The sequence below is a fragment of the Clinocottus analis genome, unplaced genomic scaffold (genome assembly GCF_023055335.1).
Source record: "Clinocottus analis isolate CAN_PGR_092001 unplaced genomic scaffold, fCliAna1.0.p SCAF_21, whole genome shotgun sequence".
Lineage (NCBI taxonomy): Eukaryota > Metazoa > Chordata > Actinopteri > Perciformes > Cottidae > Clinocottus > Clinocottus analis.
In genome coordinates this window covers 8,563,456-8,846,143 of record NW_027175943.1, presented here as the reverse complement: position 1 = coordinate 8,846,143, position 282,688 = coordinate 8,563,456, and the positions used below count along the sequence as shown (strand labels likewise).

The 282,688-nt window shown below is 42.5% G+C and overlaps 8 protein-coding genes and 1 non-coding gene across 12 annotated transcripts; 5 read left to right on the top strand and 4 right to left on the bottom strand.

The window, feature by feature from the left end:
- The first annotated feature begins 9,556 nt into the window (after positions 1-9,556).
- Positions 9,557-93,826, top strand: adamtsl3 (ADAMTS-like 3). 2 transcript variants are annotated; one of them, XM_068588237.1, is made up of 27 exons: positions 9,557-9,667; positions 9,904-10,158; positions 40,328-40,444; positions 65,926-66,053; positions 71,451-71,496; positions 71,864-72,100; positions 73,244-73,370; positions 73,866-73,940; positions 74,970-75,127; positions 76,728-76,839; positions 76,991-77,129; positions 77,246-77,296; positions 77,403-77,607; positions 78,574-78,721; positions 78,818-78,902; positions 82,155-82,483; positions 83,882-84,011; positions 86,245-86,455; positions 86,548-86,727; positions 86,840-86,993; positions 87,098-88,097; positions 88,211-88,335; positions 89,990-90,110; positions 90,322-90,526; positions 90,950-91,059; positions 91,151-91,371; positions 91,993-93,826. In XM_068588237.1, exons 2-27 carry the CDS (start codon positions 10,102-10,104, stop codon positions 92,097-92,099), a joined length of 4,578 nt encoding a protein of 1,525 aa, XP_068444338.1. In that variant the 5' UTR covers positions 9,557-9,667; positions 9,904-10,101; the 3' UTR covers positions 92,100-93,826. The 2 variants fall into 2 exon arrangements, with proteins under 2 accessions (XP_068444338.1, XP_068444339.1); XM_068588238.1 differs by lacking the exons at positions 82,155-82,483; positions 83,882-84,011; positions 86,245-86,455; ... (7 more) ...; positions 91,151-91,371; positions 91,993-93,826 and having other exon boundaries at positions 78,818-78,906.
- Positions 93,827-97,752: 3,926 nt separating this feature from the next.
- On the bottom strand, positions 97,753-97,826 carry trnai-aau (transfer RNA isoleucine (anticodon AAU)). The gene has a single exon. It is a non-coding gene; the product is annotated as a tRNA-Ile (tRNA).
- Positions 97,827-98,318: 492 nt separating this feature from the next.
- larp7 (La ribonucleoprotein 7, transcriptional regulator) lies at positions 98,319-104,124 on the top strand. The gene is made up of 13 exons (XM_068588277.1): positions 98,319-98,450; positions 98,974-99,167; positions 99,289-99,389; positions 99,502-99,585; positions 99,961-100,125; positions 100,250-100,349; positions 100,501-100,809; positions 100,954-101,107; positions 101,243-101,367; positions 101,818-101,930; positions 102,091-102,250; positions 103,255-103,346; positions 103,680-104,124. Exons 2-13 carry the CDS (start codon positions 98,981-98,983, stop codon positions 103,755-103,757), a joined length of 1,668 nt encoding a protein of 555 aa, XP_068444378.1. The 5' UTR covers positions 98,319-98,450; positions 98,974-98,980; the 3' UTR covers positions 103,758-104,124.
- Positions 104,125-106,042: 1,918 nt separating this feature from the next.
- LOC137792655 (uncharacterized) lies at positions 106,043-113,253 on the bottom strand. Of its 2 annotated transcripts, XM_068588402.1 has the most exons (6): positions 113,042-113,253; positions 108,728-108,886; positions 107,964-108,122; positions 107,117-107,275; positions 106,695-106,858; positions 106,043-106,594 (listed from the first exon to the last, which is right to left on the bottom strand). In XM_068588402.1, the coding sequence occupies exons 1-6, from the start codon at positions 113,104-113,106 to the stop codon at positions 106,068-106,070; spliced, it is 1,233 nt and encodes a 410-aa protein (XP_068444503.1). In that variant the 5' UTR covers positions 113,107-113,253; the 3' UTR covers positions 106,043-106,067. The 2 variants fall into 2 exon arrangements, with proteins under 2 accessions (XP_068444503.1, XP_068444504.1); XM_068588403.1 differs by lacking the exon at positions 108,728-108,886 and having other exon boundaries at positions 113,042-113,250.
- Positions 113,254-116,326: 3,073 nt separating this feature from the next.
- LOC137792143 (collagen alpha-1(XXV) chain) lies at positions 116,327-258,781 on the top strand. 2 transcript variants are annotated; one of them, XM_068587643.1, is made up of 38 exons: positions 116,327-116,902; positions 117,043-117,112; positions 197,540-197,584; positions 201,260-201,267; positions 211,818-211,844; positions 214,248-214,274; positions 219,930-220,001; positions 220,601-220,717; positions 221,869-221,904; positions 226,700-226,726; positions 228,194-228,238; positions 230,239-230,283; positions 230,876-230,902; positions 233,039-233,083; positions 238,329-238,361; positions 238,724-238,759; positions 240,512-240,556; positions 242,024-242,086; positions 243,282-243,350; positions 244,431-244,475; positions 244,923-244,967; positions 245,230-245,307; positions 246,532-246,555; positions 247,839-247,883; positions 248,070-248,114; positions 248,247-248,327; positions 248,451-248,513; positions 248,595-248,645; positions 249,070-249,096; positions 249,593-249,673; positions 250,008-250,043; positions 250,587-250,640; positions 250,762-250,815; positions 251,250-251,276; positions 252,316-252,369; positions 254,194-254,271; positions 255,492-255,530; positions 256,604-258,781. In XM_068587643.1, exons 1-38 carry the CDS (start codon positions 116,606-116,608, stop codon positions 256,628-256,630), a joined length of 2,088 nt encoding a protein of 695 aa, XP_068443744.1. In that variant the 5' UTR covers positions 116,327-116,605; the 3' UTR covers positions 256,631-258,781. The 2 variants fall into 2 exon arrangements, with proteins under 2 accessions (XP_068443744.1, XP_068443743.1); XM_068587642.1 differs by lacking the exons at positions 116,327-116,902; positions 117,043-117,112; positions 197,540-197,584; positions 201,260-201,267 and having other exon boundaries at positions 211,824-211,844; positions 255,906-258,781.
- On the top strand, positions 183,213-185,849 carry LOC137791972 (trichohyalin-like). Its single transcript, XM_068587203.1, has one exon. It carries the CDS (start codon positions 183,276-183,278, stop codon positions 185,529-185,531), a length of 2,256 nt encoding a protein of 751 aa, XP_068443304.1. The 5' UTR covers positions 183,213-183,275; the 3' UTR covers positions 185,532-185,849.
- A 1,764-nt stretch (positions 258,782-260,545) lies between the features above and the next one.
- On the top strand, positions 260,546-268,273 carry etnppl (ethanolamine-phosphate phospho-lyase). Its single transcript, XM_068587961.1, has 13 exons — positions 260,546-260,604; positions 260,931-261,049; positions 261,455-261,614; positions 262,888-262,962; positions 263,370-263,463; positions 264,390-264,506; positions 265,302-265,384; positions 265,596-265,821; positions 266,044-266,198; positions 266,529-266,618; positions 267,017-267,147; positions 267,477-267,547; positions 267,762-268,273. The coding sequence occupies exons 1-13, from the start codon at positions 260,546-260,548 to the stop codon at positions 267,861-267,863; spliced, it is 1,482 nt and encodes a 493-aa protein (XP_068444062.1). The 3' UTR covers positions 267,864-268,273.
- A 2,898-nt stretch (positions 268,274-271,171) lies between these two features.
- Positions 271,172-272,928, bottom strand: ostc (oligosaccharyltransferase complex subunit). The gene is made up of 4 exons (XM_068587785.1): positions 272,699-272,928; positions 272,033-272,126; positions 271,749-271,946; positions 271,172-271,611 (listed from the first exon to the last, which is right to left on the bottom strand). Exons 1-4 carry the CDS (start codon positions 272,835-272,837, stop codon positions 271,593-271,595), a joined length of 450 nt encoding a protein of 149 aa, XP_068443886.1. The 5' UTR covers positions 272,838-272,928; the 3' UTR covers positions 271,172-271,592.
- A 779-nt stretch (positions 272,929-273,707) lies between these two features.
- Positions 273,708-276,107, bottom strand: rpl34 (ribosomal protein L34). The gene is made up of 5 exons (XM_068587782.1): positions 276,059-276,107; positions 275,620-275,691; positions 275,397-275,496; positions 273,962-274,065; positions 273,708-273,833 (listed from the first exon to the last, which is right to left on the bottom strand). The coding sequence occupies exons 2-5, from the start codon at positions 275,682-275,684 to the stop codon at positions 273,749-273,751; spliced, it is 354 nt and encodes a 117-aa protein (XP_068443883.1). The 5' UTR covers positions 275,685-275,691; positions 276,059-276,107; the 3' UTR covers positions 273,708-273,748.
- Between the last annotated feature and the right edge of the window lie 6,581 nt (positions 276,108-282,688).

Genomic DNA, 282,688 nt, shown 5'->3' with positions numbered 1-282,688 from the left:
CATATTCTTTGAGTCACTTTGATCAGGCTTTATGTGATGTGTTGGCAAAGCAAAGTGCACCCAGTTGATCAAGAGCAATGACTCATTAGCATTGCATGATGCACTCTGCAATACTATAATTATATTTTAAATAGTGGAAAGGATTGCCTTTTAATGTCCAGTTTTAAGGGTTAGAAATCAACAGTTTTGATGCCGACATGGTAAATCAAAGAATAGCTATTTGTAATGGTTTTGAACAATACAGTTTCGTTGAGCAGCACGTCCATACACATGGCTGAGCTCTATTCACCACATTGCATGAATACATTTCAAAGTGACAAAGTCAGGGTTATTTTAGTTCACTGTCCTAACTTGACCTGTTGTAAATCAGTTCAAGTGAAAAAATAAAACCAATGCATTTTGAGTCTATCTGCTCCCAGGAAAGATAATTTCATAATGAAAAGATTTAATATTGGTATTAATTCTGTATTAGTTTTTTTTAAGACAGTTACGACTAATTTTGTGTGAGCAGAGTGGAAAAAGAACGCTGATACAGGCACTGAAATGCATTTAACTGTAGTTCCTTGATCTGCGTGGATAAGAAGATATCAACCATAAGCATAAGTCATTTTATTTCATTTGAAGAACCTTGATAAGTTGCGTAGTTAATAATCAAAAGTATAGTATCTTAAATAACAATGTATTATGTTATGACAGTAGCACTGCTGACCAAACCAATCATCTGTTCTTCGCCTATTCCTGTTTTATGAGCATGCTTTCTAGTATTTGCAGATTCAGGCCACTGGATGGCAGCAAAGTAAACAAAGTTCACAGCCTGTCTTCTGCATATTTTCCTTCCCATGTTCCATGTTTCACCCATTGTTCTAGTTCATTTATTTGCCTGCTGTTTCATATTGACGAGCATGAAAATATAAAGGAATTAAATAAATATTAGATACAACCATCCATTTTTTTTTGTATTTGGTAAAATGGGCACAATTCGGAATTCAGGAGTTTAATTGCTTTAATAAGGAGACCAAAAATTATGTGAGAGAGCAAATCCATTCTTTACAGACAAATTCAACAGACGTGCAAAGCCCCAAACAAAACACAGGCGGTCCTGATGTGAGCCAAGTCAGGACTGTTTCTCTCATTCCACTATAGAGTCAAGATAAAAAAAAAAGAGAGATCAGTCATGGAGGCGCTCTCCTCCCCAGGGGTCAGCTGGTGTGCAGGTGGCAGCAGGGGTTACCAGGACTTGGCAGGACTGGAGAGGAGATCCTCACACGGCATCCCTCTATTGTGCCCTCCGAGACAGGTAGGCCCGTGGGCAGCATGCCAAGGCCCCCTGGCTGGGTAACGGATACCTGTGGGCTACTGGGAAAGTGTCACACCTCCGGATCAAACGCGGTCAGAGGCGCTGCGGAAAGAAAAGAGCACAGACGAAGAGAGAAAGGCGGCGGGAGAGATGTGGCGTCAGAGCAGAGGAGAAAGAAAGTGACATGTCTTTGGTTCAGCGGTATGCTTTGGTTAACTCTACCCTCAAACGCTGCTGCTGCCTTAAATACATCTGCTGTCGGACAGTGTAGCCTGAGCGACGACTACCGCTGGACTCTCCATCAAACCTGTAACAAGTGAGGATTCATGCGATGAGATCATGAGCATGACTACAGATTATACGCTCGCTAAATTACCTCCTTATGCTTCTGAAGATGTCATATGCAGATTCGAGATTCGGGAGTCTGGCAAAAAATGACGCGTGTCAGAACAAACCTTCTTAAACTTCACAAATAAACACACAAAAATGACTTTTATATAGTCCGACTGAAAGTAAACACAGGAACTAGCAACCTGGATGAGTTACTGTAGCTAACTGCTCACCACGTAGCTTCTCTCCTGCTCATCAAGCTAGCTCCTTGAGTTGCTATGTTCACCAGCTATCCGCTAGCTTTACAACGCTGTCATTTGGAGCTTGGCAACAATTGTTTAGATGTTGTTTTTTTTTGCTGTGGCTAAAAATTCCACTATGAGAAGGAACCAAAAAGAGCGGAAATTAAAATAACAAAAATAGCCGTGAAGTTGCTCTAAAGGTCTCAGGTACCAGTGACCCCTCTCTTTAAAATATTGACTATAGCAGCTTTAAGCAAAGCCAGAAGGTCAAAGTGGTTGGTGTCTTTGGTTGTATAATGTTATGCTTAAATATAGTTAATTAGTTGGACTAGTCGAAGATTATACAATTATTCTTGTGTTTCTCAAAATAGCAAATCTCAAACAATAGTCAATGATGTTTTTGTAGACACAGTCATTAGTCCAGCTGTTTGCTGAAAGGCACCCATTATCTTTTACCTCCGCATGTGTTGAGTGAGATAAGTTTTTGGGTCTGCAAAAATAACATGGATGATGAGGTTTTTTATAACTTGCAGTCTTCACACTGACACTGTGAGAGATTCCTTCATTGTTGTTAATTTTATAAAACAGGAAATAATGTCAAGACTGAATAACTTCTAATCATTTCTAGTAAAATGATGAGTAGGTTGCATCCTTTGGGAAAAGAGATTGAGATTTGTGAACAAAAGGGACCTCAAAGCACACACACACACACACACACACACACACACACACACACACACACACACACACACGCACACAAATACACACACACTTCAGTCTTCCATACTAACCACTTCTATTATTTCCCTTAAAAGGACAAGGGATTGACTTTCAAAATCTCTCCGATTCAGAGGGCGAGTCTCTGCCCGGCCTGGACACAGACCCAGTTTATGCTGCAATTAACCTCAACGACCTCGTTTCCAGCACCCTCACCTGTCCAGCTATGGACTTTGGTGGCTTCACCCCATAGACGCCCGACCGAAATGCCAAAATCGAGCGATTCACTGCAGCACCGCCTAGTGTTTAAATATTCTGAAAAAATGCGGGTACGTTAAGGGACACAATGTTGACATATACTACAAAGTTGACATATACTACATATTGACATATACTACAAAGTTTGTGAGGATAGTGAGCTAAGTCCTACGATTGACTTTTTTGTAGAGAAGTCCCACCTGCACATGTGTGCCAAATTTTAAGTCAATCGGTATCAATAGGTGGCAAAAGTCTCCGGAACTGACAACTAAAGGGGGCGCTATAGAGACATTTTTGTGACTTTTATCTGATACCCAAATCAGATTGGTATTTTCGCCAAGTCGGATTGGTGTGGAAACTTTGAAGCACCTCTTTTCTCCATGCAATGAGGAACAATAACAAGAAAAAAAATAAACATTTGCATTTCAATAGGTCCTCTGCCCTGACTACGTCAGTGCTCGGGCCCTTATTATTGTAGATATCACCAGATTAACATGGAAAAAACAACAACATTAAATTAATATCTAATATGTCTGGAGTCATTTTGATCAAGTGGACTAAATATTGGCTGTATTCTTATTGTCGGAGTGACTTTACACTATGCTAAATTTGGCGCTATTATTCTTCCCGGCTTCAACCCGACCCCGGAACTGGAGAGGTCGTGCATGCAGAAATTAATTACATCTTAACAAGATGATGCTCGCGCTCTTGAAATAACCGTTACTTCAGCCTTCCATAAACAACGGATCCACACGCACACAATGTGTTCTTCAGCAGGGCAGTAACTGCAGACTTATGGCTACAATATAGACAAATACACAAGACCAGTTCCTTGTTAAGCAGGGCTTTGTGCACCTGTCGGATGTAATCCTCAGATAATGACTGCGGCTCATTAGCTAAAACATCCGAGTTAACCGTCTACATTTCCCACTGTGAGGATCAAGACAAGAAAAAGAAATAGGGTCAACGACTATACAAGGTAAGAAGTGTGAGAAAGAGATCAGTATGTGCTTGAGAATGAGATTCTCTGTGGGGCTGCACCCTGACCCACTTGTACCTTGAGGGCTTCCGGTAATGATTTTCTTGGTTCTCGCGGGTCAATGAGCGCATGCTTTGAATGGGTCGGATGGGAGGTGAGGCGGCGACCGCAGAGGGCCGTGCGTCGTGTGGGTCGTACGCCGTCCCACATGACCCCGTCGTGTTTCTACAACATCCCGCCACAGGCAATTTTTTTTCACAGAGCCGTGTTGGGATTAGCGCGCCGGCTGTTTGTGCTGGCAAAGCGGCAGCCATTCACAGCTATATTTTCTGGGTGCTGTTGCTGACAACTAGACCGAGTCCTGGTAATTATGATATAATTGAGCGTAATCCAAAAGCAAATGTCCGAGCTCTGCTGTCCGAGCCAGTGTTTACAGAAAACAGCTGCTTAAATAGGCACTTAGAAGGATTTAGAATAACATTTTTTATGTCCCAGCGTGAGTACGTCTCTGTCTGTGTGCAAGTGTGCATATATGCGTGGGTTGGCTATTTGGGCACCTACACAGACAATCTCTTTGTTTTGGAAGTGTTCGCTTCAGTCTTCGGGGGCAGACAGGAGCCAAGAACAACGTGGGAAATGGGCCCTTACTTCATTTCTGCTTTCTCTCCGGCCTTCTCCTTTGCGATCTCTCTGTCAGACGGACATTCAGCTCGCCTCCAAAACAGTACCTGAGGCGTGCAGAAGTGTGGAGAAACCAAGGGAGCTCGGACATGAGAGAAGTCGTAATGGGAACCGAGTAGCAGCTGACAGCCGGGCCGAGCTGTCTGTCATTTCCCTCTCTCTTTTTTTTTCTTTCACACACATGCGTTGTCAACAGAAGACATGCACCCAACCAGGCCTGTGCCCAGGTGGTCTGTATGGGAAGCCAATGGTCTGCAGCCCCAGTACAAGATGCTGGAATTTGAGGCAACCACACTGGCAGGAGCAGAATTCCCTGTGAGGTCCGGGCCTGCGGCGCTTAAGTGTTGCGTGACCCCCTGATGCTTGTTATCTCCACTCAGCAATTCATTTTTCTTCTTCTTTCATATTCCAGGAACTAAAGGAGATGAGTCATGAATTGTGATGTACTTACTCAATTTCAACTCCACATGGTTTTTGATTTTACGAAACACCTGTTGAATCGCAACGCGAACTCAAAAGCAGTTGACGTGCACACAACAAAGGGAAAGGGTTAGAGATTGTCTGATGAGGGGACAACGCTGCCCTGATAAAACAAAATGTTATTAAAACTTATTGTTTTAACATCGCTGTTTTTGTAGAACAGCTCTGCCTTTATAGGGTAAGCTGTAAAAAAGCCAAAGAAGGAAAAAGTGAAAAACATGCTTGGGGATTTATTTGCCCGATCCTTGTAGATTAAACTGATCCCAGGGGATGTTTAGTCCTCTTCACCCTAAATGACGCCGCTCAACTCTTCTGCCAGCTATCAGCCTGCAGCAGATTTACTGAAACAATAGCCGTCTCTGCTGCCCCGTCTCTATTTGAACAGCCGCTTGATTATTTTATTCGGATTTTTGCTGAGCTGTAATATCCATGGAAAATCTAATGAGGATACATCAGACCTCAGGTGGACTTTGTTACTAGATGACAGGAAATCCTGGATTTGTGTGGTGCGAGGTCTTAATCGTCTTATGGGGAACTCATTGCCAGTGATTCATCGCTAAATAGCGTAGTCAGATTCATGAATATTCATCCCGCAGCATTTTTGGTTTTAGCTGTAAGCTAGGATTTGTACGTAATTAGATACTTCCCTGAAGAGAGAACGAAAGAAAAGATTATACCCTTGGGTTCTCAGACAAGCTGACTGATTGTTGGCAACAACGTGAAGAGTGTTGTGCCCACTGTCTACATTTCTGACTGGTGGTTTGTGGCATGATGCCCTCAGACAGCACGCAGTGGATATGACATGCCTGATGGAACGCGATGCCTGTAGCTGAAACCGATCTGCGCTGACAGACACGCAGGTTACCGTACCCTTAGCAAGCCTGGCATGCCCGGGACACTGTGGCCCAGCAATGGCAAAGGGCTTTCGTTTCCTCCGGGTTCTCAAGCATGAGCAGACACACGTACAAACACACAGACACACACTCACACTCACACACGCACACATACAGATAGAGTGCCAAATTCCACAGAGCTGTAAAGGCAATCAGGGGCAAATGAGGAAGGTAACCAAGTGGTGGTAAACTGCTGGAAGCCACAACAAGCTGCCTCAACCATCTGAGGGGGTTTGTGTGCTCTGCTAAAAGAACCAGTTTGACGTTTTAGGAATGCCTCGTAGATTTTCTTGCTGAAAGTAGACGAGAAGATCGATAATACTCTCAAATCTGTGCCTTCAGAATGAAGCTGCAGCCGGCAGCCAGTTAGCTTAGCTTAGCATAAAGACTTGAAGCAGGGGGGAAAAGAGCTTGCCAGGCTCTGTCAAAGGCAACACTCACTCATTAGTGCCTCTGATGCTCACAAGTAAGCGTGATATATCCTGTTTGCGTGTAAAAGTGTAAAAACGACAAGTTATCTTTTTTACTTGGGGGTTATATTGCAGACAAGTTCTTCTTCAAGTGCGGTGACTTCCTAAAATCGTGTCGACAGGTAGCTATGCAGAGGTGTTGGCGTCGGTGGCCTGGTAGAAGTGTTGCTTGGTGAACTTTGGAGATGCTGACAGAACAAGGCCTTCCGTTTCCTCCTGTTTCCAGTCTTTATTTCACCTGGCTGTAGCTTCATATTTTACCAAAACATATGATCGGTATCGATATTCTCATCTAAATATTGGCCAGGGAGTAAAGAATTGTACCTCCAAAAAATGATTAAGTACCTGTTGCGTGTAGACGAGAAAAATAAACAACTATCTGCCTCTTTAATGCAAAAACAAGCTAGCTGGTGTCCTGTGAAGGGCATTTTCTCTCGCTGGTATCCGGCAAATTCCTGGCCTCTCTTTGAACACTTGTGACAAGCAGCGCTTTGACTCTCAGGCCAAATATCGCTGATCAAACAGCTATGTTTGGTGTCAGCCGAAAGGGGGACAACTAGGTTACTCATATGGGGGGCACTGACCTGCTGCAAGTATGTTTAGCCAAGAAACCGACACATGTACTGTACATACTGTGGCCCTACTGTGGCCATATGTTGCACTTGTAAACATGCGCGTGTGTTCATGCATATGATGTGCAGGGTAAAAAAAAAGATGGTAGCTGTCTCCAATAAGGCCGAGAATCATAAAACGGTGTCATTGAGCATCTCGTATCTCGCATCGTTGCATCCAAACAACCGACGTCAACTCAAAGACCGTCATTAGCGGCTGCGTCAAACCCCTTATTTGTCTCCCCACACAGAAAAGTCCCTGAAAGATCTGCTGAGCAAACAACCGACAGATGCTCTTTAAGCTCGTAGAGTCCCTAAAAATACATTTGTGCTCGGGGCAATGATTTTGCAACTCGCCGCTGACGGTAGCTTTGAGCGCGCTGAACATGTCCATCAATGAGAGCGTAACAGCATTTGAAACATGAGGACGTGGCTTAGCTGTGCACCGCCAGTCGCGGTGAATGTGAACTATTCATGTCTCGAAGCATTATCTGCCGCCCGCTCTGGCTTTGTGGGGTGTCTGTTGTGCTCTTAGGGTGCCGGGGGTGGTCAAGGTTCAACCAGGGGCCTCTCCCCCACCCTGCTCTCTGCTCTTTCAAAGACAGTGGACTTTTCACTGTGAGTGGCATGAGCAGATTGGCTTTGAATTTCAAGGAGCTATTAAAGACAATAATTTAACCCCAAGGTGGAAAGGAAATTATTTAAGCCCCCGCCTCCCCCTCTCTCTTCAGGCTTTAGGTAAAGATTTATTTTCCTTCCCCGGGGAAAATAAACATTTACATTCCTGTGCTCGGCGTGTTAATAGAGATTAAGCGGAATTCAAGCCTGCGTGTCAGACAGCAATTCAGGTAGCTCATACCATACATACCTATACTATTTGTGTGGCTCTCAAAGGGCATCTCCCTCAGCCCTTTGAGCTTGGCTGAGGGCAGACGACATTCTCGAGGAACATTGTTATTACGGTGGCCCTGGACAGCTTCAAAAGCGACAAGCAAGTCCTAATGCACAGCCACTTTGGGCTGAGCTTCAAAGAACTTAATGTCTCTTACTTTAATGAAGGTATGGGATCAAAAGGAAGAGGAGTTGCCGACCCCAGCCATCAATTATACTAGAATACAAAATTCCTTTCTCACTGAAGGGGAAAATGTTGTACTCCTCATTGAATCACAGACAAATATAGTTTGTCTTAAATGTGATCGAATCACCACAAAGTGGGGTTTCTGTCACAGAGTGTTCGTACAAGTCATTTACTGTGCTCAGAAAAGTGCAACACATCAGGTCAGGCCTGCATTCAAAACGCAGCTCCATGGTGTGGGAGGCATTCATGTCCAAAGCTACAATGCAGACCTTCATTAAGCTGCACAGAAAATTCTGATCCTTACAGAAACAGAAGGGAGGTGCTCTTTTCACTGGAGCCGGAACGGAATGACAGGGGTCTCATCAAGGTAAATCAGAAACAACAGCCGATTTCAATCACACGCCAGCGAAGGCCAAGAGAATGAACATTTCATTCCATCCAGTTGATCTCAGTTCATAAGCAGGCAGAGCTTGATTCAGATAAAACTCCTCTTGACCTTAAATGGCACATGGTTGGCAGCGCTGGGGCACCGAACTTGAAAGACTAATGCAGTTCATACTTGTGACTAAATCTAAAGCTGTGAAAAGTAGGTGAAATCCTCAACTAGTACGCAGGCCGACAACACATGGTCCACGTTCCAACTGAAAGCTTGTGTACCTGGAGGCCTCGTGACGTGGGGAGCACGGCCTGAATTAGGCCCTTTTTCATGTTGATTTACCCACAGGATAATTCAGGCCTGGGAGTAATTAACAAAATCAACGTTTGAATCCAATGCTGAGCTCAATCTTTTTGATTGATCGAAATTGTGAGATAAGAGAGAAACCACAGACGGCAATAAACGAAAGAATGAAATCTACATTGACACATTATTGGACTATAAGAGGGGTCATTAAAGGGAAAAATATTTATTGGCAGCTGCTTATAACAGGCAGCTGAAATGAAAGGAACAGTTTGACTTATTTGCTTTGAGCTGTGTTAGAGGTCTGTATGGCACATATGCAGGTGGATGCTAAGCTTAGCATGATGACTGGAAGCGAGTGAGAACAGCCAGCCTGGCCTAAAGGTTACATTTGACATAGTTAGCGTTAGATGACCTGGTAAGCCGTTCCACCCTGTTTTCAGTCTTTTTTGCTAAGCTAAGTCAGTCCGAGCTAACCAGCTGCATCCTGTACAGATATGAAAGTACCAGCATCCTTTTTCTCATCTGACGCTCGCCAAGAAAACAAAGAAGTGCATTCCCTGAAATCTAAAACTATTCTAAAGTTTAAAAGCTCGGTTCAATTCTGCTACAAATTCTGCTTTCTTTCGACAGCTCAAGGCCAAACTTCCTGGCGCTGTGGCTTCATGGGAAAGTCTCTCGGCAAAGCGCGTGAGAAGTCCCAACTGTCATGAAGCCCTCACGGAGTCTTGGTGTACAATAAAAACGGTTGTACCCGTACCTGAAAAAAACAAACAAGAGTGCACATGTACACACCTGAACTCACACTAGACTTAAAAATAGGACCCAAAAACGTTTCAGCGTGTGTAATACTTGTTGAATAACCACCACTTGCGTCACTCGCGCGACCGGCGCACCGAGCAGCCTGCCGTCGTGTAACGGGACCGCGAGTGTGTTTCTTTAAGAATGTAAGGTGGGTGAGCCCCTTTTTTTTTTCCTCCTGACGCGCGCGCCTGGTATGCAAACATAAATTTAGCAGCAACGTGTTTGCCGGGGGAACAAAATATCTGGAAGCGACCGTGAAGTAGCATGTCGTCTCCGGCGGTTCTTGGCTGACTCTCTCTCTGTCTCTATCTCTATCTCTCTCTCTCTCTCTCTCTCTCTCTCTCTCTCTCTGTATGTGTGTGTGAACTGGAGCCGGAGGCGCAGCGCGGAGAGGAGAGCGGACCTCTCACCCCCAACACTCCCCACCCCGCTCCCCCTCCCTGAGTGACTGGGCAGACTGGGACAGTCGGACGGGGAGAGAAAGAGAGAGAGGGAGAGAGAGAGAGAGAGAGAGAGAGAGAGCGGGCTAACGCAACTGCGTGTCTCCAGTTAGAAATACGCTTTCGGCTGACGGCGTCAGAGATGACGGACGGCTGCTGGTGGACGGCCGGACTGCTGGTTCTCGCTGCCTGTGCGAAGGTAAGCTCCCAATGAGGGCGACGTTTAATTCAGTCACTGAGCACGTGAAGGGAAGGCGACTCACTTCACGTTGAGATGCGTTTGTAAAGCTGCTGCGCTCCGAAACCGCGGTTATTTAGACTTTTTTTTTAAAAATTATCTTTAACTTTTTTATTTTATTTTTTAAAATGTTTTACAGTTTGACCAGTGCTCTGTCTCCCAGGTGCTTTGAGTTTGTGCTTTAAAAAAAAAAAAACATGTTTCATTATATCTAAACTGCAAAGGCCTGTACACTTGTACATGCTCGATTTAATATTAAAGTGTACCCATTCTGATTTTCTTTTTTTTTTTTTTTTTTGGAGGGGGGATGAATCGAAGTGTTCTGTGGTGATCCTCTTCCTCCAGTGATGCTGAAGCAGGTCCAATGCTACCGCACAGTGGATGAGATGATGTCTGTGAATTATGAAAAGGAGAGCGAGCGTGAATAGGCTCAAATACTTTACTTTGGAAAGTCTCTGCGTATTTAAAGTCTTGCATAATTAATATGCTAATAATCATTTTACCTTCGCAATGTCAGCCCTGAAACTTTAACGAACACGGGCATGGGGGTCATCTCTGAAAAGTCAACCGCTTATCAGTCTCCACGTTGAACAAACTTCTAAAATCAGCACACTCAGTTAATCACCACGGACACAGGTCATCTCCTCAAGGCAGACAACACACAAAGTTGTGTTAAAAAGTGACACATGCTGCTCGACGACAAGCGTTTTTTTAAGTGGAACACAAAGCAGTTGTTTGGCATGGCAGACAGACTTTGGGTCTCCGGACAGAGGGGTGGGATGCCGCTGTCAGGCGTGTGTAAATGACCACGACAGGTGGTCCCGGCACTTCAAGGTGATTTTGGGCTTCGGACACCCTGGCTGCCATGTGGCCCCGTGGAGCACGTCGGTTCGCGCTGCAATCAGCCAACATCAGTGACAGAGGAGCGCTTGAGGCTTTGCAACTCTTTCCAGGCCACTGTCCAGGGCTGGCTTGACTATGGTGCACTTTAATTAGGCCTGTTGGGACGAAAATCACGAATTGGCACATTGATGCGCTGACGAGACGTATGAGCATCATTGTGAAGCTGCTTGACGTGACACCTTTTGATTATTATCTAAAGAGCATAAATGGCCGAGTCTTAAATCCTCCCACCTCTTCTTCACCTGAACTACATTATATATCATTTCACTCATCGTCTCTGAGAGCTGTTCACTGACTCGGTCCGATCGCTTTCGTGTCTCCGTCACATATCGAGACTGAATAAATGACGCAGTTGTTGTTTTTCTTTGCTCAAGCGGGTCATGACGAGCTTTCCCATGCAAGGATTGACACCAATTGGCACCGGCCGCATGTCTGCTCACAAACACACCCGAGTGACCCGTGGGCTTTGCTTTACGGGAGGCCGGGCCCTCAGCAGTTGCTGCCTACACCGCGGCCCCTGCTGTGCGGTGGCCATTTATTTTTCGTCCTCACTCTTAGGTCAGGGTCTATGCGTCGCAATTTAACGAAAGAATGGGACTCTATATTTGTGTCGGTGGCTGCTTGGAAGCTGTGTGACTTGTGTGTGTGTGGGCCAAATGGCCTGTGGCTCCAACCCTAAATGGAATAGACCTTCCTTTGTGGGTGACATAATGACATACCTCGAGTGATTCTTGGAGGGTCTTGTTGCTCTCACTTTATTCCCTTGATTTGTGCAGCAAAGTGGAACCTTCCAGTCAGAGTTTTTTTTTCTTCTAACTATATTCTGGATGAGGATTTGAAGGTGCTTGTGTGCGCAGCAGGAGGCTGTGCCCTTAAAAGACACTCATGCATCTCTCTGAGCACCAGTGCTGGTGCCCGTAAATCATGATTCTGGCACCTGCCCGGGCGACAGAGCAAAGCAAATCCTTTTTGTATGCTTTCGTTTTGTTTGATTTGGCACTTGGTCTCTCTGTGCCTCTCGTTGCTTTTGCCTGTTGTGAAAGTTGTCTAAAGTGTTAAAACGTAATTTCTTTTTCTTGACATTTTGTCAAATTTGTTCTTACAGAATGCGTCGATCTTGCTCTTTTCTTTTTCCCTGTTGCTACCGTTTTGAATTCCCACTTTTCCGAAAATGTTAAATCTCTCACTACGATGTGTGCAACTTGATTTAAATTTTGTTATTTTCCTGTTGTTAAAAAGGAGCTGGTAAATAAGATAATATTTAGTAAACCTCTAATAAAATGTATTCTGTCCAAAACATTCGGACCAAACGTTTTTGGAAAACGCTCACAAGCTTATATGTAAGCTAGTAAACGTAAACAAGGCTCACAGTAAAGGCCGATCGCGGCGTCACAACAGGAAGTAATCACAGGAGGGATGCAGGGAAATGTCAGCGGTAGCTGTGTGCTTACCAGAGGAACTAGAAACTGTATTTCGTGTAGTGACCTCTGGCCAATCAGCGTAGTAAGGTCAGAGTGACTTTGAAGCACATAGATAACACTTAACTAAAAACCAACTGTGTGTGTGTGCCGTTTCATGTTTTTCCCCCAACACAAATTCAGTTGAATATATTGGTTTAAGCCTTCAAACTCTGCTGCAAATACAACACGGCAAACAATATCGGCTGTGGCAATGATACCTCTGTTGAACTGGATGAAATTGCTCTCCATTGTTTTTAGGTCTTATTGCAAAATGAAATGGTTTTATTGCTTTCGACACATGATGGCTTTAAGTCAGCTGCCAGACTTCATCAGACCGTATGGCTGCCACACTCAGCTGGAATTCAAAAGGAAACCAGCCACAAAAGCAACAGATTTTGATGTTTATTCAAGGAAATGGCTCCTCTCAGAGTCTTAATGCAGCGAGCGCAGCGTTTTGAAGTCTTCCGGATGGGGAAGCTTCGAGGTCTAATGGCAGGATTAAGTGGGGTCACGGCGTGCAAATGTGTCCCAAGTGATCGTCCGTCAACAACAACATCGCTTGTTCTCCGAAACGCGCTCCTTGGCCTGATTGCTTGATCGTAAAGACCACAAGCCAGCCAATTAGATTTCACGACGGCCTTTGTTGTGGACGCAAGTGGAATGGGAAGTGAATTATTTTTGAGGGGGATTGGTCCCACTTGAGGAGAAAAAGGAAAGCGCTTCAGAGAACATCTGGCCAGTGATGGATGGAGCAAGTTTTTTGGAGCGCGTGAACAAAAGCGAGTGTTTTCAGTTATGCTGCAAAAGCCTTCATACTCATCGCATCGGTCCCATCTGGGCTTAATCTGCAGAGTGAGACTGAGGGCTGCTTAGCGAGGAAGTTAACGTGTGCAATATTACTCTCAATCCAAAATGAAAATTCATTGGTACTCATGTTTGCATAAATCGCCGTGGTGCCTGCTGTGAAAATGTTTCACTTTTCACGCAGTGCTCTCATGGCTCCTGGCACTGTGGCAACGTTCTTCCCGTGTGTCCGACTCAGGTGATGCTGCTCTTCCAACACTGGAAAATCCAGAGAGCGGGCGTTCATCGCCATCGAGCCGGGCCAAAAGGAAGTAGCTTCGCTTCGTTCTCGACGGGCCAGTGAGGAAAAAGTACTGCAGAACAGAACAAGACGTGGCAGCTTCTATTGGCTGTTCAGTCCCGAAGAAAGAAACAAAACTAATTACTTTGCTTAGGGTAGCACTCAACAATTTGTCTTCATTGAAAATCCTAAAGATCCTTCAGTTCAAGGAATCCATTGTCAACATAGAAAATCCCCAATCCCCAATTCCACAAATGGGGCATGACCTGACAAGAACGACTAAAACTAGGATTGTCTCGTGTATTTTATTTTCAGAAAAGACTGTAATCCCCTCTTTTGACAATCCAAAGTGCTTTTGTCCTTGACTCCAACACCTGAGTTTTTGTAAAATGAATAGTTTGACATCCTGGAAAACATGTTTATTCCCTTTCTGCCGACAAGTTAGATGCGATGATTGATCTTCATACTTAGCGTGCAGACGCGGGAGTGGTATCAATCTTCTCATCTAATCGTCAGTTATATAGCAAAATGAAGCATTTCCCAAAAATGTCAAAGCGTTTTATTAACATCAGGAGTTTATTAACAAACCGGGCCTGAAAAATAAAAAGATGTGGAACGAAGAATATGGCTTTTACCGTTTCAACTCTGCAATCTTGTGGAACTTGAGTGTTGCTTGCCTTTTCAATCGCTGGGTGCCAAGTTCTAATAACACGCTGTGACTGACTGCCCAGAGCGGCCGGTGCCAGCGAATGGCATAACTGGCTGGAGTCGCGTTGAAGCGTTATTCCAGAGTGAATGCAAGAGGGCACGTTGTTCAGACTGCAGCATCAAAACGCAGAGCGAGTTTTTGTGGGTTTTTTTGTGTGGCTCTCAGGAAAAAGAATGTGCCTGATTGTTCCACACACACACACACACACACACACACACACACACACACACACACACACACACACAATGTAAAATTCTTTGACTTGATGTCAGGCTGCTGTCACGCATTGATAAAGAGCTGCCAGCAGATGGCAACATTACAGCAGGGGGACTTTTTGTGTCCAGTTCATCAGCGATGGCCTCTGCAGCTCCCACACGGCCATCGCAGATAGTCGGCTCTATTGTGATTCTGCAGGTGGCTGCCCTCCGTCCCCTCTCCGTTTCCTCTGGAGCCCCTCGTGAATGCGTTTGTTCCTCCTTCATTTCTTTGTCATTGAGAGCAGGGCCTCCGGCATCCTGTTCCTCTGATGAAACATCTTGGGCGAGCCCACGTCCCCTCCGTCAGCATGATTGAGCGCCGCCGTTTCATCTTATTGTGTGTTCCTGGACACCGGCGGGGACGCTCAACCGCAGCAGCCTGCGCTCATCATCTGGCCGGCACATTTCTCTCACGTCGGTCGATCTCCAAAAAGAAGCGGCGACCTGGCAGTCGGGCTGCTCTGCCTTGGCACCGGCACGCGCGTCGAGTTCTGTCTCCTCTGTCCTGCCCCAGCCTTGACCTCGGATCCGTCCGAGGGTGGGACTGCAGGCGGGAATGGCGCTAACAAGAGAGGGAGACGGAGCACTCGGGTGTAGGGGGGAGGCCGGCTTGTGACGCCTAATTAGAAGGTTAGGGCAGGTAGGAGATGTGTGTGTGTGTGTGTGTGTGTGTGTGTGTGTGTGTTGAAACATTACTGGGAAGATCAGATAAGAGGACGAGGGCAGATCAGAAAATGCAGGGGTGAGGGTAGAGGGAAAAGGATATTGGAGGTGAAAAGGTCAAGAATGGTATATATGGACAGGAACAAGACAGTGGTCATGCTTTGTACTTCAGTAAGAAAGCCAAGTTAGAGGACTGAAGGAAAAAAGTGTTGTGTGTTTGGGCAAATGAGGTCAAAAGCAAAGATGGGTGAAAAAGAATCAAATTGGTTGACATCTTTGTCACAGACCAGGGTTAAATAAAACACAGTCAGTGATGTTGATGTGGATTAAGGTGCGAGCTAGAGGAGACACCCGCATGTCTGTAGGAACGGGAGGAGATGAAAAAGAGCAATATTGTTGGAGTGAGAGTGGAGGAGTTGCATGAAGCGTGCACGGAGAGCAAAAGGCCAAAACATGCCTCACGTAGAACAAAGCCCCCAGCGCAAAGTTGCAAAGTAAAACATAAATATTGAGCTTCTTGGAGAAAGTGGAGCTGCAGTTATTACGGAGACACTGGACTGCTTGACAGGCATGGAAAACAAATGCAAGACCTCACTCCTTTTGGAAAAAGAGGATACGTAGGTTGCGTGTGAGTGTGAGGAAGGTAATGTGTAAGGACGGACGGCGGGCTGAGGATCGACTGTGCCGCTGTCTGACGGGGTCTCCGCGGCCAGCTGCAGTGACCGCCCTCACCGCGGTCACATGTGCTTTGAGTCAACGCAGAGCCGCCACGACTAAACACTGGAGACCCCGTTACAAATGATGTGCCATTAGGATTACTATACATACGCCCACAGAGGCAGATTGATGAGCATGTAATCACCCAAACTAGGTGTGGACTGTCTGTGTGAAAGTGCGTGCGTCAGTTTCCATGTTCTCCTTCGAAATGAATGGCCGACATGTGTCGAGCAAAATGCATTTGAGCCCATGTGTGTGTGTTTGCCTCTCGGCGGCGGCGTTTTCATTGCATTAAGCAGCCCGTGTGGAGTTCAAATAGTGTAAATAGCGTAAGCTCAAGGGATTCTCAGAAGCAGCGCATGCACAAAAGTGACAAAAGCCGAGTGTATTCGTGTTATTTTAAAGTCAGCGTTTGATTATTGCTGCGTCGGAGGACATTGCTGGTGACAGGTATCGCCAAGCTCAGCCAGCAAGGAAAGCTTGAAGCAATAGTCCAACAAATTTAGGAAATAAGAGCTAGATTAGATTAGTTCACTGTTGGGTAAACAAAATGCAGCTACAGCCTGCCGCCGATTAGCTTAGCATAAAACTGGAAACTGTATGAATACAGATAGCCTGGTTAAAGTGGACAAGTACCTGAAAATTGCACTTGAGTAAACGTACTTAGATCCTAAGCACTAAATGTCTCTGTGTGTATACAGTCTTGTGACTGCTCTGTGTGCGTGTGTGTCTGTGATGTGACCATCGGACCATTCCCAGGCTGTTCACAGGCATTACCGAGGCCGTGGTGCCCTCCATAAAAAGCACCAGCACACACGCTGTGTGGCGAGCAGTGACACTGCACAGATGCACAGTGGCGGCCGCGGCACAGACTTTCTGGCCCCTGCGAAGAGGCCGGGGTCTCCCCCTTTTTTTCAGGAAGCCCGCTGCCCGACAGATCTGTGTGGTCCCGGAGCATGTTTGTGTAAAGTATAAAGTGTATCGTAAGTGTGTTTATGTGCCATGCGTAAGAGTGCGAGGTGGAAAGTGGGAGGTCATGGGAAATAAAGGCGGCTTTACGTGGTGTGAAAATATACAGTGATCTCAGGAGATCCGTTACAGTGCAGGCAGACTTACAGAAACGTGTGTGACTGAGATGGAGCCATAAACGCCTGTTGTTGGGTTTCAGTTCGTATTTCTGAGCGATTTTGATTCAAGCTTTTTCAGTCTGGTGGAAGAGGCTCAAGAGGCAGGTCTGAACGAGGAAGGAACTTGACTGTGAACTTGAAGTGACCTTTTTATTAAAATTCATGTGCCCTCAGAAAGCCTGTCCAGTCCTGTTATTTGTACGCCGTGAAATGATGATTGTATGTTTGACCTCTGAGAATAATCACCCCCGCGAGAAAAATGCACCCTGCGGGTCTCTCGGCTCGCCGGCGGCCAAAAGTCTCACCGTGGCGATGCATTTGAAGTGCCACGGTGGAATTCCGTCCCGGCATACCAACTGGGACCACCACCCGGTGACATCATCGACACCGGTGTCTCGCTCTGCATGCACCGCGTGCCGAAATGCAGTTACAAATGCTCCCAGCTTGTTTGAATATATGAATTCCGAATCCTCTCAGCACCCCCCCTGCCCTCCCCTCTTCCTCCTCCTCCTCCTCCTCCTCCTCCTCCTCCTGTCTCCCTGATGACAGGTCTGCAGCTTGAAAAGTATTTGGCAACCGTGACCTGGAGAAGTGCACATTTGACGTTGAGCATGTCAGTCACCCTTCACCCCCCCGCCCTCCCGCCCCCGGCTCCTCCTTCACATCAGCGGGACGTAGAGTAATGCCCCTTTTGTGTTATCAGTGCGGTTTCTTCTCTCATCTCGGCGTGATTTGCCCCATAGCTGGAATAGTTGGGATTGTGGTGACCAGGTGGCCTGTGAAGCCACCTCGATGATATGACAGATACGGCATACTCCGCTCCGTACGAAAGATAAACTTTGTGTTCGGATCATTTAAGCTCAACGTTGAGAGACGGATGGACTGACAGACGCTGCAGGAGCTGCGAGTAAGGTGCAGGGCAGGTGAAACCCTACGTATGTCTCACTCGCCGACTGCTCTTATTGCGCTAAAGGGCTTGTTGAAAGGTGTATCTATGTGTGTGTCTGTATATATGTATATATATGTATATAAAGCTGTGATCCCTTGTCACAGGACAGAATCGTGTTTTTCACCTTCTAAACCTCTTAGGTTGTTCTATCTAAATAATTGTTAGAGGCCTAAAGAGGTAAAACCATCAGTATTTCACAAGAAACATCTCAAAATATAAGTAGCATAACACAATTTGTCTCGCTTTCTGCATCGTTAATCATGTCGTGACCCCTGCGATTTATCTTGTGAAAACTTGCATGGGTTCCAATCCCCGGGTTGGGGAAACTGCCAATGATTACTTTCATTCTCGATTCATGAAAAGTTAAAGTGATTCTTCAGTAAAAGATAAAACAATAAAAAGGGTTTTTCAAAATTGCTGTTTAATTAGCACTAATTAGGTTTTTGTTTCAGCGGTAATTCATTTTCTAATAAATGTACCCTTCGCTGTCAAATGGTTATTAAAAAGCTTTGTTTAATATGTTTGGCTGGGCAGACCTGTTCAGTATTTAGCCCTCAGGAAATCCTGAGTCATGCCTCAGCAAAGTAATTATCCCTTTTATGTGTTTGTTATTTTCCCTCAAACCATCATTTTTCACTTCTGTTTTCCCTCAGAGTTTTTTCTCCCCTCGATTTTGATTGTCCATTGTTTGAAATAATCCTAAAATTACAGTATTTTGGTTGAAATAAAAAAAGGCTCTGCTTCTGAAAATCAAAGCCAATGTGCCTGAAACCTTTACTAAATCTCTGCTTGCCATCAAGGGGCAAAAAAAAGTCCAATTGTATAAAAGTCAATGAGAAAATGACCCTGATTCTCTCTGGATTTCTCCGTAAACATTGTAAACTTGAGCCCCCAGTTTGAAGTCGTTTTCAACACAATATGATGTTGAGGGTAAAATAGAAAGTAAAGCAGGGTATTCTACCTTGTACAGGTCGCAGGTCAGAGTTTAAGCCTTTCACAATGGTGAGTTTCTGTTCATGGAGTTAATAGTAACAGTTTTGATTTGCCTAAAAATGTCTTATTCCGTGTTCAGTTGTTCATCCTCTCCTGTCACTTCTGATTGCCAAAAACTAAGAAGACAACCGCCAAAATGCCGTCCTCGAGACTTACAAACGGCAGTCCGCTAACCACCGGGTGACGTCACGGTGACTACGTCCACTTCCTGCACGCCGTCTACGTGGAGGACCAGAGAACCAGAGAACCCTTTCTCCTAAGAGACATTACACCTCATTTGAAAAACACCTGATGACATTTGAAGTCCCTGCAGGGAAACCGTCTGTTCATCTGTCACACTCCATATTTCATCCATTTCCTCCGGGTGCACGCTACAAACTGAACATCACTCCACCAAATGGATTTTGATCAAACTTCAAAAGACAGAATGTCAATAAAATGCAAAACAAAGCGACGTGACGCCCGAACCGCTGGCCTCGACCATTTGATGCCGACTTGTTTTGTGAATGCGGGACGAGGATGGAATGAGGGAGAGGCTGACAAACAATGGCGGGCTGTGTGTGCGTTAGCACAAGGAGGGAGCGAGAGCCATTTGTGTGTTTTTTAAGTTGGTGAAAGACGCGTGTGTCAGTGCGTAAGTGCGTGAGCTGATGTTGATTGGCAGGAGGGCGCAGCAGGAATGTGCCTGGCTGCAGCTCTCCGCGGGACAGGTACACACTTTCTATCATCGCATGAGAGAGTAATCGTTACGGGCAAATCATTACATGATCAGAGGGAACCAAGTCCGTGCCAAATATGCTCAAGAATCTCTTTTCTTTGTGGTGGTGGTGGTGGTGGTAGTGGTGGTAGAGGGAATGATCAGAGAGAAAGAATGTATGATACCAACAGGATGAAGATTTGAGGACAGGATTAGTTTGGCCGCAGGGTGGGTAGCGACTGGAATCAGTTTGTTCTCTGCCATCAGTGCTGGTCCATGGCAGCTTGGCACAGGAGCCGGAGCTGTGGGAAAGTGGTTAACCTCGCCCTAAAGAGCAGAAAACGGTAACGGTTTGTTTGAAATTAGTGATTTGTACGGTTGTGGTAAATCATTATGGATGATGTATAGAAATGTCTTAACCCTTAGCAGTAGTTAAAGGCCGATAAGTAACACGAGTCCATCATCACCGTTCCAGTGCCAAACATTGTCTTGAAGACCAAATCTGTCAATTGGAGAGAAAAATGTAATATTAGTTTGCAATCTCTGTAAAAATGAATTGCAGCAAAATTGCGCAACAAATGCAACATAAGAGACGGACAAATGTTTAGTACAGATCTCAGTGATTAAACATTTACCCACAGAATGTGATGAGTAATGGATAGATAATTACTTTATTGATCCCCAAAGAGAAATTCAGGGAAATTAATGTCCTCATCTTATCTGATCTGCAGTCTCAACACACACACACACACACGCACACGCACACGCACACACACACACACACACTCTGCAGAGAGAAGACAAATGGGCCCATGTGTCGGGAAGAGGTGACATAAAACCTTCATAGCACGGACTGGATAATGGAAATGGAATAAATTTGCTAAATATTGGCCAGTGAGTTTTCCCACAGCACACAACATGTTAATTAGAAGCCAAAGCCCCAACAGTTGCTCGATCAATCACTTCAACTTTTTGTCCCAGCACATTACAGTTCCACCTAAATGTAGCTGGCAACGGGCCTTTTCGCATAACAGGTTTGGAATTTATTGCACTTGCCCAAAGCTTACAAAATGCCAGTCTCTCACCTCGTATTGAATGATGCTCACTCACCCAGTGTTAATATTACAACGTGTGGTTGTAATAGCCGTGGCTTAATCTATGCTGACAACAAATACTTTTGCAAGGGGAATATTTTCCTGAAAACCAGACTGAGCTTGCGGACCTCTAATTTATATAACAGATGTGGAATTGGGCAATGCTAACAAAACATTTAGGTTTAGAGAGCACTGTGACACTGAAAGACAGCTACCCGATGCAATAAAGTAGGGTGGGGCTGTTCTTTATAGGATTCGAGCGCCTCAAATAAACTAATGTGCCATTAATCAAATCATGTGCGGCAGAGGTATCGGGTTTTTATTTGCATGTGGCTCCAGCTGTTACGTAACTGGATCGGCTGCCGTGTGCAGGTGTGTCAGGTTGACACCGCCTCGGGGTGCAGCGGAGGATGTAGGTTCATGTTTAACAATGTGTGCCAAAACTGTCTTGCATTTTTTTTTTAAAATACTTTTATCCGTGCATCCATGTGTGTCTGTAATGCAACCTGAGGTGATTCCTGCTCCAACATGCACACCATCTTATACGCAGGTGTGAGCTTACACGTCTGTCTTTTCATTTCATTGCCGATGTTTTTATCTGTACTTGATTTACGTCCCCCGTTTTGTTTGTGCTTATTAAGAAAGCGAGCAGAGTCAAGGTATTGTTCATGAATCCCCGTTTCATTTCCTCCTGCTCGTCTTTGCACACTCACGGTTTAGGCTCTTTCATCCCTGCCGGCCAGCCCTGCTCCTGGGTCTGGGGGTTCATGCACAGCCTCTTCCTTTTCCTGGCTCCAGCCTACTTCAGCTCCCAGGCTTCCTGCTCATCGCAGGTCAAACGCGGTGTGTAGGCGGGACAAGAGGGAGGCCGCTGCGCAGCCATAGGTGTGCGTGCGTCGAGCTTGCCTCTTCCTCTGCGGTGCGGCGGCAGGGTGAAGGTGCGCATCAGGGCCACTGAGGGCGGGATGATTTCCTCGACCGCAGTGTTAGAGAGAGAGAAAGAAGACACATGGTCGTAGCCTTTATATGGCCTTTAATCTATTGAATGTGTGTTTGTGCAACTCAAACGTCACGAGCTGATTTAATAATGGTATCTGATTGGAGCCGACGTGCATCAGGCTAGTTGCTGACAAAGTTTCCGACTGTTGAGATGCATTTGGATTATTCCATGCGATGATCCATGGCAGATGAAGGATTGCGCCTCTTTTCCGCTGCACGACTGTTTTTTCTGGAGGCTCGGCCAGTTAGTTCCCGGACTTAAGAGTGATGAACCCACTAATCATATATTCACATGCACAGACCAGCAGAACTCCCACGTAAGACGGACTTTATCACTGTCAATCACTGTCTGGCAGGTCAAAGGTCATATCCGCCGGACTGCCGTGTCAAGCTGTGCAAGTCGAGGGTATTTACTGTACGCGAGGGGCCAGCTTTGATCTGGACGCTCACCTCACTTGCATGCCCCAGTTATCTGGATGACGCAAGTGAGTCAGGGCAGATCCACCACTTGTGTCTCGTTAAAATCAGGCGCACCCAGCTGCTGTCATAATCCGGCTGCATGCACGGCCCTTTGTGTTTCCATCCTCTCCTACTCCTGCAGAAACATTTGGTCGACTGCTCAGTGGCAGCAGTCATCTTTCTGTAATATTAGCGATTAGATCAGATTTAATATTGTTTACTTTTGTTCTCCTATGCTCTTTTAAAGAAGAACTAGGTAATGTTAACCCTGGTGCAAAGGTTCAGGGAACAAAAAATGCATTAAAAATAATTGAAACATTTATTAAAAAAACAACACAGTGTTTAAATTTGCAAATCCTTAACGTGGCTTTGTATAAAGCGTAGCAGCACACATAGGGCAGTTCTGAAATAATAACACGTTTCCAAGAGTAATAATAGTTAAGAAATTCAGAAACCAGAACTAGAAAATATCACAGCTTGTGGTGCCAAACTCACTCCACAGTTTATTAAAGTCATTTTTTTTATTTCATCAGATGGAACACATTTTATTACTCTTACATTTATTGAGCTCTTGATCCAAGAGAATGTGACCACTGAAAATGAGTTTTAAATGAGTTTTCACGCCGTAAAGTGTCTATTAACCTTTCAGTTGTTGATAGAAATGGACAAAGGAAGAAAGATTGAAATCAAAACACCCTGCGAAAATACATTTTTGAAAGGACAAAAATCTCACGTTATACTTTGATGATATACTGTGAATGATTTAACATCAAGAAAAACTAATATTAGCATCAGAAAATATTTGTGAGGTAGCGTGTAGACGTTGACCACTGAGCTTTTCGTGCCCTTAACATGTCATTCATTTACATGTGTTAATTTGCAGTTTTGAAAAATGTATCTAAATGAATGAGTTAAATTTGACACAGTTTGAATAAACTGTTCATGCATATTAATCATGCTCTTTGCTTGGGAATTGATGTGAGTGAATTTAGTGTCTTTTTTTTTTAAGGTGGGTGCTTTTGTATGTTGGGCAGGGCTGTTTCAGGAGACTATCATAAGCACTGGTCAACTTCACAAAACATGCTTCAACAAAACAACCTGTCTTTGCAATGCACTGCACACACATTCACCAGGTAAAAAAAAGCATTAGCAGTTATTGCGTGTGACCGGGAGAGGCTGCCAAGAAAGATGTTTTAGTATTTATTGAAGAATAGATAAAATCCTCTCATTGGGTTGCTAAAAAAAATCTTTCCATTGTGACAAAACGGTTGTCATCAAATGTAACGGTCATAGTTTTCATTGATGAAATTCATACAGATAACAGATCAGTTTTACGGTTTGATCGTAGGCAGTTGTGATAAAAAAATAGTCTAAGAAATTAGAGGAACATAAAAGTCAAAATAGGACAGGCAATGAAACACATTTCCCCTCCGTCATCACGATCCTGGAGCTTGTAACGCTGCCACACATGTCTTTACTTCTCTGTCCTTTCCGTGACCCATAATTCCCTTCTTCCTGCCCACCTCACTCTTAAAGATTAACAGAGTGCTCAGTACCTGTACACCTGCTAGAGGCATCACATTTACGGGCACCAGGGTAATCTCAGGGGCCCAGTTGGTTTTCTAATCCTTGGAAACAGAAATGGAGAGCTCGTCCAAGGGCAGGCTGTTCAGTTTCCAAGGGGGATCCGTTATTGGAACAGCCATTGTTCATCTTGGGAGGCCATCTGTATCAATATCAGAATCTACTGTGCCAAATGCAACTTATTGGATATTGTGTTTTCTTGGCATTGCTGAGATGTTGCATTGTCTGGATTTTACCTTGATTATGCCTTGGGCTTTTGTCTCAGTGTAAAGACAAAGAAACAAACTGAAGGTTTTTGTAGAGGTCATGCCCTCGTTCCAAAGCACAGAAGGGTGTTTGGTAGCGGCACCAGATAGCTATTAAAGCCGCACTTGAAGCTTTCATTGGTTCCATCCCCCCTTCTCTGACTTGAGATACACCCTCAGGATCTCACAGTGTCACCTGGATATCTGTAGCCAATGTGAAACCCGCAGAATGCGAAGCCATCTCTGTTACACACGCCAACAACAATGGAAGGGCTGCTTGGAGCACATTTTGAAGGTTTTGGTTGCAGGGGCAATTTTGGAGCTATCAGATTGAAACTCAAGATGCCAGAGCAAGTCAATTCTGTCAGGAATTTCTAAGAGGGGTGTGCACTCTTTTTTTTGAAAGCCACTTTCTTAATGTAAGAAGAAAAAAAGCTTTCATGGCCAGAGAATCTCTATCACAATGGAGTTGAGGATGTCGTGATTGGGTTTTAGCGTCTCAAATGTCTCCAGTGTTTAAAGTACTTTGTGTCTAAATCTGAGGTTGTCTGTAACAAAGCTACTCAGGTACATAGGTGGCCTGAATGTCTTTTGATAACAAGCATGGTATTATATTTCCAGAAGTATATGAGTTACTATGTTGGTGTAATACTATTCCATTCATTTTAGAGGTACTGTTATCTGTTGAGTACGATCCAAAACTCAATGGACCCTCTGATTTTCAGTTTTTAGGGTCGGGTAGCTACGTCTCCCTCGTACATTCATACTGTACTGCAGAACATTAACTTGAGATTTTCCACTTCTAACACAGGCTCAACTAAATGATTTATGTAATACCCTCCTGTCTCTGTGTGTGTTAGCACTGTAAATCAAGAATGATCCATCTCCTAAAACTGCATAATCCTACAGGCTGGAGAGAGAGAGCGCGGAGTTTGCAGACGCGCCACGCACTCATGTCGTACCTATTCCTCCTGACAATGAACCTTGATTCAGTGCCTCAGCTTGTGTCGATCCTTGCGCTCCTGAGAGACGTCTTTCAACCACTTGGATGCTCTTAGGTTTCACGCCACCAGGGGTTTGCTCTTCACTCTGCAAGGATAGCTTTTCTTGCACAAACTGAAGCCACAGCCAGCAGGTTTTAAGAGACAGATCCCTCAAATCACAGGGGGAGAAGCTGCCTTCGCCAGCTCGCCTGTCAAGTTTGTCCTATTGAGAGTAGAACTGTAGCCGCTCTTTAGGGAAGGCATCAATATTGTAATACCATCAAGGCACTTTCTGTCTGCGCTTACAGTTCCAAAGAAAGCCATTGATAATGTTTTTTTATCCAGTATTCATTTCAGAATACATCACGCTGTCTCCCATCAAACAAAGTTAATTGGTGCCCAATGGAGGAGTCTAACAGAGTTCAGTAAAAAGGAATGATATGATAGAAAACCTTTTTTTTTTTTTTATAGATATCACTTGGCCTATAATGTCAGGTCAGCGTGCCCCAGAGATATGATGAGGGTAAATTATAAATGTCTTCCCATAGTTGAATTGGTGTCTTGTCAGTAATCTGTGAGCCTTGTGCATTTTTGACTCTCTTGTTTCCCGAAAAAGGGAAGGGCAGGGAGCGGGAGGCGCCCGGTGATTCTTCAGCAGGCGTGTACTGTAGCTGTGCCCGGCAGTGCCAAACCCCGCTCCCTGCTGAGATGACCCTGGGCACACGCTCCAGCTGTGCAAACACAGCCGCATTGCTGAGCACACACTCACGTTCAGGCTGAGCCAAATCCAATTATTTGTCTTGCCTTGAGTTTTTTTCTTCTTCTTTTCGTTTCATTTCAGTAGCGCATATTCAGCGAACTTTTCCTCAGTGCATGTGAGCAGCGCTGCCAGGCTGAACAAGGCTGACAAACGCACCTCTGTGGCTTTCCTCTCCCCAATATTTCTCTCGTGTGAACGTTCCCATGCTTGTCAGCTTAATTTCTGTGCCTTTTGCTCATTTTTTTTCTTCCCAAAACGCTGCCGTGACAGCGGGTATCCATTTTGTTTGACGGAGAACCACCAAAGTCAACACGGAGGGGATGCGAGCCACTCCATCGTCAGCCAGTAGACAATGACTGCAGCGCACAACCCATCTGAAACACGGTGACCCAGCCTGTTATGTTACCTCCAATGACCTGTTATACGTCAGGTCATCCTATAATCCAAGAAATACGAGAACTCAGACGATCATACACATTTTAAAGAGACATTGAGGCATTTAACAACATCAGCATTCATTCAGAGTCCCTCACCTGGCCAATAAAGTACAATACTCACTCTTCTTCTGTTACTTCTCTCCACCAAGTTCTAAGAGAAATATTGGACTCTTTAACTCCCAATCTGTCAGCCGTTTGGTGCTGGGCAGGTAGCACACTGCTGCTGCAGCCTTAAATTACTGTCATGAGAGCTGTGCGAGTGTATCAGAAGAGTAAAGTTGTGAGGGACAAAGCCAGAACACATTGTGTAACAATGGCCAAAACTTTGAAAGTTAGAAGTGGTACTATAAACATAATTTCCCAGTCAGTTCCCAACATTGTGTAACTTCCCCTTCATCTGGAGCATGTTTCCAGGTAATACAACCGTCTGACACTGCACAGATTTCCACTCTAAATGATCCACAAGAGCTTACAAGCTGGGAAGCTGCAGCCGCACTCAACTGATAAAGCCATTAAATTGAATCTCACTTGTGTCCAGCTTGGTGTCACTATAAGCAGCTCATTTGATCTGTTTACCATGTCTCTGCAGACAAAAGGCTGCTCGCTGCCTGATTCTCGGAGAACAAAAGCAGTAGACAAAGAAAAGTACGGACTATCACGTTGCCGTCGGCTTGACGAGCAGAGAGCACACAAGCTGACATTTTAATGGCTGCAACCTTGATTCTCAGTCTGAAATGTTGAGGAGAGAATATTACCACAAGTATCCGATTCCAGTTACTAAGACACACACTAGAAGGCAACGCATTCAACATGCCGTACTTCTCCTCTCATGTAAAGATTACAATTCAAATAAATAACAAAAAAAGTTAATTTCCCCCACAATATTTGGAAACTGTCAGTGTTAACTTAACTGTCAATAGCTTGTTTAGGGAAGAATGTATTCCATAGTTTTAGGTGAGATCAGTACAGTAAACACCTCCAACTCAATCTTTCCATTCCAGATGAGCTGGCGTGGCCCTCACAGTGTATATAAACTGTAGAAGCTACTTTTGGCTCTGCTGTTGCTTTGCAGCAAAATGATTTTCCTGAGATAACAGAGGCCTTGTCGGCTGGGCCCGCGGGGAACCCTAATGCAAAAACAAACACATGATATGCCGCCTCTCGCCGTCGCTGGGCCCATATGGGAAAGACCCGCCATGCATCGAATACAAACAACTTCCTGGAATTTGCAGGTGTGTACATGTGGACAGAAAATCAGAAAAAACACACAAAAAAACAAGAATGCAACACAAACCTCACCGCAAACCCCAGGAATCTCTATCAGGATGTTACAATGGACACAGTGAGTAAACACTACGTCATTTCCATGACACATGCTGGACACAAAATTAGACAAACAGTAGTGGAGTCGCACGTGGTGTCAGATAAACCTCCGCGGCGTGTTCAAGGATTCAAACGGCGCCTCCAATCTGTCTCTTTAATACAGGGGGAATGTGGAGGACGTAATCTGCCAACTCACCCCCTCACCCACTCAGCAACCCCTCCCTTCAAACGCCACTTTGGCTGCGTCCCAGACGTCAAGGACATCATTCGTCAAACCGCTCCCTCTCGCCGGCAATTACACAAATATGACAGGGATGTTTGAGGAACGTTTCTTGACGTGCTGTCGTTGTCGTAAGTCTTAGCAATCATCCTCCATTATTGCCGTCAACTACCACGGCTTAAGACACTCGTTTTCTGCGTGTCTATCAGGCTGAGATTTTTTTAGGGTTATGTAATTAAGGTATTCTTGATAACAGATCTGCTGAAAGATTTGTTTCCCTGTTCCTTCGGTTAGCAGAGCATCTTTCAGTGTTGTTGTCCGTCAATCTTCTGGGATAATTGCACCCGCTGGAATCTCTGCTTATTGACAAGACAACGGACGGCCTTAAGCTGTCACGCTATGTTGACTGTGTCATCGTAGACCGGTGGGGAAATACGCCGTTGTCTCTGATCTGTTCCGTGTCTCAGATATAGTTCCTTTGTGTGATTGTCATATTTAGAGGACCCGAGACAAATCGCTGGGTTTCCCCAGCTCGTCTGTCAGAACGATGATGGTGTTGTGGTTTGTTTGGCTGCGGGAGAATGTCGAGTCAAGTGGGGATGTCTCGGAGCGTCTGCCAGACGGAGACATGGGCTACAAGTGAATCATGTTATTGTCAGTATCGTTTTAGTAGTAGGGCAATCTGAAATGGACTTAGCCCTTTTCTGGACAAAGTTGCCGGTTTATTTATATGAATCTAAGAATTTATTCAACTCCTACTGAGTAGGAATTACCTTAGTTGTGTTCTCTTTGCTTACATTCAAGAGACTTGTAACTGCAGAGGCTCCTATCTTGTGAGTTGTTCTGTAAGTTTACATGTATCATTCTGAGTACATTGGCTTTAAAAAATGGAATCACCAAACAAATTCTCAAAGAATTTACATTTTTTTCAAATGATGGCTGCAGCTCCTGGGTGTTGAAGAGTACGTTCACTATCAAGCACACACCAAAAAGAAAGCCATTGACAGAAAGTTTAGTTGTAACTAACAGGCAGACAGCTTACTGGTCAACATTCAAAATTCTTTACACTTTGTGCCGAGTGTACAGCTGGCTGTTAGTAATGCAAAACACAATTGAAGAATGGAGGGTGGATTATGAAGCTGGATAGCTAAAGATGCCACGCTACAAGCAGGGCAGAATTTCATTATTTGCCTCGCTGCCAGCCAGATGAGATCAGGGCTTGAGAATGCCACAGAATATGGAAATTAAGATTGTTCGATGGTCAGGCTACCCTGCAAATGAGGGGCTTAATTTGGGAGCAGGAATGCAGCAGCAATTCGGCGGTAACCGCAGACAGCGCTCTGTAGAGGACCGAGGCTTTCATGGCGCATGTTGATGTCGGCAAAAACAGTTTAAAGAACACTGCAGAACAAATTTGTTGGCCCCTCGCTGTGGGATGACAATCGGTTCTTCACAGATTTCACTTTTTCTCTCACGTACTAGAAAGGAGTCCTTTGCAGTACCTTGTCGAACACCAACAGGTTTAATCTTTTTGGCCCCTCGGTGATGTGTGGTCGTGATTTAGGCCGACCGCTTGCCAGGTTTGTTCTGTGTCTAGTACAAAGAAAACAAAACAGCGATTACTGGATTGGTCTTCTGGGAGGTCCGGCGTGAACGGCTTTGCATGAATTTCATGGTGGGATCCACGTTTGGCACATTGCCACTGTCAATTCCACAGAGGCCTCCATTGGGATGAATACTTTCGTCAATTTGGAGAAATTACCAGATCTTAGGGTGCTACTCGATTTTTTTTGGCCCCAAAAAACATGGCCCAAGAGTTACCAAAATCCTGAATGTGCTGCACCACAGGTCATATTACTTCAGTAGACATATTATTGAACAACACATTTTTCCTAGACATATTTGCAATGTTGCCCACATTTTTTGTTGTTGGATTTCTGAAATGTGTTTCAACAGAGTCCTAAATAAGATACAAAAAAGTGAACAGTGCACTTTTCATTAGAGATACAATTTCTGTTTATTTTTTTTGAAAATTTCAGCTCCCAGGTCAGTTTGAACTTCCAATGAGCTGGTTGAATGTTGTAGGACTCATACTTCCACTCAATTATGATGGACTGTTTGTTCTTACAGTAAAAGTGCAGTTTGGTTCACAAAAGATACACTGATGTGCATCAAATAGTTGTATTATTAATGTCTGATTAAAGTATAACGTGATGGCAGTAAAGGTATATTCATTGTGACAGATCTTTTCATGGGATTTTTTTTTAAAATTTTGCCTCTTTGATGAGGGAAATGACTAAAACCTAAATGGAACGGTGGGGAGAATTCCTGTGGCGCCTCCACAAAAAAACAACATAAAACCGTTATCATCAATCATCCAGTGACAGTCACCTTTATGTGTGAAAAATTACCCTGGTGTTTTGAATCAGTCGTGCGGCAGCACACATGCACTGAACAGTGAACTCGTTGGCCTGCTGCATGTGGAGCACTGTTGTAATTGTGCCACCCAGCTGTCAATTATAAACCCTTCTACGAATCGATTTGATGAAGGAGGACAGATGTTTGTATTTTTGTGTGTGCAGTATGCGTTTATGAACAAAACCTCAACGCTAAGATATGTCTCCATCCGTTTTTGTTGCCACTTTCGTCCGGGCGGGGCGGCCTTTGTGTGTCCGCCCTAGCCATCACACACAGCTTCATTGCTAATGGAAGTTAGCGGTCAAGGTTACCGGGAGACCCGCAGATTGGCCAATGAATCAATCAGACTAATGAAATGCTGGGATTGAGAGCTGTAACACAGCTGCTGCAGACTCCAGTCCGTCCATGCCTGACGGTTGGACTGTTGCCATCAATGCCTTAATGTGTGAGTATGCAGCGTTCACGCTCTCACTATGCAGCAGATATGGTTCTCAGTGATGCTTTCGGTTAGTTACACCAGTGGAGATGTACCCACTGTGGACATTTACTTTCAGCCAAGTACCCCATCACCAGCGCACCAGCATTATAGATTGAGAAAAAGATGTAATACACAGCGCTGTCCAATCAGTGTCTGATTTAATTTACAATATACAGTTTTTTGAATCGATGCTAATTTTAAATGTGTATATATATATATATATATATATATATATATATATATATATATATATATATATATATATATATACCCTCTGGAGTGCCTTTAAGTACGCTCAGGGGTCACACATACCCCTATTTGAGAACCACTGAGTTACACTTTGGGTATGTGAGGGATATTGGACTGAATTCAGGTGTCGGTTATACACTTATTTACGCCAAACATACAGTATGCTTTCTGATATCTACAATGAATGTTTGTTGAGTTCGCCATCTAAGTTTTGTGTGTTAGCGTCCTAGCATTTACCAGTTAGCATTAAACACAAGCTCATGGAAAAGTAAAACCAAAGTATTGTACTAATGATCGCCACGACGCGAGTGTGTGGACCAAATTTAAGGGCAATCCCTCTGGTAGTTGTTGAGACATTTCACTCAGAACTCAAAATGTCAGTACGATTCATCCCCTGGGAACGATGCATGTCTGATTGTCCAAATCCATCTCTGACATGTTGAGAGATTTCACTGGATGAGTAGAGCTGGTGGCTCTAGCTGAAAAGTCACGGTATTAATAAATTCATTGGGATTCTTACTTTGGGGATCATGCATATGTTTCCCGAACTTTATGGCAATCCATCTTGTTGTCGCTGATGTACTTCACTCTTCACCCTGAAGCCATACCCTGAGCATTGCTGAAATGTTGCTCAATGTTACTTTCTTCAGTTAAACTTTCCCTAAATAAACAGATAAGCCAAAACCACTTCATATCATTTGAAGTGAACTAGTTGCACCAGTTCAAGGAATTAGCCACAGACAGAAAAGCTTTATTTAATATTATTCTGAATTTAATGAGCTCAAACTTCCTCAGACAAGGTTGTTGTTTTACTCTTCATCTCTAAAAGTTGTGTACCTGCCCAGATGGTTTCTTGAGACCACTTTTCCCTGCCCCCACTCTCCTCCATTGTAACTGATAACATTTGGAAGCTCCTCTTTGTGGGAAACTAAATGATGGATTTGGCCAATTTGTTTTTGAGCCTAAGGTCAGTAAAGAAAGAGTGGGTGGGAATGAATGGTCTCGGGAAACTGACTCTGTCTCACCCTTTTTTAAAAACCTGATTGGGTCAGGATGGTCCACCCTCGCTTGCTTGAGTTTAACACTCTTACATAACCTTCCCGCTCACATTACAAGCCGTAATCGGCTATAACACAGGGCCAAAGCCATCCATCATCAGCAGAGGCAGTAGTCAGAGAAATAAGTGTTTAAGTGGGTTTGATGGAAGATGCAAACTGGGTGGAAGTCATAAAGCAGATATATTATGTCAATGCGGAGTCCAGCTGAGGCCTCTCAGCTGCTTCTAATTCTTTCACTCATTGGATTGTTAGCTTGGGCCCGAATGATGCTGAGCCACAGGGAATTAACCCATTTAATGATTCAGAACCCAAAGTCATGTCATCTTGACTTGACAGCTTACTTTTACAGTTAGTTCTGCTTCTACATCAATGTGCTGACTTAGAAAATGAACATTATGCTTCTTCTCAGCCTCAGAACTTCACTAAACAGGTTTTAGTCCAACAATGACTTACCTCCGGGGATGGGACATAAACTTGCTGCAGGAAGAACTGGCATGTTTCAAGAAACGACACGTGATGTTGAGCTGATCTGGCCTTTCCTTCTCATTTCCATCACTCTGCCCTCAATAGCACAACTATGGGAACCTATGTGGGCTTGACTGCTGTTACTGATGTACTGTATAACCCAGCGGTCAAGGGTCATTCCCATCATCAGGCTCCTCTTTTTGAACTTTGCTGTATCTTTCAAAGGGCCTGCTTTAATCTTGTTTGGACACAAGTAACACATCTAGTAGTTATTTTTCTTTTCAACAGCTGCAAGTTATCCAAGTCGTATTGTAAAGCTGCATGAATGAGTTTTTTGGCTACAAACTGTAGGGGCATAAGTCCCACAAAAAGCGGATCGTCACACACACACACATATTATTGACTTATGAGGTTGATATTGCTGCCGAGAGAGAACAGTTGCGTATTCACGCAGCAGCATAAGTATTCATTTGGGGTGTCGCTTTCATCAGAAGAGAAATAACTCGTCATTTCATACATAGTTGGAAAAATAGAAACTGTAGCTGTTTAAATTGGTGATTCACCACTAGTGGTGATCGTTGGCAAACACGAGCTTTGTTCTGCAAGACTACAATATGTCATCACACCAACTAGTCCGCCTGTACGGTCTTGTTGCGTGCACACACTGATGTGACCGCTGTGTAGTTCATTTCCAGTCTAACTTTAGCTTTTCACTAAAGAACCAATGGGACTTCCGTGTTGAGCTACGTGACCTCCGTAAGCTCCGTCATCCCTGCACCACTTCATATTGTGTATACCTTCAGGTTGCTTGATTATTTTCCACATGGAGATAAATGCTTCTCTCCACATTTGTAATGAGGCCTCCTGTAACCGCTCCATCAGAAAGACATTTTCGGCACAGCTGCTTAACTTGTGTGTTTTTCTCTCACTAGCTCAAACAGGATCTTTCGTCTTTTTTTTTATAAACACTTTCCATGTGATGCTTCTACTGTACATAATGATCCCGTTCACTTTCCAATCAAAGATTTCAGTGATTTAACTGCCACTGAGGTTGAATTGTCATCACAGTGTCTGTGCTATACAGTATGTACTGTATGAAGAAAAACACTTGGTTTTGTGGCTTTACAGTATTTTTCTGTACTGGCGTTCTAACTGCTCTCTGTGCTGTTCTTTAGGCTGTCAAAACTCTTTTGATGGCCTCATTAAAAACCTCCATATTAAATGTAATAGCAGTCGTTACCTGACTGAGAAACCGCACTGTGTCTGGTGCAAAGATTAATGTTAGCGGTGGAGCTTTTTTTTTTGCATTGAGATGTCTCCCTGCTGGTTCATGTGTTACAAAAGGCTTCAGCACGGGATTTCGTGCCTCCATCTGTTTGTATTGTAAGCCAGGAGAAGTCAGCACGGGGTGTCTCACTCCCACTACATAATTAGCCCACGACTTAAGTAGAAACTCCATGATGAGCCCTTGCGGCCCCGCAAATGGTCGGCAGGTGGACTAACCTGTCTACTTAGCAGGAAATATGCTACCTGCTAATGTGGCACTTTTGGACCGGTCAAGCACTCGAGTTGCAGTCAGCCTGTGGCCAGCTCGCGAGTGAGGAATTGTGATTTATGGTACGAGCACAGCCGGGGGGAGCATTACAGTATCTGGTCTCTGTTTGTATTGCAGGCTGATATTTTGCGGTCAGAAAGGGATTCTCTCAAAAGCCAGCGGATGGTTGAGGAAAAAAACGTCTGGTGACAACTGTGGTATTAAATGATCGATGATGACCTCTTCAGATGACTTCTCCTGTTGCCGTATACAGAACAGCCCCGGGACACAGTCAGCGGACTCAGACCTTAAAAATCCCTCACACCTTTTTGACTGAAGGGGCTGTTTCTGGAGCCATGGATTTTGAAGAGATTACCTTCACATCACAGATATAAGATGATATCTTCCCACCAAACTCTTTGCGAGAAAGTGATCGACTAATAAATACAAATTATTCCTTTCAATGTTTAAGGATTTGTTCCGTGTGCTTTTCACGCACATCAATTAAAAGGTTTACATAAATAATCACACCATTCATGAATACTTTAAGCATATTTAATAAATATATAGTAACAACAACTATTATCCATATTGACAAAGCCTTAAATAGTGCACTTCTGGCTTTTAACTATTGTCGTGTGACAACATTCACATTGGCAGCGTTCAATGGCGGCAGGCGTCGATTTCTCGCTGGCTGCTTCCTGTCAGTTGATGAACACCTAAAAGAGTAAAAAGCATAAACGGTAAAAACAGATGCATGCAAGATATTTATTCTGTGATCCTGCTGGTGGTGACTGTTGCTACAGTAAGCAGGCTGACGTCCAGTCGGTTATGATTGTTAGTGGGCAGACCATGAATAAAGGTTTGTAATGTACGTCACTCGGGCTCCCTTGCTGACGTCTGAGGCATGACCCAATAAGCTGTCAATGATAAAGTGGCCATGTGAGATTTTATTATTCTGTTTTGAAGAAATAGTGATAGACCCTTGCAACACACCCTGCATCAACAACTTCTTCTTTGCCTTCAATAACTTTTCAGATGCTGCAATATTAGATTTTCCCCCCCAAAAAATATTTCTGTGCATCTTTTTCTTTGTATTAGTTGGTAGCGACTCTATGGAATTAACAAAGTAGGGTACAATTTAAAAAGTTAATACATTTCTTTCATCAGAATTATTGTATAGCTTCTCTGTAAAAAGGTGGATTGTTTTAATTTTGCAGCATTTTCTGTTGCATTAATGAAGAACAGCGCTCACCTCTTTCTCCTTGTTTGCTAGCTTGTGGTGCTGTAAGTAGCCTCTACATTCTTAGCAGGTGGCATGTCGCCTCCGTGTCCTGTGCCTCGACGATTTCTTCCCATTATCATCCTCCTGGCGTGCAACCTGCTCCTTGCAAAAGCCAAATCCGGAGGGTACCAATCTTTGGAGCTCCTCTTCTTCTCACTTTGATATTTTTGGGCCTCTTCGCCATGTCTGTACCTGCACTGGACAGATGGGAGGCTGCGATGTTCAGGGGTAATGACCGATCCTACTGCCATGGCTCTCAAGAAGCAGAAGTAAACCCCTCACATCCGAATGTGCTCCTGCTGGTGTCTGTTGTTCACGCAGCGCTGCACAGCTTGTCATGCAGCGTCGGGCGTGGAGTGAAGAAACAGTGTCACACTGCAAGTCAAGTGCTACAGCGGTCAAAGTCTTGTGTTTATGGAGGATATCAAGCACTCTTATCCCCTCTGTCGCCAGTAAATAACAAACCGGGCCAATGGAAGTGTTGTTTATCACATTATCTTTCTGACGTCTGTATGATGCGCTTCATTCTTCGACCATATATGGGTGTGAAAACCCAAACACATCAACATAAAGGTCTTACAATGCTGTCCCACGACATGTTGAGATTAGTCCATAAAGCTTAAAACGGTAAAACATTATGAAATCAGATGCTTGGCTTGTGTCATCCCCTTGAAATTGGATATGGCACAACGTTATGATCAGTGTCACATATAACTATGAATCACAAAAACCAGTCCATACTGGCATAAATGGGCCCATTTCTTTTTTTTTTTACAACGCCCATCAATTGAAATTGCCTTTCTCTTCCATTCTGTTTAGAATTAATTGATCGGTCCCTGCATTATGTTCGGCAAACCAGTGTCCTGTTTCAACAGGAAATCAGTCAAATTAAACGAGTAACATGCTGTTTCACGAGAACTTTGAGCGCCCGTGTCAAAGAATTGCACGCATCGCGATGAGACATTCAAACGTGAGAGCAACAGAGTGTGAACACGAAGGGATGTGATGACAGCGGCAGGAAAAATGTTCATCTTTTAAAGGTGGAGCCCCCACCCTGCTTCCCCTGAGGCGTCACTCCTCGTGCTGTTCAAGGTGAGAAGTGTTTGTAGTTGAAGATGGCAGCGATGAGACAGTTTAAGCTCCTTCGCCACTCTTCTCCTCGTGCTCGCAGGACAGACTGCACTCGGGAGACGAACGTCAGCAAATCAGCTTGAGAGAAATCTGGCAGAGAAGTTCGGGGGAAGGTACGTCTTCAAAGGCGCGCGGCGGAAGAACGTGAAGATAACTAAATAATCCATCTGGAATCAGAGAACGTGATGAAAGGGGTGTCCCACCTTTATTTAGTCTCCCAGAGAGCTTAGTCATGAGCTATTGCGTCGCAGGTATCCCGTGTGAACGGCCAACGGGAAAATTGTAACCATCAGTGTTTTCTTCCTCTTTTACACAGAAGAGTAGGTTGTTGCCTGAGGCGAGCCAAGACTCTGTCATGGCCTTGCCTTTATCAGACTTGAAATCCTGAAGTGGCCGTGGGCTTTGGTCTGTAATGAGCATATATCAAACTAAGTGGCCCCTAATCCCATGGTACCTTCACGGTGAGCGGAAAAATCCTCAAACAGATCGATTTGTGCCGGCCGGGGGACAGATACGGCAAAAATCCTGGGATGAGAAGAAGGGCACCTTTTTTTTCTGGCTTATGAAAGAGTTAAGGGACAAGGAGGGGAAACGAAGGCCACAATGTTTCCTCCTCCAAAATGTGTTAAGTGAAAGCTCACATAAATCCCCTTGAAAGTGGATTAGCAAAAATATCTTTTCCTCCTAGGTTTCATTCAGACAGGAGCCAGTCTCAAAAAAAAGTGGTGTCCTTATCTAAACATTGGACGGACTCTTATTAATCAAAGGCAGCAGTGCACGAAACATAAGTCTCGGTTTTGGCCTAGTTCATCATGGTAAAAGTCACTTGCTCTGCACAGTTTCCACCCAAACAGTGGAAGCTGGCACCACGTTATAGGAAAGCTCAATTATAATATCAGGTTGGTGTTATTACTGTTGATTATGTGCTTTTGAAGACCTGACTTGCCCCCGAGTTCACTTCTTCCCCTCTTCCCTGGTTGAGACGTGCTCTTTGAAATCCAATCCGCCTTAGAGCTTAATGAATCACCAGCCTGGTTCCCTGTTTTACTTTCACCCTTGGCGTTTGTCACATTGACGCACGTACGCACTTGCACAGTTTGGATGATTATTTTAAAGCAATACAAACACTTGTTTAACCTGACATAGCTATAAACACAACATTGACACATTATCCACTTATAAAGTTGTTTGGGCTAATTATTTGGAGTTGTGTTTCTGACTTCCAGGCAAATATAGATCCAATCTTTACTGTTCTTTTCCCACCAAATCCTGAAGGGAAATGTGTGACTCTTGAGCACTTGGCTAATTGGCAAAGCCTAAAAACAAAGAACTTGACCGCATGGCGTTGCTAGAAAAGGCAGGGGATCCCCGAAGTCATGAGGATACCTCCTCTGGACAACTTGAATGTCTGGACAAAATTTCATGGCAATCTATTTAACAGATATTTCAGTCTAGACCAAAGTAGTGGGCTGCTAGTGTTGCTCATGTAAACGGTGGAACATTGACTTGAGACTTTTCACAGGATGCATTGACTTTCTTTTAAAGATATTTCCCTTTACCTCCTGCCGACAATGCCTCTCCTGTACAGGAATGGCACACTACCTGTATTGGGTGAAAATATAAATACCAGTGAATGTATGTGGAACAATATATACGTAAATAAAGGAGTTAGTCAGTGTCGATGACCCTCTTTCTTTACACAATAGTGTAACCCAGCATTTGGACCCAGTCCTCTGCCAGATCTTAATGGTTTAGTCCAGTGGGGGCGTGCAGGATGCTTGACATTGGCACCGGACAGCCAGTTGAGTTTGTTTGCTTAAGGAAAAGGGTTTGATAGATCCCTCTTTTGAGACGGCAGCGAGTGAGAGTTTAGCTGTCATGCACCATTAGCCTGTGGCTCAGTCTGGTTCCAGCGTATCGCCCCGGCCTCTAAGGAAGATGGATGCAAACGTCAAAATGACGAGGAAACGGTTGTCAGATTTGTCTGGTGTTAAGACACTAAAAGGGTGAGAAAATAATTTCTGCAGACGGTGTCAAAAGTCTCTTGAGAAGCAAGCAATCGGCTTGTTCATCTCGACCGGGCCTCCATTTAGCCGTGAGCGAGGCCATCTGGTCGCTGAAGTGGTTTTCAGCACATCTTAGCCGACACACACATCAGCAAAGCTTCTCTTGACGATTGTGTGCTTTGACTTGTGTTTTCTTTGCCCGTGGCTTGTAGTTGTGCAACATTAAAAATTTTCAGCATCGATGGCAGGAAGGACACGCTTCAGCGGAGATCTCATGTTCTATTCAGGCACCCAATAGTAGTCTGTATTATGATAAAGGTTTTTCATATCACTTATTTGGTTTCCCATGCTAAAAGCATTCAACTCTGTGGGGTATACAGTTTAAAAGATATATTTTTAAACTGCTGAGTCATTCTGAGAAACACATGCTGTAATACATTTGTAATTGTATCATGTGTTTGACCAGTTTCCCTCAGGTGACCGTGTACACACAGCCACTTTGTAGGTGAATAATCATAAATTGTCCGACTTTTTACCTCAAGAAACTTACTCTGTGCTTTTCAACCATGCGAGTACAACAACAAAAATGACAAGAATTGTCTAACTACTTCGACTTCATCAATATGCTGAGCGCGTCATCTAAAGACAATGGGAGGTAAAGAAAGAGTTGTTTTCTTATATTTCAGGAGTTAAGTTAAGTTTGAATTTCAAAAGAAACAGACAGACTGTCACGTCGCAGCCCAACAGCTGCCACATGTGCACATCCGTACCTCACAAAAGTGTGCTTGTAAATTATGATCTTTTGCCCACATTTTACTGCAGTGACTTATGTGTTGTCACAGATGCCTCCACCGTGTAAGAGACTGCAGCTAAGCGGTGCTGTCTTCTTTAAGAGTCCACTCTGGTGCTCTTTCCCACACAAAGCTGGTGCACATTTTGCTGCAGTTGCTTTGCAGCACTTTTTTTTTTTTTACCCCACAACTAAAAGTCTGTAACCCCCTACGACGCGAGAAAACCCAAAGCACCCCAAACCCACATCCCCTGCTCTGCTTCACTCCGCCTTGGCAGAGGCCCGGGAGGCAGGCAGTTGACCCGGGTCATTACAGAGTGTTTATGACCCACGGAGAGCAGCTGAGGGCCTCCGCTCTGTGAATGTGTGCATCCTGGAGAATGCGGGCCCTGTTGTGCTGCTAATGGGCCCTATCCATGATGCACCTCGACCCCCACCCGCCTCTCCGAAGCGGTATGTTACTACAGTACGTCTTCTGGTATCAGATCTCGTCCGCTGTGAATTCCTCTCGGGCCACGTAACAGTTCCCCTCATCAAGAAGGACGTGGGGTTGAGAGCACGGACCAAAAAGAAGAAGAAGAAGAAGGAAAAAACCTATAATGCTCACTAAATGATTGAAAACAGAAACACAAAACATTTTTACACAATACACTTACTTTCCCACCATCGCCATTGCTCTTGAGTGGTGAAACGGCATGGGCCGTTGGAAACACTATGATATGAATAACAAAGGGCTTGTTGCATCACTGGGCTCTGGTTTAGTGTATTCAGTTACTCTTTCTTTTTCCCTTCTCCCATATGGACGACCCATACTTAAATAATAAGTGATAAAACATGGTTTACTTGTTTAAAGGCCTGCTTTGTAACGTGTGTTGTTTTATTTTTCTTTTGCTCTGTTTTGCCTGCGCAATTTTTCTTTAGTTCACATCATAAAAACCCAGCTGTCACAGGCTCCTCTGGCTGCATCGCACTCGTCTCGTTTTGCGTATGTTTGGCATCCAAAAGTGCCGTTTGGAGCTATAGGACACCGCTGATCGATTCTCTGTCTCTCAGGTTGTTGTTTGGGCCAACGATGGAGACGCCGTGTTCATCAGGGAATTCACCTTGATTCGACGAGACCACCTTGCAGAAGAGCCTCTCCACGATGCCAGCCAAAAACCAGAAGACCCGGTAAGTCCCTGTCAAACAAACCAAACTCTACTCCGCCTGCTTTTTAATTTCAAACATAAATTTCACCACGTCGAATTCCCCCGTTTTTATAAAATATGAAATGAATTGAGTTGTCAGATCAAACTAAATCAGCCAATTAATCTATTGCGCTGTGTTTACGTAACGCACCGCACCAGAGGAGTGAACATTCTGCCACGTTACACCTCCGTAATGAATACAAGTGAATGATGGTCGTGGGACATTGGGAGTGAAGGGCGGGCTGACCCGGCTTGATGTGAAACAGGGCAGCACAGGCAAAACACACGCACTCAACACGTTCAAGGGTGGGGTGGCTCTTTTTTCCTTTCCTTCTTCCTTTTGCTTGACACTACTCCCACTCTGTCATCACCTTCGATGAGACATGAGTCCCGGCCGTCGCAGCTTTTTTGAAGCCAATCTCTCACCCAGATGTTTTATCTAATTAGGTGGGAGGGACGGTCGAGCTGCCGGCGTCACAGAAATGTCTTTTTTGCTGCGAGGACATTACGTTATTGACCTGACTCCGGTATTCTGCTGTACGTGCATTTTCTTGCACGTACGACCTCCTCCATCAGGGAAAGGTGAAAAGTCTCGCTTTCACTTCTTTCACAAGCCTTCACACTTGATAGTATTACCCTTTGACTTAATATATAGAATACATTCAGCAGTGCTTTGAACACTGATCACATTGAGTGACATTTCTTTGGGAAACCGTTGATCTGCTTGAACTTGCTGTGTCACTTTAAGGCAGATCACGAGGGCTTACGTCAACATTCACATGTGTCGGGTAGCCTTACGGATCAGTGGCGGGTAGAGGTGTTTTTCCGTTTTGAGAAGGGATCAGAGATCATTCTAGTTTTGGTCTCATTATCTATTATTAAGTGTAATATTCATGTTAACTGTCATACCAAATGACATGCATTGTATATTATTATAGACAGTGTTTTGTTCCATCTCATGCTTGTTCATATCCCAAAGGCAGACTTAATGGGAAAAACATTTTTAAACAATCAGAAGTCAAGAATGCAAGCGCTGTGGTTCAAGCTTATAGTACTGTAGTTAGAAACCACAAACAGCTATATTTACAGCATTTGGATTCCATCTTGTAACCAAGCAGCAGTGTGATTTATGATGCGTTGACCTCCAAGCAAATTTTTGAATTTGCATCAGCGAGTGGTTTTCAAACCAAACATTTATACGACATTTATGTATCCACTCCCACATACTGAATGCATGCCATCCAGGCCTCAGTTGCTCTTTCTGGGTTTCATTAAAGTGGATTTGGTTGCATTATTTTGCCATTAGCCCACAGGTGCAAACAAATGTGCATCGCTAGGGAGAGAGCCTCTCATTCAAAACGGTTCTGTCCATTAAAGGAAGAGTTTAACATTTTGGGAGAATGACTGACTTACTTTGCTTTCTTTCCAATACTTGAAATGAGAAGATCTAAAGAGCCAGAAGACAGTGAACTTAGCATAAAGATAAGCTAAGATAACCACACACTGGAGCTGGCCTTACATTTCAAAACATATTCGAGGGTGCTATTGCTCCTCTAGCTTACTCTGTTAAAAAGTTTTTCTCAAAATATAAAACTATTCATTCAAACACCTAGTATTTGGCTAAAATATGTAGCTTTAAAGAAGAACAGCACATTTAATTAAAAACTAAAAATAGTGTTAACACTTCTCCCTGAGTTTGTGTTTGTAATATTCTGGCTCTGTTGAACAGACAGAATTCTGCCCTTTGACCTTTACATCTGATAACATTACAATAAGGAAAGGACGCAGGGAACTGACGCTGTCAGATGACTCAACCTGTATACAGCACGTGACAGCCTCCAAGTTTCATCACACATTGATTTCTGTGTCAAGACGCGTCAGAAGGTGGTTTATCAAAAGGAATGGCCGTTCGATGCTACATGTATGATGCTAACATGTACGATGCTAACATGTCTTCAGATGCGGCGCCTGCAGACTCCCAGGAGCCACGCTTGTGATTCCTCTCAGCACTCAAGTCGGTTCGGGTCTCGCCCGTAGCTCTGCTCTGTGTTGGATCTTGGTTCAATATTAAGCTTGATGCCGTGCCAGGAAAAACGCAGCTTAATTAGCAAGCAACCCAGGAGGCGGATCTTAGACTCCAAAGTGTATTCGCTTTCTCTCGTTTAACTTTCATGAGCATGTGCCAGGGTCGGTTGGTGGGCAATGAGACTGACCTCCCCAACACACTTTACCCTATCCCTCCAGAGGGCCACAGATGAATTGTTCCCTCCGAAGGAAAGTGTTTTTCCTGGCAGCCTCGGCACGAGCTACTTCGATGGAATAGAGCTGTCTTTAACAGCTTAGGCCTAACATACCTTTGTAAATTAACCCATATTTATTATGTGATGGCAAGCATGTACTGTAGAGCTTCAACCATGTCAGCATTCATAAACAAATATCAAGTAAGTTTATTAGGTTGAGAGGTTCCTGAATTAAAGTGCGTGGGGGGTCTGATGGCTAAAATGTTGGCCCCCGAGCCTAAGAAAGTTTTATTTTTTTCTCCTCCGTAACATGACTGAATGAGTAAGACTGTGAAGATAAACAGAAAAGCCGGTCATAAATCTCTCTACAACTATTCCCACTCATTGTTTGGCCATGAATGAATTTTTCCAGCAGTTTCGAGAGCAGCAACTAATTCAAAACCTGCAAAATAGGTTTCAAACTGTTTTCTATTTGCATTGTCAGATTCATTTAACTGCAGTTAACAAACCTGTGACTGTTTATCTCGGTAGAACTCTCGCGGTTCAAGCTGCGTTTGAAAGCCATTTATTTCAGATTGAACTTTCTGTCCCAAAGATGATGATGATGATGCACGGGTCAGGTGGTAGCGACTACCCAACCTTGGGGTGATTGAAAGACAAAAAGAAAGGAGAGGAATTGCAAACATTTAATCTTTGTCGGAAAGTAAAATTAAGAGTCGGGATAGAAAAGAGCGAAACAGCCTTGAAAAAAAACAATTGTTGATAGAAAGAGAGACGCACCGCACGGTTTTCTCCTCAGCTGGCTGCTGTCTAGACAAATGTGATCATCCTGTCAACAGACAGCTTTAAAGTGTGTTACTGAAAGGCGATCCTTCATTTACCGGAGGTGCGTGTATGCGTCAGTTCCAAGTTGTATTAGTGTGACATTGAAGTTTCCCAACACACGAGCCTCCATAATCGTATTTGTCATTTGATAATTTGTTAATTTAAAATAGTAAATCCCGCTGCTTTGAAGTCAAAAATAACATTTTGTTTTTCTCAAGAGCTCACTTGGTCCTCTAATTACTACTGATATTTACAAAAAGCCTTACACCTAAAGTAAAGGAGTTGGACACACAGGGCAGTACAGCAGTAGAGACACAAGTACACAGAGTACTTCTAAGTACTTCCTTTGCTCTGTAATCGCTCCTCTGCTCCGGTGTCAGAGTGTCACTGATTGCTGCTGTTGGTCACACGTGGTGTTATCCACCCCAGTAACGGCCAGGATATTATGGGTTGTGACAGTGAAGTGTTTGGTAATGACGTGTCATTAGAGCGCCACTTTGCCGCGATGAGGCCCGGTGTGAGGACACTTCCACTCTGCCTGTCCTCGCACGCCTCATGGAATGACGCTCGCGTCCCTTTTGCGTTGCTGTTTCATTTTCTCACCATTTTCTGTCCCCCCCCCTCCCCATCCTCTCTCTCTCTCTCTCCATCGTCTTTCTGTGAAGACGTCCGATGTTTCCTTCGGCGTGTCTTCCTCTCTGCCCTCTGCCTCTCTCACTTCATCACATGCCAAGCAAGTCGGGCCTTAATGTTTTTACATGCTCAATTGCACCTCGGGCAGTAACCGTCTGGGGCTTTTTTTTTTTTTTCTTTCTTCTTTTTCTTTTTTAAAAAAAACAACAAAACCTTCAGGGTGAACAAGTGCTAAGACGGTTCTGCCTTTTGGCAGGGTGTCAGGGTTTGGGAGTAATTGAGGTCGGGCGAGAGGGGCCAAGGGCCAGTCGGGGTGGCAAGCGAACAGGGGGGGGGGGAGGAAGCACTCAGTGGCCGAGGCGGCGGCAGCTCGCAGGGAGAGAGGCCCATCGCTCAGCTGCACGCCGTCTTGGCAGCTGTGTTTTGCATGGAGCGCCAGGTGGAAAGGGCAACGGTCTTGCGCAATTAAACACTTCATTTGTCTTCATTAAAAGGATGGGCATGTTAGTTTTGGCAGGCTGAGAGGATGTTTAGGCTTACGTTTTGTTTTTTTTCCACTACGGGCTGTGCCCCCTGGTGTTAACAGCACTTCAAGTTAAAGCTTTAGGGGATTGTTGACCTTGAAAGTCAAGAAGCTTTTAGCCGGTACACATAACCCTTATAGCCTTAAAGGTTCCCTGTGGAGTTTTGGACCACTAGTAGTGCTATCGGGCAAGGTATAAAGAGAGTATACATAGTCGTGCCCATGGTTTTCGTCTTTTCTACAGGTTTACTTTTGAGTGTTGGGTTTGAATTCTCCTGCAGAACAATCTTCTCTTCGCACTTTGCACAATATTTGTGTATTTCTGTACAGATGAGAGTGATATCAATCTTATCTGTTTCAAACAAGCGTATTTCCTAAAGGATCCAACCCTACAGAAGCAGACGGCACTGGGCATGCTCTCACGTTGCTCCCACTCATCTCTACCCACCGTTAATAAAAAGCATATTCTCATGCCGCTCACATTGATTCTTTTTCACAGTTGTTTTCTTTAGAGAAATCTAAGCCTCTGGATCTGTCCTCATTGCATGCGTTGGACTTTATGCGAAGCCGCTCAGGCTGTCATTGGATTGGAAAGCCGCGGGTCGACTCGCCGAGTTAATAACCGCTTTTGTGACGCCAGTGATCAACCAATGCCGGTGGTTTGTTTTCACGTCGACAAATACCCGGACTCCCTTCGAAAGTACAGCAGTAGAAATACGTCCGTTGCGCACTCGAATGGGAAAGAGAAAAGGCTGAACGGGCGAGCGGTGAGCGAGGAGACATTTCTCTTCCTGACTTGTGCGCTTTGGCTGGCCGGCCGGTGTTTGGCACTCGGCAGTGCCGTTTCGGAGGCTCGTTCCCAGCGCTCTTGAAGAAAGTGCTGAGTGCTGGTGAACGCGGTGTAAAGCCACGCGGCTTTGGACCGGAGAGCCTTCTCTCACCCCGGTGTTTCTTCCATCAACACATGTGTTCGGTAAAGCCTTGGCCCTCACAGGGCCACATCGAACCCCCCCCCCCCCCTCCCTCCTCCCATTCCACTTGATGTGGTGTCACACCAGTGTGCTGTGGGTACTGGAGTGGTGCTGCTGAGGTAATACCACCAGGGATAAAACTGTACCACATTACCCACATAACAAATATGTGTGTGTGTGTGTGTGTGCTGCTGGCTACCGTAACCCGTTGCCGCCACACTCCCGTCTGCGCGGCGTGCCCTCATGCAGTACCACAGTTGTTTGTATTTGCTGACATGTGCATGTGCGTCGCAATCCGGGAATCCATTTTTCTTCTTTTCTTCTTCAAAATTCAACACTATCGCGTGTCACCTCGCTCACGCACAGCATCAGAACTATGTCTTTAATTAACGGGCGAAACCTCCCCCCTCCCTTTTCCTCCACACACTCCTCTGTCCTCACCTCCTGCAGGATCTGCTCCTCCTCGGCGTGTGAAGGCACGCACACGTTTTCTGGGCAAGTGATTGATTTCTAATTGTTTACATTTCACTCCCTGTTGCAGATGTTTGTATTCTACTCCAGGTTCGCCGGGCGTTTACACAGGCATGCACGGACACAAACAGGGACGCGCTTGTACAATGGAGACGCGTCGGCGCCAACGAGTTTCATCCAGGAATTTTTGGATGTCTCCACTCTGGGTTTTTGGCACTGCGTGTGCTAATTGCCTCCAAGTTACGATTGTTACTAATAAGCCTCTTCTTTTTTTCCTTTTCGGTTCTGCTTGTGTTTGGGCACGTGGGCGAGAGCAACTCAAGGCCTTTGCCATGAATGTGGTTTCATTCTGGTTGAAGAAGAGAAATTGCATTTTTGCTCCAGAATATTGCAGCCAAACAATAACCTTTCGATGTAACAAGTCCTTGTTCTGGGTGGGAGTCCCCCACCCAGACGTTTGGACTCAAGAGCTGTTAATAAAAAGTCTAGGACAAGATGTTTTTCACCGTGTGGTTCTCGACTTGACAGAAACTGACTGTAGGGTGGCAGTTACTAACTTTTAGTGGCACTCCAATGTAAGCTTCTGTGTGAGGTGTTCGTAGAGGCCTCTTGGCTCAGGCGGCCGGCCTGCAGTGTGTAGCCAATATCCAGTGTAAGCAACGGTGTTATCCCGGGTTGCAGCAGTAATACGTTGCTGCTGAAGGATCCCTGCCACCCATACAGAGCAGAGTTTAGCTTCAGCAGTGGGCAAGGTGCAGCGGCGAGCAGATCCCGGCCTTTAATGTGGGCTTTAATGGCTCTGGGCATGTACAGTGCAGTCGCTGAACAAACATACACATCTCCTAGTTTTCCTCTTTGGAAAGCTACTGGAAAGTGCTGGTTTGCACTCTGTAGGGTTGGCTTGCTGCAGTGTCTCTCGCACAGCAGGGTTTACAGGAAGGAGGGGTTGCAGTTTAAAGAGAACAATACAGATCCATGGACACACTCATCGTCCTGATTAAGGATCCTGATGAACTTCTGTGGAGGTGTTTTGCGCTCGGCCTCCTTTCTTTGAGATGCCTTCCACCACAGATGCAAAAAAAAAAATGCTGTATTAGTCAAGTAGTGAAAAACAGGAACGTCTTTTATGAAACTTGTGTGTGACAGTCGGTGATGTCGAGGAAGGAAACCAAAGATGGCGCATATTTCTGAGCTTTTTTAATGTACCGGAGGAAAACAGACCAGCAACTATTTTAGAAAATGATTAATTGTTCGGCAGTGTTGCTTCAGAAACGGCTTAAACATCTGCTGGTTTGCTGGTTTCATGTGTTTCGGACAAAAGAAGCAGGCGTGAGAACAAATATAGATATATCTGGCAGATTAATCACAACTTGTATTTTCAGCAAAGGATAGTGTGTAACGTCAAATAATTGATATGTAAAGATAAGTCAAAATCATCTGAGAAAATCTAGTTTTCTCTCACCAGCTCTTGACGGCCCTCACACGGGAGACTGAACATTATCCCGTCATACAAAATCAGGAGAATATTATTCTAACGACATGCGAGAAAGGCTGTAACAGCCAAGCCGCGGATTCATAAAAAAGGTCTTTAATTTCAAGCATTTGTCCAACAAGACATTTTTTTTCCAGCTTTTGCGGCATTCAAATCATCAACAGTGTTCATCACCTTGCTCAGCATAGTAGTCGTTTTGGATGACAGGCAGCGAAAGCTTTTTTTTTGCCAAAGCGTAATTTAAACCTTGTTCTTCTGCAGGGCATATAACGGTGGAGCTTGTCTCTCTGTAAGTTGTGTATTCTTAAAGGAGTTTAAGTCCCTTATAGGCCGATGCTTAACTCGACATATCTAGTTGCTGACAGCTTTTTCAAAGAAGGTTTTGATCTGCTCGGTGAGAACGCGGTGGTCTCACTTTCTCTCTCTCCCTCTCTCTCTCTCGTGCATGCGGAGAACGCATCACTGCAAACCTGTGTGAGTACCCTGAGCGTAAACATGAGAAAATCAAGACCACGAAGTGTATGCGCGCTGGCCCACAAACACATGCAAGCTCACACCCTCCTGCACACAATCACAGACGGTTTTCGCTCCCAGGGAGCCCTGGGAGAGAAAGAAATCTGTTCACAAACCACAAGATTGAAAAATGACCCTGACACTCTTCCAAGCTGAAAAAGTGAACAGCGCTTGCAACACGAGACGGCATACTTACACCAAAACTTTACACAACGCGGCGGTAAGCCGTTGACTTCAAATTAGCGTGATTTAAGGATCTTTTGAGGCTGCAGGCAGAGATTCATGCGAGTCTCTCATTCACCCTCATGTTCGCGTCTCATGTTCTCACACACACACACACACACACACACACACTTCAATCTTCTCCAAGACACAAAGCCGTGGAGCTTGCCAGTCTGTAAATGGTATTGAAGAATTTTATGGTCCTTGGCCGGCGCTAAACTCTGCATCCCTGGTACCTCGTTGAAAGGATGCATAAAAAAAAAAAGGTTATCAAAAGTCCCAAAATTCACCAGTGTTTGAGGGCAAAGTCAATAAATAACGAACAATAACATCAGTCACGAGAATGAGATCCCTGGAGGAATGTTGTGGAGCAGTTTTATGCAGAGGAATCGGTACATTATACATCTCTTATTTTATGAGCCTGGCGAGAAAGTCAAATATAATCTGGCGTTACCAACACAAGAGCAGATGAAGGCCGAGTAAAACCATATTAAAAGAGATGGGATTCACTGCTAATTAACCTGAGTTTGTGTTGTTTGCTTACAAAACTACAGCTGTTCTCATTCAAAGGACATAAAGACCTCCGCCAAGCAAAGTCAAAGCATTCAGTGGAAGGTTTCGGGGCGAACGGTAAAACAACGGCCCGTACGGTGGCACACGTCCAAGCAGCTCGGCAAAGTGATGCACATGCACGTGTTTGAAGGATATTCAGTGTCTGTTCATCAGTAGAAAGCCTTTATTACACTCTTTTTTTTTTTCATGCTGACGACAGCCGTGGCCCGGGGCCGTATATTCTTGGGTTGACCTTGCATTCATCCCATTCTTGTGCACGCCATATTTTAGGAATGCCAAGAGGGAATTCTTCAAATTTGGCTGAAACGTCCACTTGGGCCCAATTCCAATCCGACCGCTCGTGAACTCCATCCGTAGTCGCTTGAACGGTCAAGAACGCTTCTTGTAACCACTTCAATGAACGCGTCTACTGTTCTCTCAAGCCAGACGGGGGTGTTTTTGAGCCTAAATACGATGTATTTACTTGAATGTGTTAACGTCTGTATGCCGATATTTAAATGTTTCTCCTAGTTTGACCGGTTTACGAGTCGATGTTGACAGCTGTTGTCGTTGCGAGCGCTCAGCGGGGCTTGTTAAGTCGGCATGGATGCCGACGCGCTGCTGCAGGGTTTTATAACCCACTTCAGATTAACAATAATGGGTTTGGGATGACACTTATTATGGCGGAAACCTCAACCATAAACAAACACACAAACATAATGGAAGTGGGAAGGGAGAAGGGACAGGATTGGAATTGGGCCGTGGGCTCAAGCATGAACTGAATATATTTTGGTGAACAGAGGCCACTGAAACCTCAGCAGACATGTGTTTGGCCACAGCTTAAGAATTGAAATGCTAATTATGACAATTTCACACAAATGTCTAGAAGGATAACATGATGACGGCGCGATGACATTTCAAACAGACATGGACTCAAACTGCTACTTGAGCTGTTTGCTGAGGCTACAACCGCGCTACCGCAACCTGCTCAAAGGAAGCAGAGGCAGCTTCTTTTCAAAGACATATTCTTGTGGTCTTCCATGGATGCATGTTATTGTCTCTATTGTTACAACAACTCCACTGTGGTTACGGTTTAATTGGTTTTGCTTCTGAGCGCGGATGCATGAGGTTTTTACGATTGCTCTTCGGGTTGATTGTGAGTATGTGGCGCGTTCTCGAAGTGACGAACACGAGCGTAGAAACCACCGAGGCTTCAAGCAACCGGGCCTTTTCTGCTCATCCGTCAGGAGGCATTAATTCCAAAGATGCTTACCAGATGCACACACCGGTCACTGCATTTTGAGAAGTTGATATTTTAAGTACAGCAAAAGTAGTCAAAGCCCATGTGTGATGCCAAAGCGATTTAAAGGATCAGGATTTAAGCGCGCGCGCGTGTGTGTGTGTGTGTGTGCGTGCGCATATGTGCGTGTTTGTTTTTCCCAACCGGCTTCATGAACCGGTGAAACGTTGTGCTTTGGGCTAAGTTTTTCCATGCTTTTGCATTTTTCTTTTCCAATATGTTTTATACAGTAGGACATTGTAAGTCACAAATATAAAGGGGAAAGGACCTTTTTATTTAAAAAAAACAAACAACCTCCTCTCTATAAGTCCTTTATCGACCAGCATCTGGTGCTTTCAAGCATGTGCATTCTCCCACAACATGCGTGCTAACTTCCTGGAATCCTCCTCCCCAGGTTTTTTTTCCCGAATCCTGACCCAAATCACAATGAAAGGTGACCCCGCGGAGCATTGAAGCTTCCAGATTTATGAGCCCGCAGTGCACGGCGAAGGTCCCACGAGGAAAAGACTGCCTGGAGGACTTGGGCCATGAGCCAGGGTGTTAGTTGACCAAAGACAAGCATTCATGTTGCAATGAAACGTCTGCATTGTGTTGTGATCCGGTGTGTCCGTGAAGATGGCCCGTCCGTGATTTATGAAATTAATCTTTGCGTCGCGGTGGAGCCAAATGTGAATGTCTGCAGTAACAATATGAAGACGTCAATCATTTGATCACTGAAGAACTTTAATTACGCCGAAAGGATCAACCGCTCACCTCTATTCAGTTAGAAATGAAACATATATAAATATATATATATTTATATTTAAAGGAGATGCATCGTTTCCATTTCATTCCAACTGACCCCTCCAATATCGAGCCCAGTTTTATTTCCAAAGTGAAAGACGTACTGCATCCTGTTACGTTATGATTTGTGGCGCCTCTGGTTTTACAGGTTGAACCACAAGCCAACGAGCAGCATTTCTCAAAATCAGCTCTTCTGAATGACCTCACGGGGATAATGACAGGGGATGAAGTACAGCAGACGAGCTGCTCTTCCACATCATCTTTCACTGGTTCTCGAGATGATGGAGTGATGGGTGGGAGGTGGAGGTGGAGGTGGGGGGATGAGGTTTTAAGGCCTGGCGCTGTTTTGCCCTCAATTGCATGGCGGCATGCTGCAATAGACTCCAATTAGAGGGAAGCGAGTGAAGCTCTTCTAGATGAGCTTAGCCTGTGGCTCCTGTCTGGCGCACACACACACACACACACACACACACAGGCACTCAAACGGGGCCCCCACTGCTTTTCACTTCTTGTTATGTTTGTGTATGTCCTCACATCTATCCATTTCAAGAATTCGATGACGATCGCAAAGCGAGAGAAAAGCGCCTTGACAGTACCTGCTAATGATTTAAAATGTGTACACGTCTGCGTGATGTATGGATATGTGAGCTCGGTCTATGGGCGGGGAGTGGGGATTTATTTTAACACCCTCTTATTTTGTGTCTGATGCCAGAAGCTACGGCTTTATATAAAGCTCTGCCACACTTGAGGCCTTGGACCACCCCAAACACTCCAGACAAGTCTCATCCTTCTTCTGTGCACCTTCCATGGACTCTGTGTCTGCGTGTGTGTCCAAAGCTGCTGGGAATTAAAACTGATAGAGCTCACAGATTTTGGAGAAACCCTACACCTGCAATATATTATGAATGGATATATCTTGGCTCGTCTTACTCAGAAATATCTCTGTTCTCGTACTTTCCTCTGGCTTCGATCTCTCTGTAAAGGTCAGAGGTCAAAGTCAGAAACAGATCTGATTGCTTTCCCGCTCATTTAAATGCTCGGCGGACCACCAGTAAGCTTGACAATCAATAATATATGCAGTATAATCATATTTAATTGAATCAAGAAGATTGGACGCACATTCATTGACCTGTCTTTCCAACCTGTTTGACGTGAGCTTTAAAGGGACTTGTAGTTTTGTCTCTCAGACACAAGATGCTGCTCTTGAGCTTTCAAAGCTGCAACAGAACATATTTCACTTGTTCAGACGTGTCTGAACAATGTATTGACACATTTTACAGAGCGTTTTCCCTGCATCCGTACCTTTCTTATAGTTTAAAATAAACAAGTATCAGAAAGCAATCCAACCCGATCCAAATAGGGGTCAAGACAGAAACAAACAATGCTGGGTATTATTATGGGAAGCGTGCTCGTGGATTTTCTTCCCCTCCCTCTCCTCTCCTGCTGTTCAGTTTTACTGTCCGAGCTGCCGAACACCTCGCTGGTGGGGAGTTCACTACGGTAGCATATTTAGACAGCTGTAAGCCCAAAAGCTCCTGTGAAAACAGGGTAGAGGGTTTTTTACGTGGGAGCAGGAGGGATGGGGCTGCACTGATCCATCGCAGCGTTCTTCCTGTGCGGTTACTCTTCAGCCATGCATCCAAATGTTTCCTCTCCCCCTCCATCACCTGGGCCAGCTTTGGCTTGACACTAACCTCTTGGAGAGGACACGTGAGGTTTCTTTTTCACGAGCGTGCGTTTGGCACTTGTTGTTTTGTAAACTGTGAAAGAGAAACTCGATGTGATTTCCATGTTTCAACAGCACTATAAAGGAACATAGCCCAAGGCGTGAGTTTTGCAATATAAACTTTTCTCAAAGTGTATTTAAGGGAATGATGAATTACTTGGCATGTTAACGAACGTAGTCTCGATACACACACACGCGCACACACTTTTTCCTTCTCTCTGTCTCTCTAGCTCTCACTCACACACACAAACGTATTACCCACAATACACTCAGATACATGATCCCATATGACGTTTCCCGATGCAGTCGTTACCTAAAGGTTTCAAGACGTGGACTTTATTTTTGTTGTGTGTGCTGTACACGACCGTCATGTAGGCTGCATCGTAAAACTGCTCCCTCGATGGGAGTTTTAAACATGCGTCAATTGATTTTAACACAAAATTGACATTGACATGTTCCAAATATTCATAGAGCAACGTTATAATTTGGATTCATGATGTGATTTTCACTCTCCTTTTAGCTTTGTTTTTGGACTCCACCAACCCCTCAGGGAAATGTGACTCTTTTAGCTGCTAAATGTTCCAACATGTCCACAAGCTAGCCGCTATCTTTGACTGTCTCCCGTTCGATGGCGCGCAGGGACGTCCAAATGTCAATCATATGGTTGCGTAAGACAAAAAAGTCAGTTGATCACAGAAATAAGTTGGAATCGCCACACCGATGATGCGAATAAAGTGAGAATACTCCCAAATGAATCAGATGAATGTGTCATGCCCCTGCTGAGAAAACGGACACGAGGTCCACCCACAGCGCACACCGTCGGTCCTCCTGTTTAGTTGGCCGGGATGGCGCTCCTGTTTCGCCTCTGGTTACACACAAGAGCAGTGATGTCAGCTGTTTTTGTTAGCCATTATCTTGTGGTCATACTTGTTGGATTCTTGGAAGTTTGTTGAAACTTGGCATGGCGTTGCAACATCAGCCTCATGTCCTGTTTTTGTTCCACAGCAAAGAGCTCTAAAGCTCCTCTTCGCTGTCGGGCCGGAGTGTTTGACTCGTGTTTATCTTGAGGCTTTGGTGAAAAACCATAATATGTGTCCCTTGGGCCTTATTTCCTGGTTGACCTACTAGTAAGCTCTTTGTATTTGATATGCCAGTGGGTTTGGAAAAGAAGGGCAGGACGACGGGCGTGTGAGTGCTCTTTTCCATATAGATCCGCAATCTGCTCAATAGGTTTCGACAGGCCGAGCTGAAACACTAGCCAGTATATTTTATACAAGACGGGTGGAAAGAAAGAAGAAGACCCGATGGAGTGACACTGAAAAAGAGGGAGAAAGACAGAGAGAGGCTTAAAGGGAGAGAATGCAGATGAAAAGGAAGTGTGTATGGTTCAAATGAGTCACTAAATGTGCGATTTATTTTCCCCCCCACTCGTGTTAAGTATGTCATTCAGGATCTGTCTCTCATTTACTTTCTTGTCTCTCCCGTTCATCCAAAAAGTAGTGCTGAAGGCAGCACCATACATCCATCACAACCTCGCACGTTCTCATGTATCGATGACATCATCCCGCTCGTGCCTTTCTGCAATTCGGTTGCATCCTCGGTGCGTTTCCTCAGCTGATTACAGAAGCATATGGGTGAGGAATGCGTGATTGCAGAGCTGCACTGTGGCAAGCTGATGGATCGTTTCCTCTCTCTGAACGCGGCTGCTGCAGGACAGAGCCCAGCCGATGTGCCGAAGTGTGGCTGCTTGAAAGAGCTGTCAGCACTCCCGGCACCATGGCAAGTTATGGACAGAGAGCTGTATTGCGTACGGATTTATGTCCAAGTCTTTATAAGCTACGTTAATTACATTGTGAAGAAAATGTACGAGAAACTGCTTCTCATGTATTGTGAGTGGGAAGCTCGCGTAACAACTCATCTCACCGCTGCTGGATTGTGCGGATGTTTTATATCAGGCCGGATCCTAAACTAATCTTCTTCCACTCAATATAGTTTATTATAAACCATGCAGATTTGTCCTGTCATAACTCATCGTTGTAAAATGCATGAAACTCCTAATTGGCTCTCTCCCATCACAAGACAGCGACATTTCAATTAAAATCACTATTTACAAGAGTTTATGGTACATTTCTCCTCTGTGTAAAGCTCTGTTTGATTGGGAAAATGTACCACTAGATATTTGATCCATATCATCACTGCTCTTGTTAAAGGAAGTCAAGTTTTTTAATGTGTAGAAGTATGAAGATGTTTTAAAAATGAGCACGTCTTAACAAGATATGTGTACATATCAGGGCCCACTTTTATTCCGAAGACATGTGTTACTTGAGTGTCACATACAGTGTGGGAACTTTCAGTGCTGAGTTTGACACACATTTTTCAGCTTTGAATCTTTACTCCAGCATTTGCAAAAAGGCTCTTTTATTGACACGGTTTTCCACAATTCCAAATCTGCTCTTCATTAACTTAATTTTAAAGTCATTGTTGTTGCTCCTCAAAGCGTGATATGCTGTATAACTACGTAGATATTCCAAGACAGTTTCATCTGATGTTAAACTGGCTAGCTTGTATTTGAACATAAAAATAAATCCGTCATGTTTCAGGCTGGGACGAGCCTTCATCAGGACATGAGTAATTGCTTGAGAAATGTTTTGCGGAAAACCTAATAGCATTTGTAGAAGAAAGTCAGTGAATTTCTGTATTTCTCAAAGGGAATTGGAACAATGTGCTCGAGGTGTCATCCATTTTTCTTTAATCGTTTCCATATTTGTAGGTCAGACACAGGTCATAACAGGGAACTGAGGTGCACACGTCCCTTTGCTCCGCTCGTTATTGCATCATTATTCAGATTTCAGAGGATGCTCCAACGGTTAAAGCCTCCTTTGACCACCTTTTATCGTGTTACCATCCCTTCCTCTGATGGTCCCAGAGCCAAAGACAACACACAATACATTATCGACAATGAAAAACACATGTTTCTGATGCGACTCAATTTTGGGGTTAAAAACTGAAACCTAAGCTGCACAAACAGGAGATCAGACACGTCCCTTTTTTTTATGGCTCGAAAAAAGCCTCAACTCTCTTCAAGTGTAAATACACACTTGCACATCATGAATAATCAGCCGCTGACACAAACCAGGTGCCTTTTTATTTGGAGTTGCTGCTTGGTGTTGGACTGTTGTGTCTCCTTTCGCAATTATGGAAGAGGTTAACAAGAGGGCCTGTTTCATGTCTGCAGTTCAAGAAGAGGCGTTTTTACAGCTTTGAACTTCGGTTCTCTTAACTCTCCTGTCATGTATGCAGCAATTAGTCCAAGTCTCTCCGCATGATGATATTAACTAAAATGAGCTCTTTCAAGTTGATAATGACAACATTTCCCGTGTTTTTGAGGTTTTTTTTTATATACATCTAGGTTTTCCATTTCAAGCATTTCATCTTTTCCACTTCCTCCGACTAACGCTCTACGGATCCTGACGTGACCGTGGATGTCATATTTACAGTTCCGCAATCCTGATGGAGCCCATTGCAGCCAAAAATCTTTGGTTTCACAGCATTGATTACCTCAAATGGCTGCACTATTTATTCATCGTGGCACACAATTTCCCACACGGCCTCCTGAACAAGCTGTCCGGGGGTTTGTACATGTCAAAAGTCTTCGAAACTAGTTCTAAACTACCACGGAAAACAAACTTGGTCATCCTATTCTTCATAAATTCATGTTCAGAGGAGCCAGAGAGCTTTCTTAACCTGTTAAATGCTGGAATCAATTTGTCTCAATGCTAACTTTGATTGCCGTCACGGTGACTTACCCCACCAATTAAAAGTGCTGCATATTGTGAGGTTTGAACTTTTTAGTCCCTGCCAAGATCAGCAGAATCTGTGTCCTGTGTATTGTACACACACAAATCCTTGTTGTTCCCCATGCAAACAGACTGTCAACAAGTGATAAATAAAGGATTAAAAGGAACACACCCTCTGCTTTTTGTTATAACCAATGCTGCCACTGACTTGTAGCATTATGTCACCAGTTAGAAGCGCAGTTCAAGAGCATGCTACTAACTTTAGAGTAATTCATCTTGAAATGCATGAGGAAACCAAAACAAGTTAGTCACTCAGACAGGAAGGAGTTTTTTGGGGGAAAGAGATGACAAGGCCAGGATGCGTGTCAAACGTGAACAGCCCCAGATGGAGCCGTGATGTCTTCTGTTCTGTTTCACACGACCAGGACAGACAGGATGTGCAGACATGTTGTTCATTCATCCAGCAGTTAAGTATGGAAATGAAGTAACACACATTTAGTTATTTTTATAGATAATAGATGGCGCTGGCACATTTATGGGAGGTCAATCAACTGAAATTCAGAAAATGTTCTTATGGTGTTATATTGTTATGGCTAACATGGTAGCAAACAGCTGGCTATTTATACTCATTGCAGACTTTTAGCAACCTTGTCTTTTCATTTGGAGCTGTATTTCTTGAGATTTTTAGCCCAACTCTGGTCTTCACCAACTCCTGAGGGGAATATTTGGTTCTTCAGCTTCTACTGCTCAGCTTTTACTCGCTAGTTGCTAACTGCCATTACGAGGCAGGTAGTTTACTTCTTTAGAGCTTGACGCTAACTATCTGTGGGTTGATCACTACGAGCCATCCCCTTTGACCAAAAAGATAGTCACAAATCATAAATATTGATGACGCTGCTTTTTAAAGTCAGTTGAATTTATTTGATTCGTGTTTGCAGAAAATGAAGTGCGGATTCAGTTGTGAAAGGCTATAAAAATCCAGACGATATGGCAATACGGTCTCCATTGTGAAACACAGGGGATCAGTCAAGCTTGATGCTGGCTAGGAGTCCATAAATAAGCCGTGGTGCTTAGTGTCTGCCCAGATCTGGATGCAGGTCCCACGCTCCCCGTTTCCCTCCAGCCCACCTTGGCGGGCCAGTTTAGGCAACTCCAGCGGCATTACATGGCTAATTTATACCCATCCCCTCCTGTCATACCCTCTTTAAAACGCCACAGTGTCCGTGGTTGGGTTAAAGAGGGAGGCATTCGTGGGGGACTGTTGGTGAAGTGGGACCCTGATGAAGTTACCCTGTTTTTCGATCACTAGAAAGCTGCTAAAACATATGAGCTCTCCTGGATGTGCTAATGGGAAAAGCTTGGTGCTGAGAACCTATGAACGTAGATTCAGGAAGCAGTAAATGTCACTCCTGATTCTTAGTTATGTGACCCATTCCTCCTCTGCGTTGTGGGAGTTTTAGAGGCTTGCTCAGGTGGGTTCAGATTGTGGTTACTGGCTTATTCAAAATGTCACTATAGAGCAGAGTAAATGATGATAAAATATATATTTATTAAGGTATTTCTTCTGTTGACTTTTGGAACAAGCAGATGTGTTTCCTATTACCGTCTTACTTACAAGGACATGTACGTTATATGTGTCAATTGATTTACAATATACAGTTGATCAGTTGGTGCACCACAAAAACATAAAGTAGAGGAGAATTTCAATTAATTCTCTACAGACGTTCATTCCTCTCTCACGATAAATCCCACTGACTTTGGGGATCCCATGGCTTTTCAGTTGCACCATCATCAGCTTCAAATGTCTGTTTGATTTATGATTCAATCTCTGCAACACTAATGACATTCCCATTAGCCTCAGCTGGACTTTGTGTTTGGTGCTAATTAGCTAATATTATCATGCTAACACGCGAGAGTAAGAGGGCGGACATGGTCAGCATAACAGCTGTTAAACATCAGCATGTTAGCGTTGTACCTGGGTGCATGATGGCATGCTGTTATGAGCATTTAGCTATAAAGTACGAACAATATTACTGTTCATCCTTACATTGCTGATGTTGTTGCTTTAGATTCTTAAGCCAAAGGAAGCACATAGGTCTTAGGTCATACAAAACTCTGCTCAAAACATAATTCATAGATGGATTTAATTGATTTACAACATACTAATGCCATTGTCAACCTTGCTGTACATTATTTGTCCTGTTTAAGTAGCAGATGTAAGATATATTTACCATTTTAAATGTTAAAACTACCATCTGGGAGCCATCCAACACAATGTCACATGATTTTCTGGGCCTATGCAAGCGGACAAGATCCCTACTATGCAGCTGCTATTGTGAGAAACAAATCATTTTGTTTTCATTCATGCCGTAACAAGTTCTGGGACCAATATCCAGGCAGAACAAATGTCTTCCTCTGCGGAGCTGCAGGGAGTTAAAGTCAGAAGACCTGCAGGACCGTATGCCAGCACCGATCGCTCCGTTAAAGGCCAAGTTTGTCGTTCCCTTGAGCGCATTATTTATCCCTAAAATGACCTTGCTTGCAGCACTGTTCCTCCTACGACCTCAGTCTTGATACAGTACCCTCAGAAGATGTATTTATGGCTCTGTAAATCTGTCATTTTGAGATTACCACCAAATACTGAAATCAAATAATGCTCATATCACTTGTACACGCGGCGTTTTTTGTTTTATCACGGTTCCATATCAAGTATTAAATAAACGTAAAAAAACACGACCAAGTAGTCCATAAGAAGAAAAGGGACGAAACACCCAAATGCGACTTATTAAACACAAAGAAGAATAAATCAAATATTTAGGGAGTATTTATGTTTCATCTGTACTACCGCTTACTTTGAGTTGGTTTTGCAGTTGACCGCCCATCTGGCGTAAATTGAATTTAGCTGATTGTCAGTGAATTACATCTTTATTTTAATCCTCTGGTTTTGGGGGAAGTGTGGTTGATTTTCAGCTGCAGGTCATAAAATCATTGTCCTGGTAAAACATTTTATACTGTAGCCCAGAAAGCTTTTGAAACAATGGCTTTGGTGTAAATCATGCCTGGAGCACATATGCCGTTGGTGAGGGTGGCGGGAGGCCATTTGTCCCAACTCAACCGTTTAAGTCGCCTCGTGGGAGTCGAGGGTTTGGGCTGTTGAGTTTAACTTCATGTGGATTCCTGGTAACTTTAGCTTCATTTGTCTCTCTTTCTGAGAACTCTGGGCCTGTTAACTCAGGTCTTCACCCTGTGATAATGCAACCTTTTAATTTGACCTTTCATTCCTCCACATCGGAGGAGAGGAAAGGATCAGTTGAACCTCTGCTGCTTGGAAAGCCTACTTAGTGACCTTTTACAAGACCTAAAAAACATGCCTGTTTAGATTACATGTTATAATGCACAAGAGACCTTTTTTCGAGTGTATTTCTACCCCACTGTGAGTGAGCAATGTCGGTGAGATGACGACATGACTGAAAAAGAAGTCAGATGGGCCAAGAAACATGAGCAGCCAATCAAATATGAAGGTTTTACAGTTCCAGTAACTTATGGCTGTGATACAAATGCAATCAAAGCAAACGTAACCTTTACCGTATTTAATGATTTCTTTTTCAATAAAAACATTACAATGTATGTATTACAGCTGTTTTATGACCTCCAATTCTTTAATGTGTCAGTCTGAAACCCAGAAAAAGACGTTCACTAGCTCTGTTCAGTGTCTGCTTAGGAAATAGCCGTGAAATGGACACTCGATGCCGCTTTAGGAAAAACACGACAAACATTAAAATGTACCCATTATGACTTCTTGTTAACAGTACAATTATGTAAAACAACATGAAGACAACAGCCAAAAGTGGTCAACTGGCAAAAAAAAACCCCAACATGCTAGTGGGGTCAGCTCATTAGCAGTAGTGCTACCTCAGCTAACCCCATGATATAATGCGACCCTCGCCTTGCAGGTAGTAGCCCCCACTGGAGAGTCTTCTGTGCATCGACGGCTTATTATTTTTGGTAGCTCCTCTTGCTTGCCCTGTTTGTTGAAGGGATTTCGTCGTGTTCCCAGATTGCAGCGATTACTTTAGGGAGTACAATGTTATCATAACCGATTGAAACGATGGCCACATCTCCACGAATGGTGTGTGAGTGCGTCTTGTCGGTGGACAATCAGATCTCCTGGACCACGTGCACGCTTCCCTCATGCAACCGAATACCCGAGCCTGCCCTTGTGTAAAATAACAATGCACTATATCGTTTTTGTCTCACCTCATCGTCTTCATTGATTATTGTTTGAACTGTGAGGAGACACCTTCAGCAATGTTGTGGTAGAGAACTGGCTCCAAGTGCGTGTCAGTCAAACACGTTAATTTCCTCCTCGGGTGTTTGGTTTTTAAACTCTGGGCACATCATCGATGCCACGGTTTATTTTCTGTAGTCATACATTTGCAAATCGGAGATGGATTTCTTCTGAAAGCAAATATGAGAAGGTTATGGATTAAGGGTGCAAGGAGATATGATTTCTGTGTAGACCATATGAAAACGGGCACGTCCGCTTCCCTCCCTGCTGGCATCACAAAATACGCCGGTCTTAAGTGGATAGCTGTGTGTTGTGTGTGTGTCTGTGTCTGTGTGTGTGGATAAACCCCCATTTCGCAGAAAGTACAGCCACCCGCCTCTACCAAGTCAAACAAGCCAAGTCCCATACTGTTTGTAGAAATTTAAGACTCCAAGACTGGTTTGCTATGTATAAGTGAAGTATAAAAAAGTGTGTGTGTGTGTTTGTGTACTGGTGAAGTGTCGAGAACTTCCGCTCCGATGTTGTGATTAGGGTTGCTGACTATTTGCTCTCGAGCGCTGCACATTTCTCGCGGCCTTAATTGAAACCAATTATGTGGTTTTTGATTTGGTGCTTGATTGGGAGGTGTATTTGAAGTCTTGATTCGAAGGGCACAGAGATTTTATTGTCTTTGGAACGTCATGGTTGAATTCCTGCGTGATAGCCTGCTACCTCGTCACACATCAAGGGGCACCGTTGGGTTGGCATCGACCTTAACTGCTCTATATGCTTTTTAACTTTCTCTTTCAGCCTTTTTTTTTTTTGTTTTTACGCCCAGCCATTTGGAAAGTTACTCAGTGCATACTATATTCCCTCTGCGCCAAGAGCTGTCCATCTTGCTGGTTGCTTTTCTCTATAACCAGAGGTATTGTCCCTCCAGGGGACACCTGGCTTGTTCCCCACCTCCACAGTGCAAATGTTCACCGGCTTTAACTGCCAGATGTTATGAAAGGCTCTATTGAAGTAGACCTTTGGCTCATAAAGAAATAAAAAAAAGTCCCCATGGCTGAGAAGTCTCTCCCGATAGCTTCAGTGACCAGACTATGTCATCTGATTTACATGGGGATCTCACATGTAACTACTTGGAAAGCAAACATGGTCATGAGGCAGACATGCTCCTAAACATGTGAGTTTTGTTAAGGTGTGTGTTTGGAGTCAGTATGAATGTATATATTTTAGATTTTTTTCTTTCTAAAGATAATCATAGAACAACATTGTCAAACCTACGTCCAAAACGTGCTGATAGATTATCTCGCTCAGTATGACTGAGAATTTTTGACATTTCGAAAACACAGTGCTGGCAGTAAACTGAGCAAAGCCGTCCAGCGCTAAAAAGAAATGAGAAACAGCGGCATGAGCGCAATGAAATGAGTGAAAGGCAAGCAGGGAGGGGAAAAAAAAACGTGATATAAGAAGCAGAAATCTGAGATATCAAACAAAGAAATGGAAAGAATCAAAAGGGGAAGAAAATTGGTTTACAATTGTTGTCTGTCTGCCATTATTCCGACTCCATGGCACACACCCACACACACACACACACACACACACACAGACACACACACACACACACACACACAGACACACACACACACACACACACGTGTGAAGTTGCAGCTGGCTCCTTGTTTGATCGGGCACGCTTGACTGAGACCCATTTATTGATTGGTTGGTGTGGCAGACCTGAAGGACTCGCAGGGTCCCGGATCTCCCACCCGATTACTCCCCCCACATTCACATTCACGCACACAAAACCACACACGCAGACGCACACTCCAAGTCCTCCTTCCCTCCCCTTATTCCTGAGGAAGAACAGGAGCAAGCCAGAGAGGAGACGGCAGGCGGACAGACAGGACACACGGTGACCCGGAGAGGAGAGCATCACTCACTTTTACATACAAACAAACACACACTCAGAACTGGAGGCAGTGACTCACACACCTTGAAAAGCCATGGAGCAAGATTTCTTCTCTTGCAAGCTACTGGTGACAGCTCTTCTTATCCTGGTACTGTAATGTTTGCTTTTTTCCTAAATGTTCATCTTGCAAAAAATGATTTAGTTTTGTAATAGTTTTACAAATCTCGTCACATCAAGTAATTCAGAGAGCGTGTGTTCTAATAGATTACTGTGCGTGTACGCATGTATTTTATGATATCTGCAGTAGAAATGCCCTCTTCAGTCCTGTCAGCAGTATCTTTAACAAGACAGTGTGACCTGATGGGTCTTATTTGCTTCTGCTGCTGAAAAGTCTCCATGGCTCCTCTGTGTTTTTGATCAAAGGCACAAACGTTGACTGTTTATCTGAGGTTAGTGCGTCCCGTTACTGTACCTTATAGTGACTGCTTTTCTCGCGGCATGGCGGTGAGTACAGTGCCGTGCAGCGTGGATCAGACGACAAGGGATTCAGCAGATGTGCAAATATCGTATGTCTTGCCGACTGAAAAGGCCATCGTATGCTTATTGACACAGTCTGCTAAAAAGGAACCAGAGTCTGGTTTCTTTCCCCTGTCGAGGAGTTTTCCATCTTCAAGGAAAAATGCCCTAAGTCTCAGCTGCTGACAGGTGACTTAAATAGAATCTGTCCATCAGAATAACATAATATGGAGATCACTGGTCTTTTATCGTATGCTCATTTCCTCTCCTCCACTAGATGTGAAAACAATAAATGGGTGACAGCCACAGGGGCGTTCTGGTCATGTGATTTGCGCTGTTTGTCTCTGTAGTCAAAGTGCTGGAGATAAAAAAAATGTGTCTAAAGGCCTTGTTGTGTAAACTGGTGCAAATAAAACCCTGGTGGGATCAGAGTGGGAGAGGTGGGACGTGCAGTGATGGAGTGCTCGCAGGGCTCCAAGTGGATATACGAGCCTTTTGATTATTGGATTCAAATCCCAGCGGGACGGCCGTCCGACTTGCGGAGCCTTGTGTTCCTCAGCCTTCATTGAGAACAATAGCGGCACAGCCAGCCAAACAACCTTCCTCATCTCCATTCCTCCATCCCTCCATCCACCTCCCTCCTCCTCTATCTTCACCAGCCTCGTTATCCCGCCGGCTCTCTTGGCTTTGCAACACGCAGCTCCCAGCCGTAATTGAGTGTAAAATTCACTGATTGCTTTTCAAAGGAGAATCGAGGTGGTGCGCTAACCGGCTGCCCAGAGCGCAGCCTGTGTTTATTTACTGTGGATCCAAACATTGGAATAGTTGGCCCGTGCAGAAAGTAGTGCCATTGCCGATACGTTTGGCCGCATGCTCCGTTGGATGCGTGTTTAGGTCTTGCCGTTCCCCTCCGCTGTTCCTCAGACGTCATCAGCACTGACATCCATTTGTATCCGTCCCCATGCACCTTTAATAATGTCAGCCCAGCACTCTGCTCCGCACTGTACAGCACGGGTGCTTTTGGTACCGCGATATTACCTTGTGTTTACTTTCCTTTAAGAGATCCATTCATGTTTACACGAGGCACAATGCCATGCTGTTGGGGAAAAGAGGCCAAAGAGGTCAACAGATTTTGGCGTATCCTGAGTTTTTCCTCTCGAATCTCCAGTCTGTATCTCAAATGCAAGCTAGGACATTCACTGTAAACCGTTTGTCAGCTCAGGGGGCATAAAGAGCAGGTGTTTCACATAACGTTTGCATAGTTCCTGCCTTCTTCAGGGTAAGTGGGCTTGTTGTGTCTCACATTTCATTCCGAATCTGCAGGATTTGTGATTTTCAGGTCAAAAGCTCTGCGGGATGTGCCAGCTTAAACGGTCGTGGTGGTGGTGCAAAGGTCCCGTGGTGGGAGGCTGTCTAAAGCGCACAAAAGCTGCAGTTTGCAATGCTAAAATATTCTTTCGTGCTTCACCAACTTCAGAAAGACTGCCTAGGTTTTCCAGTTATTGTAGAAAAATTATCATTTCTTCTCTCATCCATCTATTCCTGTTCATTTCCATTAAAGCCTCTGTTGAATGGCAGAGTATTTAGAGTTTGCACCTCTTTTAAACCACATTCTTGCTGCCATAGGAGGTGGATGATTTATCCCAGTGTCGAATCCAACTTCCAAGTCTATTTTTTAACTTCATTTTCCAGGTTTTCATCCACTCAACAGGTATAGAACCAGTTATTTTTGGCAGTTTCGAGTGGATTACATTCACAGAGCTAAGCTGTCCCTATTCGAGAAAGCAAAAGCAATCTATTTTTCTATTCATACAATCTGAGCCTATAACTTGTAGCTCTATAACGTCATTCAGTCAGACATGCAAAGGGCATGGAGAAGAGCTAGGCTGCTCAGTAAAGCCAAGACTAAGAAGCCCAACTCACGTGGAGCAGTAGATGATCCACTTCAGATGCCAGTGCCAGCCTTACAAATAAACCAGTGAAGTCCAGTCAAATCCAATCTGAAAATACGAAAGGCAAAGAGGAGTTAAAGAGTGTAATATAGAGGAGTGAGGAGAACTTTACTTCTTGGCTGGCCCTCTATATCTGAGATGCACATTGCCCTTGCAGTCGCAAAATTCATCCTCTCATAATATTGACTTAATTCAGTAATATCCCTACCTCTGCTGCCAAATACAGCACAATGCAATTAACAGAGGCAGACGCACACACGTCAGGCACGGAGTTTAAGAGAGGACTAACAGTTCATAATCTAAAGGATGACTCCCATATTTGAGATATTCAAACAGGAAAAAGTCGAGAGCTTTTGATAACTTGCCCTTGCGGTCTCTCTCATCCTGTCACATGCACTTGTGTTTCGGTTTCAGCTGCTCCTGAAATTTAGTTCAGGTTCTCAACTTGCAGTTTGGGCTTTTCTTTGTGTGCTGTGCAAGACTATCTGTTCAAACAGAGGAGGCCACAAGTCAAATGGCTGAGGATTTTGCATCCGGGTTGCTTCCATTGCAAAAGGGAGACAAGGAGAGCATAAGTCACTTTTATGATGTTGTAATGTTTGGTTGGGTTCTGGCAGAAATTGAGACAAACGATTCAACATTAAGATAACGTAGCATTGGTTTGAATGGATGGACTGGAAATTACAAAAGGATGTCCGTGACAGATCACTCATGTGTACAAACTCTTCACTTCGTCTCAAACCATGTCTTCTCTCCTGGTGTGCAGAGCTCGCGGACGGCCCGGTCAGAAGAGGACAGAGACACTCTGTGGGATGCCTGGGGCTCGTGGAGTGAATGCTCCCGGACTTGTGGAGGAGGCGCCTCATACTCCCTCAGACGATGCCTCAGTTCAAAGTAAGGCCGCTTCTCTCCATCAAGCCAGAGACAAACTCTGTCTTACAACACCATGGGTTCTGCTCATGTTTTTCCAAAGTGCAATAAAGATGATACAACATATTTCCTGTTAATGCCTACAAGATATTTTTGAGATAGGGGTTCTGCATGGACTTTATAACCAAGTTCTGATGCATTTACTGTGAGGAATCCTCAGTGATTCTCCATTGATGGTAACATTTCTAATTGTCTTTTCCAAAAATGCTATTATTAGAATCAGAGAACTACAGAATACATTGCCATTTACGAGTGCAGTACTCAAAGAATGATGCTGTGTCTTAGTTTTATGAGATGCTTACATCACAGGACAAGAGGATGTATGGTAAAATGAAAATGTCTAATTTCAAGATGGAACCTCGTTGACCTTCAGATAAATGGAAACATCACATGGACAATTTACAAGTGTGTATTCAAACACTATCCGGGGTAATCTCCTCTTTTAAAGAGCAAAGTCCTGACTGGTGTTGGACTGGTTTCCATTAAAGTGCCATATCATGGCTTTTAAGATTCAAGAGTGGGAAGAAGGACGGGGTCGGGGCTCTTTTTCTGTTGCTCACGGCCGTTCTGCCAAATAAATCCAGACAGCTTCCCTAATAGTGTGAGTAAATCTCACCAATCGCTCCATTCCCATGGGCTGGATTGGAAGTGCTCAGAATACGTGTGAATGTTAAATATCCCTGAGGGGGCAACTCGGATCACTTGCCCATCCACCTCTGAAAACCGTCTAGACGGCCACATGAGCCTGAATCATGAAGTCACCAATGACTGTAGGGTTCAGATTTTTGGTAAAGTCTCTTAACGAATGTAAACATAACAATCGATTGTCCCTCAACAAAGTATATGTCACTTTTAATAACGGTTTTCGGTGATGGACTTTGGACTCTGCAAGCAAGGGACCCACATGGATTAGATTCCCACTGCTATTCATCTCGACTTAAGTCTCGGGGACGAACTGGAACTTGCACTTTGGACCTTCAGGTCCTTTCATCCTGTTGCCAAAGTCACCCGGTTGGTTAGGCTTCAAGCTAAACCTGTGGGCTTCAAGATTAAAGCTCCAAGTGTACTGGGCAAAGTGGTCAATTACAGATGGATTTGAGATGCAAGAGAGGAAAAAAAAGGAGAAAGACAGAATGAGAGGGTATGTTTTCCATAGCAATGTTGTCACATTTATAGACTGGGAAATAACTGCAGGGTGACTTCACTGCATTCCTCTATTTTACAGTTCCCCGAATGTATTGCTCTCCCACTAAAGGTAGCCAGTAAGCTTTGCTGCCAAAGTCACCTCTGCCTCACTATATAGGGGTGGAGGAGGGAGGGGAAGAGGGGCTCTAAGACTGATACGAGCCAGTGAGGTCATAAAACATTACAACTGTCCAAAGACGCACTGACAAAACAGGGCCGATCGTACCTGAGGTCTCAGTCGAGATGTACTCTGAATAGCCATGAATCTGAAGCCAGGCTAAAACGCACAGGGCTGTCAAACCCTCAAACTCAGCGTGCCAGACCCCCCATGTGCTGCACTGTAAACATTGAGGTCAATGGCTTTTTGAGGAGTTCATTTAATGATATCAGCGGCAGGCATTTCTCTCCGCTTGCCCAGAGTTTTGTGGTCAGGCACACCTCAGAATGCTACTGACTGTAAAAGCAATTGACGTGTTAAGAGGTGTTTGGGGTTGAAGCTCCATATGGGTTTTAGGCAATGTTTGTGTGTGAAGACATGCGTGCTCATGTAAGTCCAGACGGGTATGTTTACAAACATGTACGTCCTTTTGGCGGTAGCCGAAATGCGGAGTGGAGGGGGGTGGGGGGGTTCTCGGGGAAACGGCAGGACTCTCCGTCCCGCTTCATCCCACCTCAGCCGGGCTGTTGCGTGGGAATGAGGGAGCAGGAGTCTGGAGCCGGGTGGCAGATCAAACGCTGTCATTAAAAAGCACAGCACAAAGCCCTGTGTGTGTGTGTGTGTGTGTGTGTGTGTGTGTGTGCGTGTGTGCGTGTGTGTGTGCGTGTGTGTGTGTGACTATTTGGAAAGACAGGCTGGAAATGGGCCTGCAACACCCTCCAACCCTCTCCAACTCCCTGACCTTTAAACACACGCGCCCACACGCGCACACGCTCACACACACACACACACATGCTCACACACACATGCTCACACACACATGCTCACACACACACACACGAGTAGGGACCTGCTGCTAAAGCAGAAACACTTTTAGACGAGTTAGACAATCTCCCAAAAGGGCACAGGGAGAGTACAGACTAAACACAGATCGCCCGGCCCTCATTAGTCCCTTCGCTTGATCACAATCTCCATTATTAACAACAGCATTTGAAGCATGTGCGGACATATGGATTGGGTGTCGTGGCAAGAGAAAGCGCTACCCAATTTTTTTTATGAGGCTTGTGGTTGGCAGAAATGCGTTGAGTTTTTTTTTTTTTCTTATTTATTTTTATAAAAAAGAGGCCAGCCGTGACTTTATTTTGACTTTGTTAAAATAATTGAAATAGTCATGAACCCCATTGATAACCTTCCATCATCAGCGAGTAAAGATAAGGAGACCGACACAGGGACGAGGAACGGAAAGTTAAGCGGAGTTGCCAATAACATCTCACCGCTTATAAGGATGTTTTTACTCCTAATTGGGCCACTGATTTGCTGAAATTACATGCTTGAAATGGCATTAAATGACTGTGGCATTTTTGGGTATTGCCAAAACTATCCCGCAGTTGTGTTAAAAGTTGTGGTAGTGAAAGTGAATTTTCTCCAAGGCAATGACTAATTAAGTTGCTCTCATTAACTTGGGCCTGGCACCTTGATTACGCCTCCTACTTCACAGAATGGGGCTCCACACTCTCGGCGGCCTGCGCAGCGCTAAAAACACAGAGCTTCTCACCGAGTGACACTGAGCCCATGTCAGGATCAACAACAACAACCTGCGCTTGTAGAATCCAAAATCATTGTCGATTTAAAAATGAAGAAATTCTGAAATGTCCCATGTCTGCTCCAATTGTCATTCCATCTAATTGCCTCTTGAAATATGTCGGCTCTATTCAGTCAGTTCATCAGTAAAATATATCTGAGATCCGTGAATTTCAGTGTGACATTTCTTTCCAATTCATTTTGAGTATGTAAAGATATTTTACTGGATAAGTGAAAACTTTAGTGGTGCTAGATGAAAATTCAGAGAATAATTTGAGCCCGTAGGATTCATCCTCTGGAAATCGTGGTCATATTGGTCCAAATTTCATTCAAATCTAGGCCGATAATTGCAGAGACTGTGGACTAGAAAGTGGTACTGTCTGACAAGTCGACAAAGCAAAGAAATGGCACCCTTTCCTCCTGTTCTTTCTGAACTTCATCTTACCTTACTTCGATGCCCTGACTGCTCTCAATTTTCCTAAATTAATCAAGAGCAGAGTCACAGTCAGAGCATATTTCAGCCACATTTTCATGTGCCCACTTGCTTTAAGTGTATCAATATTATAACAAACATTATGGAGCGCTGGTTGCAATTATTTTCCATCTAACGAGAAGAGTTGATGACATATATATGGACATTAGGAGCCAAGCTAATTTTACTGCATATCCAATATTTTAAAAAGTTTCACGGTTACAACAGATTTAAGTTTGTTTCTTTGTCCGAGGACGTCATTGGCCCGCTCGGTGGCAGTCGTGACTGATGAGCAAACTCTCTTTAGAGCAGTTGCGTCTTTGGTGCTTATTTGGCAGTAGAGAGCAGGGTCATAGTCCGTGAGTTATGTGTTGTGTGCTCTCGTTGTTTTTCCCTAACCTACGATGACGCCTTGATGAATGTGCGGCCCCAGCCCTACTTCTGCTCAGCCTCCACTTCGTAGCTACCAAAGTCAAGAGGAAATGAAAAGGGAAATTAATTTAATTCACGTTGGCTCTTTTTTTGTGTGTTAACGTTCAGTCTATATATTGTTCGTCCCACTGATCCAGATCTTTCGGTACCTGTCTCTCAACTCTTGGTCTTTGAAAGCCCTGTGACCTGTTTGGCTTGGCAGAAGGCGCCGTCTGGGTACGTCACAGGGTCTAATGTGCTTGCCATGCCACGCACTTCACATCCACTCTCTCGGCTCTCTGGAATAATATTGTAAAAATCCTCAAACCGGCGTTCATCCGTGAGTCCAAACTCTGCGACGTTGCCTCCAATCATGATTCCAGATTAGCTAAGGGCCGATGACACTGGAATTCCTCTTAAGTTCCCAAACCCAAAAGACTATCCTATGACTAGCTCCCGCTGGGGTCTTGAATAATTGGCCTATCATAGTCGCCATCAATAGTTTATCATCACTCGGCATCAAAGCACAAAGCAATCCTAATTTCCAATAAGTGGTCTGCTCTATAATTTAAGCAAAGACACTGCAGACTGTCATGCCGAGAGTCTTGATTCAAACTGCTCCAATCTGTTCAGCAGACGCGCCTCGGAGGGCCCGACCGAGTCTGTCCTGCTGCTTTATGAAGCAATGGTTTGTTTAAAGAAGGATCACGAAGACAAATGAGAATTAGAGTTATTATTATTATTCCCAATTTATTATTTTTCCAATTCATCTTTCGCCCCCTCCATTTTCAGGAGGTTTTAATTTTCCGGTTTTATCCAGATGTTTTTGTTCCTCAGGGCTCAACTCGAACTTTTAAAAGTGGTTGTGAGGCTTCAACCAGCCGTTAGATTTTGGTTGGTCACCTTATATTTTGAGAAATTATAGTGAAGTTAAATGCCATTCTTACAAATTGTGACACAAAAGAACAATAACTTTAACAAGCTAATTCTTTGTCATTTTAATTTCATCTCCTATCAGTTAACTTGCCCGTCCTCAATCCCTTATAAACAACATGCCAGTATCAGCTGTTGTCATGGCAAAAATAAATCCAGCAAGTCACTGGTTGCTCGTTCATCTCGTCTCTCCCTTTCTAATTTTGGTTTCCTGGACCTTTGAGCGGCTTGCTGGTCCATCGTCTCTACTTTCGGAGATGATCTCTAATCTGCCTCGATGCTGCTTGGACCGCTGAATCCCCTGTCACACACAGCGGATGAGACGGGGTGTAAATGTTTTGCTGTTTGCTGTTTTATACCCTTAACGTTGTTGAAATCAATCAAAAAGCTCATCAAGCTCATCCCCCACTTCTGAAACCAAACATAATCCCTTGTGTTTATGCATAGTCTCATTGTCTGAATGACATTTTTGAATCTTTCCATCGTGGTGATTCCAAGCGCTGCTCTGCAAGTCAAAAAACAATGAGAGTCAACGGTTGGAAAAGATTGTTGGTGTGCATTGTGGGTCATTGTATCATCCACCAGTTCGCCCCACATGTTCATTTTTAATTCTTCTCTGCAGGACTTGTGAAGGGCAGAATATCAAATATCGCACATGCAGTAATGTGGTAAGTTCGGCAGGCTCATCTTTATGTAATGGATGTCAGTGGAGCTTTCAATTGTTTTTTTATTTAAATTAAACTGAGCCAGTTGTGATTGAAAATTATGTGTGGTGGAACTGTGCAAATATGACTAATGTTTATGGTGAGAGGTGGAATGTAGTGATTTAGGATTCTGTTGCTGGACAAGTAAGAAGTTGTGTGTGTGTGTGTGGGGGGGGGGACTAATTCAGCTGTAATTGAATATGGGGATCACAATGTTGAGTTTCAGCAACCGCAATATCAACAAACCTTCCTCCACCACGCAATTTTACAATCGGGATATGTCTCGTGTTAATTGGAGAGAAACATGGCTAAATACCTTTCTGACCCTCAGGATTGCCCTCCAGACGCCGGCGATTTCCGTGCCCAGCAGTGTTCCGCTCACGCAGACGTGCGATACCAGGGTCAGTACCACGAGTGGCTGCCCGTGTACAACGACCCGGACAACCCCTGCGCTCTCAAGTGCAAAGCCAAGGGCCTGGGCCTCGTGGTGGAGCTGGCGCCCAAAGTGCTGGACGGGACGCGCTGTTACACCGAGTCCTTGGACATGTGTATCAGCGGAGTCTGCCAGGTAGGAGACATACTTATTCAAATGTATCAGAAGCCAAATACAGACTTGTTTGATTCAAAGTGTTATAGATTTAGTGTTTGGACGTTTACACAATCTTTTGGGGTCCTAAGACTTCTCAAAAACCAATAAATATGACTTCAATCAGTTGTTAATGAAATATGTAATATGTATCCTCCAGATTGTAGTCTCATACCAGTGTGTTGAGAACCGCCAAATATGCTCTGCATATGAAGTGTCTACTCAGCTAAATAGATTCAAAGCTTTCAATGAAACATAAAAACATTTGATTTTAACCGATATGATTCTTTGGTCATATACAATAAAAATGGCGGCGAATCAAAAAAAGAAAACGCATATTTTGCCCAAAACTGTTGAGTCCTAATTTCCGATTTGAGAAAATCATATATCACGACCATTAAATGCCCGTAAAAGGACATTTCTTTCTAAATTAGAATATATTTTTATTTATTAATATGCATTCTTATCAACACAATAACATATGTACTGACTCACATTTAGATTCAAGAGCCAAAAAGTAAATGATGCAAGAAAACCTACACACAGAAGACTGAAATACAATTCTAACGTCATGCCGTCTGCTTTACAAATGAAGTCCCAGTGAGAATAATATTTGAGATTGGGCCTTTGACTGACAGTCCAGGAAATACTTTGCAATGCATTTTTTTTCCGCGTGAATGAAATAACGTCCCGAGGCATCGCGTGTCTACAAAGACACACCAGGGTTTGAATACGCTCTCGTACCATGCTTGGAATCACGCTGCGGTTTTGGGTTTGTCTTACCGACACGAGTCGCGAAAAACTCCATCAATCAACTACGGATGGTTGCAAATAATACGTGATTTAAACAATAGGGAACGTTTTGACGAAAAACACATGATCAACTCCCAGTAGATGCTACATGCTATTTCAGAAATACAAACAATATATCTGATATGATTATGGATGGATGGATCATTTAATTATAACATTTACATGCTATGAAGAAAGACATTTTCTTAAATAAAGCCAATTTTAAAGAGCATCTTAATTGGAGTTTGTCCTAAAGCAGACAATTAGAAATCAAGTTACAATGCTTGTGGAAATTCTTTTAATGTTTATTCTGTATTTGTCTGTTTATTACAGATTGTAGGATGTGATCATGATTTGGGGAGCACAGCGAAGGAGGACAACTGCGGCGTCTGCAATGGAGATGGCTCATCTTGCAGGCTGGTGCGGGGACACTACAAATCCCAGCATGCTTCAGGAAAAAGTACATGTTCTTTAAATTCAGTCTCGTTTGCTTAAATGTAATTCAATATTGTTGTCAAGTCTGAAAAAGCTATTCCCTGATAACGTAATAGTGACGTCATCAGGTTTCAGAGAGACTTTATGGAAGGGCGATGCTAAAAGAGTGTCCTTTAGCTCACTTTTTAGATTGTCAGATATGTGATAACGTTGTTCGAATTGAATTGCAAAAATATTTGTATTAATATAATTTCGAAATACAGACTCAGTCTCCTGAGACTGAAACATTATCTGTCATATTCAGCATGAAAACCAAAGAAAAATGGGCAGCATGTCCGTTCATCTATATCTCACCCAAATGAATACAAATGAGAATCACCTCCTGTCTTGTTTTTTACAATTGAAATCAAATCGGTGTGTGTTTTGATCGTATTTGTTAGTTGTAACTATATTGACTGCGTAGCATTCCCATAAGTATTGATCGATACTGTCTGCTATTTCTTTCTCTCCATCTCTTTAGCTGAGGACACAGTGGTCGCCGTCCCCTATAAGAGTCGGCATGTGCGTCTCGTCCTGAAAGGCCCGGATCACTTGTGTAAGTCCTGGTAGGTCTAGGGTGCCCTTCCATCCAAAACAGTTGTACATGATTTTAATATTTGGCAGTGTTTTTTATTGCCGAATACCTGCGCATTAAACACAAGTATTCTGCGTGTGCTCTGGGAGCTTTTACTGCAGGTCATGTTATGTTTTAAAGACTTGTCATTCAACAAGAATATTACTTTTTCATTATATGTGTTATACTTGCTTGACCTTTCTAATGAATATCTCACCCAAATAATAATCTAAAATGAACCTTTTATTCTAAAATATTTTACACCCGAAGCTCTCTCATAAATACTGCTTATAAAAGTAGCTCAGGGCAGAATAAACAGAGCTCTGAGAAGGTTTGAGGCGTCCAGCTAATATCACCGTTGTCAAAGTACTGGCATCAACCTCCCCGCTGGATCAAATCGATAAGAAAATAGTCCATCTCTCTTTACCTATCCTTTGCTCCACGTTTGGTTTGCAGGTCGTTTCCCGAGCCGGGCCAAAAGAGCTTCTTTTTCTGAATGGACACATATTTTTTTCATGAAATATTTCCCTCGTTCTTTCTGGCCAAGGGGCGCTCAAATTGTAGCCATCTGTCCGCACATGATGACAGCTGCAGGTTACTGCTTGTCGCTGCGTTTCCCTGGTGTTTTTGTATCAAAGTCCACGCTGACCCTGTTGGGCCAGGGTTGGATTTAGGTCAAACCGTGGAAACGCCGAAGACCTTCCTTATCCCCTTTTAGCGGTGCCAAAGAGAGTCTGAGTGCCGGCAAACGCAGCAGCCAGGCCACGTGGGTCTGACGGAAGGTCTGTGATCAATGAAAGTCATGCTTTGAGTATCTCGACATTTTCAATCGCTTCTTTTATTTGTTGTTTCATTCCATTTGACACGATAATGATGAAAAAGGTACACAAGACATCATGACTTTCATTTATCAGAGACATATCTTAAATGTCATGGTTCCTCCACCTGTGTGTCTATATTGTGCCTGATGTATCCATTCTGCTCGAGCTATCTACTTTATTTCTTCTTCAGACGTGGAGAGTAAGACTCTACAGGGGGTAAAAGGTGAGCTCACCTTGGATCAATCCGGGCAGTACCACCTGGAGAATACCACCTTGGACTACCAGAAACTTTCGGATAAGGAAGTCCTGAGAATCACCGGCCCACTTGGAGCCGACTTCACGGTCAAAGTAAGAGCAGAAATAATATATTGATTCATGTGACTTAAAGATATGAGACTGCAGCAGTCAATATGTTCCTTCAGTTTCCTTTGTGTAGTATAATTTATCACCCAACTCTTCAGTTTCCCTCGGCTTGAATATATGAAACCTGTATTTGATTCATGGTGGAATGTCGGTCCTTGAAGAAGAATCATAACACATGTGGTTTACTTGCAGTACATTTTTTTCAAACATAACACAACATAAATTCAGTTCATAAATACAGTTGCGGAGCATAGGTTGTGTGTGTCAGTGTGTGTGTGTGCTTACATTCTCAGACAAGGGCCAGTGAGTGGACATTAAAAGTTATGCGGGCCGCGGTCGGGGAAACGCCTGTGAAAACTTCCCCCCTCATAAACACACAAGTCATGATCGGACAATAAATGAGAATTCAGGAGACAGAAATCTGAGAAGCTATAAATGCATAATTTTCTAATCTGTTACGAGGCAAACAGCCAATTCATATCGCAGCGCTGGAAAAAGTTTGGACAAATGGAAAATCCCATTAAAAGGTTGCCAGACAGTCTCTCCACTGTAAACACGTGAATGTGAATGAGTGGCAGCGGAGCTTGTATGTGCTGAAGGTATAATCTGGTTTTGGGCATTTCTTCCATATGGTTGAGGCGGGAGATTAGAAGAAAAATGTGTGCTGAAATATACACTTTATAAAATGTCCTTAACAAAACACACACACACTAAACATGAGACCCAAATGGTCTAATTTCTATAGATGCAGTGTTCTTCATGTTATCAAAATATTTTTTATCCTGCTACAACCTTTGAATGTGCAGAAACAGACAGGTTATTCAGGGCCAAATTCCTCAATATCTGTGTCTGTGTGTGTCCATTTTTCTCCAAAGAACATTAAAATAATCTGAAAAACACCAGTTTGAAAATCTAGTTTTTGTATTTAATATATCTGTATTAACTTCAGCCTGGTCTGAGTTGTAGTCAAGTAATTCATGTTCTTCCCTCCACCCTTTTATGTTAGCAACACATAACCAACACCCTGTCCAGTCTATATGGGCATTTTTTTCTCTTGGGGACTTCTTGACAAAAGTAATCTGAAATAAAAAAATACGACATCGAGAGTAGTCGTGATAGTTTGCGAATCATTTTTTTTGCTGTGCGCAACGCCATTATATTTTCCTGACGCATATGGTAGCTGCATTGGCCACTCGGGGGCGGAAAGAGTCCGAAACAAACACAGCAAACGGGACACTAGCTACATGTAGCTATCTATCAGATAGGTCGAGGAGAGCTTCTTTCTCACTTTGCTGCTGCCGAGCTTGGCTGCAGTTCAGAAAGAGCTCAGTTCAACCAGAACTTGCTGTGGTTTAAAATGCAGTTGTGTGTTAAAAATGTTTTAATTTCCTGGCCCAGTAGAGACGCGTCATGACGTGAGACGAGCGCTCGACGATTTTAGTGCACTTCCCAAAATGTCAAACGATTTAGTTTGACTAATTTGGGTTGCATTCATCATCCTTTAGACATATTATGATCAAGAGCATGCTGAAGAGCAAAATAGTGAAACGAGTTTGTGGTCTCACCATAAACACTGTTTCCGTAGGTGGAGTTCACCAGTGGAGCAGACAGTGTGGTCCAGTACATCTATTACCAGCCCATCATCCACCGCTGGAGAGAGACCGACTTCTTCCCTTGCTCCGTCACGTGTGGTGGAGGTAAGCCTGGAGCTGCAGCACTAAGAAACTTGTGGTACTGAAAGGTGCTCTCGTGTGGCAGATGAATGATAACTAAATGCCACTACATCTTTTTGGATAGATCATTTCTGTCACTTCTTTTGGGGCGACTGACTTTTTGTTTTCTCCGCAGGGTACCAGCTGACCTCAGCCGAGTGCTTTGACCTTCGGACTAGCCGGGTGGTTGTGGATCAGTATTGCCATTACTACCCAGAGAACGTCAAACCCAAACCCAAACTCCAGGAGTGCAACATGGAGCCCTGCCTCGCCAGGTTAGAGACAAACCTCCTTGAAAGCCATAAAACAATGTTAGCTCCATGTTCATGATAATTCAACAGCAGCTCGTATCATACTAAACCTCATTTCCATCACCGTTTCTGCCTTTTAGTGACGGCTACAAGCAAATTATGCCGTACGACCTTTACCACCCACTGCCTCGGTATGTATTTACAACTGTGAGGTGAAATAGTGGCGCAGCAACACAAACACTAACATGTACCGGCCTCCACGAGTGACCTCGTGACTCGTCTTTTATATAATGTCAGATGGGAGAGCAGTCCGTGGACCGCTTGCTCCACCTCCTGCGGCGGGGGCATCCAGAGTCGCTCGGTATCCTGCGTGGAGGAAGACATGCAGGGCGTCATCACTTCCACTGAGGAATGGAAGTGCCTGTACTCCCCCAAGACAGCGATCATGCAGCCCTGTAACACCTTCGACTGCCCCACCTGGCTGGCACAGGAGTGGTCACCCGTAGGTGCACTTTTAAATGTTTTTAGAGTAAACATGTTTAGAAAGTTCAGCTAGAAATGGCTAGTAACCAAATGTAAATAGATGTCTCTCTGTGTTCTGTAGCTGTCCCCACCTGGGAAGAGTCAAATAGTAGCAATTGGTTCATTTGTCTTCTGAGTCTTTGAGCCACCACAGTGGGTCTTAATTAACCCGTGGAGTGAAAAAAAAAAGAAGTATGATTTAATTGTCTTGTGGAGAAACAAACATCTCCTCAGCGGACAAGCAGGCATGTGTGATGTTGTCGTCTCTTCGTGTACGCATCAGCTTTGTCAACACGACAGGAACACTTGCAACTGCTTAAGTTAAAACACTACCTTACTGTGTGAGTCTGAGTTGCACCGCTGACCTCAATTTGAGTGTCCTTCACCATCCGTGCCCTTGAACACACCATCCAAAATATACACGGCTTTAATTAAAACCCCAAAGTCAACAGCACATATTCTAAAACTCTTCCTTTGCCAAAAACATCCAGCTCATCGGGGTGGTTCTTCTGGATCATCTAGCACTCCTGGTTAGCTTACTTATTTGGAAAAGGGTTGCTGTTACATTGACCATAAATATCCCGAAGAACTTCCTTATGGGGATTTTATAGCCGCGCCAGTTATACAGGCACAAGCCGAGACCCAAGGAGTCAAATTTGTGGCCCTCCGAAAACCCGGTATGCTGTTTACCTAGTACATTCTTCCTTGTGAACTTGCCTTTAAATGCTTGTTTTGGCAGCGGATACACAAAGTTCACTTCTGAGCAGAGAGCTGCAGGGATTTTGGAAGGTCTCTTTCTTTACCTCACTTGAGTCAAGGGCTTTCTGTCAAACACGAGCAAATAACCGCAGGAGTAAGACCTAACACTCTATCCGTGTGTGAAAGTGGTCATCAGCTATTCAGTGATTTATAGACTACGTCTCCTGAACTGTCCTGTCACCACCAGTGCACCGTGACCTGTGGTCAGGGTCTGCGCTACAGGGTGGTGTTATGCATCGATCACAGAGGGCTCCATGCTGGAGGTTGTAACCCCACCACCAAACCCCACATCAAAGAGGAGTGCCTGGTGACCGTGCCCTGCTATAAGTCCATAGGTGGGTCCAGATTGTTGGTTTTTTTGTCAAACTTACCTATTCCTGAAGTCAACTTTCTCTCGTGATGTTCAACCTGTGATGGGGATGTTTCTCTAGATACGCTCCCAGTTGAGGCAAAACCTGTGTGGCACAAGCAGGCCATCGAGCTGGAGGAGGAGATCAGCGTAACTGAGGAACCGACGTGAGTTTGATACACCCACATAAGCATACATGCACACACAAAAAAAGGATATCTGTTGGATAACAGTAATGCAATACATCTCTGTTGGCTGCTTTCTTCTCCATTAAAAGCAGCAGGACCTTCAATTCAAACAGTATAACATGTCATTCTATGTTAATTTACCGGCCCTCTGGACGACATACCTGCCATATAGGCCAGAGGTGAATGTTCTGTTGAAACCATGACAGGCGTTGGGCTCTAATACCACAAGTAAGTTAAGAGGATGCAGTTTGTCAATGTCTCTCAAGCTTCATAACCAAGAAAAACAACAATAATTTTTACTAACCAGAGTTTAGGATTGACCAGGAGGTGCGACTGCAGCAGACAGGGCCATTCACAAGTCTAAATGTGCTGACGTAGCCCCCATTTCCTCCCCCTGGCACTTTTCAAAATATGCACCTGGTTGAGTGCGTGTCTCTTTGTACACCTGGCTATGCCAAATGTGTGTCTGCTACAGTGGCAGGACAGTTTTCTCTTTGCTGTTTTGCTCCAGTGGAGGTGTGTATTATCATATCTAAGTAATGCACAGGAGGTCATGTAAGGTAAAAGGGGAAGAAGTTGATGGTGAAAGAAGAAAAACATCTTTTTGGAAACCAGTGGACCGTTCAGTCACTGACTACCAGCATTACCTCAGCAAGCCTCAGATGTTCCAGATGTTCTTGTCCCACATATGAGTTGAAGGTGGACAATGTTTGGACTCTACCCAGTCTTGCATGACTTGTATTAGCGACGATGTTAGCCAGTTCATAACATCTGTTACTGTGACTTATCTTTGGAGCGATAGAGTGGGAGGGAAAGCGAGAGATGCCAAAGCATATGACTTTGCTCTGTTGAAAAATAGAAGAAAAAAAACACGTCTTTGCTCCAAAAGCACATAAATATCTGTGTATAATATGCAGTCATTTACTAGCCAACAACAATATCTGCCTACCATATGGGGCCAGGACACGGATGTGAACGGAAAGAGAGGAAAATTCCCGCGTTAGACTTATTGCACCTCCATTGCCAGACCTTATGCCTGCCCCGAGCCACCGCTGTGCAACCTCTTGAAAAATTAAACCTATATGTTCCACAGATTGGCCCAAAAGGGCTTTTGTTTTCACCTTACCACCAGGAGTAAAGGAGACATTTCCACTGATGCAAATTTAAGCGATATGATTTCGCATGGGGCTTTGGCGGACATCACAAGAATGTGTTGTTTCCGTCCGTGAATGAAATCCCGACTGTTTTTGTACTTCAACAGCTCGTGAAGATACACATTTCTGTGGGTTCGCTTGTTGACTTTGTTGCTTGTGTTCCAGGGCCTAACTGCCGGTGATTCATTTGTTTGTCCAAAACACAACGAGTCCATGAGCAGTCATAAAGAGCTGCCATCATGAGCTCTTTATTGAGGCATCTTATAAAACAGCAGGGTGCTCTTGTGTTGTGGTCAGACTGCTTAAACAAGGAGGAATGCTGCACATCGGCACAGGCTGCCTCGTGACTAGACACCCTGAGGAGATACATGCACACAGAGGATGTATGTTGTCGGATGCTTCTCGGGTAGTTTTAGAGGGAGGATTGGACTGCAAGATGATTGTCACGGACTGAGGTTAAGAAACTCTATTCCTACCAATTGTTTTACCGCTTTGAATAAAATGAAAACATAAGACATCACATTACATTTCATTCACTTGACGCTTTTATCCAAAGAGACTTACAATAAGTGCATACAATTAGAGTACAAACATGAATCAAGAAAGTAAAATGTCCTCTCGAAAGCCAAACTACAAGGTGTAGTTGAAAAAGATGTGTTTTTTGTGGCGAAAGATGTAGAAACTTTCTGCTGTCCTGATTCAATAGGGAGCTCATTCCACTATCGAGGAGCCAGGACAACAAATAGGAAATAGCGTTTTTTTTTTTTACATGTAAGAATGTAACAAAAAACGTAACACTTGATATGACTTAAAGGTTACAATATTCAGAGCATTAATGTAGCAGCAAACAATTATTTGCCCTGTAAAGTCATATTTAGGACTGCTGCTGTTGATTGAACTGTTGGCATTCACTGTCGTTACCCAACAGATATGTGTTGAATGTCAAATTTAGCACCTTTAATCACCGTCACAAAGTGAGCTACAGAGACAATCCCCTCAATATGATTACGAAGAGAAATGCCTCTGTGGATTCAAATAGTTTCATTCATTTCAACTCAAAGGATTTATAGTTAATGACGTGTGATGTGTGATTTTCTAAGATGAGCCATTGCATCACCATTTATAATGCAGTGGCATAATGAATCTATGCATGTCAGTAGTAATGATTTATGGACTCAGTGCAAACCGACCTACACGGGCACCACGTGTGTGCTGAGCATTCACCAATATGCAAAAAAAGTTATTACATCATGATTGTTTCTGTGCTCCAATGCAAATCCAGCTACTGCCGATTCCAGCCCCGAAGAGGACAGCTGCTGAATGTTGTGAACATTTGGGCTTCCTCCAAACACTTTGTATTCATGATCAGATGCATAGCTGTGTGCAAAGGAAGTGCAAAATGTGGTACAAATGCTGTTTGGTTCTTCTTTCTGCACAACACTCCCACCACGATATAATTGTGAGCACAAGGGCGAAACGGGTCTATGATCTTTCTAATCAGATCTGAACATCATTGAATCCTCAGAACTGCAGTTTTTATTTTGGACAACCCAAAGATCAAAAGGGATTCAAACATCTGTTGGTCTGACGCTTTCCAGTTTTATTCATTATTTTAGCCTTTCCCAAAGCCACGGCGAGGTGACGGTTCCTTTTCTGGGCTCTAACACAACCTCGAATGGCCTTCAGGCGTTCATGGACGCCAACGATCTACAAGTATTTCCTTCTCTGATCCATTTTTTTCGGATGAGGAAGGATGATCATGAAAGCCGTTTATTCAAGAACGACTGATCCTAATGCTTCACAGCTGTACAATTCGCCACAGCAGGACAGGATTTTCGGGGTTTATGAATTTAGCATTAAATGACAAAAATCTGTAAAGAGGAGGAATGCACGAAAAAACTGTGACTTTCTATCTTAATACTTTCAAGTCAGCACTGCGGTTTTGGAAACGGTCCTTATCAAATACAAAATGTAACTGCCTTTCCAAGCTTTTAGCATGGGTATGTGAAGTAAACTAACACAATAAACAGCATATTGTTTATAAACTGTGTCGCGTACTGTTGCCTCTCTTCTCCAGCTTCATCCCTGGTCCTTGGCAGCCTTGCAGCAGGACTTGCGGCGCTGGGACCCGGCGCCGGCCGGTCAAGTGCCAGGTCTTGCTCTCCTTCTCACAAACTGTTGCTGAGCTGCCGGATGACGAGTGCGAGGGGGTGAAACCTGCCACGAGTCAGCCCTGCTACCGCACTCCCTGCTCTGGTGTTTTGGGCCAAGGAAAAGAAAGTGAAAACGAGGAGGAGGAGGAAGAGGAGGAGGCGGAGGAGGAGGAGGGGGAGACACCCGAAAGAGAGGAACTGCACGACTGGGAGTACGAGGGGTTTACGGAGTGCTCGGAGAGTTGTGGTGGAGGTATGGATCATTATTGCTCTTTTTAATATGCAAGAGTAAAGAAATAGAACAGGACAGGAATGTAAAGTTGAAAAGTGAACACTAGCAGCTCTGAGGCTGTACGAAGGCACATGTGCTCATGGGACTCAACACAGAGGACAGCTGAGGCCGGTGGGAGTGTCTCTGGTAGTGCAGATATTTAGTCCAAAGTGTTGGCCAAATTAAATTTGACCTGTTTTTGCTAAAAGATGGAAAGTCAAGCGGATAACACATTTATCCTGCGAGGGACATGAACGTGAATGCCAAATTTCAGAACAATATTAGAAAACACCCAATATTTATTGAGAGATTTCACTCAAAACACGCAAATGTCAAGGGTGGCGCTGTAGAGAAAAAGTCACCGAAGTCAGTGGGGTACAACCACAGGGGACCATGAAAGTCTATCTTCCAATAAACCCACCACAGAATAGTTTTTATTGTATAAATACAGCAAATACATGATATTGCTTACAGACACTGTAAATCCTGAAGGCAAACCACACTCCGTCAGTGTCACTGGATTTGTCCCGGTTGCTGTATGAAACCGAAATGTCACAGCGGTAACTGTTGACCTTAAGTCAGTGGCGGATTAAGCCATGTCAGTATGTGCTTTGAAGTGGAACTAACATAATATCATATGATGGATGGTGTAACCCTGAAGGTCATACGTCACCGACTCTCCCAGCGGCAATGTGCACGGTGCCAGACAGAGATAGCTTTCCTAAACATGCAGCCAGCATTCATTGAGACCCACTTTAATCTCCCCACCTCCACATCCAAGCCTGTATGCCTGAATCCTGTGTGTGTGTGTGTGTTAAGTGTAACCTAATTTCTGCACGTAGGCTTTTGTGAATACGTGCGCTCACCCAAACCCAACAAACTCCCAATCGGGATGATTGCAGAGTGGTATCAGATGTCCCATACACACCCCGAGGGCTGCGCTCCTGTGGACCATCACACCACTGTGGCGTTTGAAGTGCCTGCTTCGCTGTTATTGTCCCCAACGTTCCTGACATCACACCCTTAACGTCTGTCCACAGTTCAGGCCAGAACTTAAGCGGCCGGCTGTACTGTTTGAAATACTCGTTATGGTGCAATCCCTGCATGCTTTTACATAGGGCCCTGATATCTGAGTGGCTTTTTTTTTCTGTGTCTGCTTGTAATAGCCAGTGATCCATTGTGTGTGAGGGTGATATAACATGGAAGAGATGCTTAACAAGAACATTATGTGTTTGCATTCTTGGCATTCTTTCTCAGAAGATTTGGTACAACGAGTATATTAAAAGATAAAAGCACTTATGATTAAACCCTGCATATTAGGCGGGTCTTTCATTGTTCTCTCAACATGCCTTGTGATTGCTTGGTGCTGCCTAATCCCAGGTGTGCAGGAGGCTGTGGTCATCTGCCTGAACAAGCAGACCAGGGAGGCAGCAGACCAGAGCCTGTGTGTGAGCTCCCGCCGGCCACCGCAACTCCTGCAGGACTGCAAAACTCAGCCCTGCCCACCCAGGTACAGTACAACACAGCCGTACTGTACATCATTATCATTCAGGCATTGTTTCAAATAGTTTGCGCATGAACATTACAATAGACTTGATGGATGGATGCAGTAAAAATGAGGAGGAATTCTATTTTGGAAAAGAAAATGGGTTTGGCTGCATTCAAGAAGAAAATATTAATTAAAAACAGGACTGGAATCTGGCTCTGCTATTGATTAGTTTGCCAAGACTGTAACCCAGAAAACTATGCAATAAAAGGAGCTGGGACATTAATGTACCATTTTCCAGAGCTCTGATGCATCCCTGGGTTCTGCACCTGGAACTGCTTAACTTTCAGTCTATCAAAAAACACACATAGTTGAATCAATTAATCTCTACTAATCACTGGTTGTGTTCAAAACGATACAAATCCTTCTAATCCACGACATTATCCATCTCAGTTTAAATCACTTGGGTCCAAGTAACACTGAAGCGGAAGGACAGCGATGGATGGTTGTATCATTGAGAGCAGGAAATGAAGCCTGAGGCGCAGCTTGTGGAACCTGGTCATGATCAGGCACAAGATATGGCTGACAGGTGAAATTGTCCTTGGAGAATTTTTTTTTCACAAGTTGTTTTAAATGTACGATGTCACTGCAGCTGTAGAAAAAGTTTCAAAAGCTACTCCAAGAAATAGCCTCTACTTTATGTGCAATAAATTACCTTTCGTGACTGAATCTATTCACCAAACGCAACGTCAATCTGCCAATTGCTTTATGACATATTTTGTGTACAAAGTTGACACATAGCCTAAGATGATGCATGAAGAAAGATCATGAAGTGTCGTCTGGGGACCACGTACTGTGCGTTTTGCCTTGCTAAATTTCAATTTGAAAGTATTTAAATGCAACTATGATGTTAGTGCTTAATAAGTCGGTTGCCGTCAAAGCCTGATGATTTAAGAACGAACGTAGATGTGACTTAAACCATTCAAGTTGTAGTCCAAGTGTTGCAGTTTCTTAGTTTATCCAACTATCATCCAGTGGGCATCCATTTGGAATACAGTGGATAAACAATGAGCACAGAAAATTCCCTAAAACGAAATGCCTGAAAGGTCAAACAGCATAAAGGCTTGATGTTTGACATAACTAAGCCGTGGCTAAACGGTGAGTGGATTTTGCGGTAGGCCACACGTTTAAAGTTAACACCGTGTGCGCAGTGGCGCTGTTCCACCACTCGCTCTTGTCAGAAGACCCGGAGGCTTGCAGCCTGCCCTTGTCTGTTTTTCCAGGCCTTGAGTCTTGTTTTCAGGCACAACAAACGCCGTAGTGGACTTGTTTCCTTTGGCCCTTTACTCCCTCCCTGAGGCCTCCTCACCCTCCCATATTAAGCTACACTCTTTGGATACTGTTCCCTCAGAAGGGAAACGGCCATATGATTTGGCTTTGAGAAGAGTATCGGTCCAGAAACAAGCTTCATTTCCAATTCGCCTCACTCCCTGGACCCTTGAGTAAATATGAATAACTTTTAAAGAATCACCTAATTTGTCAAGCGAGAAGTAAAATCGCTGCCATTTTTCTCAAACCCAAAGCTTTCAGATGCCTTTAAAGGCATAGTAAGGAGTTGGACACACTACCCATCATTTTCAAGATTATAACAAAAGTGCTCTGAAAACTTTGAAGCTGGATTCATTGCCCTGTGCGAAATTGTGTTGGACAACAAAATGAATACTGGTACACGGGGGGTCATTTGAAAAATGCTTGTGATGAAGTTACGCCGTAGGGATGTCTCCAATATCCCTCCATTCAGTGGGAGCTTGAATGTTCCTGTGCCAGGGTCTTATCCTCTGAATCAGCCTTTTCGTTTTCACTCGTATTCACTTTCATGAATTTAACTTTCATGAATTTACACATTCATAAGTCCGCAAGAGTGTCCTCTCGTGGGATCAAGTGAAAACACCAAACACTCTGACTGAACTCCTCCTGACTGCACTCCTTTACAGATTGGATAATGGGGCTACATATGCACACAAACGATAATGTATGCTGATTAATCAGGAGCCGCAAAGGTTAGAGTTTGAGTTGACAAAAAAAAATGAAAAAAGCTACGTTCTTATCCTTTCTGCTAAAACTTACATGCGTGAAGTTAACAAGCAAAAACAGGTGAAAATCTCAACAGACAAAGTAACCTGATAGCCAGCTGGTTTAAGTCACAGATGGTTGACCATGACACACGGTAATTTGATGATAAATATTTTACTCACAGGTGGGACACGGGGGAGTGGAGTTCATGCTCTGCCACCTGTGGAGTGGGTCTGATGACGCGCACTGTGGCGTGCACTCACCGGCCTTCTCGGGACAGCAACCGCACTGAGGTTTTGAGGGATGAAGACTGTCAGAAACCCAAGCCCAGCCCGATCCAAGCCTGCAACCGCTTTGACTGCCCTCCTATGTGGGACACACGTGACTGGGGACAGGTAAAGGATCTCGCTCAGGAAGTTCACCAGCATAAACGCTTGGCCCAGCACATACTGCTAATGTAACCCCTGGCGCCGCTGTGTTTTTGTAGTGCTCCCAGAGCTGTGGCGGTGGATTTCAAAGGAGGCAGGTCCTGTGCAAACAGCGGTTGGCAGATGGCAGCATCCTGGAGCTGCCTGACACCTTTTGCCCTTCCAAGAGTCCCGCAAACCAGCAGCCCTGTGCCAAGCGAGAGTGTCCTCCTCAATGGGTAACAACTGACTGGACCCAGGTAGGCTTTCCCCCAGGGCACCATCCTACCTTCAAGTTTTGAAAATCATAATGCCATATGTACGAAAGGGTCTGCTCGTGTTCATGTCTTATAATGTCATACATTTCCCCAGTGTTCAGTGACTTGTGGAAATGGAATTCAGAGACTACAGGCGGTCTGCAGAAAACAAAGGGAAGATAGGAGACATTGGACCGGAGACTCTAAGAATTGCTCCCTGATCGCCCGGCCCACCAGAATCCGGCCATGCTCCCTCAGGCTCTGTGAGAGTAAGGGACCCTCTTTATTTCATCCATTTTCACTGATTAATTGTTTGAAGCTAAATGCACAGAAATGTGGATAACACAGACAATAATTCTATCATTCATCACAGACTCTGTCAAGCCCAATCCCACCATACTGGCTCAGAGAAAGGTGTATATCCAGTGGAGGAAGGGCAAAAAGCTACAGTTGGTGGTTGGAGGCTATGCCTACCTGCTCCCCTGGACAACTGTGGTCCTCCGCTGCCCAACCCGCCACTTCCGTAAGGGCCACATCCGATGGTTGAAGGAAGGAAAGCCATTGGTCGGCCTCCCGCACCTCTCCATAACATCACCAGGCTATGTGAAGATTCAGCAGCTTCGTGCGTCTGATGCCGGGATATACACATGTATCGCAGGTCAGGCACAGGAACATTTTGTCCTCCAGATCATTGGCAGCAAGCAGAAACTCTCCGCCCCAGAGTCATGGCTTCTCGCAGGTGGCCAACAAAATCTTGGGCAGCCAGATGCGGCCTCAACTGGGGTAAGATCTCAGGAGCTACCCATCTCTCTCAACCAGTATGACAACATAGTTAAGCATTTGCTGGAACTCAAAGGCTCCCTCCAAAGTGAAAAAGACACTGCTGATAAAATACACTCCAGTGAAAAGAACAGGTCTACCCCAGAGGACGACAGAGCAAGCTCAGAACTGTTCGTACTTATCGCCGATACCCGCAGGCTGGACGAGATCATGCCAAGCCTCCCTGAAGGCCTCGGAGGGCCATCGGGGGAACGACTCATGGTACAGTTGCTCAGTGAGCTCACGATGACACAAGGTGAAACCAATGAGTCCACTCTTCATCCCCCAGAAAGTGCGGAATCCTCCACGCAAGGGCCCCTCCTATACAAACCAAACATCAAAGCACACGCGTCAAGGCCGAGAGGCCCGGTAATAATCCAACGCCCCAGAAAGGTTGGGGTGGTACCGTCGTCTGAAATGATAGTTCCTGTGGGGGTCCCAGTTTTGCTGCAGAAACCCATCACTAGTTTGGAGCTGAGGTGCGAGGCATTGGGGAACCCTGAGCCAACCTTGACATGGACAAAGAATGGAAAAGAGCTGCATTACAACAGCAGGTAAGGACTACCCTGTAATGTAATCTTCTGTGCAAACGGCATCCTCAAAACTGCAGGTGTTGCTGTTTTAAACGGTAGCTGATTCGGTGGTTGCATTGTCTTTGTGTTGGCAGATTAGGGTTGTTCACCGGATCACTTAGGATCCAGTCTCCAAGCAAAGTGGATGAGGGTCTGTACACATGCACCGCCAGGAACCGTTTTGGATCTACATCTCTTTCATCTTGGCTACAGGTTACAGGTAAAATCCAAAAAGGCAGCGTCTTGCTGCCAGAATGTTCGAATAAACGTTAAGTTGTGTGAATAATGATCGTCCAAACACTCAGAACTTTATTTTAAGTTCTAGTCCCAAGGTTTTGAAACTATAATATAAATGAAGCACAAGACATCTAGAACTTTCCCTTCGGTTTCAAAAGTAGTGAAATAGCATCTTTGATCTAAATATTGTTGTCATTTAAAGTAAAACATAAGTTAATTTGCTTTCTCGTTGAGAGCTAAAGGAAAAAAAATAGATAGATCTCTCGTCTGTACAGTGCGACGTTACAAAGAATAGAGTCAGTATTGACCTTATGTCAAATTGAGTAATTCCTAATATAGTCTCATGTGGTCCAGTTTACACTAATGTGTGTTGTTCCTTTGTGGTCCAGGCTTTAGGATTCTGGGAAACAGTTATTTTCAAGTGAGAAGCGCACACACAGGCCTAGCCATAGACACAGATGTACAGTAAGCCTTTACACACCCTGGTGGCTCATTGGCTGAGTCATTCATGGGGAATATCTGGAGCGTGCCACAACTCGGGTCGTGTCCGAGGGCCGCTGTCATTCCTCTCCTCGGAGCACGATCAGTCGTGACCTCGCTGCCTTCTCATCAAAGCACCGCCCTTGCCGGGTTTCCTGATGCTCCGGCACTTTTTCTCCCCATACGACAACAATTAGAGGTTCCAGGCAATGTTTCAAAGAAGATCAAGTGGGTGCACCCAATTCGCCTAATCTATACGGAGGATAAAGGGGCTTAAAGGTTCTGAAAAATGTCCAGACTGCATTTTGTCATATTTTTTATTCAACTCAGTTTAAGATCGTGTCTAATGGCTGCACTTCAGAAATCTTAATGCAACCCCAGATACCGCGAATGCCTTTCCAGGGAAATTTAACTCGAAAATATAATTCTTTCACAGGTTTTTGGAAAGTGCAGAATTATTTCCAAACTCGGGAGAGTGCCCTCAGTAGAATACAAATGACAAAAACAGGGATTTATGCATCTCGTATCGTGCAAAAACTTTTGTGGATCATAACATATCAGACATTAAATTAATCTGCAGATGCTCTAGTCAGCCTTATGATTTTGTGAGGCTGTTAGTGGACTTCCTGTCGGACCCTTCTAGGGGCCTCCAAAGGGAAGCACCCACAGAAGGATAGGATGTACATTTTAATGTTAATTGTCAATCTAAAATACTCTGCTTTATAGTCTATTTGACTCTACCATAGTTTACTAAATGAACATTATGGGTTATTGAAGAAGACTTAAAACAATTGAGACCAAAAACTCAACTTTACAAGATTCACGCCTGAGAATAATGACCCTCTTAATGATGGGCTCGGTGGGATGTTTCTTAACTAAAGCACCTTTAACTCCTCTTTTTATCTGAAGTGTCGAAACCATGAATTATGCCTATATAAATGACGACAAATTAGGTATGTTAGTGACTAACAGGCAATGCGAAAGCCTCTTCAGCTACAGATAACATGGCGTGTACATGTTGTTGAGGGTTGGAAACCTCATAACTGAACTGGGAAGATCAGCAAGACGTTACATTTCCTGCATTAGGGTTTACTTTATAATCCTCACACAATACCCAAGACCACAATTGTATACTTTTTAATTTAAATTGTTTTCAGGTGGCAAAGGAAGAAACTGTGTCCAGGGTAACGGTGTGGGAGCAAATGGCCCGGTTTGTTCTGAGAGGCACAACAGCAGCCAGTCAGTCGAGATGTGCCATGGACAAGCCTGCCCCCTCAGGTATCTTGCTACTACTACATGTTTGTCATGTTAAATAGGATCCAACATTCTACATTGGATTCATTCAAATGTTCCATTATCTGAAAGTGCTGCGTCATTTCTGCTTCAACTTTTGAATGGAAATGATCCCAGGACTTCTCAACACGGAGACAGGTTCCTGCTGAGTACTTTATAAATGATTGTCCCCCTTTTCCTCTTTGGTTTTGATTAGGTGGCGAATGGATCCTTGGTCTTTATGCTCCTCCAGCTGTGGAGGTGGGTCCCAGACCAGGAGGGTCCGCTGCATGAAGGGTCCTGAGGGCAGATCAAGAGAGGTGGAGAGCAGGAACTGCCTCGGCACGGGGAGAAGACCCTCTGACACCCGGCTATGCAGCCTACTGCCCTGTGCCAGATGGGCCACTGCCCACTGGGGAGCAGTGAGTCGACTTACATTGACCCCGAACACATCTCGACAGTCTCGAGTCGAGGCTGCAAAACACAATCCACCTCACAAACTGTGTGTCGGTTTAGTGGAAGGTTGTTGTCGCTCACAGAATAACTGGGGGAGGCACCCTGATAATGATTCCTTATCCGTTAGAAACTACACATTTCCTTTCGTTAGGGAAGTTACATTTTGTTCTGTGTAAACTCTTTCCAAAGTGTATTTTGATAATTTCCCACTCTTGCATAATATTTTTGATTCCATATAAAAGATGTATTAAATATTGTTACTATGCAACATGGTTGAGGTTTCAAACTCTCAGGCTTGAAGAAGCCAAAACCACAAGAGTATACAGTAGTTACTACCAGTAAGGTATTTTCAAAATAAAAGCTGAATTTTCTTGTAATTACTCTTTTAGTGTCACGGTCAATGCGTGGGTCCCAGTCAGGCCACACAGCAACGACATGTTTACTGTCAAGACACAAATGCCACCAAAGTCCCCTCCAGGATGTGCAGTGGACTCCAGAGGTAAATATGGATAGCATAAAATGTACCGCAAATCAACATGCGATATGTGATGTTGTCAGACGTACTCTGGTGTTTGTGTTTGTGTTTATAGGCCCAGTTCCCTGAAGAACTGCTCCACGGAGGCCTGTGCCCTTCACTGGCACATCAGGCCGTGGACGCAGTGCACTGCCACCTGCGGGCGCCACGGTTTCCAGTCACGCCTGGTGACCTGCGCGCACCGGCGCACCGGAAAGGCCGCGCGTGAACATCAATGCATGTGGAGGCCTCGGCCTCCCAGCTGGCAGCGATGCAATGTTTTGTCCTGTGGCAGAGGTGAGATGAGAAGAAGCGCTGATGGCAAAATGGAGACGAGTGGTTTCCTAATTGGACTAACATCTATGTTATAAAATGATCCTGAATTTATTTCTGTTGTATGGCATATTCAAGATGGTTCAACTGCAAATGTTGATGGTTAAGGATGGCTTCCGTTCTGCTCCTCAATGAACCAACGGACAAATAACTAGAATTGGAGGGGGAAAAAGAAGATGTAAAAATTATAAACATTGTCAGGATTACATTTCCTGAATCATCATGCACACAGTTTCAGTTTCATGTGCTGAAGTTTAGGAGCATCACTTTCAAACATATTAGCCGGCACCGTAATACAAAACAAGTGAAAGGAATTTGGCTTACGGTTATCAAATAATCAAAAAATCTTCACGCTGACATTCCTTATTAAAGTAGTTTACAGGTGAGATATTATTTCTGTGAGGAATTGTTGATGTATTTTCACATTTGTCAAATTCGACCAACCTTAACTGTATTTAAATGATGGAAGATTTCAGAAGTTAGCATCTTGAATCCGCTTCATATAAAAGTGCATGGCTCGATACTTGACGGGGTTTCTATCTGTGAGTCTGTGTCGTAAACTATAACGTCTGTGTGCTCCAGCAGGAGAGTGTCGAGACAGCACGCGGTACTGCGAGAAGGTTCGACAGCTGGAGCTTTGTCCGCTGCCGCAGTTTAAGAGCCGCTGCTGCCATTCCTGCCGAAACACCTGAGGCGGGGAAATGAGACGAGAGCCATGGACGACCTGGATAGGTCGAGGGAGACGCTCAGACCGCCAACAGAGACTTGAAACCTCTAATGCCCCCATGCTTTCACCCATAACTATCGTCAATGATCAGTCTTGGATGGGGACTCCTGAGTGAAGGAATGTGTGAATGGTCATACCCAGAATGGTTGTGATCTACTTTCCTCCCAGATATCATTTGTGGGTTTAAATTTGAAAGTTTCGAGGAGAGTGACCGAGCAGTTCTTGAAAGCTTCCGTTTTACTTCTTTGGAAAAAAAAAATTGTCATGAAGCTTTCCTAAATTAGGCAAATGTAACGTAAGATAGAATTCCATTATGACTGATGGCGACTCATGGTGACTGCGTGGTTCCATAAAGGGGAAGTCATAAAGGACAACCATAGCCACATGTCAGATATCTGGTGAAGTTTTAGTTTTCTTTTCTAAAAAAAATGGAACCACCGTGTTTCTATTCTAGCACCATCACTTCATCTCCTAAATAGGATGCATATTGTCATGCAATCTAGCTAACAGTACACAAATATGCGATTAAAATACTTTTTTTTTTTCCAATGATTGACTTCATACCCAGGGATTCTGGGTAGAGCCCTGAGCTCATTATAACCACTGGATAGTTGTGTGTTTCTTCCTTATTGTGATGGTCTCCATAACAGTGTTGGTAAATAGTTCTGATGCTAAATGAGCATATAGAGTTATGGGTACAAGCTTATTTAAATACAGCACAATGCTGCATATAAATTGGAAATTGCTAACATGGCAAAAAGCCTAATATTTGCTAAATGATCATTTAACACGTAACGACTGGTGAAGTCATTTCAAAGAGGAAAGGAATTAGGATTGCAGACGCAGTAACTGCATTTTTGGTGGAATAAAAAGTAGGACATGATAAAGATTATCTTGCATGGGTTGCACTATTGAGGTTTATGACAGTAGCAAGTCAATTTTTGGAAAAAAGACTCTTATTTTGCACTCAACTCATCCAAGTCTTTGTTAAGAACATGGCTTGTAGAGTTTTAGTTTTTCCAGTTTGTAAAGTTTCATTGTTTATATATATATATATTTGTTTTGTGATTTTATTATTTCTTGGAAATATATTTGCTCAAATGTCCCTTTAACCACTTTTGTGAGGTTTAAACGCGAGCAGAGCGTACCTGTTCATCCTCTCCACCAAATGATATTTTAGCTTTAGTGTGACATATTAGGAAAACAGTCCTTGTGTAACTCTTCTCAGATTTCAGTGCCAGGGGAACTTAAATATGTAAATATGAACTCTGCTACATTTGGATATTGGTTAAAATAGGAAACGTTTTAAAGATCATCTTTATTGTACCATACTTGTTCCAGATTATGTTCAATATGAGTTCCACAATGCTTCATCATCAAGTGCAACACATACCATAGCAGATAACGTGGCCTTTCTAGGTGTGATTATTTGACTTCATCAAAGGAAAACACAATTAACATATTACCTATGCTCTTAAGTTATGTAGATATTTGTTTTGTCCCTTCAACTATTTATTTTATGTGTGTTCTTGTGCATAGTTTTGTAAATAATTACAGGGGTGGGTTTTAAGTATTCATTTCCCTAAAGGTTTTTTGGTATTTGACGTGCATGCAATGGGGACCCTCTGCTGGTAAACTGATGTGTTGCTTTCCGCTCATGCCTGGTGTATTATTAAATAAAATACATTCCTTTTATAATCTGTTGTGGTTCTGACTGCAGTATCTTGTTCAAGCGTATGAGATGTATTAAAGTTGATCGACAGGACAACTAAATTCCTGTCAAACCGGTACACTACTCCATTCATTTCAACTCACTCACAACACTTTGTGACACACATACAATCCTGTGATGGGAGGTTCTACTATTAACAGGAAGAACAGGACATGCACGTCTGTTGCGTTATTACAACACGGCTCTTTCATCGACACAATGTTGTCACAGGAAGAAAGCTTTCCTCTTTCTGTATTTATGACATGCTGTTTACATCTGTCTTCTCAGCCTTGTGAAGAGGAACATGCGTTCACAGGATCCCTCTCAATTGTGAGAGGGAATTTCTTGATATGACTCTAGGCGCTACAATTTCAGATTGGTGATGGTGGAAAACAGTGGTTGTAAATCTTGTTTGACAGCACTCAGGGTTCTGCGTGTTTCCCTCGTTGACGAACTGGAGGGGCGGATTGACACTCTGCTGGACATCTTAGTCAGTCGGGAAGTGTTCACTCGGGATGACCGGGAGGAGGTGTTGTGTCAGCCGGGGCCCCGGGCCAGAGTGAGGACGGTGTTGGATATCCTGACGTGTAAAGGCGAGGAAGCGGCTCAGATTTTCCTGTCAATCAGCCGTCATCAGCAAGAGGCACAGACACACTCCCAAGAAGGCGACACACACCACCCTCAATCCGTAGGTATGCAATTTATTGGTACATTTAACATGACTGTAATGCCAAGAGTCAAACACTTGTTCATATAAAAAGTGCATTCTGTGGTGTTCATGAAGCACTATTAGACGTGTTCTTCAGTTGGCATAACAGACAAATCAACAAGTATCTTATCTTCCTCTGTAGAGTACAACAAAATAAAAAAAAAGCATAAAGATGTCCTCGCCCGCCGGAGTGAGAGCATGCTCTTCTACAACACTCGTCACGGCGAGAAAATCCTTTTTTCCGAACATTATGTCAATCTGTTGCTGGCTGACGGACACCAGGGCTTGGACATCAAAAGACATGAGGTGCTGACGTTTGGACAAAAGCGACTGTCCCTGCAGCAGAAGTCGGCGGTGCAAATGAAAATCGCACCAGCCAAACTCTTTTCAAGCGCAAAAGGCAGTCGTCCGGTAAAGAAAGTTCTGGTGTCGGGGGTGGCCGGCATCGGAAAGACCATCCTGGTGCAGAAAATGCTGTTTGATTTTGGTGGAAACAGGGACCATCTTGGATTTGACTTCATCATTCACATGACCTTCAGAGACCTGAATCTGATCGACAAACCTACGAACTTCCGGGAGCTGGTCCTGCGTAAAAACAGGCACCTCGCCAAGGAACTGGATAACATTTTAGCGAATGACAACAAACTGCTGATCATCTTAGACGGCTTTGATGAGTTCAGACACTACAGGAGCTGCGACGTAGACTCATTTGTGACGGAGCCAGATGAAGATGCGGAGGTGGTGGAGGTCTTTGGGAGTCTGATGCAAGGTGAGCTGCTTCCCAACGCCTCTGTCATGCTCACGAGTCGACCAGCAGCCATCAACCACATACCTGTGGGCTGCGTCGACCGCTTTGTGCTCATCGCTGGCTTCTCCTTGACCGAAGTTCAAGACTTCTTCTTACGTTATTTCGAGGACAGTGCAACTGCGGACCGCATGTTCGCAGTGGTGTCAGTGAACGAACTGATGCTGACGCTGTGCTACATACCTGCGTTTTGCTACATTGTGTGCTGCATCCTCAAAGAAAGCAAAGACCTCTGTGGAGAGAGCCCCAAGACCATGACGGACATTTATGTGCAGTACCTGGTGGCCATGCTTCGCTCTCACACTCAAGCCAGAGCCGAAACATTTCGCCGAGATCAAGGAGCAGCGACCGTCCAGCCGCTCTCGGACATCGTGCTGAAGCTGGGACGCCTGGCCTTCCAAAAGCTGATGGAGCATCAGACTCTATTCTACGGCAGCGACCGAGATGTTGCGGCGTTAGAGGGATGCAGCCTTGTGAGTACCTTTCTTGACAAGACAGTGGCACAAGAGCCTGGCTGCACTGAGGAGGTTTACTCCTTCGCACACCTGACTGTTCAAGAGTTCTTCGCTGCAGTTTATTGTGCAGTGACGGATCACCCATTACCAGACGCACTTCAGCACAGTGCAGGTCTTGGGGAGGGGTCCAGCAACGGACATTTGGACCTCTTCAACCGCTTCCTTTCTGGAATCCTCTCTGAACGCAATGCTAATCTTCTAACAAGGCAGGTGGGGCTGAGTTGCCATAAGAACAAAGTGGACAACTATCGTGAGAGGATCATCCGAGAGCTTACAACGCTCTGTGAGAGTGGGGCCCACATCCTAAACCATTTACATTGCCTGTTTGAACAGCAGGACCTGTCTCTGGCTCTTGCCGTGCAACCAAAGACACTGCAAGTGAATGTCAGTGATGAAACACTCTCCCAAATGGATTACAATGCCATCAAGTACTTCTTGAACCTCACAAAGGGCATAATATTAGAGCTGGATCTGACAGGGACAGGAGTGAGCTGTGACACACTTCGAGACCTTCAGCCACTGCTGGTCAGATGTAACAGACTTTGGTAAGTTCCTCATGAAAAGAAAAAGCTCATTGTATTGTTTTAACATTTTTTCTGTTCCATGTGAACAATGCATATTAAGAAGTGAAGTGTCAAGTTTCACCACCACCATGTGGAGGAATATATAATGTGGTTCATGCACTAATTCCACTTTTTCATTTTTAAGGCTTGGCGAAAACCACCTGGATATGAATACAGTTCAAGTCATTGCGGATGTGCTGCAAGTCTCAGAAAGTATAACTCAACTTGGGTAAGATGTCAATTAAGGCTTTCGTTAATAAGAAGAAAACTAATATGTATCTGATTAGAAAAAAATACATGCACAAAGTGGATATAAAGAGTACAATCGATATTTGAAAATAAAGAATCACCAAGATATGTTTCACACTTCCCGTTTTAGACTTGGATGGTCAGACATTGGTGATGAAGGACTACTGGCTATTTCTAGTGCCATACGGGTGAAAAAAATTCTTCAAGAGCTGTGGTAAGAGACTTGTCACAACATGTCACATGGCCAAATATTTGAGGAAATGAAATTATTTCTAGCTTTGTGGTTGTCTGAATCATAGATTACTTCAAAACTAGCAATGGTGAAATTATGAAGAAATAAAAGTGTTTTATTTTTGCAAACTGTTGAAAAGGAAACATTTATTCCTATCCTGTAAACTTAATATCTGGTTGACTTTCGAGTTATTTATGTGTAAAACATGCAATACATTCTTTAGAATATGTTACTTATAGCTACTTGCCTTCCCAGGATGGAGGGAAACCGAGTGAGCTACAAAGGTCTGCTGTCTCTCAGTGATTTGACACCAAACCCTCTGAAAAAAGTTGTGTGAGTGTGACTTGTTTCAACAAATATTTTTCATACATATTTCAACAATATCCATTGTTGATATATTAATTGCGCTTCTTTTGATTCTATCTTCATACAGAGCTATATGGAATGATCTAACTGACACAGATCCAGAGTCGTTTTGCACCCAAGAAAGCATAACTGTGAGCTTTACAGATGATGAGATGTGGGCTGCGTGGGGGGAATGGGTTTTCAAAAGGTGTGAGGTCAGCAGCAACGAGAAGTTAGTGACGGTTCTCCACAAAGTGTGCAACATATCAGTCCACTGCTTAGAGACCCAGTGGGCAAAGACTTTCTACAAGAAACTATCACAGCTCATCAAGCACAGGATTGAATGCTGCACTGAGGAGGACATGACCAAGAAGCTCAACAAGTTTGACCAGATATTGAACTACTGAGAGGCAAAGGACGACACCTGCTTCAAGTTTTAAGCTGGAACATTTAATAATGGAAGACTAGACTTGTGAAAGAAAAAGTGAATGGCCAGTACGGGGGTCGAACCCGCGACCTTGGCGTTATTAGCACCACGCTCTAACCAACTGAGCTAACCGGCCACCATACCCGATTTAGCTCACCAACATACTAGGTTTCCGTTACTCACAAAGCTTTCTTTATACACACGTGACCTGAAGACATAGCATGTGGGGGATTTCTCTTCAAAATAAAGGCACAAACAATGTCACACGCTAGTGAGTGTTTTGTGTTAGCAACACTATTACATCATGAATCTAAAAACACCTAAAATAATTTATTATTGGGACACTTTATTTCTAGTACTATGTATTATCATATATTGATATGTTTTATATTTTAATGTGAAATGTTACTCTTTATGAATTCCAACATATATGTATGTAACATCTATGTATTGTGTGTATACATTTTTATATGTTATTTAAGTATAAAATCTGACCAGATAACGTGATAAGGTAACGTGTGGACAATTGTCAATAAAATGTTGAAACTTCCAACGGACAGAAGGTATTTGTTGTATTTTATTTTGGAATAATTTACCGGAAGTTGTCTACTACTACTTCCACTGATTCTAAACTGACGAATATATTCTGCGACAACTCTAGTAGTTATTCATATGAAGTTAGCCAGCGAGCTAATCCGGTATTTGTTGTATGTTGTGTCTGCAGCGCGTCAAACTCGACGTGTTCCTGATCTAAATAAGGGTAAGTTATCGTGATTGTTCAACCAGTTCACTGTTAAGTGAGCGGTCGACGCAATATGAAATGCAGCTGGCCTGACAGGCTTATGGTAGTTGTAGCTTTTTTAAATTTCACTACCCGCGAACCGACATACAAGCTGTTTGCTAAAGGTAACGTTAGCGATGGCTACCACTCAATCGGCTCGCTAAGCAGAGCCACAATCTAGTTAACATGCACTGCACGTGAATTTGACGTGTTTAAAAAACTAACGCTCGTGTGAATGTGATTTATTGCGCTACTCAAGGGGTGTGTTCACCCTAGTGAGTTCTTCTGTGTAAACATTAATTAATTAATCCAACAGTAAATGTTAATTTGACTTTGTGTGTAAATGAAGGAGACTATCCAGTAACCCCATTTAAATAGTGCGACTCAGTCCACGAACATAGTCTTCGTACGGACGTAACGTTCCACGTAAATGGACTCAGTGAATCTCATTTACGCTACTTTTTGACAACGTGCGTGTTGCTGACTTGTGTTATCGTCTCAGCCGCAGGATGATTGACACGGATGCTGCTGATGCAGAACCCAGCAGTAAGAACAAGGAGACCGAAAAAAAGAAGAGGTCCCGTGTCAAACAGCTGCTGGGTGATGTGAAGAGGCAAGTGGACTTCTGGTTTGGAGACGTCAACCTTCATAAGGACCGTTTTCTTAAAAAAATCATCGATGAGTCAGATGATGGATGTAAGAGCTATCAATATCAATTTCACACATTTTTTAAATCAGCCATCTAATCATTTAGTGCACTTAATGACATGGAAATATGTGTCTTAAATATTGTGCCAACTATGTTATTTGTTTGTAGATGTTGATCTATCTCTGTTGGCAAGCTTCAATCGAATGAAGAAACTGACAAGTGACACCAAGCTGATTGCCAGAGCGCTAAAAGATTCTTCTGTCGTTGAGGTACACATTTTCTTAATGATGTCTTGTTTTTATATTTTAAGAGGTTGTGCATAGCTCCAAACTAATGTCCAATGAATGCAATTAATACAAATGTGTTCCCCTTTTGTTTCAGATTAACCTCGAGGGAGATAAAGTTAGGCGTCTTTTTCCGATTGGAGACGTACCAAATGATGTTGACGAGCGCACAGTTTACGTGGTAAGAAATGGTTTTATGGTCTTATTTCACTCAGAAATGTCTGGACTACACAAACCAGAAAGACGCATAATTGCATATTTAGTAGTAAACATAACCATACAAAATGTGACCCAGTTAACCTTCTGGTGAAGGGTTTGGGAATGACATACGCTGAGGAATTAAACACATCTCTAAATTGTGTGTGTAAACATGTTAATGTACTCTGAGTCCATAAAGATTGATGTTCCTTCTTCGTCATCGGAAATCCACCTCACATTGAGCTCTTTTCTGCGTGGAGGCTCGCATACTCCTGTGCTGGTTATTTTGACATGCGTGCCTGCTGGCAGTAACGATACTGTTGGATCACAGGATAATACTTTTTTGTTTTTTCACAAGGAACTCTTGCCCAAGGATGTGTCGCACAGCTGGATAGAGAAAGTGTTCACAACATGCGGGAATGTGGTTTATGTCAGCATTCCGAGATACAAGACCAGTAACGACCCCAAAGGTTTTGCCTTTGTCGAGTTTGAGACGGGGGAACAAGCGCAGAAAGCGATAGAGGTGATCACTTTAATGAAATCAATACAATGTCGTTGTTGTCCTCAAACATCTGATTAGTTAGTCAGCCCAGTGTTTGATTTTAGCATGAAGAAAACCCATGGACAATTATGACCTTTTGAAACAGATGCTGAACAATCCCCCTGAAGATGCTCCCAGGAAGGCAGGCATTTTCCCCAAGACGAAAAGTGGGAAGTCCATCCCTCTGCCGGCCGACAATCCATCAGGTACAATTAAGTAAAATGGCTTCATTTACACCACTTCCTGTCAATCTCCCGTGAACTGAAAACCTCTGTCTCATGAGAAATCTGATGCTGGCATAATATCAACAACAAGGTTTTTAATGCAATTTGTTGTATTGACATTTGTGTGCGCAAGGTGAAGAAGACGAGAAGAAAAAGAAAAGAAAAAAAAGAAAGAAAGAAGGCGCCATAGTGCAGACTCTCGCTGAAGAATCCACAGAGCAAGAGAGGGAAGCGGAACCGTCGGAGCTAAAGAGGAGGCGCATAGAAGCGGGGGATATAAAGTCGGAGGTCGACGCCATTCAGAAAACACCTGAAAAACTTCCGGAGAAAAAAAGACGACGGTCCCAGACGGCAGAGGGACCCGAAGGTGACGTGCCGTCTAAGATGAGGAGGACGAGTGAAAGTGGAACTGGAGAGAAGGAGAAAGATTTAACTAAGCCTAGTAAGTGATCTCGGTAACTGCTGGTCCGCACCACAGAGTTAAAATACACTTTGCTTTTTCTTCACTTCCTAAAATTCAATGACGTATGCTGAATTTTTACAGCACAAATTAGTTGATGTGGTATTAACTGTGTTCCCCTTTCAGATACACCCACTAAAAGTGACACGGAGGGAGGCGTCGAAGAAGGGAAAGAAAACGGAGATGATTCAGCAGTTAAGGCAAAGAGGAAGAGAAAAAAGAAACACAAGGAGAAACTGAAAATAGGGGAAGAAGTCATCCCACTCCGGGTTCTGTCCAAGTAAGATTCCCCTTACGTTCTTCTTCATCTGTCAACAATAATAAATTAATAATTGTAAATCCCTTACAGAATAAAATGTACTTCAGCACACCTGATGATTGTCTTTGTTCCTTTTTTGTTTTTTGGCTGCATTAGGAAAGTGTGGCTTGAGTTGAAGGACGAGTATCTGACCTTGCAGAAGTGCAGCATGAAGTCCTTGAAGAAGTGCATCAATGAAATTGATCACAAGGAGCACAAGAGTCGAATGGAGACAAACGACGGTGAGTTTGGTCTCCAGTGATTTTAGGGTAGTGATTCCAGTTCAGAGTCACAAACTGTAGACTGTTAAAATAGTGCGTTTAAACCAAAAGATTTGAAGGTATGAAATAAAGCAAAAAGTGGATGCTGAAATTAACTACAATATAGTCGTCTGAGGAGAAACATCTGTTTCTTGTAGTAGATATGTTTTTTTGTTTTTAAATAAAAATCGAAACAGCGCTTAACTGTTACCCGCTAACCTGGTTGAAGATGACAGTCAAACATGTCCTCTCGACAGTATCCACATGAAGGTATTTCTCCCGAAAACTTAAAATCAAACTCAAAAATCACGAGTTGATCGTAACAATTAACATCTTCTCACAGAAGCTAGATGGTTCTACAGCTGGTTAGAAAACTCAGACGTGAAGGGTTCAGCTCTGTTTAATGCGACGATGTTTGTTTCCTTCTTCTAGTTGAGAAGAGTGAGAAGAGTGAGAAAGAGACTAACCTCGGCCCTCAGTTTACCAGCGGTGTTATCATGAAGATTACTGACAGCAAGCCGCTGCCAGGGAGGAAGTTCATCAAGGTACACAGTAACTCATCAACCCTACTGGCATGTTTCCACATCTATATCAAATCATAAAAAATGACAAACCAATCTACTGTTCAAGTGGATGCTGTTTTTCCTTACTATTCCAATGTACACATTTCCTTTCTTTAAATCATATTTTTTTTATTTTATGTAGGATGCTCTGAGTAAAATAGCCCCAGTAGCTTACATTGACACCTTGGACGGCGATGTTGAGGGTTACATTCGCTTTCACACACCGGAAGATGCTAAAGTCGTCAGTGAGGCGAAAGCAGAGCTACAGAAAGAGCACAGCTGGAAGGCCGAGATTCTCGCAGGTATGTATTTTTATTTCCCTCGTTCATGGTAGATTTATTTGTGCGTTGCTCCCAGGATGCTTTTCATCAGGCTACGCTATTATGACTCGCATCTTTGGTGCCCCCCAAGGGATGTCCAGGCACATAGCAAAGTGAGTCATCCTCGCTTTGGACTCTGCGTTTTTAAAGCAATGTCAATTAAATGTGATGTGTGCCACAGCTGCATCATCGGTCCATTGTTTTTCTTCTGCAGTATTTTATGATCAAAGCCGTTATTGCGGCATTTTCTTTTAATTCAATTCACAAACATGCGTAATGACACAAGAATGTACAGACATGCCTTTATGTATTGTGTGAAAAACTTCAGATGTTCTTATGAAAAGTGTACAAAGAAAGAGACGCATATAAATATTACACTTCTATCCATCTGTGTGACAATATAATTTGGTAATAATAATGTGAAGGCTGCATTGTGAACATCATGTCAATGATCTTCAATGATAAAAACACAAGTAATATCAAGGTGAAACGTCATGAAGGAAGGACAGGAAGCTTGATTGCACGACTTGTGACTTCAGAAGTCCCGTCATGGTTTGAGATCATTCCAGCTGTGGGTCACGGGCCTTCGATACGGGTCACGGGTGCTCAATAGACTTCTGCAAAGGACACACTGCTGTTCCCTCGCTTGTCGTCTCCTCGCGGTGCATTCAAGGGATCGGAAAATCCACCGTTGTGGCGCAGGGGGAGCGATGTCCGGGTCAAGGGAGGAGAGGGAGAGAGGACGCATGAGTTGGCGTCGTGAAAAGCACCTACAGTATGTGCGTCTCTAATCCTCTCCGGTTGAGAAGAGGACTCGGGTGACTGAGCTGGTTTTCATAATTGATGACGGTGAAAATAATTTATTGGGACGGAGCCCACCAGCTCATCTTCAGTTCTGTGTCTCAATGGGTTTTTTTTTATGAACTGTGGATTGCTTTATTGGAGCTGTGGCGAATAATAAATCTCCATTCAATGACTTTTTAAAGGTGACCATGAACAACGGTACTGGCAGAAGATCCTCGTGGACCGCCAAGTCAAGCTCAATCGTCCAAGGGAAAAGAAGAGGGGGACAGAGAAGGTGAGATCCCTTCTGACATTTTTAAACATAAAAAGATATATACATGTTACTATGCACAACAATATCATCAATAATCATTCATTTTTGATTGAATAAACAAGATGTTTATAGTAAGTTTTATTGAAAGTATGAGAACTCCAAATAATGTGGTATTTGGCATATATAATCTTAGTCTGTTCATCTTAGTCTCCATTTTGATATGTATTAATAGCTGGAATAATATTGTCAGATACATTCTCTGTCACGTTCCATCGTTAAAACAGTGCTGCCTCCCTTTTTTAAAAATGTATTTAACTATCGCATTTAATTTCTTCTTTTCTTTTTACACTTCAGCTCATATCCAAAGCCGAAAAAATCATCCTCGCCCGGGCCAAGGAGGCCCACAAGCACATCCGTTTCCAAGAAGACTGACCGCTGCCAACGCTGGTTTTTGACAACCGTACATGTTTAACGATGTGGACTTTACGTCATGAGATCTAAAGGGGACGGCTAATGCGCATTGAACTGGATGGAAAACTTGAACAAGTGTAACTCATTAAAATGTCCCCTTATGTTTTGTTTGCACTGGAGCTGCTACACGTACTGACAGTTTGGCAACATTATTTTTTCTTTTAATTGATATCTTTTTTTTAAACTGAAAAAAGTGTATCATGTAGATATTTGACTGTTTTTGAAGGTTCTCCCAGGAAAGACATGTTCAAGTCATGGCATTTCCTTTTGAGGATATTTGCCTTTTTTGTTTTTTTTTAATAAAAAATATAATTCTTTGATTATCAAAGCATTTGTTTTTTGGTATTTATAACACAGTTGTCCTTGCTATATATAGTTTGCGTGTAAAAGGATTAATATGTATCAAGCTTTTATGTGCTCTATTACCATGAGTTACTCCAAACGGAATATGAAATGCCTTCAATCAAGTGGATTACATAACTGAAAATGAGTTGTGCAGTGGAGTATCAGTGAGCTGCTTAATGGTATAAAAATAGCTGCTGTTACATAATCTCAGCTGCGTTTATGGCTTTTATTGTAAATGTAGAAGCTACACAAGTGAGTGTGTGGCAGCCCCACATCTCACCCTCAGCCTGGTCTCGAGAAAAGCTTATTGCTAGAAACCATGAGCTGGTTATTTGCTGGGCCTGAGGGTGCTCCTCACAAATTCCACCATTGGCCCCACAGATGTGGCCCAGCCCTCAGTCCCAGGGCCGTTGCATTCCAAATTGGAAAGTGCTCCATTCTCAATAATAATTTCCAGGAAAAAAAAACCTCTAACTCATGGACGCGTTGTCCGGAAGTCGCAGACATTCTCGGCCGTGTGAGCCGGCATCCTGCCAGTACCTCCGCCGTGCGCAAAGGTGCAACAAGCCAGAGTCACTGCTTGCTGCTTTAAATGTAATTTTTATTTGGCAATATTGACAGACGCACATAATATATTTAACATATTTAATATTTTAATTGTTTTTCAGCTTTTTGTTAACGTAGACGAACCAACAAAACTATCCCACCCACTGGTACACCTACCTTAGTTCATCAATAAAGAACTTGTGTATTCTCCTGTATGACAGGTGCACTATTTCATCCATAATAAGAGATATTGATTTGGCCTTTTTTGTCGGTTTTGTAGAATTAGGATGTCTAATATTGGGTTAACTGTACAGTTAAGATGAAAAGTGAGTTTAAATCTGGCATTAATAAATGAAATAACTTTGCCTATGAACGATCATCATCCCAATTTGGGCCGTGTACATTAACCAAAATGACAGGTTTGTGGAAAAGGAGCCCTGCTACAATGTCAAAGCTTCCCTGCGGAACTGAAATATGCCAAAATGACTAAACCAAAATAAAAACATAAAAAAAAGCACCAATAGGCCATTGGCCTCACAGTCAGCAGGAATAAGAACTGTGCTGAACTCTGGCGGGAGATCCACAGGCGGGTCGGTGCGGCTGCAGCAGTAAAACAGGCGCTGTACCGGTCCGTCCTGGTGAAGAGGGAGCTGAGTCGGAAGGCGAAGCTCTCCATTTACCGGTCGGTCTACGTTCCAACCCTCACCTATGGTCACGAACTCTGGGTCGTGACCGAAAGAACGAGGTCGCGGATACAAGCGGCCGAAATGAGCTTCCACCGTACGGTGGCCGGGCTCAGCCTTAGAGATAGGGTAAGGAGCTCGGACATCAGGAGGGAGCTTGGAGTCGAGCCGCTACTCCTTCGTATCGAAAGGAGTCAGCTGAGGTGGTTCGGGCATCTAATCCAGATGCCTCCATTAGAGGTTTTCCAGGCACGTCCAACTGGGAAGAGTCCCCGGGGAAGACCCAGGACACGCTGAAGGGATTATATCTCCCGGCTGGCCTGGGAACATCTCGGGGTCCCCCAGAACGAGCTGGAACATGTTGCGGGTGAGAGGGAAGCCTGGGTCGGTCTGCTGGGTGTGCTGCCACCGCGACCCGACCCCGGATAAGCGGCGGAAAATGGATGGATGGATGGATGAACTCTGGTAACTATCATGTTAACAGTACACAATAACATTTCAAGGAATACCTGACATCAATTTTTGGATGTGGACCATCATAACGATCCAAAAATATTGCCACAATTAGTGCATCATGCGTGCATGTTTGCTTAAGAGTGCAGGAATATAAAATCAGTACTCTGTAGCAAATATATAACATTCATAACTGTGAAAATCACAACTCGAAAAACATTTACACGGACAAAGTTTTGTACTTTTACTCCATCACTTGAGCGTCTTGATTGCTACTCCACGACCTATTGATGAGAGCTTGGCATGTGTGCACAGGCGGCTGGCATGGTGTGACACAGCAGCACTTGAGTTCGGCGATGTCTGCACATGTCGTGCAGTGGACGCCGAGGTCGTCTGCCGCTGGACCGGATTCTCTGTCGCATAACTTGTTCTTGAGGGACCAGTTCTTGAACTCCTGAAAGAAAGCGCTGGCCTGGTCACAAATGTCTTGGTTCATTTCCCACGCCGCCCTTGGCTTCGAAGAGTTCCGACAGGGCTCCGACAGCAGGCCCTTGGTCGACTGCATAGGCTTCACCCTGCGTATGGGCTGCACTGGGTGGGTGACGTAGTCAGATCTGTAGCTGGTGATGCTCTCGAAAGGTTGTGGTTTTCGCACTTGCGGGGATCCTTGGGAGGGACGGGCGCCCGTGACAACTAATCCTTGGTTGACTGTCAAGCTGTTAGCTTGCTTGTATGGCAGGCGCTTGTTTACTTTCCACGCCTGGAAATCGTCTGCGGAGGAGAAAAAGAAACAGCGAGAGGGAATTTCAAACATGGTGTGCATATTTCTGTGTTTTCCAAGAATAACTCTACTCCCGGTCAAGTTGCTCACTTTTGTACACTGACGTGTAGTCCTCCACCTTGCATGCTACCTCCGCTTCCGAGCGCGCAGGTAAGTGTGTGATGCTGGAGCATCTTCGATGGTGTTTGGTTGACTCAGGAAATTGCACGGCGTTTGCGGTTTGATGGGGACATTTGTGGGTCGCACAGATTGATCTGTAACACATGTTTATGTTCGGAATTTGCTTCTTTCGAGAAAAAAAAAGATGGGTATAGAGTTTAAAAACGCGTCCAATCCCCTTTACTCTCCCTCTGCTCTCTAAATAATGTGATATGCTGTGTCCTGCTCAACACCAGTCTCTTACATTTCCCAGAGTGCCTTTCACACATGGGGCGGCCTGCAGGTGGGCCAAGAGGCCTCGCTCTGCTTCACCCACCAGGAACATAACATGAAAGCAAAACTTTGGAGATTACCTCAAAGGGGTCATTTCAACACTCGTCCCCATCAGTGTCGGGTTCGTGTTCCTCTGCGCTGAGCTCATGATGGTGGCCGTGTGGCTTTGTGGGTGAACGTACCGGTCCCGGTACTCTGTAGAGGGTCGTGCGTGAGCTCTGAGAGAGCAGCAGGGCTTCCTGTACATCAAGTTTACACTTTCAACATTAAAGCGATTGTGCCACAAATGTACATTATCATTACACCAGAAAGAAACACAAAGCCATGTGTAAATGCTAAGGGGTCAAACAATTAAGCAATAAGGTCCGAGAGGCAGTACTGTATCGTTCAATAATGTACTGTTCAAGGTACATAGCGCATACAGTACATACGGGACTATAAAACTGACTACTACTGCGATTTACTGACCAGGCCGGTTGAAAGCAGAGTGCAGGATGACACCCCTTGAACAGTACATTATTGAACGATACAGCACTGCCTCGAGTACCTTATTGCTTTTATAATAAGGTTACCTGCGACATTATAAGCAGTATTGATAAGTTGCCTTTCAACCCAACAAAGTTGTAGCCACCAAAAGTTGTGTATCGCATTTCAGTAGCGGAGAGAAAATAGTCCCATATATGTTTGGCGTTGCTATGCAACGCCAAACATATATGGGACGCACATACAGGACGATAAAACTGACTACCTGGTCAGTAAATCGCAGGTCTCAGGCTGGTTGAAAGCAGAGTAGAGGATGACACCCAGCCCCCGATGAAAATAAGTGCTCTCGCGGCTTCTGTCCGTCTTTTCTCTGTTATTTCCCCCCTCCATGATGTTTAGAGAACATTGCCGACGATGAGTATCTTTCAAAACTTTGGATATTACCTCAAAGTGGTCATTTCAGCACTCGTCCCCTTCAGTGTAAGGTTCGGGTTCCTCTGCGCTGAGCTCAGGACCATGGCCGTGTGGCGCTGTGGGGCCACGTACCGCTCCCGGTACTCTGTCAAGGGCCGTGTGTGAGCTCTCAGAGAGCAGCAGGGCTTCCTGTACATCAAGTTTACACTTTCAACATTAAAGCGATTGTGCCACAAATGTACATTATCATTACACCAGAAAGAAACACAAAGCCATGTGTAAATGCTAAGGGGTCAAATATTTAAGCAATAAGGTTCGAGAGGCAGTACTGTATCGTTCAATAATGTACTGTTCAAGGGTGTTGTTAGGCCCGACACACAGCACTGCCTCGACTACCTCATTGCTTTTATAATAAGGTTACCAGCGACATTATAAACAGTATTGATAAGTTGCCTTTCAACCCAACAAAGTTGTAGCCACCAACAGTTGTGTATCGCATTTCAGTAGCATAGAGAAACTAGTCCCATATGTGTTTGGCGTTGCCATGCAACGCCAAACACATATGGCACGCACATACGGGACGATAAAACTGACTACCTGGTCAGTAAATCGCAGGTCGCAGGCCGGTTGAAAGCAGAGTGGAGGATGACACCCAGCCCCCGATGAAAATAAGTGCTCTCGCGGCTTCTGTCCGTCTTTTCTCCGTTATTTCCCCCCTCCATGATGTTTAGAGAACATTGCCTCACGTCGGGAAATTGCCCACGGTGATTATCTTTCAAAACTTTGGATATTACCTCAAAGTGGTCATTTCAACACTCGTCCCCATCAGTGTAGGGTTCGGGTTCCTCTGCGCTGAGCTCATGATGGTGGCCGTGTGGCGCTGTGGGGTAACGTACCGCTCCTGGTACTCTGTAGAGGGCCGTGCGTGAGCTTTCGGAGAGCAGAAGGGCTTCCTGTACATCAAGTTTACACTTTCAACATTAAAGCGATTGTGCCACTAGTGTACATTATCGTTACACCAGAAAGAAACACAAAGCCATGTGTAAATGCTAAGGGGTCAAATAATTAAGCAATAAGGTTCGAGAGGCAGTACTGTATCGTTCAATAATGTACTGTTCAAGGGTGGTGTTAACACCACCCTTGAACAGTACATACGGGACTATAAAACTGACTACTACTGCGATTTACTGACCAGGCCGGTTGAAAGCAGAGTGCAGGATGACACCCAGCCACCGATGAAAATAAGTGCTCTCGCGGCTTCTGTCCGCCTTTTCTCCGTTATTTCCCCCCTCCATGATGTTTAGAGAACATTGCCTCACGTCGGGAAATTGCAGACGGTGATTATCTTTCACTGGAAATCAGCACTATTTTGTGATCAAACCTTTTTTGTTTCTCACCTTTGTTTCCTGTTTTACGCGCTCGCTCCTCGCTAATTAGTCTGCTCTCAGAGCGTTAACTAGTCTCTCAGAGAGTTAACTAGTCTGCTCTCCTGATCGTAAGCCATGTCAACGTGTGACTGCACAGCAGGAACGGGGACCACAAACCAGGGCCGGAGTGGGGCCACTTTTCAGTTTTAAGCTCAAGACCGGCCCACTTTTTCCATCGTAGTGGAAATTGGATAAATGAAGCAATAGTTCAGCTCTTACTATCTTGTAGTTTTGTTTTATTAATACTAAATACTGTAAAGGTTAAATACAACAATAATAATCCACTTAAGATGAGAAATTAACAAAAAATATTCCACTATTCCACAAGGATAGGTTGATAAATTAATAAAAGCAGAAATAAATAAATTGTAATCACTCCTTCCTCGGCAGTGCACATCCATACACCATTAACAGACATGACAACAAAATAATATGTAGTTACTACTAAATAGCTCTTTTTGGAAAACTAAAAAGCAAATTGCAAAACAAACCAGAACGAGTGCAGGTATGTGAGCGATGTGAAGCGTCTACCAAATAAAAAAAACAACTTTGTATACCGACCACGTTGTCTTTTAATACCAGTTTGTCCCTCCAAAGCCTTTTCTTAAGAAAGATTTAGATATGTATATTTGACTATTTGTAAATGTGGTATGGATGTTTTCTACAAAGACTTTGCATTATTCTATGAGTATGTTATATGTTGATTAGTTTTCTATGACAGAAAATTTAAAGGACGAAAGTAATTCATGATTATTCTTAGCAAACTCTATAAAAACATGTTTACAAGTCGATTACCTTTTTTTTTTACAGAGAGTTTGAACTGTTTATGAAAACTATGAAAAGCTGTACCAACAAAAAAGACCATGATGGCACTTCCACTGCCAACATGCGCACACATCTCTTAGATAAAGTCAGCTGTAAAAAGGTTTTTCACACAACGACTCATAAAACTCACTTTCTAAAGAGTCCAGTGCAACGTTAGTGATTCAATGACTTAAGATGAAGGAGAAGCAGAGAGAGGGGCCAACAGCTGTTGTTATTTGCCTTTCCACGGCCAAGTCGTGTGTAAATTGTTTCATTTTATTTCACGAAAATTGAGAAAAACTGCTGAGTAGAGCTGTTTTAATGAACACTGAAGTTGAACGATCACCCGACTTCTTTACTGACATTCACTGACCTCCCGAACCAGTACTAACAATTAACATTTAAACCATAACATTACATATCACTGAGTCCGTTACAATACATATATATATATATATCTATATATATCTATATCTATATAAATATAGATATAGATATAGATATATATGATTTAGGATCCAGGAGACAACTCCAATGTAAAGAAGAGTCACAAACTGGAGCATCGTAAACCAGCTGACCAGTGGAGTGTTAATGTGATCATCATCAGATGGTTGGATGAAAAACAATGTATAAATGTGAGTAAATGTTTGGGATGGAGTCTTGGATCTAAAAGCACCGACTTGCTTCCCTCTTGGGCTCGAGGACAGCCAGACAACAGCAAGCGGGATGGAGCGTTGCGTTGAAGTCAACTTCAGGGGTAAGACACCAAAAGGCTCAGGAATAGAGGTCATAACGTAATAGAGATGAATATAGACTTCTGAGCCTCAGACAAGGAAAGACACTTTCATGATCCCTGGAGGATGATTATTAAAGCAGCTCGAAAAACCACCAGATGAGTATGAAGGAAGGCGCTGCATTCAGAGCCAGATGTTTTCAAGCCTGGCTTCATCAAGCCAGGAACCACATGACCACACCGATCCTCTTCATATCAGAGAGGTGTTGACAGGAAGGGCGTCCCACTCTGACACTATTTTAAATCAGATAAGCGTGGAGGCTTTATTGCAGTGTTAGTGTCAGTCAACTGATTCACACGATACATGAATATATTCAGAGTCCTGGGTTTCCATAACACGAAGAGAGGGATAATACATTATCAAGAAATCTGTGGGACTTTGTTTTGAAAGAAAAGAAATGCACCGGAAGTCGTTGTCGCTAGCTTGATGCCGCTTGTTGCTTCGCTCAATAAACAGCTCGCGTGTTGGCAGTGGAAGTGCCATCATGGCCTTTTTTTGTTGCTTCAGCTTTTAATAGTTTTCATAAACAGTTCAAACTCTCCGTAAAAAAAAAAAGGTAATTGACTTGTGAACATATTTTGTAGAGTTTGCTAAGAATAATCATCAATTACGTTTGTCCTTCAAATTTTCTAAAATCGCAAAATAATCAAAATATAACATATTCATAGAATAATGCAAAGTCTATGTAGAAAACATCCATAACTCATTTACAAATATTTCCCATAAATCTCTAGAGTGTAAAAAGGTCAGATGTATATCTAAATCTTATTTAATTTAAGGCTTTGGAGGGACAAGCTGGTATTAAAAGACAACGTGGTCGGTGTACAAAGTTTTTGTTTTATTTGGTAGACGCTTCACATCGCTAATGTACGTTAAACTAAATGATAATTAATTAATTATTGGCCTAAATAATGAACATAATGTATAACCTAACTCGTAATTCATGAATTCATGAATTGACGCACATTGGAGATGAAACAATAAGGAGACAGAGGAGGGGGAAACCAACCTGGGGGTTTTACAAACTAGAGTGTGTTTGTGTTGTTGTCGTGTCCATCACTTCCCAGAGTTCAGCTCTCTATACAAACACTGTGAAATGGGTTTATGGTCTGCCACAGGCTGCATCCACTCTCACGCCTTGTCTTTACTTTAAGGTCTTTCTCAACAGTTACCGCACAAAACAAATACATGTAGTGAACACAACAAATAGTCAAACGAAGTTGCAAGGCTGATTCAATAACGTAAGAGAAGGAGAAACAGAGAAGGGCAAACATGTGTCGAACACGACATCCTCTGTCCCCGGACCTCACATCGGTTCAGGAAAAATTGAACTCCCGGCCGGCACACTTTTATTTTTTTCCCAGTGCGCACCTGATGTGGCCGACACGGCGCTGAAGATGCTACTGGGATGTCGTTGGGTGTTATTTGCAAGGGGTACGTAAACAGTTAGGGCTTTTATTGTGGATGGTAAACGGAACAAGAGGAGGATTTGTTCGAGTGAAAAGGGAGACAAGAGTAAAGTGGTTGCGGTCTTGTCTTACCTAACGGAGCAGCGAGTTATCTTATTATTATAAAAGTATAGGCGCGAGAGAAACCCCCGCTACACATCAAATAAATGGAAATGTCAAGCTGGAAAATGACAACTAACGGTCGCGCAATTTAAATCTACCTGTTATTTGGAGCGCGCACTGATATGGAACGCTGGTTATAATGTAAACAGGCTGTACAGTACTTTATTGTCTGAACACACTGCCCTCCGTGACTCACTCTCAACCAATCAGAATGCTTGATTTGATCTACCCGTATAATAACATGAAAACGCATTCAAATTGTTTGTGTTCCCCGAGTTCAAATATACCTTCCAACGAAGATAATGTCATATATTGTTAGCCTATATAGTTGTAAAACCAGATCCCCACGCATGCACGAATAAACCTGATCACATGTTGTGGATGTATCCACCCCCTCAAAAGAAATCCTTCAACTGCAGGTCACATCATACCATTAAAAATAAAGGACATTTTTGAAACAACATAAGCAGGTCATCAACTTGCGAGTGTGTTGTGTTTTTAGACGCCCTCACCTCGAGCATGTGGCCTGCATGGCGTCTTGCAGCGTGTTGGGCTGCATCGCGGTGTTTGGGTGCATCGCTCGTCCGCCGGTGCACCCGGAGCGCTTTTTGGCGTCCTGCCTCTCAGGAGTTGTTGTAGCCTGCTCTGGGACTCCGCGCCTGCTGCATATGAATTATTGACCGAAAGAACATGGGGGTGTGATGAACAAGAGTAGCACGCAGCGGCCGAGAGCTTTCAAAAATAAACCTGGATTACTGTGATGCAGGCCGGTTGTCAAGGCTGCGACAGATGATGTGCTTTTTTTGGCGCGTAAAGCGGATCCTAAATACCCCATTTGGTTGTTGCATAAAGTGGAAAAAGACACTTTTAATACAATATATCCAAAGTACTTTATTAGCCTCGCTTTATTATGTTGCCTTTTGAGTGTTTTCTCCGCGAGATTTTGTAATGCTGAACATGCAAAGTGCAGTTCAGTCGTGCGTTCTGCAACGTGACCTTGTCGCAGGACTCCATCTGTCACTTTGTAGCGATGTCCAAAAAGAGAGAGAGAGAGAGAGAGAGAGAGAGAGAGAGAGAAAGAGAGAGAGAGCGAGAGAGAGAGAGAGAGAGAGAGAGAGAGAGAGAGAGAGAGAGAGAGAGAGAGAGAGAGAGAGAGAGAGAGAGAGAGAGGGGATATCAGCATGTGACACACAGACGCAACTGCGAGTAGGGGGATGGTGACCTCGTGAACTGCTGATTTTGCACACGGATGACGTCGTGGGGATTTCACGACGTACAAATGTTAAATTATGGATTATCCATGGTATCTATAACGTCTAAGGCGTTTCGCAGTTTGTCCAGTAGATGGCGTCCAAAGCTTTAAAATCCCCGTATGGAGACAGCACCTGCTCCACATTATATTAGAACATACTTCTCTATTTTGTTTGGCTAAAGAACATATATATATATATATATATATATATATATATATATATATATATATATATATATATATATATATATATATATATATATATATATATATATACACATATATACATATATATATACATATATATATATATATATATATATATATATATATATATATATATATATATATATATATATATATAATATTTTGTAATAGCCAGTATACTCTATAGACTATAGACAGACTTGTAATGAAACATCTTTTGCCATGTGGGATCAGATTAAATTATAGATATAGATGAGTTAAACCATATAATGAGTTATGATGATGATTGTTTTTATTAAATTTTACGACAGAATAAACAGAACAGAGATAAAACAGATGTGACAGGAGACGTCAAAGAGCAATAAACCCTCTGTAATATAATAGACCAGCTCTAAAAATAAAAAAATAATATATGAAACATGATTTTTAGCAAGTACGTATACACACAAAGAAAAATAATGTTAAAAGAAGATAAGTGAATAAAAAATGACAACACACTCTTGATAATTTGCACTTTGGCGTTACTTATGTGCACAGCACGATTTCTGAGAAAAAACTGTCTTTGTCTGTTTTCAAGAAAAGGAAAGTGAAGATGGTTAAACAGACACGTCAGTATGTTGCACTGATGTTCAGTACTCTTAAACATCTTGCAAAATATTTAGTATTTCACAAGTTACCTGGTGCAGGGTGGAAACACGTCTGAAACAGCCTTGAGTCAGTGACATCCCTGCAATCCTCGTATATTTTCAGTTGCAGGAGCAATGTTGCTCCATTAGCCTTGTGAATGAAAAAAATGAACGAGGTGATTTTCAACAAAACACAGATGAACTAATGCAGTCAATGACTATGTACAAGTAGAGCTTGAAGACTGAGACGTTGGTGAATACCAAAGTGCCTGCAGGCCAAATACACTTTAGGAACTCCATTGAGTCACATTTATACGATACATACAAGTACTGTCCTTCTGTAGATTTTACTACAGGATTTACACACAAACACAGATATTCAGTTATTCAGGTAAAAGTGGGCAACAGTTGGAGAAAAGCAGGAGCGTCAGGGAGGTGTCGTTCACCTGAGGAGACCTCATCAAGTCCAATAATCAAACGTGCATTAACGTCTCATGCACGAGAGATGCTGATTTTATTGCATTGGCATCAGACTTGACCCATATGAGATGCCAAACATGGACTTGAAATGTAGGAATGTAGAACTTCTCAGAGCTCATTTGTGAATCCAATTATTGTCGAATACACTTAATTATTTGGGAACCCCAAAATAGGCAAACACAGTGATAACTCAAATCCTTCATCCTCTCTGAGTGATTCGGAGGAAAGATTTATTTTCACAGAGAAACATTAAAATGCCAAAAGGCTGCAGAGGAACCTCAGATTAAGAAGTCAGGAGTCTGGGGAGGTTTATGGATATTTGAAGTCCCATTATAAATTTCTGACTGCATAATGAAAAAATACTTCTCTATTCAGTCGTGCTCAAAACATATTTTATCATCTTGAAATGTTTGAACAGTGTGGAGGGATATATATGCTGATTAAAGCTCAAAACTTTGATTAAAACGTCAGCTTTTTTGCATTTATGGATCTCTCTGCACTTGTATAGACGCTTATGAATGCCGAGTAAATATATTACATTCAGTTAGATTATAGTTGATGCCAAGTGCAAATATATTTATACAAATTCTTCACCTCTGTCGTTTTTCTTTGTCAGTAGCATGTAATGTGAATCACTGATGGTTTGCATTATCTGCTTGTCTTGATGGATAAAAACTGACATCTGATCAGAATTCACGGCATCAACCAGCACAGAAGGGTCACAGACTGTGTGGCTCTCTTCTCTCAGCATGATGTCTATTGAACACACGCAATCAATATGATGTGCTATTTTCACAGTTCAGTGAGCGCCTCTATCCACCAGCGAACACCCGAAAGAAGAGAGCTTTTATGTTGGTTTTATCGTGCGTTTTTACGCAGCGCTATGGCAAAGCACGATGCCATACATCGGTTGCAGAGAATCTAACCCTTCAAGTTTGGACAATTCCATGACTGATTTAGTGTGTTCAAGTGTTTGCTGTCTTAGCATTTTTTACATTTTTATTCTACAACAAGTAATTGCATATTTACGCATCGTTCTTGTTCTATAACCGGAGATCTGACCGAAATACAACACCAGAGCGCTAAAGGAGCGGGTCAATAAATTATGGTAATCAGTCAGACCAGATTGGAGGCGTGTTGTTGTCGTAATGAGGGGGAGCATGCACGCACCGTGGTGGAACAGCTCGGAGTGGTAACGCCGTCTCCACTACATGCGCGCAGCCTTCGATCCCCCCAGCCGCTCATTCTACTTTATTGTGCATAGTAGCAATTTCCTCTGCAGCAGCAGACTACTGTGCGGCGGGCTTGGGTGCAACAAGTTTGCAGGAGCCGCCAGTGCAGGTTGACTTGCCTCAGTTGCGACCACACGAAGCCACTGTACGTGAACGCCGCGTCGCAGCCAGCCAGGCACTGAGTCACAGCCACACGCGCAGAACGGTGTGTGCCACAAATTCGTGACTGCGCGCCAGATGCAGCTTGCGCCCCGACGAGCTCGTGCAGTTGTAGTTTAAATGGAGACCCCGCAGGCAAGCGCAGCGTCCAAGTGTGCGGAGAAGATGGAGAAAGAAGTGGCGCCTCAGAAGCAACAGCATTACCGCACGACACTGCTGAACGTGATCTCGTCTTTCTGCTCAGTGGCGTCCATCGCCTTCTGCATCCTGCTGAGCCTTAACGCAGCTGACGTTAAGAACCGGGTTCTGGACTTGGAGGGTGGGAATGGCGAGCACACCTTTCTCCGAGCTCCTGGCTACTCCATGGATGATTTAAATTCCCTGATTGGACAAAGAGTGGACGAGCTGCTCTCTCAGGTAACGTTGGCTCTTGTTCATTGTTTGTGCGCCTTTACTTGCCCTCAAAGTGGCATTGCTCCAGAAATGCTGCCCGGGTTTGATTTCATTGAAAGCATCATGTCAAAATGAATGAAAACTGTCTTCTTTTCCACTTTCAGCGCTCCTATGAAAATCTGGTCAAGATTCGGAGTGCAAGACAAGCGTCACCTGAATGCAACTGCCCTCCAGGTAAAGGCAACGTCCCCCCCCCCTCTCTCCCCGCCTCCTCCCACCGATGCATTCTGGTCACGTGGTTTATCTGTCGGTGTGCTAGATTTGAAGCGTGTTTGTGACTCAGTCCAGACTTGATGTGAGAATGAATGGGAGCTCTCTGAACCAGGTTCATTTCGTTGAAAGCGATCCCATGAGACAGGGTGCATGGGTCGTGTTGACGGTTTGTGGAGGTCTGCTGTGAAGGACGCAGACAGCTGACCGGCCATCACACTGAGCAGAAAGAAAGGTATTTAACAGCACGTCTATACATAGACGCGCTGAGAGGTTGTTTGACTTGTGGCGTTGTCTGCTCACTCGTCCTCTTGGAAGAGAGAGGTAGAAGTTCACATGTGCCTCCAGTAGATGGAAACATTACTTCCTCCAGTGGGGGTCAGCGTTCTGAGCCTTTTGGGATGGAGTCGAGGTTGTCCTTCTTCAGTGTTTCTCAGGGATGTTGGAGGGGAAGCTGCACAATTTGGGCCGTAACATCACACCTTGTTTTTCTTCTTCTGGCCTTTTAAATCATACCATGGCATTTACTACTGTGCGTCATTGTTGGATGTCACAATGCTGCTCCTCCATATGAGTTGACGGCTCCAGTAAGAATGAGGAAATGGAAAAGAAGAAGGGAGAAACGTTTCATATATAATGTCCCTGCAGGTGTTTTCTGACTATGGATACGGCATCGCCATCTCCATAGGCGAGATTCCAGTTCTAATGTAAAGGTCAGATGGTTGTGCAGTTTACAATTCCAATTCCTCCATTAGGAATGTTTTCCATCTGTTATGCATCAAGGACAAGGGTTGTGGATATAACCGATTAAAGTCTTGGATATCCATCCGTTGTATCGTCTTTTTTCAATCTGGTGGAGGTCAAAGGAATATAATATAGTCTCAGTTCAATGAAAACCATGTATATCCAGAATCTGTCAGATAAACTGAAGAATTGAGTGTTCCCTCATGGATTGATTACTTCTTAAAATAAATTCACCATTACAAAGCCATAGGATGAAAAATGCCTCGCTACCAAACTGAAAGAATGAATGTTTTAGACATCTTGGAGATGTATGGTTTTCTTATAGGACTGTGAGGATATGGGAACTTCTTTCAAATTCCACCAGACGTATATTTCAAGTGTTTGACCATGGCATTTTGTGCTTTTTTTTTTTTCTCCAACAAAACATCTACAAGGTCACTGACAAGCATCAGTTTTCAGAATTCCAAAGGTTTGTCAAACAGGATCCTCAGCCCGTCTTAATCTGGATAAAAAGAGCTCCTGAAATCAGAATTAAAGTGTGATATAATCGCTGCATAATAGTAGCACATGCTCTCAATGATATGAGCGCTACGCTCGTGTCTGGCAGGCCGTTGTCTGTGTCGCGACACAGCGCCGGGCAGACTGCGCGCTGCAGGAAATGTGCAGGTTTTCACAAGTTTTCCGAATCTGATCCTGAGGGATCTGTCCATATCGCAGCCTCAGTCAAGTCCAGCTGGGAATGTAATACAGTAAGTGTGAACATACTGTATGTGACCTCTCTGGAAAGGTCACAGTCGTGACATTGTTCAGAGTCGCTCTCGTGGTTAGATCTTTGGATGGACAATCCAGGTGTCGGAAAGAATCAGTCCTACAGGACTGAAGTGTCCTCTGGAGAGGACGCTGCAGCCTCACTAAAGCCAGGGACTGTTCTGTTGTTGACCTTGACCTCTGACCTCTCTATTAGAGCAGGGAAGCAGGGGAACAAAATATTATTTGACAGATTCATGCAGCAATAAAAGGGTCATAACATCATAATCAGACATGGGTGGAAGAAGGCGCGTGGCCGGTGGAAGTAATAATCCCACATGAGCGAGCCACATTTTTTACTGTTTGCAAGTGGTTCATCAATTGCGAATGAGTCATCAGCTGAGTGCAAATGCCTGAATTAATGAGACACAAGTCCTGAAAGTATGAACCATAATGAGACTCTCACAATCATGCTGCTCTCTGTTCACAATCCCGATCATATGTCTGCTATTTATTTCCTCCCACCACATCACTGTACAGGGCATAAAAAACAAACAATGAAAACATTTCACATGAAATGAAGCGTGGCGACCCGAAAGCCGACGCGGCACCGAGCTCCATCTTGGAAACTGGCACTCTCAGATGTGATTACAATTTGTCATGTCTTTTATTTGTATAACTCTGGTGACATAAAATCACATATATCAACTGTGCAGTGAGTCTGTTGTGTATTTCATATTGCAATGTTCATGCAGTGCAAGTATTACACATGCAGCATACAGTACTTTGTTAATGCTTTAGAGGGAGCCTTTTAGGCCACATATCTATTATATGAATGCTGAATGGGTTCACTCAGTAGTTATCCTCTCCTCTGTCTCGGAGACAGCCCGTGGCTCAGATGTGGCTTCTTCTTTATTTTTCTCTTCGAGGGGACGACCGTAATGTGCTTTTCACAGTCTTCGCTTTATTGCTGTCAAAGAAGATGGAGTGGTTTGCAAAGACAGAGCAATGGTCCATAGCTTCAGGATATTTTATCCTTTGCTTCTGGATCCTAGGAAGTTTGTACCATCTTTAACTTAAAGTATATTGTATTCATGCTGATTTAATTTTGTGGTAAATGAAAGTGAATCTTCTTTTTGTTCTGGGGCCCTTTGCCATTCTAACGTTGTCATTTAGCTTCTGAGGGACCGAACCACCAAAGCTGTGATCGGGTCTGGCCACACGGGCGCCATGGTTGTAGATGACGGTGTTCGTCAACCATTATGATCCAGAATTAAATATCTCAAGAATGAAACATCTCAACGGGTATTAGACAGATGGCCGTGACACTTTCCCGTAAATATTCATGAGCATGAATTCAGTGGCGATCCCTTGACTTTTGCTCGACAACAACTATGAGGTTGACGTTTGCAATTTTGAGTTTGGATTTATTTCCATGAAATTTGATTTGGATATTTATGTTCTCCTCAAGCTTAACAGTCACAACTTTGCTTCTCCTTTAGCTCCTACGACTGGTGCCATCATCAGGGCAGAATTTCAAAATGTCCTCTGGTGTAAGACCATATACCTGCAGTGTAGAAGACAGTTTAAAAGATAAAAAAAAATCTGGTGACCAGACCTCTGTTGCTCCTCATCCCTGCTTGAGGCAGAAGGAGTGGATTAAAAAAAGATAACTTTGGTTCTGCTGCATTGATTTTTATTCTTTTTTTTTCTCACTTTTTTTTTCCTCACTGCGAGCCCAATGATGTCACAGAAGTACAATGCTACGTTTGTGGAGAACTCCTTTTTATGTAACAGTTTTTTAACCATACAAACAGTAAAGAGTTTTCGGAGAGGCAAACCCATCAAACCAAGTTGCTGTGAATTGTCCGAAGTCCCGCCCACTCAGTGTGCCACACCGTCAAGTCTCCCTCTAATAATTATTCCAGCATTGGCGGGCCGTTTTTGTTTTTCATTTCTCCTGTGTACCCTCTCCTCCCCTGGGATCTACATTCCACGCGGGGCATGCTGTTTAATGGGACCATAATAAAATGTTCAGTCAGCAAGCACTGGTGCTTTGCTCTTTCCCCGTATACTTCCCCGTCCGTCTCAAACCCCTCCCCCTCCCGATATCCCCTTTTCCCACTCTGCAGCGTTTCTCGCTTCAAAACGCCTGCCAGCTAAACTCCGGCCAAAGTGCTCTTGAGAAAACATACAACATGTAATGTGCATGACCCCCGTCCCTCCTCCCCCCCTCACCACCACTCCACCGCAACCGCTGACGCTGGTAGTCACAAGCAAGATGCAGCTGGGGGTCGAATCAGCTGGCCGTTATGTCACAATGAAAACAGAAGCAGATGCAACGATATCTGTGTGGCGTTCAGAGAGAAACGCGCACGCACACACACACACACACACTCCATACAATTCTTCACCTAATCACTCCTTTTCAACTCCTCGTGGCCAAGCTGGGCTCCTCTCCCCTTTCCACCCGACAAAGTGTGTAATCCCAGTGGCCTGACACGGTTACAGTTGTGCCAATCCCCTCAGATAGCCTCAACTCAGCGGGCAACTGATAATGAATCAGTGACAGCTTTTGAATTTAGCCCTCTGTGTGGTTTGGTGCTGGGAGGTGCCCTAATGGCCATGTAATTACGGAGTGCTAGGTAAAGCTAAGCAGACGTCCAGGTAGCCACTGCAGCCAGCTGCTTTTGGTTAGGTGACTCAGGTTAAGCTGCCTTTGTGAGCAAGCGAGGCCGGAGACGAAAGCTCTGGCCTGGGAAGCCTGGAGGAAACGATGAATGGGCAATTATGATTTTGATTGCGGCTAAATTGCTTAAAACGATATCTCCATGTAAATCAGGGCCATATAATGTTCTCCACCCGGTGAATAACGACTCATTCAGCTCCGATTTCACACCAGGCCCAATAAATTAACATGACGCGATTCATCACGATGAATCATCAGAAGTGGGGCATTTGTTCAAATTTTCAATTCTCAAACGAGGTTTATTACACAGGGCAAGATGCTGGAAATAGCACAGATGGTCTCTTTATACCTTTTGACACAGTAACTTTTAATGGGAGCTGATGAGGCATGCCAGTTGAAAGCACTGGTAATGAGTATGACTGTGGGGCTTCGAAAGGGTGGCTCCCTTTTTTGTCATTCCTTTTTGTTGTACATTAACCTGAGGGGATGCTCTGGGTGGACAGGGTTTTTATATGAGCTGTGATGGATGGATGGATGGATGGACAACAGCACTCCACTGGAAATTTAAGTACCTCGGGCTTTGAGGATTGGGACAGGGCCAAAGGAACGGAGCAGAATCAAAACACTCGTGCCTAATGGTTCGTCTCATGTGTCTTTGAACATTTCCTGGCGGCGATCCTCCAATCGTCATTTTTGTGTGGAATAATGTAGGAAGCTTGGAGATCCTGCCTTGGCTGCTCCGACGGTTACTACTTGAAGTTAAATGAAGGGGTTTCCATCACCGCAACATAACTGCACACCCCACAAATGAATAAAAGAATTGTCTCCTGTTTTGATTTGACGTGCATTTGCTCCAAAAAGAAGCTGCGTTTCCTTGTTTTCCCTTTCGTGTTGATTGCACATTCAGCATCATCAAAGCATTTGGACAATCCAATCCAAACTGGTAAAGATGGAGCAAAACTGATTCCAGCGTGGCTTTGTTCCTTTTTTAATTTCTCGCTTTGTCAATGGATGTTTGAGTGTCTGCACCTTCTTCAGCTTCTCTTCGGTGGGGCCGAAACAACATCACCCGCCCTTCCATGGCCCTGTAACCTCCAGTGCGGTAGGGGAACCACTGCTGTCGGTTGCCTTTGATGCTCTTTCCTCCCAAGATCCAGTGCTCCTCTGTCAGAGCTGGGTGGCAAAATCCTCCACAAAAGACGGCTCACAAACTCTCGGCCTCATCTGCTGGGTGCCCTCTGACACTGGAGCCTACTGAAGTCTCTTTTGTGATGGCTTAAGTTCACCCTTCCCTTGCCGAGCCCACATGCTATCCCTCACCCACTAGCAATCAAAGAGACTTTAATAGACAAGGGGAACCTCTTCCTATGTGGCACCCTTGTGGAACAGCGGGTCCACTGTTCAGTATGGTGATAGTTCTGTGACCGCAATGGCCACTGGATGTCTCATGTGAAAGGTTCCCAGTGAAGTTTTTGACCTCCAGTAGCGCTATGACGCTGTTTTTCTATGAGTGGCTCCCTGTTTTCTTTATCTTGTGCTGGTGATGTGACGCATCGAGCTGCCAATGGTTTCAACGTATTCCAAAAACCTGCAGGTGCTCGCCGGTGAACATTAATGTAAAAGATGTAGAATTTCAGAATACTTAAAAAAGACAAAAAAAGCCATTTAAACCTAAGTAATGTTTGTAATATCTATAGTCAGTATTTCCTGATTGTGAAGCTCTATTGGCGTGCCAGCAAACTCCATTGTACACGCTCTCTGATTTCGAACGCAATCAAGCCCCCGATGCCTGTCTCGGTGAAACAATTCCTTTTTTTCATTCTTTTTTCAACGTAAGAATGATTTTCCAGTGTCTGTCATCAATTTCAAATCACCAGTAAAGCACGACGATGCCAGCGTTCACCCGTGTCATGGAAATTCTGGGCTCCAGACAAGCAAAAGGGAACTAGGAACCCCTGAGGCGCTTCCCACATGCTCTCCCACACCCCTCCCTCCCCACCGCCTGTGGCTTTGTGCCCCAGGCCTCTCAGCCCCAGCAGACATGGAGGATGGGGGGGTGAGGGGCACAGATGCTGCTGCTCTGTTCTCCATCAGCCTAATAGAAACAGGCACTACAAAAAAAGAAAACAGACTGGTGTGTAAAAACAAAAAAATAAAGCATTGGGACATGCCATGGCCGGAAGCTGTAACTTTGCCAATGTACGCCCGACATGCAAACTATGGTTAATATGGTCTTACCATGAAAACAACGCATGGTCGGCGTCTGCGGAGTCTGTTTATTTTAAATGTGTGTATGCATCATTAACTGTAAGTCCACACAGACGGAGGGCAGCATTAGTGAAGAGCTGCCTGATATTATGTTCTGTTCTTAAGTTCATGAACGGCTTACCTTGACACCAAGTCATTTTTCATTTCGGGTCTAAACCTGCATGGGAATATAGGGAAATTATTTTTCATATTATTAGAGTGGGATGGAATCTTTATATATCACTTTTTAGAAAATATCTTTATTTTATCTTCACCTTACAAAAATGCAACACAATCTTATCATTATTTACGATAAGGCAAAGCAAAACTTAGGGGATGCATCCAATCACATTCAATAAGTCACTATACATTTTATACATTTTAACAATGTACGCTATCAATACTCAAACTAGCGATTTCTCATTTCAATTGGACAGATGATAACATCCTATGTAGTAAATATTCCATCCACTCTTCAATATATTATTTATTATATGTGTGAACTGCACCAGGCACCAGCTCTGCTTTGATTTGATTGGCCGAGAAGAAAAGGACAAGCTCTTCTATATTGTTCACAAAACACTTGATATCCACGCGTGCTGTCCTCTCAAAATGAGCATTTCTGTATCGGGGCTTTTAGAAATGACCTTTTTACTTCTGTGACATGTGAAAATCCACCTTAATCAATTAAAATACATGAAATGTAAAAATTAAAGCAAAAAATGATACAAATAAATGCTAATAACCTTTTTTGACACCCCAAAATATTTTTTGTACTGTCCCAAACTACCAGTCCATCTTCTTGATGCATGGGCCCAATCCCAGTTTCCCCCCTAAAGGCCTTAAACCATGAACCCTCAGGGACTCACTGACTTCACCTGGTAAACGGTTGAGTGGGAGGGACTTTGATTTACTGCAACACATCACGGTTCCATGACAACGTCCAGAAATATGTCCAATTGTAAATGTAACTTGCAATACTGAACACGCGCATGCCTTTTCAAAAAAAAAAATACAAAACCTCCTGCTACCACTGGTAACAGCGTGTTTAACATCACATTGCTATGAATTGTGGGCTTTTCCTTTGGGTAAAGTCTGCATGAATGCAGACTTATGGGAAGAGTTCTTAAAGGGATCAAAATGTCTGTGAGAGAGCCTTCAAACACTCAATGATTTGACAGCCGGACGACCCTAAACCCCTGAAGGACTTTCCCGGAGCGGCCCTTCAAAGTCTGTGAGTGGAGATTGGGATTGGGCCATCCTCTTCATTCACATTTCTGAATTAAAATAGGAATTAAAGTATTGCCTTTTGTTTTAATGTCCGGGGTTTAAAGCAATATCAATCTACAGTGAAGGCAGCACCGGCAGTTATCCTGTTGGAGTATTTATTCATGGTGGTTGAAAAACAGTTGTTGGAGCGAACATTTCAATTTTCAAACCATTCAGTCTCAGCAAAACCAAGCAAGCGATCCCTCCAGCTATCCAAAGACAGCAGGGATTTCTCAAAGTGGAAAAAGTGATGGAGTCGAGCACGGCTTGCCCAGCGGCCGGCCAGATGATGTATGCTCCCAGACTCCCTTGGGGCGCCACCAACATGTTGGACTCAAAGAAAAGCAAACGTTTCAAATGGTTGGGTCTGACTGTCCGTGTCCGTGGTGTTTGTCAGTTCAAGGGAAGCTGTGGCCCCCTCCGGCCCCCAGGCCTTTCCCTGTCCTCGTCCATGTTCGGTTTAAGATACGAGCCCGGCTTGAGACCTTATGGGCTTGTTCGCTGCCCTCCCTCCTCACCACCACTCAGCAGGCGACCGGTGTGTTGCTTCCTTCTGAAGCTGTGCTAAATGTGACATGAAATGTGAGTCATGCCGTGGATCCGAGAGGGTAGTAAACACACCGAGCAAACACTTGAGCCCGTGTGCACTCACAAACACGCTGGATCACAATGTGTGCACACTCGCTGGGGATGCCACTCACAGAGACGAAACATGCAGCCGTGCGTGACTGTCCTCCATCGCGTTTTTAAAAAAAAAAATTCATCTATTACAAGTGGCAAAGGTTCTTTGATGAAATTGTGGTTCGGTTCATTTTATTTTCTGAATTAAGACAGGGCGAGCGCATGAAATACATGAATTGAAGCCATGCACTCTCAATTTTCTCAACGAGCGGTGACGTTAACGCTGTGTGATGTGGTTTTCTAATCAAGGCTCATTTCAGGGTATTTTGCCTCAAAATGTATGATTACTTTATTTGCTTTCCCCTTTAGCGTGCAATTAATCTAGAACATGCAATTAGATAATGTTGCTCAAACAAACAATACGGTGCCCGGGGAAGTGGCAACTCGCCAAATTTACCGTACCTGCGAATGTACATGCATGTCAGGAAAGATGAATCGATATGCGGGGAGTTGCCTCATGGTCTGGTTGTAGCACAGACAGTTTTGCTTTCAGGGGCCCCTCCCCTTGTATCTGATGAAGAAGAGGGTAGAAACAGCTGTGTAAGCCACAGTTAAAGCCTGGAAAACCCAGCGGTGAGACAGACAACCCTGTGCACTTTAATTTAATTGAGCGGTCATTCGATATGGCCCGAGCAGGCTAGACAGCTAGTTAAATTGTAATTTTCGACAGCTTGATAAACGGTGCTGATGCACTGTATCAGCGCCTGGAAACAGGTCGTCTAATTTCTAGTTTTTGTTTGGGACCCTGTGGCATAAGAACTACGTCAACCGTACTTGTCCACATGCATCATTCTCTGGTACTTAACTGTGAATGACTGACCGTATTTTGGCCTCGGCTCACTTTGATAAGTGGCTATTTTATTATAGCTATGTACGGGCATTCATTAGTAAGGTACAAGTGAGAGTAGGAGATGCTAAATTCATAAAACTAATAACCTGAACAGTGACTGTGCAGCAACAGTAACGAGGCTTCGCAGGCCTCGCCAAGGTTTAGGCTTTTTGTGATCTTCGATATTTCAAGACTTAAGAGGGGTGTGCCTTATTTTCTACAAATGCAACTGAGAGGAAAAGATTAAACTGTGTTTTTTGTCATTGAACATTGAACTGATCATGAGACGGTTTCATTTCAATCATGCTACCTCTATATGACCAACATCGTTTCATTATTTCCATCTCAGTCATTTGAAATGAAAACAAGCTTCAAATATGATTTGTAATTGTTAAATACTACAAGACACACAAACTGATTAGCAATACACAGCGTAGATCTATTGTTAGTATTTTCATGCAGTATGTTTCACTTTCACAGAAAAGGCTTTCAGGATGAGGACTTATTGCAATAATGTAGTGAGCCAAGAATATTGCTCCTTGGATTTGGAAGTATTGGTAGATGGGAGACCTGCTTTTACGTTTGTGAGACATCAAAGAGCTATTGTCTCAATGATGACTATGAACTTTTCAAGTGGTAAATCTGCCAACATTGTCTTTGTAGCTGAAATTGAAAGCTTGACAGGCGTCGCCACAGAAAAGGTCCAGTGAACCTGCAAAAGCTGTTCATGCCTAATTCAAAAAGGTTTATGTAGGCTGTGTGTGTGTGTGTGTGTGTGTGTGTGTGTGTGTGTGTATTCTGAAAAATAGTATTGAGATACTTCTACCAATTGTAATGTGAAGTGTGTTTTTCCCTCTTCCAGAGCACACTGTTGAAGACAGATTATCTCAGCTGATAATGCCATTCATCTGGATTCATGCTGTTCACTCTGAGGTCGATGAGTTGTTTGTGTGCATTCATGCGCTGGTGTGTGTTAGGTTTTAATGAATCAGGCATACTGAGTGGAAATGTTACGAGATTGTAAATCAGAACACCTCATACATATTTGATATCCGTGCAAACACAACAGTGTAATGATAATGTATGCTGAATGTGACATCCCAGGAATGCACGCACAAAAAACAAGTCAGCGAAGTTTCCATTACAGTGTTCTACATTCAAGTACTCGGATGAACGCACTTGTTTATAATGATCTACTTTTTAGGCTTTGACCCAAATGTTCTACTGTGAAAACATACAGATTACTTCTTTTCATTTGGGTTTCATCTCAACTATGCGCTTTTTTGCGATAATCCATTTTTTCCAATCTCCTCGCACGCAAAGTTATCGGAAAGTTTAGTGCCAAATTAACGTAATGTAAAGGTGATAATGGGCTGAAACGTAGCCATTTAAATCAGCTGTCCATTGAATATTCTCTTTGTCTCCGTACCGATCAACATGGCGTCCTGCACGGCGTTGTCTGGATGCAGCTTGAGGAGCCGCCTCCCCTGAGCTGTGCTGCCATCTCAAGCGGTTTCACAACCTGTGGGGTAGTTGCCATTGCATTACAAAGTTAACTTCTCAACAAGATTGGCAGCGTCGGCGTGCTGGTTTGAGCCGGAAGTGTAATTTATTTCATGCAGAGCGCTGCACTCGCCACCTGCTGTGTCAGCTGCAGGGGGCTTCAGGTAGAGCATGCGCTGGATGAATTCAACACGCACTGGAAATTCTGGACGTGTTGAAATACATCAATGTATCCAAGTGTATTTGGCTGTTCTACTAGAAGTGATGTGCTATGCTATCTATTTTGTTAAGTGCACATCAATTGATTTGTTCAGTTTAGCTGGAAGAGTGGATTTCTGAAGGCTGCAATCAGCAGGAAAGAGCAGATTGCAGATTCAATCGGGCAAACTCAAGTAATAAACACCTAAACAAATATATCAATGTGCAAATGAGCAGCAAACTCATGGTATTGAATACCTGAATAAATACATCTCGATCACTGAACGTCATCTTGTCGCCCTAAGCGATCACATTGCCCTCCGTGGCACCTGTTGAAGGCCAACGATAAATTGTGCAAAGTCAGTTCCTTAATTGGAGCCATCCCGGCTCCTTAAATTTTAATGCACTGTAAATGTTTATTGTCTTATAAGTACGCCCCCCGAGGGTTTTCACTGGTTGTGTACAAGTGAAAACTACAGCAGATTTAAATGAAAACAATTCACTGAAGCCAGTAGTGAGTGAGTGAGTGAGAATATTGACAGACTGAAACCATACCATCGGGTGATTATGACTTAATCTAGAGTCAAGTGTTTGTAGTCAAGGTTAACGCTTATTGTCAATCTGTGAAGAAAGAAGAGGTTGTAGGTGATTCTTAGCAGAGGATACTGTCAGCGTGGCTCATTCAAAGAGCTTCAGATAGATTATCTTGTTCTCAGTGCTAAACAGTAAAAGATGAGTGAGAATCCATCACCATGCCCTTGACCTTCAAAACAAATTACCTTCCCAGCATTCTCCCTGTCTCTGCTACCACTGTTCGGCATTAGAGCCTTTTTTAATAGCCGTAGGAAAAAAATGATATGACGTGCATTTCATCTGATTAAATGCGACATGACATGCCAGTAGTTTGAACTTGCCCGAGCAGGAGATGGCGACCAAATTAGTTTATTTCCCCCATAGTGCCAAATGCATGTTGTAATATCAATTTAAGGGGTGTAGAATATTTCATAAACATACTGACACCCACATTGACGATTGGATTTCAGTCTCAGCGTGCATTCGCTGTCAGCTTCAACATGTTTTTCCCTTTCATGTGATATAATAAATGAGAGGGAAAGTCTTGCACACGTGTAGGTTTTGCAGTCAGATCCCCAGCGTCATGGACTCGATCGCGTACTTGTTATTCTTAAAGCAGTTATTCATGCACCACTGGCTATCCCACCTATGAACTTAGAGTCACTTATTGAGGTGGAGGTCAGTTGGCAGAAGCATGTGCGTTACTGCAAATGTCAGGTCCCAATAATATGAGGGTGTAGGGTTCGTCTGAATGAGAACAGGGAATAACACGACGTAACTCAATGCAGCTCAAGATTCAAACCAAAGAAATACAGAGTCCCATAGGAGGTAAGGCACTCTTGCTTGTGAATGTCATACCAATAAATCTACATCTTGCCTGCCTGCACTAAAGCCAGTTCCAGGCTATGACTATGTTGCTGAGTTGAATGAAATGATATAGTAAATATAGCCAGTCCCTGTTGAAGTGGGTATTAGGAAAAGGCTTTTCATTATAGAGTGAATACACTAAGATGGCTGAAACTTATCACAGCCCTTTAACAGTATTTGCCTCTGCATTGTTTGTAGTGGCAGTAGCATGACAAAGTCAATGAAGCTACCTCTGAGAGGTTCCGCCTGAGGCCGGGCGCAGTGCTGACAGAGGTCAGGGCGGGAGAGTTTTAGGTTGCAAACTGCCCCGTGCACTGGCTGTAATATTTAGCCGGCTTCGCTGAATGCATTTGTTTTGAAGTCCTTACATTTGGTGAGCTGGATGGAGATTAGTGATTCAACATTTGACAGATTGTTGGAAACATATTTGTGGTTACATGCTGGCTTGTAAGAATAGCACACTGAGAGGCTAAGATGTGCTGGAAGTGCAAAGGTGCGACGTTGGAGGGCTTACAAGAGAAGAAAAATGGATTTGTGCTCCATTTCTTTATAGTTCGCTGACACTCTGTTCCAGGTAGAGTGCTCCCCTCCGGCCTGTTCTCGGATTAGCGCGTGCTGGCCAAAGTCAACACGGGAGGAAGTGGAGAAACGACTTCCCTCATTCGCACCAAGACTGCTAATGCCTCTCCGGATCTGGTGTCAGAGCCGTCAATTTGAGATGGATAATTTGCGCTCAACGTAGAACAAATTACAAACTGAGGAGAGAATTTATTTGTTGTTTTATTTAATTGTATATATTACAGGTTGATGTTGACCTCGGGATTTCGAAGTAAAGAAATATACAAAGAGGCTCTTAGGGACAAAACCCGTGCTGTAAGAAGTGGATAAAGAGATAATGAAAATAATTGGAGGATACTTTGATGAAGCAATCTTGGGCAAAAGTGTAATCCATCATGTCCATCTCTGTGCAGGAAACTCATTCGGAGTTTTACATCCCCAGTATCTGCACTGTGGCAGTATGTGTACTGCGGCCAAAACGGAAGGGTAATAAGTCTGAAAATGAGGCAAATTGCTTGTAAAACAGGTTCTGCAAAAGTCACCAAAAACGTCACCAAAGCCCTGCTTGCCACCTCTTGATGTCAAAATTGGGTCATGTTCAGGGCCCTTCCCAACCCACCCGTGTTTAATTGCCATGTGCTGAAGAATTTCCCATGTGCACACAAACCATACAAGTCTGTTGCGGCCTAATAATTGTTCGCTCAAATCGCCTCTTTGTGTTGCTGTCTGCAGCCGGGCTGCCAGGACTCGTTTTTTGTTTTTTTTTCCTTCCCTTTTCCTCACTCTTCCAATGAGATATATCCACGCTCGCAATGGTGGCTCAGACGTAGCCGTTGCAAAATGCTCTGTAGTTGTCGGGGGTTATCTGCTCAAACAGCCAATGCACAGAAGACCTGTCTAGCTGTTTGATTACAACCAGGAGCAAAGCTGTCTTTTACAAGCAATCTCTGACTCACAGGGACATTTATCCCTTCCTCTACCAAAGCGGCCCCTCCTCTGCTCCGTCTAGTCGCCTCTTTATCCTGCTCAACGGCTCTCTGCAGTCAATGAGAGGAGCAAGCTGTTTGGGGTCTACGGCTATTGACTTGATTTATCGACTGGGAGAGACAAAAAAGTGACCAAAATTAAGCAGCAATGACAAACAGATTGGGGGGAGAGAAAAAAAAAAGAAACTTAGTTTTTTTGCAGAGCAGCCTGTGTGTGCGCTGCTGATATGGATCCCTCGAGAATGTCCAGGTCACTAAATCCCTCCTCAAACAGGCCTCAGAAAAAAAAGATTTATTTTGATTTTTTTATTATTTTTTTTCCTTCAAAGATGGAAAAAACAGGGAAACAAACAGGGTGTTTAGCATGCTCTCTGCGAAATGGTTTTCTGTGAAGCTCCAGAATGATAAATTGTATAAATATCTTTGCAGGCCACATTAAATGGTTGATGAAAACGGCATCCCCTCTGAGAGTTGTGCCGTCTCTGTGTCGCATGCTTTAATGATGGTAAATGGTACACAGTTTTATCTGCTGTGACAAAATGTCAAAGTCCTGCAAGTGGACAATTTGCTTTTTTCCCTGTGTTGAGTGCGGCAGTGAACAAGTGTGACTTGTAATGTTTTTCATGTATTGCATAGCCAGCTAGGATTGTACTTGTACTGACATCCATGAGAAGCTTCTGAAACTCTAAACCGCCACAGAGATGAAGCAGGTCAGGTTTTGCCCAATATTAATGTCTTATAATATTGAATATGTCAGTTCGGTCTTGTAGCTTGTTTGGCTGTTGTGTGTGTCCGTGTGTGCGTATAGAAATTCAAGCTAATTTTAGACAGACTGTTGGCATGGCTCCTAGTTCTCATCAAGAAAGCAGGCCCTGTCAGACTCAAAAACCCCTCGGCTGGAGATGAAACAGAGAAGAGTGTGTGTTTGTGTATATATGTAACACACCGTATGTGTGCACTTATGATGCCTGCGCCTCATACTGACATTTCCAACTGGTGCCGGTGTAAATAAGGCCGCCAACCACAGCAGGTGTGGGGAGCAGCCCTGGGAGCAGGGGAGGTCTGCATCCCTTCAACCCCGGGCTACGCAGTGAGATCGTCCAGCAGAAGTCAATATTTGCACTCGGTATCAAAGCCGGCACTGTTTTTGTATCAAAAACCAGGCTGCACAGAAGCAAGCCTGTCCATGAATCTAGGATATATGTCTGGGATGAAGTAGTTGCACTGGTGTTTTACACATGTCATGCTTTGTGGAATTAGCATAAACCTTCTATTGGCTGTGTATTCAGGGTAAATTGTTTGTTTGTGTCAACCGCAGTATCAACTTCTTTGTTTCATGAAACACGAGTGACCTGCAGTTTTTCAGCTGCACTAATAAATATGTTTCACATAAACAATGGGTCAAACAATGCGGAATGTGAAAGATGTCACCCGCAGGTCAGAGATGTTTTGCCAAGTCTGGCTGGCATGGTGGTGATGTTGCACACGCTCGCTTCTTAGCAGTTCCAAGACAATAGTTTTATACAACTGAAATAAATGCCTTTCAAAACTTCAAAATTGATCAAAATGATCCTTTCAAGCGTGTTTAGTTGCTACTCCTCTTTGGCATGAATTGAAGCTACATTGCTGCAATTTCAGTAAACAGAATTTGAAAATCTGTGGCGAACGGGACAGGGTCGTGGTGTCAGAAGCTGTAGTCCTGTAGTGTTGACCCATCACGTTCTAACCGGCGATGGTTGAATGCAGGTAAACAGTTTGCATGGAGACCACGGGATGCAGAAGGATATCGCTCCTTCCTCTCAACTCTAACTTCAAGCAGAAGAGGAGGACTTGTCCTTTAGCTACAACGGAAACCTCAGAAATATAATAGCCCCTTGCCCTAAGAGGCTTCACGTTGTCCCAACATTACAACGGCTGTAGGGTTGTTGTTTTTTTTTTTGTATACATTTTTATTTCGTCAATCCTCAACCAATATCAATCCTTCAGTCTATCCTTGTCTTTCAATGGCGCGGCTCTGTTCGTAGCACCTCTTCCCGTGACCTATTTGCTGTGAGAAATCACACTTCTCCCTTTTTGTAAACAGAGCACACGTTTTATATTCAAGACATTCACAGGAGGCCAGACTGCACTCGTGTCTGGATTCATCCCTCTTGAAAGTGTGTGGAAAAACACTTACACAGTTTTGCTTTGAGTTGCAGTGTGTGCAGAGGGGTTTCCATCAGAGCCTCTCTCATGTGGTCCGCTACTCGTGGCCCTGTCTGCTCATTGAAACCATCCTCTCACGGGGCTCCGAGACGACACCGTGTCTTGACTCTATCGCGGACCATCGCGGAGGAGGTTTTTTTTTTCAGGGTTTACACAACCTCAGTTGGAGTGAGGGAACTTCTGTAAATTTACTAAAGGAGGCACAGATTGGTTAGTAATATGCCGAAAGAAAAACAAAGAGACTCTAGTGAGAAAGGATTCCACATCAGGGATAAAATATGAGAGTCTGTTGGAAGATGTAGCGGCACGCAGATTCCTCAAGTAAACAGGCTCTCGAAGGCCATTATACAATTGTACAGTTGTGAACCGACTATATGTCACAGGCTTAGGTTAACACTTGGTGAGACACAGCGAGGTCCAGGTTAGTTTTCACACACCTTCTTGCATGCGAAGGGAATCAGCCACACTCAAGCTTTTTACACATTAGCTTGTGGTAAACAAGCCGAGCGGGGCACCCGCTCGCCCTACTCTCCTCCGTTTGCAGTCTTTTTTAGTGTCCTTTTATAGCCTCCTTCCTTCCTCCTCACACTCCAGTCTTCCGAGAGGCCGTGCAGGCACACTGGGGAGTAAGGAAGTCAGCATGCTTCATTAAGAGAATGCGCCGCACCACGCATGTCAATGAACACAACAGAGGCTCTGTTCGGGAAAGAAATGACACTTAGAAATAATAGTGAGCCAGAAGCTTCCTTCATGGACTGGCTGATGGTTACGAGGCCTCCAGCTGTGGTTCACAGATTTTAGTTTTATGTTAGCAAGCCGGAAATGTTGAAAAAGACCAATTTCTATTCATGGAGCTCCTTCACTCTAACTTTAATATGCAGGCATCGAATCGTACAGCATTTGTAGGTGTTATGTTCTAATTAAATTCACTTCATATGGTCCCGAACTAAACCTGAACACGTTTAATTCATTATATTCAGTGTGTAACTTCCTGATATAACTCAAGCTAGAGTTTGTGAGGTACCTAAATGTGATCAAGCAAGTATTATTTTATAGGCATACAGTTAATTTCAGTATCCAATTAGAATTTAAGTCGGTTGGGTCATGTATCAGCAAATGTTTGAAGAAGAATATAATATCTGCCTGAAGAAAAGGACAAACTTAAGCAGTCATTAAATAGAGGATTAGCGTGGCACTTTTCCAATGTATTTATATGGCTGCCAATATTGAGGATTAACACCTTTTCCGTAAAGTTAGGTGATGGTGCGGATAGACGTCCACTAAGCTGACACAAGCCAACGGCTCATACTTGGAATGTCGTCTGGCTGTAAAAAAGTTGTCTTTAAAACTGGAGACATGTATTGGGATGCTGTAATTATCAGAGCTCTGGAGTGCATTGACTTTTCTGTCAACTCAAGTTGTCCATGTTGAGTCAACTGGTATGGTGCTGACATTGTTTTTTTAGTTATCTGACAGAAAATCGAGGTCCCACAATTTTGACAACCTATAGATTGGAGGTGTTGTACATAACCTCTGTAAATGTACAAGAAAACCAAAGCAGCCTTACACTGTTTATATCAATGTTAATGTTCTTCTTCTTTACTACCTTTGTTGGTACATTGCTACTCTTCTTCACCAAAAGAACTGCTGATGATGAATGTGATCACTTTGAAAAGAAACAACTCATAAAAACCTCACTCTTTCACACAAAATATTAGAATTTGCTCATTCTATCATTTCAAAATTGAACGTTGGGTGATTAATCAATGCAGCAAGTCCTTGCAGCTACAATTCATTGAACAAATACAGACACATCTTTGATTGTATCCATGTTGTATTCTGAGTCAGAACAGGGCGACACTTGGTGACCAGATTAAATCATTGTTTAGGTGTCTTAATGTATGGACGAGATGGAATGCCTCCCCGTAGACAGGTGCATGTCTGCAGCACCTCCAGGGTGGCTGTGCTGCGGGGATTAGAGAAGGTGAGAGTGTTGGAGCTCTGCTGCGAGGCCTGAACCGGCTGCTGCTGTTTAGCCAAGGCAGCACCAACGAAACAGAAAACAGATGACCGAGCGAGGGGAGGGGGGCGCTGAAAAGGCTGGCTCGTGTGTTCCTTCTGTTCTTTGTCTGTGTTTACCCTCGAGGGGTGTCAATAGGATATGGCTACCATATTGTGCATAATATTGCCCGTGTTGCGGCATGGCATGGTTCCTCCATTTGTCCTGCTTTGCTTGTGTTATTGTATCATCAGTCATTCCCAATACATGCTGTAAAATCCAATAATGACTCATCGTCTACTGTGTCAAAACATGCTCAAAGCACCCCTCTGCTCAAATGCGTGGAAACCACCTCAGAGAATGAAATCCTCAGTCTATACTGTGTATACGTTGTAGTTCATATTCTACTTATTCACAACTGTGCTCACTCAGGACATTTTGCCAGTCCACTCGTCTTGCAGCTGTGCAGTGGGACATATCAAAGTGGCTTTGGCAAAGCCTGACAGCCTCAATTAGGACTTTTGTGCCACCTCAACTTTTGCACTGGTTAAACTGGTTCCTGCCCTAATCTCGCAGGATCATGTTATGTTTTTGCTGAGGATTTTTTAAAATGATTTTATTTCATGGTAATTTTTTTTTTTTGCTGCCCCGAAGCCATGAGCCTAATCTCCATATCCTTGAAGGTTCTGCTCCAATGGTTACAGGATACTGTCCGGGTGTTATATTTCACCATCGTGCGAGACCATGGAGCGATTAATACCCAGGTTTGTGTGTTTTGGCAGCGATTGTGTATTTGGACACGAAAGAGAGTACCGCTCCTTGATATCAAGACTCTTTACAATATTTAATCCAGGGCTACCAAATGAAGTCAAATAGTCAGTCAAGGTTGAAATATATATATATATATATATATATATATATATATATATATATATATATATATATATATATATTCCTGTGGATCCTTAAACTTTGTGTTTATTTGTATCAATTTAAAATGCATTACTGCAGATGTCCCCTAAAGTGCTCTTCAATTTTAAACATTTTGGATTGACACCCATCAGTGGTTGCAGCATTTCTATTGGTCATTCATAGGAAATGTGCTGTAAATAATGGTTCAGTAAATGTACATTAATTAGCAAAGCATTCCAGATTTGAAATTGGTGCTGCTGTTTGAAGTTGTAGACTAGTTGATGGCTGAGCCCCAGGTTGCACTGACCTGAGGTCACCAAACACTTGTATCCAACACCGTGCTATCACGTCAGCCACTCGGCGTTGACAAGATTGGCCAAAGTCTGGACATGTAGGCGGGTGGGCGGGCAGGCAGACAGGCAGCCTCTACTGTCTGGCTCAGAGACAAGCGGCCAAGCCACGTTTGATGACTCCCCAAGCTCATCTATCAATCGCCACCTTTCCGAATACTCAAGGCTCTTTGGAGATGAGATACTGTACTCTGACGTCAGACCAGACAAACAGAAGGGGAAGTTGGGAAATGGCAACTCCTTTGTTTATGCTCTAGTGCCCTCACAGTGGACAAGGCCTTTGACCTTAGAGAGATCTCGTCAGAATTGTGAGGCAGGCAGCAGGACAACACTTGAGACTAAAATAGTAACCGGGGGGAGAAATATGAGATTTATGCCCATCTGTTGCAATGCTTAAGTCCCGAAGATATGTTGCTGAAAGAAATCTTACAATACTATTTGCAGTATCTCTATTGTAATAATACGTTGTGTATCGGATGCATCCACACTGTACATTGTAAAACAGAGAGTTATACAATTCCTGTGCTGAATGTGCTGAATGACACATGAACAGTGTCAAAGTTAGCCCGCACACTAGTCACTGCTCCCAATAAGTTTGGGGAAGACACTCCCAACAATCTGATCTTTACATTGGAAAACCACCACGGTCAACTATCCACATCAGGTAATTTCAATAAACGTCAATGTCAGATTTGTACTGTCTTTACAACTGTCTCTACGTATAGTTTTAATTATTCTGGTTAGTGCACACAATCTATAGTTTCTTCAAATGTCCTTAAATAAGCAAACTAATGCAAAATGCCAATGTTTCTGTCTCCGTCAAGAGATGCCAAGAGACATAAGTGTCTTGGTTTATGTAGAAGAAAAAATGTTATTTAGTTTTTTGCCCAAAACCAAAATAGAACATTTGCCTTCTTTGAGCATATTTTCTTTTGCGTATGTGGTACAAACCTTGGCCTGCAACACATTTTGTACATTTTGTGGAACCAGTTCATGTGCTGTGCCTTGTAGCTGCAGGGGCAAGGATTCTCTTCCTCCATCCTCTTTCCCCTCGCTCTTAAGTTACCAGCATCACCAGGCCAAAACAAACTCTTATACCATGGGATTGATGGGTGCCAACGGTTGCTGCTTCTTCTGGGAAACATCCCCTTGAATAAAGGCTTGTGTTGAAATGTTTACAATGTGGGAACTATTAGAAACCTTCAGGGAGAAACAACCCAGCATGCTGTAATCAATACTTCTTTTGTTTGTCGAACCCACACTCTCAAACCTCAGTTTTCAGCTTTCCGACTATATGGGCCATGTTATATTTTGCAGTGAGGCAGCTGCTTTGTGTATCTGATGTAGCGTGTAATACTATAGTTTTAAGAACATGTTAATTGGCTAAATCATGGTGTCTAGCTTAGTGCTAAGAACACGACTGTAACTCTGAAATGTGCTAACCAGGTTCTTGTTACTAGCACCAGACTAACCGGAAAGCGAGTAATGTATCAAAGCTTCGAGGTCTCGAATTGCTTTGCTTTCCTTAGAGGTCGACTTTGTGCAAATCCATCCTCTGCAATAGATGCCAGCAGGGATTCTAGGCGATAAGGGGGAGATCATTGAGAACTTGTGCATAACGTGTGCATTGGTACCCTAAGTTAAGCATTGGGGTATTTCTGTATCCATCCCTATTCGCAACAGCTGTACATGTGTACAACATGCTCATTTCCGTTTGGTAAATGTGTCATGTGGTAAAGACCCACAAAATCCTGGATGCTGAGCCTTTCAGCAACACCTGCTATTGGAATTTGAGGATCAACACACAAGTGAGCAGCTGATTCCCCCTTTTTACTCAAATCCCACATGTATCGGGATGATTGATGAGTTGAACACATGCAGAGTAATTGTTTATCTCAAGCATCATTTCACACCTCTTTGAAATGAGTCTCTTATGTACCTTTGTTGTGTTTAGCTTAAATGTTGCTTTCAGAGTCCAGCAGGCATCCACAGTAAAAAAAGTGCCATGCACCTGTTCCCACTTTGGCTTCCTCCAAAGTCCACAACAACTGGGCTCAATGCCGAAATCTTTGGGACTGAACTGAGATCACTTTGCCAATAGATTCCCTGCAGTTTCCCCAACCAAATGTCCCTCTGCAGTGTATTTTCATCCACCTGTGAAAAAACACCTTTTAGGACCAAACCGGTGACATACATAGTTGGATTCCTCACATTTGATTTCACACACTGAATTGAAATGCAGCCCTTTCGCTGAGAGGATTAGGAAATAACCTCAAAGGTGTGAAAGAAGCAATTTCATGGAAAGCGACAGATACGCACCTGCTGTTAGGTTTTGACTTCAAAGCAGGCAGATGGGTTTAATGAGGCTATTCATTGATTTATTTCGACAGGAAGGTTACCTGCCTAGTTAGAGCAGTACAATTACTCGGAACATGATTTTATTCATTCAGTCACTCTCAATAAAGTTATTGTGGCAAGGTCAAATAACTGAACTTTGGGTGTAAAACACGACATGGACATTGGGTGTCATAGATATACAGCACAAGGCTTTCTTCTGATAGGTAGCCTGTTTGTGTAACTTGAACAACCCTCATAAGTCATGTAAATAATACGTTTGATTTTAGAAAGACGCAGAGCGAAGCTGCTGTTAGTTTTCAGACGTAGGAGGGCATGATGATGTCTGCCAACTAGGCGTGGACAGCTGTGAGCACGGGAGCCATAACAGTAGCTGCACACCTTTCCTTTTTTAGAAAACCTACAGGCATGTCTGAGTGTTGAGGATGTATTGCAGGCCAATATTTCTTGACGTTTTACATGATCAGTGGGTTGTCCAAGTGTGGCTGTGATCTGATTTTTATTAGCTGGTAATCTGACAATTATGTCAAAGGTAAAGTGTTTTAGTACATGATGAATTTTAAAGTTACACAGAACTATTTGCAATGTAGTATGTTGCTATATAGCACAATATACTGAATATATGATTAATTCTTTATCAAAACAATGAAACAAAAACCTTCCTTGTACAATTTAAATATTTTAGGTGTATTCAAAATCAGGTGTTGCAGAAAATGTTAGTCATAATTGACTATACACACCAAATATGTTTATTATTTAGCTAACATTCCAACTCTGCTTTGACAATGTGTCAATTTCACAGTAATATTTATATGATAATATTAATGTTCCCCCAATAAACTCACCTCACAGTATGATTTTCCCACAGGTGCACACCTATGCCAATGACATTGTTTCATTTCCATAGACTTTTAACAGCTGCACTATCCGCAGCAGCAGTCAGTAACGAAACAGTGTGCACTAATAATTGAAAACTGGGTTTGTGTCTGAACTATGCACTATGCCAAATCAATCTCTGGGAAGTTTACAACACCTTGCAGCTGTTGGCAGTTGGTTGGCAGATATATGACCTGTGGTTTAAAAAGAACAAAGTACTTGTGCTTAATCCCCCAAATAAAAAAGACAAGCGCTTGTCTGCAGCTTTGCTCTCGACACAATACATGAACACTATATCACCAATAGAGGAGGATGCTGTCAACTGTGAACCAGCGAAACACACATTCTTATTCTTTTCCATCTTGCATATCCTACCATACAATCCACAGGTTAAGCATGCTGTGTGATGCACATATTGATATTTCAGGAGAGGGTTTTACATTTTTCCCTTCGGAAGCACAATGTAAGCAAGTTCAGATCCATCTGGCCGTCGTGACTTTTCGTCGTCATGACATAAGATTGACGCCGACAGTGCTAGTCAGCCCTGTCTGTAAACACTGGTGCTCTGGGACTGGACAAAGCTACGCTCTGACGCTTGAACCAGCTTGGTGTTGTGCTTGGATTTTATGTTGTATATCAAAGGCAACTCGAGAGAAAGTGCCTGCTGTCTATGAATACATTGCACCCTTGAATACCTCCACCCTTTCTCAGAACACTACCTCATACTGTACGCTGCTGCCAGCCAGCGAGCGCTGATTCTATACAGTGCATACAGCCTATTGCTGTCTTTATGCTACCAAATGCATTGGTCGAAACACTAATAAATATATGTTTTACATTTGTGTCAGAAAGAATAGGTCAACTTTTTGAAAAACACACAATACAGCAGTGGTTGTCACGCAGCTCGTGGAGCGGATGCACCTTTCTTGTTTAATCTGGACACCACCCAAATTGTGGATTCTGTGTAGTGTTAGTGACAGAGCAAATGTGGGAATAATCTCCTCACAAAATTGTGACTGTGCGTATGTCCCAAAATGTGCATCCACTGCTTCAAGTTTCTTGGTGTTTACCAGTCTGTGTCATCGGCTACTGTAGCAAATTTACAGACCTTTTAGTACTGTATAATAAAGAGTTGTGTAGTTTGGCACATTATTATAGGCTATATTATATAATTTTCATCTTAAGAATTGAAAACGATAGACCTCAAAGCTCACTTTTCCACTCCTTTTTCAAGACTTGGCCAAGAAAAGAAATCTAACGCAGGTAGACAGTGTTTCATCATTTAAAATTGATGTTGACAGTAACTTGTCCATCCTAATAAAATGTTTAAGGGATTTATGACCACCAAAACCTTTTTTTTAATACCACTAGTTCCAGATCATACATAGACCCTACCCAGAAACACCGATGGAGCTCCATAAAGTGCTGGTTGGTTCTACGTTAAAGAGAAACACATTCTAGTATCACATTTTCGTGAGGTACTTGATGCGGTCTTCGTGTGGCATTTTAAATCGTAGAGACTTAATCGTGGTAAGGTCGGGCACCAGGCTGCAAGGTTAGGAATAGTGCCCCAGGGACAGCACCGAGTTAGAACTTGGCGTTGATCAGATGGGGCTCAGGTTACTACCAGCTGCCCACCCAGATTTGCTGGCAGGTTAAAGTGTCCAAAACCAAATTCCTGCCAACAGTGAGCTCAAGCCCAAGCCCTGAGGAGAGTATTGTGTCTCTGGCACAACCTGATGTTGAGCTGCAGCAAAGGCCTTAATGGAGGGGAGCTGAGCGTTCATACAATGCCTAGGTTAGGAAATCCACAAATCGAAGGTACTTCGCCCCTGGAAAGAGGTGCCACATAAAATTCTGGAAAATGTGTGTATGCAAAATCAAATATAAAGCATGATGGAAAGGGCTTTGGATAGAATCATTTTTTAAAGACGCCTAAGGGATTTTGGAACTAAAAAAAAACATGCATTTCTTTCTACATTGTGTAATAGTTTGTAGAGTGTCTACTGATTCATTGGTCCTCTTATGGGTGCTTGCTGCGTTCGATCTTCACCAAACACTCCAGTAGCTACTGATTTCACAAAAGATGTGTGAACAGCTTTATTGAACATGAAGAGTAATACAATTTCCAGGGAAACACAGTCTGCCTGCACACTGACATATCGACCCTGGATATGTGAAAACTAATAACTTTGGTGGGAAATAAACTTGATGGACCAAGAAGCAAACCATTTCTGATTTTAGACTTCCAGGTTGAGTCTTCCACTAGCTTGTAGTTAATAGAGCTTGAAATTAAACATCAAAACTGAAAGTGAACTGTTTTCTTCTTCCTTGATCTTCTGCCTTTCTTCTGCATCTTCACTTTCATTTTCTTCCCCTCCTCATGCAACAGTTCCTCAAATCCCCTGCACCCGCTCTGTCCTTTATCCAGATCATTTTAATCAGAGTTCATTAAGTTCATTTTTATCTAATTGTGATTCTGGTCAATGCCTTACAGTGGCCCACATGTTGGGCATTGCTAGTTTTCTACTTTTAGAGTCATAGCATGAGTTGGGACTCCAATAGGGTGAGGGGTCGACTTTGTAAGTACCCATGACCGTTCAATGAAAGGCCAACATTGTCAGCATCCCAAAGATCCCCTTGTGTGTGGATGTGTTTGATGAGGACCATGTCATCCTCATGAGACAGTATGTTTGTGCACTCAGGGCGGGTGGTCTTTGTGAGGGCCGGTACCTACAAATGGTTTGCTCAGTGCCAACACTATCTCTTACATGTCGGCCTGTCTATCGGTTTGTCTATAACTTTGGTCAAGGAGGAAAAATCAAACAACTGTTGAGATGCCTTGGCTTTACGTTCTGTACAGACATTCATGGTCCCCAGGGTGACCCCCTGACTCGAGCTCCATCTTCATGTTAACATTTTAGTTTGTCTAATGCTTTGGTTTATGCAAAACTAATAGGATTCACATCAGCCTTCACTTTACATTTTGTAGTAGACTTTTAATCTAGTTAAATTGTCAGTGTATAATTGTCTTTTATCAGTATTGCTATTCTTTCCTCAACATCCACTTTCATAACAATTCATGAGAGATTTCTGTGTTAAATTTAACATTTTCATTTGCACTTCCTCCCTCTCAAAAGCTGGTTGAACTGTAATCCTGAGAACGCTAAATTTAAACTGGGGATTAAATTGCTATCGAGGCATATTATCAGATTGAAAGAAGAGCCGACCCTTAAAGAGGCGTCACGGCCAACAGTCTGTCTCGAATCCTGTCAACTGGAGATGCTGCTGAGAGTGAACAAGTGGCCACTGCAGACTTGGAGGTCTGCTGGAATCACTCGAAACTCAAAGAGTTATTTGTGTCTTCCCTGATCCACTTTATTCACAGCTCATGGTATCAAGTGTTGTGAATGTGTGTGTATATGTGGGTGTCAGGGGAGGATTTGATAGGGAAGTTGAGATTTGGTGCATGTCTCCGCAGGGGGAGTTGGTCGTCGTTGAGGTACGAGAGCAGCTGGTTGCTGCACTCATAGTCAGGAGTCCAACCATTCATTTCCAGTGAGAGCAAATACAACCAGGTCAATATCTGCCATCATGGTCACGACCTTTTTTTTTTTTTTTACCTGTGGTTCTCAAAGGAGGGAGATTTTGACTGTCTAGTATGGCAGTACACTATTTCTTGTTGAGAATAAGGCTGCCCATAGAGGGGCCTGTGGGCCAAATTTGGCTCTCGACATACATTTTTGTTGGCGCTCCAACAGGTTGCAAAAAGTAATATAGATTTCTTTATTTGCTCTAGTTAAATGTGATTTAGCAATATCTGAGGTGTGTTTTGATTTCCTCCGGCATTTTAAGAAGCATTTTAGAGACCAAGGAAAATATTCACACTTTTGCATTTCAAGAGCACTGAGGAGTAGAGTTTTAGGCCGGTGGCCATATTCAAATTTTTGGTTTCTTTGCCATATCCCTGCATGTAAAGCTTGGGCTTCATAATTTAAGTTGATTGCAGAGTTGGTTTTTGGTTTACATTGGTTGAGAGTGAGAATAGAAAAACTCAGAAAGGGGACCATAGTTTAACCTGCCGGCATCCACTGGAGAGCACGACTGAACTTGAAATGTTCGGGCTGTCACATTAATCTCCATGATCAGTAAGAGTCTTTCCATCTGTCAGTGAAAGAGCCGCCGTGATTAATTCTGAGGAAATTAGCCCGTTCGACTGAGTACATTGAAATGGCCCGATCGACTGAGGGAAGTGCAGAAGGCCTTTAACTAGTTTGTCTTGTGTCACACGGTAAATGAAGCAATTAATGGAAGAGCCATAATGCTTGTCCAGCTGAAATCTGCCTGAATTTAACTCTGCTCCCTCTATTTAGGGCATTTCCACAAGATTCTGTGTGACTCAGAATGTTAGTACCATAAGTTAATGTCAAATGATTTCATATGTAATGTGTCATTGAGTCATGCAAGTGCACTCTTGTAAGTGTGAGACCCAAGATCTTACAGGATTTTGCGAGCTGCTAAAAGTGCCTTGGTGCCAAAATGACCTTAAACCGGGCGCAGAAATCCCTTCTCTTGGTTCACCAAACGCATTCATGAAAAAGGTCCTTTTGAAAATAAAATAAAGCAACGAGCCACTTCCACTTTGCGTCATCAACCCTCAGGCCAAGTGTGGGATTCACTGAGACTCCTCAGAGTTGTCAACATCAAGCCTCAACTGCCAGTTAATGACCACATGGCCCGTTCGTAAGCACAGACACATGTGGACGTTACCTTCCTGTTTGAAGGCCCTTTTGTTGCCCAAACCACTGCCCATGTTCGAAATCAGACACTGGAGCACTTATTTGAGAAGATCCCTTCTCTTGGCAAATCTGCGCCACCGCAGAAAAAACCCCAACATAAAATCACCCGGCATGCCTCATCTTTTCCCAACCACCTTGCTCTGGATAAGTCAAACTCACAGGACGGAGCCATTACTCACGAGTGTCACAACTAAGGCCAGGTCACAAACGCGTGTCAACTGAGCATGACACTCTGTCCGGCATCAGGATACCAGAGCTCCAGGTCTTTTTCATCACTGACACTGCTGACACAAACGGCTAACCGTCCTCAAGAGAACTGCCGCGTTTGATTTATGACCAAGTGATTCTGTTACCTTGACTATGTTTGCAGCATGTATTTACTCTTCAAGCGCTGTTGCTGGATCTACATCAGAGGGTAGAGTTATGGAATAGATCAGGGAAGATGCTTCAGAGTCTGTGTCAGCCATTACTGACACCTGCTATTTAGTACCGTATTAAATTCTTAATCCTCTGTACCATCATTATACAACATACCAAAATAAATCCACGCATACTTTGTTGATCCTGTCGCCAAAGGACAAATACCAATACAGATGGAAAGATTAATACGCCAGACATATATTGTCACCCAAATATTAACTTAAATTCTGTTTCATCAAGCCATTTTTCATCAAATTATCAAACTGTAATTGCAGAAAGCACGTTTCTTTCCTACACAACAGTGTTTTTATCACTGCCATGTCGGTTTGCAGTGCCTTTCCTTTGTGACGTGCAGTGGATAGATGGTGAGAGCGGGTACAGATGACAAGTCAAAGTTCCCAATGGGATGTGCTTTATTTTATGGTGAGGTGCCATCTCTGAACAAACGGCTGACCCAGCCCTTCAGTTTAGTAGTGTCTGTTGTGAACACGCGTCTGGGGCGCAGACAGCGCAAATCATATCTCTGAATGACAGAAGGTTGTTATCACCAACACAAAGCAGTCATTCACAAGTTTCACCTGTGGTAGATGTCTGTGAGTGTCGGCTCATGCATATATAACTAGTGGTCCGAACATAATGATGGTTATCCAACAATAATGACACTTTTGTATGCCTTCTATGTTTAGCATCTAATGTACAGAACCCATAATGTTCCACATCGAATCGGTTTTGCACTCTTCAGAGCGGCCACTACTAGAAGGTGCTCTCTGAGGGCTCTGCCTACACTCATAGAATCTTGGGTTACAAAATGTAACTCTGGTTTTGCTTTAATTGATTTGGGCAAATCAAAATGTGGTCCTCAACTGTGTTTTGTCGAATACGTTTTAGTGCACAGAGAGAGGAGACTTGCCACGCTATCCATGTGTAGGGCCACCACATCATATAAAATGCTGATGAAGTGGTTTGGCACTGGACAACTTTCAGAAAGAACGTTGAAGTATTAAGTTGATAAGCAGAAGTAGTGCAACAAAGATTTATGAACAAAAAAAACTAAAAGTAAACTAAAGAAAAAAGAACAGCAAACAATAGAAAGCTGCAGCCTCACAGCAGGCTGCTAACTCAATACCCCCGGACGCAAAGCAGAAAACATGGCAAGTACTCTAGACCTTATTAACCTACCAGCTCTCATAACCAAATCATTGAAATTAAATTGAAAATCAGCTAAGAGCTTCTATAAACTTTCCAATTGCATCTGCTCTTCATGCAAGCAGTCAGCTGCTTGCATGAAGACATTTTGAGGTTGCCTATGAGACCTAACTTGAATAAATACTGCCTTGTGTACCAGAAGAAAACCCATGATAAATCGAAAAGGGAAATCATTAGCAATCCTTCCACAAACACACACACCATCCAATTTCCTCAGCCAGTGTGCTCACAGAGAGTGCAGTATTTCTGCTGTATATTTCTCAGTATTTATTGAAAAGCACAGCATGACTTCATTTCATTTTGTTTAGAAACTGAAATGTCTGCAACTGAGAGACTACTCGGCAAGAAACGGCTAATGCTGGGTGACGAGATGCTGAGCTTCTTTTGGTCTCTGGAGGGGAAGTGACTTGTGACTTTCTTTTCAATTTCAGGTATTGATAGCCACCATAATTCACACTACTTATCAGCAACTACTAAGTCTCGAGCAGCTATTGCCCCTCATGAACTGCTCAATCAAGCTTAGTTTATTTCACTTGCTCGAGGACGTTTCAGTATCTTTTCTCCACTGCAAGAACGTTACGGTATATCCATATATATATATATATATACGGTCTCATTTCCTTTTTTATCACCGGTTTTCTTACTGTGATCTTCAGCCTTGGAAATGAGAAGAAGGCTGATGTCGTTTTAAGCCGAGTCCTTGAATGCCCCGTGCTCATGTAGCAGTTTTCCACAGCAGTAGGTAGCAGTATGTCTCCTATGATTAAGTGTGATGATTATGATGTTACCACATAAAGAACTATATCTGTCACCGAAGTGAAATGTAATGAAAACATTTATTGAGAGTGTACCCTAAGGGAAGCATATCAATTCATATTATGACGTTAGTTTAATTTATACCATCTACACGTCAATACTTTCTTCAAGTTATACATGTTGGGCCATATGCCTTTGGCCTTTTTTACCCAGTGTTATATGATAAAAATCCATTACAATGTCAGCGGCGTTCATTAAAGAGATGGTTCCAAAATGTGTTTAGCACAATAACTATAAACAGCGGTGACAGGCTTGCTCTGTGGCCGACGAACTGCTCCAAAGCGGCCATATTCACACATTTATTTAACATGTGTTGAAATACAAAAGGACATGTTGTTTAACAAGCAGACGTTAGCGTTCTCATTGAAACATTACTTTACGCAGTGGTAATTGTGAACGTGTGAACAACAAACTGTCTATCTTAACGCCCAGCAGACATAGAGCAACATTAGCATTTTGTGCAGTCTGGTGTCATTTATTTTAGTTTCGGCCTCCACCATCTTTCTCTCTCTCCAACTCTCACTGAATATCTGGCTCTGGAGCCGTTAAGTGCTCCCCTATGTCGATGGCTGTCTGCTGTTTTTGTGCAGGGCAGGTAGTGTATGGTGGGTTTATTGTTTTTTTTTGTTGCTGAAAATAGTTGCCAGCTGGAGATGAGGTTAATACATTTTGATTTTGGAGGAAACTCTAAACACCAAGCTGAGGGGAAGTGAAAAGGTGGCAATGTTCTCTGGGTTCATCACTGAGTGACATCATTTGGTTAATGCACATTGATGAGCTTTTTTTTTTAATCTATAAGGATGCAAGAGAGTATTTATGAGTATTTTAACTTGAATAAGTCCGTAATCAAGTGCTACGAGTCTGGTCAAAAGTATCAAATGAAATGATATATTGCATCACACAAACGTATTCACTGCTCCACTGGGAGCTCATTAGTGGGAAGTAAGAGACAGACTTGGAGGGCTTCCTCCCATAAACTTTGTCTTCTTGTAAAACACAAAAGAAAGTGTCAACATTCTGCAGTGCTATTTATTTAGAAGATGGAGTAAGCCACTTGCCATCATTTCCTTGAAGATATTTATTTATTTCGACAAACCCAGAAGGCACCAAGAGCCACACAAGTGGATCCTTTGCGAGCAAAATAAATATGGTGATAATAATAATATCAAAACCTTGCAGGGAAACTTGTCTGGAGCAGAAATATTTGATATATCATTGAAATTCACAAATAAGGTAGAGTATTTTAAACACTAAAGATCAGACAGGAAAACTATGCATCTGCTGCAGCACTGTAATGTAATCTTGAATGATTGTGTATATGAATCCTGCTTCACTCTATCCAGCATCACTATCTCTCACCTTACCATTCGGATTTTCTTTAAAATTACCTTTCAGGAAACCTGGGCTACTGTGTCTCAGTTCAGAAACAAGGCATTCATCCTCAATAAGCAAGCCAGCAGCTAATATCTGGTGCTTGTTTTCCACTGCTGACTAAAAGACTTTTAACAATGTGTTGTCAGAATTCAACATCTTGCAGCATCCTATTGCGACAAAAGAAATGCTTAAAAACCGCTGGATGAAAGTCGAGCTCGAAGTCGATATGTTAAATCTAAATCAATGTGACAACCACCCACCACATGAAGCATCTAAAAGGCATAACGGAAAGCTGATCACCCTTAAGGGGTAAATTATGGTATTTTTGCAGGAGAAGCAAACAGATGAAGTTGAAATGCCAAAGCAACAACAAGATCAAACTAGAATTTACTTAGCAGCAGTCAGTTTTCATGAATTTATAAATCTTTATGGCTCATTTGTTCAGAAACCGTTATTAACAGTTAGAAACTTTTTGTCTAATGCAACCATGTGGGTTCCATACAATGAAAAGAAACTAATACTGCTCGGCTCATGAAAGTTGCAGAAGAACCCATCGGCATTTGTGGTGAAACAAAGACAATGGATGCTCTACTTTCTTTGACAATGGTGAAGTGGGTAACTCAATCTGCAGTAAAAAAAAACCAAGATGGGCAAAAAATAATGCATTTCCCAAATGTAATTCAATCTATTATATATTTTTATTTAGCTTCAATAGTTCCCTCATCCAGTGTTGTCCTTTCCTCAATAGTGTTTTCATCTCATGAGGCGGATAAGGATGCTTTTCATTATGAGGATGCTCAGACGAACACAAACTTAATCTTAAAAGCAAATGTATCTCCATCAGATAAATGAGTCTTGTTGCGAGTTCTTTTCCACATTTAAAAGAAAGAGGCATTATCAAATCAAATGTCCTGATAAAACGGTAATTCATTTAGCAACAATGAGACCATACTCTCATTGCTTTGCCAGCCACTGGTTTCTCCTTGAGACCACTGTCCAGCGCCGGCATTACTTGTCGCCCTGTACACGCAGTCTCACTTCCAGGAACATGTTTATGCTTTCTCCCGCCCTGCTCATTACTTCAGCACGCGCTTCCCGAGGTTTCTGCCTCATCCGAGATGCATGGGGCCTTTGTGTGCACCGTGCAGATGAAAGGTCCGCGGTGAAGCGGCAAACCGCGTGGAAACAAAAGGATTCTTTCTCTTGCGCTCACACATTGGAGCAATCTCAAAGACAGCTGTTCCCCTCCCGGGTGTCCCAAACTCTCTGACTTGATTTCTCTCTCTCTCTCTCTCTCTCTCTCCCCCCCCCCTTCCCACCATTCTTTACCGTCCACCCTGCTTATTTGCTGATTCATGACAATATCAAAAGGACATGAAAGGGCCCACCAAAGTGGTATAGAGGAGAGACACGTTTAACCAAGCCACCCCTCTTGTTTACTCTTTCCTTAGCCGGTCAGATGCCCCACCCCAAGTTCAGATAACTGGGATTCTGGAGCAGTGCAGCTATCCAACCGCCCTACTCCTGTCACAAGGTCTCCAACTGATCCGGGCGGATGACTTTTCAGCACCGGCCGATTTTAAATCCATAGCGGGTCTGTGTGTAATGACGGGGTGTGAAAGTAGTACACTGTAGCTGCAGCATGTGGGTTTGTGCTTAAAGGCAGAGGGCACTCCAATTACTGGCGCTGTCACCAAAGCATGATGAAAGTCCTCTCAGCGTCGAGCGCTAGCTGCTCAAGCGTGAGAATCAGTCTAAAACCTGTGCTACAACGTGGTCCAAGGGAGGGCTGTAAAGAGGGCAGGACTTTCATTCATCAGTTTTTTATTAGAGGTTATCACTTCCTCTGCGCCTGCAGATGGAAAAGAGGCTGGCAGCCATGATCCAATCCAGTGTCAGCGACAGTCGTCTGCTGGAGAGGTGTCAAGGGAGAGCAGTGTGTCTGCGGGGGGAAAGATTTTTATGTTTAATACTCGGTTGATGTCTCGCATGTTCAGGATTTCCATTGCACTCTGTCAGATTAAAAGACAAAGTCAAGCATCTAGTAAGTTCTATCAATATATTGAATATCATTATTATTTAGGTCAGTTTTTAATGACCCAGTGCACTGAGGACAGGACTCTTGAAATGATGAAATATTACTACCGTGGCAAGCTCCAGCAACCGCAAGCAAATTCACATAGTATTAATAATGCTTTTAAACTCCAGCGCTGCATACGATTTCATATTTTATCATAGTTTTCTGCATTAGTTGAATTCCTGGATCTCATGCCTTACATGAGTAAGACAAAGAACCAGGAAAAATCAGGTCACAGTCGGGCTCTGACCTGGCAGTCCACCACAAACCAGCTCACAACGAAATGGAGATGGAGTGGAGAGCCACTTGCACCCTGGAGCTTGGAAAAAGCGCCGGCCTTCTTAACAAATCCAGAGCGAGGTTTACTAGTCATAAAGGCAAGAAAATATTAGGAATCCAAACATGGGATTTATGGTGCTTCTTAAAGGCATCTGGCACAGCTGAACTTTATATGAAATGTGTAAACACTTACGCAAAGCTAAAGTACCTCTGCAGTTAGTTGCTCTGTGCTAAATTGAAAAGTGCATGGCTTTTCTTTAACTGTATCTGCCCACCCAAAGCATAACTCATGTGATCCCAACCCATAAATCCAAACACAGGGTTGCAAAGGGCTGCAATTTGATCTCTTTCTGTAAAAATAAAATGAAATAGGCCTATACCTGTAGATCTTTCTTGACTGTATTAAAACCTCAGGTGTCACGAATGAGCTCTCAGATCCGTCTGCGAACCACTGTTCAATGTTAAACATGGGTCACTAAAATGTACCGTTAAAAACTCTACAATTTATTAGTAGAGGAGGGTTGCAAGGGAACCGGGGTTGAATTCACAAAGACACGAAAAAGCCGATTTCACTGAACCGAGAGTCCTCATAAGCTAAGAAAAGGGATGATGTTGTTGCAATCGATGACATCTTGTGTATTCACAAATGTGTACAGTGACCCGTCTGTGTCAGTGGATGCAGAACAGCGTCAATACTCAGTAGTGTGACAAGGAACATTGATGGATTGAGTAAATCTGACGGATGGCTTAGATATTTCAATAAACTGTTCCTTTGCCACTTGCAGATGTCACCTTCACTGGTTTCTTAGCAATGCCGCCAATCTCTAACAACCAACTGACAGCAACAGACCACAGCCTTTTAGCTGGGCTCATGCACTGAACAACATTTCCACTGTAGCATGTCTAGATTATAGATCAGTGTGTAGGCTGCTGGCTTCCGCAGACAGCCGTAGATTCATGATAGCGCAGCAGTACGAGGATGGATCAGCTTGCTCAGCGCAGTGGAAAACTGCAGTGATCTCAGGAAATACTCCAGCTAATCATTTATTGCCAGCATGCTTTGCCTTAGAAGAGCAAATGTACACAGACAAAAACAATTAGGGCTAAATAGGGCAGAATAATTTGTAAATTAGGCATAAGTGCAGAAAATGAGCAAATGTTCAAGGAGGGTAGCACTTTTAACCGCCATGAAGCTGCTGTAATGAGGACCTGCACCATCACACAGCGTGTGACAGGTAATGAGCAGAAAGTCTAGTCGATGACTCCGTGACTCAGCTGAGAGGAACCTGTTGCCCCGGAGCTGAACAGAGAGATCATTTTAATGTGGAAGACACTCTCTGTGCCCTACATGTATGTCTGGCACTCATCCAATGGGAATTTGGGATTGCATGTGTTTAGTCAATATCCCATGTATTTATGCACGCTGTCAACAGCACAGCTACAAGGCCTGGGAAAAAAAAGTGTCAACAAATCCATGCGGATAGTTTTTTCAGGCAGGTAATATATCTCAAAGTCGACACCCCACCAAGTGCCCCCGCCCCTCCCTCCCCAAATGTTTGCGGATTCATACTGTAGGAAGAGTGAACCCGATACTTACTCATAGTCCTTATCCGCTGTGACAGCATTCAGAAACTGTCAAAATGAGATAAATTGAAGGAGGCGGAGAAAAACAAGTGATGAACAATGGTAAAAGATGAAGTCATGTGTTTTCCATTGGCTTTGGTAAACCCTGTCTTTCTCTCTTTGGGAATGGATCTGAGAAGATGTAGTTTTGACTGTTGCTGACTAGTTGCTTCAAATAGCATCTTGTCGAAGGCCAGTGTGTTCCTATTTGTGCTTGAACGTGATAGCTGAAGAATGTTGCGTAAATGTTTAACTGACATTTTGTTACAGTCACTGGTCTGACTTTAAGAAGTGAACTTTAAAATGACATTAAAGTTGTTCCCCATGAAATAAGCTTACCGAACCTTGCAAAAATACTAAATGTTCTCTTCCTCTTTTTCTTTTTCATCCCCTTTGGCTGGGAAAACCAACTGCTTGTCTTGGATTGCCTTGAATGACATCAGGTATGTACAAATCATACAACTACTATAGTATCCCATCTTTCAAATGGTAGTTGATGTAAAAATGATTGGCGTATGAATCAACACATTGACGTGCCAATATGCAGAAGACCTGGCTCAGATGTGGAAATGTTGTGTACTACCATTAGTGAAACTTAGCAAAAAGTTGAGCTATCATCTCATTGTGCAAAAGGTATTATGTTAATATGTAATGTAAACGAACACATTCTTTTACATCAAAGGTGTCTGCGTTCCTACTGGGGACATTAAACCCGGCTTTGAAGTGGTCAGAATACCACAGAACGTCAGGTTTTTTTCCCCGTCAGTGTGAAATACCTGCTCTCTCTTGGCCCTTGTCGTCGAGTCCAAGTCCCATAGAGCTTTCCTGTTCTGTATCTCTGTATTGTAAAACTGTTTTCAACAAGAGAAGAAACTTAGAGTTTGGTTGCACACTATGCTTCGCCTAGTTTGCATCCCCCCACAGTGCAGGAATGTTTTTGTCAATAAAAGACCCGATTTGGGCAACAGCACAGAGATGGCAAGCACAGAGAGTCTCTGCTATATTGGATCCCCCCTCTTTGCGCATATTTTCTTTGCAGTTTTTCACTTTGCAATGCAATAACAACCTACATTTCTTGTTTAGCACGGCAGGGAAGGGATAGGGAAAGAAAAACACAATATGGCTGCAAAGGCAAGTTGGGAAACACCAAAAATGAATAATGACTTTGGTGGGTGTTTTGCTTTAATGCTGACTAGAGGGGCTTTGGGATCAACTGTCAAAAGACTTCTAATCCCGTGGGCTTTATGACTGGGTTCTGGGAGCCGTCTGAGGCAGCAAACAACACCAACTGGAGCAATCAAAACATAATCTCATCAGTCTGCTTGATACGATATGGTCATCACAGTGTGGATTGAAGTAGTTCATATGACCCCGACTTTTATTTTTTAACCATATCTGTGATATGCCATCATTTGCTTTGAAATATCAGGGATAATTGGCAGACAGCGCTCAGCAGAGAGCTGTTATCCTTCCCTCCACACACTTCCTATCATGCCTCTTCCCTGATTTAACCTTTCTTTTCCTCATGTTGCCTGCTCCTCAAAACATTCCCTACTTCACGCTGCCACATCCTTTTCCTCTCGTCAATCATCTTTTCTACAAAGTCCTCTTTGTCTCTTTTCCCGCTTCTCTCCCCTCTTGATTACTTGTTTATCTTACCTCTCCCGGTTTCGGTCCAGACCTCTTTCTGGTTCATTCCTGGCCCCCTTCCTTATCGAGATCACTATAAATAATGCCACCTGTTGGACTGAGGCCTTCATTACGCTCATGTGACAGTAAATCAGTAATGACGAGGGCCAGTGAGGGTGCCCTATACAGCCGAGGCGTACCACTGGCACGGAAAGCTATGCCTGGCACCCACTGACTGATGTGTTCACTCGTGAGGCCAGAGGGAGAATAACTGGAGCAATGAGGCCAAGGTTAAAACAAACCCTGATTCTCTGCAGAGCGGGGATTTAAGATAGAAACCGAAGATGGTTCATGGCGATGAATATTGCCTCAATATTTTGGACACGAAGACCAACATGATCTCAGTGTTTTAAGAATGCAGATATGTACAGTATGTTGTAAGCAGGATGAAGTTGCAATCCAATATCGCTTCTCAAAGATCTCCGAAGTAGCGGCGATGCTCAGCCGAGGTAATCGATACACGTCGCGCACCGAAAGCAGAGGGCACGGTGCGAGGGTGAGCGGGTCGAGCACTTGAAAGCACGCACAGTGGGACGTGATCAGGGTGTGGGTGAAGGGGTCAGAGGACAACTCTCTCAAATAGCCTCGGTGAGTACAACGGGCCATCGGCTCCTTTGGCTTTGAAATGGGAGGCGGCGCTGGCAGCTCTCCCATGCTTGGACCCGCTCTCTGCATACCACGGCCCGCCATCAAACACAGTTGTCGTGTCAGGTGTCTTCCTGGGAGAGGTTATTTTTAAGATGATGATGATGAGGGGAGGATTTACACACGTATTTGACGATCACATGCCGTATTTGATGTACAATCAGCAAATTAACAGGACGGTAAAGTGGATGAATATAGATTTAAGCTGGTAGTTATTCCATTCCCGCAGTACTCCGGCAACACCCTAACACAACACACACTGTACACTTGATATGGATAATTTTTACAAATCATAAGGCATGTAAATGTGACAGCTGGGACTTTGGTGGCTGGTAAATCATTTACGTTATTAGCTAGGAGGAAGATACACATCTGATTAATTATCTACTGCTCCCTTTCCGTAAAGAACAAAATGCCAAATGGCTCCAAATGACAGAAAATTACAGTTTTCTCCGAACATCTGTCTTGGGGGTACTTTTGTTCATGCTGCTAATTACTGTTTGATATGTCTGCAAGGAACAAAACTGCTTCCCTTTCTCCTTCAAAGGGACACCATGTCAGCCTGTTCTGTACTCTGAATGAATTAGTCATCAAAAGTCCCTCGGAGAAGAACCGTTAACCTTTATCTCCATCAATGTTTCATTAGTCTACCCCTTTGCCGGGGCCTCGTTTTCTCCCTTGCTGCAATAAAAGCTGGGCTCGGGAGGTTAATGTAAATAAAAACATAAATTCGGTCATTAGTATTCTCTTTGTCCTCTCAGATGTGTTGTATTGCAAGCAGTTCAGATGAAATAGTTTTTAATGAATGTCTCTGAACTACTTGCCTTTATGGATTATTCAGAGAAAAAGAGATCATACTGCTGATTGTTTGCCATAAAATCACCTCCAGTAACACCATCATAAACACGTTGAGCCTCTTTCCTGCTCGGTCTGGTACATGCACAAATTAATTCTCCATGCGGTGCCCTGAAAAAGCAATGAATGAGGTTTTTCTCATACTGACATGAAATTCAAATAAACAATTGTGGTTTGTAAGAGTCTGGTCGGTGTAGGGAAAGAGAAAAGTACGAGCAACAGGCGAAACAGAGTAGAGAGCTGCAACATTTCAGCAGGACTAATTTGTATATCCTGGTTTTACTTTTTCCAACTCCTCACTTGGGTAAAGAAGGAGTTGTGTAAGTCGTCATAAATGCGTAGCATACTTTTAAAGGAAGAGTTCAACATTTTGCCAAATAGAATTTTACATTTATCTGTCAATTAATTCTGAGACAAAAGAGTAGGTTTAGCTTGTAGACTGCAAACCGGGGTTAATAGTTTGAGCTAAAGGTAATTCATTTTTATTTCATATCTTGTTTGTTACATCCAAACAAAAATGTGTTATGTTTGTTCACGCTACGCTAACCATCTCCAGGCTGTAGCATTAAATAAGTGTATTTTTCAACTGTTCAAACTATTTCTTAAAACACAAACACTATATACTTTCATTAATAATGGACATTTTTGACATTGAGAGGTATTGTTTTTTATTATCAATTAGTGTAATATTTCTCACCGGCTCAGCTTTGTATCCAACAAACAGACCAAGACCCATAACATTCACAATTATATTTTGAATTGGCAAAAGCATTAACATTTAAGAAATTGAAACCTCCCTTTGGAGAAATGTGTCTTCGCCATTCAAGAGAAGACAGATGACGTCGCAGCACACAACCTCTTCATATACTCTCAATATATCTGTAGACACGAACAATCAAGCGACAGTAAACGTTCTGTGAAGCACACACTGATCCATACAAACCACAACATTGAACAGATGCACATTCAACACCACAACATTAACAATCCATTTGCTTTACTTTCTGTCATAGTGGATTTTTTAACGTCTACCATCACAAAAATGTTAACGCCTTTATTAGATACACAAACAAATAATATAAGATGGTAATTGCATGCACTGCTTGCATCCAGCTGTATCACTCCAAACATGAAGCTGGAGCACATTAACGAAGCTGTCATCTCCTGTTGCCAGGATGCCTTTTTCCCCACGATCTCTTAATGAGATCCTGAGATGGGTGACGGCGATGTGGGAACTCCTGCTAGTCCTATTTCCCGCCTCCTCACAAAGCCAATTCTGCACTATCTGCCTGCCTGTTGTGCCCCTGTCCCACTCCATTATCGGAAAGCGGTACCAGCAGGCCCAAGCGACGGCTCCAAAGAGCAGGAATTGGAGGACGGTCGTCGTCTTCTTCTTCTCTGTGTCGAGCAAAGACTTGTTGGGATGTAAGTCAGGCAGACAGACTGCAGCTGGCTGTGCCTCGGCTCATCTAATCACAACCCGGCTCGCCCAGCTTCAGCACAGCCATGTTCTTATTTCCTATAGGGCTTCCCTCCATGCCTGAAACCACTTATAGTTGACATATGACAGGGTAATATGGGTGAAGTTGGAGTCATTAATTCTGGCATTGTCAGCACCCACATAACAAGCTAAGCCTGTTGAAACCAGTGGAGAAACGGTGCCAGTTCCAGAAAATCAGTGAGGAGTAACTGTTGTAGTGAAGTTCTCCATGTGAAATCACGAAAATTCCAAAGTATCATAAGAGTAGGGCAATTTCTACATTTAGTAGCTGACTTGTCGGTATTAATACGAACTCCTCGGTTATTCAGAAGGACTTTAAATGGAGAACATAACAGGTTAATGGTCTGTAGAGCTGGATTCATTGTGACAATTCAAAGATTTGATTGATTTGCAGTTCATCTGATTGCGTTCTTATCTTGCTTGCCAAATGTCAGGTTTACTGTTTTTATTTCCTTTTTGTAGAACACATTAGTGTTTCAAGTAGCTCCTCAATTTTTGTTTGGACAAAAGTGGCCATGTACTTCATTGCTGTAGGAAGCCAGTTGAAGTACATCTCATTTTGCAGTTTTTCTGGAGTGAACATATTGCATAATCAAAATAAAGACAGAACTTAGCCGATACCAGGGTTCAAGGACCGAGGAGACTGTATGCTGTACGAATTGCAAAGCCGTCAGAAGCAGATTTGTGATTTTTAGGCTATACAAATAGGATAGAATTGTACTCTTCCTCTCAACTCACAGATTAGGACACAAAGGTGAGGTTCCCCCACTCCCAGTTTTCTGAAGAAAACGTGTTTCAATTAAAAAGTAAGACTTTTTGTGTCTCGGTGTCTTCCTTCAGAATGTCCTGTTCGACGTGTCTCTTAAAGATCACGGTGTGGTCAAAAAAGGTTGAAAATAATGTTTTTGCTCACTATTCTTTTTCTCGTCCTCGTTATCTTGGGTTTGGTCCTGCTCTGACTCATTAGCAGTGACACAGTTTGCCGGCGAGGGGCAGTCATGCAGACGGGCAAAGGTTCAAACTGACGGGCTTTGTCACCTCACATTAATCCATCTGAAGATGATTAAAACGAATACGCCGCCAAACATTCCTCCTGATTGGAATGCTCATCTTGATGAGAAAAGCCACTGCTGCAGAAGGTCTTGCTTGCTTTCCCCTTTTTGTTGCGATTGAAGCCTTAACCCAGAACGATTCTATAGCATTAATGAAATATTTCTGGCAACAACAAGACGAAAGGCATGGAAATAACTGTGGTCCAGTAATAGACAAGATTAATGAATGGGCCCTCACAGTGAATCCCCAGTCACAGAGTAATGATAGCATTTTTTTATAGTCACTGCCAACAGTTCAGAGAATGGTTTTGATGCATTCATACTGTTATGTAAGATATAGCTGTGCAATGTAGTGGAACACAGAGCACTTTAAACCATCAACCAAATCCGAGAAAATACGTACATAAGCTGTCTTTAAATGGAGTGCAAACTGGTGTCATTTTGCTGTAGTTTGGAAACCATAAACACTTTTCTGTGAAATATGCACTCCTCCATTTCACCCTTTCTCTGTTCAAGGGCATGGTGTGTGTTTGTTTTAAAACATCATTTGAGGATGTTGCGTCCTGCAGGGGTCTGTGCTTGACTGATGTACGCTGACTAATATTTGAGTAAATACTGATGTCTTTCATTTAGTGGTCAGGTAATTGCATTTTGAATAAACTGCTCATTAGGAAAAGCTGTCACGGTTCTGTTAACAGCGAGACGCTCTGACCTTAATTGTCCCCTAAGAATATGGTTTTGCTGGAACGTCCTCTTCTAATTAACTTGTAAATTATTCCCACAATGCAATGAAGCTCAAACATATCCGTCTTGTGAAGTTGCTTTATGGATTCTGGCATGTTGTACTCTTGGACTCTCAACGGCGGCTATGGAGAAGATAATGGAACAAATATCTGGTACTGGTGTAAATGATTACTGGAAGAATTGCAAATCATCAACGGCCTACTGGGCCTATCATTTGGGGTTCATGAACGCTGTATGGTGTATGATCAGTGGTGGCGAGCCAGTTCAGTGGGGTGCCACCAAGGCCCCGGCTGCTCTTATTTGAAGCAACCCCGAGCGATTCATTAAATGATATTGGTGACCCAAGGAGGTTTTGGGAAGGAAACCAAAACCGCAGGCATTCCCACCATCCATTCCCACCATCCATTTGCACTTGGAGATGAGAAAACAGACAAGCTTCAGTGGCTTTCCCAACTTCGTTTTCTCCCTGTGTGCCGACAGCGTGTTAAAATCCATTGCAAAAAAGCGGCAGCTTCCCACAGACATATATCCAAAGGAACCAAAAGCCAAAGATCTGTCTAATAACGCTAATAAGACAGTGGGAATTATGAAAACATGTTACCAAATTTGTCTTCTATCCAGGGATAAATTTGTGCTTTTCATATACCTTTTAGAAGTAGAGGCTGCATCAGACCGTGAAAACCCCCACCAGCAAAGTGGCAAAGCTGCTACCAGCTCCAGACTCTAATCTAGTCGTAACCCAATCCCTGCACAGGGCTTTTTGTGTACAAACGAGCCCCCTCAGTCACTTCAGCCCTGGAGCTTGTGGTCTGCATACCGCCTGTCGTAGACACAAGCTGTCTAAATAAATGCTTGCCGTTGCCTCTTTATTCTGGTGGCAGCTTGTGTTCGGGCGGCCTCTGGCGCTTTCATGCCAACATCCATGCTGCACACATGCTCGTGAACATCCGCAGACCAAAACAGTGGCATGCTACCAGGCTAACACATACAGCACACAGCAGACGCCAGCTGGGGACCTGTTAACAGCCAAATAGCGTTGGTCTGTCAGGGAACAGCTTGATGCTGCCTGTTCATTCTTGTGTTGAGCTGCATCACCTGCAGCAGTGGAAGGCTTTCAGTTGGCACTCATGGCTGCCATCACATGTGCTAAGTGTGAGAGCCAGACACCATCGCCTTGTGCATTCTACTCAGGCTATACAATTAGACCGGCGGCCCAGTCCTCTAAGTCTGCAGACGGCATCTGCTGAGCTCCATTAGAGCTAAAATGGTCCCATAGTCTGTTCATGAAGAATCTGATTTTAGTTAGTTGAACACAACTTATGTTTGTGTTCTAAAATAATTCAACCGGATCACTCTTTTGAATGCTGTTGGGTCAAAGAATAAGGCTTCATTCATTCAAAGCTGCACAGTTGTTCTGAGCCCAGAAATGTTGGATGTATTTTTGATGATTTTTAGTTGCTTGCCTGCAAATCAATCCTCTCTTCGCCTAATAACCTCCTCCTTCACACTTTTTCTTGTGTGGTCCCTCTTGTAACATCCTGGTGACTCCTCCCCTCTACCAAATGCCAAAACATGTCAAAGAAGCAAAAGGCTTGTGACAGGAAAGCATTTCATTTCATCAGTAATAATTGTACTGTATTCAAGAAGAGAGGAGACCTTCATCCCTCTTATAATGAAATAATGACGGGGGGAAAAAACAGGCAAACTGAGCCCTCCAAGAGACACTGGATGTGATTTTTTACAGATGTTCAGGTTTAAAAGTACAGTTGATGATACTCTTCTTGAAATTCATCTTTAAAAGTTCAGGAAACTGGCTTGTAATCATTGCACTTCATAAAAAGTATGATATCCCCTGAAAAGGTCAGGGGGAAGTCTACCTCAAGATGTGACACGTGTGACTGGTTGTTACTCCCCAATCCAAGAACCCACCATGGATGTAGGAAACATAAGGATGTTTAGTTTATTGGAATGATCCATAAGTCTTCAGTGACTTGACAATATGATTTTACATTTTCTTTATTGCATCCCTCTATAGTGCAGTTAGCTCTGTAGCGGTCAATACATGTTTCAACACCTCCTCCTGAAAAGGACGGAAAAATAATGAACCTCTTGTGTTTTGACGTTGACTGAACACAGGACTATTAGGGCCTGTGTCCCTCAACACATTTTTCCCAGATAAAACATCAGGCACTCCTCCCTTTTAGCTGAGATGCTTTGGTTGTGTCTGGTTGCTAGTAGACAAACTATCCGCCAACATGTGGGCGAGAAAACATCTTGGCGACTACCATCGTTTGATTCAGAGTCAGCTCAACTTTATTATCCCATGCGGGGAAATTCGTTTTGGTTCAGGGCTCCAGACAAGATGACAACTAAGTCCACAGTAAAATAAAGTATACATAAAAAAGTAAAACATAGGCTAATAAGATCAAAACATACTCGTAATAAAACACACTTGATCACGTCTTGTTGGCAGGCTACAGCGTCTCCGCTGTGATTGGATCGCTGGGTAATAAGTGACAATGACGAGCGAAAGTTGAACATTTTTCAACTCTCGGCGACCAAAAACAAACTCCAAACATATAGTGGCAAGAGCAGGATCACATTCGGCGCCTCATAACGCTGCTGGAGTTCATAGCAAAGTGTAAATACCCTTTTAAAAAGAATCCCCAAAATGTACTGGCCCGAGGAAAATAACAAAACATTTTGGCTGTATATGCGTCAGTTTAGGCTTTCTCTGTTTAAACTGAGTGTCGTCGACCTTCTCGGTCGGCCTTGTTGGAGCATTTGGAGGATAAGACTTTCTGTGGAACCTTAGGAGTGTTTAATTCTTTTTTAATTTGCCTGCAAAAAGAGCAAGTGTGTTGACTTGGATTCTCCAACATCCCCCCCTCCTGTGTCAAGCGAAAGAAAGAGCCAAAGCTTTGGTGAATCAAAAGCACAAATTGACCGGGTTCCATCTCCTGTCATCGAGTCTCATTAAAGGCTTGGTTTTTGAGGCCACAAGCATCTGGTTTTAAAAATAGGACTCTGAATTGCCTTGTTGTATCCCCATTTGGTTTGTTTATTTATTTCATGAACTCTGTGCATCATGCGAAGCATTTTCTTGGCCGCTTTTTGTTCATTACATTTGTTTGCACATTGTTGCACATTGGTGCAAATACCTTGATGAATCAAGCCCAGATGTTAGGGTTTAGATGCCAGAGGTAGGCCTTGGCACGCGGCACCCCTGGCCACCCCTCTGCTCAAATAAACTTTGAGCATGTAAATTATTTCTGTCTCTACGGCCAGAGTCAACAGCCACGCTGTGCACTGTCCAGCAATTACATATTTCAAAATTAATTTTATTACAAATCTTGACGGGGAAAACAAAACGATAATGGTGCTGAGTTTTAAATGTGGTTTCTAATGACTTATACCGGCAGTCGCTTAAAAAACTGACCCAACCCCATGACAACAACGTTTGAGCAAGCCACATCAGAAGGCGCCAATTTAAATTCAGCAAATATCTTTTTATGGCAATCATTGCCATGAAGTCACCACAAGAGCCAACAAGCTTCAGTGATACTGTCAAGTATTGGAGATGGAAACTTGGATCCATCTTTACTCACTCTCTCACACACACATTCATGTCTAATGTCTTTGGCGTGTATCGTAGAAGCCACCGGGTGACAATGAGGGAATGTTGGGTCATAACAAATACAAAGTAGAATTTGTTTTTCTTCCCTTGCTGTGCTTTTGGATAGTGCATACTCTATTCTACATGAAGAAAGCACATAAATACAGTTTAAAAAAGCCACAAACTGGGACTATTACTGTGTCCTCCATCTTTGAAATAGAGTTCCAACGAGTGCTTTGTGGAAATCCTCGAGCTGATCAGCTTTTGCTTTACTGCATCACTAAAGTTTCACATTAAAGTTGAAACATTTTCAACTCAAGGGGATATATTTTTTCTCGCCATTTGCTTGAGAAAAGCTGTTTTTTTATTTGTGTGTGTTCCATCAATTTTTTTTTTTGCACACGACCTCCTTTCTTAGTGTTTAAATGTTCAAGGTGGAAGTATTCACCCGAGACCTGCTGAACCTGCTTTGCAAACCATATTGGAGATCAGAGTTGGATTTTTTAGCTGCTTGCCGCCACCTCCCACTGCATATCTTTTTATGCATCAGCAGTCTGATTTAAAAAGGGTCAATGCTGGCTTGCCTCTTATGTCAAATGCATTTCCCCAATCCTGCTTGCCAGTCTGATCTCAGCTGCATTTTATTCAGCTCAGCATTTCGTCTTTCAGAAAACTTAACACAAAATGCCCATGACTGTTTTAATGAGTGTTCAACTACAGACCGCTGCCTGACATGCATGCAGGAGGCATACTACATATACAACAGCATCCTTGGCGCATAGATTTATTGACAGTCTTACAGACTTATTGAAATTTCATGCACCAGCCATAGGCTGAATGTGAGAATAATGATTGCAGCGTGTCCAGGGGTCACGAAGGTCACCACAGAGTGATTTGAGGGTTACGTACCAAACCTGGCTCCTCGCTGCTAATGTCAACCAGGTTAACAATATCCCACTTATTTGGTAATTGTAGAAAGTGTAACCTTTAAACAATGCAAGGTCAAAGGCCAAAGAGTAGGAAGGCACAGGTGGCTGTTTGGTGAAGTTACAGTTTACAGTTTGTCAAAGTCATGCTGACTTTTAGCATTTGAAGGACAGTGTGTGTGTGTGTGTGTGTGTGTGTGTGTGTGTGTGTGTGTGTATGTGTGTGTGTTTGTATGAGATTTTTCATTTTAATAATTAATCTGTAAAGTAATTACACTTTGAATACCTTTTTTTAAATTTTTTTAAAAAAGGGAATAATTATGGTGTCAAATGAAGTGTAAAATGATCTAGCAACCGAGCTAACCAAGGAAAATACGATGCTTAGGTTTGTCAGCAGACAAACTGTTTCTTCCTGCGTTGGTTCCAGATAATTGGGTAAGCTGAGACTAATATAATATCCACACTGATACAGTATAAGAAACATATTATGCCTTATCTGTATCGTACACATCTACATCTGTGACTTCTTACGTAGCAAGATGGAGTACGTCGATGGATTTGCAAATTCACAACTTAAATTTGGAATATTTCACAAGTGCTCATTTGGTCCCTGTTATCATTTGTACAGACCGATACATTCACGTTTCCTTTCACTTGTGCATACACAGTTACTCAAGACTATTACCATAACAATCTGCAAACTACCCGGAATTATAAGTAGACGCCCCTGCAGTCCCCGGGCCAGGAACCGAGTGCTCAAGGGCAATCTGCACTTCAGCCGACCTGCCTGTCGATACTTTCCCAATCCCCTTCTCACTTTGCAAAGCAAACACACGTCAGCTCTCCAATTAACTACTACAGTTCTCTGAGTGTTATTGGTGTGTGAGGAAATGATGGCAACAATTATTCAGTTCACTTCAGTACAACCTTGCAGTGCAATAACATTTTTCTTTGGTGCAATTATCACGTTGGAGCAGCGAGCAAATTAGGATCTTTTGCACAATTGACCTTGTTTGGGTTCACCAGTCTGGGTCCAAATGTGCTTGTAGAACTTTTTATTTACCCTTTGAAGGAATAAATAAGGTCTAGCCTCCAGAAATCTCTGCTTTGTCCACAACATTTTTCATTGAACATGTGAACTCAACAGATATGTGGTCTCATTTTATTATTCTGCAGCTCTTGCCATTGCATGCTCCATATAACAAGCTACATTGTGTGTAACAAACTGACATGGTTTGTGTTGAGTTGAACAAAAAGTGGCTGTAAAAACCTTTTTTTATGCTTACTCATAGAATAACATTGTAACACTGTAAAAAAAGAAGGTTCAGTGCTATGTAGGAATGGGGCACTTGGTGCCTCTTAGCAGTGGTTTTCTAAGTAATGTGTGTTTAGCTATTCCCAGTTCAATGTGGACAAAGCTGATGGTACTGTTTTAAGTAGCAGGTGAAGTGGAATTACCGGAGCAGCTCATCAGGAAAAGGAAAAGTAAGAGGCAACAGGAGGTTGTAATTAGCAAATTAGTTTGCTTTTCATGGGGAAAAGGTCATTAATGTGGTGCTTTATTAGACCTGTTTCCTCTGTCTGCTGTCTGTACTGCTCTGTCCAGATTTATAGCCCAACTGCTTTTTTCTCTCTGTCTCCCCTGTCTCTCCCCTTTTACTCAGACACAGACACAAAAACACAAAGTTAGCCACGTTATTGTGTCGTAGGAGACATTACCATAGTCAGCCTGTCCCCATTCAGTATATGTACAAAAGTAATGCACTGTAACTCAAATTTATGCCAAATTATCGCGAGCCAGGGTGTTCAAGGCTGCCACGAAGAAGTCTCGTGGAATATAAAGATTGACAATGTCTGCATTGGCAGGAGGTCTAGTTGATGGATGGGTCAAACGTGAGTGAGTAGTCTGGTGAGGAAAAAGTTTTGGTTGACGTTAACTTGACTAAATGTCTTTTTAGTCTTAAGCTAAGTTCCAAGTCCCTTACTTGTTCAAAACTGACGCTTGAGGGTTTCTTAGAGAGGAGTTCTTGAGAGCTAATTTACATTCCCTCTAACTGCCTCGGTCAACAATGTTACAAGGTAACAATTTTGGTAAATAAACTATTTGGGCTGTTTCATGAAACTTTTTTTTTCTTTTACATAAATCTCAGGCTTAGTATTGTGCTGGTGTATTGCTATGAACCTGAGAACCTACTCTTGTCTTCTGTATATCCTCTTTCTCTCCTTTTTTCCCCTCCACTCATCCATCCTGCGTGTCATCAGCGGTGTTTTTCCTCTGAGCAGAAGGCCCTACTTATACATCTCGGACTAATCAGCATCCCCTCTGACCCCCTTGTTTACCCGTCCTCTTCTTTCTGGAAGCTCACATGGGTTGTTAATGATTTTTTCCTGCTGCTCTCAAATCTGCCCTTTCCCCTTTGTTGTGGGCGGCGGCCTCAGGGAGCTCTCAAGCTTTTCTATCACATATGATAAATAAACAAACAATTACTGCCTCGATAACCATTTACATAACATTAATAACAGTTTTGGGGATTACTCTACTTTCAGTACGTCGTCTCTTGTTTTTTTGAAGCATCTGGTTCATCAAATGTCTGAATGAAAAAGTATACTTCGAAATGGCCAAACTATTTTTTTTTTTTATCGAAGCAAATTTGTAATTTGAAGCATACGCTTAGCTTTGAACAAAGACAACTATGTTCTCTGCACCGACCCAATCATCACTGTTAAAGACGCTGCCTCATTTCCTCTTATTGCTCTGAATTCGTGATTTTGATGAAAGGCAGGGGTTGCTGGTCCAAATGTGGGAGAACGTCTTTGGTGGGTTTCCCTCACTGTAATTGATACACATTCATATGCCTGGATTTAATCAAACCTGCAATATCAGTGTTAACACAACATCACTAATTAGCTTCCTGTACAGTAGGCAGAATAGTCTTAATCTTTGCTGGCAATTAACATTTGCCAGACATTATATAAGTGATGTCAAAGCTAATGTACAGCGACAGCTACAATGAACTGACAAAGGTGTCAGTCACGTTTCTGTTCCTTAAAAAAAATATTTAAAACATAAAAAACAGTCGGAGCTGGTCAAGTTGCAGAAAATGGATGGAGGTTTCTTTATGCTGAATACTCCTAAATACTGTTTTGTGATTATGTTTTTGACCTCTAGTTCCAGGCACAGGTTGTGAACTTGTTTTTTGCTAGTTAATTTGAACAGCATACAAATGCACTTGATGGAACACATAGTAAATACTGTTTTACAATATTGGCTGTACTGCATAGGTTTGATTCCCTTTTCCATATTCACATTCATGGTTTGTTTCCATATCACATTCAACCTGCACACGAGTCCAAGTCTCACATGGCACTATGTACTCTCCGTATCATAACCATGCATGCGAACCTTTTTTATAAGGTAGTCTATGCACGCTGTGAATGCTCGGCCAACGCTCCTGATGCTCATACAGCATTCAGAGGTAAACTCCCCCACTGTCAACTGGACAGCTCAGTGGAGAATGTGAGCGTTTGTGCCAGGCTTCCTTCTGCTGCATGGATTCTGCAACTCGACTCACAACTGACTGTCATAACCAACTTGGCCACAAATGCCACTTCAAGGTGGAGGCTGCTGGACTGTGGTGACTAAATCTTAAGGATATATTACACTGAATTGCCAAGGAAGTGCCACTACTTCACCGAACATAGCTTTGCCGGGAATTATTGTCTTCACTTAGCGAGGCATGGGAAAGCAAGTTATTTCATATATCAAACTTGAGCAAAAAGGCAATTCAAAGCACTTTAAAACACCAAAAGCAGTCAAAGTGCAAAAGATGCACATGTGTAAGGACATGTGCAATTAAACGTGGTCACTAAACATTTAACAGTATAGAAAAGCCAGCAACAACCACAAGAGTGTTGATGCTGACCCACCGTTTTCTGGGAGTTTGTTCCAATATATGGTGCTTAAAAACTGAATGCTTCTGGCTCTAAACAATTCAGTGCTTTATAACCCAACAGTAGTATTTTTAAGTAAATTCTTGAACAGACAGGAAGACAGACGCCAGAACTGAAGTGATGTAATCCACTTTGTTGGTCTTAGTGAGGACTCGAGAAGCAGTGCTCTGAATCAGCAGCAGCTGTCTAGTTTTTTTTCTGGGAGAACTGTAAAGACACTGTTACAGTAGTCCAGACTACTGAGGATAAATCAAGTTTTTTCCAAATTCTGCTGAGACATAAGTCTTTTAATTCTTGAAATATTCTTGATGGCATAGTAGGTTAACGTTTCTTAATGCGGCTTTTGAAATTCAGGTCTATGACAACACCAATATTTCTGGCTTGGTCTGTGGTTTTTACATTGCTGATTGAAGTTGAGTGCTGACCTTTAATCGTTCCTCCGTGACTCATAAGGTCTACCTTCATTTTGTCTTTGTTTATTTAAAGAACATTATGGCACATTCAATTGTTGGATTGTTTAATGCCCTACTCAATGCATGTATATGTATGCTCCTATTCCTTTGGAAATATGGTTTTGGGAACTTGTGTGTTGTCTACATAATTATGCTAATGTCTAGTTGTTTTCCATATTCTGAACCAGTGGAAGCAAGCAGAAGAGACCCCAGAGTGGAGCTTTGGGGAACTCCTCAGTAGATTTACAAAGGTGAAAAGCGTAATAAAATGCATGATAATTTAGTTTGAGTTAAGTCTCACAGGTACACTGGTGACATGTTGTAAATGGACTGTGGTGAAGGGATATTTATCTAGCACTTTTATCCAACGTGCTTTACATTGTGTCATACACCAATTGCAGCAGATATGCTGTGCAAAGTCATTGGGAGCAATTGGTTTTCAGGGTCTTGCTATGTTATGCTATATGTTTATGTACATATCTAAGTAGGAGCCATAGATTAATGTGCCGACCCTGAAATTAGTTGTTTTCTTTGTGTTAGTCTCTGCTAGCTGCTATAAGTTGTTTAGCCATTATGCTGCTTCATGATGTATCTTTTCATAGTGGGTAAATATGCATTTGTAGTTTTTTTCTATTGTGGTGATGTTGCTGTTGTTTAGGATGTTTCATATTGGTGCACTGTATGCTGGTTTCTTATTGATAGTAATGTTGTATATTGGCTTTATAGATATAAACATGTTTGTTCTTCTATACACAGTCATCCTACATTGTTATGTTCATATTGGCTTCATGGGGAACACCGTCACACTGTAGGATTTAGATGCAGTAACATTTTCCACAAACTTCATAGTTAGTGAAATATTATCACATTATTTCTGTGGCAACTTTCTTTACTCAATTTCCTCATTAGGAAAAAACATGTTTTCTCCATGCTATGGATGTTTTTGATTTAAGCATGCATAGGTAAATAATGATGTGCCGCACTGATCACATTTTATAGGCCACTGCTGCATATTAGGAGGGTTGCTGGGCTTAGATTTGTGGATCGTTTATAAGATAAAATAATACCCCCAGCAAACAGAGTTGTTCTATCGGTTTACAGGCCTCATGGCTGGTGCCTGGTCAATATATAGTACGTTTAACATATGTATACAATTTGGTGGGAGAGTTTAATATCAATATGTTCTAATCTTCCCTTTGCTGAGCTTGGTCTAACCTTGCAGGAAGTAACACAATCAAAGTCTAAAGGGGCAAATATCAAGTCTGTACATGCTCTGTATTCACCCAAACTGAAATATTCATACAATTTCCAAAATATCCACAAAACAAGAAAATCCATCTGAATAAGCCTCTGCCCCATGTGTGCTATTTGGCTGAATAAGATCACTTAGTCCTTGTATTCGGGAAAAAGAGAAAATGAAATAGTTCATCTTTATTGTGCTCCAGAGAGGGCATTCATAGCTGCTTCATCTTCAAATTCATTGCTGTCAAAGGTATAATGTACAACCTCAGTCTAATGTCATCTTAAGTTTAGGTCTCTTTTGTTGCATTGGAAAGGATGGATGATTTGGCATGTTATTACCTCGGCTAGGAAAGATCATGCCTTATCTCTGCAAAAGGCTAAGACAGAATACAGCAATTACCCTGGAGAATTGAAATGTCAAGGCAGGTTTAGCATTTCCAGCAATAGAAATTGGATTTTAGACATAGCCTACTTCCAAACTTTGATAAAGTAAGATATATAAGTCCATATTCTCCAGTGAAAATACAGCATGCACTGTCAAGAAACCCCTTACTCATAAATAAATATGTTTCTGCTTGGTGAAACCAACATCGTGCCTTAGTTTACCGCATTTTAATGTCATATGAGTTGCAATTCATGGGCGTGCTTCTAAATGACCTGATGAAACTTAAATGACCGAAGGTTAGAAGTTTGTGAGTAAAATTCTATCAACTTCCTTTTAATTAGTAATCAAACCTTTGGTTCTGGTGGGTGGAAGGGGCTAAGAGACTGGGGATTAATTTATTTCGAAGGTCTTTGGTCTAATAGAACACTTTTCCTTGATATTTTAGTGGGTCAGCTATAATTACGTTAGTAGCTGGAGCAAGTAATTCCATTAAAATGTCCTATGGTTCAGGAACTATCTGTGTTTGAGAATAAAGATACTTAATATTTAATTTAGGTGGTGGGTTGGGGGGGTTATCGTAGGAACATAAAATATGAGCAATGGAAAGAAAAAATCCTGACATGTATGTGAACATTGTGATGAAGCCATAGGTTTTACAAGAACCAAGAAACAGAGCAAGGGTGAAGATTATCATCTCATGTGCGAATGGTCTGTCTAAAAGTTTGTTTGTCCACCCTCTCCCTCGGAGAGATTTGAGAGCAAGTCAAAACCCCTTTTGCTTGCATGCAGCTGTCACCACCTGCCAAAGAAAAGCAGAGTGGTAAAGTCAAAACAGCCTGTGACCTTGTCTGAAGCATCTAACCTCCCTCCAGGTCTCCGGTGTTCTGCATTTTGCACCATGGGAAGCACCTGTCTCCCCAACTTCCTCTAAATACACTCAGGACATCACCCACTGCTGTTAAATTACCCTTTAAAGGAGCCTTTAAAGTAGTCCAGAAGCAGGGCTCTTGGAGAGGTTTCTGTCTATCCATTTGGCATATGCTGAACCATTAGTGGACAAGACAGGAACAAAGCCTATTCAGGGGGAACATTTCGAGGGTAAAGGGAAATGTCTCTAGTGTGGGAAATGTCAGCTGTCTGACATCTGCTTTCATGAATGCGTCAGCAGAGGGCTTACTCACTAAAAAGCGACAGTCAGAAAAATGATGAGTCAAAGATCTTACAAATATCTTTCCACTGAAATCCTTTTCTATTTTTCGGGGGATTTAAGAACGTGATGGATTCATACTTTGTCTGGTAAACAGAGAACAAGAAGAGCCTTCCCAAGAGGTCGCCAGTCTGCATTGATGAAAGACAGATCCACGTACATCCTCTCCTGTCTCTCCACGTTGACTCCACAACCCCACTCTCGATCATTTGGGTGAACACTGAGTAAAGACAGGTTGCTAAGGTTGGAGACTCGTGTAGAGCTCTGAATTCCCACACCCTTCTTCTCGACCCACTTCTTTTTCCTTTGCATCATATGCCTGGCACAGGCACAACCTAAACCAGGGCCCATGATCTAACCCCAGCTACCCACTTCACAAATCACACTCCAACATTGGGTGAAGGGGCTTTTCATGCCCTGGGTGTCCTCTTACCCTCTGTGGTAAAGCTCCACATGCGTAATGTCTTCTGGCAGCGTCGCACCCATGTCCTACGTCTTGTAATGTGACAGGGTAACAACTGAGCTGTTTACTGATTGTACAACAACTCTGAACAATTGCACTATTGTGTGCTTTTAAATAGCTTTCACAGTTCCACGGCTGCAAAGCAGGCTACAGGCAGACATTGAGGAGTTTTGGGTGAATTTATCCCCCGTGTCAGAGAAACCATAGAGCTGACTTTCCATTAAACATCTCTGTGTTTGTTTTGGGGTTGTCTGTGTTATCCATCAGAACCTTTGGGAACAGAGCCACTGTTTGCTATCCTAAAGCAATAGTGCAACCTTTTTCCTTTCTCGCCAACAGTTAGATGAGAACATTGATACCATTCTCATACCTACACTTTAAACAAGGTTAATTATACAGTGGTTATCTCTTATTTAATATGCAAAATTACACTTTTACATTCTACTGATATAAGACAACATGTAAATTGTAAAACAATGTCTATCTGTTTAATATAATGTTTCATCCAGCAGCCGGTTAGCTTGGTCTAAAACAGGATGAAACCGCTAATATGGCTCTGTCTTAAGAAAGAGTGGACTTTTATTTTTTTTTACCTATCTCTCGGCAAGAAAGCAAAATGTCACTTTCTACAAAACACAGTAATGTCAGAAAGGTTTTACTATGTTTTACTAAGGTTTTACTTGTGTCATATATCACAGTTGTGGTGATAAGCATTGTTTCATATCAAACATCGTAGAAGTATACAGTCACAATGAGCCACATATTAGCCCGGTCCATGCCTGGTCCTGCCCATAAAGGCCCATTCAATGAAAGGTTATGTGGAAACCCTTGTTGCAGGATTACTGTAGTGTGGCTGTAAATTGTGTTTAAGGCTCATTATCAAAGGGGCCTCCCTGGCAGAGCTTTGGCACGCCCGGCTCTCACCATCTGTAACTGGGGTATGGAGTGAGGGTGGGGACCTTGTGCTTCCACTGTGTACAACATGCATGAGAGACGTTTTCTCTTGGGCTAAGGCCAAAGCAACACAAAGTTTCCCAAGCTTTATTGGAAATGGTAAAACCTTTGAATGTAGTAGATGAAGCTGCAGGGAGAAGTGATGCCAGTTATGCAGCAGGACGAGGAGTACAATACATCTGCAGGAGTGAGAATTCAAGACAAAACAAATGCCAATTCATCTAAATCATTTTTTTTGTATTATTAATAGTTCCTTGATTCTATGTTCATCCGCCATCTGCGTGTCCTTATACTCCGTCAAAGACGGGTTATATAAATGCTCATATTTGCGGACCTCTTCAGCCAAACGTTCTTTAACGGGATCCTTTGTTCATGTTTCTGCTATGGCTTTTAAAAATAGTTGTATTATGCTATGAAACCGGAAATGCGAGACTCAGAAAGGACGTGGTTAGCAGACCAATCACAGCCTTGCGGGCTGCGAACGGCTTGCGTAGCTTTGCCGGATAGTCCGAAATTTTGGGGCGACACACGCAAGAGGGCTGACGGGACTACGCAAGGGGCCCTTGCGGGTCTTGCGTGCTTCCATCTCTGCGTAAAACCCGAGTATAAAGAACCCTGTAGTGTCCCCTCCAACTTCTTTTCAAACGCATACTTCAGAAAGAAAAGCGAACGCAATTTCCCGTAATTCATCACCTCAGCTACACAAGGCCGAGCATTGGCTGGCTTACTGCCCCTGGACACATTGCCTCAGGGTCTGCAGTGCATCATAACTTGGACCAAACTAATCATTGATGAATTATATATGACATTTTATTCATACAGTAGCTATCATAATGAGTCCTGGCCACAGCTGTGGCTGCAGAGAGGAAGAACATGTAGATAACTCATGTTTGCTAAGGCTGTGCGCAGGTGAAAAGGGCAATCAGAGACTCCCTCCTCAAGTGCCGCAATCTGGATATTCAACCGAAAGAAGCTCAACCCATGGGCCCTCTCGTGTGATTTTCTACCCATCTGTTGAAAAATGTGTTGATCAGAACAATAGCAATATTAGATTTTGAGGCAGAGAAACATTTGTGTGCATTTGTTAAGGTGAATGCTTCAAAACTTGACATAAACATTCAGTGGACTGATAACACTGTCAGAGGCAGATTTATCGACTTGAAATAAGCCTGTTGACAACCTGCAGTCAATGGCATGATTAGTTAAGATAAAAACAAGATATGGCTGTCATGTTAGGATTTTCCAATACAGAAACGTCTGCATCCATTCGGCTTTGATTCCCTCCAAGCTTTGTCATATTTCAAGCTGACTGAATCAATGCAGCTGTTTTGCTTCAAGCCGGCTGTTTGAGTCTCATTTGGTGAATTGTTGCACTCCCAGTAAATAGCTGTTATTAAAGTGTCTGTCTTTCCTCCAGGTTATGAATCACAGGATAATCCAACTAGTTTCTCATCAAATTACTACTTTTGAAGGGACAGTTTGACATTTTGGAAAATATTCTCACTTCTTTTTGCTGCAAGTTAGATGAAAAGATTGATACTATCTGCTAAATGCATTATATGGCTATTAGCAGCTGGCTAGCTAGGCTTAGCAAAAAATAATAATTAACTTGATGAAAACTACCACATGTTGCACGCTCATTACAGAATGTCAATACATTCAATGGCTGTTGCAGAATTACTGACTTTAAATATTTGAATTTCTGAAAATGATCATGATCACTCGTCTAATCCTGTAAACTTCAAGGAGTTTTGCAAACAAGATAAAACGTAAAATTGTTCACAGATTCCCGAGCATAGATTGATTCGTACATTTTTTCAAAATGTCTAAATAAAAGGAAATGTATCGTAGAAGTGTTTTATCTTTAAATGGCAGTACTTCATCCCAAATACCATTAACCTTCAAGTTCATCTCGATTCAAATCTTCTATTTCACCTGTTTCTAATGATGCCCATCTGTAAGGGTTTATGTAAATCACAAATGCCTTGGCACGCACAAAATGATCCACCCAAAAGACTTCTGAGGGACTCTGTTCGGGCACTTATCCAGTAATGATTGATACAGTGGAGCTTGTGGAAAGTGCAGCCTGCCAGGGGAGGTGTGATGTGTAAAACATCACAGGCAGTTAACCAGACAGCACATGACAGCACTGCTCATGCCCAACCAGTTGTTGTGCATGACAAGCTCTGTGAAAACCGGGAATGTTGGAAGGCGGATGGATGCAGCATCCCATCGTTTCAGAGGCTGATAAATTTCAGAGAGGATTGTCAAGGATGACTTGGTGCTGAATTTGGACCAGAACATCTTCACATGCAGGCTATGAATAATTGAACCTCTCTTTAAGAGTAGACTAACACATTGCCTCGCCTTTCATCTGCTTCCCACCAGTGTAAGGCATTGACAAGTTCTCATGGAACATACGCAGCAATAAACAGCATAACATGGCAATTGTAATGCGAACAGTATGCCGCCCCTCGAACGAGTAATTGACTTCAACAGACCCACAATCAGTGCCCTGTTTGCAGAAACTCCTTTCCCCTAAGACGGTCCCAGTATTAAGACAAAGTTTGGCTTTTCATCTCCTGCACTAGAATCGACCATATGCAGGGCAATTCAATCTCAGTCATACAATACAAATGTTGTCTATATTTGTGTTACTGTGAGGTAGAACAAGATGAAAGCTGTCAACATAAACCAGAGTCTGAATGTATTTCCTCCGCTACAAAGAGGAGCGATCAAAAAGAGTCATCTGTTATCGTAGCATCTCTAAGGATGTCCCTCTTTATTAAAAGTTTCAAAGCAAATGGCCTTTTACTTTCTGTGAATGGAAAGTGCGTGCATGTCTTGTGTGTGGTCCAGTTGATGTTCCAGCGGTCCCTTACTGTAAATAAGGAAACATGCATATCCTACTGTCTAATGTAATTTTCATTAGTGTTTGGAGACTCAAAAAGAGGCGCCAGTTTCGGTACTTGTCACTTTATTTGGTCCGAAAACCAAATCTGATCTCCTCCCAAAAAGTTTATTTTTCAAGCCCAAAAGTTTCCTCAATGTCATCATCTCTGGCCCAGTTCTGTCTTTTAACGGAGCAACCAAAAGCTTTGTAGTTTGATTAAACGGAGTCTTTGTGAAAGGTGACAGCAACATACATGTTTAGTGCTCTACAGACATGAAAGACTTATTTGGATGAAAAATAACGAACCACAGCATTAAAAATGAGCCGTTTCAGGAGAAAAACCACTGGCTTACGTGTTTCTTCATATTCTGTTTGTGTAGCGGCTCGTTATGCCATGGAGGTAATCCATAACAGAATACGTTCTTGTATCCTTGTGGACGCACACAAGCTCTAAATGAGAATAGATTTTATCACTGCCCCATCCAGGAACTTAATAGCCACATTGTTTGCTGGAGGGTTTCTACGTTTGCCTTGGACTGGAACAAATGGGTGGCCTGAAAATAGCATCAAGGTTCTGCTCATAAGCCATTGAACCAAAAGATCCTCCGCTGCACTGCTGGTTTTGTTCACTCTTTATCTAATAACAATCTTGACTCCTTTCTTTTCGGCCATGGATATTAGTTTGTTTGCCATTTGCTGGTGCAGCCCACCTCCTCAAATCTCTTTTGTAAATACCTCTCATACTGAGCTCTGGGTATTTGGTGGGTTTGCAATTTCCGTGCGGCCAAGGTTAAGCGAGCAGGACAAATTGAATCTTGCATGTCTTCTTGTGATTTATGGTGGAACAGAATGGATTCAAAGGCCTGATCTCCTCTAATCTCTCTCATTACGAGAGATGTAAGAGGAGATGATTGTCCACTGTAATTTAAGACGTCTGCAAATTTCACATAACCTCTTTTGATTCCGCACTGGCTCTCATTTGTGCACGACCGATTTGTTCTGTACGGTGGCCAGCTGGGCCCCGTGCCACATAAGGTGAGCATACCAAAACTTTAACAGCTCTTTAATTCACAAAGTCATTCAAACGCTGCAGTTTACCAGAGACCTGCAGTTGCTTAGTGTAAAACAAACAAGAGACAACCGCAAGAGTGAAGACCAAAGAAAGGGATGATCTATTTTTCTCATGTTATCTACTTTTCCGTGTCCTGATGCACCTAGTCCGTCATACAAAGTGACTCCTCTCCTTGCTCTTGCTAAATCCTGCGCTCTAATGGTTTTATCCACTTCCTACTGAAATAGTTGGAGTCTGATCATGAGGACACAAGTAGTCCTCTGAATTACCGTGAAGGCTGGTTTCCAGGACTTCTGAGTCACTTTCCATGTTTACCAAGGTTCACCTTGCCCTCCCTGCTCATGTGATGTCCTGTCCAAACATCCCCCTTTTACTGGAAATGTGTTCATCTGGGACATTTGGAGATATTTCATGTCATCTCTCACCATTTTTACAGTAATGCGATAAGCATTAACTGTGGCAGTTTGTGCCAATGTTTTTAATTCATGCAATACTTTACTTAAAGCAATAGTTCAACCATTTTGGAAATACTGGTATTTGCTTTCTTGCTAATAATTAATTGGGCAGGTTCAGATGGATCTGTTATTCAATCTGTAAATAAAAGAAGGCAGCTAACAGCTAGTTAGCTTAGTTTAGCATAGTGGAAACTGGGGGAAACGGCAAGCTTGAAATCCACACAAAACTAATATGTACGTAAATCTAAGTACAAGACCAATTTGCGTTTTAAGAGAAGTTATGTCCTTAACTTTTTTTGTTGTTGTACTATTTTATATTTGTTTTTAAGTCAACTCTGGACATTTAGTGGATTTTGTTAACAAGAGACAGATTCAGGCAAGCATCTGTTTTAGTCTTTATGCTTTTCTAAGATATGTATTTGTTGGCGATAGCTTCATTTTAATAATGCAGACATGAAAGTGGTCCTGATCTTCTCATGTAACTCTTTGCAAGAAACCAATAAGTCCATTTCCCTGAACGCCAAATCTTTAATGTCAATGTAAATCATGTTTCGATGCTTTAATGTTCATTTTATTTTTCCCATACTGTCCGTCTTGAGTACAGCAAATTCAACTTTCTGTTTGAAATGTTTAGTTTTAGCGCCTGTCTCTTTCTCATGATATGTCCCTTTCGATGTGGAGGTAGGGGACTCTCACTGACACTAAGTCCGTTACATAAATATATATCATCCAGCGAGAACGCGCAACTGAGCACGCTCACCTTTTGTCAGCGACTCGTCTGCTTTGCGGTCTCACCTATAAGCTGTCTAGTAAAACCACAGTCCTTTATCAGGCTCGTGAGGAGCTCCACTGGAGCAGTCGGGGTTAAGTGCTTCGCTCAGGGGAACTTTGAAATTAGTTGTGAGGGAAGGAGGAGTGTTATTCATTTACTTTCCTCACACATTCTGTATTTTCACAGACAGTCTGGGGGTTTAAATTGACAGCCTTATCACTTTTCCCCAAAACTCCTGTAAATTCATAGACCGGCTTGCTTAAATATTTATAAAAACTGCATATATATATATATATATATATATATATATATATATATATATATATATATATATATATATATATATATATAAATAAATACAAAAAATACACTCACACACACACTCGAGACCTAGTATATAATATATAAAAAGGAGAGTGTTTATTCCAAGGCAGCCAATACCATGGCTCGGAGCTGAGGGTTGTTAGCACAGTGGTATTTGCGGCTTCTTAGCTGAAACCCTGAAGGATCAAACCCCCTAATAAGAACAATGTGTACCAGTGAAGAACTGGGCCCCACCGCAAGCTTTACTCTGGCCCTTCAACCACCTGAAACTACAGGTCAGGATTACAAACCGTCCCAGGAGGATGAACTTCCCCCTCCTCCTCCTTTAACCTTTGACTTGGTCAGTTTGACTGACACACAGGGAGGAAACATGATGCAGAGGCACCTTGCCTGAACGCTTTCAAAACACTCCTTGTTGTCTTTTTATCTGAACTTCAAGGGATCGTGAAAGAGTCCACTTATTTTTCATGTGGCATTGTGTTACCGTGTCTGTCACTTCTTTGTTCATCACAGAAAAAGTCCTTCAGACCCCGATTGTCACATTAATTTATGTATTCTTTTATTGTTTAGTTTTTTTTTTTTTTACACAAGCCTGTCACTGGTATCTTTGAATCCTCGTCCCAATTATTTTGGGAAACACAATTACATTTATGCTTTTTCTCTTATGACGTTAGGCTTTCCAATTGTTTTGATTATATTTGCATGGTGTGTGCGCTCTGCGTTTTGGTGCTTCTTTGAGCATGAAAGCGACGGATGCTGTGGTTCGCCAAGGTTTTACTTTCACATATTCCCTTTCTTGTTGAGAAAAGATTGATACAGCTCTTTTTAGACTGTAAAATTCACAGTGAAACAGCAGGGGAGGGGATATTTAGCTCCTGTCAGATAGTAGTTTTTACAAAGGTGAAGGTAAAATAACACTAAGAGTTTTTTTTATGGACGTGTGTATTGACTTTTTTTGTCTTTTTTGTATGGTTGCCAATTTCCCACTAACAAATAAGGGACAAAGGTGTGATATGGTATGATATTGTATGAAAATACAGTGTATATTCATATTGGAAAGGCAAAGACGTGTATATTTCATTCTGTTGTAAGGTATACTTATGGCGTCATGGCGAAACAAAAGGCAGGTATACTCCCATTTTGCTACATAAGGAAATACACAAAAGAAATAAACAGAACTAGATTATATGCAGATGGTGGAGGATAATTTTAGGCGTTCCAAAGCCTGAGGAAAGAAGCTGCTCTGAAGTCTGGTGGTACGGTACAGCAGATGGCAACGGGCTGATGCTCAGTACATCGGTACCGATGAGGTTCTGTGCGGTTTTAATCATCCACTGTCCTGGGCCATGCACTTCCAATGCCAGTTTGTGATATCTCTCCAGTCAGGATGCTTTCTATTGCTCCTCTTCTAAAGTTAACAAGAACCTGGCACGGGAATTTTGCCTTCATAAGTTTCATGAGCTTTTTTTCCACTCAAAGAATGGAGATGTCTGATGTACATTATGCAAGCTTTTGTGAATAAACGTAAAAATTAAAAATAATTCCCAATGTGGACCTTTCCAGCAAAAGAAAAATGTAGAAATACTGCAAATGCAGGAAGTGAAAAAGAGGGGCATCATGACTCACCAAGTCTACTTTTTCCTGGATGTTTTGCTGCTGTTGACTGATTAAAGCAGTGCTTTGTCCTTTTGCAAAGCCCGAGAGACTTTACACGACTTGATGTAGATCTTTCAATCATGTGACTCAATATCCACTGACTCAGATGTGCTCACAGGTCTTATGAGCTGGATTTGCTGGGCCATTATATTTCAGAATGTCATTGTTGGCGCTGCTCAATGAATGGTGAACACAGTGGTGTTCTCCAAAGTTGAAATTAGCATTGTCGGTTGCATATGCTGTGATGTGTCTATCCAGTTCATGTTTTTCCAGACAGTTCACAGGTGCTTGATGTATGCCATTGGCAGTTTCACCAGTGTCTTCATAAAAGTCAAGTAACGTGCACTGCACTCCATCAGACAGAGAAAAGCTTTTCTGTTTGCCTTGGTGGCAACTAAGACATACACAGGCTTACCTTCGGTTCAGGACGGGATCATCCAAATATCATATATATATATATATATCTACATATATATATATATATATATATATATATATATATATATATATATATATTTATATACCTTGTTGCACCTTATGCAACCACAGGTGACTCGAGGTAGTTTCGTCGCTGTGCCTGATGAAGAAATAGTCTGTAATAATAGTTATTAATATTAAGAGGTGCTGGAAGATGGATTTTTAAAACTTTGAAGAAAGCCAGCCTCACTGTTTTGCTTCTATTTTCAGTCTTTATGCGAAGCTTAGCTAACCGACTGCAAGTTGTATATTCACATTTATGTCCAAGTCTAACAAAGAAAACAAAAAGATGCCTTTAAAAAAATTTAGATTTATGGCAATTTGCCTCGAAATGGGAAAGAGGGAAAGTACTGCATAAACTAACAACCGGTGGTCTGATATTTTCTGTGTAAATCCTTTCGTACCTGACTTTCAGCTGGAGCAGTAATGTTTTGTGGAATTGGGCAATTTCCGTGGAACAACTTGGTGCATAAATGTTTTATCAACAAGGTAAGAGGATGGAATTAACTTTCATTCCTTTTTATAACGCTCCCCTGACTGAATGCAGCAAAATTGGTTTTACATCATGTTCTGCAGTAAAAATGTACACGGTGTATATACAGCCTGTTGTTATCGGCTATGACTCAGCTCCCGAGGAAGTTCCTGCTTGAAACTGTGATTGCTTTGTGAAAATAAAGTTGCCCTCATTAAGGGGAATTAATGGCTCACACAAGTAAGTGAAGTTGCAGTGGTTTGTGTTTTTTAAAAGGAAACATTGACTGAGGTTAGAGAAACGGGAGCCTTGTTCATTTGCTGTGCTTTTCCTACTAATTTATTTCCACTCAGAATTGCACTCTAGCTGCACATGTTGTGTTCTTGATGCGTCTTTATTTACATCATTGCATGTCCATAGTGGCAAGATTGCAATACTTTGTGGTCTGTAATAAATTTCTAATAATAGTGTTTAGTTTGGATTAAATTGTTTTGAGGACGTCTTTTGGAAACTGAAGGGGAGATGCACATCCTGGTGACCCTTGTAGAGGAGTTCCCTGGGTTTGGAAAATGGACTGGGAGCTGGCTGACTCTTTGTGAGTCTAAGGCTGACAGTACGATGATGACACTCATTTCCACTCAGGACCCATGAAGTGCCGCCAGTGTGTAAAGGCCTTCTCTGTTTTAGTCATGTCCGTGCAGACGTGCAAAGGAGTAACGCCGTTTCTGGTGCAGGCAGGTTTGTGAGAGGCAGATGATTAGTTGGTCTGTTGTGGTAACTGTATACTTACCTACATGCCCTTCTGAAACAGCAACCCCCCATCTCAGTCTGTCTGCACCCGCTGGTTTGTCGAGTTGAGGACTCCCTGCATTCTTAGGCTTAGATACCTTAAATACCAAAGCTGGTGTGTCGTATACTGAACTATTATTCTATTCACTTGAGCGCTAAATCAAAAGATTGGAAATGGAAAGAGGGCAGTTCTGGGACTTCAGTGGAGCATTTTCAGTTTGATGAAATTCTAGTTTCAGACTCATTCTTTCATTTGAAATGATATAAAGATCCCTTCGCTGTCATTTCATGTCCAATGTACATTGCTAGAGTGTAACAACCGTAACATCTGCCCTGACTTGAGGAGTTTTATATGAACAGTGAATTCAACAACTCCACGCAGCAGACTCAAAACACTCTGCTCCAGACTCTCGGCTTTCCATTTTGCTCTTAAATCTTTCATCCCTCTATTCTAGTAAGAGATCTCCCTCCAAGCGTCTCTTCCACCCCCCCTTCCCCCCCCCCTTTTCATCGCAGCCTCTCTATCATACATTTTCCTTTACTGTTGACAAGATAGGGTATCTATGACATAAGAGCCTGTACCCGTCACGCTTGCGTGCTCAAACTGTTGCAGGAATAATCCAACATAGGTCATGCATTGCTCGAGTAAACACCAGCCTCAGACCACCGAGGCTGGCTGATAAGTTGAAAGATAATGAAAGTCAAGCCCTTTGAAGCTGTGGGGATGAAATATAGTTTAGTGTAGAGAGAAAAACAATATTGCACTCACAACCATAATGGACAAATCAAAGGGGATGGAAACCCCAGTAAAATTGCAGGTTAGTAGCCGTATTAGTTTAGATCAAAGGTATTTCTAAAGGCTTTTGTGGTGTTTTACCATGCTGATGCCAGAAGTTTGTGCATTAAAAAAACAACACTGAAAACTTGCTCTGAAATAACATCAAATATTCATGTTGACAATGTGTTAGTTAAAGTCAAAAGACAATAGTCCTTTTGCTATTATTACAAGCAGCAGCAATATGAGCGTCCTTGTTGTGTGTGTGAGTCATTACGGCAAAATGTGTTACTGGAGACGCCCACTGTAGCGGGAACTACCACAGAGTAATTTGAGTACTCGAGCCAGGTTTTTATATGTCTGTCTCTTTGTGGCATCGGCGGTGCAAGTTGCAGCCACAAACCTTTACAGGTGTGGAGATCCGATTGAAGGCAGACTGTGAAGATGTTTCTGGTTTGAGCTTTGGCACCGCAAGTAGAAAAGGGTAGGTAGTGGGAAAGGGTTCTCCCCGAATGACGCCACAGGCCAGATTTGGTGCAACAGCTGGTGTGATTTCCATCAAAAGATGGTTTGTTAAGAGTTTAACACTTACAAACTTCATTTGGATTGTGTGGTAGTGGTTTAATCACATCTGATTGACAATGGTCGTGTCTGAAATCACTTCCTCGTTAATCCACTAAAAATAAGACCAACACAATTTCCAGACCAACATACCACTAGAGAGTGTCTGTAATTTAGTTATTTCTAATTACTTACAATGTATATTTCAATGAGGGTAAAGGATCTTTACAATGCAAACATGCACTCACGTATATATACTGTATGAATGGAAAACATGGAATTAAAGCGGCTGAGAATGTCCCGGTGGCGGTCTGTGGGGTTGGCCATTAGATCGCAGCAAAAAAAAGTGTCACACCGACACACTCATACAGTCCTCTCCGCCACACAGCTTCACCACGAGCATACAGGGCGAGGGGACTGACCCGCGGACCCGCACAGTGCAGACATGACATTGCAGCACAGCTGCACCGGCAGCAACCTCTCCCCGCGCCAAGAAGAGGCCGCGGGTAGAAGTACCAGCACCCCCAGGTGCAGCAGTAACAACGTGTGTGTGTGTATATATATATATATATATATATATATATATATATATATATATATATATATATATATATATATATATATATATAATTATAAAATAACTTTAACTGGCCCTCGCCACTGCTGGAATGTCCTAACTTTTTTTTAGATTTGATTATTTACATAAAAACCCAATTTAAATGAATTTTTTTTTTTTTTTTTTTTTTTTAAAAGAGCTGTATTGTAAGCTGCCTAGAGCCAGTGTTAGGAAGTTAAACACTCATTACCCCCTCTCTAATATCTATTTTTTATTGCGGTCCTGTGGTATCATCAAGGATTTTTTTAATTATATAAATTAATAATTACAAAATTTAAATAAAGTCACATGACCTACAGAATTTGATGAGGTCAGTAGGTGGCTTTGATCTAGCAGGTTACTTCCAACCAAGACTTCAAGCGTTTACGACATTCTGACAATTTGCTTGTTGCAGCATACTGATGTCGAACAAAATGGACAGAAAATTGAACAGTTTTGTAAGACGTGACGTGGACAGGGAGAATCAGGCGTTGATTGAATTCAAGAAAAATAAACAAAAAATGGTTGAAGAGGAAGAAGACCGTAAGGTTGTGAGGGAGGGACCCAGTACATGGGAAAGAAATCAGACCCGAGATCAGGAGAGGGACTTTCAGACAAAGCTCTGCAAGAATGCTTTAGCAAAACAGCACCTGATGCAAATGAAAGAAAAGGCACTGCAGAAAGCTCAAGAGAAAGGGCAGAAAGATTTAGAAATGTCCAAAACCCTGTTTGACCTCGATGCACGGGAGCTTAGACACCAGAAAGAGCAAAATCCTCAACTCAAGGAAATACAACGCAAAAAATGTCTTGAGGATATCTCCAGAATTAACTCCTACACAAAAGAACAGGCAGAGAAACGTAGGAAAGAGGAAGAGGAAGCCGAACTTGTTCGCATTGAAATGGAAGAGAAACTCCTCCAAAGAAAAATGGAAGAAGGAGTCCGGTCCAGAAGGCAGATGTTAACTTCACAGAGTGTTTCCGAAAAGCTGATGTATTTGAAGATGAAAGAAGCTGCTGTTAAAGCTGAGCGGGATGAGCGGAGCCTGGTCAACGGTTTGGCGAAGAGACAGGCCGAACAGGAAAAGGAACGGAAGGAAAAGGCTGAAGAGAAGGCTAAAGCTATACAGTCCATAACTGCCCACATGCAGAAGATGATCCAGGAGAGAGCGCAGAGGGAAGAGGCTGAGCGTCAGGGCAACGCTCACTGGCTTCAGGCTCAGAAAGAGGCCGACAGGTCATTCCTGGAAGAGAATAAATTGAAGGCGCAGAGGACCAAAGAAGAACTCGTCCAGTTGCAAAAATTCAACAAGTTCATGGAAGCTGAGAAACTTCACATTCAGCGGACCCTGGCGAGGAGGGACTACGGAACGGCCAAACATACACTTGGTGGAGGAGTGAGTTTTAGTTGTGATGAGGGGAACGGTTGCATCGTTGCCGATGTAAGTGACCCGAAGAAACAGCTGGACACGGTCCAAGAACTCACCCAGGACCAAAAGGAGATGGGGCAACTATGTCCAGCTCCCCCACCAGCAGAGCTGAGGACTGACTCCAAAAGATCCAAGCACATATTAGAAAGGAGACATATGGACAGGGAGAATAAGATGATGGTTGATTTAAGAATCAGGAAACAAAAAATGATTGAAGAGGAAGAAGACCGTAGGGCTTTGAGAGAAGGACGGAGTACATTGGAAGCACTTCTAAGACGCGATCAGGAGAGGGACTTTCAGACAAAGCTCTGCAGGAATGCTTTAGCAGGACAACACCTGATGCAAATGAAAGAAAAGGCACTGCAGAAAGCCCAAGAGAAAGGGCAGAAAGATTTAGACATGTCCAAAAACCTGTATGACCTCTATGTGCAGGAACAAAGACGCCAGGAAGAGCAAAAACCTCTGCTTATAGAAGCAGAACGCAAAAAATGTCTTGAGGATATCTCTAGAATTAACTTCTACACAAAGGAACAGGCAGAGAAACGTAGGACAGAGGAAGAGGAAGCCGAACTTGTTCGCATTGAAATGGAAGAGAAACTCCTCCAAAGAAAAATGGAAGAAGGAGTCCGGTCCAGAAGGCAGATGTTAACTTCACAGATTGTTTCCGAAAAGCTGATGTCTCTGAAGATGAAAGAAGCTGCTGTTAAAGCTGAGCGGGATGAGCGGTGCCTGGTCAACGGTTTGGCGAAGAGACAGGCTGAACAGCAAAAGCAGCAGAAGGAAACGGCTGAAAAGAATGCTAAAGTTATACAGTCCATCTCTGCCCACAGGGAGAAGATGATCCAGGAGAGAGCGCAGAGGGAAGAGGCTGAGCGTCAGGGCAACGTGGACTGGCTTCAAGCTCAAAAAGAGGCCGACAGGTCATTCCTGGAAGAGAATAAATTGAAGGCGCAGAGGACCAAAGAACAAAAAATCCAGTTGCAAAAATTCAACAAGTTCATGGAAGCTGAGAAGCTTCACATTCAGCGGACCCTGGCGAGGAGGGACTACGGAACGGCAAGAAATACACTTGGTGGAGGAGTGAGTTTTAGTTGTGATGAGCGGAACGGTTTCATCGTTGCCGATATAAGTGACCCGAAGAAACAGCTGGACACGGTCCAAGAGCTCACCCAGGACCACAAGGACTCACTTCCCATCCTTACTTCCCATCCTTCTTCCATCCCCCCCAATCCTCTTGAAGCTAAGATTTAGTGCATTTTCACTGGCGAAGGGATAATATCCTTTCTCTGCTGAAATCAACACTCGTCCTGGCTTTAAATCCATCTTGATTTAGGGGTTTCTCCAGGTGATCTGGTTTCTTTAGGGGTCTCTCCAGGTGATCTGGTTTCTTTAGGGGTTTCTCCAGGTGATCTGGTCTCTTTAGGGATTTCTCCAGGTGATCTGGTCATCCCGCACACTATGAATTTAAAAAAAAAAATTAAAAAAAAAAAAAAAAGTTTAAACTTCTATTTTTTCACCGGGTGATCCGGTGTTTCCCGCACACTATGAATAAAAAAAAAAGTTTAAAAATCAAATGAAATGTTTGAACTTTTATTTTGGGTGCTCTGTGACTCAGGTGACCACACAAACGCGTACCTGTTCCATGTTACAGCTTCAGTAAGATTCACTGATCCTGACATGCAACGGAATTGTTTCCCAGTCAGGACAGTTTTTAACTAAACTATTAATGATAGTCATTTCATTAATACCAGATTCAATCTCACACCATCTCATTTTTGGGGGGTGATCTAAACTGTACAGTTAACCCAGTATTGGACATTCAAATCCTAATTTTACAAAATGCTTTATAAAGCACATGTAAACATAGTCCCTAAACACGAGTGCATATCAAAGTCATTACATTTATCAATAACTGCATGAGTAAATTACATTTTAATATTATTTTAATAATTTACAAACACTTTATAAGTGATCTCATTAATCACTTACAGTGTTTCCCCTAGGTTTACAGCAGGAGGGGAGGGGGGGGTCGTCCTCGACGACACCGACAATGACACAAACACTAAAAGCATTGCTTCTTCTGTATATAACATCATATTGTGACTCCATCTGTGCTTTTATAAATAACTGAATAAAAAAATTACAATAACTCATAATTAAACCAAATTGCCCCACCAGACCAAAAAAAGAAGAAAAAGAAGAAAATTGCAATCACACAAAACAACAAAAATAAAGTTCTATCTGTGCAAAAAATAAATAATATGTAGTTACTACTAAATAGCTCATTTTGGAAAACTAAAAGCTAACAAAACAGAATGAGTAGATATGTGAGCATCAGGTTGTATCAGCATTACAAGCTGCAGTGAGCTGCTTTCCTCTACACATATTTTTAAAACGGAGTTGGAGACTTGATACGGACGCTCTCAGTTCACGCTGCATGTTGAGGTGAGGTCTTTATCCGGTTTTGAGAGACGGAACAGCAGAAAAAAACGACTTCACGGGGGACTGGTTTTTGGCAAAATGCCAAAAATCGCTGAGTCGCGCTTGCGCAGTGTAATCTGTTAACGGCGCACCGTGAACATTCACCCGAGAGTACAGGCATTTCTCCATGTATTTATTAATGACTTAGTTTAACGTCCGTGTACTTGGTAATGTGTGAAGCCAGCAGCAGCTCATTGTTGGAACAAGACACCAGCACTCTGGCTCGTTTCACTTGGAGCAGGAGAGCTGCTCTGGGTTCAGGGAGCTGCTCCGGGTTCAGGGAGCTGCTCTGGGTTCAGGGAGCTGCTCCGGGTTCAGGGAGCTGCTCCGGGTTCAGGGAGCTGCTCTGGGTTCAGGGAGCTGCTCTGGGTTCAGGGAGCTGCTCCGGGTTCAGGGAGCTGCTCTGGGTTCAGGGAGCCGCTCTGGGTTCAGGGAGCTGCTCTGGGTTCAGGGAGCCGCTCTGGGTTCAGGGAGCTCCGGTGCAGGAGAGCTACTGTTGCCATCTTCTACCTGGAAGCGATAAAAACGCAGATATAGTTGTCTGCTTTTCACACGACATATTTTTCTACGCTCTCTCTCCTAATATAATGGTAGGGGAAACACTGACCTATAAACCCTTAATAATTTGTCATATATACTACTTTATTTACAAGTGGAAGTACTTCATTGATAAAGTATGAAAACCCAATCATGAAATGCATCAAAGTCAAGTTTAATAATCCAGAATAAAACAATGATGAATTAAGGGTTTACTCATACTTTACTAATACTAAGTATTGTGCAGTTATTATAGTGTTACGAGTATAGGATACTATATGACTGTACATGGTATTTGTTCTGCATAATCCCAAAGAAGCAAATATATAAAGTAACTTTACTTTCGGTGCACAACCAGTGTTAGTGGATAGTTATTCAGGCGGAGAGTATAGCCTTCTGTATACCAGTCTATTGAAATAGTTCAAATAATGTAATAAACATTCTTGAATAGCATGCAGTTAGCTTTCCTCCAGTGACTTTATCCTGGTTGAGGAACTGCAATGACTGTCCTCAGGCAGTTTGGGGCCCTGTGGTCCATGTTATATAGCTCTGCTTCTCTAAAGCCATCCGCACACGCACCACAGACACATACACACACACACACACACACACACACACACACACACACACACACACACACACACACACACACACACACACACACACACGCTGGCTCACACATCCCTAGCAATGACGAGGTCAGCCAGCAGTCATGTCATCCGTTAGCAGCAGGTATAAGGTTACACTTGATTTCAATGTGACATCCAATAGCCACAGAAGTCTTAAACACAGATAAAGTATTTCATTTGAACTTGAACAAGAGAGGGATCATTTCATGCTAACCATGCACTGTATGTCCCATTTGCCTTTTGGCATCTCGGTTGACAATTTCTTCCAGTGACCAGAAATGCGCTTGCAGCTATTTAAGCAACCCAAGCACACACAGAAGAAGACACACACACACACACACACACACACACACACAGGTCCATGCAATACTACGCATATCGCCATCAATATGCCTGGTGCAATATTTGCCAAACACACCCGTGGTCAGCATCAAACGCAACTGTTGGCTGATCCCAAGGAAGGAGTCACATTGCCACGTGTCCATGTGCTCATCTGGATGCCATTAAGTCCCATTTCAAAAGAATACATCAGGGTTCTATCAGCTGGAATGATAACATTACAGTATCTAAAAGTACTAAAATAAGCATAGTAAGTTTATTTGCTGGCATGTGCATCTCAGTATTTCAAGGTCTCATGAGGGATAATGACTGACTACATGGTCGGAAGCTTAAATTAGTCACTGACTGTAGCTAATCAATGCTAGGTTAGGCCGAGGTTGCGTTCCCCTCTGTGTGCATATGCTGAGTGTATTCATTAACTTCTGGTCTTGGCCCTTCACGTGTGTTTGTGGAAATCAGATTCCACACCTGTGAGAACTTTAACTCATAAGATATTGTCTGCTGATGTCATGATTCCAACACGCAGCGGTTCTCTTGGAGGACAATATGCAAGCTGACTGAACATGCAGACTGCTTTCGAAAACCAGTTTGTCTTGAAAATCAAATTGGGTTGTATTTATCTGGTGAATTTCTCAGCAGCTGTGCATACATGAGTGTATGCTAATATATATCTTGGAAACCACACATTTTCTCTGTGGGCCACACTTCCGCCTGACTATGCTAGGAGCTGGGCTCATCCTCGTGTTTCCCTTCTATATCTTAAACATCTTAAATTTGTTTTCAAATTTCTAGTTAAGATTACAAAGTTACCTAAAAGTAACACTCCCTTACGTGCAACCTGCTGTTACTAGCAGTGTCCTCAGTCTACAGCGAAGCTTTCTGATTCTGATAGAGCCATCAGGATGGCCGCTTTCGCCAATTTAACTCGCAACATAAAACGATGGGACTCGGCCAATCGATTGGCTTATTACTGACCTCCCCTCATCAGGGAGCGTGTTGCGCTTCCATCACAACCGCAGTCAGTACTGCGGGGAGGATAATTGCAGTGTGTAGTGCACAGGGTGGGTCTCAAGTATCCCAGCACTCTGCCTGTTGCCAGAGGAAAACACATTGATCTCTGAAGGTGATGAAAAGGCTCTCTCAAAGGCCCTGCTTCCTCCTCAGGAGCGTTCAAACCTTGACACTGAACCAAAGGAAAACGTAGATGATCCATGTGTGCCTGCCAGCTATCATACTTATGTCATTTGTCTTCCACGAGCGTGTGTGTGTGTGTGTGTGTGTGTGTGTGTGTGTGTGTGTGTGTGTGTGTGTGTGTGTGTGTGTGTGTGTCTGACAAGGAACTACAGAAGAGATTCTTGTTCTGAAAGGCTTTTCTGTCCTTGGAACTGTTCAAGAGTGTATGAGTATGTGTGTGTCTCAATCAATGCAGAGACTCTCAAGTGAAAAATGCAGTTAAATTGTCTGCAATCAGTGCAGCACCGGGCGAGTCTATTTTATTGCTGTGGTGTGGGGAGAGAGATGCATTTTTAATACAAGTTCAATCTGTCTGACGCAGTGTTAATGGGGCCTGCAGCGACAGACAAATTCCTCGCATCATAATGGATTGACTCAGGGTTTAATGAGCTGATAACTGGCATCTGGACAAACACAACGCAGGACCCAATCGACGCACGCACAACCTCAGACACACACAGGCACGACATTGCCCTATCCATCAGGGATGTTTGTAGAAATGAATTCATTTCAAGTTGATAACATCCTCTGACCACTACTTAGCGTACACACAGTAGCGCTTGTATAAAGTATGCATCATTAATTTCTTTTTTTAATCAGTTGTTGCTCTCTGCGTCATAATTAACGCTGCTTTATATAATTAGTTTTAAATTTGTGTTGGGGCAATGTCCTGGGACTGTCTGACGTTAACAAGTGTCCTGTTGGTACTGTGAATTAGTTTTCAACTTTAACATACTGACAACAACACTGGCTTGGAGGCTCAATTTTATGTCTTGTAATTGAAAACTGCAGAACCAAGTTTCATCAGAGTTTGTGGAGCAGGCGTCACTGTCTATTACCCATTATGACTGAACTTTAGATTTTATTCAGCCCCTAATATTCAGCCACTAATCTCGTGAGATTGCTTTATGGATGTTGTGTGATTCAAACTGTAAATTCCCATACTCTCGCAATAAATGTTGATTTACACATAACAATGGATTTATTCCATGTAAATACAAAGATGTTCTTGAAGAAAGTCTTAACCCTGTTTGTATTTTATTTACAAAATAGAAAGTCTGCATTTAAACTGTGTGTGTAATTGTGTATGTGCGCGCACATGCACTATTGAGAATACTGTAAAAGGTATTATGTGGTGAGAAAATAAGTGCACCAAAAGAGTACAAATGAGTCAATGTGAAAATCTGCCTCAATGGTCTCTTTACGGAGCAACATTTGGAAGAAATATGAAGGAAATGGCTATAATCATCATATTTATTCAGGAAATGGTTCCAATGGAGTTAAGTGCAGTTGGAAATAAAGATAATGAAGATATATGCCACTGAATCAGGGAATTGTGTGAATTATTCTTCAGGACATTGTTTTTCTAGGTCAGGTTGGGATTTAAATACGTGTTTTTGGAAAATTGAAATAGCCCTTGAATTCTCCTGCAGAATTTGGTGTTTATATCATGTTGCCAAAACCCCTAAAGAGATCATGTCAGATGTCTTGATTCAACACTATAAGGCTAGTCGCTTAGCCCGCTTAAACTGGTTAACCACCTATTATACTATTCTGTATTACAATCCACGGTCTATTTTTCACTTGCAAGAAAAATAGTCCAAACAGCATGGCTCCTATTTAAAGGCAGCTACAGAACCACTAGCATTAAGAGAGGTTGATAGTAGGGTTGCTCTTTGAAATTGCATGACATTACATGTTAACCATGCTGTAGTCTGCTCCTTGTATCAGATTCCTATAATGTGGAAAATTACCTCTAATTTCCAGGAGTTGAACTTCCATTGACACATTGTGTAGCAGACTTTAAATGAATCTCAAATATCTCTCATGTTAACATTCGGAAAAAAATCCTACCAGGGGAAAATGTCTACGTTACGTGCATTGAAAATTCAACATTTTGTATGAACCTTCAGATAAACATTGTCAAAGCTGTGACGACCATTACATAGTTTGTGTGATTGTGTTACGTCGATGTCTTAATAGGATCAAGTGAACTACCAGTCATGCTACGGACATTTAGTGAGCAACAAGTTCCTGGAGCCAGGCACAGGACTGACAACGTATTGACAAGCAACTTAGTTCTGCTTTCTGTCTCTTCATCTCTCTTCAATGGAAAGGGTTTGAGGAAATTAAAGGATGAGTAAAAGTAGTTAAGAAGGTCATGCGGAGTACAACAAGGGCTTCCTTTCCGGAGGGAGATTGCTGGGGCACAAGTTCAAGAGGATCTTCCTATCTCTGTCAACAATGCTCATGACTAATGACCTCAAGAGGAGTTAGAATCTGGAGGAGACACAGTCCAGGTCCTCCTGTTGTCTGTTGACTGTGTTACACTTCCGAGTTTTAAATTGGTAGTTGTGCCGTGAAAACTTCAAGTTGAACTTTTGTAACCTCAAAGACCTCGGAGGTCAGTCGAGTATTTGTGACGAGCTAAATCAGGAGCACACAACTTGTTGAGAGCATACAGAGAATCATAAACTATAATAGTGATTTCTAACCAATAATTGCACCAAAGTGGTAACAACTGGTTCAAAAAAGTGAAGCCAAGTGCATAAAACTTGCATTCTTTCTAATATCTATCAAAGGGAAACTTCACTGGTTGTAAGAGGAAATCCACTCTCATAGAAGTCCATGAGAAATGACTCTACTTCCCACTTGATTTATTAACTGAGTGAACATGAGTTTATGATCTTATGGCAAAGGGGGGAGCGATTGTGAAGTAGCTCAACTAATTGGGAAGATGATTGGAGTCAGCTGTAACTCCTGAACACCACCTGTTGAGAGTGCATGAAAGTTATTTGCAAGCAAGCAGAAAAGTTAAAACACTTAGTTAAGTGATGGATAAATGTTTGAAAAAGCCAACAGTACTTGGTAAGTTGTGAATGGATAGTTATAAGTCATACATTCATGTTTGAAATGAATGGTGTCAAGGATGGAGTATCTGAGTTTCTGATATGTTAGGATTGTGGGAATCTGTCTGACAAAAGAAGTCACAAACCACAAAACTGCTGCATTGGACACACATTCTTCGTGTTTAAAAGTAATCTTTGCTATTGTCTGTGAGGTTTCTCTGAAAGCCTTGAGGGGAGTGAATTGTAGACTTGACATCTTGTGAGGAGAATATTTTCCCTACATAGTTGAAAACGTGCTGTGCGAGTTAGCTGTTTTAAGTCCTATTTTGCCAACAATACACGTTCCCTTTCAGATGACGAGAGCGGTGACATTTAAAGATGAGGCTGATTGTGAAATTGTGGTCCAATTTGCATTTTTCCACTTGGACAGTGGACCCAGTGTTCCATGAATTATCCTTTTATGTATTGATTTATTCATTGTCATGAAGAGTAATAAGGATGTTGGATCAAAATTGTTTTCCTCTTTGCCAGACGTTTCCACAAAAATGTACTTGTAAAGTAACAAATGATTGTACAGTAGGAAGCCAGGTTTTGTGCAGCTTTAGTTCCGTTGACCTGGATACCCAATAGTTGCCAGGTTTAATAAACTTATCCATCCATGTTGTGGGTTTAAATGGACTATATTAAAGTCCATTTTGACTAAACCTATTTAAGCCCTTGGAATGCTTGTAAAGACATTGATCATCACATTTTTCTAGAAACATTCTGAACATTTGTCAACCAAAGCTCTGAGTTCTGAGCCTCGTGTGGAGGCACATTGAGAAGGCCTAATGTACTGTATCTTTGATAAAAGAAGACAGTGATGAAGTTACAAAATCTATTTTTCGATATTGAACCGTTTGCCAACACACTAATGACGCAAACATAACTTTTACACCTTGATAGAAACTTAAAAATTACAAACATTTCAACTGGAAGATGAAGTTTAGTGTTTCTAGAACAGCATACGAAAGACAAGTGTGTGTGTGTGTGTGTGTGTGTTTGTTTTTGTGAAACCAAATCATTCAAAGATGCCCAGAGTCAAATTTACGCCAAAATATTGTCATGTCAGTTTCTTAAAACATTGGCACTGGAATTAATAAATTGCACAAACATTTCTGATTCTGGACATTTTATTGTTACAACTCAAACCTGATTTACTTTGGAGATTGTAGCTTGCACCCGGTTTGCTATTTTTGGCATAACTTTGAGGAAGGGCTGTATTACTTTGCGAGAGAACCATTGAGTCTGATTATGGACACCAGCCTCTGAAACAATACTGGTATTGTTAATGAGTCAGAGCAGGGCTGGTTCACTTGAAACTGATTGATTCGGAGGAAAAAGAGAAATAGAGCAGAGCTGCTGTTCAGAGCAAATATGTATTGTATGGATGATGGGTAGTATTAAAATGATATTGTGTCTTAAATGCATGAAATATAAACACAAAGTGTATTATGTCAGGCGATCCGTAACTTTGAAGCAATGTTGTAATGAACAACATCAGCAAAAGTACTCAAAAGGAATACAGCCGTGGCTTCAAACGGCATGTTACACAATACTGCAATTACATGGGATTCTTTCCTTCCAAATAGCATTTAAATGACAACTTCTATCAGTATTTTGGTCAGAAAATGTCTGTGGGATTGTAAACAGTCTTGTGTTGTTGACATGCTCCTTAAAAAGCAGATTATGAATAAGCCTGGAAAACGTTGTGCTGATGGTTCCATCCTGCTTTCACTACTAATCTGGTGGCGTTCACAATCTGTTACCAGCATATTAACAGATACTATGTTTTATAAGTTATATGGTTTATTGTATTCATTGTGTGACCAGTGTCAACTTTAATGCGAAAATAAAATGTGTCACTGCCTCAACTGGTGATGGGTATGAATGACAATCTTGAATATTCACTGGTTAATATTCCAATTTGCAGCGTGTTGTGAAGTTTGACTGCATCTTATTCATATATAAAATGAATTAATAACTTTATCTGCAGCCATTGACATTCACTGCTTTTCAACTTTGCATCCAAATCTCTGCATACTTGCATGCTGCATACTTGGGACTCTGATCTAAAAGTTTATTATGTTGTAATGTATGTTTTGTGTCATTTGGTGTTGGCTGTGTTCATTTTGAACTATTAAGATTTGTCTCTATAGACACACTTTTTATTCAATTATTACAAATATTATATTTGTATTTTTTAAAATAGTATTATTTGAGTTGCATTTTATTTGTATTTAAGTGTACTTAAATGTACTTAATGGTGCATTGACATGCTAACAGGCTAATGTCTTTGTGTGTTAGCGTGCTTTCATTTGTGGATTTGCAGGCTGATGAGGCTGATGGAAATGTCAGTAGTGTAAATGCTTTTTGGAAACTTTTGGTCAAATTTGAATTTTGATGTACAATTCACTCTTGGGGGGCGGGGGGGCAGGGGGGGGGACATGCATGTCTGAATCAAATTTCATGGCAATCCATCCAATTTCAATCGAAACCACAGATGTAAATATTGTGGTGGCGGTAAAGGAAAAGTCCATTGGACTCATCCTCGGGGGACCCGGATGTCTGTACATAGTTTGTTGAGGATCCAACCAATCGTTGTAGAGAACAGTATATCTGGAGCACAGTTGTGGACTGACTGGCTGACTGACATTACCATCTATAGAGCCACACCAGCAGCATGGCCTAAAGTGAAGCCAAATAACACTTATAATGTGGCTTTTTCGCTGCTTCCTTTCGAAAAATGTAAGACCCACCATGTAACACAATGTAAAAACACAATACCCAACACCACAGGGGCCATTTTGATTTGTCAGACCGCAAATTCTGTCCGACCAAACATTTAAATGAACGTCAAGTTCACTTTGATTTATTTTACTTCCAGACTTGAAAGCTGTTGAAAAGGTTGAAAAGGTTGAAAAGGTTTCAGCAGTTCCTAGTGTTCCTTGTTGTTGACCCTCATCATGAAATCCCTGCCAGGTTTTTTTCTGAAACCACTGGTCCATGACAGTACTTGGGATGCTGTGAGAAAGTAGTAGGCCAAATACAATGTTTTTGAGCATGAATAATGTGTTTCCTTGACAGGCAGCTTAAGATCCCTCAGCACTTCAGGGCCCAGTTTGAGTCTGATTGATTTTATTTATGACCAGAGGATTCACAGAAGTTCTCTTTTTTTGTCTTGATTGATTAAAACACAACTGAGAACTCCCTTTGACTGGTCATGACTTTAGGTTATTCTCTCTCTTGTGTTTCATAAACTGAAACTTTATAGCATTTTTTTTCTTGGCATATTTCTACGAGGTTTTAAATGTTATAGTTGCTTGGTGTCTCACCTTACAGTCTATAATCAGAATCAAAATATTACGACGAATAAAGTAAATCATGATGATATCTGAAAATAACGTTGGGTATTTGGTCTTGACCACCAACTCCCATGTGGGGAGCGTTTCTCTGCAGCTGTCAAAAACATACCACCAAAATCAGGAAGATGTCATACAGACGCACAAAATATTCCTCTCAGAGGTGTCAAGTGTCATTTCAAAGTGAGCAATAATGAAGCGACTGCCAAGTGCAGTAAACCCCCTTCTGTTTCTTTTTTAACCTTGAAAAACAAACCTATGGAGAAACCAGGGTTGATGTGAATCATAGTAAAGTGAGAGTCAAACTCCACCTGTGGTCACATACTTTAAACTGAGCCTGGACCCGTCGCTGGCAGCGCCTGACATTATCCTGGAAACCGCCCAATAGGAGCAGAGTCGGAGGCTGAAGTGGAGCCAAACAGTGGGATCAAATTGAGGACTAAGAGTTGCGCAATCTGATCCTGCATTGTGCACCCCCGGTAACATGGAGTGTCCTAAAAAACAATGTTCTTTACTTATCTAAGTCTTTACTTTGCTACTTTTAGTCCTTTTCCGTGTAGAGGGATTCATCGGCGGTAGAAGGAATGTTAATGTAATGACATAATGAAAAATAAAGAGAGAGGTTTATGTAAATGTTGGGGGTTGGAGGTAATAAGTATGGTTGTTTTGTACTCTTAGTCCTGTTTTTTTTAGCTGATGATAAAAGCACTGTGTCACAAAGTCATCGTTTGGAGCAACTTTAGACACGCAGGCAATTATTGTTGAGCGTTGCAATCTGTTCAAAAACTTTCACAAACCCTATATTACACATAATTATTTTGAACCTGAACGTGACGACAACATGTTATTCTTTGGCGGTAAGGGTGTTAAAAGAGTCTCCAAAACAATTTGCATAATAACTCCTCACAGCATTGTTGCTGCCTGAAATTGGATCTGAATATTTTCTGTGATGCAGAACCAGAAGGGGAAGATTGTTCTTCTTGGTTAAGTTAACTTCCAATCTGTTTTTTTTATCCTGACAACTTCTTTCATGTTGAGTGGAAAGAGCAATTTTCCTCGCTAGATGTTAACCATTCCATTGCACGTTGACAAGCCTTCTCCATTGGAGTCCTTGTGTACTTCTGAGTAATTATACGAGCCCGACTTTTAATTTCCAGCTCGCCTAAAAGTCATAGCTTTACCCTTTGACTAAATTGTCAATACTCACGCTTTTTTGGGGCAAAGAGCAAACAAAAATGCCAATGCCTAAAAAAAATGGTTTCCAGCTGCCAACCTGTGGAAAAGCCTGCATGTATTGCTGGGAAGGAATGGATCATTTTCTCAGAGATGCTGCATTTTCCAAACTGAGAACTAAACCTTGATACAATAAGACCCAGTCAAGTCTTCCACATGTAAAACTTGGCAAGGCGTGTAATTGTTTTACTCCTCCAGCTGGGCTTCAGCAGATTGATGGCGCTGACAGAAAAATGGCAAACAGGAAAACACTGTCTAGGTAAACAAATGAAAAACCGGGGCACCCGTGCTGAAAGGGGGAAAAAAGAGCAAAGAAACATGGTCTCCAGCATGAAACACAGTGTGTGTTTAGTTTTTCCACCTCAGGTCATGTATAAATAGAGCCTAAATACTTAATGAACCTTGAAATTTGTAGGTGTTTGTCGTCCGAAGGCAATTATTTTTTGTGTCTCTTCCTCCTCCTTCTTTATGTACTGTACTTGAACAATATGAAACTGGTATAAAACAAAAAAGACAATTAAATTACGAACATGTATTCGTCTTCTCTTTTTTTGCAGGACCTCCGGGAAAGCGAGGAAGAAGAGGCCGCAATGGAGAACCTGGTATGTGTGCATGTTTGTGTGTGTGTGTGTGTGTGTGTGTGTGTGGCCAAAGATCACCGTCGTCTCAATCCAGAAAGATTCAGGGAATAATGCAGGACGACGTCAGCAAATCATACTGCAGATTCAGTCATGTAAAAGAACACTGTATATCTTTGGAGGCCAAAATAGGTTATAGATGTGTAATTTGTGGCCCAGTGGTTTCAGCGTTCACTTGGATTGTTTCAGCTTCAGTCGCCTTAGAAACACTATATTTTCACAGTAAAACTGTGAGGCAGTGCAGTTTGAGATGATGCCTGGACTCTTTGAAGCGGATGAGCTCCTTGTCCAAGTTTTGAGTCACACTAACCCTCCTATGGTGATCCTACCATGAAGTTTAGCATATACAACAGTTGTTTGTTTCCACAAATTCAGCAACAGGTTGCCGAAATACGTTCTCCAATCTCCCCTCCCACACACGCTCTCGCTCTCCTGGGCTGACTCAACAAACTTGGCGCGCCCGAGGGCTCGAGTATCCAGGAGAAGGACAAGTCCCACAGACGTGTCGCAACAAATTGAATTCACAGCGAGAACATGCGCTTGGCGAGGAGCTGCATCCACACTGCGTTCACCTGATAGTGAAAGCGATAATGGTCTCTGGAGTGCGGCAGTGTTCCTGTAGCGAGAGTGCAGCTAACGCTTCAGAACTGAAGTACTGCCCTTGTAAAAAGAAATTAGAGAGACAGGGCAAAGGAAGGTCCCAATTTTGAGTGAGGTAGAGTAATAAGGGAGCGGTTTGGTTTCACAGCCTGAGAAACAAACACCGAGAGGGGAGGGAAAAAACAATCTGCTGGTTTTACAAGCAAATCCAGCTGCTACTTTTTTAAAGTCACAGGAATCACATCTAAAAAGCTGTTATTTGACTATCAGAGATTCTATTTCCTCCTTAATTTTGGATTTTGCAAAATCAGTTTTGAATCCCATTGTGGCCACGTTGAGATGTGGATCTGTGTGGTGGGGCTGTCGGCCTTTCCTCTTTCTAAGTTACATGATGCTAAAGTAATCCAGCGCATGGCTTGAAAGCCAAGGGAGGTGAAAAAGAATAGAAATCAATTGACAGACAACAGTTAAATGTTCTGGTTGGCTGCAGATCTGTGATATCGCCGGCCTTTGTTGATACAGCGTTTAACTTTCAAATGAGCATTCATCCAGCCAGCCTATTTCAAATGGCACCATTGTGCGAAGACAGTTCTTTCTCTCTCTCTCTCTCTGGTCAGCCAGAGAAATGGTGGAGCATGTGAACAGCTTCCTCTAAACAAATCAATTGGAAACAAGCAAGCAATCATAACCCACTCCCAATGTCTGGACTTGAGAGGCACAATGGCACAGGGAAGACAATAGGGAACAATTGGGATGACAGGCCTTACCGCTCTGTAGAACAGCTCAGATTACAGCACTAAACGCGGCTGAGGTACAAGTGTCTTTTTTTTGTTTTATTAATGTTAGCAATGCAGTGTTGACACCAGCTTTTTATCTGCAAGTTCACTGGTTATGATCAGCATCTGCGAAAACATTCATGCAATTTTAAATGGCTTCACAAAGAAAGGAAAAAAGCTTTTAAAGTCCTTGTACCGAGAATATCATTTTAAATTTGGGCACTTTAAATGCCCCGAAGGTGATTTGCATATTAGCATGCAATTATAGCTCAGTTATTTCTGTTTGGATATGTTGGCAGGCGTAACAAAACAACAACAATTTGTGTAGAACTCATGCATTTTATGCCAATATGTCGGCACCCTGCTGTAATATTCAAGCTCAGTGTCAAACTAGGTCTACACATTGAACGGGTGAAAAACTTAGGATTATTTAGCAGACATTATTCATACGACTGAAAGATTCAGTCCTTGACGGGCACCGGCGTGCCACATTCTGCACTGTGAGCCTTGTGCAAATCCAATTTCCCTCTTTTAAGTTCACAACACCGGTTGATGTTGAAGGAAAGCATATTTAATTCATGATTCGCTTTAACCGAAAATAAGTACGCCGCCGCAGCAAGTTTCCCACAAATTCAGGGTGAGGTGTTTTGCAGTTTACTCGTCTACAAAGGCAAAGGAAAGCTCTTGCCCAGACTTGGCTGAGAACAAATAGGAAAAAGACACGGTGATATTTACCTATGTATAAAACATGAATAGGATACTTTATTAGGATCTCTTGTTTGTTTACCAGTAACATATGGAAAGGAAAAGTGTGGCATGACAGTTTAGGATAAAAACGTGTTTGTAGCAGTGAAAGCAACACTCTCAGACTGTTCCAGCAGGTGGCCAATACTGGAAAATGTCAAAAGTTTCCTCCCATATTTTCCCTGTGTGAACAATAGGCACTTTTTACTTTCCTTTACAAAAGGAGGAATTGATGCTTAACGTGAGCCGGTTGAGCAATTCAACCTTTAGAGTGGTGCATCAGTGTCAAGCGTGAAGAAAAGTACCACTTTCCTTGCAACAAATGCCCTGACTCTTCTTTTAAAACGGGAGTTCAGTTCAAAGTCAGCCTCATTGTTCACCTTTATGTTACGGGAGAGCGTGACAACAGCATCCACAATAGTGTTAGCGATCACACATTTAATGAAATGACTGAGTGACTTCAGTAACCTATCCATACGCTGGTGACAGCAGGAGTTTGGTAAGCTGTGGAGGAAATGACTCGGGGTTGCAGTGTGGGAAGGAGAAAGTGAGCTTTGAGGGTGGATTATTTAACATTATGTCACAGACTATTTCATTTTACATGGATTATATTTCTTCAAATAATGTTTTTGGTCTAACTAATGCCATCAAATTTAAGAATGCATACCTTTTTGAGGTGGCTATTACGAGCTTTGGAGCATATTGCACATTTTTTATCACATCGTGTCTTTGATTTTCCATAATTTGCACCGAGCCATTTGACACAGTGGGACAGGTTTATTAAAAGCAAAGTGGTCTACTGTAACTCAACGATCCATGATGCAGAAGTACAGCCCAGCGAACCTCAAACACACGGCTCCTTAAATACTCCAGCTGCTGGAATAATTTGCACTTCCCCGTTGGTCATGAAGAAGAACAGCTCAAGAACATAGGACTTGTTAAGAAAAAAAGAATCCTTTTTATTTCAGGGTTAAAGCAGCTGGGTACCTTTTTAATAAGAACCTAAAGACCCTAAATGATTTGCAGGGCCCATAAGTGCGTTGGCACACAGTCCTTTGAGCAGTAATTGGGGAAAAGACGAGTGTCACCTCGCAAGAACGTGGGAGGATTTTTTTAACAAGCATGCAACCCCATGTAGTAGTGAAATTAGAGTGACTCACCAATGTGATCACCAGGCCTGGTGGCCATTGTTGGCCTGACCGCATGGAAAATAGATTGCAATCTTTTGTCGCGGTGCTATTGTTGTATATACCATACAGTAGGTAGAAATAGAGGCGGGCTTTTGGAGTTACACGGAAGTAGAAAGTAGGTGTCATGTGCATAGTCAGTGAACGCGTCACGAAAGAGACATCTTTATCTAATGTTCCTTCCCAGAGAACAAAATGTCAGCAAGAGCCTGAATTCCCATCGGAGTTATTTGGAGATGTGGTTTTAGTGGAACATTGATGATCTGCGTCTGTTTGAACGCTGATTGAAAACACACTAAGTACTTTTTTTTCTTCTCCCTTTTCTCTTTCAGGACCTCCTGTAAGTATCCCTGCCTCACATCTTCCCTAACTGTGATGCCCGTGTGAAGGTAAAACCAGTAAAAACCAAACTGCAGGATGCCGTTCAGCTAATGCTGCTTCACTGTTCTGAAGTCCAGAGCAATTTTACATGAAAGGGAAATATTTGCATAAAACCTTAATGTGGTACATTATTTTCAAAACCATTAGGTTGCCTGGTAACCAGTGGAGACTGCACATTGTCCCTGCAACCTGCACCTGTATAACTTCTAGAAATGGGGATGTTTGTACAACTTAAACCAACGAGATGTAACGTATTCATGTATTAATTAGTGAGCTTTAGACTTTGTATGAGGTGAATGTTAAAAAAAAGCACTGTGTTTTTACAACTGATGTAAAAGACATCCGACTTTGACAAATGTGCTGCTTAAAATCTCTGTTGTACCACACAGTGAGACTATTATTAAATGAATCTCCTCATCCTTGCCGTCACCTAATGGGGACCCTCGTCCCTGTCATTTGGGCAGTCTGGTTTGTAATATCCTCGCGACCATCCTCCATCCCTGCCAGCTCCCGGCACCCGAACAGATCAGATCACCTCATTACACTGCCGGATGATCACAGATCCACTCCCCTTAACAGATGGAAAACTTCAGAGTTCACCCAAAAGATGAAGACAAACCCAGACTTACACAAGCACCGAGGATTGTGACAGTTCGCTGTATAACCGGGTCAAGCGGGCACTGTATGTGTGTGCGCTGTTAAAATAATTTATAGTCCCGAGGCACGTGTGATTGAATAGGTATAATAGTGTGTGCCGACTGAGCTGTAAAAGTTGTAAGTTAATCCTCAGAGCCTTCGCAGGCACTCGCTCCTGGGGTTCTGGGACGTAAGTAAGTGCAGGTGGTCTCACTTCTTCTACTCTCTCGCCAGGCCATACGTCTGACAAATAAAATCATACTGTGTGAAGTATTGTCTCTGAAAAGTTGGGTTTGCCTGTAAATGCATGGGCTGTTTTGTTTTGGTGCTTGGAGGATTGTTTCCTTCGGGTGAGACGTCATAAATCCAGTGCACAGAAAGGAGGTACCTGACGTTGTCTCAGTTGTGGCCAGCAAATCACTCTCTGATGAAGTCATTATGGGAAGCAGAAGGAGCTGTACATGTTTGGTAGGCGTGGGCTTTTCTACTGTAGCAACCAGGTTTATGTGGAACCCGTGCTGGACGAAGCAAAAGGCTTCTAATGTACAGTGCAAACCAAAAAAAAAACCCTGAAGGTTGACTGCATCTCTAAACAGACTTCCAAAATTGCAACGATCTGACAATGACTCACCCAGTGTTCCCGAAAAAAAAAAAGAAAGAAAGTAAAGTCAAAAGTAGACACTCGTAAGTAGCCTCATGTGGTTTCTCATTTGGTATGCCCACCCGGGGGGATGGCAGGGGACACGTCTCTATGAATATTCAACAGCTCCCTCTATAACTCTGTAACACTTGGTAAATTGTACACAGCCCTCTGAGCCAAAAAAACAACAACCGCTGAAGCCGCTGAAGCCATTACAGATCTCGGCCGCTGATGAATGGGCAGAGATCGGCGGTTTCAGTTACACAAAGGGAAGAAAAATGTCCTCAATCAAAGATCATCAGGAAAGATCTTAATTTGTGGTTTGCGAATAGCGTTAACACATGGAAAAATTCTATGTAATTGGGCTTTTGTGTCAATTTAGCTTGGGCTCACAGGGTCAGTTTTAAGTGATATTTAGTTGGACATCTTCTCTTGTCTTTCAGACACATTGGAAAAGTGTTTTTTTTTTAATGTTACAGATATGGGTCAAGGTGATTTTCAACTTTTGCAGCATCCGAGGAAGATCATTTTGCCTCGTCCTGCTCGCGAAACCAGAGGAATGTTCTTTTTGCCGTCCATAAAAGTTAAAGTCTTTGACATGACAGCTGAGGCCGGAATATCATGTCTTTGCTTCTCATTTAAAAAAATCCTCATATTTTCGCAGCGGTTCAGGAGTCAAAACATCAACCCCAAGCACCAACCGCAGTGTGTGTGTGTGTGTGCACACACCATTTAGCACCAATCAAGCATAAAACACCATCCCCAGGGCTGCACAAGAGTACCCACTAACACCACCCGCCGACTGTACTTTTTCTTTTGCGCAGACTGTATGCCATAATTACAGTTATACAGAAAGAGAACGAAACATGTAGAGGAGGACGGAAGGGGAAATACTTGAAAATGATACAATGTTGGAATAGCAAACCCACTCCACACTCCAGTCTCAAACCTGGCCACTTACAAGTCAGTCGTGTTAGCAATGAGGTAAATAAAGCTGCTTGCTCCCGTATCTGTGTTTGACAAGTAGTTTCCGCCTCCCTGCTTCACAAGCTGAGATTCCAGAGACGCAGGTTGAGGATGAACTGTCACAGCGCATGAATTATGCAGCTGTGCCACTGGGATTAGAAGCAATGTGGGAGTGAAGCGGAGGAGCCCAGACGCCCACCACCTTTCATCCTTCATCTGCTATGCGCCGCAGCTCCACACCTGTTAATAAAACATATTCCAGCTGGACTTTGATCACTTTTCCCCCCCTACGGAAAGGGGAGAAGGCGTCAGTTTATCAAAAGTGAGACCCTAGTTAGGAGGCCCTGCATGCTCTGATGTTGTTTTGATTTTGAAGTATTGCTATGCCCATTAACACATCACATCAGAGTGTGGACAGAGGCTCAGCAAGAGCAGCAAGTGGCTCCATCTGATGTGGCCCTTCATTTGGGCCCATAAGGGCAGCGGTGCCCGAGGAGGCCGACCGCCACTGGATGTGACAACATTAAGAGTGTGACCTTTCTAGATGTCAGTCCTGTGCTCATGCTGTGCCCATCGGCAGCACTTGTCTGTCAGCAAGTGACGAGAGGCAGCGCCCAGGCCAACCGAGAGCTTGACTCACAGTGATATGAAGCAGTTAATGGTGTTCGTTGGCTGGCTGAGCGGGCTGAAATACTCACAGGGGAAACTGTCATTGCCATGGCGTGGTAGGAGAATTGGCACACTATGACTGCGATGCTTGCGGTTTTAAGCCGGAAACCACAGACGACGTTTGCTTATGATGTGTGCATGCAGGGGGAGTCCTCCCTTGTATCGCTCTTCAAGTCTTCTGCTTTGCACTAATGTCACATCCATTCCAGCCCTTAGTCCTTCCTCGTCTTTTAGCTCTCTCTCAGGACAAAAAGCCACACCAATAGTGATCCATGTTTGTCCTCGACATCAATCTTTAAACCTTCCTCTGAACGCCGAGTTTCAGTATCTGGAACATCCACTCCAGAAACTTTTCTTGAAAACTTCTTTGGATGTTCTGCCGTAGGAAGCCTACTTCTAGCTGCCTTTACATCTGGCCGGTTGACATCAAATGCATCAGGGTTGCACCGGGGCAGGAAAGTCGCCACAGAGACCAGACACTACAACTCCGTTACACTACAAAATACTAGAAGCTTTCCCTGGCAGCAATAGGCTTAATCAGCAGTATGTGAACTTGTTCGGCAAGAGCTTTAATGTAACTGGTGTCCTTTTATATGTCAATTTATATGCCAGTCCTGAACTTCGGCTTTAAGAAAAGTATTTTTGATTGAGAGGAATTTTCCATCAAATTATGAAAAATGTAGAGCTGCCACTATGTGGTTCTAATTGAATCAACAGAAGTGAAAGAAACATTTTTCCAACTGGAACATTGTACCTTATTCAACATTTCATATCCAGGAGAAACATTTTGTGGGTCTGAAATTAGCTTGCGTATTGTGCAGACGTAAAAAAAAAAAAAAAATTGGCTTTGATTTTAAGCTTTTTATGGATACAATTTGGTTAGAGCTGTTTAAATGTTCCCTCTCCTGATGAGACCTTCCCTTACTGCGATTGCGAATGAGATTCTCCTCCATGTTTGATTTTCATCCTGAGCCCCACACAACGCCACATCTATAACCAGTCAAACCATCAGTTTCATCCCTGCTCCAACAGGAACATCATACACATAACAACTAGCACACACCCACACAATCACAAACACATACGCACACATTAAAGTCATTTCATGCCAGCTAATTGTGATACACTGTGAATATGGGAACCAGATGCCATTCCCAAGTCAGTTTTCCAGTGTGGTTTTCCTATCCCTGCCTAACCTCTGCGTCCAGATTCCCCCGACAAGCACCAACCACTTGTGGTCCGCCGCCTCTGCCCATTCTGCTCTGATTACTCAGATCCATGTCCTCTTTTAGTTTCCCGCCTTAAAGTCCCCCCCCCCCCCGCCCCTCCCACACCCTATGTGGAGCTAACAAATGTAAGTGTACTTATAGATGCACACTTCCCTTTAGTAGTATTTTTACTGGATGTGTTTTACTCTGTTCCAAATTTGTTCATGTTTTAAATTTAGTAGTTTTCACTTCCAATGATGTGGCTAAATTATTGTCACTTTGCATTGGTGCAATTGATCAAATCTTTGTATCAAAATGGGATATTTCCACATTGCTGGGTAGAGAGATTTAATGCTACATTATTTTCTTTCTGTTGGGCGAAAAGAACGACTCATTGGTGGTAGATTATAAGCGCTGAAAGAAGTGTTAAGCACGTTTGTAAAGACATTTGAATTTGATTGCACCCACTAACATATTTCCCAAAATGTATAATTTTTTATTTAAATCGGGCAGGTTAAACTCAAGCCAGATTGTGGTGAAATCTAGACCTCTCAGTTTCAATGTGTGGCAAACATGATGCATCACTTAACTTGTGCGTAAGTCCGGGTTTAGTCCTTTCAAACCCTTTACGATGGCCCTCCTCCCACTTCTGTGGTGAGCAGCACTCCTCACCTGCCCCCCCCCCCCTTTGACTTACTCATTCCCTGTCAACACTTGGTGCCCGGAGTAGTGCTTTGCTTAACTTCCTGTGTACACACATGTTTATTAATATTGTGTAGCTGTGTGAGAAAACTGTTTGCCCGTAAAGAAGAGGTTGTAAAAGCGGTAGTTGTTGGCCTGCACTCTCAGAGATGCCAGTGCTCCAGGGTGAGATGATTGGATCCATGTGGCCGGCAGTTCAGGCTCCAGCAACTGCTGCCAGCCGCGTTGGCCCAGGTTCTGCAACGAGGATATGAGCTCCGTTTGATGGATTGATTTTCTGGACCTCGGTACATTGAACAGGTCATTGTGATGAAAACAAATACACATACAGATCCCCTGTTCCTGACTTTGTTGCATCTAGTTGGATTAGGTAGATTGCAGCACAAGATTGTAGCAGCAGTTTGCAGCCAAACCCACGAGAACTACTTTGCTCATGTCAACGGCAGCTAAAGCTGTGGCTGCGAGCCAGCCTTTCGACTTGCACTGCTCAGTCAGGCGAGCAATGTCAAGCGTTCATTCATCACGTTTTAGTAAATTACAGAAGAGTAGGAACGATAACAATGGAAATTCAGTGTCTTGCCTTCTATGTGAGATGAGAAATTCTCTTTGTTGGTAACACGCCTTCTAATTGCGTTGCTTGTAATCACCTTTATTTTTTGGCATTTAATCCATGTGTCAAAGTCAGCTGCTTGAATCTGAATACCAGTACAAAGTCTATAAAATCTGCATGAATTGAGTAGGAAAGTAAATTTCTTTTCTTGAAAATTGATTGAAGGGAGTTTTTCGGGGAGAGAAAGAATAGCGTGGAACAGGCGTAAAGAAATCTCTGCTTCCATACTTAGGTCATGGGATGGCATACATCATAAGTGATCTGTGAGTAGTAATACTTACGTGATGTAAATGCAAAGGCATCTTGGATGCACATAGATTATTTGTTTGATGCAGAATATGAAACTAAGAGAAAGCACATCATCCGCTCTATAGTAGGAATTGGTCAAAAGTCAAAAACGGATTGTGACTAAGAAAAACTTTGAACTGAGGATGAAAAAAGACCAACACAGAATGCACGGATGTCTAGAATACATGGATACTTTCACATCTCAATAACCAGCTCTGCAGGAACCACATATGAAATGTACCTCGCTGCCAGGATCATTTTATTGAACATCATTCACTCTTTAATATGAAGTGAAATAACTTGCATTGTTAGATATGCATGGCGATATTCATGTTGCTTGCGGGTTTGGCCCCAGTTTTCTTCGCGTTTTTATATTTCCCTACAGAACTTTCCATATTTCTCCCCTAGTCTGTTTTAAAGGTGGCATGGGGTTTCCTCTTATTTTTCATACCAACAGCTCATTTGGGCCATTTCAGGAGACAGTGGTCATGGTTTGGCTTAAAATAGGAGGCTAGTCATGTATATGGCGAGAAAAAAAGCTTAATCCTGATCCAGTGGTCCACCAAAAACTTGACAGTATCATGCACACAGGATGTTCTGTTACAAATCATCTCATGGTGGAAGTTTGACATAAGTTTGCCCAGCGTTAAGCTATAGAAGATGTGAGGCTTTACATCAACGTGATATATGTCATTTCCAATAAGTGTTTCTGCTTTGGGGTGTCTACATTCTGTTTATCACCACACGTATGACAGAGAGATATTATTTTTCAGCTCCCTTCCACAAACTAATCTTTTAAAGAGAATTTCTGCAAAATAATTGTCCCAATCCCTCAAGTTACAGTGAAATACTGTCTGTACACCAGTAGACCAAATCCAAAATACACATGTTTAGAGCAATAATGTTCTTGGGTTCTAGTTGGAAATCTGTTAAAGGAAGAAAAGACATTTTAGGAAAAAGGCTTATTTATTTTTATTGCTGAGCTTTACATGAGAAGATCTATGAAAACACAAAGTTACACCAAGCAGCCAGTTAGCTTAGCTAACAACAGCAAGTTGTGGTTTTACAGGGGGTGAAGGTCCGGACTATTTTTTGGAGCCGTAGCAGTAACTCTCCGGGGGTCTCCGCTGGATGCCTATCAACTAAAGAGAAGGCTCCAGGAAGTTACTGTGGTTCGGCATGAAAAAGCATTTTGTTACCTTTGGACTGAGCCACGCTAGCTGCATGTTTCCATTCAAGAATCAAGTGAGATCTGAATGTAAAGGTGTCAAAGGCACGCTAGGGTTAACCAACTTCAACAAAGGAATGCACAGTTAGCAAGTTCGATCAAACAGAAGCAGCCTGATGAGCTATGGAGCACCTGCTGGAGGGCTGCTGCTGAAAAAGAGCCAGAGCAGAAGCAGTAAAAAAGATGTGGAAAGCTTACACAGGTGCTGATTAGAAAGCTTCCTGAAGGCAGACTGAAACCACAATGCTTCAGAGATGCTTGACAAGTCGACCCCCGCTGTAGTACAGTTCACTCCTTTTGAAATGGTCCTTGCAGGGGAGCTGTTTAATAGTCTCTATAAAAGACTCTCATTGTGCTGGCTAAAACATTCTGGAAAGGCTCCAGTCGATGCTGTCTGTCCATGTGATGTGCAAATGATGGGCCGTATAATGAGCAGGTGTGGACTGTGTCGCAAAATCATTTCCACGTGCTTTACAACCAGATGGAGGAGATAAATGAAGAAAAGAAATTGTGCAAGATATGGTTGGATTTGTCAAAAGCAGCATTCCACATGTGAAGGTTAAATCTACCAGTAAATGCAGCTCAGTGAAGTTTTTATTTAATCAATATAATTTACTAACCACTATATGTAATCAAAATAATTACTTTCAAAAAGATAAGATATGAAGCGTACATGTGTGATAGCATTACTTAGCTCCCTGATTAACAACCAGTGTGTTTTTTAGTTACTTTGAGGTACGTTGGATGAGGAACACCTGAACGCCACACAGTGTGTGATAACTTTCAAAACACTGTTACAAAGTGCTGTAGAGTAAAACCAAACACAGAACAACATCAGAATCAAATAAACTAAAAGTCTAAACTATACACAAACATCAGAGAAAAATGAACTAAGATATTGTGAAACATGAATTATAAAAAAAAGCAGGTTTTTCGAAAGTGGCATAAAAGACGCAACAGAGTTTGCAGCCCTGATCGCCTCAGGTAGGCCATTCCACAGTCTAGGAGCCCTGACGGCAAATGCTTAATCTCATTGATTTATGCACCTGGACCTAGGAATGACACCTCTGAGGTTCTCAGGGTGTGGGACAAGAGATCTGATAGATAACTTGCTTGGGGCGAGGCCTCTAGAGGCCTTGTACGTAATTATCTTTGAATTCATTTTAAAGAATCACAAGCCAGGATGTGATCATGTTTCATAGTCAAAACCATTAGCACGCAAAGTTAAAACAGTTAAGTAAGTAATGGATTAACTGCTGAAAGTAACTGACAAACAGTTGTAGTTGAACATCAAACAGGATACTGACTTATTAATCAAACCCATTAGCCGGGAATATCTACTGGAGTAACGGTGACCTCATTAATTCCATCACATAAAAAACATGTTTTTTCAGCCCTGTTATGGAGGTTCAGCATGGATTTGTTTCTCTACGTGGCTGTACTAACAATCTGGATTTATTGAAATGCTGAAGCATATAAATCAGAGTTTTTTTAATTTCTTCCCACAGACTTATTGTGCCCAGTCATTTAGCCTAGTTCTTTTGTGGGCCAACTACATGTATTTTTCAGTGCCAGATATAATACATTCAGCAGGCCTGTGCAAAAAGCTGCAGTGGGTATATTTATGTATTTCTTGTTCATAGACATCCATATGTTTGCAGTAACAGATTGTCAATAGCCTATTGTCCAAAGGCAATTTTCCTCCACAACAAAAAGCCTGCACTCATTTTCTTTCACTGCATTCCATTTTCAGGAACATGCTGGAAATGTATTTAGTCTCTCTGGACTGCATCTACATCATTGTAAAAGTAAAAAAAAAACACATTTGATTCCAATTTGTTGCCTGTTATTTCCCCCTTGGGAACCGCAATCGGAAACATTGTTTTCATAATGGCGCATTTTGTGTTTACAAGTGTGTTGTGGCTCTTTGTATGGTCAGACAAGTAAGCAGCAGGACCACCTCCTTGGATTTGTACGTATTAAAGCAGCAGTTCCCATCAGCTTTTGCCTGGCATTGTTGAAGTGAATTCATCATATTTGAATAAATGGGACGACGCACTACACAATCTTGCTGTACAGGTTCATATTGCATGACCAAAGGAAAATTGGGCCTGCAGATCCAGTTGGGAACACAAGCGCAACTAGACATAGACAAAAAGCTACGGATAGTTAACTGCACATTAAAAAATCGTGTCCGAAGGCACTGAGCAGGCTACATATCTCTTCCCCCAGAGCAGTGTGGGAAATTGGCTGAGGAAAACTGCTGGACTACCTCTGGAGCATTTCAGTTCTCAACTGCTTTTTTGTGCCAGTGTAGTGTAAGCTGGTCTGTGTGTGCAAAACCTACTGTTCTGGGTCACTGGAGGCTGTTCCTGTGAGTCTTTGGATCAAACACAGGTCTTCGACTAATGGCATCAATCTATGGATTACTGTCAGCGGACTTTTTTCTGTGACTCTGATATCTTTGGAAGCCAATCACGTTTGACCGGTATTAGCCTGGAAAAGAACCAACCGCAGAGCTATTACCAGAGTTGTATTGGTGACAGCTGAACAACTTGTTCTTTTCACCTGAGGACATACATGATTTTTTTTTTTGGCAGGTACAAAAGAGATGCACAATTGCCCGAACCTTGGAAGGGATCGTGGAGGATTAAGTTCTGTTCTCAAATAATAACTTTGTCTAACTTGTTCTATCAAAATAAAGGTATTTTCATCTGAAACATATATTTTACAAATAGCTTTTCATGTGAAATTCAGATTCGCAATGGCATACATGGCATAGTGGGTCAGTTAGTCACGCTGATCGAATGCTGATTTTTACAATTCTAGCTTATTCCGAAAGTGCGACCTCAAAGGAAGAAAGAGAGCCTTGCATACTGGCAACAATTTAAAGAAATTGTCTTTAGCACAAGCTCATTAGTCTCCAGCGTATGGATGCACACCTCATTGTAAAAGATCATCACTGAAGTAGAGGATTTGACAGAGAAGGATTTGACAGAGCCCACCCAGGAGCCCCTGCGAGCTGATTGACAGAAGTTGGATGCAAAAACTGCCTCACATAAAACTGCTGTGTGTATAGGGCACAGTTTTACAATGCGCTTGCCAATACTTGGTTGGAGATTGCTGGATTTGATCATTTAAGTAAACATGGACTTGATTTGGGCCTGCTTTTGGTTTTAATTGTATGTTTGTATAAGCCCTGCCGTCTACAATACATAAGGCACCGGTTCCCAGTCTGTGACAGGGCTTTTTAATCAAATGCTGAAAGAGATGTCAAAAAATGCCCAATGTTAGTTTCATCAAAACCTAATTTGTTAAACTTTTGATTTTGCCTTCTCCCTATTAAGGTCATGATGTTCAAACTTTGAAGTAGCTCTGTTTGTTTGTTGGAAAACATGATTGGTCACCCTGGTTTTATAGATGTTGTCGTGTGTTGTGTCTTACCACAGGGTGCTATGGCACCAGAGTGATTACAAATAACTGACTTGGATTGTAATTTGTCATTTTCTTCCTCTTTATGTCTTGCAAAACAGCTGGATAATCATTGCTTTTCCTTTCGTAGGGCCCTTCAGGTACCAAGGGTGAAAAGGTGAGTAATTCTATGTTTAGTTTGACACTTTAACGGTATACTGTTGATGGTAAATGGACCTGTACTTGTATAGCGCTTTTCTATTCTTTCGATCACTCAAAATGTTTTAACACTACATGACATCATTCACCCATCCACACCCATTCCTAAACTGATGGGACGGCTTGAGGTTCCTCTAGCTAACATTCCTAGACACATTCAGACACCGTAGACACAGCTACGGGAGCAATTTTGGGGTTAAGTGTCATGCCCAAGGACGCAACGACATAGCTAGCGGAACCAGGGATCGACCCTGCTCAACACTGAGCCACAGTCGTCACAGTGTGTGATATAGTATTCTGGTCCACTCTGTAAAGCAGTAGTTCCACATTTTGGGAAATCAGATTATTCTCTTTCTTCCAGAGAGTTTGGGAAAAGTTTATGTTTGTATGCTAAGCTAAAGGCTGCTGCCGGCTAGCTCAGCACAGAGACTGTAAGCAGAGGAAAACAGTTGGCCTTGTTCTGTCTGAAGGTAACAAAGTCTGTTGTGCCACACTAGCTGTTTTCCTCTGTTTTTTTTAATAACTATTAAACTGCTGCTGGCTCCAGATTCATATTTACTGTACAAACATAAGGGTGGTATCAATCTTCTCATGTAATTCTCAATAAGAAAATAATTCTGGTTCACATTTCAGTCTTTAATATCCAGCCCATGATGTTGAAAGACAATTATTATTATTTATTTTTTTTGCTCTGCCATCAGTTGATTTGTCCATAAAGAGAGTCCTTTTGCGTTTGCTACAATAATTCACGTTCACCTCATCCTGAATTTTTTTATCCTCCTGTCGTTCACAAATCCACAGCACAGCACATTACTGACAGAAAGCCAGAGTCCAAGTTGGAGCCCTTAAATGCCTCACTGAGCATTCCTCCATAAAACAGCAGTGGAGCATGCAAAAATAACCACACTGTCTCTTTACAAGTCTGCAGGACTCTGGGACAAATAGAAGTGTGCCCATGGCTTTGCTTTGAAAGAAACACTGACATCCCTTGATTCACACCAAAGTTGATAAAGATCCCTTTATTCACTCATAAGGGAAACAAGTGGCTAAAAGCGTACTCTGAAAATGCTACTGGGGAAGAGCTGTTCTGTATTTCATACATTGTATGAAGTGAGCAACGACTTGGACTATATAACTTAATTTAGGATTTGTGGATTATTGTCCTGTTAAAGACAACACTTTAAATGATATAGCGTGAGAGTGCTAACCAGAGCTAACGTCTAACACAGAGAAACATTTCACAGTTGTCATCTGCGTTCAGTCACACTCTTTGGTAACAGATGATTTTGAGTAATATAGGGTGTGGGATGATGTTGGTTATTGTCGCTGACCAACATAATAAATCCCACAGTGTGATCTCTTATTTGGTGTCCCTCAAAGCATGAAATGGAACCCATAAGCATGGCGTACAAAACCAGATTTAAGTGATTTTCGAGCATCCGTTTTGACAATCGTGAATAACCCTATCCTGCAGATTAGATGCAAGTTCTTCTCCATAATGTGAACCCATGCATCTGCAGTTTAATGAAATGAAAAACAACTGTGTGCATTCCTCCCACCCAAGACGAATACATGGTGGATCAGTGTGGCCATTCATAACTGTTTCCCCCGTTAAATCCGCTTTTGGAACGACTTTACCAATGAAAAATTACAAATATTCCGGGATCTGTTTCATTTAAAATTCCTACAGCGTCGCATTGAAGTTTGTTTGAGCAAAATTGCTATCCCTGTGTGATAAGTTGCCCGGGCTCATTTTTTAGTGCTTGTGGCTAAATAGTAACTCAGCCAACAGGAGAGTGGAGAGCAGATGAGATGGTTTAAGGGTGTTCAGTTATACGATTCTAGATGGATTACGGCTATACAGTGTCCAACATTTGGTCTTCCTTCAGTTGTTTTGAACAAAAGTGAGCTTTTCGCTCTAATGCCATAAACCCACAGTCAGGTTGATTCGAAACCAAACATTTTCTCCTTCAGGAACGTGCTCCGTCCACACAGATCGACCCCCAACGAAGGCAGAAAGCCAACGAGCTCTGGGGCATAAAATGTGACCTGGCAATGCCGTTTGCCCACACTCAAGCCCTCCTCACCAAACCCACCAAACCTAACACCGGTGCTGTCTTGCTTTCTCTCTCTCTCATCCCCCACTCATGTCCGACCATGTTATCATAAGTGATTTTATTCTCAACCACAGTGAATAGTTGAGGGTTCCTGTATTATTTTCGTTATCAATGTGTTCCGAATTATGCCTCGGTGACTCCGGCGTGAGCCTCGGCTTATTATTAGCATTGTACTTGTGCCTGTGTGTCTGTTCACTGTGTGTTTGACCCTTGCATTTGAAAATTCCTTCTCTTTCCTTCTGCAGGGGGATCAAGGCGACCAGGGACCACGGGTATGCGGTTTACACTGACTTCTTGTGATTAGCTGATGAATGTGACTGTGTGTGTCTCCCCGAGCAGAATTGTGGGCAAAAGGTTTGAGATGCATGAAATTCCTGGGATAGTGTTCTTCCCATCTGGCCAAATACAACAAGCATTTCAGCACCGCTCATTTCTACATCAAGAATGGGTTGGAACACATGCAAAATACGCAAAGACCTTCTCTGTGCCTCTTGTTTTACAATTGAACATGAGTGCAAGATTTTGCCCTTCAGCAGAAGATATCTGCTCAATATCAGGTCCAATCAAAAGCCAACTTGCTCTGTCAATAATTACTCGTGATTCACTTGAATCCCCGACGCGACACGGTGTGTTCAGAGCTTTAATCATTTCCAGCTCTCTCGTTTGACATTTCTATGAAAGTGCAGCTTCTAAATGATGATGATGATGTGAGTGCTTTTCCGTGCTCGACAGACTCTGAAATGAATTACTCCATCTCCAACTAACAGCAAGAGCACACTTGTTTTTCTCAAATAATGGTTAAAAAATGAGGCCTCCTTGAAAAGCTGACTGCGACTGCACAGGTTTGTTTAAAGTAGATTGCATTAACTGGGGTCGTATGTGCACATGCACACTTTTTACTTTCTCTGTATCTGTTGTCATCAAGCGTAGATGGTGTGGAGTCAAAGTCACTTTAAATGCTTGTACATTATTTGAATAAGCGGGAAAAGAGCACAAAGGTTGGAGCACAAGGACAAGAGAAGACAATAAAACAGAGGTTTGTCTTGTCATCAGAACACCAGCCATCTCCCGAGTGGATCTGATCCCAATTCTGAGTTGGCGCCCAACCAGACGTTAGTAGTTTGCCAATTATCTTTGTCAACTCACCTCCAGGCCAGTTCTGCACGCCGAAGCACCGCAATTCTCATGATTTGGAAGTCAATACCAATGACCTTCTCTGCAAAATTCGATTAGTGGTCCCGAACCGATACATCTGGGGAACTCCTTAAATTGCAGCAAAGTTCCCAGAGATTTCGGATCGCTGAGTGGTTTCACACTTTAACACAATCCACAAGTACACCTCAATCTTTGTGATATCCTTAGTTCATTTTAACGATATGAAAAATATTGGATAATCATTATTGTTAGACTGAACCACTGCAACCGGGCACAAAGGAAATATCTTTGCTCACTGGCTGAATTGAGTAAACTATCGCTGCTTGGATAGAATTTCTTGGGTTTTGGTCATAATTTGTACCCTTTTAACCTAGGAAATGGAGTCATCTGTCTCTATCAGTAAAGTGATTTATAATTTTGAAACAGCAGTGTGGCTGAAAGAGTTGTAACAGGGACCAGCCATGCCCTATTTGTCTTGTAGAGTAAATACATAAACTGTCCACTTCAAGAAAGCATTTCATTAACTTCCAATTACAGCCAAATTGTTCCGTAACAGGTACAAATTAGCACACAGTCACAGTCACATGTGAAGGACTACTGCAGTCTAGGTCACCAGCAAATGATATTACCTCCACAGAATGGGATATTGACTTTGCACATTAGATTAGTAGATAAATGTAGTGGAACAATATTAGAGAGATTTCCTTAATAGATGAAGGCATAATGAGACAAGTGCTGCCTGACCTTGACTCTATCCTGCTGGAAATTAAACTTGTTTCATGCCTAGTATTGTGCGCAAAGAGGCTATTAAACCCATATGGAGGTGTGTAAACAATAGGGCATGTTAAGAATTTGTCCCCGGCATACCACACTTTGCCAAATTACATTAAATCTGACATATTAAAAGATAGACTATTTGTGTTTGCATGGTTATATAATATGTTTGTCTTTAGGTTAAGTCTAAAACCCGTAGTCTCCGTGGCCAAAGACGTGGCCTCACAGACACACGCTTCTTCTGCCTGTTCCCCACATGTCCAGGTCAGCCATTTGTTGGCCCTTAAAAGTCAAAGGTCACATCCAAACACCAGAGGTTAAACAAGCAACAAATAATAAATTGGCCAGTTTTGACAAAGAAATGTTTTGGCCACCTTCGAAGCTCCACTGGTGGTATTTAATTAACAGGAGTTACTGACTCTGTGTGTGACCGAGAAAGGTGTGTGGTCGTTCTGGAAGGGATGGCACAAGCTACAGGTGTCAGGTCAATTCCTGGGTCAGTTAGAGACATTCTTGTGATTAAAAAGAAAAGAAAAGTGCCCCAGTTTGACCAAGACTTTACTTACCACATTATGGGATTTGACCAATTTGCATTGTTCTTCCAAAATAAAGAGACTCTGACTGTCATTTCCAGGATTTCACTTTTAATGCGTGAACTAAAAGTGTTCAGTCAGACTGTTCGCACATAAAATAAGAGTCCTTCAAATTAATTTCCCTTGAGATACATTTGACGAATCGCATTGATGCCAAATCTGAGGCTTTAAATGAAGGTACTCTTCCTCTCTTAAATGTATTAAAGCCGTCTATGCTCCCGACTGGTAATCCACTCCACATATTCAGAAAATGCCTGCATTTGGTTGGGATGTTTTGTGCGTTTGGTGTGGTCGTGGAGATGCCGGTTCTGGCCAGTGTCCTATGACGGCTGTTGCTGATTGTCCTCATATCTGACTTTTTGTTTACTACAGTTGCAGTAATCTCGCTGCAGGCAAATACATAGCAATAGAGCTCCTCACCAAATAACCGACATCCGCTTTCGAGGAGAGAAGCAAAACAAATCAATCTGTGAATGGTTAGGATTCTCTGTCAACCGCCATGTCATTATCATTTTCACACATGGTCGTCAGCGCAGAGGCAATGCGGGGTGAGCACTGACACACACCTAGTCAGGCTTTTATCCACTTTACTCTCATCTTCTGCACAGAAATATCAAACTATGTCTTTTGCTCAGACAATCATTTTCACACATGTCAAACACACATCAGTGGGGTTGCTTCTCTGTATGTTTTGAAACCAAAGCAAAAGTTAGAGAGCGTTCACGTGCACCAGCCTGCATATGCGCCACACTCGATTTTCCTGCCTGGACTCTTTGTCTCTTTCCCCCTGACCATAATCCAGTTATTGTTTTCCTTCTTTGTCGTCAAGATGTTTGAGGCTGTAAATAACTTGGGGGAAATATGTGTGCTTCAATCCCAGTCGCACACAGCATGGCTATTGTCTCCAGCGTAAGAGTCTTGCTCTGGTCTGCTGCAGGGCGGAATTAAATCTGCCTGCCTTGAAAGCCATATTCTTAATGAGCCATGCTTCTTGAATTATCTTTGGAAAACCAGAGTGATGGCACCAAAGCCATGTTTGGATAGGCCAGATTTTATCTTCAACTTGAATATGAAGGGATATTGGTCTCTTACAGGGCATGTTTATGCTGCTGTGCCAGTCTTTGAGAATTGCTGTTCATTCGGGTTGGATATTTATGGGGAAGCATAACCTGCAGGATGAAGGAAAAACAAGATATTATGCAATCAACATACAGCCATTGTGGTAGAATCTTTACATGCTCTTCTGTAGACTTAGCATTTAAGGTAAAAGCATTCATGCGTTCGTCGTCCACCTTTCTCTTTTTACGCAGTAATTTATGAAACAATAAGGCCTCTGTTGTGTTTTAGTTTTGGAAAGGCTAAGAGAATAAGACAACAACGTCCAAACTCTGTAAATGCAGAGTTTCACTAATAACAGCCCAAAAATCCAAAGCTGGACAGCTCTGCCGTGCCTAGCAATGCTTGCTAAGCTTTGACTTTACTGTTCGTGAGAGGGGTTTTCCAAAGGGTCAATTCATGTTTCAGTAGACATTAATACTGCAACATGCCTTTCAAAGATGAATCACTGTCAAAGACCTTTACAAGCTTGCACAGCAGTGCAATGAAATAAAAAATGCTATGTCTAATTATGGACAATATACCCTTAAAGAATGATTTATGACAGTCAATAAAACTAAACAAAGTGTATTTATTTGAGGATAACATTCAAAACCATGTTTGGCTGACAGTATGTCAGTGTTTCTGGAGTCAGATAAAAGTTAGCATCCAGTTTTACACATTTGTCTCCTCTTCCCAAGAAAGAGTCGTGATGCTTTCTTCTTTTGTTGAGTTTTCATGAGTGGATCACATCTGTCATGACCGTTGTTGACGAGGGAATTGGAAAACCATTTGATTGAATTGCCAGTGAACATCTCAATCCCTTCATGTTCCCCAAAGCTCAGTGTACGCTACAGCTCCTCAAGTCGCCAGCATGATATAGTTCAAAGTCTGTTCTAAGATAATCTTCTGCCCAAATGTTCTGTCTGTATTATTGGAAGAAAACAATGGATAATGGTTAGTGATGTTAGTTGCATGCTTTCTACACTGCCTCAACTTCAACTTGTTTAAATGGTGGATGTTTAAAATGAAATGTTGCTCATGTTTATGTCTGAATTGAAATGTCTGGTCTTCAAAACAAACAGTTTGACAGTTCAATGTGATGTTAGCGAGTTTCAAGAGAAAAACCTTGAATACATGTTGAAGTATGTCACATGTTATCCTGTTTGTTTCACAAATGTGTGAGAATATTTAGAAGTAGGATGCATCTTCTTCCTGCTTTAATTGTTTTTGTTCCCTCAGTGTTTGAGTGTCATGCGTGTGTTGTGCCATGTTCTGCCGTTTGTCCCTTTTAGGGATTGCCTGGTCCCCCTACGCTGGCTGCTTTGCACAGCAATCAGATCCTGACTGTCAAGGTTTGTCGGTGGTGGTGCGACCTCGCTGCTCAGTCCGACCCCTCCGCAGCACCCACTGGGAGTAAATAAATCACTGTCGGCTGCTTTGTCTTACAGCCTGACGATGGAATAGGCACAGGAAAAAGCCCATCTAATTAATCACAGCCAGTCAATCGGCTATCCTCTTCCCCCGCTGCCGCCACCAGCCAGTCACTCAAGATCTCTGTTCCACGCTTAATGCCAGGTTCCCCATTTAAAGCAAAGGTGGCCTTTTACAACCCAGAAGTATGTAGCTGACTGGAACGAGAAGAAGTGGTCTGGCTTGTGTCCATTGATGCTAAAATAAATGGAAGGAACTCCAAGAGGAATACTGGATGATGAACCAAAGTGGCAAAATGTTTTTTTTAAAGCTCATGCCCATGGTTCGCCACAAATCCTTCAATCCACCAATTTGGCATTCTGGATTTGGGTTTCTTTCAGCGATGGATGAAGCCACTTAATACCAATGGACACCAGCAGAATAATGAATGCATTGAAAGCAACAAGGTTGGAAATCAACCTCAACTCAGAAGGTCAACCACGCTGGCTTCAGTGTGTGCAGCTCCCGGGGTCTGACTTAGCAGCAGGCGCAAGATGATGACAGCGCTTTCACAGAGGAGGAGAAATTCCCATTTTTCCGGGGTCTGCGAGCCCACTATGGCGCCCTCACACCCCTTAGGTGGTAATTATGGGTCCTGGCTCCAAGAAAAAAAAACCCAGACTTCCGAAGCAAACCACCTCCGTGCTGGAAAAGTGTGGACTTCTCCCCCATCTGTAAAGGCGCTGGACCGGGGTTCATGAACACCGACCTTTCTAACAAAATCTGTTTCTTTTTGCATTTGCCTCCTTCCTCCTCCTCCTCCTTCTGGGACCTCATCCTTCTTCAACCTTCTCTCACCTCTGACCTGCGACCTCTTGACCTCACACACCTGCTCAGATGGTCTTCCCTAAGATCAATCATGGCTTTCTTTCCGCTGACCAGCAGCTCATAAAGCGACGGCTCATTAAGGTAGTGGCTGTGTCCTCTCTCTTCTCTCTGTCGTGCCACGTCTCACCGAATCACTCCTCTCTGTGCATTCTGCAGTTTGCATGCGAACCTTCAGAAAGACCTGTCAGAAGTGCTCTTTTTTTACGACGGCTAAGGCGAAATATCGAAATCTGTTTTTAGAAATCAAGGTTTCATTAAGGTAAAATGAATTACTGTCCTGGCATTGCTTCAAGCACTTTCCTTCCAAGTTGGATTGTTGAAGGTTTTCTTAGTTTTTTTTTTTATTATCCAGTAGAATAAAGGCCCACATGTGTTTTTTTTGCCCTGATTATTGTAGCTCCACAATTTGTTTTGGTGCCTAATGCACAACTCTTATTCAACTCATTAAGTCCATTTTAGATTTCAGGGGATTACTGTTCCAGCTATAAATCAGATTCAGTTTTAGCCTAAAATGCAAACTCTCCTCCATGTTATGAATGGAGGCAGCCCATAGCCACCCACGAGATCATTCCACTACGCTCTCTTCATTATCATTTTTACTGCAGTGGCTCCAGTCTCAGTGGATCCAACAATATCACAGAACATTGATGTTTAAGTGTGTGTTTTTTTTTGCCGCACAGGGAGATCAAGGACAAGCTGGACCACCTGGGCCACCGGGGCCACCGGGTCCTCCTGGGCCGAGGGGGCCTCCAGGCGACACGGGGAAAGATGGACCCAGAGGTGTCCCCGGTCTGGCAGTGAGTATACAGACATTTGAGGAAGTTTGGATGAACCCAACAAAGATTGGCAGCCAGTGTGTTATTAAAATGACATTGGATCAGTACAATAATGGGGATTTTCTTCTCTCTGCATTGTTTTTATTAGGAGTAAAACAAGTTCAGCTCTTTATGTACTCTTATTCAATTTGACTGTGATCCAGTGCTGGGAGGGTTCATCCCCATGAAAAGCTTTCTAATGAAGACTAGACAAACAACATTGGCGTTCATTGCCTTGATGTGTTTGGCGAAACATTCATATGCTCCTTCACTGTATGGATTTATGTTTATTTGGTTGTTTTTCATTATAACGTAATATGTTCCATGTCTTTAAGCCTGTCACTGGCATCACACTAATTCATGTGATATCATTCTGCGAGTAAAAGAATAAACAGAAAAGGCCTGTCAATTATATTCAGCCATAAAACCGTCTGAGGGCTCCAGCTGATCTTTATTGCCCTGGCAGAGTTCACAGCGGGAGTGCAAAAATATTAAGTGTTGTTTATCTGATTCTTGCCAAGCTTTTGATGAATATTGTTTTCAGTTCTTACAGTTCAGTTGCAATAGCTGTTGCGTTTTTCCAAGAAATTTAAATTCTCTTGCCGGGTTCATTCTCCAATGATTTATTTCTCCTAACGCGAATACCATAGACGTAGGGGAGCAAAAACTGCCCCGTAAACGTCACAAAGTTTAAAAAAAATGGAATAATGTTGAAGCGTGGCTTTGGCATAGAAATCAGGCCATGGCAGATGTCTCTTTTCAAAAACTTCAGTAACATCCAAGAGTATCTGAACTGAAAGCAGAGATGAGAACATGGCTGTTGGACCGAGACGGTGAAGCTACAGGTGTCGCAGCATGATGAAACGCCTCATAGCCAAGATGCTACATGAGAAGAGAAGAAGCTCTATTTGGCAATCTGGCCACGTTGCACCGTAGCGGCTGTTAAAACACACACACAAATGGGGAACTCGACTATATTGTGGTAAATGCAGTATTTTTTCACCGTAATATTTGACTCGTTTAACTCAGGATGCTGTTTATGATCTTTTTAAAACACCGTACATGTTCGCAACTTCCCAAAGAAGACTTGCCCCGCTGCTCCTCCATTAACAGGCTGTTTTCTATTCCTATAGGGTGATCCAGGGCAGATTGGAGAAACAGGAATCATGGTAAGCACAAACCTTTTCCTTTTTGTGTTATTTTTATGCTTCAGTTTTTCTCCGGATGAAACAAACGAGACATAGACACAGAGTATGTGTTGATTTAGAGAGCTTTAATGGTGCTGGGAGGCAGATTTTGTTGTGTTTGGACAGGCCCAGGCTCACTGTTTCCAGTCTTTATGCTAAGCTAGGCTAACAGCCTGTTTGAGGGAGTTTGAGGGAGTTTCATTTGAACCATACAGACATGAGAATAGTATCACTAGTCAGTAGTCTTCTCAACCAACTCAACATGTTTTTCTTTTTCATTATAAATATCAACACCAACACTTTCCAAAGTGGCTCATGTCATGTTTGATTAATAAGTTGATTAATAATGCTTTGACTGTGAATTTAAACCTCTGTTTCTGCTGTGGTATTATTGGTCTTCACTGCCTTTGATACACTGACAAATTAGCAAAACTCTATATTTTTTTTCCAAACATTTTTTGTCAGAAATACACTATTTCGATTTTGCAGTTAAACAGAATTTATTCTGTTTAATATTGTGCTTTTAAATAACATGGAATTGTGCTACTTAGGATGTTTTTATATGTGCATTTCATTTACGAGATTTTCATAAGATTTTTGGATAATGTGGTGAATATTAGAGACAGATTCTATGATACCCTGCACAAGCGTTTGTTTTCTCCAAGAAAAACTCCTTATACAGTAGGGACAAGCTGTTCCAGTTAACAGCAACTGGATACCACTTGTGGTGTTCAGCAAATAAAGCATTTGATTAAAGTTTCCTCATAAAAGCGACGTCAAATAGGTCAAGCCAAATTCCAGAGAAAGCGACGACGGAAAACGTGACATGAGAAAAGTCTTGGTGACGTCAGTTTTCACAACTGCAGGGGAGAGTAAGTAAAGCTGACAGAGGAGGTGTTATCAAGTGCTTTCATCTCTGATTCCATCTCTGACCCTTTCCACGGTGTGGAAAAAGTTGGTGGACTGGAAATAAATGGACAGAGAAAATGAAGGATGGTGAGGCTTAAGTGGCTCGAGAGACGCATTAGCTCGAGAGGAAGAGGAGCGTAAGAGGAGCTGAAAATGCTAATCATTCTTCACTCTTTACCCTCGTTCTGCTTTTATGTTGCTGCGGTTTTTAGCTTGTGTTGGTTTTAATGATACGTTTTACACATTATCCCCGTTGTGCTCATCGCTGTGGAAGCAGCGTGTTTTTTTTGTGTGTCATGAATGTCAAATTTGCATCCGATTTCGCAGCAGTCCCAGGCGTGCGCTCGTACGTCTCCAGTGCTAATACAAGCTCTCGCGCCAGCAGCTGGAGTATTTCTCCAAAAGATGAATGCTGAATCCCGTTCAAAAGGAGCTCTTAGGCCTCGCGTAGAGCTTTGAATAAAAAATGTGCGCCGCTCACTGTATTCCTTGAGATAAAGCGTACTATTTCAGTAGTACACAGCATGACACTGATGCACTTTTAACGAGGAGTAAGGCCATCATTTAGGAATCCCTCCCCGTAAAGCAGCGTGAGATGAGCGCGTGTCAGAAGTTGTAAAGAGATGTGATGTGACACGGAGGAGTTTCCTAGCTTCTGTTTTCCGGCCAGCCGCAGTTTGTTTTGCCGTGATAAGACAATGGATTAGAGAGAGACGTTTCTGTAAATGATAATGTGGTTGTTAAACCTCTGGAGAGGGACTAAAAAGAAAATTCTGCATCCAGAAACGAAGCTCCAGTCCACACCCTTAATCGGCATTTGGAAATCAATATGAATTAGATGTGCATAAGCAACGAGACTGATTGGCTCCAGTTTGTACAGCAAGCTTTAAGGATGATCTTTGATCTGCTCTTTTAGATCTGCACAACTGGAGGTAGGGGTTTTAAAGTTGGTCCTTGACCAACTTCTGCCTCTTTTATGGTGCTCAAGGAGCTAGCGCCCACTTGACACAGCTCAACGTTTTTGATGTATATGCTATTGTTAAAGAGGCAAAAGTAGATTCCAGAGTTTTCCAGCAGCCTTCCACAACATATGGTGCTGGTTAGAAGGATTAAGTCCTTGTGGAGCAACAAGGGGGAGGGGGGAGGAAAAAAAAGGAAATATTTTCAGGACTCAATTCAAAACCATCAGTGCCATAAGGTCTCTCTGGGGTAAATTAAAGGAGTCTCCATCTCTCTAAAGGTGGCTTGCAGTCTTGCACACAGTTTTCATTTGGGACTTGATTTTGTTTCAAAAAGCCTAAATAAGAAAAGCAGTTGTGTATTGTATGTGGTGTCAGTGAAAACATCTGCCCTGTCTGCATTTTGGTGTATATAGTCTAAATGGTATTTCAGAACTATCTTTAAAAAACAATTATTTTATCCAAAGCCCCAGCTGAATAATCAAGGAAAACACCACAAATACCTCATGGTAACTGCAACCCATAAAGGTTTGCGTAATTCAGTAGTCAACAGTCATTTTGGATAAAGTAGACTCCACTGGAAACTGGAATCGAATGAGACAAGTGGACACAATGCATTTCAGAGCGACTTCTTTGTTAACATTTCACTTGATTGGGTGGTCCATGAGTGTCATATTCTTGCTATACAGCTGCTGCTTTGTTTACAGTAGCAGTAAAGACGGTGTGATTGAAAGGTCTTACGAAATGAAAAGTCACGTACACAGTTTAAATAAAGCACACATGTCCAAAATCCCAAAATGGGGTTGAGCCCAATGTTTTGCTGCTTCGACCAACCTTAAGGTAACAATAAGGTTCTCAAAAAATATTTTTCCTTTAAAGCAGAAAGTTCCTGAAGTTAATGTAAATAGCCGTGCTGCGTTGCAAAGCTGTTTCAATGGCCTTCCAAGTGAAACCGAGGCTTTGAACAAGAAAGCTCCAGCACGAAGCTCTCCTGTGCTTTGATCAGCCGACGTAGTTTCCCTGTGAACGCAGAGCGAGAAATGCACACTCTGGTAGTCCTTCGAGTGGCTGAGGGTTCAACTGCAGTCTGAGTGTGGGAAGGGACCTGCCAATTGCTTCATTGTTTGTCATTTCCGAGTCATGAATGAAAGCACCGAACATTCAGCGCTTTGTATTTGTGCTCGGTTGCTCGACTTCAATAGGCGTCCTGTTGATATCGTCCTGTTGGTTTGCAGATTTTTTTTTCTTCTTTTATGCATGTTAAATGAGGCAGCTGAGGTGCTGTATGCGGAGCATGTGCCATAACGATGAATACTTTTTGGATGTTTGGATTATTCTCCATTTTAATTTTCTAGGGCCCAGAGATAAGAACAAAAGGGTCAGGACCAAGACTTCCTCAAGGGCCCTTGACTTTGAGAAAAATCTCCTTTTCAGCCGGTAGCTCCTGAGTGCTCTCAGATGTAGCCAAGCTAATTAGCGCTCAGGCGAGTGGCACATGCTCTCACATACCTAGTGGGTCATAAAGATGTTTACCAAACCCTACTGTGCATAGCCAACAAAGACTTTTAAAGGCAAGCAAGAGGAAAACCTTTTTCTTGGTCAGCTAGGATAATGAAAGTTGTTCATTGAGGTTTTTTTGTTATAAGTGCAGATGGAATGCACTATAAATGAGCTGTAACTGTGTGGGCCATTTCTGTAAATGGGAGAATGGGAAATGGAAAATCCGAATGGGAAAGTTTAGAGCTTGAGTTACTTGGTGATCGCGTTGTTTCGTCAACAAAAAAACTAAACAAGCGATCGAACAAACCCTTTATTCTCAGAAGATGTGTTATTATTCTGGTTCTTTTTGCTGAGCCAAGCATTCGTTGGTGCTTTGGCTGCGGGGCATACGTTGGCCACCACCAACCTAAAATGTGCACTGCCAGTCAAACCTTTTGACCTGAATGTGTCCTCATTGGCTACTTTCAACTATAGGTATACAAACCTTTTACACTCATCGGGGGACCACATCTTAGGTCATGTCAATTACACTGCATCAACATGAATCCAGAGAGGAAAAGCTGTTGTGTGGTATACGGTCAGCTTGGCCTTGACTCAACCCAGAGGGATGGGCCAAATAACACCGATCCTGAGCCGACAGCGAGGAAAATGTTGGCCAACATGAGTGTCATAACAGCCAGACGTAAAGGTGTTGATGAACTGCCGTGGCTGCAATAGTTGTGAGACTCGTGAAGCCAAAATGGAAGAAACTAACTTTCAGCTTGGTTTCTCATTTAGGTCATAAAGCAGTCCTGCAGACAGGTTCTGGTGGAGGACGTCGAGGGCTTTACCTCCGGTTTTGCTGGGGTGAAACAGCAGGATGAAAATAGAAACTGTCCTCCCAGACGCATCTATCCCAGAGTAAATCTCAGTGAGGGATGTTGGGGCGCTTTTTTTCTCTCCTCCGTTTAACTTATTAGCTTTGTAAGGCGTTCCAACTATTTCCCCATTTAGGTAATGAACCTCTCTGTGTGTCGGACTGCAGGCTTAAACTGTGGGACAGCCAAACAAGTTTTTCACAGTCGTTAAAATTATGAAAGAAAAGAGATCAGCATGAAAGATAAAACTGTAAAAGATTTTTTTTGTTCATGGCCTCATTAGAGATTCATGTTTATAGGGAAGCTCAACGAAAAGAAGGCACGGGGTGAATTTTAGTCTTTGTCGGCGAGTAAAACAAGGCATCGATTGTGATTCGGTTCTGCCCGAAGGGTGTGTGCTCACTGTGTGGAATCCGACCAGAAGCCTTGCCAGTCGCTCTGCCGCGACCGTGTTGGCTGTGGAAATCATATTATTTCTGACATGGACTCTTTTTTTTTATTTCTGTTCCTTCTCAACTCTCTCGCTCTCTTTGTCTCACTTCTCATTTACAGGGACCTGAAGGGCCACAAGGGGAGCAAGTGAGTCCAGAGAATCATTTCTTCATTTTTTCACTTTCTTTCAATTTTAAATAAAATAAGATTCTTTGCATTAAGTTATCCACTGAATGACATAAAACATACACTTAATAATGAAAAGGTTGAAATCTTAACATACACCCAGGGAGGATTTCTTCCACAGTAGAATAATGTTTTGGATTTGATAGTAACTGTGCACAAGTTGCACAAATGGCAGTGAAAACACGTGCTGGGTGTTGAGTCCATTTACTTGGAGATTAGTGACGCAGGGCCATATTTGGGGCAAGTAAATGGACAAGGGGAGAGTTAAGGCTTGAACAACACTGGGAGGGAGACAGAGAACAGAGAACCTGGAGCTAAGCGCTGCGATGCCGGTCCCGGGTCCCCGGCGGCGCTGATGTGAGGAACAGATGTAAGCCATATCCAGCCATCAGGTAGCTTGCCAGTGTTTGTTCAGTGTAACCCAATCAGACACTTCCTGTCTGCGCTGTCATCTGTCGGCAAGGCCTCCCGTCGGCATGGGAGGGGGTGTGTGGAGGGGTCAATGATGACACACCGCCGTGTTAATGACTCATAAGCCAGGCCCGGAGGCTACTCGGCCAGATCTGCTGCTGGTGTAGCGCCGTGTTTAGCGGAGGGGCCGTGTCAACAGTTATTCAAGTGGAATCACCTTGCTGATTGATTTGGTGTCACAACATGATAAAAAGTCAAGTTTGAATCATGTATTCAAACTTATCCATTTAGTAATAGTAGCATATTGTATCTGCTTTCACTCGGTAATGTGATCCATTCTCCTTCAGCCCATGTTAAATGTTTGATATACAGTATAACAAATTATTTTAAAACAACACTTTTTCATTGCTTCAAGTCTATGCTCCATTGTTTCACTCCTCTTTGATATATGTCTGAATGTGACCACGGTAACAGTAATTCATTTTTATTACGAAGAAGCACAAATAGCCAACATAAGCAAACCGCTATGCAAGAGAGTGGGAGTTCATTAAAACATGCTCGGTATAACCTCAAAGTCTAAATCATCTGCTTCAAGTAAGTTAAAGGAGCACATGCACACATCAGAGCATAAAACGTGGACTCACTTTCTCTCCTTTCACATCAGAGTCATGCCTGTGACATCCATAACATAGCAGATTTTAAAATATGATATGTAATATTTATTCTGGCCAGGTTTTTGTAGGGTCAGCACACACTGAAGTGGGGATGGAAACAATAGACAGATCTGCTTTTTATCCAACATGTGTGTGTGTGTGCGTGTGTCAACATTTTATAAATAGTGGTATATTTTTGTTTGTGACTATTCTTTGAAAAGCAAAAGCGCATTGTCATTTGCATATTTTAATGTATGATAACCATATCTTTGCAACGCTTGGTCTCTTTGCAAAGCAACATGCAGTGTGATTTTTTTTTTAATGCAACGAAACACGTAAAATCCTTTTGTGTGTTATTTCTCAGGGTTCCCTCGGGCCTCCTGGAAACCCAGGTGTTGATGGACTGAAGGTGAGGCCATTCATATAAAGATGTATACAAATAATAATGTTGATGATGAATGTCCACATTCCTACACTCAAAGTTTAAGATTAGTTCTGTTAATCCCCTTCAGTTAAAAAAAATCCGAATGTAGAATCAAGCGAGAGGATTTACAATCAAAGCGTGACGTCCGTTCTCTTTGTATCAATAAAGGTTTCTAGAAGAGGTGAGCTTAGGTATTTTTACGTGAAATACAACAGCCCCACAAAACATAGCCTGAACATGGTACAACGCTTCCCTCCCAAAATCATACACATAAAAAGTTCAAAAGGCGAACTTTCCTCCACACCTGAAAGTATTTTATGTTCAAAAGACTGACTTTAACATAGTTAGAGTTTTTCATTAGTCCTTTTGGCCATGTGTTGCACTTTTCATATGAAAGCAGTGCTGCCATGCATTCTGACAATTTCAAACCGCTATCCTATTTGGGAGAAATCCCCGCGGGCTGCATCCTCGAGCCTGAACCACAACGTGCGGTCGCCTGTGAATCTGCTCACACTCTCGGCTCCTTTTCTGGATTTCATTCTCAAACCGAATAAAGAAGACACATTGCAGGTGTTTTTTTTTTACAATGGGGGGGTTTATTCCAGAGCAAACAAGAGTGAATGGGGAGATCATTTGAGAGTCGCCATCTTCTTAATCTCAAGCGTGCATTTCTAAAGATATGTGAGGAGCGGCACGCATGCTGTAATAGGAACCAGAGTGGAAGCCATACTGAATACGGAGACAGCAAAAGCTGAAGGCATAATTCCATACTTGTGGAAGGAGTCTGGCTTGCCAGCATGAAATAGAACGCCAATGCTGTGCAATGCAGTTATAAAAGAGAATCTGTTATGGTATGTAAGCGTCACTCATGCAGAAAGTTGAAGTCTAAAGAAGAAACGGCTGCTCGGCCAGCAGTGGCAGGTTGACTGGCAGACATCATATTGATCTGACATAGATATCCACCGAAAGGCGATGATTACTAATGCAAACCTTATCAGCTCCAGTTTAGGTTTTTTTTTAATCAGACTCCATCATCATTATGGCAATATATCATCATCATTATGTCGATGACTCCCATATGTGGGCTGATAGATGATACGTGATTCCAGTATTTATGAAGAGTTTCACCACTAGTGTGTAGCTGAGGCGTTTCCCTATACACAGATCATACACAATGATTCATGGAAACAAAGCATTGTGGGAAAAGATTTAAAGGATGGAAGATTTGACGGCACCAAGAAAGGAAAATAAGCACACTTTGTGACCAAAATTAAATAAAAGTGCAATCAATAACCCAGACAATGTGGCCAGTATTGAGCAGCCGATTGACAAGTATTTTGATTTAAATGACTATTTAAATAGTTAATTACATTCTGGCTACAATCATCAGGGTCATCCAGTTATAGTTGTCTCTCTGGTTTGAGAAATAGCGGCGACTCTTCTCAAAGGCTAATGATGTGGTAGGTTTGCAAAGGTCACGAGGTTAATTGTTTTTGGCAACAGATGGACCGAGGTTCTCGGTGACATCCGCGGCAAACTGCCATTAATCAGATGGACTTGGCTTTCTTCTTTTGCTCATGTTCAGAACCAGACCAGAAATAATTAAGCTTTAATCAGCCTGTTTATCCTCTCTACTTTCAGATTTAGTTTGCGGCTTTTTCAGTTTCAGAACTTGGTACTCTTTTGGAGAATGTTCTGTAATGTATTCAGCTGTAGCTGTCCAGTATTATACTGGAGAGTCCATTCCTTGCAATACGCGGAAGTCAAAGACACTATCCATCCTTTCTATTGCCCTGTTGTCAAACATCCTGCAAATGCATAACACCTGTCTAGTGACGACACAAGTTTAATCTCTGGTTTGAGGGAATCTCTTCATAACGAACAAAATGTGACGCTTTTTGCATCTCCTGACCTTAAAGCAGAGTTCACGCTGCTGAGACGGCACACTGAATACGGCCACTGTGTGTATGTTATGCTGTCCATAGGGGGATGTTGGCATCCCAGGATTGGACGGTGTCCCCGGAGTTAAGGTCTGGTGTGCACACATTCTGTGTGCTCTTATTATTGTAAATTCACAACCATCTTTTTTTTTTCTCGTTTTGAAGTCAAACATATGTCCTCTTTCGTCCCTTCCCATCAAAGAAGCATTCTCTTTTTTTTTTGTCTTTTTTCTTTTGGACATCTTTTTTTATGACATTTTCTTCATTGTTATTTTATTTTATTTTGATCCTTTTTAGAAAACATACATGATACATACATTTCATCTTTGTTAGCTCATGATCACATGATCTCCATTTGGCAATATACAAATAAATATGTAATAAAATGTGATAACGGCACCTACAAATAGGTTTTGATTCATTTTAATTGTGGTGAAATATCATTCTCGCTAGAATTTTGGCCTGTTGATATTAACAAATTTCAGGAATGTGCAAGTTCCAAAAATACTACTCGGGGGTCTGTCTGGGGAAAAAGCAGCCATAACACAGGATAATTTCCTTAATCTATCATGAATTTAACCCCAGATTCTATCAGACCCTGAGTGGCTGCCGTAATTCTCCAACTGAACATAACTCCCCCCGAGCTTCTCCGTGTTTAATACTCTGCTTTCCTTCCCAACAGGGTGAAATGGGAGAACCAGGTGAAAAGGTAAAGTGCTAATTCAGATCACCAAACATTATTGTTGGCATCCGTCTAGATATCCCAGCGTGTGCGAGGACAGCCGTCATGACGGCGGCTCTGCTTTTATTCTTAAAAAACTCCACCTTGTTAAAATGTGACACCCATCGGAGATTTGGCCACCAGTAAGTCAATGATTCAGTGAGTCACAAAATTGAACCCAATTTCTCAAACTCTAGGCCTCGGTGAAGACTAAAAAACCCACACAATAGCCTTATTCTCTCCATTCCCTAATTGTAATAGTGCTATTATTCGCTGTTGTTGGACAGCAGCTGGGGGGAGCGGGGGGATTTGAATACTGACCGCATCAAGAGTAAAACAGAACGAAGGGAGGGAGGTAATGACTCACTGTTCTTCACCGACCACAAATCTGGCCTTCAGGCTCTTGTTCTCAGTTGTTGTTCGGAGTCTTTCTTCAAACCGGAGACTTATTCCCGGTTGTTAACACATTGGATTCACTGCAATGATGAGGCAACCGCTGCTCACAGCATCACCGGTGTTCTGTGGAGGATCAGCGCAAATAATGGCTCAATGTACAGTTGGAGGAACTGCGTCTGAAGGGAAATTGCTTCGGCGTGAGTTCAGGTCAAAAGGAAGCCATGTCGTCATTCCTTGGTCTTGTCACGTCTACCAGACCAAAAAATTGATGTTCCCTTCCTTGATTATTTCTTTTGAAGAGTTCTACAAGCATGAAATTGGAATATGTGTTATATTTCATTAAAAAAAACTATTACTGTGTTGGAATAAGTTAAATATATATATATATATGTTTTCCAATCTTTGTAATCATTTTGAGTCCTTTCCCCTCCGGCTAGGAATTGTAGACTTAAAATACTACACGTTTTTGAGATGTGTGAACATAAAATGCAGTTTAAGCAAAGAGCCGGTCAGGACTCCCTGCTAGTCGGCATTTTAACCTCGAACCAATAAATGGATTAAAAAATAACAATGCATCTACACTGATGAAAGCCTGATGTCAAGCTTAATGCTTGTTGCAGTAAGCTCATTTTCGATAAGTTCCTGGTTAATGTTCTCCATAAAGACACAAGCTTTTGATTTCCAATTGTTGGAATTGCTGTTCATTGTATGATTCACAATCGATTAGGCTTCAATTTAAAACCATGTGGATTCATGAAAAGTGAAGGACAGTTAGAAGACTGCCAAAAACAGCACTGAAATTCGCGCCAATGTACTATGAGCTTATATTCCTGGAGGAGCCAAATATGTCAACATAAACTATTGTTTTTGGCGTTGGTGCCAACTAAAGAGCCAGAAGGCAAATTCAAGAAAGCAGTGCCAGCCTCTAACAGATAAAAACTGATTGTTTGAGAAGCACAGAGCTTATTTCAGGAGGCTCATTTTCTTGAACTCCTGACACGAGTATAATTTCCTCCACAAGGACACGACCCTTTATTTAAATCCGTGGATTTGCTCACCTTCAAAATGGCAACATAATAGGCCGAAATGTCATTGATGAGAAATCTACCGGCTTTAAAGCAGTGCAATGATAAGCCACGTATCAGCCCGAGCTCTGAGCCACCATCAGCATTCTGAGAAGCAGGAATAACACTGTCCACCATCTTAGTTCAGCGTGTGTACACAGTAACATTCGCTCCTTCAGATCAATCGTCTGGAAACCCCTCCATCGTTGGGGTGTTTCAGTGCCATCCCCAGTGCCGTGCTGTCAGCGTGGCTCAAAGCAGTCAATCTATTTCATACAGCTAAGATGGAAAAGTTGTGAGTTGAGAAGTGAAGTTCTTCATCGTCAATGCCAGGAGGGTAGGACGTCCACGATGCTCCACACAGTGGATTACGTCACCTGCGATCGTATTTGAACCATGTGCGATGACTCAGTTAGTGACCGAAGTGAATCAAACATGTACAATGCACGTGGCTTTTTACTCCAAGCAACCATTACGCCGGTTTACACGGCAATCAATCACAGAAGCCCTACTGTGTGTTGTGCATGGTTAAACAATCTGGTGAACGTGTTTAATATCTTTTTCGTTTGATTTTCCATTCTCCGATGTCTCGTTCATTTCAGCATTGACACATTCTTGCAATCAATGGACTGACCATGATTTCCTCTGTGTGATTTCATCACAGGGCGATATGGGGGAAGATGGACCGAAAGGTGACGTAGGAGAGAAGGTATGTCCATTCCACTTTAACTTCCCTTCCCTGTGTTCACGTCTTGGAACCTGCACAGAGAAACAGCCGTTGGGCTGTGGCTGTAAAACATTAAAAAAAAAGACGTTAATGTTACCCTTTTGAAAGGAGATCTGTGGAGAGCAGGAGTAGCTGAGGTCGAGTCCCATCACCTGTAGTCTAGGCTGCACAACGAGCAATAATCCTGGCTCTTGATGTGTCTTTTATGATGAATATGGACTTAATTGCTACACTAATGCCGATGCAGCATTTTCTGGTCGGATGGCTCCTGCATTAATTTGGGACCGTTCATCATCAAGAACACTTGTCAAGTTGGGATCCGTTTCCAACAAAAGGCGGAGTGGAGCTCCGCCGGACTGACTGCTCAGAGCTAAAGTAATAGATTCATGTTCCTGCGCATTTGTTTCAGTGCATTGACATCATGTCCTGAGTCAGATTGTGCGTCCAATCCAAGGCTTTGCATGCTGCCTTTGCTGTTACTGTTTTGTTTAAGCAGCATTTCTGAAAATTGGTCACAGATTCAATTGTGTTGTTGGGCAACCTCAGAAGATTGGGGCCTCTTTACTTATCAAATTTGTTTTGAAGCATTTTAGAAAACCAAATTATGAAATGGATTGGAATGGACAATTCTTAGAAAATGTGGATCCAGCTCACACAAATATTGCTCACACTGCTGGGAAAGAATGAAGAGTCCTCCCATAGTTTCTAAGAAAAGACAGCTGACAGGAAAAAAGTGTGGTTCTTTCATTAACTGGAGATGCTGCTTTTCGCCCGAGATGCTGAGTTAAGTTTAAAAACAAAATACAACTGATAGACCGGCATAGGACGAGGAGCAGTGTACTCAAAACGTCACTGCCAATTTATTGCCGTTCAGCGGAGAACAACTTTGATAACTTCTCACTTTATGGGTACTCTGTTTTTTAAAAGACTGCTGAACTCGGCTGCCAAAAAAGACACCATTTGAGGGAAACAGATGCAGGATATCATCTGTGGAAAATGAGTGAACAAAAAGGAAAGTGGAGGACGATAAAACTTTGCTGCTCTCGGACGCTTTGATCTGGTCTACCTCAACACAGTAAAAGAGGAGAAAAAAAAGATGGATTTTTGCTGCAGGGGTGAAAAAGAAAAAAAAAAGTGTTGAAAAAAGGAATTGAGCACCAAGGGAATTCAGACTTCTGTAGCCAGTCACCTGCAATTCGTTCTTCAAGAGCCTGCTGTACTGTACAGCGCTATAAAAAGAGACAGAATGTCGTGTAACGACTTGGAAACGGTGAGGTTTTTTTTTTTTATCATTAGCAGGGATAGTATTACCTCATCTTCTCAGCTCGTCAATGTCAGGATGTAAAAGTGAGCGTAGTGCAGAACATATGGTCGAAATAATTGTTTTTCAATCAAGATGTGACTCAGCGTACGGATGAGTCTAACACATGTCGGAAACACAGAGGATTGAAGAGGAAATGTCTCCTGCTTGCTTATACACACACACACATAAGGCACAGACCTACACGTCTATCCACGAACTAGGCCTTCTGTCATCAAAGCAGTGCGTCTGATCAATCGCTCCAGCTGATACTGTCTCACTGGCGGAAGAGGAACCCAGAGAGCCGACGGGGCAGAGGAGGGGGAGGTGAGAGCATCTCTCGACTTCCACGCTGATGATGCCAAGGTTAACAATACACAGCACGCACTGCGGGGAAAATGCGGTTGCGCGGGTCGAGAGGTGAGGCGGTGAAAGTTTCGGTATGGTGAGCGGAGAGACCTCAGGGAGCGCAGAGCGGGGAGAGAAATGGCAGGACCGGGCTTTGCATGATACAAAGGGAGCTTGTTTTGACGGCGGGGAGATCCGCAGACTGTGAAAGAGAATAACTGACAGGACATATATGCTGTGTTACATGCACGTTTATTCTAAGAGACAGGTTTAAATCTCTTTCCCTCACAACCTAGAACTGGTCCTCAAAAAGAAGTCAGATTGTATAGAAGTCTCTCACTTGATTTATTACTTTAGCAAACGTTGTAAACATGAGTTTCAGGTGTCTTTAATTACTGCCAGATTTGTTCGTCCGACCTGTACATCTTCTTACATTATTGTATATTTCTTTCCCTTTTGTTTTATTGTATGATATGCATAAATAAATAGCTGAAGTTTAGCTTGGTGTTAAGAATGGAAAGGAGAAAACCTTTTGGTTAGCTCTGTCCAAAAGTAACAAACCAACCCGACCAGCCCTCTGAAGCTCAAGTAGTAACAAGATATTTTATGGGTGGTTATTTTTCTAAGTATTTCTTGGTCAGGAGCAGCAACTTCCTAAACCCAGAAATCGCTGCCTGGCAACTATCCCCTATCAAGAAATAATCGGTAAGAAACAAATCCCCAGAAAACTCAACAATTATCGCTTTTTACACTTCAGCTTTTGTATAGATACAACGTGCTAATTAGTAAGCGTTAGAGATGCTTTCAACAGTTGCATCACTAAAATACAATATCATCTAAAAATCCTGCATTATAACTTAATCTTCAAGTGCTTTGTGTCAAAAACGAGTTTACCACTTAATATTAGTGCGCTCAAGTGATGCATATTCCTTAATAGCGTTGTGTTTAATCAAACTGCCACACAGAAAACATATAGACCATGTGCAGTAAGGACTCAACAACAAGGTATTGAAGAGATACACATGCATCATATTTGATAAGTTATGTAAATGTAAAAGTAGCACGTTGCAGGTTTCAATTGTACCTCAGTGCAGTATTTGAGTAAATGCAATGCAACTTTCCACCTCTTTAAAGTATACACAATCTGAAATTATGACGCCATCATCGGCTATGACGAGAAACATTTTCAACATCCTCTGCGTGTCTATTCCCGGCCTCATTTATAACAAATCATCACCGCAGTTAAAAGCTTTAGTTCTGAATCATTTACCTCTGATGGGTTCTGCCTAAGTATTTAACTAGGTGTGAAATTAATTGCGACTCCTCTTGTTGAGAAAGTTAAACTTCAGAGATGGGCACATTCTTCAAAGGTTTCAAAGTAAAATAAACCCAAGAAGGTTTTGGGAGCTTCCCAGGCTGAGCTCTTGGCTCTGGCCGGTGTGGCACAGCGGTCGGTATACTCTTTGAATCCGAAGATCCGGTCCCAGCTCTTATGAACTGGCCACGTTTCAACTGTTGGGGGGGCCTCTCCGCCCTGGGAGCCCCTCGCGATCTGCATTGACTCCCTTATATTCTCCCTCAGTGACTGCGGTCCATATTCAGCTAAAGCCGCTGAATTTGGTCATCTTTACTAATGACCATCATTTGAGCAGGAGTCCTGTTTAGAGGGCTGTGGTGACATGTAATGGTTATATATATATATCGCAACTCTGCTCTGGCTTCATTGCTCGCCCATTAGTCCTCTCCATCTCATTGGCTCTCACGCGGGCAAACAGCTGGGAAACGGCCTGATTGACCAAGAATTCATTATGAGATCTCCATGCTATTATCTATACATCAGGCAATGTGCGGCGACAACTCCGGGTAATGAAGTGGAGCTGTGGCGACAGCTCTCCGTCCTGCTCGGCTCTGTGGTTGAATCACAGGCTGGAGCCTCACCATGATAATTGGCCCAATTGGGACATTTCAGCACTCGGTGCCACACCTCAGCTCACCTCCCAATTCCACCACTTTTTCCATCTCATAGTACATCATTTGGAATAGATTAAACTTGTGAAAACTCTCACTTGGTTCTCTCGGGCTATGTGTCACTTGTGTCTGCCTTGTCAAGAACTTGGCTTTATCAGTTGAGCAGCAGGGGAATGAAAGTGTTAATCGAGTGTGTGGCATCCTCCAGTGCTTGTGTTCGCATACCTCATAGTGGCTTTTTAATTAAAAGTGTGTCAAATGTGTTGTAAATTCATATTATTTCCAAGATTATCTCCTTATGGTCTCATTCTGCTGAGATTAACACTGAGAAAAAAGAGCGAATCATTTTTACGTAGTCCTGAGCCTGATTATGAGCTAAAGTAGGTTCTTTTTTTGCGTAAGATGTAACAATTAAGTCCAGATGGGAGGAATTCTTTGATATCTATCTTGCCAAAAAGCGACAGGTGGATACTAGCTCTGACTTTTATGTTTGTTTTGTTGAAACCAAGACACAAAAAAGTCAGAATATTGGGCCTCTCTCTGTATAAAGTTTCCTGTTTTATTATCATCTTTAGGTCAACCGTGACATGACATCCATGTAGTATTTGACCAAAAAAACCTTTAACTTTATCGCGTGAAAGCCTTTTTATTCGTCTTCAATAATGTAATATTAGGAGCTTGTTTGCACAGCCATCTGAAGAAGTTAATTCTGTTAGATCCTTTGTACCCCCAATAAAATATCCATATGAAAAATCCCCTATACAAACTGGAAGGGTCACTTTTAAGATACGGATAGAGGCGCACTTCAGTATGCAACAAAGCCCAGCTGTAAACAGTAACAGTTTATTGTCGGCGAAAAAAAAAATGCTCCAATTAAACATGCCTTGTGTGCTATGCTTCGTAATGACTCCCATAAAAAGCTGAGGCCGAGAGGCATTCCTTCAGCAACTTCTGAGCGCAAGGCGTATGTGCAGTGAAACCACAGAGTCCACAGCGGAGCTGAAGACCCAGTCTCCTCCTCCCCGCTCCCTTTTCCCACCAACCGCCCATAATTACACTTATTGGCCCCTTGTTTTATGTATGTTTTTACTGTACACTGTAGTAGTAATGCAGTGCATAGGAAATGTGGTACCCTGCGTGAAGAGACACAATGAAAAGGGTTCAAATTGTTGTCATTGGTAAGCCCCCTTGCCTTCTCTACTGTTATTTCTAGTGTTGGGTTTCATACTGGTTTCATGTCATCACCAGTATGCATCTGCACTCTTGACAGTTTAAAGACATTGATTGGCAGCAGAGTAGTTATTTAAGTGCTATCTCAAACTTTTGTGAAAGGTACATTCATTCTGAACGCTGCTTAGAATAGCAGACAATCCGCTCTCTAATTGGATTTCGTACAATTTCACCCAGACAACTCAGGACCACAACGCAGTCGTCAAATTATGTTCTGCATTGTTCAGAGGGAATAGGCTTCTTTCATATTCCTCTTACTGTAATTGCACAATAATGTTTGTTCCGGTGTAAAAAAAATGACTCATCCAGTCTGAATACCTCGGTCCCTCTTTGATGGTTTTATGTGTTGTTCTTATTTTTTATTTTGTATCTTTCTCTTAGGGAGATTCAGGCTCTTCTGCTGCAGGCATCAAGGTGAGAGCTAAGCTAAGCTAAACACTTTTCCATGTCCTGTTTGTATGATGCTACGGATCATTTGGAGGTGTCATCAAAATGGAAGTTGCAGAACACAAACTAACGAGTATTTATATCATAGTCAAAAGTTATTTGGAGATATTGACGAAAGTGACGTCCGGGTATAAATAACTGTTTCCTCTACTTACACTGACATTAGCTTGCTAACATATGGAGGGTAATTTAGTTGACATATCTGATCTGTTATAGTATTGGAAACTGTTAACATTAGCCACAAATTTAGGAATGGATTTCCAAAAAGCTGGTGCAACTCAAACAAGAAATTAGGCAACTAAAAATAAAACTCTTTGTCTGTGTTTCAGGGTGAACCCGGAGAGTCTGGACGAAGTGGATACAAGGTAATAATTGCACTTTGCTACACCTTTATATATTAATAAATTAAAGTAGATATAGCAGTGATGGCAGTACATTGTCTGTCATATAGACTAACCATATATTGTTGAATACAAAGTCTTTAATGGGAATAGGTCTCTATGTATAAATGGAGAAAAGAACTTCACTGCACTAGCAGAATCTGAGTACACATATTTCTTAATTATTCATCACTGTGAATACACACATCAAAACAAGCTTTAATGTACAAGGTGAAGCTCTCTGTGCAAGATCTAGTTTGGATAAGAGCATTCCAGACTCAGTTGAACCTCAGTGTTTCAAATGTAATAAGGATGGTTGTACATGGGTACGGCTTGACCTTTAGCTCATCCCAGTGCTCCGACTCATCTTACATTTACTTTGGCTTAATACTTGTTTTGATCCAGCGTAAGGTTCCAGGTATCATGACTTCAGGATATACGAAGGCTGATGTTTTTGCTCCATTTCTTATTGTTAAAATGATTGTCTAAAACCAACAGATAATCCCATCCCTTTGCTCTCCGTCAGTCCTACAGGAGTTCTTTTTGTTTTTTAAAGCAACGTCTGTCAGACAGTTTTTCTTCTGGTGTTTCACACTTTCCAAGAATACAGTTGCTGATGAGAAACTAATAAAGCAAGCATGCAGCAGAAGAGGAGCTATTTTCCTCCCATATAAAAGCCGGTATTTGTCCCTTGACCAGACTGCTTCGAGATTGCGCCAGTGCCCCATCTAATTACACTTTTTAATCCCGAGTGCTGCGCCCCATTAATTCCCCTCTCTTTTCTCTGTTTGGATAAACTGGTTCCAGACAGACTGAGAGGCGTTTTTTTTCTTGCAACATTAGTGGCCGGTACTAATTTTTTAACTGCTTTATCTTATCTCTCATTTTACAGCCGTTCTGCTTTGCTGACACACTTACAAATTGTATATTTCTCATCACAATGGCCATCAGGAGATTTAGTTGTTTCCCCATTTTTTAATATTACCATTGGATGGCATTCAAGTAGCAGGCCATGAACAAATACTTGTATTCATTAGTTTTACAGCGCTTTCATTTGTCACAATGGAAATGTACAGGCCTCTTTCTGATCTCCTGAGGGACGGTACAGTCGATCATTCTCGTGCTGCGCTAATCATGCAGACATTTTGTTGTGAAAGTCTGGCAGACGCCTCACAAGAGATTTGACCTCTGATTTGTCCACGGTTGAATCAAATGTGAATTCTTCCCAATTTTCCAAACTTGCATGTCATGGGAGTTTGGACTTCTCCGCTTGACAATGACCCGACCTGGGTGACAGAGAAAGAGGCCGGCGTTTGACTTCCGGCGACCTGGAAGCGACGGCAGCTCTCTCAAACTGCTTCTGCTAATTTAATCCAAAGTACCATTTTTGCCTTCCAGGAACCATAACTTTTCACACCTGCCCAAGCCAATACAATCATACAAATAAAACTCAAGTGCACTTTGTGAAAGGCTGAGTGTTATAACAAGCACTAATCACGCTGTCAAGCCTCGGCTGCATGACTTGGTTTGAACATGCATGTGCGGGACCTTCTGCTCGTGCTAACCGCCAGCGAACGAAAGGCACCACGCGCTCGCGGACACCAGGCGGCTTTTCAGAAGAGAAAACACAAATAGAAAACACAGTTTAGGGCTGATAGAACCCCAAAGAGCCCACAAATGAGGCTTGACCCAGCTTAGCTTGGCTTGGCTGTAACATGTCACACTCTTCCTGTGTAGGGAGAGCCAGGACTTCCAGGGCTGCCTGGACTCCCAGGGATAAAGGTAAATGCTTCGCTGTTTTTATCCCCAGTCATTCCCCCGGTGTTGTCCCTGTCCATCCTCTTCAGCCCGTCTGTGGCGGCGGTCAGAGCGAAAACGCCGCCGACCTATTGTCACGCCATTAAGGTCACTTCATCCTGCTTTTCCCGCTGTGTGGGATTTGTGCCTCGACTGCAAGGTTCCTTCTGATTAAGTGGCAGACGCACTAACAGCTGTACAGTCGGTGCAGTGAAAGGCAAACCGACGAGGCCAAAAAGTCGATGCTTTTGATCTGAACACGCCAGAAGAAAACTGTCTCATCTGTGAATTCATTCTTTGAGCGGCGCATCCCCTGGCAACAATTCTTTCTTTCTGAAAGTGGCATCAAGAGACTCGGGAGTGAAAACGTGTCAAAACTGCCGCTCGCTAAGCAGAAGAAGTATTTCTACTTGATGATTTACAATTTTTCAAATTAGGCTTTTCTTGGTTTAGTTAAAGAGCCTGCTTCTTTATTGTACCATTAAAACCAAACAGCAGATGGGGAAACAAGAAGCACACAATAATTCGCTGCCTTCTTCTGCCTCAAGAATACCAACCACCTCAGTGATTCTCAGGACCATTAGCTTGAATCATAACGTGAATGCAAGGAATGCTCACACGGGCATGACGAGATGCTTGTTGCTGTTTTGGTTTTGTTTTTCTCCTTTTGTGTGCTTGTTATGTGCTGGCCTTGTAAAAAAAAAAAAAGAGAAGCCCTTTCATTTTATATTTTATATACTCCTGTTTTTACTTAAGAGGCCTGAATGCTTGATGGATTCTAACAATATTTTTGCTAACGTAGCACACTCGGGTTCTGAGCTCCGCTTGCACTTTGTTCTGCTCCGCATTCTTGGCTCTTTATCCAATCAATGTTTAAGAAAGTTTTGGGAGGCAAGTGTCCATTACCCCTTCAAGGGCTTCAAAGGAGTGCCTCGGCTATAGTAGGTGAGAGCTCTGGTATGGCTCTCACCTGATGGTATAGCCATACACGTTATTTCCCAATCACATGTGATGCAAATCAAGCATCACACCTCATGATGGAAGCTCACTGCTCATAAGTGAACGTGCAAATGCAAAATATAAAAGCATCTTCATAGGTGGCAGAAGGCCTGGTTCTTGCACACACCTTTTAAGCGGAACGCTGCTTGTTCTCTGATGAGTTTCTAACAAGTTGTCACGTCTATTAAGGCTCATAAGAGGGAGTCATTAATGGATGTGAAACCAGGGGATGAATTAACAAGCCAATTATGATTTGTGTGTGTATGTGTGTGCCATTGATGCATGTGTCTGTGTGTGTGTGTGTGTGAGCAGTAAGTGCATGCCTGTCGTTTGGACTGTGTTTGGCCATTCATCTTGTGTATATGTTCGCTTCTCATTGCCAGCGCTGTGCAGGTGACGCTGAATGGCCTCGTGGGAAAATCAGTCATATCCGCTTCTTTTTCCCCCCCCCAGGGTGAGCCTGGATTCCTCGGCCCCCAGGGAGAGCCCGGGCTTCCAGGACTCCCCGGAACGAAGGCGGGTGACTTTTTGATCATTGTAATAATCTTGTTCATCACATTGTAAGAGCGACACGGGGCATTTTTCAGCGGCGACAGCTTTTTATCGCATTCTTTGAGCGTGATCGTCATTGAAATCAGCAGTTCCTCTGGGTTTATGGTCTCATTATCCATTATTATCACTTTGTAGAGGTGGTTAAGCCCCTGTTTCTTCAAAATGTCACTTGGAAGTGGTCAGAATGAGCTAATCCCCACCGCTCCCTTTGAGTCGTGACATTATCACACTGTGGTGCCAGCGGTGATAATCCAGTCACGCTACAATTAATGTTCACGTTGTCCTTTTGCATCGGGCTGTTTGCGGCGCATCAATAATCAAGGTATATTGGTTTTGCATTGTCATCTGGCATATTGCTTACTCAAATGTCAGGGTATAACTGAAAAGGAGGAGCTTTGCGGCACATACTTTGTCTGATAGTTTTTCCTGATGTTCCGGATTGCCCACAGGTTTGAGACAACTTGGGGTGAATCCATTTATTTAGAGGGTATTGCTGAGTTCTTGTTTTGGTTCTGGAGAGTTTAAAGATTTATTTGGGCTATTAAGTTATCATTAGTAAGCAGTTATTTAAAGGGAAAAACCAAAACCTAATTGACTTAACAAAGCTAAATAATGGTTGTGTCCCACTTGGTTTTCGGTATCAGACATAAGTATGATTATGAGTTTTGACTTACACCACACCCCCCTCTACTGGATATTTTAAGTCACTTTACAATTAGAGAAATTGTACTTCACCATACAACAAAGGATTAGCATTTTTCTTAAAATATTCCCGGAATGTACACATCAAGAAAAAGAGGGCTTGATGCAGATGTTTTTGTTTTTTTTTAGTCTGTTTTTTTTTTTTCATCTTTCTCCGTTTCACCTTCACAATCAGGAAGCCGATTGTGCCGACTCAGCATAGATATCTACCATTCACCATGTAGGTCTGCCGAGTAAGCAAACTCATGAGAAGGATGTGGAGCTTTTTTTTTCCTCCCTCAGTCACGTCAATACTGCCAAACATTAAGGAAATTGAAGTTCATGACTGATGTTCAGTCAGAAGATGCATCGCAGCTCTTCTGCTGACAGGAGGAAACTGGGCCTTGATCAGCACTTCTCCATGACGAAGACAGGTTGCAGAGGTAACTTCTCTTTGTTTGCTCTTTTGTCTCGACAGGGAGATAAAGGTGACCACGGCCCACAAGGAAAGGGTGAAAGAGGGGAACTTGGACCCCTTGGACCAAAGGTCAGTAGTTATGTGTGCAAAGCAAATCATCACAAATGACATCAACTGCGAGGAAAAAGGAAATTGGATCATTCAGCAGTATGTTGCAATATTTTGCCCGTTGCTTTTTCATTTAAACCAGATTTCCATGACCAAACATTTTGTGAAATCTCAGTGTATACATGAAAAAGTGAGGAAATGTAGTATTTAAACTAAGAATGATGATTCCAAAGCCTACAGTAAACCTTAATGAATGAGAGACAATAGTTTGATTAAAAATAATACACATTTATAGAAAGAGCGTATTCCTGCTTACATTTTGAGCATCTTTCTTTTTAAAGCATAGTAATTATTTCAAACTCAGTGTAAATGAACGACATGAACATATGAGTTTTCCAAACATAACTGTTAAAATGTTAAAATGCCATGACTGTTCCAGGTTTTCCATGACCGTGAGAACCCTGTTACAAGCTTTCTGCTTGCTCACAACCGTCTCTTCCCCCATCTAAGTCATAGATTGTTGCTGCCATCTAGAGCCAAGCTGATTTAAGCACACGCCACAAAGTTCCCAGAGTTTTTAATAAGAAAAAGTCGAATGCATCCCAAAGCAAGAGCTCATTCAATCTGTCAAATCTCCGTCTATAAGAGGGCTGGCTAACCCATTATGGCCTGTAATAGGCTCAAGGCTTTCCCTGGAGTCTGCGAAAAGTAAACCAAATATAAATGAGTTTACCATTGTTTATGTCTGGCACTGAGCCAGCAGGTAGCTTAAGCTCCAGTCTAAACTGAGACGACCCACAGATCTGCTTCACATCCTATTAAAACCCCCAAAAGTGAAACCCCTTCTTTATCAATGCCAGAGTTTAAATAAACACTTTCTCCATCGCTTGGCAGCTACGGCATATTAAAAGGTGGTCATGGCAGTGAAGCTGACGGTGTTGAGTACGAGAGCTCCATGATATTCCTTTGTGAGATATGCGTTTAATTTTTTGGAAACGAGTGTTTATGAATTTCATGTTTATGTCTCAAGAAATGTGCTTGTCTTGTTTAAAGTGTCCCTCGTGACTCTGTTCGTCATCTATGTTTTTGTACTCACGGCAGGGTTCACAAGGAGAGTTTGGTACGCCCGGTTCCAAAGGTTCAAAGGTGAGCACGGCAGATGTGTTTTCTTTTCATTTGGGGAACGCAGCCCCTTCATTAGCTGATCCTTTTGTTAGATTTCACAAGTGATTCCCATCTTGGATTTCTGCATGAATGTACTTTGAACATGCCATCATGATCCTTCAGACAAATACAAAGCAGAACATGCTCTTGTGCTAGGTCCCCCGCATGGCAAAAATCTGAATTTAAATTTAAATTCTATACTAAGATCTCTAAATGAATACAAGATGAAGAGGGAAAAAGTCAATTTAACATCAAAACTAAAAAGTGTTATGCGTGAAGCGAAATACTGGAACTTCCTACACCACATTGATGAGTTATATGTGATGCATGATTTCAAAACAATACACATTATTGCTTTCTGCAATAGAGAATGTACTAATAATATTACAGGCAATTCTTTAATATTTTTTGTTTGTTTTCTCACATTAGGGAGAAACTGGGGATAAAGGAGAAATTGGATTATCTGGCCCGAAGGTAAGCCGCTATATTGCCTCTTGTCTTCACTTTCTTGGAGGATTTCATGCCGAGTAAAATTAAATGTTTTAATGTTCCGTGATACAGCATTACACATAGATTACCACCAGGGGGCAGCAGGCTAACCTTAGCAGTTTTTTTTATTATTTCTTACTGATATTAGTCATAAATGTGGGAATTTACGTTATGTTTAATTCGTGAGTGCTGTATGAGAGAACTTGAGTTTTATTTTATTTTATTTTTTTATGGCAATAATGTGCAGGGCCCCCCTGGACAGAAAGGAGACCAAGGAGCCACTGAAATCGTTGACTACAACGGAAACATTCAGGAAGCTTTACAGGTCAGAGAAGTAATTAACTTAGCACATTTCTGTCGTTTTTGTTGCTTCAGAAAGATCTGCATCCGCATTCTTAAGCGACTACGCTGACAACCTCAGAGATGAGGAAGACAGGACTGGTTGTAATGTACAGTTGTACTTGTTTTTTCACGATAATATGAGGATTACAAGATATATACATTTAGAAATACAAAAAGCAAAAAGACACCGAAAAAGTGCAAAAGCTCAAGAGACAAATAGCCCAAAGCCCAAAAACTCAAAAGGCTTGAAAAAGGCTCCAAAAAACAAAACATCCTAAAAACCCAGATACTTTGTTGTCTCCCTTATTTGGACATCTTTACTTGAAGCATCTCTCACCTCCAGATCTGTACATGGTGAACAACTGAATTGGCACCAAACTATTGGACAATACTTTTAGCGTAGCATCTTTACAATCTTTGAAAGTTTAGCTTTTTAAGATGGTTAAGGGTTCTGTCATCACAGCCGGGATGTCTGTCTGACAGCTGCGGTACCTAATTTACAGCCGTTTCCCTGTTGCAAGTCTAATAACAATCTGGAGTTTTAGCAAGTCAAACAAGAATCTCCTACACAGTTTATTCGAATAGAAACGAATTTCAAAGCACACAGAATTATTCACTGCTGGTTCAGATGTAAAAACACACACCTGTCATCACATCAAATGAACACTAAGTAATATAAAAATAAAAAAGAGGAATTTATGATAAAATCATAAATTACACTGAGCTCAAGTCAAACTTATCAAAAACAATGAAACATTCATACATTCATACAAAATATTGCTTTTACAAAACCTGGCAGTTGTCCAGCTATCAGCCAGTTACAAAAGTTTAGGATGCGTCATTGTCAGGTGTGAAATGCACAAGATAAATCTTTGCCATACTTCCTCCTGCAGCGCGGCTGAAAGCAGAAGTGACGGATACGTTACAGTTTCACAATTCTTTCCTACAACATTGCTGCAGTTTCTCAATTAGGTTAGCCAATTTCAAAACTTTACAGATAAATTAAAATACAAAGGTTTGGATCTGTGGTTCATAAGAAAATGTATTCCTTAAATTAAAGTGCAACGCTAACATTGGTTCTTTAAAAAAGAATTGATTTTGAGGGTGTATCTGTGCCGAAATGTAACATAAAGGTTTCCTTCCCTTGTGACCTTTGCAATCTTATCTCTTGCCTCCTTCCTGTAACCACCCCTTTGGCCTACTGCAGAAGATAACCACAATAACAGTAACGGTAATGAGGCTCTGTGTATTCTTTGTGTTGTGTCATCTCCATACGTGATTCATCTTTGTCTTCGCATGGGCCCAACCAAATCCCAACCCTGGTGTGCATTGTTGTCCTTGTCCTTGTGACGCCACGCCCAGCGAGTGTTGGCTTAACAACGAATAAAAACAGTATTCAGCATTGCGTTTATGCCTCCGTGTGAGTGACCCAACAGTCTGCCGAGTGGCTAGTTGTCACTCTGAATCTTGGTAAAAGATTTTTTTTTTTCTTCCAAAACTCACCCGGCCCGCTTTTTGGTCAAAATGTCCCTCGAAGCACATAGCGGTCCTGATTATATAAAGACTAGATTGCCAGGTGGGCAAAGTGAGCCCCAGAACTCCAAGGCCCCGACTTGTGTTGATATAACTGAGCTGTTATTTGGGAATATGCACCAAGCATAATATTGATAGATATGATAATACCATACATTGGGTCCTGCTTTATCACGTAATCTTTAGGCTCTGTCTCGAACAGGAGCTCTGTTCAAAATCTAGTTTGAAGACTTTCATTGTTTCGTTTTTTTTACTTGCTCCTTGCATATTCCTAAATGATAATGTTCTATTCATATGTAATTACGCTTCCACGCAGCAAATGTGGAGCCAGGTAGTATTCCAGGATAAAAAAAAACTGTACACATTCCTGAGCAAGTGAGAGGAAGGGTGTTTATCATGCCACTGATCCCTGACTTCTCAATTACCAGCCAAGTATTACGTTTTAGTAGCCTTTAAGCTGAGAAAGCTAAATTTAGCTATGCATCCCATTTATTTTCTGTGCAAAAACCTCATGAGTTTGAATTCAAAAGTGTTCAAAGTCATAAAACCAGTGAAGTATCATTTGTGCATTGGCTCGCAGGGTACAACATTAGCATGTTTAGCATACAAAACTGAAATATTCTTCAGAATTTGGAATTAGCAGGTTTAGTTTCAGTTTAGTTTGAAGCTACATATGCTAAGTGTAGCTATATGTGTATCAAAGAGTTTGTTTCTTAATCAGCTAACTATGATTACTGTTTATCTGTATGTTGTAGCTAACATGTTTTTGACTTTGGCATGTGTCTTTCAGTTGAGCGTCATTGTTCATGACTGATTGCTAACATTTTTTGTCCTGTATGCAAGTCATTTCATTGTGAAATGTAGTTTCTTACATTCAGAGAATATATTAATATTGAAACAATCAACCCCAATTAAAAGTATATCTCCTCAGTTGAGTAGAAATCAGATTAAACTGCTGCTTCGCTCTCTCTCTGTGTTCAGGGACCTCCTGGACCCACCGGGCCGATCGGACCGGCGGGTATCAAGGTAAACTCTATTTTATGCACATTGCACATTGTGCGTCTGCCTCAGCACACTTTTGAGTGTTTTCCTGACACGTGCAAAGCTCATGTTCACTTCAACTAAAAAAAATCACAACATGTGACTCTCCTGCAAAGAAAATCAAACCTGTAGCATTTGCATTTTGACTGTTTTGTATTTGTTCTCTTCCAGGGGGATCGTGGTATGCCCGGTCTGCCTGGACTCGATGGTGAAAGAGTAAGTTAATTACATCTTTTTACACATCTTAATGTGTATACAATTATTTGTTTTCATAGATACCCGCAAGGTGAATAATTGAGCTGCAATAGCTGCTTTTCATAATCTGTTGCATGTTTCCTCCCTGCTCAGGGCTACAAAGGTTCCAAGGGTGACATGGGAATGCCTGGAGCTTCAGGGGAGAAAGGAACAACCGGTTTACTCGGCCTACCTGTAAGAATGTAGATTAATATTCTTACTATGTGCTAAGACGAAGCCTGAAAAATCTTTGTTCATGGTGATCAGAATACTTCAATATAGAAAGCAAACGTGTCTCATGAAGCGTTTGCTCCACAGGGTGTCAACGGGGTCAAGGGAGATAAGGGGGATTCAGGCCTGCCTGGTCCTCAAGGTTCTTCAGTAAGTAACATTAAAGACATTTATGGTGACTCGCCACGAACATAGTTTTATATAAGATGTTGTGCATTGCAAACTTCCCAGATCGTCGGCACTCCCGGGCCATCAGGGCCACATGGACCCCCAGGACCCATGGTGAGTGTTTCTAAAAGGTCCCATCAGTGGACAATATGTTGTGCTTATTGTTTAGATAAAAGCTTAAACATGTTGTACATCTACCCTTTCCGTACTAATGCCAGGTAACTTCTAACTATATTCCCAGACAGCATAGCTTTAATGACAAGAGACAAGAATATACATGTTTAATTGTACACTATGAATAACCTCTGAAGGTATTTTTCTAGTAAATACTTGCCTGTAGGAAACTTCACAGTACTGCACTTGTTTGTACTTGTTCCATTTCATCTGCATATCTTCACAAGCAGGTTATTGAAGTGGTTTGGACAAGAAGGGAGGAGGATAGAATAGAAAGAGACACACCTTGGTTTAGTTGTAAATCATATTACATACATATTGATTGTGAGGCCAACCACTAACTAACATTTTGCAATGTTTTCAGGGCCCCCATGGTTTCCCTGGACCAAAGGTAAATCTCAACAAGAAAGTTTTGATGCTGCACGTATGATAACAAGGTTCTGGTTAATATGACTGTAATGAAACCAAGACCTTTTTATCAGTTCTTCTCACCATTACCTCTCTGGTGACAATCGGATGTACTTGTAAAACCCTCCTATTAAATAGGTGTACATTTGTGTATGTCTATTCAAACGTAAAACATGTATTAACCCTGTAAAAAAAAGACGAGTGTGAATCTCCATAAACAAGCCAGATGTTAGTTTTAACTTTCCGTCACTGATGCGTCTTCACTATTTTTCGTGAAACCGCGTGGGCGAGCCTAGATTTAATTATCTGCCTCTTCTCTCCAAAGTGACTAACAATAAGTGAACTCACCCATGTGGGTGCATTGCAACCCCAAAAACTGCATCAACTTCGTCAAATAGGACACAAAGGAGTCGGACGCCTGTGAAGAAACTGTGTCATGTTCGCCTCCTTCCCTTGTTTCCTTTGTTGTCGTTTTTTAGGGGGAATCTGGTTTGCATGGCGTGAAGGGTATTCGAGGAGAATTGGGACACAAAGGAGATCGCGGACCATTGGGTCTCCCGGTAAGTACAGCCGTGCATCATGGGACACTACGACCACAAAGCCCTGTCCTTGATTTGTACTTCAGCCCTGTCTGTTTTCTTGTTGTATACATTCCTGCACCCCTTGAAGTGAGTGTGTGTGTGTGTGTGTGTGTGTGTGTGTGTGTGTGTGTGTGTGAGTGTGCGTGCGTGGGTCTGTGTGGTCCATTTTGTGTCTTCATTTTCATTTGCCTGGGCTGATTCCCTGTAGCAATTTAGTTGTTGTAAACCCTGCCATCAACCTGTCCTAATAACAGTGTTCATCTGGTACTAATCCCGCCTTGTTCATGTCACTCATACCTCCATAACCACACAGGGAGCCTCCGGCTTGGACGGCAAGCCCGGAATTATGGTGAGTGTCAAGTGACCAAGAGGCTTCACCAACCAACGTCTGCCTACTTTTCTCCCTCTCACCCTCCATACAGTCCCCCCCCACCCCTCTTCCCCCTCACTATACACACACCTCCCCCCAAATCTGTGACCACTATCACGACCACTCGGGAAGAGAAAGTTCTATGAACATCTGTCAAACGTTTACATCTTAGCGAGGTGTCATGAGTTGAGTCCAGCCACACAGAGTTTCAAAGCGAGCATTTACAGCAAGTATGTCAAGTCTCCTTTTGTCCTGTGTTGCATTAACTCAGCATTAACACACACTTATACATTAACTGTGTCAGCAGTGTTGTAGATGTCCTTTGTGACCAATGCACGTGTTCTAGCAGCAGTTCTGTGTGCTGCTCGTAGGTCCAACCTGTCCGGGAATATTGTACAAATGTGGATGTGCGACATCATTTTTGCTTTCCATCTGGTATTTGTTTGGAAAACCTACTTTATTTTGAAATACCTGCGTTAGTCCAATGATGTGAACTCACCATGAGAATGCTACTCTTTGCAGGGCACGGATGGGCCTGCGGGTCCAGCTGGGCCAGCTGGGCCAAAGGGGGACATAGTAAGATCAACATTTCATTTTAACTTATGTCTGGCTAATGATACAGTACATTTGAGCTTTAATTTGAGGTGTTTTGTTTGAAAAGTTTCATGTGGTTGCAACACTGATTAATTTGTGTTAGGGTGAGAGAGGAGCGTCAGGCGAACCAGGACCAAGGGGACCGTATGGACTACCTGTAAGTACGAGGAGGATGTTATCATGTTGAAGAAACCGTATCTTTATTCAGGGATGAGTAAAGAGAAGTCGACAGCAGCCATGCCAACGCTTATGACTTAAGCTTATGAACGCTTGAACTTAGTATCAGTTAATGATTATATCAAAGCATGGATGTGCTCTTCTGGTTGAGGGAAGTTTCTCCAGCCATTCAGGGTGTCACTGCAGTTAAATATTATCTCTAATAGATAAGAAAAGGAAAAGTCAGCTTTAAACAGTTCATTAAACACCCCTATCTACAGTATATTTATAATAGGCACAGTTGTTTGATTTCCCACATGTACTGAACACGGTATGGTCTGTATCTTTGTGCAGGCTTTTGTTGAGAGAGTTAGATGCATGTTAGCGTTTGTGAAACTCTGTAATGGTGATAAAACTAATGTTCTTTATTTGCAGGGAGCTGCTGGAACACCAGGCTTGGATGTAAGTGTCTTTGTTCAGTTTTTCCTGAAGACATAGATGACAGTGAATGCATCTTTCAGTACAGGGGTGCTTGGCAAAAAAGCTTTTAAATATAGAAAAAAAGAAGATAAAATGGTTTATTATTATTATTATTATCAAAAATCAAGCTTAATGTGATTTGACGTCTGTCATCAGTGATTTGCTCATTAGCACAAGATGTATAATACATATACACTCACACCCAATCCACATGGACAACTTCAATTCAGTTTATTTTATATAGCCCAAAATCACAAATTACTCTTATTATTATTATTCAAATCCTTTCCCACAAATATCACATATATGCCAATACTCTGAAGTAACATTATGTAAAATAGCCCATGTGTGTCAAAAGCTAAAGGTCATGTAATCTGTAGCTGGTTTCTACATTTTTCAATTTAGTGAATAGTAAAATTCTACAAAATGCACAAATCCTAAATAACAGTTTCCCTAAATCGATCATCATACTTCTCCCTTTCATATTCAAACACATGCTCATGTACTTTATGTAAATTGTACGGTGCTCCACACCTGGTGCTCATTATCTAATCAGTGATGGCAGTGATTGAACTCGAGCCTTTAACTTGGAACCTTACAGATGTGGTACGTTCCACCTGCATAGTATGTAGATTTATATACTAGATTAGATTGTCTAAGTGTGAACTGCAAGGAAGATTGTTTAAATAATTAGCAATGTTTAGATAACATGGTTAGCAATGATGGGGAGCGACAATAAGGTACAGCTCCAGTGTCACGATCCATTAAGCTTGTTTTTTCTTCTTCTGTGGATATGTTATTGCAAGGGATTCAGATGAATTGTCGCTTTTTCTTTTTCTATATTTAAAAGCCAGCTCCATATTGTACATAATATACATATTCTCGTTGCGCATCCCTCCACTTTCTCTTTTCCTTTCGTTTGATCCTGATGTGTTTCCTCCAGCTTTGTCAGGACGAGAGCACTCTCTCTTGTCTTTGCCGAGTAAAGCCAGAGTAATTAAGTAGAGTTGACCTTTTACAGGGGTTGCAAGGCTTAAGGGGAGAGAAAGGCGACGATGGGGAAAGAGGCGAAAAGGTAGATGTAGATGGGAAATGGCTTGACAACCCCTTAACATACGGCACAGGACTGATGTCAATGGACAGTGACAGGAACTATTGAGGGATTTAACTTTTTATGATACATTTAGTTTTCTCCTAATCTGTAATTCACAGATAAGAGTGTATAAAATATAGCTGTTGGGAGGATTAGAGTAGCTGACAGGACTTTTTAATTAAAATGTATACAAAAGATGTACATGTATGACTTATGATGTGACAGATAATTAGCATTTGGACTTTCTTAAGAGAGTTAATGTATTTCCTTTTCATTAAATGTCATCCCCAGTCCTCTCAAACATGTGTTCTCCACTTTTGAATGATTTGTCATCTCATTTCTCAAAATCACAAGTCAAATCTCATTCTGGGGCATGACAAAGAAGTGATTTCAACATGATAGCCCACACAGGTCCATTGACAACAGGCTCTTAAGATTCACTTTTGTTTTTATTTTTGTTGTTTTCATGCATGAGCATACTTAAAACCACTTCCCGCACTTGAGCCTGTTGATAACCTCTCCCTTGTTTGTGGATACAGTAGTTTAACGTATATTTTTCAGTAATTTATGTTTCCACAGTTACTAACCCGTCTAATGTGTTTGAGATGTTTGATGTGTTTGAGAAACTGTATCCTGATAGACAACTATAATTTGCGTTTGCGTTTCCCAGCACAAAACAGATCCCAGCACTGCCTCAGTAGCATCCAGACCAGAAGCAGTGCTGGGATCTGTTTTGTGATAGAAAGTGGTTGACAAATACGACTTTGAAAAGTTATGGATGACAAAAATTGAATGACAATCAAGGAAAATGCTGCACTTCTGGGGACTAAGTTTTCTGATTTTCAGAAAATTCATCCCATTAAAAGTACAATCATGCACCAAAGAGTGCACATATGATCCCACAAGGGCTGAAATGCAGCTTTGATGTTACCTCTGTGAAGTGTATTCGAAAGAATTCACAATTTACACTTACTTTTATCTAAACTTTCCAACATTTGATGTCCTCTTATTTATTCTGTATTGTGTTATTCTCTTGTGCATGTTTTTGAATTCTGTCCTCCTGGAGGCGTTTTCCCCCCTGCTTCTCTTTCTCATCCTTCCTGCCCTTGACACACCTTATGGCGATTAGCACTGTTTTTGTACTCTTTCCTATTGTAATGTTCCCCTTTTTCGTCCTCTTCCTGCCCTAAGGAATGTTGTTAGAATACCCTTACTGTCTGGTATCCCCTCCTATCTAACATTGACCATGTGTCTTCCTCCTTTGTGAGTCATAGACTCCCTTTATAATCACACCCCTGCTAATATCAGTGCTGTCCCAAATGTAAAAAAAAAAAAAAAAATGATGCTAACTTGACCAAAACATTGTATCCACAGGGGGAGAAGGGAAAGAAGGGCAAAAAAGGGCCTAAGGGCGAGAAAGGAGAACAGGGTGCCCCTGGATTAGATGCACCCTGCCCATTGGTATGTCCCGAGCAGGAAATCGCCTCCCCAGCCGCGTAGAGCAGTCGTCCCCCAAACAAGGATGAGCGCCCTGTGGCTAAACTGATACCCAGCGTCCACCAGACCATACAGCAACCTGAAACACAGAGTCACGATTCTCCTGAAACTCTGCAATTCAGACTCAAAAACATGCCATTAAATGCTGAAAAAACATATAATTGGGCGAGGATTGTGGTATCAGCGAGCTCACAGGGCAGCTCCTCCCTCGCGTCCGCGCCCCTCGTGTCCGTCGTAGTGGACGGATGCAGGGGTCAAGGGTCGCGCACCTCTCTCCCAGTAACACTCCTAGGTCGTCTTTGCAAACAGGGTTTCCGGGGATTTAAGGGTGAAAAGGGGGAACCCGGTCAGCCAGGTCTGGACGGGCTGGATGCCCCGTGCCAATTGGTACAGTATTTCTCTTCTTCCTCCACCTGTTACCCATGCATGCCGCTCACCTTCAGTCGTTGCTGAAACGAAACCATGCATGACTTTAAGAGCTTGACAGGCATGAACACCTTATTTTCAATCACAACTACATTTTCTATTCATAATTTGTTAAAAAAAACAAACATGCACCAACATTTACATTCATACACTAACTTCCTGACCGCAAGCAGCCTCTTTTTTTAGATAATACACACCATTACAAGTGGAATACACAAATTAAACACATCATTATTGATGGAATTGATAGTATCTATCCTTCTAACTGAATCCTTCCATTCCCTTGATGAAAACAAAGAGCTTAAATCCTGTTTCCTTCCTGCTGATTCCTGTATTGACTGGTTACCTTTTAACCTGATATTAACACAGAACCCTTACTGGTGCCCATGGACCACTCCTCTACTCCCACTCCCCTCTTCCTGTAGTTGTACCAATTGGGCCAGACCGTGACGACAAGGGAATTACAAGAGATTCATCTGATTATTGCTCTAGACCTTTTCAAGATGAGAACATTTTATGATGCTTTCTGCTCATGAAAGAATGATGTGCACTGCATGGACGGTCTTACATTATGGGTGAAACTTTTAGTGGTCAAAGTATTCTAACTCATTTTTAAAAAAGGCCATAGTGGTTGTATGTACTGTGTGTAGACATGGAAATGATGTATCGTAGGTGAGAAACCAGCTCATATCACAAATGTCATCTCATTGCATCTACACCAGCTGCAATAACTTTATTTTAAGATAAATCTCCTGATTTTGTCGTGTTGTCGCCAAATCCAGCTCGTTGCGGTTTCGCAACTTGACTGTGGGGCAACCATAATAAAATCAGAGGGCAGAATCATCAACATATAGATGTGCATGAGCTGTATCTCACTGTGTGTTACGTGCATGAATAAGAATACACTTTTGCGGTTGCCATCACATGCAATACTGTATATGATTTTATCACAACACTTCATAGGAAATGTGTTATCTGCGTTAGCGATGAAGAAGAATTCCAAAGTCGCAGCGTCATATTGACAGTTTACTGTAGGTTCAGTTCCTGTTACACAGAGGTCCGATGAAGAAGTACATTTCAGTTTGCTTGCGGCATCTGGGTGTTTGTGTGAACACCAAACCTCCCGTTATTCGTTCAGTTCTCATGATTTTTTTTCCGTCCCTGCTACTTCCTCCAAACAGGGCCCAGATGGATTACCAATGCCTGGATGCTGGCAGAAGGTGAGACTACATTTGAGTCACATGATCACCCACATTTTTACTGATTTGAGTGAAGAAAATATGAGGCCACAGTGACAGTAAAATTACCATTTTCAGACCTTTGGTTTATGGGAAAGATTTGGAAAGGGGAATCTAAAGTTTTGGACTTTTTCAAAAACTCTTTCCTGTTGAATTGACGTTAAAGTGCTTCTCATATTTTGTTCACTCTTTCAGTTCATTTTTTCTCATGTAGGTCTCGGCTTCTCTGTGTTTGCATGGATTTTCTGTGAAAAAAAGTGGTAACAACGTTTGACTGTCTCACTGTGATTGTACAACTCGGTCATGAAACAATGTCCACCTTCATCTCTCTCTCTCTCCTGTGTTTTTTTCTCACAGTGATCGCTCTAACCTGCAACGCATGGAGTTTGTAAATAATGCTTCTTTTATGGTATTTATAGTTTTTTTAATGGGAAAAAAAATGTGTAAAAGAAAAGAAGTCTATGTGTACAATGAAACAAAAAGAGATAACCGTCCCGCGTCTCACGCTCCACGCTGCTTCTACTCACATCACCGTGTGGAAAAAAACAAAAAAAAACAGACACGCGTGTCCGCTTCCTCACATCCGCATCGTGGTGGAGTTCAGATCCGGCAGAACTTGTCTCTGTAGTCTTTGCATGGCTCAGACTGGAGCTTCACGCCCGGACAGATTCACAAAGCGTGAAAGGAGACGAGGAAGGATGAGGAGGAGGAGGAGGATGAGAAGGGAGAGGGGGATCTGGACTTGCTCTCTAACACCAAACGCTAGGTGTTCTGTGTTGTTTGGTCTCAACAAGCTCACCGCCCATTCATGCAGCACCATTTTCTAAAAGACATTTAAAAAAAACAAAAAACAGAACTGTGCCAAACAGAACATTGCAACCCTGATCCTGCAAAAGCATGAGTATGAAACTATATTTATATGTATTGTACATACATGTCACTGTTTTGTGGTTGCGTCACGGCTTCTGCAGAGAAGAAAAACGACACTAACACACGAAAAAAAAAAAAAAACCCTCTAAATTAGTACATTCTGCTTTCCTTTAATCTTCCCAAAGGGAGTCACGCCATGGCTGGTAGCCTGAAAATACCCAGAAAGTAAAGCTGTTGCTCGTTGTTGCTTTATTGTGGTGACGCCTGCAGAGGGTACGATATCAGCAGGCCTTCGCTGTTGCACTCATGTGGCCTAGCATCCACATCATCATCACCAGTGTGGCACCTCCCACACCCACGTGTCTCCGGACAAGAGGGGAGAACTTAGCGGGCTCGCTGCACTGTTAGGAAAAGAAATGGGGCTCACATGGATTTGAGATTGGACCGGCCTGCTCCGGACCCCCCCCCTTTCCCCCGGGGCCCGGGAATGGATTCTGCAGGAGAGTCGCTAAGAGCCTCATCGATCTCCACGGAGATCAGCCGGAGCGTCTGCCTCCCCAAACAGGCAAAACGCTTAAAGATCTACTGAGAGCGCTAACAGGATGCAATCATGTTCATTTCTTTTTTTCTTTTTGCTCTCATTCTTTGACATTGTGTTTTGTGTATGATAGCCTTTGGTGCCTCAAGCTTTTATTCATTCCTTTATCAGACATGTACAACTTTATATCATATTTTCAATTATTGGAATGGTGTTTATTTCAGAAGGGTAAGCTATGTTTGGTAAAAAAAAAAAGAAAAAGAAAAAAAAAGTGAGTTGTTGTGAGAGTATTGGACACATTTTTACACAATGTTGAACTAGCATCTGATCGTACTCGTGGTTTTAAAGAAGCTCATATTGTTTGCGCAAAACCCCTCCAGCATTGTAACAAATATGCTACTTGTTCATTCTGGACTTGTTGGACGGGATGCCAGTTGTACAATGTCGTCGATTCACTGCATGTATGACAATTTATTGCTTATGGATTTCTCCAACATTGAAAACCAGTATTAATTTGAGCAAGTGTAATGGAAGCACTGAGCATTGTTTCAGCGTCGGGTTCATTTAGCTTGAACTTTAGCAACAATCAGATGTAGCTGAACAACCTGTTGCTGGTATTTCATAAGGCAGATCATGTCGAACAGAACAATCTCAGTTGCGTTATATTCTTTTACGCCTCATGTATTGTCTTAATAACATATGGAAACGTGTATTTAGTGCCAGAAAAGCCAAATTTGACAGTTAATTGGTCAACTTCCACTAACTGGTGGCCATTTATTTCACATTCCACATCAGATGGGGCAAGAGATGCTGCAATGTGTTTATTTTTCAACAGAGTTTATCCATCTTTTTCATATTTCTTAATTTCAAATTGCCTTCTGACATAGTGGCTGCTATGCAAGGTGATACTCGCGGTACTCCTTTTCTTCGACATTAGAAATCAGCATGAATGATTTCCTGTCAGAGCAGATGTGAAACGCCAACATTTTTGTTGTGATGTAGCAGCAACCGCAGGTGGATTCAAGAGGATTTATTCCCATGGGGTTTCCGTTTGACTGTGCAGTTCATCTCATCGTTGGAAACATTGGATGCACATCCGTCTCGATGCTAAAGGTGCTATCTGACAGCAGGTCAACAACAGCTCAGTTGATGCGCTCTACCAGTGGCAAGAACTACACAACAGGTTTCTTTATTGTTGTTGGGGTTTTATGTGTGTAACACTTTTAAGTTTTCCTGTGCATACATTTTGTGTATTTGTCTCAATATTTTACTTGCAGGTCATTATTTATTTTTGTATAATTTCCTAAACGAAGGCATTTTGGTTCTAAACAGCATTCCTTTCAGTTGTTTTGGCTTTTCAGTTTTCCGCTGTGTCTCTCTTGATGGTAAGAAGAATTGTGGATCATCCTAAGGCATCACATAGTTCTACAAATGGGCTGGTGTGAATGAAGGTGGTCATTTACAACAACAACAACAAAACAGACCAGTGTGTATTCGCTGTGCATTTCATTCAGATTATAGGCCTTACAGTTGTTTGTCTACTTTTTATTTAATTTTGTGTAGCGAACTATGACAACAAAGTACCAACAGCCTGAGTGTTGACAGGCCCAGCCAAGGCACCGGCGTAAAGTTCAATATCACAGCTCTTTCTCACGCTTCAACCTCTCTCTCTCTCTCTCTCTCTCTCTCTCTCTCTCTCTCTCTCTCTCTCTCTCTCTCTCTCTCTCTCTCTCTCTGCATTGAATGTAGTTTGATATATGTATAGTGGATTATTAATGTACTGTTAAGCTGTGTGCTCATTTGACAAGAAGTGCAATTTATACTTTGGTTCCGATGCAGCTGAACTGTCACGTCATCGTGATTTCTAACAGCTCCATTTGTTCAGCGTGCTGCCCTGTATACCACTACCTGGTTTATTTACCAGAAGACAAAGAAACAAATGTAAACATGGACCTTTCATTAAATCTCAATTTTTGATTGGTTTAAATATTTCCTCAAATTCTGTCTCTTCACTCGTGTTTCAAAACGTTGTTTCCATTACTTAATATCTACTAAATTGTGTTGTTGTTTTTTAAATTTGATTTTGTGTTTTGATTTCCAGCCTTTGTGACAGGATTTGTTCTCACAAGTCGCTGTACCTTTAGCATGTGCAGCTAATTTTATATATTTTTTTATTTGATTTTTTTTTGTTTGTTTGATTGTTGTGTTTCCTTGTTAGCTATTCAAATGAAGTTTATTCTGCTAATCCGCAGATGTGCCAAAATATAACAAACATTTATTTCCATATCAGTATTAGCAGAGCTGAGAGGAGGGGCTCCAAAATGACTGTGTGTGTGTGTATGTGTGTGTGTGTGTGTGTGTGTGTGCGCGTGTGTGTGTGTGGCAGTCATTGTTGCAGAAATGCTTTGAGTCAAGTCTTCCTCAGTAGAAACAGTAGCATGAGCCACACTTGACTCATCAAAACCTCTTTGATTGTCATAGGATAATTCACAAAGTCACATGCATCTGCATTATTCTAATATACATTGGTCTCTTATTGGTAACTCTCACATATTTGTGCCCTTCAATACACCGCAGCCTTACTGAAATAAGTGTATTGCCGCATACTCTCCAAAATAAAATGCAGTCCTGGTTCAGGAGCAAAATGACGAAGCAAATTTCACCTCATGGCTTTCTGTTAAAACTGTTGTGGTTTTTGTTCACTTTGTGTTCTGTGTTTGTATCATTTTTACCCACTTGATTGGCATTTCTTTAAAGACTGTGGTGTTCACACGCTATTATATTTTGAGATGACATTTCATATGACTGTACTGTTGGAGCCAAATAAACAGTCTTTCAATTACATCAAACAATAGACTTATGTTGTGTCTTAGTTACATAACTATAATTATGAGGATGTGCTCTGTATGAGTAACTGCAGCTATACTAACCAGCCATTATATTGATTTACACCTAAAGTGTGCCCAGTATTGCACATACAACACATCTTTAAACTAACTATAAAGCAAGTGTATGCACTTTTATTTATGCAAATACAACTTCTGTCAGTGTTTATTAGCATGTTAAGTGTTTGGCTTATGAACTATTATCTGCACTGTACTGCGTCGTTTTTCTTTTCTGATAAATTGGTTTTAAAATCTATACTTGTTTTGTAAAGTAAGCCAAAACTCAATGTTGTGACGGAAGAAAGTCCAATGGGTCCCACTGAAGTGTCGACGAGTGGGCGAATCATTTGGAAGGAAATGCGTCTGCTTCTGAAATATTGTAAGTCGAATAAACATGGAAATACATATACACCAGCTCTTTACGCTTATCTTTTCAGCGATGCTGTAGAACAGGGGCTTATTGAAGCAGCCGGGAAGCCTCGAGGCACCTGCGACCAGCTGTAGACTGTTGAGAGCGCGTGCGTACGCGTGTGTCCGTGTTTCTCTCTCTCTCTCCCTCTCTCTCTCTCTCCCTCTGCCTGTACGCGCGCGCACGTGTGGCCCAGCCCCTTGTCTGGAGGTACAGCTGGGTTATTTGTGCTCAAGCAGATGTTGTTGCTAATCTTCGAAGGAGTGCGTCGTCCTGTGAGCGCAGCAACAGCAGGATGTCTGCGGAAATATTTGTGAAGAGGAAGACGATAGAGCTGAGGAAGAAGCACATTGGGTAAGACCACTGACACCCAGCTGTCACATTGACAGTGTAACGTGTTACTGCGAGAGACTTCCATAGGGGCAGCATGAAAGAGTGCAAACTTTTTTTTTCAGACGGGAATTTATAGAGTTTTCTCCCTCAACAATTTTCGAAAATGAATTGTATTTTTTACTGAGGTGGTATATTTGTAGCTAAGCAGCAGTTAATTCACTATTTGTTATGTTGTGTCCTTTCACAGTATGACTATCTTTATCACTGTACATAGCGACACCTGTTAAATCAGTGTGTGAAGGGCACATTTTGCACGTGTGGAAATATCAATATTGGCTCCTCTGCAGGCCATCCTGTAAGATTTTCTTCAGCCATGACCCCATCAAGATTGTGCAAGCCAAAGGCCAGTACATGTACGATGAAAAAGGACACAGCTACCTGGATTGCATCAACAATGTGGCTCATGGTAAACACATTCAACTCTCATCTATTCGTGTATCACTTTGAGGTCCAGCAGAAACTGCTGGCATTCAAATGCGCCTTCCAGGCTATAGAGGTGTTATATTTGAGGACTGTTTCTCGCTGGAGTGCACGAGCAGACCGACTTTACCAACTGATCTGCTCTGTAACCTCGTTTGGAGTGACTAATGGTGCACTACAGCTTGCAGGCAGACATGAATGCCTCCTGACCGACCACATTCACCACTCTTTCATTTAAACCTGTGGCCTCCAATTATGTGTCTTTTAATATCAGTTGTCGTCGTACGTTTTTGGCTTCAAATTACAGAAGCGTGTTTTTTGTTGTTGTTGTCCTGACCGTGAGGACCGGTTCTATTCCTGTGTGTGTGCATCCTTTCTTCCATTCCCCCAGTGGGCCACTGCCACCCGGATGTCGTGAAGGCCGGAGTTCAGCAGATGGAAATGCTCAACACCAACTCGCGATTCTTGCACGACAACCTCGTCCTGTACGCCCAGAGGCTGCAGGCCACGCTGCCCGACAGGCTTTCTGTGTGCTACTTTGTCAACTCAGGGTACGTGGGGAAATGGATCATTTATTCATATCTTTTCTCATGTCGGCTTAAATTACTTGAGAGACTAGCTAGCAATTAACTGTAATCAAGAGGGAACAACATGCGTGAGAGAATGAGACAGTTGGGGCGGCTCATCTTTGGATTAGCCTCTGGCCCGTCTGGATTTTAAAGTGTGATTACATTTCATTTCATTTAGCTGGCGCTTTTTTCCAAAGCGACTAAAGTGCTACAACTGCGTGATAATTATGACAATGATAATTATGTACAACAACAAAAGAAGTTGACTTAATGCATAAAAATGAAAGTGAACATTTCGGGTCAGAAAGGATTACGAGACAAAATAACGATAACATAATAAAAAGTATGTCTCGCTTTCTTAGCCTTTGCACAGGCGCTCGAGACAACCTTTGTCTTCAAACTTGACAAGTCTAGCTTGGTTACATATTTACTTCCACACTGTGAACAGGAATTACCTGTCTGAGGAAACATGCATTGGAATACAAAACAGAGAAGAGAGGATATTCTAAGACATGTGCAACATGCCAACAGTGCACTGACATGCAATCAAATACTGAAGACTATAGTTATATATAGTTTCACTTCAGGCAAAAACCACAGCATACAACACCATTTTAGACAATATTGTGCTTCCTTACCTTGAAATGTCCTTACCTTGACCCCATCTAGCATCTAACGTATAGGCATGAAAGGGACGACCTCAGTCATGTTCTTGTGGTTGAAAAGGTGGGAAACCTTGCAGCCAGGTTCCAGAATCACATTAAAAGCTTTCCCAGAAGAATTCAGGCTGTTATAACAACATAATAATGGCCATTGTTGTGTGTCCACATATTTGACCTTTGCGAGGAAGACAACTAGTCAATGTGGAGGCTGCGTATTTAATCTCCGGTTCAGAGTTGTTTTGCAATGTGATCCCATTTTCACTGAAAAGAGTAACTTGTTTAAGCCAATGTGCAAGAGGCGTATGTCACAATACAACAACATATGGGTTGGGCAATTAATTATGTTACTAATATTGCTACAGGTCCTGTAGAGACTACACATGTATGTAAATATAGTTACATTATTTTGGCCAGAACAATGTAAATAAAAATGTGTTTCATCACTCAGATATTTAAGCTTAATTACGCTTTGAAATTGCATAAGTAGGTGTCACTCATATGCCCTTACAATACATGCTCATGACGTCCATGGCCCTTGTGTATTCTGTAGTGACTGAGTAACTCAAAGTAACCCTTGCCCTTTGAAACTTCAGCTCTGAAGCCAACGACCTGGCCCTTCGACTCGCATGGCAGTACACTGGCCACAAAGACGTCATCACGTTGGAAAAGTAGGTGTTTTTTCCTCGTCATTGTTCAAAAACACCTGGTTCAGTGCAAGATGAGCAAAATCTTTTTAAATATGGTGTACTTTTGTCTTGTGAAGATAGTTCTGGCTTCACATGCCCTTGTTTTGCACACACCACGTGATATAGGCCCTTTTCACAGCAGACTATTTGACCTGTCAACACAGGGGTAATGAATAGGATCAAATATGGATGTGTTTAATCGTGTCAGGGCCCTGGTATTGTGCATGCTGGCTCACTGGAATGGCTGAGGCACACCGAGTAGAGCAGGCCATCGGCCATTTCATCAACTACACATGACGTCCAAATGGATGCCGGGGAAAAGGGCATATTGCAAGTGAGAGAACTGACCGGTTCGGTCCGTGGCCTGCATGTGTTTGCTTTGTTTGCAGCGCGTATCACGGCCATGTCTCATCGCTCATCGACATCAGTCCCTATAAGAGCCACCAAACGTCAGATACTGAGCAAAATCAATCAGTCCATGTGGTGAGTGCTTTTTCTTTTCCCCGCTGCTTCTCCTGCGCCTCAGCAAAACATGTTTTTGACATGTGTGCAAGAACATTTTTGTGTTCTTTTCTCAGCGTTCTCTCCCACTGTGTAAATCAGTGCGCGTTGAGAATAGTTCATTCGTAATATACGAGAACATTTGTAAATGCGAATGAATGAATCTGTTTGTATGAGTGGTTGATGCCTAAGTCCCAATGTCTTTTTTTTTTTAAAAAAATTTTATTGAAAAATTAAAGGATCACTTTATTTCATTTATGATTCAAATTGCCTCCCTTGATGAAGTCATCTTGGGCTTGACACAAAAAATATGAAGCAGAAAAGCTCCCTGTTGTTTTCACCTTGCGAGTCTGTGTGCGTGTCATCACAGCAAACTGTGCCGACTACAGGAGGAACAACCACAGAGGCGCTTTTGAGAACTTTACCAGGTGTTGTCAGAGCACGGACCACATTTACTTTGAGAAATGTACTGGCCAGCTCTCTGGCAGCTCTGCTTGTTTCCCACATGGGCTCCCATAAAACTTCAGATGAGCACAAGCTAGGATGGATAGTATATAATATAGTGTGGCAAAATGTTTTGACATATGTTTGAAAATGCAACAAAGGAAGTCAGATTACTCTTGTTGTCGTTGTTTTCCAAGATGTTCGCGGAGTCGTCCGGTCTGTTTTTGTATTTATTTTTCCATCCTGAGGAGCTCCTCTATTTTCATTATGTGTTGCATTTTTGGACAAAGGTGTCCATCACACACATCAAATATCAAGCAAATGTAGCATGAATACTGCACTTTCCTACTCCTTTCTTGAGTGCTACACAAACACACATTCACACACACACACACCCATGAGGACGTAGCCGTTGCCCGTGCATCGACTCGATTAATTATCTCAATGTCTCGTCCCTTGCACAGGCTCCCAGCCCAGATGTGTACAGAGGCAAATACAGAGCAGACCACCCCGACCCTGCCTCAGCATATGCAGATGAAGTCAAAGATATAATACACGGAGTCCAGGAAAAAGGAGGCAAGGTACAGTTTGTGTTTGACACGGTTGTGTTAGCAGAAGTCACTGCGGGAGCATGCCGACATATGTTATTTGCTGGATTTTGCATTTAAATGACTGTTTTTTTTTCCAAGGACATGGCCCTGAATAACAAAAACATGTCTTTGGCATTGTCAAATGTCCTTGAGTACGAAAGCAACATGGAATCATCACCCCATTTCATTTATCGATACATATTAGATTTACCACCTTTTTCTTTCTTTCTTTCTATTTCTCAGGTTCAGGCCCAGCACTCTGGTGTTTTGGGTCAAACACCAGTTCAAAAGAACTTGTCTAGGGGACTCTTATTGTCCAAGGTTGTTGGCCCTTAATGGTATATTGAAAAGCTCAAGCCAACCCGGCTTCCACTGGCGAGAGGGACGGGATTTCTGCCGAGCGATTTTACAGAATGTTTCTAACGGATGTTTGTGCAGACATGCGTCTACAGGAGGAAACCGACGAAAGGAGTACAATAACCCATGTGATACTGGAGAGATACATGTATGTGATTAAATGTTGCACCCTGCTGATCTTGTAAAATACACAACTGTGTACTGTTGTCAAGTGAATACCCGGCCAGCATTTGTGTTTTGCTTTGCTCCACAGTGCCCTAGAGTACATTAACGTTCATTTCTGTTCAAACGTTCAATGATTGACTCTTTCCTGCTTGTACAACTTCAAAATGACCTGATCAACAGGTCAAAGATGCTAGAACTCCTCCTCTTTTCCAGGTTATCAGTCTGGCTTTAGATTGATAGGCCTCATGGGTTTCTCTTGTGCAGATTGCCGCCTTCATTGCTGAGTCATTGCAGAGTTGTGGCGGGCAGGTCATTCCCCCAATGGGCTATCTCCAGCAAGTGGCACAGTATGTACCCAAGTCACTGCAGAGATTTGTAACAAACGCTTAAAGTAAAGTACACACTCAAAAAAACACATCCGCTGCTGCATCAGAATGCATATTTAAGGGTTAATAGAGAACATTCTCCTTTGATGACCCCACTATCAAATTAACTGTATTGTACCTTGTTGCTTATTGACAGAATGAGTAACTAATTGGTCTGTCTGCCTCTCTACAGGCACGTCCGCAAGGCAGGAGGTGTTTTCATTGCTGATGAAGTCCAAGTGGGCTTTGGGCGTGTTGGCACACACTTCTGGGCCTTCCAGCTTCAGGGAGAGGATTTTGTGCCTGACATTGTCACAATGGGAAAGCCTATTGGCAACGGTCACCCAATGTCATGTGTCGTCACAACCAAAGAGGTGGCAGAGGCCTTCATGTCGTCTGGAATGGAGTATTTCAATACTGTAAGATCATGAGGAAGAATTGTGCGAGTAATATTATATATTAGGATATTGTTTCATATAATGTAGCTCCACACCAAAAGAATACAAAGGCAGATGGCAGAAAAGACATCAATGACCCAATAAAAAAAGATTCTCAGGATGATCAAGCAGCTGATTTCCCCGGTGCTGTGAGTGCAACCGCGGTGTAATCTTTCCTCTGTGTGTGGGTTTTGGATTTCTCAGTTTGGCGGCAACCCAGTGTCATGTGCCATCGGTATGGCCGTCCTCGATGTGATCGCGAAAGAGGATCTCCAGGGTAATGCGCTGCGTGTGGGGAGATACCTGACCGATCTGCTGGAGAAGCAGAAAGAGAAGCATCCACTGGTTGGTGATGTCAGGTAAACACACACACACACATACACAAACACAGTTACAGGACGTGACCAGGACACTGCTGAATCGTATCTGACTATAGGAACTCTGGAGTTTGGAATACTAGAATATGTGTGTTTTTGTAATCCCTGGACCGACATTTAATTCCACAAATTACATTGGATTTCCAGCTGCTATGAAACAACATCGTTCAAACTACTGTTGAAAACGTTCCTTCACTATGATACAACAATTTTGGATGATATTACTTTGATCCAAAAGTAAGATCTTTTAGCCAACGTGTAACACAAGCAGAGTTCAGAGCTTACTAATACAAATGGCGTCACGTCCTGCAGGGGTCGAGGCCTCTTTGCTGGGGTGGAGCTTGTGAAGGACCGGTTGAAGCTTACTCCTGCTACAGCAGAAGCCCAAGAAGTCATATATAGGTAAGTGTGAGGACTCAGATTGGTAATTCATGTCATATTTACAATAATACAAAATATGATGCAGCATTTGAAGCGATGAGGCTGCTTGATCGTTCTGAGCCATGAAACGTGATGGCTTTAGTGCCCTGAGATGAACACTTATCTATAATCTTATCAATTTATGGAGGAATTGTCAAGTTGAATCGTAAAAACACATCTACTCCTGTTTATAATATTTGAAAATAAGAGCTCCTTAGAGTTCCTCGTTATCTAGTCATGATACCTCCATTCATGTGCGTGTTTCATTTTCAGCTTTTGAAATCAAAATGCTGCATTTTATGCCACTTGTAATTATTATTATTATTATTAAGATATCAGTACCTGACATTTGACACCCCTCCCCTCCTCCACCCTCCCAGTCTAAAGGAACAGTACATCCTTCTTAGTGCTGACGGGCCGCATCGCAATGTGCTCAAATTCAAGCCCCCCATGTGCTTCACAACGGAAGACGCTGACCTGGTGGTGGGGAAAATCGACCACATTCTCACAGGTACTTCAGAGCTCCGTTCACAGTACTTTTTTTTTCTCTGGTGTTGTCTTGGATGCGCTAGAAGATGTTGTCATCTTTTGTGCCTTCAAAGGGATCAAGATAAAGAATAGTTAACTTTCATCACTCTCTTTGTCTGTGTCTGCGGTCGGTAAATTAACACACATTTTCGTAATGTCACTTCAAATCCTTTTATTGTAAAACAAAAAAATATATGAAACTCCTCTTGAACAGGACCCACTTTGTCTTTAAATGCCTTGCAAAAGGCGACATCTCAATGCGTTCTCTTAATGCAGTTAAATCATCTAATGGCTTCTTCATTGTGTTTCCAGAGCTTGAAGAAACTTTGGGCTTGACGATGCCCAATGCATTGAGTGTAGAGAATGAAAGCAGTAAAAGAAAGGTATGTACGACTCTGCTTGTTTTAAACGCTCTTAATGCCAAACATTTTCTCCCACGTGTCCATGAGAATTCAGTAAATTAGTTACTTGGACCAAAGCTTTAGGCTTATTAAATCATGCATAAAGAAGACACATGTATAATGGTCAACCACAACAGATGTTTACATTTACTTTATTTTCCATTCATCTTCATCTCCTTGTCCTTTTTATCTCAAGCTGCCAGCTGATGAAAATGGACACCAGCGTCCCAGTGGGTTCGCCCATGACGGAGGGAGCAGTCGAGGAGTTCCTCAACAAAGCAAACGCATCAGGTCATGACGCTGCCTACAGACAGAGGCCGCGCCGGGGAATCAAGCCACTTGGTCCCCTTAACTACATCTCTATTATGTTTGTTTTGTGCAAAACATTCCCTTCATTGTGCGAGCTACCATGCTACACCCATCTGTGTACTCTTGATTTGAATTTCTGACAGCAAGCACTTGACGATGATTTTCAGGGAAGCCAGATGTTGGTAAATCAACAGGTATTGTGTCAAGACAAATCTAGTTGTGTCTTAATGTCTAAAGCGTTCTCATAACAGTTTCACTGATTTATTAACATTATTCACTGTGATTGAATGTGTGGACTACCTGTTTTAGACCATTACATATTTTCTGGTGATAAATCTTTTTTTTTAATAATGACTGCATGTGAGGCTTTGTTAATAAATGGTGGGAAGTCTGACTCTGCCCTTTGCCTTCTGCGTGGTCAGATTGAATCGCATGCATGCGGAATAGACATAAAGGTGAAAAGTAGCTACTGTTTGACAAGTGTGCAACTGTTTCCCAATGTCCCCATGTTCCATCTAAACGCAGACTGGACCAGGCTCTAAAAACTTCCTTCTTTTCATGTTCTAATGCTTAGTCAAAGAGAGGCCCAGAGAAAAATAAATGATGGAGTACATCTATGGTGTTAATGAAAAACCAAGATGTTCTCTAAGTCTCTGGTGGCTGAGAGTAGGCTAAAGTCCAGAGCTTTTCACCATAACAGTGAGAGGAGCAGACAGGAGGCCAGTGGAGGCCAACTCAATGCAGACATTGGGAAGGAAGTGCCATTTAGTATCCCAGCAGGCAGCTTAACAAAGCCAAATAGACCAAAACATCATTTTATTGCATGTGGATGATTTGATGTCTTTCAACTTGACTTTTAGCAATGGCGGGCCGTCGGGGCCAGCTAAGCCTTTGTTGCGTTATACATGTCCAATTTCCCATGAACATCCACCAAACAGACATGAACATAAATATACAAACATACATACATAACAAGCACCACTTCCTTATTTGCTAGCCTAAACAGAATCACAAAGTAATAGCTAGTTCATTTTCTTATTGCACAAGCTCCTGTCTTGTCTGTTCCTCAGCTCAAGCCAGCAGCATGGCTTGCCTGATAGCTGGTTAAGTATAGCTCGTCCAATCAGATTTCTCCTTTTGTTTCTCTATGCTGGAGTACTGTGTTAAACAACATGCGAACGGCCAGCTAGCTAGCGTTAATAGCTGCTGGCATTATGGACATTGTGATTGGTCGCAGGGCCCGCATGACCATTAAAATGCGCTGTGATTGGTCAGTGAGCCGGTATGACTTCCCTTCAGCGCAACAGAAAGCTAGCTACATGGCTGTCAGGAATAAGAAAATGTCATGCTGAAACATAAGAGAAGGTATGTTTAGTGTTTTACGTGATTTAACAGTCAATGGCTGAAGGAGGAGTAGAACCAGAGTTGGTGGCGAGCGGATTTACTTTCGGCCTTTTTTATGGAGGGGATCCTCACTGGTGTCCACGAAGCGCACTTTTTAACTGTTAACAAAGAGAAGGATGGACTTTGTGTTTATGAAGTAAACAGCATTGGATGAGTTTTTTGTTTTTTTTACCCCGCTTGGCTCTCTGCCAGCGCCCATTGTTGATGCCACTGCCTCCACGGTGCAGCTAGGCTAGGCTAGCTGCTGCTGCTTGTTGCTGCTCCTTACCTGTAAAAACGAATTGTATATGTCTCTGCAACTGCTGCTAAATTTAGAATTGGACAAATCCACATGTCAGCTCCACAGGTCAAAGTTGAGAAAAAAAAGTTGCAGAATTTTGCAGTTAATATCCTTTGTTCTGATCGGCTCATGCTCTTTAGTGCAGCAGTTTTGTTGGATTGTTTTGACATGCTTTGTTATAACTTTAAGATATTATATTGCGTGTTTGAAGCAATGTCTGTTGTACGTTTCTGGGGCTTTTATTGTGAAGGGCTAAAACGGAAAGAGGAAAGGAGAGGAAACGTTCTAGTGGAGTGTGGAAAGAGACTAAAAGTGGTTTCTGTGTTGTGCAAACTACTGCATCGCGTTGTTTTATTAATAAAGTGAAGTACATTGTTTGTTTTATAAGATGAGGTCAGAGGGAAAATCAAAGAGAGACAAGTGAGTAGAAGTATTTTATAGTTTGAGCATTTTGCAAAGAATTAACATCCCTAATGTGTGCATGGTGGAAAGTACAGCGACACGTTATGACTGCTTCCCGTTTTTATTACTTCAACATGTAGATATATTGTATTTACCTACTAAGTGCATTAGGCAATTATTTACCATCCGTTTGTACCGACCCCGAGCACACGTCTACGGTATTTGGACTTGGGGAGGTACAGCTATGAACTGACTTTCCCAAGTGTACTGTGCATGTCAGCACAGGTGTGCTCTGTCTGATTAGATTATAAAATCTGGGATTTTCTTTTGTCAAACATCTAATGTTTGTTATGAGTCTAGTGACCAAAAGCTACCCACTGTCAAAACTCTTGCCTTAGACATACAAATGTAACGCTGATTATTTTTGGCCTTCTGAAACCTTAGCATTGCTTCTTGAGTGGGAATTGTTTTTCCAGTTTAAACAAAACTCTATTTACAAAGCAGCGTTACTTCCCTCTCTGCAAAAACAGGGTTAGGAGGTACAACCAATTGCCCTTTTGTCAACAGATGGTGTTTTCGCAGACACTGCAACTTGGTGTGTAATGGGGTGTGTACTTCATGCACTGCTGAACCAGATGGTAACAAGTATGCAGATCTGTGAGGGAGCTCTGACTTGAATTGGACGTTTATTAAACAATAAAAAAATAGCCAATTGTGATTTATTTATAATATGAAATCCAAACCTGAAAAACTATTGATTTAGGACACAATAACCATAAGCTCCCACTTACATTGCCCTTAGGATAGATAACTATAACTAATACATCTCTCTCTATCACATTAGCGTCAAAAGGCTCAGAACTGAATTCACATTACTGGACAGGAAAACTTTCTACCTGGTAGATGTGGCGCCATCTTCTGGAGGACAAATCACAATTCTTGTGCAGACTTATCACCTACAATCAGGCCACATTATGTACATAAATTATGTACATAATTTAATCTTTGTCTGTTGTATCTCTTGACACAATGTAGAAAATAACTCTAAATATGTTTATAGACAACAGTACATACGACAACATCGAGGAGCTCTGAAAAGAAGATTTATTTCAGATACTTGTACAAAAATGCAACTGTGACAAGTTATAGGCCTTTTTCTTTTACAATTTCCTTACAAAAACAAACAACTTAAACATTGTTTAGACTGCCCTTTAAATGATTAATATAATGCTAATCCCGATTCAAAACCAGTGGCTCCATGCCAACAGTGTTCAGTAACTTCCTCTTTTTCTTCTCCAGTGACTTAGAAATAGCCTTTTTTTTGTTAAAGCAAATTTCTTGAGGATGCTACAGAAGTACAGAGAGAGGGCCCTGGATATAATAATGATGTCGCTGTGATGCTCCTCTGCTGCATCCGTTTGTTTGGAAAGAGAAGAAAGTCAAAGAACACCAATGAGACAGAGCCAGTGCGAGACGTCAGTGCAGCCAGGTCTAATTTCTTGAGCAAGGTCAGTGCTTTCAGTCCTCTGGTTGATTATAGAAAGTGTTGCGTTTATCCACATTTTAGTTTGGCACCCATGTGTTGTTGTCCTCTGTCCTTCCAAATCATTTGAAGTCTGCTCCTTTTTGTCTTTAGCCCATGAGGTATCCTCTGAAAACACAAATTATCCATTTGTTATGACATTGTGACACTAAAATTATGGGCCGTCAGTGACTTCACAAGGACACAGATTGGTGTTAGAATAATAAATATGAGAGATGAAGAAAGGAAACAAGCTTTAGACTTACGGCAGCTTCATGCGCATGAATACTCTGGCCATGAAGAAGCTGAGGAGAACGCTGACAAAACCGATGAAGAGCAACAGGAAGCGGTTGAGTTTGGGAATGTTTGGTGCATTGGAGCGGTCCAGGATGATAAAGCCCAGACCTCCCATCGTGAAAAGGAAACTGGAAGCCAGTCCCTCCATAATGTACTGTCCGTTTACTCTGAAAAAAAACAAATGTACTTGCATTGGCAATGTGTCCCCGCCTGTAACATGTCTAAGTGCTCACAAAGTGTTAAAACGACATACCTGTAAGCCAAAAAGGCCACCGGTCGCTGGTGTCCGTGCTCATCGGTCATTGAACCCACACTTGGTGGCTCTACAATAACATCGTAGATGATGCCTATGACGTGGGGGAGATTCAAGACACAGCATGTTCAAGACAGAACTATTTAATCTGATTGACATTTACACTACTAAATTCAGATTTAAGACTTTAATGTTTGCTGTTGCTTTTAATTGAGTCAGATTCAAGGATATTAATCAATTTCTGCATCTCACAACTCCATGTTATTCCTATGTTTTAATGAATGGTCTTAATTGTTTTTAAATGTTTGCATTATGTTTTGATGCTTTTATTTGAAGCCATTTGAATCGCCACGTTGTTGAAATGTGCTATAAAAATAAACGTGCCTTGCTTTACTAACATTACTGTTTGACCCTAATCAATGGCATTGTATGCACTCTGTTGCTAGCTCAACTGCAGTTAGCTTATTAGCTCTCAACTTACTCTCTCGTCCATTGTGTTAACCGCTCTAAATTTAGCAAGCTGTTTCATAAATGCAACCAACGGCCTTTCATGTTATCTGGCATTATATTCATTTACCATGAATTTACTTTAACCTTTTTCACGACCCACCGAGACAGTGTATTCATCGCTAACACACTAGCAATGTAGCATTAGCATTTATTTACCTCCGGTGATGAGAAAGTAGGACACGATAACGACCGCGTACACAGTCATGGCCGACGGCATGTGCAGCCACGACGGCTTCTTCAGCTTCACATTCGGGCATTCAAGCAAAACAAACGGAACACTGTATAATGTCTCCATGACTTGAAAATAAATCCTCTCTCTACAGGATAGATGCTGTCGCTCGGCTGGTATCCGTCTGGGAAGCCACTATGTTGACGTGTCCCGGAAGTACATGCTTTTTTCCCTGCGCACTGGGCAGCCCACCTTTCTCCAACGCGTATAAGTTACACATGGTTATTCGGTTATTTTAGTGTGATGCACCAATACTTAACAAATAAGTGTCCTAATTATAGTTATTGCTGGATTGCAATAAAAAAATACATTAAAAAGCATTTAACTCGTCTTTCCAATTTCTTGTGGCACAACATTCATGGTTTTGTAAATGTAATTTACTGTGTACTACACGGAAATGTTTATAGAACTAGACAAGACAGTGATTTATTTCCAGTAGCTTTGGTTGTGATGTTAGTGTTACATTGTGGATATATGCATCACTATGGACACAAGTAAAAACGTTTTACTAATCGCGATGGATCATTTATTCTAAATTAAATAATTCAATCTTGACAAAATCACTTCATACAAATATTTAGTTTTATAGGTGTAATCTCTTGGCACGTTAAGGCCAAAAGTTTATAACTATCCATTTAAAAAGGTGTTTTGTTTCTCAAACGAGTGGGTATCTTTGCCATGTGTTTCATTTTAACACAAATGTTCACGTTCAACCAGTCTGTAAAAATTACTACAATTCCAAATAAGTAAATGCCATCATATACAGGAATGTTAAACCTGATTCAAATATAATATTCTTACAATTTGAACAGCCAAATAGTTTTAGCATTTGTTCAGATTAGCAATACATCTAGATTTGTTTCAGATCAAACCAGTCACACAGATTTTCTTTAATTAAACACAGCAAGCAAGACATAAATCACCACAGAAAATGGATTTGTTTGTCATTTTTTATTGTGGCAATACAAATACACATTTTACTTAGATTTCTGGCTCTGTGCCTGTGCCTTGAGCACTTTGACAACGATCTTCTGCTCCTCAATCAGGAAAGCACGCTTGATCCTGAAAATTAAAACAAGACAGACAATTTAGAAATAATGCAACACACATTAATGCAATCAGAGACTGGACTCCAAGACAAATGCATCAGTCTAATTTTTCAGCAACAAAGTAAGAGAAACTCATCTTACCTGTCACGCACACACTTTGCGCACATGGAGCCTCCGTAGGCCCTGCTGACATGCTTCTTGGTCTTAGAAAGCCTCAATAGAACCTGAGGTCTGACAGCCCGGATCTACAAGACAGCACAGAACCACAATGAGACAGACACCACCACCAGGGGAACGTGAAACATGGAAATGGTCTGCATGCATAAAACCAAACTCCACACTGGAGGCTACTCTATAGCAACAGAAATGTTTTAGGCATCCTGAAAGATGCATTTAAAAACAAGGTGACAGCTTTAAAGTGAGCACAAGTTTGTATTACTACCACGGTAATAAATGCAATACCTTTACATTTTCTTAGAATTCATTGAGCAACACTTTACAGTTCTACAGCTCGACTGATCAAGAAAATGTTCTGTTTTTCTGCTTCGAGGTGTAAAATACATTATAACTTTGGATTTGGAAATTAACTGGCGTCAACGCATCTTTCCTTCTTGAATACTGACATAACAGTAAAAGAAGCACTAGTGTCCATATTTTGCGGCATGAGAACCAGTCCTCAATAAGGCTAATTTGAGAAGTTGTTTTAAGATCTCTCCAACAAACTGCAAGACATTGTTTCCATTATTCCAATGTAATGGATACATTTTACTTTTTTTTTTGCAGGTTTGTTGAAGACAGAATGAACAAATCTTTCATTACAAAAGTTCTCTTCTGCCTATTCTCAAATGGCCACATCTGGATGCCTCCTCCAGCCGCTACATTTAGTTTTAGCCATCCATGTTGTGGCTGTGCGCCAAATAACTCAACAAGTGTCTATCTTACACTTTCAGAAAATACCAGTCTAATGTGAGAGAATGTGAACTAGCACTTTACACATCAACTCTTTCATAGGAAAAAGTACAGGCGAATGCCATCATGTTTGCAGAACATGAAGCGCCACGTTTAGACCACTTGGACGACTTTCTGCACAATAAAACTGTCACAATGCAAAGTGAAAAAACACAACATCTGGTAAGTTGTTTGCATCTATGCCAGTTTAAGTCCAAAACTCAAGCGACTATTTGAGCTCGTTTTTATGGACATCACATGAACAAGATTTTAATAGTATATGTCTGTTTTTTTGTAGCATTATGGGAATGGAGAAGTCCAACATTTGTCTGAAACAGCAAGGCAAGACAGATACTGTTGCAACAATTGAAGTGCCTTTTGAGCTTATATGCTCATCCAGAGAAACTTATGTCTTCGTTCATTCTACAAAATGCTGAAGAGTTGTTACATATTCATAGATCTGGGAAAAACTTCTGTCAACTACTGCTGCTCATTTGTTTTTAATTGATTGGCAGTATACAAAGGAGACCAGCTCCATGTGGGGCATATAGATCTCAAATGCATGCTCCCACCATGGCAGTACACACAAAACACGACACAGAGCAGTCACTACAATGGGTGTACTTACTCCACGCAGTCTTCCTGGGCAGATGCCACATGCCGACTTGGGGGCTTTGCCGACTTTCTTGGTGTACAGGTACACAATACGGTTACCAGGAGTCCGGGAACTGCAACACAACAATGATGAGACGCAGCATTTACACCAGAAGATGCGACGGAGTTTGTTAGCGTCACAAAGCTGGCGGCATCTTAAGACACTGAAGCGTTAGAAAGAAACAGTTACAACTTACAGTCTGGTTTTGTTGGAGGCGGTGTTGTAGGACAACCTACGGCGGTAAGTCAGGCGCTGCACCATGTTGAAACTAGAAACAAATATTCAGCATTAGGACATGATGCTAACATTGCTAGCCATGGGTTACTGAGAGTTACAAAATAAATCGGCAGATACACTGCTTCGTTTAATTATTTTCGGTATTACAACGCATTTCTGCGTAACTGCTAGCCGCATACAACTCTAGCCACAAATAGCGGCCTTTAGGACCCAGACATGGTGTCTCTGTAACGTCTCACAGAAAACTAAAACTAAAACAATGATCACATCGTCAGAAACAAGGACTTGTTTATAGTATATTCGTGACTTTACATCGATTATATTTCATTCTAAAAACGTCGGATTACAGTGGATTTTGAAATCATTATGTTCCAGAGTAAAGCAGGGCGCCGCCATACCTGCTGTCGCCGATACCGGAAGAGGAAGGAGCAAGGCGGGTGTTGCGGGTTAAAGTTCTCCGGTTATTTCACGTCTGTTCCCTGTAATGTTGCCCCCTGCTGGTGTTTCGTTCTTACTACACGCATGGATGAGTATACAGTATAACACATGTATAGGATGTTCATTAAATTGTGGAAAGGTAAAGTGAATATAATTTATTTGAAAATTACATTAGACAATTGCCTATGCATTATTCAGGGTAAAAACAAATACAAAATATGTGTCAATATCATCCTACTGAATTTGTGAAATGTCTAGTACTTGTGAGACCAATTAGCACAATTACATACTTCACTCCAAAACAATTCCCTCTTGCACACTGTTTTAATGTATCCAAAAAAATCTCAAAGAAGCCCTCTTGGGTGAGGGTCTGTGTTTAAGACCACTTGATTTAAACCTTCGGGCCCTTTCACAGTTTATTTTGACATGTCTCTGCAGGATATAGTGCAGGTTTAACCACTAATTGTAATGATCGCTGCCTTCCATTTACATTTTCAAGTTCCAGCACTCTGCTATTGTTCTCGCTTGCCTGCTGACATGGCTTACTGGCACACCTAGAGCCTAATTAAAGTGATTAGGTGCAACTGTATTTTTCCTGCTTGACGAGTCAAAACGTTGCAAAAAATAGCCCATTGACAGTTAATTCCTCCATGAGTGTTAATAAAGCTTTGTTGTGATTTGTTAAAGCTATAGGGCGAGCCTGCAGGATTTAGTTGTGAGAAGGTTTGTTTGTTTAAGTAGATGGCCTGCTAAATAGTAGTATTTTTGTTTTGTTGTTTTAATCTAATGTTTGGTTTTTGTATTGTTTTGTTTGTTTCTTAGTTTGAGCAGTTATTCCTGAATCTGCACACTCTGCACCGAGGAAAGATGGTTGTGATCCGCCAGTCAAATTTAGAGAAGAAGAATAAGTTAATATCTCCTAAAGGGGACTTTACAAAACCAAGTAGCAAAGTCAGTGACTGTACACCAAAAGGAGAGCTATTGTTTGTAATGTAAATGCAGTGCATGGGTTGTCCAGTAGATGGCAGCAGTTGTATGCTAGTACCTGACAGTTGTTGGTTGGTATTGTGAAGAAATGTATGCATGCACATACTCCATTTAGTTTCAATAAAGTTAATTTTAACCAAAAATCTAATATTATCAAAATAGGAGCTCACTAAGAATTGTGAGTTTCCTAAAGAATAAGACAGCTTCTTTTTTTTATCTGTTGGACAAGGATGTTTTTATGTAAACGACCCTGCAGGTGCCCCACAGTAATGATCATTTATATGCAAACACCAGCATCTTTATGGTGCTCCCAAACTCACAAGGGTATTAATCATCCACAGCAATAGTAAATGATCTAATACAGTTAAACATGTATACAAACATTTTAAATGTTTTTTCAAAACAGAATTTTGCAAAAATGTAAATGTTTATTCTTTAATATCTCAAAAGAATCAAGGCTATATTTTGGTTTAGTTTCTTCCCAAAATGCTTTTTCCAAAGTCAACCAAAAAGTGTCAAAGTTGTTGCAATTATACTTTTTTAAAACCTTTCCAACAGATCACCCCTTTGTAAAGGCCCTTTTAATGTACATGCCATACACAATACCAGCCAATATCCACATAGCACACTCCCTTGCTCTAAAAATAAGAGAAATAGCTCAAAATGGCTCCCTATCAAAGAGGTGTTGTGTCACAAAACAGACATGTGCCAAGCACAGCCAACAGATGGTGAGCTTGGCGTCCTTTAAGACAAAAATATTTGGCAAAGGCAAAGTTCAGTGACAAAGCGAGGCTCTGTAAAGAGCGCTGGCGCGATTCACATTCTCTTTAAGCCGTGAAAATAACTGTCTGGTTTCATGCTTAACTCAGTCAGAAATCCATATGCTGGAAGTTCATGATTATGCATTGTTTGGAGATTAATCAGGGCACCTGGGAATATTGTTTCACCAACAAATCCATTATTTGACTCGATACTAATTGAATACTTACAGCGTTGCCTCAAACAATTGGTGCATTAACTTGGTCCAATCAGGAGCAGTATTAATATATTGTATTTTGCATTGTAGGAGAGAACCAAATCCATAAGAGAGAGACATTTATTATTAATTGCAGCGTTTGTGATATGGAAATGTCCCGTAAGTTGACTTACACACGAGTAGCAAGATCGCATTTCCACGACACCTTTTGTGAATGTGTGACGAGCAATAGGACAAACATGAAGACCACACCCTGCACCCATTGTGTTTTTTTCATTGTAAACTTTGTGTTACTGATGACCTCTCGGTAGTTGAGGCTGGTCCCACATGTTCTGTTCAGGGATTGATTTGATTAAGTCCAGATGTGACGCGACCTGGGCTTAACCAGTTCTTCACGAGAATCAAGGTCTTTGACAAAGGGTGCCAAGGAGATTTGCACCGACTCCAAGAGACACTGCGATGAACACACACACACACACACACACACACACACACACACACACACACACATCCAAATAATTAGGAACATCTGCAGGCACTCTGTCTTAATCTTATCAGCAGTAATTATTCTAAGACACAATATTTAATTTAGGTCTTCCAACAACATGTCAATAAATGAATGATGGTTGGATCATTTAGATTTACTCCTCACATTTCGAGTCCCTGACTTTTTCAGCGCCCCTGACTCGTTAAAGATGAACCATATCACCTTAAGTGCACTTGATTACGCAAGCCTCTCCGCCCCCCCTACCCCCTTTCCACATCTCCTTGGGCCTTCTGTGTAATCTGCTGAGATTTAAACCTGCTGCTCCTGTTTAATAAATCCACTGCGATTAAAATAGGATTACAGCTCTGCTTTTGCCTTCCTAATGACATCAGAGCATGAAACATTTTTCAACTTTTTTTCAGTTGTCGGATTTTTTTGCAAGAGTGCACTACTCTCTTTTTTTTTTTTTCTTTTTTTTTTTTTGGAGCAGCGATTTACAACTTCTTCACCCCTGGGGACCTCGACCCTGCAACCCAGCAGGCCAGCCCATCTGTGTGGTGGTTGGCACAAGGATTAACCTTATAATGCAGCACACGCCATGTATCAATGCTGCCCTCTGCATCTCAATCACAGCTAAACAAATAAATATAGGCTCTAGTCCAGAATATTGTTGTTCGTTTGAACCTTGAAACCCTCGCATTAAATTGCCTCCAACAAACACGACAATCTGCTCTTTGTGGCCACATCGCCATGAAATATTAAACGCCACGTCCAGATCGATGCAACTCTTTTGTCCCCCGTGTCATTCCGTGGTATCGTCCTGCTACAAAAGGCAAAGATTGATTGGATTTATACAACAGTTAAGCTCATGACCCCGGCAGAGAAATCTATTTAAGATTATATATTTGACTTTAATACATAATGTGGCTTCCCGTCAAATGTAAAGTGTAATCTATAGTGTACTAATGATACAAAAGGTATGCAAGCAATCCAGTTTGTAATAATTCAAAGTTCAGCATCCTGGCAAACACTCAGACTTATCCTGGATGAAATACACTCGTACCTGCTCTCCACAACAGATTCACGTTGAGACCGCCGTGCTCTCTGTCTGTAGAGACTGATTTCATACCTGTTCTAGGTGTCGGGGGAAAATATTATTTTCTGCAAAATCAATGTTGAGCTGACTATTTTGATGAATGCGCGCAAGCAGGTTAATATACAGTAAGTAAATGTAAATGTCTGCTTGTGGCACGAAGCCCCTTTTTGGCCTGTGATTTGCAATAATGTCAGAATTCGAATAATCACGACACATGGGTTGAGGACAATTGTAGGTCATGGATTTAGTGCCGTGGTGTGTTTTGTGTTCCTGTTTTATGTTGAAAGTCCTTGCCTCTGCTGTCCTCTGTCCCCTGCACTTCCTGCCCATGTGATCCTCTGATTGTCTGCTAATTGTTTCCAGCTGTTTCCAATCACCTGCCAGTTGCCCTGTGTATTTAAATCCTGTTAGTCTTGTGTCCAGTGTGGGCTCGCATGGCGTCTTCTGTGTGAGTAGACGGTGGTCGTCCTGTTCTGGTTTTGTGAGCCGCCTCCCTGTCCCTTTTATTGTGATTCCTGTTTTTATTCATTCATCTCCTTTTTTCCCCGATGGCCCTTGGAGGTTTGTCATTTTGTTGGCTTTTGAAATAAAAATATACTTTTGGCTTTCGGGTCCTCCTTAACCACTTTGTGGTGTATAAGTATAAAACACCTTGTTTTATACTTTAAAGAAACTTATTTTTTTTCCCAATGCTGGCTGAAAGGATGGAAGCTTTTGTTCTTGGTCAGACACCACTTGGATTTTTCACATCTCAACTGCTGGATGCAATGCCATGAAATGGTGCACAGGCAGTCAATGTCCTTAAAGGATGAATCCAAATGACTTATGCCAGCTGGAGGTTGACTCTTAACAATAAATAAATAACCTAAATATATAAACAAAGATTGGATAGTGTAATGAAATTTAGTAACATCATTACTGTTCCATACAGGATTATTTGCAATGACTCGATACTTGACTACATCTCCACATTTTTGTCTCTACACTCTCCATCTCCACACGTTTTGTCCAATACTTTTGGCACATGACCAAATACTTGTAAATCTAAAGACACGAACATCAGCCTCGGCTGGACTTTGTGTGAAGTGCAAATGTCAGCGTGCTAATAATACTCTTAGCACCCGCCAAACATCACACTCGCCAAATGCCAGGATGTTTGCGTTGTCTTTTGTGAGGATGCTAGCAAACTGATGTTAGCGTTGAGCTAAGTACAATTTTCCCACCAGGATTGATTTCCGACTGTTGTTGTACATTGACAACATTTATATAGTGACTATATCACATTTCACACCAAAAAACATGAAGGACAATTAATTGATTTATGGGAACATAACAAAGGTACAATTTTAGATCTCATTAAAATGATCTGGGCTGCACCATGTGTTTTTTAGGACCACCAGTAAAGGTAGGGTCTCACTTTCACACTGTGGGCTCGTATCTAATCAGCTCCAGCACTTAGTGATCAGTCCTGCCGGTGGATTATCAATTCATTAATCTCTTCAGAGCTGCTGCTGCTAAAATGAATATTCCCATCCACCCCTGATTTTCAGCTAAAATGGTCTCTCCCACTTTATCTTTGAACAATCTTGCTTTTGTGTTTTTAACTCGCAGACCATTTGTCTTTTTGAATACATTTACTCAGCTGTTTTAAGAGCCTCATTGATTCACTATTTACCATCTGAGCATCCCATTGGTGCCTGTGCCCATTTTGTTTTGCTGACCGCATTTTCCTAAGGGGCAGGTGGTCTGTCCAAGCCTCTTTGTACAGACTTGTGGTGGTGGTGTGGGAGGGATGGGTGGGAGGGGGGGGGTTGCTAATATGAGGCTTTCAACGTCTAATCCGGAGCAAGTCTCTTAGAAAAAGCTTATCTTGGGACTCTCCAATTTTACTGCTTTTCTCATCTGCAGGACCAAACTGCGTCTGGTGTGCTTATGAACAAATATGACTTGTATAATGGAGCTAATTCAATACCTTGTTTCAGTCAATTGTTCTTCCCTCTTCACCGGAAAAAGAACTTGCTTGGTTATCATCACCCTATCTACCCCCCCCCCCCCCCCCCTCCACCCAACCCCATTGCTGACAAATCCATACAACTATGTGGGACACAAAGGCTCGGATTTAGCTGCCGGGCCAAAGCGAGGGTGGACCGGTTGGGGGGCAGGGCCAGCATGGAAATTTCTGTTGTTTTTGTCCCAGCGCAGATTTCAGCCAAATCAAAACAACTGGCACCATCACCCCTCCAAAACCCCTTCGTCCCCTGCGCAACCCACATGACCGGCGGCCAGTCATCACTTTTAGGCTGGAAATGCAGCCAGATCAAGAGCGGTCTGTCCGGCGGGATGGAGGAGAGGCAGTGTGTGCACTGGGGGCCATTGTTCAAAAAAGAGCTGACAAAGGCCTGGATGGGATCTCATTTGATAGGCAAAAATATTGAGAGATACAATTTTGAAGAAGTGGGATCACAGGCGCAGAGTGCACTTTATGATATCGATCTGATGCATGGGCTCATACAGCTAAACATGACCTTTAAAACCAATGGATCAGCTTTTGTGACATCCTTTGCTGTACAGTTGTTATTCAGACTAACTTCTGTGGTTTACTATCACATCTCCCTACAGCCAGGTGGACACAAGGTTAACACACCTTAAATAAATCTCAACTTTGACTTGTACAGTCTTTTCTGTTCCTCAATTCAGATGAAAAGTCCTATTGATAGAGACTTCTTCAAAACAATTTGCTAAAAACTGTAAAAGTTGTGAACATTAAGTATGGCTGCAACTAACAATTACTTTTATTCAGTTTCTTTATTTTTTTTTGTGTTTCCCTATAATCTCTTTTTTTTTTTCAAATAATCAATTGTTGGTTGTATAAAACATATAAAGAATCATTGAATGTTTTGCTTTCAACTGAGCAGAAACTGCATTTATGCCTTTCAGTTTGGGCCACGCTCCTTTCTGCAATTAGACTCTTTCTGCCCTCTAAACTTCTTTCAAACACCAAACCTCAAGTGTATTTTGCAGGTTTTCTGTGAAACATTTCAAGG

What these genes read in the sequence shown, in the direction of transcription:
- adamtsl3 (XM_068588237.1), top strand. Translation starts at nt 10,102, where the DNA reads ATGACGGACGGCTGCTGGTGGACGGCCGGACTGCTGGTTCTCGCTGCC. An exon ending in CCAGCATGCTTCAGGAAAAA is followed by an intron (nt 73,371 to 73,865) that starts GTACATGTTCTT and finishes CCATCTCTTTAG; the next exon opens with CTGAGGACACAGTGGTCGCC. An exon ending in CCACTGCCCACTGGGGAGCA is followed by an intron (nt 90,527 to 90,949) that starts GTGAGTCGACTT and finishes TTACTCTTTTAG; the next exon opens with TGTCACGGTCAATGCGTGGG.
- larp7 (XM_068588277.1), top strand. Translation starts at nt 98,981, where the DNA reads ATGATTGACACGGATGCTGCTGATGCAGAACCCAGCAGTAAGAACAAG. An exon ending in CGATGAGTCAGATGATGGAT is followed by an intron (nt 99,168 to 99,288) that starts GTAAGAGCTATC and finishes ATTTGTTTGTAG; the next exon opens with ATGTTGATCTATCTCTGTTG. An exon ending in AAGATTCTTCTGTCGTTGAG is followed by an intron (nt 99,390 to 99,501) that starts GTACACATTTTC and finishes CTTTTGTTTCAG; the next exon opens with ATTAACCTCGAGGGAGATAA.
- LOC137792655 (XM_068588402.1), bottom strand. Translation starts at nt 113,106, where the DNA reads ATGCACCCAAACACCGCGATGCAGCCCAACACGCTGCAAGACGCCATG. An exon ending in GCTGAAATGACCACTTTGAG is followed by an intron (nt 107,276 to 107,963) that starts GTAATATCCAAA and finishes CTTGATGTACAG; the next exon opens with GAAGCCCTGCTGCTCTCTCA. An exon ending in GTTGAAATGACCCCTTTGAG is followed by an intron (nt 106,859 to 107,116) that starts GTAATCTCCAAA and finishes CATGTGTTACAG; the next exon opens with ATCAATCTGTGCGACCCACA.
- LOC137792143 (XM_068587643.1), top strand. Translation starts at nt 116,606, where the DNA reads ATGGAGACCCCGCAGGCAAGCGCAGCGTCCAAGTGTGCGGAGAAGATG. An exon ending in AAGGGCCACAAGGGGAGCAA is followed by an intron (nt 226,727 to 228,193) that starts GTGAGTCCAGAG and finishes GTTATTTCTCAG; the next exon opens with GGTTCCCTCGGGCCTCCTGG. An exon ending in CTGGACTCGATGGTGAAAGA is followed by an intron (nt 248,115 to 248,246) that starts GTAAGTTAATTA and finishes CTCCCTGCTCAG; the next exon opens with GGCTACAAAGGTTCCAAGGG.
- LOC137791972 (XM_068587203.1), top strand. Translation starts at nt 183,276, where the DNA reads ATGTCGAACAAAATGGACAGAAAATTGAACAGTTTTGTAAGACGTGAC.
- etnppl (XM_068587961.1), top strand. Translation starts at nt 260,546, where the DNA reads ATGTCTGCGGAAATATTTGTGAAGAGGAAGACGATAGAGCTGAGGAAG. An exon ending in CATCAACAATGTGGCTCATG is followed by an intron (nt 261,050 to 261,454) that starts GTAAACACATTC and finishes CCATTCCCCCAG; the next exon opens with TGGGCCACTGCCACCCGGAT. An exon ending in AATCGACCACATTCTCACAG is followed by an intron (nt 267,148 to 267,476) that starts GTACTTCAGAGC and finishes TTGTGTTTCCAG; the next exon opens with AGCTTGAAGAAACTTTGGGC.
- ostc (XM_068587785.1), bottom strand. Translation starts at nt 272,837, where the DNA reads ATGGAGACATTATACAGTGTTCCGTTTGTTTTGCTTGAATGCCCGAAT. An exon ending in CTACTTTCTCATCACCGGAG is followed by an intron (nt 272,127 to 272,698) that starts GTAAATAAATGC and finishes CCCACGTCATAG; the next exon opens with GCATCATCTACGATGTTATT. An exon ending in GTGGCCTTTTTGGCTTACAG is followed by an intron (nt 271,947 to 272,032) that starts GTATGTCGTTTT and finishes GTTTTTTTTCAG; the next exon opens with AGTAAACGGACAGTACATTA.
- rpl34 (XM_068587782.1), bottom strand. Translation starts at nt 275,684, where the DNA reads ATGGTGCAGCGCCTGACTTACCGCCGTAGGTTGTCCTACAACACCGCC. An exon ending in GCCTCCAACAAAACCAGACT is followed by an intron (nt 275,497 to 275,619) that starts GTAAGTTGTAAC and finishes GTTGTGTTGCAG; the next exon opens with TTCCCGGACTCCTGGTAACC. An exon ending in GCCCAGGAAGACTGCGTGGA is followed by an intron (nt 274,066 to 275,396) that starts GTAAGTACACCC and finishes GCTGTCTTGTAG; the next exon opens with ATCCGGGCTGTCAGACCTCA.